This window comes from Lycorma delicatula, chromosome 12 (genome assembly GCF_047948215.1).
Source record: "Lycorma delicatula isolate Av1 chromosome 12, ASM4794821v1, whole genome shotgun sequence".
NCBI lineage: Eukaryota > Metazoa > Arthropoda > Insecta > Hemiptera > Fulgoridae > Lycorma > Lycorma delicatula.
The window spans coordinates 7,259,653-7,529,114 of NC_134466.1; the positions used below are offsets into that span (position 1 = coordinate 7,259,653).

At 33.3% G+C, this 269,462-nt stretch overlaps 3 protein-coding genes across 4 annotated transcripts; 2 read left to right on the top strand and 1 right to left on the bottom strand.

Moving 5' to 3' along the window:
* The first annotated feature begins 22,069 nt into the window (after window positions 1-22,069).
* Window positions 22,070-54,877, top strand: LOC142333346 (circadian clock-controlled protein daywake-like). Its single transcript, XM_075380368.1, has 6 exons — window positions 22,070-22,648; window positions 25,888-25,996; window positions 32,167-32,314; window positions 38,569-38,702; window positions 50,028-50,177; window positions 54,726-54,877. Exons 1-6 carry the CDS (start codon window positions 22,070-22,072, stop codon window positions 54,875-54,877), a joined length of 1,272 nt encoding a protein of 423 aa, XP_075236483.1.
* Window positions 54,878-61,598: 6,721 nt separating this feature from the next.
* On the bottom strand, window positions 61,599-80,697 carry LOC142333288 (pseudouridine-5'-phosphatase-like). Its single transcript, XM_075380308.1, has 4 exons — window positions 80,501-80,697; window positions 74,202-74,420; window positions 70,649-70,881; window positions 61,599-69,964 (listed from the first exon to the last, which is right to left on the bottom strand). The coding sequence occupies exons 1-4, from the start codon at window positions 80,556-80,558 to the stop codon at window positions 69,785-69,787; spliced, it is 690 nt and encodes a 229-aa protein (XP_075236423.1). The 5' UTR covers window positions 80,559-80,697; the 3' UTR covers window positions 61,599-69,784.
* Window positions 80,698-81,143: 446 nt separating this feature from the next.
* Window positions 81,144-227,161, top strand: LOC142332734 (uncharacterized). 2 transcript variants are annotated; one of them, XM_075379338.1, is made up of 6 exons: window positions 81,144-81,543; window positions 84,662-84,740; window positions 192,817-193,072; window positions 209,357-209,536; window positions 213,083-213,232; window positions 227,090-227,161. In XM_075379338.1, the coding sequence occupies exons 3-5, from the start codon at window positions 192,922-192,924 to the stop codon at window positions 213,208-213,210; spliced, it is 459 nt and encodes a 152-aa protein (XP_075235453.1). In that variant the 5' UTR covers window positions 81,144-81,543; window positions 84,662-84,740; window positions 192,817-192,921; the 3' UTR covers window positions 213,211-213,232; window positions 227,090-227,161. The 2 variants fall into 2 exon arrangements, with proteins under 2 accessions (XP_075235453.1, XP_075235454.1); XM_075379339.1 differs by lacking the exon at window positions 227,090-227,161 and adding an exon at window positions 216,390-216,509.
* The last annotated feature ends 42,301 nt before the right edge of the window (window positions 227,162-269,462 follow it).

A 269,462-nucleotide genomic window follows, 5' to 3' on the forward strand; every position in this document is an offset into this window, starting at 1 on the left:
TAAATATATAGATATATAATGAAAAATTGTATGTGTGTACTTGTGTATAAACGAATTGAATGAATGAATATATATATATATATATATATAATAAATAATAATAAATTAAATGCAATTTTCAGTATGTATACATTTATAAATAAAAAATATAATTTCTTGTAGAAGAGGGTACAAATTTTTCTACTAGTGAAATCGTGTATTATGTAAACAAATCATATCTTTCTTATGTATGAAGTAGCTTTATACAGAATTTAAAAGAAATGTATATACTTGTATAATTTGTAGTTAATTTGCCAAATTAATTTTTGTAAACACCGTTTATAAATTGTTTATTAAAAGAAATGGGGTCATCGCATTATTTTATTTTTTTTACAATTACTTACTTTCTTATAATTGAAAATTCACCAAATTATTTTTCAATTATAAGAAAATTAATTTTTTTACCGATAGGTTTATAATTATTTTAAAATGTTTAAGACATTAAAAAAGTACTTGGCTTAAATTATGTAACCGTCTTTTGATAAAGCACGGTAAATATTTACTGCAAATCACAATGTGTACTTAGATATATATTATGATAATATTATGATTTCAATATTTTTAACCGATTTTGAAAAAGAAGGAAATTCTTTATTTAATTCATAATTTTTTTTATGCAACTTCAAGTCCTACTCTTACCAAATAGATTAGTTTCAATAGTTATTTTTTATACTTAAAGATAGCAGAAAGTACAATCTTGTAATAATAGAATTTTATATAATACATTAATGTTTTCATTAGCGATAGCGTTGCACAGGATTATTTGTGTTTTAGCAGAGATTATAAGACCCAGCTTCAGATGTTCAGCCGATAGATTTATGTGCAGCCATCACATAATCTCAACGTATATGTTAGCAAGGTTCTATTAGGTTTCAGGTCTTTGCGTCTTCATCATGGATCTATTGTACCTTGACAAGTCCCCTACCCAAATATTACCTTCAACAGCCCTTCCAGGATGAAAGCAGTTTACTATAGTTTTACTTGAATGGCTTAAATACTCATATATGCTGCAACAATATGTTCAGTAAATGGTTTCTATAGGTCATTAAAGTTAAAAAACCTGAATACGGTTCGCATTGTGGTGTTGGCATTTATTTTTAATGATTAATGATGATGAACCAATGGTATTTTTTAAACGGTTAATGTTCAGCGATCAGTTGTTACTAACGTATGAGTTACTTAAAAAAATATTCTATTATAATGTTACGGTCTGCTAAAAATCCAATTTTAAGTTTTTTATAGAAGTCTGCGAGTATAAAAAAGGTTTACGTTTTTTTTTTCCTTTAAAGGATTAATTCATTAAACTTTTGGGTTAGGCTCCAAAATCTTAGTTATCAGTCGATAAGCTTTTCTAAAAACTCCTACAAATTGATTTTAACTTGATATAATAACGTTTTCTGAAATAAGAGTTATTAATTTTTTTGTAATAAAGATTATTAAAATTTCCTGTAATGTACAATAGGTTTTTCCATAAAAATTTACACGGTTCAATAGATTACTTATTTTTTATTTATTGCCCAAATATTTGTTGTACCAAAAAATTTTTGATATTAAAGTTATATTTGCACATCTTTTTGCATGCTTGTTGTCTAATTTTTATTTTTGACAGTGTATATATATTTTGGTGGTTTATATTTCATATAATTTATGTATACTAGAAAAAAGGCAGACCTACGGCCCACCACGAAAATGTTAAATGGTTTATGTTTCATTACACAAAATTTTTTAGCTGTTCCTTGAGTTGTGATTCTAACCCCAATGTTTTCCTTTTTTATCCCCAAAACACAAATATAATTTTAGATAAATCATTTGTATCAAGAAGTATAAAAAGTTTGAACAAATGAATCGTTCATGCGCTGCAAGCATCTTCCTCCCTGGCACACCACCACTTTGCATCAGTAGCAGCTAAAATAATAATTTGAGCGCATACAATAAACAAACAAACTCATGCACCATCCTTTTTTATTGAAAGTGATGATATTGAAATTTGAAAAGCTACATTTAATCATCTTTAGTATTAATTTATATTATTTCATATATTCATAATCGAACATTTTAATCTGATATAAGAAGATTACTATTTAGTACCTAAATAGCATTTAAATTAATAGAAATGTACTTACATTATTTGTCTAATTTCTTTCTTCATTTCTAACCTTTTCTTTATATAAAGTCATTTTACTTTCTGAGTTATAGTCTAAACAAAATCTGAAACGGTTTAACATTAGCGTTATATGAAAATAGAATGTTTAACTAGGATGTAGAATTCAGTTTTCATTAAAAATTTAGTTAATTAGAAAAATGGTTTATTTTATCTAATTGAATAAAAAGTAATTTAATTAATTTTTTTTAATATTTTTATTTATAGTTGCATCAACAATTAAAGTTCAAGAACTGTATGAATCTATTGGTTTGTATTAACTGGGTATTAATAAATATTTAAGATTAGTATTTTCGTATAATATAACATTAAATTGCTAACGCTGTTACAACATTAGTTTTAACATTTTTTTTAACGGGTTTTGTCTTTTTCATGTGGTTTTAGTGAACAAATTTAATCTCCATTTTTTCTAAATCATTTCTTTGCTGTTATGCAAGGTAATTTTATATAAACAGTTAAAATTGAGATTTTTTTTAATTAGGTTTGCTATGATACACATTCATGTTAAATTACATTTAAGTTTAAGGAGTTGTTTAGTACGAAGTAAGGAAATCTCTAGCTAATATATAATATTATTACCAAATACGTATTATATAACACAATTAATTGCTACCACCACCATAAAATATATATTTCACTAATTATAATATTATCTAATATTGCAAACGTAGATTTATTCATCAGTTGTATCAAATGTATTACCAATTAAAAATGTATTTAATGACCTTTTGCATATTTTTCAGCTCCACAATATAGTTGAAAGTTTCTGTATTAATTTAGCCCTCTTTTGAAATGAATTTAAACTATTTTTTACAATTTTAATATTATTCTTACACCTTGTAATATGAACATTGACATTATCAAGCTTATAAAACAAAAGATTTTTTACATATAACAATTTCATACTCGTACAACAATTAACTTTCCAGTAGAAGTAATGATGCCAAAGTCTGCCTACATCTTTCTCCTTATTAATGTAGATTACAGTTCTATGGCATTTTTCTGAATAATAAAAATTCTTTATTAATTAGAAAACGGTGAGGTATCTACAAAAAAATTCCATACCTAATGTGCGATGAGATAAGCTATCGTACTTAATTTTTAATCTCGGGTGTTTTTCTAAAGCTTACACCAGATATCATTTTACCTCGTAAGTCATTAAACATTAGCCCTTAAAAACTTTCCACTTATATTTTTATTTAGTGTATTGAATTGTAAGTTTTTGGTCTTGTTTATTACAGTAATTTTAAAATCCGTTTTTCTTTATTTAATATTAATTTGTTAAAATTAATTGTTCATTGGCCGAGTTAAGTCTAGACTTCTATGTAATTTTTAATATTTTTATAAAGCGTATTGTTTTCTTATACTTAAGTTAAATGAACTGCACTAATAATCAATAAATGTATATATCTGAACCGTTAGAGAACAGCTCTTAATTTCTCTGTTTTAAGTGCTACAGGATTAAAAAATACCAAAACTACTCTTTCTCCATCACCTAAACCTTTAACTATCTTTTCTACAAGAGACCGGTGCAGTCTCATTAGATTTTTCTTGTCTAAAACCTTGCTGGTCCTTAACAAGAATATTACTTTTATTATTTAATAATGTACTCTGTGTAATCTTTTCAAAATTTATAGAAAATAATCAAATTATAATTTTCTTCAAAATTTTACCCATCTTAAGAAATTTATTTAATTTTTTATAATTTTAATTCACTAGGAAATTTATCCTTATTAAAAGACGCATTTATAAAATAGAGAAATGCATCGATAAGAATCTTTTATAAATTCTGATGTGGAAATACCATTTAAATCTCACATTTCTTATTTTTTAGGAATCATTAGTAATTTCACTATCTGGTAAGAGGAAGGATACAGTTTCATCTACAATTGCTTGAATAGGCACTCTTGAATAATGGCTAAGGAAAAGACTGTAAAATTAAGAAAAATGTTTATTAAAAGTGCTGAAAATCTTAACTAGAAAAAACTAAATGAACTTCGCACGGCCAGTTCAGAAAATTATAAATACTGAAAGTCAAAGATATAGTGAACGGATGATATGTTAATAAAAATACCTTTTTTCTTCACAACCTTTTTACATTCCATACTTGATTAAAATTATGAAGCTATGTCTACAACCTAATAGTATTGGTGAAATGAACGGTTCAGTGTGAAAAATTTCTTTATTTTTTTTTAAAGCGGTTGCCATAAGTGAAATAGAACATCCAGAAATTATTTTAAAACAATTAAACAACTTTATTCTTAAATACACACTCAAAAAATAATTTTTTATATTATCTCCAAATGAAGTTATAGAATATTTAATTAGTACTTCCATGAAAATAGCCATATGTTTATCAAAGATTTATTTCCACAGAATGTCGGTAATAAAGATGTTAATAATTAGTATTAATGTTTCATTTTTTTTTTATATATCGTTGGTAGTGAACCGCTGATATTCAGTTGATTAGCGACAAGAAATTTTGTCTATAATAAATAGCCCACTGGGCTGATCTAGTGGTTAACTTGTCATTGCAAATCAGCTGAATTTGAAGTCGAGAATTCTAAGGTTCAAATCCTAGTAAAGGCAATTACTTTTATACGGATTTGAATACTAGGTCGTTGACACCGGTGTTCTTTGGTGGTTGGGTTTCAATTAACCGCTCATCTCAGGAATGATCGTCCTGAGACTGTACAAGACTGCACTTTATTTACATTCATACATATCATCCTCATTCATCCTTTGAAGTAATACCTTACAGTGGTTCCAGAGACTAAACAGAAAAGAGAGAGAGTCTGTAATAAATAATATAAATTGTATTTGCAATAAAAACATTTTCGCTGTTAATTTAATAGTCTTGGTATATATATATATATATATATACATTTAAAACTTTTTCTAAGAGAAAAGGGATATTTATTTCAATCAAACTTATATAAGTGTCAGCATTGTAATTCTCTATGTTAGTAATATCTGGTTCACTGATTTAAATGTGCGCTTAACTGTAATAAAACAAAATTTTTATTAATGTCGCCCCATCAATTTCTCACATTATTTCCAAAATTATTTTCATTTTCTTTGTAAAATCAAATGTCATTATTTTTTCTTATAATCGGTGTTTTTGTACGATTTTCATTCTTATATACGTGATTAAGTTTATTTAATATGATGGAATTGACAAAAACAAATAATAATATTGTATTTATCATTTTACTAAATAATTATTTATATATTTATTGTTTTGTTTAAATAATTCATTATATATATATATATATATATATATATATATATATATATATAAATATATATAGTGTAATTGTATATTAGTGTATGCAAATTTATTTATAATATATATATAAACAATATATATTTATATGAACAACACGTGCTTTAATGTTATTTTTATAATGTTATGTAAAAATGTACTTATAAGTAAATATAAATCATCAGCAGCAGCAAATTGAAAGAGAAAAAAAACTGAAATTTAATCTGGCTTTTGGCTGTGTTTGCTTTGTATTTAATACTAAAATTTAATTATTAACGAATTGATTAAGGGGAAATATAAATTGGGATTGTTTTAGATATTTTTCATGACAATAATTATTTGTTTATAGAAATAAATAATTTTTATTTTATTGGTATATATTATACAATATTTATAAAAAAAAGGTTAATAAACATTAAAATAAGAAGCGTGGTATAATTTTTTCTTTTCTTTAGCCAATTTTATTGTATTTCATGGTTTTTAAGTCACATTTTAAAAAATGTTTTTTTAAATAATAATAATAATAATAATAGTAATATACTCTTCAGTAATTCTTTGTAAAAATACAAATATATTATTATTTTTTTTATAACTTGCTAATTAAATAAAATTATTATGTAATGTTATCTGTTATCCAAGCTTGGTAATCTATACGCAACCTAACCTAACTTTGTTAACTTATTAGATGTGCTAAACAGATGGACTACATCATTGCTAATTTCTCTTCTATGTCTGTTTCTATTATAATATTTTCCCACATTTGCAAAAGGCCACCTGTTATAAACAACCAGATTGGTTCATTTAAGCACAAACAAGCTGATCTGACAAATAAAAGATCAAAAAAATAATTTTAATCAACTGTTTAAACAGAAATTTTTCATAATTTTTAATAATAATAATAATGATGATGATGTACTACTATTTTCTATTATCTGTAGAAAATTGTATAAAAATTATTTTTTTTATTCTGTTTTTAAGTAGGATTGTTTTTTTATTTTCTAATATGGAATTACAGAGAAACGAAAAAAATAGTGAGTTTTACATTAAATAAAATAAATCGCAAAATAATTTTTTTATAATAAATATTTTATAAATATAAAATAATTTATAATTTTATAAATCATGAATAATTTTTTTTGTAAAAAAAAATCATTAAATTGCTTCATATTTAGGTTTTATTCTTAATTAAAAAAAAAAATTTATTAACCACCATAAATTTTATTATTGAAAAAATATATTGTTGAAATTTTTTAACAAATTATATTCAACAAAAACAAAATAAACAAGCACAGCATAGATTGAATATTATGTTATATAATAACATATTCGAGAGGTTATTTTTAAGATGGATCATTAATAAAATAACAGTACTACTGGAAATTTTTACTGAAGGTGTTGTTGATAATTAGTTCTGATATACTTCTGGAAGATCATATTTTATTAATATTGAAAGCGTTTACAAATTTTAATTTTTTTTTTTTTTTTTTTTTTTTTTTTTACCGTACTTCCCCGAGCCGGGTATTCAATCAAGTATGCGCAGCCCGGGAAAGTGTCCTTTAAACTCAAAGGAGGCCTCCCCACCGGCACGGCAATTACGTACGTACGTAATTGCTGTACGTCCGGCACGGCAGGTCAGCTCCCCCGGTTGGATCTTTTGTTTTAATATGCCTGCCTCAAGCCCCCCCGACAGAGATCCAGGCCCGACAAAGCCGTCCCTAGCCCCCGCCGAGGGAACCGGGTCTCGGTCTTTTCGTTATGATCCCCAAACGAAGGAATGATCTCCTTCTCCTCATAGCTGCTTGCCTTAACGAAAATATTAAACTACTAAGTTACCACGGGGCCTCAATGGCCTCTTAAAAGGGCTACATCATCTTTAGCCTTTAGTACTATCTTGGCAAACTCCTCCATTTTGTTCCAATTGTCAGCGGATAGCAGGAGAAAAAGATGCAGATTCTTCGGATTTAATTCCTGCAGCCCTGCACGTCGTCTATGTGTAGTCCATCTATTACAGTGGAACAGAGTATGTTCGGCAGTATCCGAATCCTGGCAGAACATGCAAATAGGTGCTGGTCTTCTACCGAATCGATGTAAATATTCGAAACTACCATGCCCAGATAGTATTTGAGTAAAATAATAACCAACCTCTCCGTGTCCTCTATCAAGCCACATGCCCAAGTCGGGTATCAATCTCCTGGTCCAGGTAGCTTTAGTGGAAAGATTCCATCTGTCCTGCCATATGCGCCTGATGTTAGCTTGGGCTTCTTGTTTTGGCATGCCACGATACCTAAGTGATCGCTCTTTAACTAAGAGGTCGATAGGGGGAACCGATGATAATACACAAGCCTCATCGTAAGAAATGGTGCGGTATGCAGAAGTGATGATTATAAGAGCTTGCCTATGCAGAGTTCTAATTCTTACGACATTTCTTGCAACACAAAGTGCTTTTTCCCATATAGGTGCAGCATACAATAATACAGAGGTTAGAGTTGAGGCAATGACCCGCCGCCTAGATGCACGTGGAGCTTCATGTCCAGCCAACAGTCTTGTTAAAGCCTTCACAGTATTCTCTACCTCTTTACATTTCTGTGCGAGATGAGGACTAAACTTTAGAGCTAGGTCTATAATGACACCAATATATTTTGTTACAGCCACACGGTCTAGTCTGCAATCGCCCACGCAGAGATTTAGGTCTCTGAGTCGCCTTCTTCCATCCAGAAAAATGTAGTGACATTTATCTAAAGACAAAGATAGTTCTCGGTACGAGAGCTAGTTATTAATCAATGCTAGCACTTCATTACCGGCAAATTCAAGGTCACACTCAGTTTTGGCTTCAATTAATATAGCCAAATCATCGGCATAAGCAACTATTTCCGAGCCTTCAGGTAATCTCAGTCTGAGTATTCCATCAATTACTATTAGCCAAAGCAAGGGGCCTAACACAGACCCCTGCGGCACTCCTCCATGAAGCTGATATCTAAATTTACCTTCGAGCGCCTCGACCAAAGTCCACCTATCAGTCAGATATTCTCGTTCTTGCCTTTTGATATAGGAACTAATCTGTTTGTCTGTGAGAGCTGCCATAATCGTATCCCACCGGACCGATCCAAAGGCATTTTTGATATCTAACAGAATAAGCAACAGGATTCTTCTGGTACGCAAATTTTAATAATTTATGAAATGTTATCACATTTTTTTTTCTTGCTGATCAACATTTTTTTTAAATTTAAAAAAACATTAATTACAAACAAAATGATTACTTTTGTTAACATATGCCAGTTTATTTTCAAATGATCTTTTTAAAATTAATATGCAGCTGTTGGAAAATTCCTTTTGTTCTTTTAATAATTTGATCTGTTATAATAATTTTATATGTTATTTCCATAAAATTTATTATCTCTGGATATTTTAAATTGTTTGAAGTTCATAAACTTGAAAATTGAGTAAATTTTTCTGTTACTTGATTCTATGCATTTTAAAAACTATTTATTTTCTTATTTTTTCTTTTGTGTGTTTCAGAACATTTGGTGAACAGTTCAAATTAAACAGTTAAACTCATTAAAATTAGAATTCAAATATAGATAAAAGATTTCAGTGATATGGATTGAAAAGTGTATGTGACAGATTTATTACCATTCAAATTTTGGTGTAGCAGTTGCATATTTATTCCATTAAGTCATAACTTTTATGATATAGTAAGACTAAAATAAAATTATTATTTTATTCATGATTTATTTCAAGAAACACACATTTATTGTAATTTTAACTAAACATAACGTACATTGAATGTGTACAAATTGTTTCAAACAGAGCATATCAACCTGTTTAATAATGTATGTCATAGTATATTTTACACAACCCACGGTTTAGCGTTAGGTTTTATTATTATATAAATTTCTCATTAGTAAAATAAATAAATAAATAATAAATAACTAAGGAGAACGTATAATTGTTCTTTGCAGGAAACAGATTGGACCTTGATATCTGAAACTGACCAGCTAGTCAGTCGGTAGAGAGGTATTATGATGTTTGAATCAGATGGCCTTGTGTTCATTTACTACAAAGATGTAGAACTTCATTCGTTTCAACTTCTTGTTTAAATACATGTACAGAGATGTTTCTGAATCAAAATTAAAAAAAAAAAAATATATAGATTGTTTAATTATAGTTTTGGCCAAGACTGAATCATCACAGGTATGATATTCCATCGCTAATGCCGTAACAATATCTAATAGAAATAAATAGAAAATTACTTTGATAGGCTCAGTCCGTATCGTGATTGATTGTAATCTTGTCTGTTAACTCTTGTTTTTATGCAAAAAGTTAAATTAGCGGCTTAGGTACCTAAATTTTAAAACCTGGGCTTCTATCTCTAAAATATATATTCTTAGACAGAAGACTTTGGTATTCTTTAATGCATTAGGTCTATTCATTTTCCGATATAATTTCTGTACTTTTGAATTTGTTTTATTTGGAAATAAATACCGTTAAAGTTTAATTTTAATTATGCCTTATTTTATTTATAACAAGCGGTATGTAAAGTATAATGTAAATAATAATTATATAGTAATTAAATTTATTTTTTATTTTGAATAAATGTGACTTAAAAGAAATGCATTTACTTTTGTTTTTATGTTATGGTGTAAACATATATATATTGTTTTTAATAAAATATTACTATTGATATATTATTTTTATTATTATTGTTCAGTATATAAATAATAGTAACAATGCTGATGAACAATGTAAAAATTAATTTACATAATAGTAAGAATTATTTTTAATTTATTTTTATATGTTTAATAAAAAAAATTAACTAATTATTTTTATTTTTATTAAATTTATACATCATTACATGAAATATAATTTTATATATATATATAATATATATATGTATTATATATATATATATAGCTTTAGATAAAATAAATAAAATACGGTAGCTTTAAGAATTGTTCGATCAAATAATAATTATTTTTATTTTTTTTTTACAGTTTTTATAAACACGAATGTTTTATCAAATGAATTATATATATATATATATGTATATATATATATATATATATATATATATATAATAATGGTGACCATATCTGCTTTGGCTAGCTGTATGTATATAATTATATAATGTTATAACTGTCAAATCACTGTAGTCTATATATATATATATATATATATATATATATATATATATATATATAAAATAAATATTATTATTTTTATTATTGATTTCTACTATTATATTAAATAATGAATAAAACTGATCTAGACATAAAATTTAAAAAAATTGTTCCATTTTATAATGTCAAATTTAAAAAAAACATAAATAATAAAAAAAAATACAAAAAAAACATAAAAACAAAATTTTTAGCTTTATTACTTGATATTTTTACAATTCTATTATTGTCATTATATGATGGATATATGCAAAATATATATATATATATTTTTTTTTTTTCTTTATTTATTCATTTATATATGAAGGTGTTAAAAGATGTGTTTATTACTGGGGTAAGCACAAGTGTAATTCAGTATAACAATATATTATTATAAATTTTCCTAAATTATAAAAGTTATTAATATTTATTATTATTATTATTATTATTATTATTATTATTATTAAAAATATTACAAAAAGTGTCCATTCAAATCTATCATTGAAATTTTATTAATTTTTTAATGACTTGTTTATTATACCAGCATACAATAGGCAGGCTGCATATTTAAATGAACTGGGGTAATTGTTTTTGTTCAGTCTTATGGTGGCATTCCATTACATTTAACTTTTACGTTACTATTTATTAAAACTCTAAATAGCCGATAACATTGGAATTTAAATCGTGTAAGTATAGTTTACTTTAAAATGGATTGAAACTTTGATTCTACAGAATCAAAATACAGCTGTATTAATAATTATCAGTAATTGTGATGATGATTTTGTTAATAATAATAAATATAATAAGTAAAACAAACACTGTATGTTTTATAATTTTTAAAAATAAACAATCTGATCGTTTAACATTGCTCTTATTTTAATAATATTTTACAAAATTAAAAAACTAACTGCATTATAATTTACAAATACTGTAAGTATGTGACTGTTTTTTTTTCTTTTCTTTTGTTGTTGTTGTTGTTGTTGTTGTTATTTTTTTAGGTGCTATTTAATGTAATATATTGAATTTGTTGATAATAATTTCCAAGACCGTTAAAACAATATAGAATAACAATATCTTGTAATTTATATAAATATATATAATATATATATTTCTCAAAAACAGTCATTTATAACGACATGAAAATAAAAATTTAAAAAATCCTAGAATATTATATTAACATATTTTAAATAAATTTAATATTACTACCTCAAGTGTTAATTATTTTCTTTTAAATTTTATATCTTCATGCCATCAAAAAATAGTAATAGAAAAAACTTAAAATAAAAGATATCAAAAGATTAACAAAAAAAAAGTGTTACTTAAAATTCCGCATTGGAGAATTTATGTTAATAAAGAAGGAATAAGAAGGTACAGAATTTATAATTGTGTTGAGATTGAATAAGGAATTGCAAGTTTCAGAAAAGAATTACAATTTATTTCATACAAAAATGTAATTCACTAAAAACTGTTCGTATATTAAGTATTTCAGGATAGTATATTATAGGTAGGTATATGAGGGAATGTGAGTACATATATACACACACAAACACACGCTATATATCATCATTTCAATTATTATTGATCCTCTCAGGATGAAAGCGTCTTCAGCTCATTTCCAACTAATACTGTCCTGTGGTGATTTTTTGCCAATTTGAACCAATATACTTAATAATATCATCAATCCATCGAGCCTCTGGTCATTTTCACAGATGTTTAACATCTAATTCATTCAAGTGCTAATGTAATACATTGCCGTCAACTCTTCTTGCTGTAAGACTAAACCATTGCCATTTTAATTCTTTAACTTTCACAATGATGTCATTTACTTTAGTCTATTCTCCGATACATTTACAGGTTTTCCTATCCTGTCTGGTAACTCCAAGCGTACATTGTTCCATATTTCTTTGTGCTACTTGCAGCTTTTGTAATGATTGAACGGTTAATGTCCAAGTTTTACCTCCATAGGTAAGGAAGCAAAAGACTATATATATATATATATATATATATACATATATATATATATATATACACGAGTAGAAAAATATGCACTCTATTGTGTATATTATATTATATATATTTATTTACGGCATCTGTTTAGCCTTCGGAACCACCGTATGGTATTACTTCAGAGGATGACATGTAAATGAAGTGTAGTCTTGTACGTTCTTACATCAACCGTTCCTGAGATGTGTGGTTAATTGAAACCCGACCAAAATACACCGGAATCCACGATCTAGTATTCAATCTGTACAAAAGTAACTGCCTTTACTAGAATTTGAACCTTAAAACTCTCAACTTCAAAATCATCTGATTTGCAATGATGAGTTCACCATTAGACAACCTGGTGGGTTATAACACCATTAACCGCATTGGAAAAAATACATCGATTAAGTCTTGATTTATTATGGACATTCTCATTAGATTAATGCTACACAACTTACCTTTGTAGAGGTGTTATGAAATTTTGTTTAAAAACTTCTGATAAAAAAAAAATCACTTACAAATACTGAAACCTTCTTTTTTATGGAATTTCCAGGTAGCAAAATCCATCTATGATCTGAATGATCACTTGATATAACAAATTAATATTTGCAATATGTCTCAAACAGAATGACGTCGACTCTTTTTTTAAATAAATCATCACGTGATGAAAAATGGATCGTTTACAATAACATCGATTAAAAAAAATCATGTTTGTTTGTGATGAACCGACACAAGCCATATCAAAAGCTGAATTACATAAGAAAAAGATTACGGTGTCAATTTGGTGGAATTACAAAGGTGTGTATTTTGAGCCGGTTTCAAGAAACCGGTTAATCAATTCAGATGTTTATTGTCAACAACTAATGAAACTGAAGGAAACAATCAAGAAAAACGGCCAGAATTGGCAAACTACAAAGGAATCATGTTCCATTGAGATGATGCAAGGTCTCACACATCTTTGGTAACTCATGGAAAATTATTGGAGCTTGGCCAGGACGTGGTGTCTCATCCGCCGCACAGCCATGATCTTGCACCAACAGATTAGCATTTAGTTTGAAGTTTGCAAATATTTTAACGGTAACACTTTCGCTAATGATGATGACCTGAAATAAAACCGTGTGGGATTTCAGTTTTTTGCTATAAGGACCAGAAGTTCTATGAGCATGGAATCATGAAGTCACCAGAAAGATGGCGAAAGCTTTGTAAAAAAAAATTGAGTTATATTTCGTACAACTAAGCTGAAATTGATTTCTTTCCGACTCAGTAAACGTATAAGATTTGAAAACTGGAATATTAAGACATTGACAGAAAGCAGCTAGAGGAAATGACTAGACGTGGTTTGAACATTCTGGGATTAAGTGAAATATGAATAAGTGAAAATTATGAATGGGCTTTACAAAAAATTGTACGCTTAGAAGTTTGGGGAAAATTTTGTTTAGTAGGTGAGATTTCTAACATTCAGTATGATGGTTGTATACATTATGAATGGAGATGTCAAGTTTATTAAGACCAAGAGAGAAAGAGATGGGTGTGTTGTAAAGGATTTTGGTAACAGTAGGAATGAAGGATTGATAACCGAGACTAATTAGTAAATCTTGGTGGCCTAGAATACAGGAGGCCAGCATATATAAAGGGCTAAGAATCACATAAGAAGAAATAGCAGTGATTTTAAAATGACAGTACAAATGAATAATAGATAACAGTAACACATTCACTCTTTCATTAAAGGCAGCAGCAATAGTTAAAAACGTACAGCAGAGTAATGAAGTTACAACAAATTAACCCCAAAAAATTAAAAATTTTAATCAATTTACACTAAGTGTTGATACATCTAATCAGATGTAATACAAAATGTTCAAAAAGTGACACAACCTAATGGGAAAATGAGTAAGTTACAATGGTTGTTGGAAGTAGCCGCCATTATGCGATTTGCATAAATGAATACAATGCTACATGCTGTTAAAAAAATGTAAGTTTGTTGAGGAATTGCGGCAACGCAATTCCTCATTGTTCAATTTCACTCTGCCGTTTACGAATGGTGTGAGAATATTTTACAAGCGGCATCCTTAACGTATCCCCACAAGAAAAGGTTAGGAGGGCATAAATCAGGAGACCTATCGGACCATAACCCTTACAAAAAAACTGTCCATGAAAGCTGTGAAAGAATGTCATGAAGATTCACTTACATAACATGGCACCAAATCATCCGCCTTTTGTCCATGCAGATGCATGAATTCCTTGCGTTCACATATCCATCAAGGGGAACTGTGCCTCGTCATACAAAAACCAATCGTCAAGTTCTTCCCTATCTAGCGCTACAGATGACATGAACCGCTGACAGAAAACCACACGTTTTTCATTGACTCCAGGTAACAACGCGAATGCATCTTTAAACACTTGTGCAATGCTGGGTGGACACAATCATCGGAGCGACCAAACCGGCTAGATAGGCATCACACAGGCTTTTTGGGACAAACAGAATATGCACATTGCATGTCGATAGACTTTTCTGGTGTTAGCAGTTTCGATTGACCACTTTTTGCTGCATCTGCCACAGTCCCTGTCTCTTGAAACTTGTACAGCTGCTTGATGGCGGACTTGGTGCATCTACACCGTACTTTTCTGTGAAGCCATTCTGGATCTGGGCATAATTGACACATCTAATGAATCGGAAGACAATGAATATTCTCTGCTGCATTGTGTAACCCAGTTTTCCTCAATTAAACCTGCAACAAAAGAAGGAAGCATTCTTTCATAAAGATGCATCACTTTTTGAACACTAATTTTTTGTTCAGATAGAATGAACATCCTCTTTCTTAGAGAAAGTTAGCATTTAATTTTTTTTATAAATATTGTGTGTGTATAATTACCAGTAGTAATTACATTAGCAATTACCAGCAATAATTATAGAAGAATTTTTCAAGGTAATGTTTAGCATCAAAATTGTTGCACGGATTAATCAACCAATGAAACAAGCTATGGAAATTATTCTAACAGTCTTTTTCAATTATTATTATATTTAGAAAATTGAGAAACTACTGAGTCGTGTACATCCTGTGTTATCTATATCTTAATTGTTAGATAATAGGTTATTTTTATCTACTATATTACTTTACTTTTATTACTTTTTTTTATTCTTGTAATCAGTGAAAAAATGGGGTATAGATTGTTTTGCATAATAATGATCTTTATGATAATAATGGTAATAATGATCTTTACTGCGCAGCCAATCCCTGTGGTAAACAGAATGAAGATTTTCTTATAGAAATGAGTATCTACTACATTCCAGTCAGCTTTATATGGTAATTTGCGACGGTATGTTTGGCTCGTGGAAGAAAACAAAAGAAACCATTTTATTCCTTGATTTCCTAATTTATTCCTTAATATGCCTGGTTTAGGATACTCATTATCCTGGAAACGGTTATGCCAGTTTCAGGATTGATTCTGATTTACGTCAAGTCACATCTGTAACGGTTTTTATTATGGCCCTGAAACGTATATAAAAATTTCTACATCGAGACAAACAATAAAAAGGCAAGTTTCTATGTTATTATATAAGCAGCTTGTAATTTATTTTTTGTTAAGGCACCGGACAAGCTAAACGTGTATTTCAATGATGTGATAGATCAAATAATTTGTGAAAAAATTTCAGATCTTTTCAAGGAATCTAATCTTAAACCTGCCGATCTAGAAGCGAGTACTACTAACTTCCCGGCTTCTTTTATCAGCGATATGCAATTTTAATATAACACTGTAAAAACTTAAACCTTGAAAGCGATAAAAAGAATTATAAAGGTTAATAAAGCGATAAAAGTCAAATAATCAAATTTAGGAAAAGTATTTTTTTAATTGTTATTTCATAATAATTCTGATAAACTGTGAATGGTAAATTCAAAATATATTTATTGTTTAATAAGAAAAATATGCGGATATTACATTTAAAGAAAACAGCTAATTATTTCATCACCGATTTAATAGCAATAAACTGTATATTCAGGAAAACATAAAACTGAATATTCAGCAAAATCAAACCTATCCCTATTTATTAGAATGTGATCTTTATTCAGCAATTTGACTATTGTAGGACAATTAATATTTATATATACATATTTTTATACAAAAAAAAAAAAAAAAAAAAAAAAAAAAACAATTGTGTTGCGTAGTGTTACAATATTTAACACCTATATTGTTTACTTAGATTATTACTTTCTAATTTAGTTATATTAATTAATTTTAAAAAATTATGAGAAAATACGAGCAAAATGTTTACTACACCTTACTCTTAAATTTTATGTTCATTTCAACAGCAGTACGAAGCAAAGTTGATTCTGGGATAAAAAGTAACAAAATGCGTAAGTTTTAATTATTTACGTTCATAATTTTTTAATAATTTTATTTAAAATTTTAGTGTCAATTTTATTCTAAATTATAAGAAAAATGAGTGGGCCTTGATAATAATACATAACTAAACTTATTTTTTTTACGATGATTCACACCAAGCAGTATCTATTCGACTTAAAAAGCTGATCAAATGGGGGACCTTATAATAAAAAAAGAAATGACAAAACCTCTCTCGGAATATATTGTAATAAACATCAACTAAAGATTACCTTTGTTAAAGAGTACCTAATAATTAAATATCCTATTCAAACTGTTTGGCTTCCGCTCCATTTTTTAAGGAACAATTTTAAAATTTCACAAATTAATTGATTTATTTTTTTTTTATGTATGAATTCCTCATCAAATGGACTAATTTTGGAGATTTTATTTTTATATGTAATGGTTTCTAGCGGTTTTGCTGTACTTTTGTCCAGATAACTTATGCGGGAGATTTTTTAACGACAAATTATATATTCTGCGTAGATGATTTTAAGCTATTTTCGAACATTATCATTTTTTAGTATTAGATTATTTTGTTAAAAAATAGATCCACACAGATGGGGCCTGATTTATTTAAATGTATAGTAATAACAGGCTTATGCCTATTTAATGGTTAATGATGGATAGTAAATGAATTTTGTTGTGTGAAAAAATACCGTGCCTGACCAGAATTCGAACATGGGACCTTCAGATAAAAGGCCGCAACACTACCACTCTGGCACAGAAATAAGCCAAAAAAAAATTTAAGAAAATTGATAGCCTAATATGTTTGTTTGTAAGTAAATAAAATAATATTTCCCCACATTTCTAAGAGTTATATACTTAGTAATATCTGTTCATGTTTTTTTTGCACAGGTTTCTTGACATTCCTACGGTTTTTTTTTCAAATGAAAAAATTTTATTTACTATATCGTGAAATTTAATTGGGACAAGCTATTTTTTTTTAAATTGTTATGGGGTGGCCAGTTACAACTGAAACCACCTTAAACTAGTTTTATCTACCTTGAACTGGTGTGAATGTTCGATCTCGTCAATAAGAAAGCAGTTTGATTGGTTTTAAAGCAAAAATAGTCAGTCACCTTAGCTTCAGTTGTGAACCTTTAAATATGGCAGGTGGATGTTAGTTTTTCCACTCTATGTAATACGTCTCAATTTTGTTTGTTTAAAAATGAATATTACTCCAAGAAACATTAAAAAATTACTACTCTTAAAGTTGGTACTTCTATGATGGTGAGAGATATTGCTTCTGCAGTTGGCGTAGGCAAATCAAGTATATCAAGAATTGTGACAACATTCAAAGAATTGCACGTGCTGTCCAGTGTTAGATGTATCGCGACCTCACTTTAACATCTGTGGCGACTTACCAGGCAATCCTGTATACTCTGTTTCCAGATGCTCTGGAGGGTACGCAGAAGTCACGGTTAGGGCGGGTGAGATACCAGTCCCTGGCATACGGGCTATGGAACCCGTAGATATAGACCGAGTGGTTTCTCGAACGGCAATGAAAAAGGCACCGGGGATCGACCAACTTGATAAAGATATTTTCTACCATCTGCTGCCTGTCATAAGAGAGCCGCTTAGCAGACTATTCTCGGGGTGCCTTTTCCAACTTGTTGGAACGTGGCTTTGGTGAGAATTCCCTTAAAATCAGGAAAGGATACGAGTGAAGTCAGCAGTCTGAATTCAGAAGTCAGCTGATGGGATACGACCCATCAGCTTCTTGCCGTTAATCGGCAATTCGCTTGAAAGGCTGGTTGTGAAACGGCTCTGGGAAAGCATCGATGTGAACTCATTTCTAAATCGAGGCCAGTATGACTTCACGAAAGGGGTTGGCATCGAGGATTGCATCTTAAATGATCTTGCCGAGATGGAAAGCGCCGACTGTAAATATGTTTTGGCAATAATGTTTATTGACATAGAGACAGCATTTCCTTCCTCGTGTCGGAGTTCTGTCCTCTATGAGTTGGAACACCGCAATGTTCCCGTAGCCCTGCAGGCCGTAGTACGTGACTGCTTGTCTGATCGCACGGATCTGTTTAAGGATGCGCACCTAGTTGTGGAAAAGTCCGTCACCAGGGGAAGCCCGCAGCGCTGTGTTCTCGGTCCCTTGCTGTGAAAACTGATATTCGACGGATTTTTGGGACTGATATTCCTGGATGGGTCACGGCTCAGGCTTTCGCCGATGACTGTCTCCTGTTAGTTTGTGGTAATTCACGACCGCAGCTAGAAGACCGAGAGCAGGCGGCTTGTCAACCGCAGAGGGCCGGATGGACATTCCAAATTTAAAGATTTCTGTGCCCAAGATGAAGTTTATGCTTCTCAAGGGTGCAGACAAATTATCATACAGTCGTAACCACCGTATTTATAAACGCTGTGTAATCAGCCGAGTTGGAGTTCATAAGTACCTAGGTGTTTTGTTTGATGAGAAGTTGTTGTTTAGCAACCGCATTAGGCAAGTAGCGGCGGACGCCGTCTCTGTGATGCACAAGCTTAGGAGGATTGCTCGAAAGGATTACGGGTTCTCATTTGTACATGGTGTACCAAGGTGTCTTCAAAAGTATGACCTCTTACGCGGCGTCCGTTTGGGCGCATAAGTTGGAAAGAAATCGAGCACTTATTCAAAATTTAAGGAGTGCCCAGTGCAGAGCCTTAATTGTATGCAGTGGTGTTTTTAAAACAACCTCCTACGAGGCTACCACTGAATTGGGAAACGCTCTCCCGATCGATTTAGTGGTGAAAGTTCGGGCGGCCATGTGGAAATTGCGAAGAGGCAAGGAGGCTATGTATTTATGATGCGGTTTCGAGCCGGGCCTGTACCGGAGCGGAACGGTGATCTCAACGCACCGGTTCTAAATTTCGAACAGTTGCCCATCTCCCGCCTGCGGAGGAGGCTTTACAGCCTCGCGATGGAAGCATGGCAGCAAGAATGGCACGCTACGACTAAGGGAAGGTCCTTGTATAGATTTATACAAGATAGGGGGGGATGGTATGCCTCTCCTTCGTTTTTAAGGCGACGGGAACCCGAGTGCTCTCCGACCGTGTAAATTTAAACCGATATTTGTTTCGGTTCCACCTGGCAGCTGATGAGCTATGTGTCTGCGGGGAGGTGCAGTCGAACGAAAACATGATGTTCGACTGCCCGGCTCTTAGGCGGGCCAGAACTCAGGCCACCCTGGAACTTAGAGGTCAAGGGGAAAATTGGCCGCTCATAAGCGGCGAGTCGATGTGGCAAGAGCCGCATTTTCGGACCGTGTGAGAGTTCCTTGATGCGGTTGCTTTGTTAAATCGACATCAGTAGTTTACCTAAGGAAAAAGGACTCCTACCACCGCGCTGCTGTAGGAAGCTAACCGAGAGATACGGCTGGCTACCGGCCAGATTAAGGCTTTAATGGTGGACAAATACTTGCTGGCATTCAGCGGCCTAGGCACGGCAGCGAATTGCTGTCTTTGACGAGGTAAATTAATTATTGATAGTCATATATGTTTTAGTAGTTGACGGGGTGCGCCTACCCATTTTAATGTATGACAAGTGGATGGTAGGACACGCAAGCGAGTGGTGTATGGTTCCACGCTTTTAGGTTAGCTCTAGGAGCTAGTTAGGATACTTGTCTTTAAACCTTTAATGATTTTTTAGCACTTTATTTTTTCTGATGGAACTGCTTTACTAAAGTAAAGATTTATAAATTGAATCCTCAAAAAAAAAAGAGAAATATAGAGTGACTGTACTGCTGTCGGGATCCGATGATATTGGACAGCTCTAATATTATAGGTTACAGGTTATTTTTGTTTGTGCTGTTAGGTGTTTTGTTACGTGTTCTAGTATATGTTTTAGTTTTATTTTGGGTTTTGGGTTAGATAACCTTCGGCTATCCGGGTTTCTGTTGTGCGTAGATCAACCCTCCAGGGGATCTGTCTTCCAGAGTTTTATTTTTCTTTTGAGTTTGGTGTTGCGTTATAGTTTTGAAATTTATTTTATTTTGGGTTTTATTATTTTACAGTTAATCGTTTACCCTTTTACTTTCGTTAGTCGTTTACGTTAGCAACGGCGGCCTTATTGCAACGGTAGCAAAGTGCCCTGTCATCCGCTGTTTATCTTTGACTTTTCTGGTATTACTGCGGTTTACATTACTCTATACGATAATGTCTCGCCCTGGCGGGTCGCGGGGTGAACATTCAGTCCCGATTGGGAAAAACGGGAGGAAGAAAGCCTCCAGAGAGAACATACGGAGTAACCGGCGTGGAGTAGTTCTTACTGAGTGTAAGAGGTCCGACAGCTCACGGGAGAGTGGTCACGGACAGGATTATCAGAAGGAGTTGCTACCCTTGTCCGGGGCGTCGCGGGAGGACTTTGAAGTGCGCTCAGGCGCGGGACAACCGCTGGAGGAACCTCCGATAAAGCGGAGATTGAGTGTTTCTCCTGCTAAACAGGAAGAGAGAAATTGCTAGCGACGGACAGAGGCTCGATATCGTCCGTGGAGGGCACGCAATCGGCTGATAATGAAGAGTACGATAGCGAGGAGGAGAGTGAAGCGCTCACTCGGAAGGAAGACCTTCACGATGCACCGGTGGATTTTTTATTAAAAGTCGAGGACTTACGCGATCTAGTCTCTCAGAGGACGTCTGGAGATGATATCAAGGAGCGTGCCGCAGAGTTGATTGCTGATGCGCGGCGGGTTGAGGCCCTCAAAGTTTCTGGAGGCAGACCCTGCCGCCAGAAATGACGGAGAGGTCTACGTAGACAACGGGTGATGAGAATAAATTATACTGAATACTTATCAGCAATACCCGATTAAGAAAAGGTATTACCGATTCGGAAAAGTAATTTCTGAAATAAAGGAGAATAAAGAATTTCTTTTACAAGAAAATACTGAAGTCGTAAGAATTTGTGCGTAGTATACTTATAAGTGTAACTTTTGCTTAACGTTAAGGAAATGCTGATGAATGCATTTGCATCTATTGCGAAGAGCCTGTACGAGTCACGCCCATGGTGACATCATTTTATCGTTAATTTAATCATCCGTGTTCCTTGCTTAGTATCAAAGTATTGCTTGCTCCAGTCGCACGTCTAATATTCAACCGGTTTGTAAAATGTCGAGCGCTGAGGAAGCTCAATTTTCACCAGTTTCAGACGATACCAATAATGTGGCTGATGCCAGGGCGACTTTAGTAAATATATTAAGAAACCGTACAGTCGTTTTAAACAAGTCTTTGGCTTCTAAATTAATATACTCTAAAGAAAAAGCACGGGCTAACGTTCTGAAAGAATTTCAACGGCGTACGGGTAAGAAAATGTCACTGGCAAAAATACAGAAAATTCTTAACAATATGAAACATGAAATCAAAGAGAAAACAGGCAACAAGGCTATAAAACTATCACATCGGGAAAAGGATTTGTTAATCGTCCTAGAGGAATACGAAAACCCAAATTTCAAACAAATACCAGGTGCAGCAAGTGCTGGAATCGAAGATGGAAAAGATAAACATACTCCACAAGAACGTGAAACACCGGTACTTTCAGTTACTAAAGCGGATAATAATGCCAAGCCCGCATCGAAAAGAAAAACAGGCGACACAGATGAGACAGCTCCCCTGTCGAATACCGAATTACAAAGGATTGTTCTCGATGAACGATTACGACTTATCAGAACTCAACAAAAACGAGAGAAAGTAAAAATGAAAAGAGAAGAAATAAAACTACAGAGAGAGCTACTGGAGTTCAAAAAATTGCAATAAAAAGGGGAATGAGGCAAGGAAACTGACACGACATCATTTGCATCTTCCAGTGAACAATCTGATGACCAATTCGACGTTTCTTATTTTAATTTGTGATATTTTTTGTAATGTGTTTTGTAACTCATTTCGTTTCCTCTTATCCCATCCTACCTTAATAAAATAAATTACTTAAATAAAAATGAAAAAAAAAAAAACACGCAGGAGGCGCTTCGTACGTCATGCGTATCAAATACGGATGCCTGATACATATGAGGCACACAGAGCGACATACGTACGTGTGAGGGTATGTATTAATACGTACGTGTGACTAAAACTTACGGACGTGCGTAAGTTCGTGTATTCGTACAAATGTATATTAGTAGTTTATACGTACAAAAGTATAATTTTTTTTTTTATTATGTTGTATTATTTATTTTTCATTTTTTACCAGTAATCTTTTTAATTTCATTTACAATTTAAATACAATAATGATTCTTACATTGTGGATTAACATTAATTATTAATTTTAAACAAATTAAAAGGACATATAAATACACACGACAAAAGAATTATTACAAATTCAGGATTTTCATTTCAGTCTTTAATTAACTCCGTAAGTACACCCGTTACTTCAGTTCTCTTACTTTTATAATTCTATCTGCATCTTCCTCTACTTCAATTTCCAAAATTTCTTCATCGTCAGCATGAATATCTTCATCTGCTGCTATTTCATATTCGTCATTCATAATTTTTTCCAAAATCGTGTAAAATGGCCCAAGCGACAAAGATTTTTGCAACTTTTTCTAACTTTACTCGTTTCCCATCAGAGGAAACCGCCGCTTTATTTGCCCGAAAACTCTCTCAATAATTACTCTTTCTTTGCTTAGTTGTTTATGAAAGATTTTTTTTGGATTACTATCAGGATTTTTGAGCGGTGTAAGCAGCCACGCTGCAATAGCATAACCGCTATCTCCCTAAAGACAAGCGGCTCCATTATATTGTTTCATTACCTCCAGTGTTTTAGTCCGACCCCAAATCCGACTATCACGGGTGCCGCCTGGCCGTGAAGCATCAATGCCGGTTACCTTTTCGTGCGCGTCACAAGTTACCTGCACATTAATACTAGCGTAACCCTTTCGATCGATGTAACGGTCACCAAACTGTGTCGGTTTTTTAATTTCAATGCGAATGAAATCTACGGCACCTACCTCGAACTCCACGTGAATTTGCCTTCATTAATCTCCTGCGCATTTTGCGGGAAATGAATCCGCTCGCTCGCTTTTGCAGTTATTTTGTCCAAAACATAATCGGATGTTTTACCGACTGTCGTACGGTGAACACCAAAATCTTCTCCCGCTCCATTCTGAAAGCCTGGATCTGCAAGACGTCTAAGAAAAATGTCCATTTTCTGCCGTGATGATATTGCTCCTTCCCTTTTCTCGTTTACTTGGTCCGGTAAAAAAATTTCACGTAAACGATTAATTGATTCTTCTTCAAAACGCCGCAGCTCTTTGCATCTACTCTGACTAATGTACCGTCTGTTTCTGTAATTTTTTCGACCGTGAATGCAGCCATAATGGATTATAAGGTCGGTTTGACGGTACCTTGAAAACCAGTCGGTAATTTGTTATAAGAATAACTATTTCTTGCCTTTTATTCAGATTCTTTTAAAAAATTACTTACACAGCATCAGAATTTGCGTGTAGTTATCGGTAATTACTTATAAGAAAAAGAAATACTTAACTTCTTCTGAAACTTTATTCTCACATTCGTAAGTATTTCTTAAAAACCTTATAAGAAAAGTAATTACTTAATGTTTATTCTCATCGCCTAATGTCTTCCCCAGTCCCCCGGCTTAAATTAAAACGGCTTGAACGGATCAAGAACTTGTGCGGCCGGCGGTCAGGAGGTGGCCGGCTGAGGCCGCTATGGCGGTTACTCGCCTTCCCGATTATCCTGCTGGTGCGGGGGAGGTGGTTCCCTTTCACAATTCGACCGGTAGCCGGGGATCGGCTACCAGGGAGGTGAATCCGTGTCAAGTCGTCAAGGCTGAATCTGTCTTCTGAGCAAGGAGGATTCCTCTTTAACCGAGCGGAGGTCCCCTTTTTTTACGAGTCTACGGAAAGCGTGGAGGCTGTGTTGAGTGTGGTGTTGGCTACGGTAAAGAGGCTGACTGCGGAGTCGTCTGCCTGTCGTTCTGTTGCCCGGTGGCAAATCGGGGCACCAAATCAGGATGAGAACAGACATTATCGGTGTTGGGCGGCGGGGCGCGTTTCAGCGACCTGTACGGAGACCGATCAGGTCACAGCTCTGTTACGACTGCGGGAAGCCGGGACCTGGTTACCTTGCTCTGGAAGTTAGAAAGAGGAAAGATCCGACAGCGCCGACTTATCGTGCCGGAATACAGCCGGTAGGCCTGTTTGAGTATATGGACACGCCCCCGCGGTGTGTTGTACTTAATCGGGGCCCAGCCCAGGGGAGAGAGGGAAAACCTCAGAGAAAAGTATTGATTTTCACTTTTGTGGTTTTACGAGTAAATATTTAAAAAGGTTTTGTTTAGATTTTAAACTTTCCTCCTTTATTTGAATCGATCTTTTTGAATTATTTTGTTAAAATACGTCGGTTTACTTTAATCGTCATAAAGAAGGTGATAATTTTTGGTTCTTTCCAAAATTATAAGGTTTGGATTACGTTCACTTTTACTTTATATTTTTGTAATTTTAATCGTTCCTTGTGACTTGGGAGCAAGCCGGCTTCATATTGGAAAATAAAGGTACAACAAAACCAAACCTTATACTTAAAGGTTTGGTTACAAAAATCTCACTATTACATAATAAATTTTTGTTTCATAAAGAGCACGCCTGATAAAGATACTCGGGTGTCGTACATTTTTATCGATCTACTTCGCAGTTTAGTGTTCGTAACGTGAAATAAATTTATTCACACGCCTTTTTGCTCGGCATTTATCCCGCATGTACATTACTGCTTCGTTTTCAACCGCGTTACAAAATTCAAGTTTAAACATCCGTAACTGTCAAGAACAATATAAACATTTATTCTGATCGGTTGATTTGAACATTTTTGTTGGCGATTAAAATAACTGACGACACAGCTAAAAACCGCTTGGAGAAATAATTATAATATTTATTAAGTATTATTTAGTATCGTAATTTTATCTTTTAATTTTAAAAAAGCCGTTTGTTATTTCAGCATCTTTTATAAAAATATGCAGCAGAAGCGACCCGCATTTAAACGAGTGTGTTAAGCAATCTGTAGAAGGATTACGCCCGTATCTTGCAAAAGGTAAGAAATTGACAATATCAAGATTCCTCTTTTACTTTTTTACTATTCAGGAACTTTTCATCGGTAAGCAGGTTTGTAAGTACGGTTACGTTCTTGGAACGCAACGATTTTTATGAAACATCAAATGATTTGCGCGAGTGACATTTTAAGAAAACAAACGTATTATTATCTAATAAACATAGACAAATAGGTAGATTGCAGGTCCCGTTTTTTACAAATTGAAAAATAAAAATCGCCTGAAACTCATCAAATGAGGTATTATTTTTGGACAAAAAAGTAAACCGTCCTCTACCTGGGGTATCAGAAACAGTTTTTTATGGGACTGACCGTCACGTTACTACCTTTCCCTTTTCTAATCCTTCGTTTTACTTTTTCGGATAGATAATACAAGGATTATATAAACGATATCCTTGCTCTGCTTTCAGTAGAATTCATATTTCTTCATAAAGGGTGCAATCCAAATTTTATGACTACATTTTTGAAATTAATGCGTTTTTAGTTTAGCATCCTAGCAGTATTTGGTTAATTGGCATTTCTCCCGCCACCTCCCCGTTCGGTCGCCCTAGAGCATAGACCAAATGTCAGTGCCAAGATACGGCTACTGTGCCTCTAAAACAGTTTAGCGACCTCGTTACCTATCAGCGTGAGCGGATTAAGCAGGGTGCTATTCACCACCCGCTTATGCGTCCCAACCGCTCACTTGTCAAACTAAATCTATATCGGGGATGCGTACCTCTTGTTACTAATTACTAAAAGTCATTAACGTTAATAAAATAAAAGACAACAATTTAGGCTGTTACGCCTCGGTCACTGTATGTCAGCTGGTGCCTGTCCACCATTTAAAGTGCTTGGAGCTTGTATCTGGCTGGTGGCCAGCCATTATCTCAGGAAGAACTTCCCACAGCGGCGCTATAGGAATCAGTATAACCCAGATTAATTAAAAAACTCTAGCGATGACGGTTGAACATCGCAACCTCATCGCAACCCCCACACGGTCCGACAATGCGGCTATCGCCACACTGACTCGCCGTTTGTGTGCGGCCAGTTTCCCCCCTGACCTCTAAGTTCCAGGGTGGCCCGGTCTCTGGTCTCAAGCAGTATGTAATTTTTATTTTCAATAATAAATAAAATAAAAATATCACTTACCTATTTGTTTTTTTTTAATTCTTCCGCATTAGCGCTTTCGCAGTGTGCATTGCTTCATCGGATGTTTTAAAATCATTGTACATCTTACGAAGCGGTAAAAAAGCGCTAATGTGGAAGAATTTTTGAAATCAAGCTTCTTAACAAAGGCTTCGGAAGGGGAGTCAACTGACAAAAATCTGATGTGGACATCGCATGACTTTTGTGTACGCCTATTACATTACATGTATATATTTTTTGCTGCACTTCATTTAAACTTACTTCATTTGAAAGCGAGATACGATCTTCTAATTCTTTAATAAAATGGACAGTAAACGATCGCTGAAAAACATTACTTTTTATTAACGTAAAATATTTATACGATTATTAATTCGTGAAACATTAGGATAGAGTAAAAGTTCCTTTATTACTCTTTAAATAAATGTAAGTTTAATATCTAACTGACACTATATTTTTTTAATTATTATGATGTAACCGTCAAAAAAATAAAAACGAATAATCAGACGTTTCATCAAATCTGATGTGATATTTAATTACATATACACAATTTTTTTTAAATGATAAGTACATAACATTTTATTTCATTATTGTTATTATTGAATTATTATATATTGTGAATTTTTGTTTACAATCAGAGGTTAATAATTATTAATAAATCAATATATTTAAATTAAAAAAAGGAGATGAAGTCCGATTCGAACCGACGTGCCTTCACCTTTTAAGATCCAAATATTTCATTAATTAAAATTTCATTTGGCTATAACTGTGGAACCGATGAAAATAAGTACCGCTTATGATATATCGTTGAAAAGCTCTCGATGAGAACTTATTACTGCAGTTAAGAAAAACTACAAAACCCAAATGTTTTGGATTTCGCTCTTATATTTGCCTTTGTTATGTTATTTTAATAACGGATACATTTATTTGCATTATACAATGATTTTGTTGTATACATTGTATTTCATTGTCGGCTCGTATTTCTTAAAAATAAAAATAAAAAAAATTTATCGTTTGTGTATATTGCGTATACGTTATTTTCCACCATTAACAATACAAGGTTGTGTTTTTTAATTTTTGATAATCGATTCTAATGTATTTTTTAGCGCTGAATTCGAAAATAAACTTCATTTTATTCCATCGCGTCAGGATTTTTCGCAAATCGATTTTCAAAATTTGTAAAAAGTTTAAAAAATTGCTAAAATGTGATACAATAAAATAAATATAAAACTTATTGTTACGATAAATAAATATAATATATTCACTTTTTTGGCTTATGCCGTGCATTCTTCAGCTATAAGAATTTATTTGATTAATTTTTATGAGGTACGTCATGCCTCTCGAAACCACTCCCCTCTTCACCGATCCTTAATGACGAAGTATGTAAAATACTTACAATTTTATTCCGCGTCTCGAAGTTTCTTTGGACGACTTATACTCTGTTTCGCGGTTTTCCTTCTTGTTCTCTGTAAGATTCGTCTCGGTGTAACATCCAGCAATAGTCTGCCATCATCGTAGTAATCCGTTTTCCTTGATACCTCTTTTCCGTTCTCTCATGTCGCGATGAAATTTCTTTCCCGTCTCTTCGCTAGCGGCATATTTGGACATATTCTGATTGGCGATTCCTTTTTTTTCTTCAAATTGAAACCGTTAACACCGGTCGAACAAAAGTGCAATCAGCGGCGTGAATTGGTGGCTCTCGCCACGCCACTGGAACATCTGATTTTTGGAGTTCTAGTGGCGTCGCAGATTTGGATCTAAATGCTTCTTGTTCACCCTTTGACCACCGTCTACGTCCTTCAACACATGTATAACAAACGTACTGGGGTGCCCGATTTTTGTCTCGATCTCCTATTTTCAGTCCGAAATACTTGAGGTATACTTGTCGAACGAAACTTGTTATATTTCTTTTTTTCCTTTCCGACATTAACTCGCCGCAGATATAACAAAAAGAATCTGTAGAATTTTTGTAGCCTCTTGAAGCCGTTTTTGAAAACGGAAAGTTTGTTTTACGGCCTAAAAATATATTTTCCACCGACAAAAACGCGTTTGAAACGGAGGACGGAAAATAACTCGATTTACGCACGCCGATGGTTGAAACAGCACTGCTAGTAGTGGCGCGGATAGCTGTCAATAAACATGTTACATCTTGTTATAACCTGTCGGCCAAGCTATCCCACCGTCTCATCTTCAACCCAAACCCCCCCTCCACCACTACTTTTCAGACCGCTCAACTGTTAGGCTATAAGAATGCATAGTATAAGCCAAAAAGGTGAAAAGGTAAAAAAAAAGAAGATTTATGTCATTTTATACCATCACATTCTCACAATTTTTCAACTTTTTACGAATTTTGAAATTTGCAATTTGCGAAAACTCTTGACGCGATGGAAAAAAATGAAGGTAAGTTTTTGATTCAGAGCTACAAAATACATAGGAATCGATTACGGGTTATTCCACAACCCAAATATAGCAGGCTTGTGTAATTTATATAATATTGCGTAAGAAGCTTCGCTTCTGTCGAGTGTCCACGCACCGACACACTCGCCTTTATTTAAAAAAATAATCGTGATATTTTTATTCTATTTATTATTGAAAAATGTTTGAAATTTTATAACATATAGTTGTGAAAAAAAACTATTTTATTTATTTATTTACTAATATTTGAAATTTCACATTTGATGTTACTGTTTTCAGTTCATTATATGTATGATCATACTAAAAGGAATTTGTGTGTGTGTGTGTGTGTGTGTGTGTGTGTGTGTGTGTGTGTGTGTGTGTGTGTGTGTGTGTGTGTGTGTGTGTCAGTTCCCCTTAGCTTAGCATATAAAACACCAGTAGTCCGAGTGATGTCATTCCGTACAACAATAAGTAATAATGTGCTCGCATTACAGGCAGCGGTATGTACCGATCGCTAGCGGAAAATCCCGATTCGTTAGTACATGTCTCGTGGTGGTCAGATATACACTTGTTACGTTATTATATTTTTATTACCTTTACTTGTTGTTATTGTTTATACTTGTTATATTTATTTCTTTAATCGATAAATATGCGAAATATATATTAATAATATATTTTTTATTTACGCGATTATTTTTCTTCATAAAATAACGAACTATAACAAAAAGGTAATTATTCAAGTTAAGCGTGTTACAACTAAAAAACTGTTTCTTCTGATCATCCTCTTCTGATTTCATTTAATTTTCATATTCGTTATTCATCGAATATTCATTTTAATTAAAAAAAAGGAACCGCTAACTTTTTTTTATTATTAAAAATGATGTTTTAACACGCCTTACAAATTCGTGTTTTCTATTATTATTTAACGTTGAAATTTTATTAATTTTAAATATATCTTTAGAGCCCGTTATAGAGTACGCGTATTTTTCTTTTAAGGGAATTCTTATTCTAATACGGTTAAATATCATCTTTTCTTTAAGGTGTAATAATGTATTTTTTTTTTTTTGGGGGGGGGGTACAAAACGCTTTTTTATTAAGTGTATGAAATCAGAAATACTAATTATTATTTTCTCCGAAATTAACCAGAAGAAGCAGTAGCTTGAAAAATGTGCCGTAACCGAAAATGGATGATGCAAATTGTCCACACCGGGCAATAAGAACCAGTAAATTGTGTTTTAGTTCTTGTAATGAAGAGGTAATCAATTTTTGACACCTAACAATCCCATTCTGAGACGCCAGGACAATCCGCCCGGAGGGCGTGCCGTAGGCACAACGGGAGAAGCTAGTAAATTTTCTAAAAATTACACTTTTTAAATACCTTCAAAGTATAAAATGTATAGATGTTGACGGTCACAATAATTGTTTTAACTCGGGTATTATTACAAGTTATACCGCTTCGCTAAACCCGGTATTTTCATTATTTTATTCTAACGATAGAATAATTATCGGATTAAGTCCACGTTAAACTTAACCACCTACTTACCGTTTTATAAAAAAATAAATAAATAGAATAAATACTGTTTTACAAAAGTAGGAAGCAGCAAACCAAATACCGGTTTTATATGCGGACTATTTAAACATTTTTTAAGGCTTTGTAGTAATTAAGCGGTCGTGTGGTCATTATCGTTATTACTACAAAATTTTACGTAAACTAAATGAAAGATCGGTTAGGTATTCAATTTATGAATCTTTAGGTAACAAAATTCAAAATCGTTAATTTAATATAATTGGTAACATCCTTACGATTAATATAAAACAGTTAAAAAAATGGTAAACCGCATATAATTTATCTAGACTTGTATTTATCTATACAGGTCTAAAACAAGTTCGATGTACAAAGAAACCGTATCGTATTTTAGATAATCCTAGCTCTTGCTAAGCGGTAACCGCTTAATACTTGTGTTTTTACCGTGACACAGGTTTCTTGCCTTTTCCATTACCTGCAAACGGCATTGTTTTTAAATGCGCAGTATTTTTGCAGGCCTGCCGTGTTTGAAGTAAAAATAAAGCAAAATAATAATTTAAAAAAAATTTCTTAAATTTCAATCGATTTCCAAAAACAAAGTAAAAACAATAATACTATTCGATTTACTACATTTTTCAAGTTTTGATCAAATTAAGATATTTTTAATTTGAGTTAAGAAGAATCTTGTATTATTTTTCCTATTTTTTTTGGGGGGGGGAGTTGATGCAAGTTTTATTTTCCTTAAAATTTATTATTATTACTATTATTATCGTTACAGTCATTTACTGAATCTACATAACATTTGAGAAATCAAAGAAAAAATTTCACAGCTTAGAAAATTAAATTTTATACATTTTAAAAAGATTTTATGTCATTTTTACGCCCTGGTTACGGGTCTTCATCTAACCGGAGTCGTTTTATATAGAAACCAGGAAAATATATTACATAAAAAGGGATGCGGCTGAACAGAGATATCACCGTATAGGAATTTTTTATTGTACATATCGTGTAAGATATAAACAGATGCATGCGCTTACAAAATAATGGACATTTCTACGCAAAACACTTATAATTTTGTTATTATCTGTTTATTTTACTACAAATTCAGGTATACCAGAACTAGGAATTCCTTCTTGTGAACCGCTGTGTTTACCCGAAATTACAATGAATCAAGGCAGAGGTTCGGCAAATGTACGATCGATATATAAAGACGTAAAAGTACGTGGACCTAGTAATTTTACGTTACGAAGTGTCAAGTAAGTAAAGATATTACAAATCAAAAATTAATATACATTATGTATTTTAAACGCTTAAAAAATAGATAACGATAAGGATTACTTGTGACGAACAGTATGTAAACTTCTCGTGTACTCTAGTGATAAATCTTTAAACGGAATATATAAATTTACGTTGAGGTCTAATCTTTGTAAATTAATTTATTCTTAAACGGTCTGATTTAATTGAAATTAACGAAAAAAGATTTATAATTTTCAACTTAGGGTAATTTAATCTGCCGCAGGTTGTTAACCTGTTTATGTCAAACGTAATGTTCAATTCGGCGGTTACCAAACTTTTCCTAGTCGCGGCGCCCTTTTACAATTAAAATTTTTTCACGGCGACCTACCCTAAGTAAACGTACGACTACTCGTAACTAACAGAATTCGCGTATCTCCATTATTTTTCTGCTTTATGAACGTGAAATTAATAATTATAAATGTCTCGGTTCAATCAATTATGAAGCTTTTACAGTATTTCGCGGCGCACAGTTTGGGAGTCACCGGTTTAAATCAGTTCGGCTCAGGGGAATCCCGGAGCCAACTCGGGGGCTGCTCGGGGTACCCCACGGCCGCAAGCCTTGTTTCGGTCGCCGATCCCATCTACCCACAGGGCTCCACACCCTGGACCCCCGCCCTCTACGTTATCCTTACGGTTGAGAGAATAATACCGATAAATAAAATAATCATGATATTCAGGTTTTATAGAAACCTGAAAAAGAGAGTAAATTACTCTCTATCTTATAAAAGATAGAATAATAACAACGGTAAAGCACACGCACCTTTGACGACGAAACATTCGTAACTAATTTATTTGCTACGGTGGCAGAAATAAAATAACGATGAAAAGGGATTTATTTATTATTTCCTTAATGAATATCTTTAATTAACAACTTGACCCTCCTTGGAGCGAAGAAATAACGAATATTTTTAATATTTTCACCTTCAAGGAAGCAAGGACCCCGGGCGATGGCTTAAAACCTTCCCTGGGATAACAATAAATGTATCCTGCAAATTTGAAAGCGATCGGTCGGTTGCACACAATAACAAAGAAACGTTTGATGCGATAACAAAGAAACAGACAAACTAAACAAATATACTACTAACAAATTCACCGTTTGAATTTAGAAAATCGGACGATTATTTGCAGAGATTTTATAAGACCCCCTGTTTGTTACCGGTTGATGATAATGATTGGTCTAGCCTCCAACGAGGTGCTCGCATACCTCACCGCTCTAGCCTCATACGCGGTCCCCAAGAGAAGCCAATTGTTGTTAAACAGAATTTTTTAAGTGTATTTAATATTATTGTATTTAACGTAAATTTACGAGTAATTCTATTATTTTTCAATATTATTGATTCGAATCGATCGGTTGAAAACCAACTCGCACAGTAATAAAGACTCTCGCTTCAATTATTCGATTCGTCAGAGTCTGTGTAAATCTCCACTACTACATATACAGAGTGTTTCTAAAACGGTGGGCTGACTGTACTTTTTCGGTTTCTATTTGAAAAACTAAACAAACAAATATGCTTAGGAAAAATGGGAATTTCTCCTTCGTTCTCCACCTGTTAACCGCTTTGTTATTTTTATATAAAAATTTATATCTCAAGTTCGGTTAGAGAAGTCACATTAATATTTTTTAAGCGTCTTTGTAATAAAGTTTTAAAATTAGTAGAAACTCAAGATTTAATACCTTCACAAATTACAAAACTACGGCCATTTTTTTTTCAATCCGTTATATCTCCAAAAATACATGTTTTATCATAATATATGTCTTGCTAAAATATTAAGTCTTTAATTTGAACACGACATTTTATTTTTTATAATCGGTTAACAAATAGCCGAGTTATGGCAGAAAATTGATGTAATTTTGTGTCTGTTTTCATGTTCTCCACTTTACGCTAATCCTCCACTTTACGTTAATTCGATTAAATAAAATATGTTTCAAATGGCCTCACAGGTAGAAGTCAAGAGGGTTTAAGTCAGGTGATCGGGAAGGCCAGGGCACTGGCCGCCCGCGGCCTATCCATTTTTTCATGGAAAGTTTCATGCAGGAAATCTGATACCGACTGACTGAAATGTGCTGGAGCTCCATCACGGTGAAACCACATATTTCCTCTTAATTGTTGAGATAGGTCTTCCAAAATATGTGGAACATTTTTCGGTTAAATGAGCAAGATAATTTTTACATTTAAATGATTCGGTAGAATGACAAACCCCAAAAGACAGTTATTAAAAATAGCTGCCCGTATGTTCAGGGAATATCTTTGTTGATGGTTACTTTGGAAGATACCATAAGGATTCTCATCGCTTCAGATACGCTGATTGAGATATTTTTAAACACCATTATTGTTGAAAGAAACTTCATTTTTATATTGTTAACATGATCAGCTGTAACAGTCGCCGTGTAAAACTATTTAAGTGCAAATTAATATCGATTGTTTTATTATTATGTAATGTTAAATTTTATCGTGAGAAAACTACTACTTAATTTGATATTAATTTACAACATTAGAATTAAAAATAAATAAAACAATTAATATTTAATCGAATTGAACATAAAGTGGAGGACATGAAAACAGACCCAAAATTACAGCATAAACTTTCTTCCGTAACTCGGCTATTTGTAAACCGATTTTAAAAAATAAAATGTTATTTTGTTCAAAATAAAAGGCTTAATATTTTAGCAAAACATATATTTTGATAAAACATATATTTATGGAGATATGACGGATTGAAAAATAAAACTGGCCGCTATTTTGTAATTTGCGAAGGTAAGTCTTGATTTTTTACTAATTTTGAAACGTTATTAAAAAGACGCTTACGAAATATGAATGTGACTCCTCCATCCGAACATGAGATATAAATTTTTATATAATAATAACAAAACAGTTGACAGGAGATGAACGAAGGAGAAATCGCCATTTTTCCTAAGGATATTTTTTGTTTAGTTTTACAAATAGGATCCAAAAAAGTATAGCCGGCTCACCGTTTTAAAAACACTCTGAATATATATTTTCGAGATGAAATTTGTGTCAAGAAACAGGGGTAAAAATTTGGTTGCGATCGATCGAGTAGTTTTTTAGTTTATCAGGAATAAATAAAAATCCTCTTCCTCTTTATACAATAGTATAGATACAGAAGTTAGATTACTTTTATTACCGGCATTTTCAACAGGGCAATCGTTAACCGTGTCCGTTATAAAAAGGTTATTAAGTCCCTTAAACATGCGATCAAATATCGCGTTCAATCTTTGGTATATTAATTCATATAATTTGTTGTGTCTGTCAAATTTAGTATTGAGATCTTAATTTTTACGTGTTAAGTACAAAATTTACACGAGCGGTATGCTATTCTGTATCTGCGAGTTCACTTAAGTTGTTTATCAGCACTACATCGTTTTATTTATCGTGACTTTTGGGCAATAATAATTCATCCGGTCGGTTGTTTAAGAATAATACGACTAAATATTATACGGAATTTATCTAGGAGGCATTCTGTAATCCTCAGATGACTGGTGTATATATACTGCATCAAAAGTCATTAATCTTATTACTCTCCCCTGCCAAACCGTCATTTCATGAAGAGTAATGGTATACGTTACACGCGATATGAAATTTGTACTTATACTAGTTTGAGTTGGGTAAGCCACTTTAATCGAACCAAGCCGGCTCAAATTATAGTTGAATGTCACCTTTAACAGTGCTATCGTTGCTGTTGCTAATATTAGTAATACGCATGTCGCTGCGCAAGGCGTTCATTTTGAACATTTTTGCAAAAATATGTAAACTTTCGCTAATTAAAATACAGTATTTAATATAATTTACGTTTTCATTTCATTCGTATAATCTTACATGTCGTAACCGTGATTAGTGTGTAGCGGTTCGGTTTTAAGTTGTTCATCCGTTATTTCCTTAGCGATTACATTAGCTAATTTATTGACTCGGGCTCCTTCATCGATAGAAAATAAGAAAAAAACGTTTTTTTAAATTTTATTTTTAAACCGTCAATTATAGATAAATTAGACTAAATATTAACCGGCTTTAATCAGATCGTGCGCGGTAAATTACAAAGTCGCGTAGATCTTACTTTTGAATTGCTTATCCGATGAATAAAACGATAAGAATTTCTCATATCTTGTATTTAATTAAAAAGGTTAGATAAAGGATAACAGCTAAGAACCCTACAGCGTAACACGCCAAAGAGATCTTTTTTATTTTACAGAATGAACGTAAATTATTCGGCTGGAGTTACCGATGACCGCGAACGAACACGCCGGACCGATATAACTATAGGGGGATCGTCAGTCGAACAATGGCTGCCGTGCGGGAGAAAGCGATGGCGGATACTTCGGCTGTTCGATTTTGGCAACTCAATTTAGACAGACACTCGGCGCGAGGCTACGGACAGTTTGCTTTAAGGCGTTCTTTAGAGGTCAGCGATCTTAGCGCATGCGCATTTCATTCCGTAACCGGATTGGCGCTGTCAACATCAGTGCGTGTACACTCAGCAATAGAAGCGAGACGTGATTTATTGTATAACGGGTTTAAATCGGGTATTTAAACATTATATTATATTTAACATTACAATATATTTTAAACATTACAATACATTATATTTAACATAAATGTATTGTAATTTATATCAAAATGTAAATACGTCCCCTGAAATCGTGCGACTGGAGAAGCTCTTTTCAATAATTCTGACTACGACTGAACCGTCTGTGTAGCCGACATAGTTTTTGTCCAGAAAGCGGATCTGTTATAACCGTTTCGTAAACGTTTTCGTTTACAGTACGGTCGAGATCCTCCTAATAAAGACTCTAATAAACGTTGACGACAGCAATTTAAGGATACAAAAAGCGTACTGTACAAAAAAGTTGCCGGCAGACCTTCCGTTCACGAGGAAGTTGTGGACCGTGTAAGAAACGTTTCATAGAAGCCCGAGGAAATCGACTAGTCGTGAGAGTTTAGAACCGGGAATACCGCGATCGATAATCGTGAAGATTCTATACAGGCGCCTAAAACCTCACGCGTACAAAATTCAGTGGGTGCGTACCGTCAAAGATGATAATAAAACACGCCGTTACAATTTTGCCGCGGACATTCTTGATAAAGTGAACGAAGATAACGCGTTTGTAGAAAAAGTAATCTTTTCTGACAAAGCTATCTTCTATGTCAGCCTCACGACTGTCGGATTTCGGGTAGCGAGAACCCTCGTGCCGTTCGGTTACGAAAATTAACGTTTGGTGTTCTTATGAAGTAATCGGACCGTTCTTCTTCGCCGAGCCGACGCTTACTAGCGCTACTTATTGTGACGTGTTACGCGAGTTTGCGGTACCGCAGATTGGGCATCGGTAACCTGACGTTTACTTCCCGCTAGATAGCGCACCGATACGACGGGGTTTACTTGATAGGAACTACCTCCATGAACAATTTCCTCGACATCGGATCGCCTTGTTGAACCGTTTCCGTAACGTTACGCCGCTCGATTTCTTTCTTTGGAGGTTTGTCAAATACAGAGTTTAAGCGACGAAGGTTGTCGACATCGATGAACTAAAAAGAAGACTCGAAAGTGTAATTAACGGAATGACTCGAGATATTCTTCGTAATGAGCGGCGTGAAATCGAATATCTCTTGACAATTTACGTGCCGCAAAAGGCGTTCACGTGGAACTTCTTTGAAGGTAAAGTGCAGCAAAGAAGACCGTTTGAAATGCCCTGTTCGATAATAAAATTTGCATGTAAGTACGTTGCTTTGTTATTTTTTTTATTAATACGTAAATTGGAACTTTATAATTTACGATCACCAGTACTGCAAACATCCTTTTTGCAGTAAAAAAATTCTGCGTATTTTATTAGCTATAGCAAGCAAAAGCTAAGCGGAACAGTAAGCTATATAATATGCGTACGTAAATTTAAACTATTAAATTAGTTAACATTGTTTTCAATTTACAAACAAATTATTAACAAAACACGAGTATTAAATACCAGCGCTTCATACAAAGAATGTACAATTAGTTAAAACCTAACAAAACTCTGGTGAAAAATAATTAAAAATTAATTTCTTTATATTTAGAAAATGCAAACTAATTTTAAGAAATTTCTTAATATGACAGTGGGCGTACACAATGACAAAAATAATAATATTTCTTGCATGACGGTTGGGAGATATTGTACTTTTGTGAACTATTTGATTAAAGCTTAGTTATCGTAATTTTTAATTTTTTTTAGAATCGACCTAGAAAAAAACAGGATTCGTCTGAAATTATTTATTCCCGAACTTCAAATGACAAGCACGTATTCGATTAAAGGAAGAATTTTAATGTTACCGATAGAAGGAAGCGGACCAAGCTCCGGAAATTATTGTAAGTTATAAAGTTTTAATGAATTAATATAAATTATTATACAAATCGTTATAAAATGTAGATTAACGAATAGTTAAGAAGGCACGGCCGACACCCTGGACACCCGCAGAGCTTGCTTCGGTCGTCATTCCCATCTATCCAGAGGGCTCCACCCCGTGGACCTTCGTACTGTACGTTATCCTCACGGTTGTGAGAATAATAATGATTATAGCGTTCGGGCGAAGAAGAAACTAAGTTACAAAAGATAGAATAATAACTACGGTAACTAAGGTACACTCACCTTTGACGACGAAATATTCATAACTTTTTTCTTCGCCGCGGTGGCAGAAATATAATAACGAAGTAAAAGGATTAATCTATTTTTTCCTTAATGAATATTTTTAATTTGCAACTTCACCCTCCTTGGGTCAAAGAAATAACGAATGAATATTTTTTAATATCCTCATCTTCGAGATAGCTAGGGTCTCGGCTGATGGCTTAAAACTTTCTCTGGAATAACACCAATCTATCCCGCAAATCGGTCGGTTTTCGCCTGATGCGACAACAAACAAACAGAAAAACTTTATATATACGAGGATTATTTTTTTCAAGGTCCGATCGGTCACTAAATTAAAACCGCAGTGAAAATAAAAAAAAATTATTTGTAACAAGTACTTAAATAGTTACGCTATTTCTCTACCAACTTTCCAATACCCTCGTCACAGAACGGAGCCGCCTGTGTTTTCAGCCGTGTTTCTACGCCGGTCTGCAGCTCGATGTCTGTGCAAAAATGTTGTCCTCTTAGCCGGCGTTTCATGTGAGCAAAGAGGTGAGAATCGGATGGAGCCAAGTCCGGGCTGTATGGTGAGTGATCCCCAACGAAAACGCTGCAGTCATAGCTGCAGTGTGCAGCTATAACTGCATTGTCATGCTCGCATGACAATGCAGTTATAGCGAGCGATTGTCATGCGAGCATGACAATACCTGATGACAACATTCCTCTCCGCATATTCTGAATCGCCATTCGTAGACGTTGAAGAGTCACGCAGTGCGAGGCTGCAGTGATAGTCGTGCCACGATCCATGAATTCCACCAAGAGAACTCCATTCCGGTCCCAGAACACAGTAGCCATACGCTTTCTGTTGGAGAAGGTTCGCTTGAACTTCTTCGGTTTACTGGGAGAATGAGATTGCATCCGCCGTTTGGATTGTTGTTTTGTTTCTTCACTTTCGAAATGGACCCGTGTCTCGTCCCCTGTGACAGTTTTGTTCAAAAAATCTTCTCCTTCATTGTGTTAGCGCTGGAGAAACGTTAGGGAGGCGTCCATTCTCGCTGTTTTGTGATGGTCGGACAGCATCTTGGGAACCTATCTCGCACACAGTTTGCGGTACTGAAGTCTCTCACTCGCAAAGGTGTAGAGAACCGACCTTCAAATTTCAGGAAACTAATCGCTCAATACGGAAATTGTGAACCGACGATTTTCTCGAATCGCCTCATCCACTCGCTCAACGAGATCATCGGTTGACACTCGGTTCCTTCCCTGACCGCCTGCATCATGAACAACTGTACGTCCTGCTTTAAAGTTCCTGCACCGTTGTCGCACTTTGCTGTCGCTCATTGAAGTTTCATCGTACACATTACTTATTCGTCGATGAATTCCAGCTTCATTTCACCCATCGGCTTGAAGAAATCGAATTAGCGCACGCACTTCAAACTTGGGAGATGCTATTGTTTTGGACATATTTACGTGCTAGCTGCGTGTTCAGAACTAAACGAAGTGACGCGGCGTGATTGAAGGCCATAATAGAGACGCTGCGCAGCACATATGCGCAAAGGTTCATCCGATGTTTGCGCGGGTTTTTATTTTGCGACCGATCGGACCTTGAAAAAAAATAACCCTCGTGTATATATATATATATATACATTTCCAAATAACCATGATCTGTTTGATCGAGAGTGTACCTGATACATGCACGCCTTCAACCTACTAACAAATACCCCGTTTGAATTTTGAAAATCGGACGATTGTTTGCAGATAAGAGCACCCCATTGCAGCTCCCAAAATAACACTCCAGGGGCACCACGTTTGTTACCGGTTGATGATGATGATCGGTCTAGTTTCCTACTAGGTATTCGCATACCTTACCGCTCTCTTTCCTCTCACGCAGTCCTCACGGGAATCCCGTTCTTCATAAACAGAAATTATTTAAATTTATTTAATATTATTTTACTTAACGTAAATTGAAATCTATTATTTTTGTAATATTATTCATTCGATTGATTTGAATTTTTCAGTTCAAACCCGGCTCACACAGTGATGGGACTCGCAGTTCAAAGTTTATTCAATTCATTAAAGTTTGTACTTCAACCGACAAATCTGCACTATTTCATATATATATAAAACATTTTGACGCATTGAATTCCATCGGTCACGTGTGTTTCATGTACTTCGAAATCTACCGTGTGAGGAAATTCAATGCAGCTGCCCCTTTGTCCAGCATGAGAACAATTTAGTTAGTCTTTGTACAGTACTCATGGGGTAAAGTCTTGTCTTAGTAGACTGGTTCGATATTACATCGTCCTATGAAATTAATCGTTTGCATGTACGCGTAATGACATTAACAGTTAATTCTTAAGCAATTACATGCATAATAATTGTAACGATTTTAATTGTATAAATAAATTTCATGTTTTTTTAAAAACGGAACTCGTGAAGTTTTAAACTTGTATATATATACATATATATATGCATTTTTTTGCAGATGAAATATATGTAAAAACCTTCTCAGTTAAGCCAAGAAACACTAGTAAAAATTTGATTGCGATTGATCGAGTAGTTTTTTTGTTTATTCCTCTTTCTCTTTACATAGTAGGATAGATGTAGATTGTCAATAAAACTAATTTATCTTTGAATAATATATATGCTCCTTTTCAAGATCTGCGCCGGTTACCGCATCGTTTGGCTTGTTATAAGCCGAAACCAGCCGATACACCGTGCCTAGATGCTCCACATGCACACACGTTTGTTTGAAGAACAACGCGCGTATGCATGTGGCGTCTATGGACTAAAACCGCGGTTCCACCGGCGGTGCGGTATCCGGGTCGTACTGGCCTATCCGTCCTATATGTGAAATAGTTCCGAAGGGTCAGTTGCTTGTTTGGGTTCAAGCGTGTCTCAGACAACAGTATCACGTCTACCAGTAGATCGTCGGCCAGACGGCATAGTTCCTCCGTCCGGCCTACTACTGAGTTGGCGTTCCACTGCAAGAGTCTGAGGGTAGGCCTAACCATGCCTAGACAGTATAGCCAAGAGGCACTCTATTAAGGACTGAATACAGTCCTTCAGAGATTTTGCCTGGAGGAGGCGTGGCAAAACCAACATAATATCTGGCAGGACATCTCTCACTGTCATTTGTGACAGGAAGTCCATGCCGGTACTCTCCGTCGGGGTGGCCGGTTTCGGTTTGCCGCTTTTTTGGTGGGGCGCGGGGCCTCAGGGGCCGCGGTGTTCTTAACAGCCTTCCCAGCCGGAGCAGGCTTTGCCTTTCCCGTCGAAGAAGGCTTGGCCTTCCCCGCCGGGGCCGGCTTGCCCGCAGCCTTTTGTTTTACCACCTTTTTGGTGGTTTTGGCTTGGCGGGTGTTGGGGAGGGTACCTCCCCTTTTTTCACTACCGCCTTAGCCACAGGTGCCGGCACCTTCGGTTTGAGGACTGCTTTTCCCCCACCGGCAACGCGGGCCCAGCTGCGGACGTCAACAGTCGCGGGTTTTTTAATTCCCTTCACCCTGTTGACTTGCTCCTTATAATAGGGGCAGCCCCTATAATTTGCCGGATGCGGCCCCTTACAGTTCACGCATGAGGCTGGTTCCTCACGCGGCTTAACACAAGTGGCAGTGTCGTGGTCCCCACCACACTTGACACATTGCTGGACCCTCTGACAGTAATTTGAAGAGTGCCCAAATTTCTGGCATCTGTGGCGGACCCCTCGTGACACAAAAGCAGTCACTGCGACTTTGCAGTAAAAAATACTGCTAAGTTCATAAATGGTACGGGCCATAGGGGTCCTCTTAAGGGCCACTAGGCAGGTCGGGGTTTCCTGACCGTCCCTTGTGAGGAGCTTCTTAACTGAAGTCACCTCAAAGCCAAGGGAGGTCAGTTCCTCCCTTACTTCCTCCGGGGTAGCCCCATAGGGGATCCCCCGTATAACTACAGCTCCCTGCCCTTCGGGAGCTGAAAAGCGACTCCCTTTGAGTGCAGAAAACTCTGCACCGCCCGGTAGTCGGCCTCGCTGCAACCTTATTGATAGCCCGGTGCTTTTGGCAACCAGGCGCCTCCCAATCCTCGACTTTATGTCGCGCGCTAATGCTGGCCACTCCTTCGGACAGTCCAGCATTATCGGCGGGATTTTCTCCCGCCTGACGGTAGCAGGTTGTGATCGGCCACCATCATCAGCCTGCGGGGTGACGGCTGCTGCAGCCCGCAACGGGCTCCGTCTCCATAGGAGGCACGGAGTCCCGACGAAAGAGGAGAAGAAAGCGGCGCCAGACCCGCTCCACCATCGGACAATTCCGGCGAGGAACAATGAGGTGGGGGAGGTCTTACTTTTCCTTCCATTAAGGAAAAATAAAACAGTAAAATTAAAATTAGTCTTAATTTAACACTTCTTAGATCTACACTTCCTGTAAAATAAAAACACTGACAAGAAAAATCAAACAAGATATAACCTGGAAACAGATTAAATTAAAAGTTAACGTTTCCTGTCGAACAATTTAAAATAAAATTATTTTAAGTATAACACAATAGTCCTATAATGATAGGCTATGAACCTAATGTAATATAAATGACTATAAAAGTTCACTTTACATTGTTATAAAAGAATAAAATTGAAAGAAAGGATTATCCGTTTCTTAACTGACTGGCCTGGAATCCAGGTAGCTGGCCGCCCGGCGGATGTCCTAACAACACCTTCTTACATTGTCTGGTGACGCAGGTAGAAGCACTGTTGAAGACCGGTCTGGACTGCACACAACTCAGAATACAGAGCACAATAGAACACAACCTTTCACCACAAGAGCCAAAGATGGAATCCCCCTTCTTATACGTTGTGCTAGAATGGAAAAAAATAAAATTCAACTGATAGTCTGTTCGCGAAAACGTTCAACGCTGCGTTAGTTCATCGTGCAACACTGCGTTGAACGCTGCGTTCAATCGATGATGATAAATTTATCGATACCGTTTCTATAACTACCTGTGTTTTTATCACTCTCTTTATCGGTAACTAGAAAACCATACCGATTCGCGTTCCAAAGGCGATCGCATACAGATTTAAAATCATCAAAGGACTTGTAAACGTTTACGTGTTCATCGGAAATGTGTTGTAAATTTAAACCGTCTTGTCTGAACAGAATTAAAAAATTACTATTATCCCGTACGACTTGTTTTGGTATTTTAGCATAAGTTTGCGCTAAATAAAAACAATTAATTTTATGTGACGACCTCTTGCAAAACAAGCACCGATACTGCCTTGTTTTCCTTCGATTACATCATCGAAAATCATTATCGAATGGGTTTCAGTCGCTTCCGGTTGTGGAACCTGATCGTTTTCACTATATTCGTAGTAACCCGATTCTGGATTTAATATCATCAAATTCGATAACATTCTATATAAAGGTCGGTGAAGAGAGTTGGAGAAAATGTACAAGTTCTGAAAGCGTACACCGTTTGCTTGAACCAAAAGATTAAAACCAATATCTACTTTACCGCATGCAATATATCTAAATGTTTGGTAACGGGGTTCTATGTTTAGTTCGTTTGTCGAATCCGTTCAGAACTTTGTTTTCTGTTGTACTTCCTTCATTACGTCCCTATATATTAAATGAAATATTTAAATTTAAAATAACTTGTTCGCGACAATTACAAGTCGATAAACTTTTATAGACTCTACTGATTCGATAAATATTAGGAAGATTTGACCAAATTTTTCAATTAATTCAAAAAGCGCCATGTTATTATCTAGACACGTATACAGTAAAGATTTATATCAGTAACGTATGTTTTAACAAAAAAAAAAAATTAGTGTTAAATCCCCCCAAATCTATCCAGGAATTGCGACTCTTATCAAAACCTAACCGTTTTACATAGGCTTTGTGGCCTTTTCGTTTGATATATATTTTCTCAATTTGATATACATCCTTGTGTTTAATTTTTTTGTAATTCGTGTTGATAAAAACGTCCTTATATGAGTTCGTTTCGCGAATCGATCGATTCATACGTAACAGGACGTGATTCCGAGTGAACAGTGTGTATTTTAGATTTATCATTCGTCCGATTCGGCAAATAACCTTTTTTCGAATTATTTTATATATTTGCTTATGCGAATATGATCGCCAACATTAAATTTAATTTTACTCATCGGTTTCCTTTCTTATTTAGTTATGCGTAGATATGCAAGCGCTTGAGATTCGTTCGTCCTACTTACATTTTTCTGTTTCTCCACGACTTCCAGACGGTTATGAACAAAAATATTACATTTTCACAAATACATAATAAATCATAGAAAAGATAAAGGCTATTATCCTTCTCAAATAGGAAACGCTGATCAAACCCCCGTATATTTTGAAATGCCATTTGACAAAATCGTAAACAAAAAAGGTGAAAAAAGCGTTGCGATTCGCACTTGTGGTAATGAAAAACAAAGGTGTAGTGTTATGTTTTGCGTTACTTCTGATGGATCAAAATTACCTCCGTACATTGTTTTTAAAAGAAAAACTCTTCCTACCGTACAGGTAAATGGAGTTATTATCAGAGCACAGGAATCAGGTTGGACGGAAGAAACCTTAATTTTAGATCGGATCAGGTGTGTATGGCAAAAACGATCAGGAAATTTACTTAATAAAAGAAAATACCGGTATGCTAGTAACGGATAGTTTTCGGGGGCATACGACCGATACAGTGAAAGACATTTAAAAAAAGGGTATGACAGACCAAGTAATAATTCCAGGCGGATTGACATCTCAATTGCAACCGCTAGATGTCTACATTAATAAACCGTTCGAAAACAACTGTACAGTAAACGGATGACTGATGAAAATTTCTTCCTCACGCCTACATGAACAATCAAACGCCCAGATTTTAACCAGATTTGTGTTTGGATAAATGACGCTTGGGAAGGTATTTCCACGGAATTAGTAAGGAAAAAGTTTAAAAAATTCGGAATATCTTATGAACTTGATGGTAGTGGACGATCACATTTGGCAGAGCGACGTGGAGGCTACCGGTAACTCTTCTTCAGACATTGACAGTGATTAATTAAAAATAAAATCCCATATTAAAAAGCGTATTGAAATGATCCTTTTCAACATGATACTTTCTTTTCGTTTTACTGGCGTACTGATTCTGAACTAAACTAGCACTTACGGTAATTAATTATTAATGTAATATTAATAGTGTAATTTAAGTGAACGAATTAAACGCTTTACTTTCTGAATATTTACGTATTTTTTTATCATATCTGTTGCACTTTAAAATACCGATATATACTGGATTATATTTTTTGGGGGATTTTCGGTCCGGGGCTTATTCGGGGGCGGAAGGTACTCGAATAAATACGGTATTTATGAAAGTTGTTTTATTACTTTGCCGGTTAACGGTGAGTAAGCCACTATATTTTCATATATTAATTAACAATACGCGATTGTATCGGGTTTAAAATTCTCTTCGACTTCAATATTATTTTTTAAATCGATAACACACATTTTTATCGATTCATCTTGTCGTGAACAATCAATCGAGTATAAGGGATATTTGTTTTTATAGGCTGAATATGGTGAATCAGTCAATTTATAAACCTCACAAACATAAACAAACTACAACCTTTACCACCTATCATCCCGCTTTTGCTGAAAGTAATGATGCCCGATTTTTTTTTTCAAAACATTCTTATAAATTTAAAAGCGATCAAAACTGTTAACCGAGTGGTTAGTAGATAATAAAAACATATTTTTATTTTATTTCATCATCAAATACAAAAAATATTGTGAGAAATGGGCGTATCTCGAGATTGGTTGGACCTAGACCCATGAAACTAGCGGCTATCGTTCCAGGAAGTTGTAAGTGATTGAGCCTTTCAAAGCCGCGTTAAAAATGCTCTAGGACGTACCGTTTTCGAGGTACGCCCTTTTTTTTTTATTTAATGAAAGATATGTATAAATTTTTAATTAATCATGCTGTTCGCAGTTAAAACATAGTTTTTACTGTGAATCTTTTAGTAAATTAACTGTTTCAACATGTAAATTTAACGTGACCACACATTCGTCATTGAAAGTAGCCGTTCTTTAATGTATTCGAATAAACCCGTGAAAAGAGACCCTTATATTCAATTGTTATTTGATTGTTGCATCTCAAACCCGTGTTACTCTATGTATTTTGCAGTAAATATACTCTTTCGGCTTGTAAATTTAACAAGAAACACATATTCATCCAGAAAACATACCCTTACATTCAATCGTCAAAGAATCATTACTTTCATAAAAAGCAAAATGACTATTGAATGCAAGAATTTCATACTACTTTATTGTTTATTACATATATTTTTTTAAACACAATTCTAAATTAAAAACAGATTTTGATAATAGAAATGTATTGTCTTACATACTTACTTGTCAGTATCGTTTCGTTAAAAACAGTTTTATTTATTTATTTATTTTTTTTTACTTTTAAGACCATATGAATCACTTTAGTTCATTTTTTTGGCAAGTTCTTTCTTTTCTTGCTGATTTGTTGTTTTTCAGCTTTTCTTTTTTGCCAGTAATTTCTTAGGGTTTCAGATCTTTTTGCCTTTTCTTGTTCAGAATACACCCGGCTTATTGTTTTCTTGGGTTTTGATAGGAATCTTGTTTCTTTATTTTTTAATTTCTCATAGTTTCCGGTTTTCGTTTAGTTAGGTTTTCACGGGTTACGTCTAATTCCTCCATGTCTTTCTGTACTTCGTATAACCGGTTCGGTCTGCTTTTCTTGTTCCAGAAAAGTTCGATTATCCGTCTGATAAGTTTGGTCTCTTCCGTTCTGAAAATATGTCCTAGAAAGGAAATTCTCTTTTCTCTAAATTAATTAGTTACCGGGATGGTCGTTTTGTAAATCCCTTAGTTTAGAATAATTCTCCAAATCCCGTCTTTTTTAATGTTTTTCCCGATGCATCGTCGTAGAATCTGTCTTTCAATCTTTTCCAGTTTGTCGGTAAACTTTGTCTGGTACGGTCCAAATACGGTTTCGCATCCGAAAGTATTTCTGGTCAGATAACCGAGTGATAATGTCTTATTTTTTTGTTTATGGACGTGCATTTTTTGTTATAGATGTTTTATTTATATTACAGAAATTTTATATTACAGTTTTTTTGAGCGGAAGAAATGATATCTGCGTGACTTACCGTACGGTTTACAGTTACATAGTATTTTTTTTTGGATTCATATAACGGCTTCCTATCTAAAAAAATAAAAACAAATCTTAAAGTTGTATTACAGAAACTTCTAAAATATCAAAGATAATTTCTGAATTATGCTTGGAAACATGACGTGCCATCAGCGACCAGATATTTTTAATTAAAGATAGTTCAAAAAGACAGATTGGTTAATCTTTACGCTAAAACACATCATCTGTTTTTGTATATCACAGTTTGTGGCTTATTGTGTTTTATAATGCCGTACCTAGACTTCACATAGACATAATTATTATTGTTTTGTTAATAAGTTCTGCGATTTAATCAAAATTATTTATTATTTCAAATAACACGTCTAAGCGACTTCGATTATTGTTTGTTCATATTAGATGAATTCAGGGAATTATTTTTTATATAAATACCGTAGATAAAACATAACGGTGCGGTATTAAAATAAAAAGAGTTGAATTTGATTGCGGAACCTAATTTTATTACACTAATTTCACATCATTTTATTTAAGGAAAAAACCGTCTGTATGAAATTAGAATACTTTATTGCATATACACAACGGCACAGGGAGACGGGAAATCTTGAAAGTAGTAGTGGCAGCCCTGAGGAGCCGGTTGAAAGGCGGGAGCGACATCCTTCTGTGCACAACTACCTGCCGTTTAGTAATCACGAAGCAACGGATCGGTACAGAACTTGCATTTGCCGTGAAGGCATTTTACAAAAACGGTGACATTATGACTGCTGCTCAACGGGAATCCCGACATCGATACAATTTAGGACGTTATGGTCGCGTTCCATATTGCCGCGCCATTAAGACACGGGTTGAGAATTCGAGGAGACGAGTTTAGCCGTAAAAAAGAAACCACCACGGGGTCGACGAACCCCAGCAAACATTAAAGCGATTCTGGCCTCAGTTGGAAGGAGCTCACAATGATCGGCAAGGAAACACGCAGCAGCATTAAACCTAAACCGAATAACCGTCTGCCGAATACTCGACAATGATTTGAAGTTTCACCCTCACAAAATTCAAGTCGTACAGGAACTGAACCATCATACTACGTGGAGCGACAATTCTATGGTAAAATGATTGAAAAGATTAATGACGACACCGATTTTGTTGACAAACTTTTCACGTCGGATGAGGCTCATTTCCATATCAACGTAGATACTGGGCGGCTGAAACCCTTCGTCAATCGCAAGAACGACCATTACATAGCCGAAAGGATATAGTTTGGTGTGCCGTATAGACGCGAGGTGTGATTGGGCCGTACTTCTTTGAGGATGAGAGAGGGAATGCAACGTCAATAATGTCTGAACGATGTGTTGATGCGGTCGAAACTTTTGTAGCAGAACAGCATTAAAACGTTCCTATCTTCATAATTGTTGGTTTCAGCAAGGTAGAGCCACGGCCCATACTGTCACTGCGTCAGTGGCAGCCGTTCAACAGCTCTTTGGTAACCGCTTAATTTCACGGGTTGGTGACATTCACAGCCCCCAAGATCACCAGATTTGTCGTTGTACAATTTTTTGTCGTGGTGCTACCTCAAAAGTAATGTGTTCACCGCTCGCCCGACGACAATGGCCGAATTGAAAACGAGGATTCGAGAAGAAATCGATACCCGTTCCCGTAGAAGTGTTTCAAAGTGCCGATCAAAACCTCAGCATTCCCTTCCAGGAATGCATACGTTCGTATTTATCGACATTGTTTTTAGAAATTGAATTTTTTGAGTCGGCACACTTAATGGCATGTAATTTGCTTTTTGTTTTCATCAATAAAACTAGTAAATTCATTTTTTTTAACTTTGAGAGGGTCACTTCAAAATTTCCCGTTTCCTTGTCCCACACTCTTTCTAATAAGTATTTCATAATCTTTGAGTAATAAAAAAAATAATGTGTATGTTTCAGCCGATATTGAAGCGACTTGTTTGATACAAGGAGATAAATTTCTTAAAGATGGAAAAACATTTTTTAATGTAAGCGATATATTTATAGATTTTATAATCGGCAACGCAAGCGTTTATATGGGCAACTTATTTGACGGTGATAAGGAATTAGGTAAGAAACTCTTTTGTTTTTTTCAATTTATTTTTACACGAGTATGTTGAAGAATCAGGTTTGAATCTTTCCTCCCCTTGGTCGTACTGATTTTTCAACTACATATTAAAGCATTTTATCGTAATAGAAATGAAAATAAACCTCTATTTTAACGTAAAAGGAAGTCGGTGAAATAAGAAACATACTTTTGTTACAAACGACTACTTCCTTAAACGAAGAGAAAATTGTTATTTACATAATTTCAAAACATTTTCTACCCGCAAGCGGGTAACGGGTAATCTTTTTATCCCTGTCAGGTATGTTTAAAGAGTGTTACGCAAAAATCAAGGTTCTTTGTTCAGAAGAGAAACAAAAGTCCAAGGAATATTTGATCGACCTTCACGTTGAAAATTAAAAGCTCGGATCAAAATTTAACATTTTAATTGGAAGGTTGCAGGGCTGCTCGTAGCTAAAATTAGTGGGGAATGCTGCTCCAGAAAGTTTTTTCTGGGCCTTTTCAAGGCCGCGGTTAAGTTTTCTGTAAAATAAAAGAACCGAAAAAAAGAATCAAATAGAATAGCCGGAAGCAGGATAATAATATAATTCTACACTTTATCGCATTCGAGTATACGGTACACCATTTTTAACCGCATTGTGCTTAAAATCGTATTCGGTTAACCGAACAAATAATAAAATGTCAATTCGGGTAATATTTCTTAGTATTATTAGATAATAACTTAATAAAATATCCGCTTAAAAATTGTGCTTAATTTAAATTTCTACGTATACAGAAACAAATACGTAATTACGTTTTACTATTGACCGTCTCTTCCGACCTTCCATCGTGTTTTTGGACAGATTTGGCGATCAAAGAGCCCTTGCTTTCCGCCATCTTCTGATCGCTACTGAAAAACCAACTAAACAACTTTCATATTCCATCCGCCGACTAAACTAGAAAAGGGAACGAACAAGGAACGTTCCGTATACACGCGGAGTAAAACAAATCTACCTTCGAACAGCACGCCAGGGTCGGCACTGCGGTAGCGATAGTGCTCTCTCTCCCTCGCGTGCAGATTCCTATACGCGCACAACAGCCAAACACCACGCCGCTGGAACTGTGAAGCGCGCGGTTCCGTACAAAGATTTTTGTTCTTTTTCATAAATCGGGGGATAGCTACTGACATTAAGCTTAAGGATTATATTTTGTCCGAGTATAAAGAAAGAATAAAAAAAAGGACCTGTTATATTAAATGTTAATGAGAATATCAAGCAGAAATAGGGGTGCTGCAATTCCACAGTGCTTATACGCGAGCTACCGCAGGAAGATTGTATAGAATTCATTATTTCTCATAGAAACGGGTATATTAATCTATTGTTTGTCTTTTCACTGCGACTCGTACAAAATATTTGTAGAACAAGGATTCCAGACGGAGTTGTTTTCTCTGAAAGTAATGATGTTTGCTAAACGACCGGTTCTTATAGTAAATTTTCTGAAGGTGTTAGTCGTACGACTGACACATAGATCTGCATTTCTATGGACTTGGTAGGCTGATGTGCAATAAGATAATCAGCTTAGTAAAGAAGCTGATGGAAAACCACTGTATTCTTTCCTTATCTTAATAGACCTGGCATAGGATGCTTGTTGTTCTAAGAAATTACCTACAAGCATTTGGTTATAATAACCCCTTACAATGTAATTATATACAAATGTATACTTAAATTTTTAACCGAGTTCCTTGATCGTATTATATTTCACTAACTTTTATGACCTTTTAGTAGAATTTAATATTTTTAAGTCCAAATCACCGCAGCTGAATTGAACTCGGGTGAAGATATGAATAAACATTTTTGAATAAGCGATAGCGCACTCAAATTATTAACCGATACTGAAAATTTGTATCTGGTAACCATACACATTCACTAGTTCCTACTTACTGGAATTCATTAATGTAATGCAGTATTTTTTTTTTTGTTTTCTTTTTAATTAAAAATTGTTATAATGAATTCAATTTTGGTAAAACAAATATCTCTAATTCCACGCTGTTTTCTATCATGAATTCAATTCTTGATCTGACACATTTTTATTACTGCATAAAATCATATCACCAAAATAAGATTACTGTAAATGTGTGAGGGAAAATTTTTTTCTTTTGTATAAAAAAAAATAGATAAATGTAATTTTAAAGAAAACCAGTTACTGCTATGGTTTTCAATCATTATTTATTGAAGATATCAAAGTAATGAAAGGGGATTCAATCACCTGGTTCAAATTTAGGTTCAGCTTACCACAAGGTTGTTATACCGTGTGTCCCAAGAAGAGGTATAAGCTTTTGATTTAGTATCGCTCACCCGTTCCCCGACCGTTCTATTGAAACTTTGCGGACCTTTTAGTGAAGGTTCTGAAGATGTTCTGTAGAAAATTTCAACCTTCTAGGATTTATAGAAACAAAACGGCGGCTTTTAAATAAAAACATAAACTTCAGAAAAATCACACTTTTTATTCGTTACGACATAGCCGGTAAAAATCATTAAAACCAGATTGTTAAACAGCTGTTCAAATCGAATAAAATAAGTTAACGAATAAAATCTCGCTTCACTTTCCTGCGTAAACATTTAATTGTTAAAATGAGATTTACAACCGAACAAAATGTTAAGTGTGACGCATGAGCCGTTGCATTTTACAATTTAACAGAGTCCATACAATATTTTAGAGTTGAATTACCTGATGTTGATCCATCAATCAAAATTTTAAGCGGAAGTGTTTGTTGTTGGAAACTGACAGAGTAAAAAATACAGCCGATCTACTGATGAAAAAAAAGAGGAAATGATGTGCGCTTCATTATTGCAATCTCCAGGTAAATCTAATTCGGTGAGGAAAGTTTCTTTAAGTACCGGTGTGTCAAAATAACCCGTCCGAAGAATAGCAAAAAGGAATAAGGTAAAATTGTTTAAAAGCCACCTAGTTCATAATCTTTTGGAAGATGACCCGGATAGGGGAGTTGAATTTTGTTTTGCGCATATTATTAAGCGTCATGAATCGATCCAGATCGGCATGAACGTGTTGTATTCTCAGATGAAGCTACTGTCTACCTTAATGTTACGATAACAACAAAAACTCTCATATTCTTGAATAGAAGCGACTTAAATCAAAAGTCATTACTGTATGGGCAGCTGTTACTGCCGATGATGTATTGTCCTACGATATATCAGACGACAAAGCGAGTGCAAGCAGGTACCTAGAAGTGTTAAATCGACACGTAATGCCTCATTTTACCGTTCCAGAAATGAGATATACTATCTTTCAGCAAGATGGAGTCGTACCTCGTTTTGCAAACGTTGAAATTTTTTGGATGGCCATCAAGGTCGCCAAACCTTACTGTCTTTGACTTTCTCTTGCGGGGTTATTTAAAGGAACGTAAACACTCCCGTAGCCTTAACAGTAATGAAGAGTTAGAGGGTTACTGAAGGAGAAATTATATGAATTCCGAGACATTTCTCTACGAATGCATACACAGGATTTATTAAACGATGTTACCAGTGTGTTGCTGTTGATGGATTTCTATTTGAGTAAAGTATTTTATTAATTCGTATAAAAATTTCTCATGATTTTAGGAGTTGTTTTCATTTTGTATTTCATCTGCTTTTAATAATTTTTACCAGCTATTTTGTAACGAGCGGTTTATCTGAAATCGATGTTTTTATTTGTTTGTATAAATCCTAGAAGGTTGAAATTTTCACAGAACATTTTTAGAACCTTCATTGTAGTTTCAATAGAATCAATGGTGGAACGGGCAAGTGATACTAAATGAAAAGCGTATACTTCTTTGTAAATAGTATATATTCAATATATATGTAAAGAAGGTGATGAGGAAATTCTAGCAAGAAGCAGGGGGTGTGAAAATTATAAGAAAGTGAAAAATATAACAAAGTGATTGGAAGAAATGCTGGCATAAATGTGGTACATCTCTTTGGGAGGGGGGAGTATCTTTGAAGGAAACAATGCTAATAAAGAAGAATAAGCAAATTCTTTTGATAAACTTAAAATTATCGATATTTTCTTTATTACACATGATATATACATTAGCTTATATTACCTTTTTTAATATATATATATAAATATATATATATATATTAATGCACATGAAAACATATATTAATATATATATTATATATTACATATTTTAAATATTTTGGATGGTTAATTGCTTATCAAGTTTTACCTAACAGGCAGTTTAGTCATTAAAGGTATAGTAAAGATAGTCAGTCAATATTCCCTGTACAGATTGTATATAGATTCTACTGCCCCCCGTCAGATCACGTTAAGAAAGAAAGCATTTATCCATCCTCAGCATGGACATTGGTAAAATTTCCAATGAAATAATCGTAACAGATTGGTGTGGTAACCGCAGAAAAAATTAAATAACTAAAAAAAAAGATATCCAATTAACTCAGGGTTTCGGTAAAAACTAAATTACAACAAAAAATTATGTTTATTTATATATCAAATACAACATAAATAATAATTATTTTTGCATACAAAGTACAATATACTATTTTTATAATTTACAGGAGATGCGATGAATCTATTTCTGAATGATAATTGGAGAAATATCGCAAAAGAAGTGAAACCGGTTTTAGAAGAAACAATTGCTGATATGTTTAAAAATTTCAGTAATAAAATTTATCAAAAATTTTCATTAAATGAGCTTTTACCTCCGTAAAAAAATGAATGACATTGTTGTAAACTTTATTATATATATTTATATTCATGTACACATAAAGATGTAATTTGTAAAAAGAATATATTATAATTATATCGGCATACTTTAAGATAAAATTAATCGCGTTTATAATACCCTTTTTTGTGCGGCTTTAACAGAATATGCAAAGTTTAAGACCGCTATGATCTAGTTACCGCCATTTATTTATTACTTTCTTCAAATAAAATGGAAAACATTTCTTATGAAATAGAAGTAACCATATTTATTTTATTAAAGAGACATAGTAATATTAATAAATTTTATGTATATATATGTGTGTGTGTGCGCGCACGTGCGTGAAATAAATTATTATTTTATTCTATAGCAAAATAAACTGTTTTGTAAAATAAAGATGAGACCCGCATTCGTATCTCCAAACGGGTTATTCTACAGTATCAGCCGACAGAAAAAGGCAAAGAAACAGGAATCTGTGGATCTGTACTTACAACTGCTGCTCATTAAGCGACGAAACGTGATTGAAGGAACTAGAAGTTGCGACTGTACATCGGATTTGTAAACCGCTCTTAACCATTTCATAGTTGAGCCCCCTTGGAATAGGACCCGCAGTATTAACAAAAAGAGACGTATTTTTGGGTCGTTCAGAACAATTATCGGCTTTCTATGTTACAGATATATAAATATAATCGATAAAAGAAATAAGAAAAAAGTAATCTGATATTACAGAAATCAGTGTAGAACAGATAGCAATTGCTCTCTTAGTTCCAAATCATTGAACGAGTGATGTAAGTGAAGTGAAATGTGTGCGATTAAATAGCGGATTCCAGATTAAAAAATTAAACTGTTATATACAGAGTTGTCCATCTGCTGTAAATTGGTTTGTCTGGAGCAATCTGAATTACCAAATCAAAATGAAAAATTCCTACTCTCTTTAAAAGTCTACTCCTTTATGACTGTCATAGGCTGTATATTTATTAAGCGCTAAATTGGAACATTTTTTTTTGCAATGTATTCTACATTTTGAAAAAGAAAAAAACATTATATTGTCATAATGTAAACAAATATAAATATGTCAAAATATTTTAGTCCCATCATGCGCACAATATTTTCAAACACCTTACCTTCTTTATATTTATATAATAAATTAAAATATTCATTACTTGTACCAGTGTTCGCTTAAAATTCAAGAATCACTGAACTGAATACAGAGTGAGTCTTTTACCCTTTTTTTTACCAAACTTTTAAGATGCTTTTTACATATATATATTTATATAGATAATTACATTACTAGATTAGCAGTAAACATTAAAAGAAGAGAATTTAATGATATTAACAAAATAATATATGGACTATTACAAAAGTGTCTACGGTGTAATAGGTAATTGTATCTTATTTTTTAATTTCATTAAAAACTGAAACAAAAGCGTATCTGGTTTATTTATTTCAATTTGTACCTATTATCTTGATTTTGGTCTATTTTTCTGTTTATGCAGGATTAACCAGAAATAGAATAAATTGTTTTAACAAAAAACTTCAATTATGAAATTGCTATCCGATAAAAACAATAAATTTTACCCGGATAGTAATTTCATGATTGAAGATCTTTTGTATGTCTGATAATACAATTTGAAATAACTTACCCTGGAAGTTTTATTTTTATTTTGAACGTGGAATCCCTCTTTTGGTAACTGTTATAACCGACTGGCAACAGTTAATTAAGGATGTATTTTAGTGAAAGAATCCGAGTAAGGAAAATTGAAGCAAATAAAATTGTAAACCGTTTTATGGAAACATTTTTAAATCTAAAATAAAAAATGTTCCCCTTCCTTGCTGTGAGTTTTTATATGATTAAAACCCTGTGGTTGAATTTTATTAGAGTTCAAAAGAATAAAATGAAAGCAAATATAGAATTTAAAGTGAGTTTTTGCAAAATTGTTTATTTCACCAGAGACATCCTTTCAGGTAACAAATAAAACCTAGTTTGGAAAGGAAAAACACATCACTCAGAATATTTTTTATTTAATTATGTGATCTGGCAAGTTTTTAAAATTTAAATCATACAATCTTTTTTCTTCATTCATCTTACATTTTAGCAATTGTTACATCAATTTAAGGGTACAAAAGTTTGTTTCATATTACTAATTGTTTAATTTTATTAGTTGAATTTAAATTAAAACAATATTTATGATTGGCTCTCTGTTAAGCTTAGACGGTCATAAATAGAATGTTTATTTCTATTTATTGGTATGCTAAATACAACCATTAGTTTAGTTGGCAATGTGATTTCCTACACATTGGATACATCCTGACCCCTTCCCTTCCTTTTTCCTGTTTAGCCACCGGTAACTACCGTTTAGATAATTCTTCAGAGGATGAATGAGGATGATATGTACGAGTGTAAATGAAGTGTAGTCTTGTACATTCTCAGTTTGACCGTACCTGAGATGTGCGGTTAATTGAAACCCGACCACCAAAGAACACCGGTATCCACGATCTAGTATTCAAATCCGTGTAAAAATAACTGGCTTTACTAGGACTTGAACGCTGGAACTCTCGACTTCCAAATCAGCTGATTCGGGAAGATGCGTTCACCACTAGACCAACTCGGTGGGTCACATCCTGACTCCCTAGGGCAGTGATTCTCAACCTTTTTAGCTCCATGACCCCAAACAGTAAAAAAAAAAAAAAAATAATATTTTGCCACCCTAACACCAATCTTTTTTTTTATTTTTTTGCCTGACTGGGATTATAAACTGGGACCTCCAGATGAAAGACCAAGACACTACCACTTGCACCAAGGAGGCTGGCAACCCAGTGAAACTAACTTGACAAGTTGGGCAGGTTCCAACTTGATGTGTAAGAGCTCGTTGTAATTTGGTTTGCTTGCATAATATTCACCGTGAGAGTGTCATGTTCGAAGATGAGTATGATACCTTTGAACACATCGTGCTCCCAACAGTATAAAAGAGGTGTAAAGGTTTGCAGAATGTCAGTTTAGTTTCAAATGAGAAGCGTGTGTCTGGTACCTTTATTTAAGTTTTAAAACCATAGTTCCATTGAAAATAATAATAATTGAGGTTTCAGTTTATCGGGTAATTGGTGTAACTCTTTTTTTTCAAATAGATTCTTATGCAAAATGGATAAGTTTGTGAAAAAAATGAAGTGAGCCATCTACATCCAATGAATCTATTGGTAAAAAGACAAGATTGTACAAAGACAGTTACTTAATTATGGTTTTACCTCATTGGATGGAAAGCCACAGTGGATTATTTGCTTTCAAGTCCTCTCACAATGTAAGAATGAAGCCATCAAAATTAATTTGATAATTGAAAACTAAACATCCTGATCATAAAAGCAAACCCTTGCGATTTTTCAAAAGAAAATTACATACTTTGAGAAATCAACAAGTTTCTATTTGTAAATCAAGCCTTACTGATCGAAGTACTCTTGAAGCATCTTATCTCGTAGCATTAAGTGTACCTAAAATGCCCAAACCCTATACAATCTCAGAAAACTTATCACTCCCTGCTGCAATTGATGTCAGTGTTTTTAATGGGCAGAGAAGCAAAAAAATTCTGCTTTATAACGACAGAGTATCAAGGCGAATCGATAACGTGGCTGCCAATGTTGGCGATCAGATAATTCAGCAAGTGAATTTTTTAGTATTCAGTTTGATTAGTCAACAGATGTAGCAAACATTTCTCAGTTCTTATGTTTTGTGAGGCTAGAGGGACAGTTCACTCAATGAATATATGTTGTTGTGCAAATCAATTAATGTTAATATCACGGAAAATCTCAAATAGATTCTTTGTAAAACTACAAAAATTGTTAATTTTATTAAAAGTCAATCGTTACGGAATAGGCTGTTTTGTAAACTATCCGATAAAGGGCGAAAAGAAAAAATTTCCTCTTTTCCATACAGAAGTCAGATGGTCGTCGCGGGGGAAAGTGTTATAACCTCGTTATTGAAATCGAGAGATGAATTAATTATAAATATTTTTCCAGAATAAACAAACTCCATTCTCAATCTTTTTACAAAATAATGAATGTAAGTTGCTGTTGGCTTTCTTAGTTGATAAATTTTCGCATTTAAACAATGTGAATGTGAATTTACTAGGACGTGATAAAAACATTTTATTAATAACGAAGTTCACGCTTTCATTAAGAAGTTTGATACTTGGATTATTCGCCTTAAAGAAAATATTTTGTTATGTTTCCACTCACTTCCATTTATATCGAGAAAAATTTGGATGAAGAAGACACTATTATTCACCACAGTTTAGATAGCATCAAGATGCATTTGTGTGAGCCAAAAATTCAGTTGGCAGATTGTTTCCCAGAAGATAAAAATAATTCACGAAGAGATGGGTACTGAATCCATTTAGTGAAAACTTTGCAACTGTTAAGTTACCAATTGAGATTCACAACCAGCATATCGAAATGTCTACCGACAAAACGTTACAACTACAATTCACGTCTGAAGATTTTGATATGTTTTGGCTTGCTCGTTGAAGTGAATATGGAGAAGATTTAATCACAGAAACGTTGAAAATATTAATCCTTTTCGCCACATTTTACGTCTATTAAAATGGTTTTTCGTTCATGGTTGTGCTTTAAACTAAATATAGGCATCGTCTTTTATCACTTCAAAGCAACTTGCTTTTGTGTATTTCTTACATAGATCCTTGCACGTAGAAACTAATAATCGAAAAACAAAAGCAACCATCTCATTAATTTATTTTGTTTACTTATTTACTTATGAGAGTCAATAAAATCTTTATAATAAATGATTTTTTCCTCATAAAATGATTTCATTATTGTTTACACGTAAAGTTGTTGGCTAATTACACGACCCCAGGTTGAGAAATGTTAGCCCGGGTTGATCTAGTGAGTAACTCGTTGCAAATTAGCCGATTTGATTTTCATCCCCAGGAAATTAAGCGAATAATGAAACGGCAGAGCAGAATAGAAGTACCTAGCCTTTCCTTATATTTACTTTCAACCGTCCAGTACTGCCGGAGAAAATAAAAGTTGGTTACCTACCAGTTTGAGTACAACTTTTCATTCCCAACCGACAGCGATGTTTCAAATGTCATGTATATGTCCAGACTACAACATCTTGCTCAAAAACTGAAATACGTACTTGATGTGCTAAAGAAGATCACAATGAAACAAAATGCCAAGAAAATGAAAAATGTGCAAACTGTAGTGAATCACATATAGCTCACTCCCGAAATTGCAAAACTTTTAAAGAAGAGCAACAATTCTAAAAATCTTCTTTTCCAGCCGCTTGAAGAGAATGTAAGAAAACGCTAAACTCTGGTAACCTGATTATAAAGCAGATGTCTTTTTTGCCGCCCAACATCAAGAGAAGCCTCTACAAATGTAGGTGAACAACAGTGCGAATCCTGCAATGAGCTAAAAAAAACTTGTTCAAATGTTATCTGATCAAGTTGCTTCGCTTACAGCCATTATTTCAGAGCTAAGGAACAAAGTCAGTAGTTGCAGTTAGTGAAATCAACAGTGGGATCCCTTTGAAAGTTCCTATTCCTAAAGTTTATCTTTGTGGAAAGGAGTAAATACAGCTGGCGGTAAGCCATCTTCCCTGTTAAAGAAGCTCACACAATCACACCCCCTGGGTTGTTGTCTGCAACTTCCCATTGTTCAAAATCTCCCTCTCCATCACTTCATACACTTGATATGACTGAAGAACTACCCAACCGTAGAACATCAGATTTTCTTTTTACATAGTATAAATATGTTTCATGAAATTTAATATTTGCCACGTGACAACATCAATTTTTAAAGTAATTCTTGTATTTATTTGTGTTTTATATTTTATTCCAGAGCTGAAGTTTTTTATTATTTTATTTTAATTATTAACAGGTTAGAAATTTAATTTTTGTTATCCGTGAAGGGGCCACCCTTCACACCCCTCTCAGACTTTTAAATTCTACTTATGTTTATTTAAATTTTATATTTTTTGTCTTATTGTTAAGATTCCAACTGTTATATTAGTTTTAAGTAAGGTTTTAGTGATATTTTATGTGTTATTAGTTTTGTTTTAGTTTTCTTTAATATTTTAGTTTAAGTTTTTGTTTGTTTTATGTTTGGTCAGAGCAATGATAATGCAAGTGTTCTTCACCCTTAAAAAACAAAAACTCACTCCATTTAACCTTCCAAAATTGCACAGATTTCTCAATTCCACGATAATTCATAAAAACATTTGTAAGTGTACAAGATGTACACGATTTTTGTATAAGATGTACGTGTATTAGTCAGTCAATAAATTAATTCAAATGAAACAAGCGGAGAATAATTTTATTGTAATATTTCATTTATTTTGTACTTTGAGACAGATCAAATTAATTTGATAAATATTAAATTAATGTGGTCATTAATACTTGTTGTATGTTGCATTTATTTCATGTGCACACACACACACATCTTTTTTTTTTTATAAAATAACATTATTTTTCTTAGCTGATATTTACTCATGCCTATGAATTAAGAAATGTTACAGTACATGTGAACTGGACGACTCACATCATTTTTTATGTCGCATGAAGATTAGTAGCCAACTTGTGCACCAGAGTCAAAATTTTGCAAGGAACATCAAACCCCAAACGGTTTACATATATTACAAACCATAAGAAGAATTGGGAGAGGTAATATTTTTATTATATTCTAACGAATAAATTAATAATCAATAATTTATAAAAAATTTCTTTTTTAAAAATACTTTTATTACAAAAATATTCATATCTACACAACCAAATAAAAACAATTTAGTAATACATTATTAAAATACATTTACAATTTAAAACTTAACATCAGGAGCATCACAAAATTACTTTTTTGTGATAATATAATACGTCATATATAACTATGTGCACATAAATCACATACAGGTTAATTATATCACATTAAATTTAAACACGATTCAACATTTTTGCAGTAGAATTATAACAGCACCTTTGTTTAATATATAAATATATTTAATTTGTTAAATAACATGTAATGGCTTACCGTTAAATTATTTTAATTTATTTTTAGATTTCAGAAATTATAATTTTCCCAAATTGCTTGTATATCTAAACAGTACTTTTCAAACTTAAAATTTTCCACTCGTTTAACAACCTCCAATTTTTTATTATACTTCAATAATAGCTAATAATTTATTTTATTAAACATTTACTACATTATCACTGGTTCCACGGTTTTAAATAAATAAATCTCATTATTTTTTTAAAACTGTAATCTTTGAATACAGTAAATTATAGGTTAACTGGTTGATAATGAGACTAGAAATTTTGTTAATATAAATTGCACTATTCAGATGTCCAAAAAAAATTTTGGGTGTAATTTAAATTAGTCGTTTAATTACTTAAACGGCTAATAGATTGAGAAACCACAATTATAATCAAGACAATTATATTACATTACCGCAATTATTATAATTAGTTCTCTTCATAGATAAATGGGTAATTAACAATGTAACTTACAAAAAATTGTAACTAGTTTATATCTTTTTTTATAAATTGCTTCAAACTTCAAAAATTTATTTATACCGGGTGAACAACTTAAAACTAATATGCCGCATGATAGCGTGAGAGTTTGATTCAACTCGATCCTTTATATAGCCCCAAAGGAAAAATGTACAACTAGACAAATTTGGGTGATGAGGAGGCCACTGCCCTCTTTAAACAGTTTGTTCTTCTATATGCATGCTAGCAAATAATTTGATGTACGACACGTCACTCCATCTTGTTGGAAGAAACCGTACTTTTTTCATGATCTTTTAACTGAGCACAGAATTCTTTGACAATTGTACAGCACACTTCTGAACTGACACTTCCGATTTTCTCATCGTGAAATGGGTGTTCAAACATCTGGTAAGCATTTTCAGTCATCCAATACCTGGTGTGAATTAACTTGATAATGAAACCGGATCTTTTCTGACATGAAATACTGCATCCGGTTTATCTGTCCATTGACAATGTTGCCAATCACAACAATTAAGATGTTTCAATTTGTCTGTTCTCTAAATTTTTGCACGATACGATTCTAAATTTACTATTTGGTTTTACAATTTTACAATACAGTTTTTCATTATTTGTTTTTAGAATTATAAAAATTTTTCTTTGAATATCTTCTATGGCAGCTGGAGTTTTAATGGAAGGTTGCTTACTACTACTATTATATATTTTCATTTCGGTATATAAATAAGTATTATACTAGGCTTTATTACTTTTATACTATTATAAACAATACAACTAATATTGTGTAAATACAGATAACTTGTTAATGATATAGGAATGGTATCAATGTGATCACTCATTAACCTGATCAGTTTCCACTGTTTTTAATGTACAATTATATAGTAAAAACCTCAATTCCTAGCACTACTTTTTACTACTTAATTTTTAACGAACTGTTACGTTGAATGGTGAAAATTTGTGATTTAAAATTTTATGATTATTAGTTATTTTTAATTTTACATATTTCTGCTGTCACTATTTTCAATGTACTGTGTATTCATTTGTTAAATCAGCTATGTTGTCAAAAAAATAAAAATTGTAATTAAAATAAAAATAAAGCTTACAGCCATTCTGAGAGTTGAAAAAGGTGAACTGCATATAATTCAAATGAAATGTTAACTTTTATACGCTGGATTAGGATAAAAGAGAAATGATATTTTATAAAATATTTTTTTTTCTTTCTAATTTCCGGGACCACGTTAGGTATTGCTTCAGAGGATGAGATGAATGTTGAAGTAGCATGTGAAAATGCCATGCCTGACCGGGATGTGAACACGGGACCTCTGAATGAAAGGCGGAGAAACTACCGCTTGTGCCACGAAGGCCGGTATTTTATAAAATCTGGGATCAGTCAATCGCACTTTAAAATAACAGTGTGACAGTGAAATGCTAAATGAAGCCATACATGTTTGGTTTCTTGATCAACAAGAAAACAAGTATTGTACCTTTTTCAAAGCCTACTTACTGTTCAAGAGAAGGAAAAACTGAAAATCTTCCTGCAACGGTATAAAACAATAACCGGGAACTAATAAACTAGCTGTGTAATTTGCATTGCTATGTAATTTTAATTCAGTTTACATATTAATTTTAAAACAAAATTTTTTTTCTATGTGACCTACACAATATTCATGATATGAAAGATATTATTATAAATAGTGGGAAACAATTGTTTAGGAACAAAATATATAATTTAAATAAAAAGGGCAAAAATGTAAGTTGGAGAAAAATTAAAATATTGCAATATTTCTTCATCGGTTTACTTAAATATAAACCATTAAATAAATTAATATTTTACTGCAAAAAAAATTACAACATAAATAATAATAATCATCACAACATGAATAATTTTTTATATCGTTATTATTATTGTTAACAAAAAACAATTTGTAAATCAGTATTTTACTTTAATATTCTCTAAATCTGGATTATCAGTTTTCTTACAGCATTTTGAATGAGGTGTATTTTTTTACTAATGTGAAACAGTTTTTTACAGCTTACTGTTAAACTTTCTTCCAGGATTGTACTTTAATTTTGCTTCACTATCGTCCATATTTTTGAAAAATTGTATAACTTTTACCGTTAATTATGAATAGAATTTTATAAGTTTTATAATATTTCTCGCTAAAAAGATTAGATACTAAAATACAAAATTAAAAATTTGTAGTTTTACACAGCAGAGAAATAAAGTCTAATTACTTTTAGATAAATATAAGTTTAACTACTCTTGCAAATGTTATTTAGAGTATCTATCATTATAAATAATTATTCGTCTAGTGTTAATTTGCCATAATAATTCCTGTATGTCAATGAGAAGTATATTTATCAGTAAAGCTGTGTATAATTTTAATTAGAATTATATGGCAGAATTATTCCATTTTAATTCTCCAAAATGAAGTTTAAACAGTAAATGGTGCATTCCCATTCTATAGATTAGTTAATTTCTAGCTAAATCTTGTATGGATGGAACAACTTCCCGATTATCTCTGATATTTGTAAAATTAGCAAAGAAATTATACTAAAAAAATAAATGCAGAGTAAAACGTAAATTTGTTTTTTAATTAATTTTTCAAGCGATTGAAAAAACTTGTTTTATTACTTCTTACATGATCACATTAAAACATATATAGTCCATTACAGTTTGACATTTGATATTGTCAAATATCAGATGGACGATTCCTGAGGCAATGCCATTAATTAAATATATCTAACAAATAAATATCCTTTTTATACTGAAAACCATGTCTGAAATTTCATTTATTTATTTATCTATCTACGCTAATAATTCAAAACATTTGGGATCAATAAATTCAATCAAACTAATAAAATTCTAAATTAAAGAAGTTTATTTTGTGCTATCTTTCTTAATGGGGACAAATGAAGTACAAAAATTAATATATAGCTACCAAACGGTATTCATTTTAAAGTTAAAAAATACTGCAATCGATAATCATAAATCGGTAAACAATAAAAATTATTTAATATAAAAAGACAAACTGATCTTTTTTTGCGTTAAAAAGAAAAATTGACTAAAATTATAGAGCATGCATCTTGTACACAGGCAAAATACATACAAATGTCTTTTGTAGTTTTTTTAAAGATCTTAAAAAATAAATACTGCATCAGTTAAATCTAAAATATATATTTATTAGCAATACTGTTCGTATTTTAAAATTATATTAATTTATTTACATAAAAACATTTAATTTTTAAAGCTCATGTTTAAAACATAAAACAACAATAAGATAATTAATTACTAGCTAACATTTATGACATGAAATAATAAAATAACATGCGAAAGTGATTTTTCATACTGAGGATTATTAGTAATAGAGATAATTATTCGTAACACAATTTAATATAAATGCAAACAATTCATATCTTACAACCTACAAAATGTAGGCCTTGAAGCCAAAGGGGCTTGATATCTCAAGACCTCTTCAGTCTTCTAGACTGTGATAGAAGGAAAAAGGTTAGCTTATTACTACGGAACAGTTGGTGAACTGATATAATTATTACATGCTATTTAATATAATGAAAATAAAAATGGATAAAAAGTTATGTTAATATTTATCACAATAATAAAGAATTACCATACTGTTTTGAAAAACTTAAGTTGTACCTCTTTTCATGATAATCGATGATTAGCACTTACAGTTCAATATTCATTAAATATAATCATGAAAGAGAAACCCTTATAAAAGTGTGCACAGAAATTGGTACAAGAATGAATCCAGATAGCAGCTGGAAATTACTACACATGACACCCTGCACTATAACCGATTGAGTATTATCTATCATAGAGCGGTAATTTATACAAATATTAGTTAAGATTTATTAAATTTTAGTTTTACCTTAACTTAAAATATTTTACAGAGGTATAGCGGAGCCGTTCTAGCAAGACGCTTTCCCCTCTACTTACAGTCGTACACCTCCACTCCGCAAGCCCCTTGCTATAACTGCTATACGTGTCCCCATGTTGATAAAAAATAACTTGTGGATATTTGCAAGTTTAAAATATATTTAGCAAGAAGGTGGCAAGGATGCAAGAAGAAGGTGGCATGGGACTCTTCGTGCAGAAAAAATTGCCAAGATGAAGCGGTCCTTTGCTGATTGCAATCAGGACATACCAGAGCTACTCACGGATATCTGATGTCGGCAGAAAACGCACCACTATAGGTATGATGTGACTGCCGCTTGACTGCGCCACTCCTTGTGGACTGCACACATTATGTGGCCTTATGTTACAAATTTAAATTACCAAGGAACATTCAGCACATCCTAGGAAATGATAAGAATATACTACATCAGGGATTGTTACTTCTAAGAAGAATCAAAATACTCAATAAGATTAAATGAATCATCCGTAAACTTTATTTTGTTATTTGTGTTACATATTTTATCATGTTAGTTTTAATCTTATTATTATCTTAGTTTTAACATTATTTTATTAATATTTTAATATCCGAGAAGAGGCCTTTTTATTACTTTTTGACCCAGGCAATAGTATCATGAAAGTGTTTTTTGCCCCAGAAAAGACTTTCATAAATATGAAAAATAAAATAATATAAATTTTATATTATTTAAATGAAAAATGAACCGTAAAATTGTGACAACTTTTGTAGGAAACATTTTTTGAAATTTTATTTTAGATCTCCTTCAGGTTGATTATTTTCTATTTTTTATTTTATTTTTATAGAGATTGGAAGCCTAGTGATATGTAATGCAGGCATCAGGCATTTTTATGAAGTCTTCAAACAGCAGCAAATAGTCCACAAAATGATTTACTCAAACAACACCAATCATGCATCATTAGCTCGAGTCATCAAGGTTTCAGCATCCTCAGCATGGAGGATCTAGCAGGGTAAAACTGACATTCAATGTAACAGATAATAGAGAAGAAGTGATAGAGGAAAAGGAAACAGGTTGAGCGGTGAAAAAGAATGATCAACCCAAGCTCCTGTTGATCATGACCAACCTGTTTTTCTCGGTTTTCAAGTAATTTATCTTAGTAAACAGTTAATTTTACATACTTAATACAAGTGGATTTCAGTAGTACTTGTTCTAGTCAACTTTTTTTTGAACATTTTTCTTGTACTTGTTCTTATATTAATTTTTTTTCTTTACTTTTACTCTTTTTTACTGTTATGGTTATTTAAATATATATATATATATTTAAATTAAAAGAAAATCCATTCAATGAACAAAAACAAAATGACTGAACACTTGGATGAAGTCAGATCAAAGTCTTATGGAAAATGATATAAATAATCATTTATGAAACTTTTCTGGTAGTTTAATTTGATAAAAAAATGAATTACTTTGTTGTAATGTGATTTCTTACAAGTGTTCGCAGTTGTGTTGAACATATTTCTTACAAGTGTTACACAGATAGAGTTGAACATATTTTTTTCCAACACCAACAATTATCAGAAATTTACAAACCCTACATTAAATTTATAGTTGTAGTAAAAATACATATAAATACTAGAAAAAAAAATGTATCATAAAAAATATGAAAAGTACACAAATATAAACTTATTGTATATCTGTAGCAACAATTTTTTATAAAAAAAAATCAATATTTTCAGGTGAATAATTCAATTTACTACATAAGACTGAAGCTTGTGCATGTATGTGTGTAATGAAAACACCTTTGAAGTGTACAATAAAGTTTGACAAGATTTTCAACCTACAACGTTCTGGATGAAAGGCTAAGATACTATTACTATGCCATAGAGGTCATTCTTCCTTACCTACATTTCAAATCTCTTGAACAAAAATTAGGCGCGGAATCTATAAAACAATGTCAGCTGGTTGTGTGGTAGCAAAAAATAACCAGTATGTAATGAGCACATCTGTATTAACGAGCAGTCGCATAAAAGCTCATTTTAGTAAAAATTAGGACCTTCTGATAAAGCTAGTGCATTATTTTATAAGGAAATTTTACAGTGAAAATCAATTTGGCATCAGTTTGCTCTATCATTAACCAAGCAAAATTTGAGGTAGTCAGAAAATTGTTAACTTAGCTTAATATTTTAGATCCTTCTGGTAAAGATAGCAGGTATAAGAAAATGTAAATAAGCTAAATATTTTGTTTAATAAAGTTGGAAGGTACACATAAACTTTTTAAAATTAATCCTTCATTAAGGAATTGTTAAGCTATATAAATATAGCTAAACATATATTATAGCTCTATATAAATATATATATATCAAATTTAGCCATCCGGTCATGTCTGACCCTTGGCAATTCCATAGACATTGATGTTTATTACTATTGGAATTTTCCTGACAGGTTTTACAGGTGGTTTGGTAGTGCCTTTACAAGGACTCAAGCCTTAGAGCTCTCAACTTTGAAAATCAGCTGATTTTGCGATGACGAGTTTAACTACTAGACTAATCCAGCGGGTTGTATGTATGTATGTATGTATATATATATTGTACTTTTTATAATCAAAAACCAACTTGAACAACCCAAGTACAGAATTAAAAAGTAAATGAAATGACACTTACCTTATTTTTGTTTTTTTTTTTTATTCCAATAGCAATATACGTGTCATTTTATTTACTTTGTAATTCTGTACTTGGATTGTTTAAGTTGGTTTTTGATTATTAAAAATAAAACATATTGGTACAGAGGAATATGGGTCTTATAAGTATTGACTTTAGAAAAAAAAAAGTATATATATATATATATATATATCAATATTTAAAAAATTTGATTAGCATTTTTGATTTCTTTCTTTTTAATAAATTAAAATAAAAAAATGAAACTAATATGAACTCAGAAACTTAAGTTTTAAATATTAATATGTAAATATAAATCATAAAATTCAATTAAAAATCTAGTTAATAGATTTATTATTAACAGCCCATTTGTTAAATTTTTCAATAGTTATATATTTGCATTATTTAATACTAAAATAAAATGTAATTTGATTGTTGCAATAAAATATTAATCATAAAAGATGAGATTAAGGTATAAAATAGAGAACAAAAAGTTAAGCGTTACATAATCTAGAAAAACATTTCTTACTACAAAGTAGTGTATTTGAGCAGATCAATTCTTATTACATTTTAGACTAAATGTAATATAAAAGTTCATAAGTTTTAAAAATTGTGAACTTAATAATTAGGAATAATCTTTTTGAACAGTTTAAACAGATAAATGATGTTTAGTCATAAATTGCTTTAAAAAAATTCTACTACTAACTTTTCCGTGCATCTAAATTCAAAATTTTTTGAAATGTGGTTAGAACTCAAAACAATATGGTAATTTCACCTAATATTTAATCGTATAAATAAAATATTTTTCTAACAAAATTTTTTCTTTTGGCAATGTTACACACAAAGAAAAGATTTCAATCTTTTTATTCAGGAAATGGCGGTAAACCAAATAATTCTGGTTTGAAATCTTCCAATGATTTTAAAACTATTGTAGCTGTTCTACGTTTTTCTTCAGTTATTATTTTATCAGGAACCATAACTACTTGCATTCCAGCAGCATTCGCTGCTTTTACACCATTCACTGAATCTTCAAATACTAAACACTGTAACAAAAATTAAATTATTAATAACATTTTTTTTTAAATTTCACGAACCAAAAATTAAACCGCAAAAAGACTATCAAAAGTGTATTCAATAATACATTAAACAAGCACTTCACTTACAATTTTAACTAAGTCCTGACATAAAACAATAATTTTATAATTAAAATGTTCAAATTTTATAATGATTAAAGCGGATGGATATTTCAATACTTAGATAAAACATTTTGCTAAAAAGTTCCTCATTTCATTTCCTGAATGCAATTTCCTCATTTATGTTTTTGTATAATTCCTCAGTGAATAGATAAACCAGCTTTAATAACTGTTTGATAACTAAAATGATCATCTACGTTTTAGATTTTAAATAATTTTTGTAAACAGTTTTGGTTAGTTTACTTGTCCAGTTTATCTTTATAGTAAAATCAAAATGATTGTGTACAGAAAACAACACTAAAATTTGATTCCAGATTCTGAAAAATTAGTAAAGTTCAAAGAGGGAAAGACATTCATTAACAGGATAAAAAAGCAGATACAATGATAAGAATCCACTTCAAAGGATTTTGTAAAAACCCTTGAATATCAAATATAGACAGACATTAAAACAAAAGTAAGGAAAAACAGGAAATAATGTAGGTAAACATCATTTGGAAGCGGATAAAAAAAGCTAATGATGATAAAATTATATACCTTTTCTGGTGCAGGTTTATCACTGAACCGATTAGCGGCGATTAAAAAAATATCTGGATTAGGTTTTCCTTTTTTAACCTCAGGATCAGAACTACCCATTACAATATGACTAAATAAGCTAATTAATTCTTTGTGATTTGACGTTTTTAAATCAACCGATTCTTTACCGCTGCTTGTAGCTACACAAATTGGTATACCGGATTTTGATAGATGTCGTACTAATCTTTCAGCACCTAAGAAAAAACAACCGATAATATCTAACATTAACACTGTCTTTCATTACAAATAATTATTTTTTTCATATAACCTAAAATAAACAAATGAATACTTCAAATAGGTCACACGTTTCTATATCGACTAGAACTGATAATATTATTTATTGTTTTAAGACATACAACCATTTACTCTGTTTATTGTACAATTTTTTTGTTCTTAACTCTTTTGTTTATATTATTTATTGTTTTGTTTAGTTACCATACCAACCCATTCTACTCCACGATCAAATACCTCGATTAAATTCCCTCTGCAGACCTACACATCGCAAGGGTGAGAAGAAAACCAGCCATTATAGACCGCTCCTCACAGATCATCCAGTTGATACAGAGATCCAGAAAGCAATATATTCTCTCATGTTCCCCAACAGCTCATGAACGTTCAACCTCATATCGGGGACAGACATAGAGGATGTGGTTCACTGTATCATAAGTCACATGATCTGGGCATTGAGTCGAATCCACCAAACTTGCTCAAAAGGCACCATGCCCAGCGAGAAACTGTAATACTGGGAGAAACTGTGATACTGATCGGTGAATACCCATCTAATTGCACCTAAGTCAGACTAAAGGAAATATACTATGCTTGTAGCAACCTGTGGGGGATTCATCCCACCTGACCTGCCAAGATGCAAGGCCCTGGTTTTCAATCTCCTGTTTTTGTTCTGACGTCAATAGGCTATTTACCTTGGAAATATAGCGTTCCTTACACTCATTAGCCAAGATATCTATTGGTTTGACCCTGGCTATAAGACAGACTGCCTCCTGTGAAACTGTTCTATAACTGCCTATAACAACCAGCAAGAGCAGCAAAATAACCGCATCACCTAAACGCCAAGCGGTGAGCCCAGACAGGTGAAGCATATAATATAATAGCCTCACTGAAATTCCTTTGTAAAGGATATGCATGGTATGGTAATTCAATCCCCAACTGGGATGAATGACTTTATGGATTTACTAAAAAGCATCAGCTGCCATTTTTGCTACATACTGTAGATGTTCCTTGAACCGAAAATTCTCAAGGATAACTACTTGGTACTTTTGAGCTATAACGTATCGAATGGGGAGACCAGCCATCCGAACAGATTCGTCAGAAAGCAACCAATTGGCCCTTAAGCAACATCATTGTGGTTTTCTCTGGACTGAAAAACATTTTATGTTGGAGACTCCACAGTCGGAGTGTCTCACAAGTATGAGCAGCTCAGAACTCTAGTTCGTTACACGAATCCCCTTCAATCACCAGCAGCATGTCGTCAGCATAAGCGATGACACGACAACCACATGGCAATCTCAAACTCAACATAGAATCGAATTCTATAATCCAAAGATGGGGACTCAGAACACTGCCGTGAGGGCATCCTTTAGTTAGGGTCTTACGAACCAAGCCGCCATCACACAAGGAAACAGTCAGATGGCTGAAATGCCATCTTGATAGCACTTCTAATTCATTTTCTGTACATTCTCGCTTCTGCATCTGAAATAATGCAGAGAGCCACCATAAGTTATTAAATGCCCTGGATATATCCAGAGAGATCCCTAATATATACTTGCATGAACTACAGGAAGCTGTATCCATCACCTTTAGTATGGCATCCTCAGTGCTCTGGCCCGGTCAGAAACAATATTGGTTGTCCATTAGCAAACAATCAGTGACCAATCTAGCAGTAATAGGAAAATACAGGACCTTCTCAAAAACCTTACCAGTCACAGGCAAGAGTAGACGGTAAGAACTAACAGTAGGATCTTTGTCACCACCTTTGAACAATAATACCAAGTCTCCATGCTTCCAACACACTGGAAAATGGGTGGTGAAGAGCAACCTATTATAAATTATAGTTAGAGGACCAAGAACTACTAAAAGCGCTCAGATAAGAGCTCCACTGTGATACAATTATATCCGGGGCCCTGTGATGTGCCATACTGCAGATCACCTGCTTCAATGATCTCAGAAAATTGTTAGTCAGTCTCAAAAACTTCCCGTCTGACATGCCGGTCCACCACCACCACCACTCAGCCGATCTCTGTGGTGGAGCAGTAGCATCTCTGCTTTTCATCTATCTGGAGGTCCTGGGTTCAAATCCTGGTCATGCATGGCATTTTTCATATGCTAGAAATTTCTATTTTCACATTAACACATAAAAGATTCTTTGTAAGCTTCTGTAGATTCATCAATCAATGAATAAAATAAAATAAATATGTTTAAATTAAATTTTCTATATTAAATTTTATAGATACTTAGTAAATATTTTTTCTAGTTTCCAACTAATTTTCTTGAATTTTTTATGAAAATACTTTGAATATGAACATGACATTATGTTGTATAAAAAAAATATTGGAGTTTTAAAGATTTTTAATATCTCTCAATATTCCTTCAATTTTCATTTGAGAATGTATTAATTATGTTGTACGAAAAAACCCTTTTTATCTCAAAACATCATGTTTACAGCATTATAATGTTCTTTCACACTAACCACAATTTAAAACTGTTAATAAAAAGATTTTACACTAATCCAAGAATGTGTTCTGTTCTGACTGTAAATCTGAAGGCTTTTACCAATATTAATTACAGATTAAGAGAATTAAAAACAAAAAATTCCTATTACACTCTAGATGAGTATAAAAACAGTTTTTTATTTTCTTAATATAATGCTTTTTTTTAATAAACTCTAATTGTGTAATGGTAATACTGTGTTTGGAATTATAATGCACTGTTCATCTATCATAATTTCATAAAAAGACTTTTTCATCTATCTCACGCATTATTTCATCTTCCTTGATAAAATACGTGTAGATATAATTTGTATACTTATGTGTGTATATAATTTGTATTAATGTATTATTTTGGCAATAAAGCCCTTTGCAATGGATTCTAGAAAGCTACTGATGGCAATTTCTTTCATTAAAAAATAAAATGTTGCAAGATCCTAATTCTCACAGGCAAACGGATATGAGGCTAGTTTCCCATATTTCTAAATTTATTTTGTAATATCATTTTTGATTTTTTATGGAATTAAACTTTTTTACCTTTAGAATTTTTGGACTTTACTTTTTGTGATAAACTTTAATGACTTTAGGTTTTGAAAAAATAAAATTCAAGTTTTCTGGGACAGTTAAGGAATTTGTAGGTTTTCCAGTTCTCTGAGGAAAACAGAACTTTTTAAAAATATTCTCTTAAATATTTAAAAAAGAAAATTATTAAGCATTGCCTGCAAGAGTTCTAGAAGTAAGTGTGTTTTTATAAAAATCTTAGCCATTTACGTAAGATAAGAAAAAATTCAAACCTGGCATAAGTTCAGCACTTGAAAGCTTAGAAAGTTGGATTTTTTTACTTTCTATATGGAATTCTTCTTCTGTTACTGGAAGATTTAATTCAGAATGTATAATTTTTATTGAATCTTTTTCAGTTGTACCCATTACTTTTGCTCTTAATTCATCTGTGTAGTTTTTATCATACTTACTAAGTTGTTGTTTAAAACTGTCTTTATATATACCTTCTGTATCTGAAAAGAACCACAAAATAATTAATTTATTTTATCTTTAAAAATTAATTTTTTTTAAAGTTAATTCTATTTTATTAAATTTACATTCATTTAGCTTTTTAAGCGATAAGTGATTTGCATCATAAGCGACCTCCCCACACCTTTTTTCAACGTAATGCAAAACGTCGATGTTTGTGGTTGTCAGTCAACAGATGTGATCACATCAAGGTGATCGTGAATAATCACAAACACATTACCATATCTGATGTTAAGTTCACTTGCAAACTCTCTAATTTTAACGAGTCAGTTATTCAAGGTCATTTCATTCACACGTTCTGTGTTGTCCATCATGTTTGCAGTGAAGGATGCCAGCACACAGTAAGTCACTCACATTTGTTCTTCTGTTTCTGAACGTTTGGCATCATTTTGTGATCATCAGGCGTGACACTGCATTCTCACCGTATACCTCAAGAATTTGGCGATGAATTTCACAACAATTGTAAATTTTGCCCATAAAAATTGGATTACTGAACACACTTCTACGCTGAACAAACCTCTAGAAGACAGGCCATATTGACAACGATACTACACACGTATTGAATATCGTACAGAATTGCTGCTGGGGCAGCGTGAAGACAACAACGCAACCAGTGCTGCCAACACAAGACAATAATATATCCCTTTCAGTTCAAGAACATGGCAAGGGTGTAACTTACTTTTTGATCAACCTCTCGTAATAATATTTTTGATACAATTATATGCAATATTTGATAAAAAATACTATTAAATCAGAAAAAAAAATATGATGCATACATTTTTTGGTAACAGCTATTAGTTTAAATTTAAAACCTATAAAAATTTTGGTTTGACATATTTAAAAACTTACTTTTAACACAAATGGGGTTTATTTCGATAATAATTAAACAATATTCAATCCTCCAAAAAAAAAAAAAAAAAAAAAAATTGAATGAAGTTTTTCACATATGATTGGAGAGCTTATAATTTTTTTGTCATAAATGAAATATTAGAAAATATTTAAATTTAAATTTCGGTATTTAATGGAAAGATATTTAGAACAAAGTTGAAAAATTTTGTTTTACATGCATATGTGTATGCTTTTTTTATTAACATAAAGCAGGAAATATATAATATTTACCTCCAAATTTTTGTTATCAGAATAAAATTTCTAAAGTTTTACAAATGAGGTATTTTTCATAAATTCATACCTATAATGAACTACTGTGTTTTATTTTATGAAATGTAAATAAAAGTTATAAGATAAATCATTCAAAATAATTTACTACATAATTTTCATTTATTATATACATATATATATATGTATATATCCAAGAGATAGTATAGAGGTAAGTGGTAGTATACTGGTGGTAAGTGGTAGTATAGTGATATTAAGATAAGTGATATTCTAAGCGCATAATAAAAATTATATTTTAAATGCAATACAATAATCGCAAATTTCATTATTATGTGATAAATCAATACAAAGTGTTATGTCAATCCTTTGAATGTTAGATTAATTGAGATAGATACAATGTACAGATTATACAAACCATCAGCTGCGATGAAGTAACATTTTTATAATCTATTTTTAAAGTATATTTATGTAATGTATATATATAGTTTTCAGTTTGCTGTATACATATTATTTTGTCTGTTAGATAATCTACGAGTAGAAATTTAAATAATAATAAATAACACTGATAAACATACTTTTTGTTTCCTAACATGCGATACAAGATTTTAATCTGTTTTTATGCTGAAAATGAATATGAACCCAGAATCTTTCTATCGCCCACCATTTTTGAAAAAAAATTTAAATTTTAATTAAAGGATTTTTTTTTCATTTTTCAACGTATAATTAGCATTTTAAGCTCCTATATTGTATTTTGTGAGCTCATTTTTTATTGTTTAACTTTGTTAACATAATTTATAAGCTATAAATAAACAATACTAAACAAAGAATTAAATTATATCACAGTCACATATTATGACATGATATCTAATACTGAAGAGTGAGCCTTCATGGACAAGATTAGTCATGTCTGTGCAGGTCAAAAGATGTAGCTGAATGTTTGTATTAAACACTGTTTCTTGTATAAGTGTTATTTGTATTAAGCACTGGATTTACAAATGAATTAATTTTGTTCAGTCTTATTGCCGTCTTAAGTTTGTTAACAGTGCAGCGTCATAATGCCTCGAATTGTGAAAATGATGTGGATGCCTTTTGTTATGTATGCAGTTAGTTTACTGTAAAATCAAATAGAAAAAAACATTACACCTTTAATTAAAAAAGCATATCGTTTGTACTTTCAGTGTAAAATTGGTGATCATGATAAGACATGGGCTTCTCATATATATAAGAGGATGGCTAAAATGTACCTATGGATGGACAAATGGCTTTGCCATTTGGTGTACCTATGGTTTGGCGTGAGCCAAAGGATCATGAAACCAATTGTTACTTTTGTTTAACAAGTATGTTTGGAATTTCTAAAAAATCTAAACATACTGTAAAATATCCATCATTGGAGTCTGCAATCAGGCCTGTACCTCACAGTGAAATTATTCCAGTTCCTGAGCTACCTGTGAATATATGTTTCAAAAGCAGCGATGAAGAATCAGGCAGTACTGAAGAAGACAGCAATGATTTTGATTTATCTTCCAATAAGTCACATCTTATATCACAAGGTGAATTAAATGACTTGGTTAGGGATTTAAATTTATCAAAAAATCAAGCTGAACTGTCAGAATCAAGACGGTAAGGTTGGAATTTATTCCAAGAAAATACAAAACTTTCAGGCTTTTGAAGGAGATAAAAATAACTTTTTCGGTACATTATTGATGAAAATAATTTGGTTTATTGCACAAATATCGATGAACTTATGTTGCACTTAGGTCAAGTTCATAAACTTGAGGACTGGTGCCTTTTCATAGAACCATCCAAGTATAGTTTAAAAGCACACTACTACACAACCGTAACAAATATCCTTCGATACCAGTCACTTATGGTATTAATTTGAAAGAGACATACGATATGATGAAAGACGTTCTTGAAAAAATAAATTATAAAAAATATGGCTGGAACATGTTTTTTATAATAATGGCTGGAACATTACCTTATGTGGTAATTTGAAAGTTATAGCTATTTTGTTAGGCATGCAGTTAGGCTATACTAAGTATATGTGTTTTCTTTGCAAATGGGACAGCCGAGCTAGGGATAAACATTATGTTAAACCCAAAAAAATATTTTTACCACTTCTCCATATCAAGCTAGGACTAATGAAAAATTTTGTAAAACCAACGAAAAAGGTAGTCCTGGATTTTTGTACATCAGGCAGAAATTTCCAAATATAAATGAAGTAAAAATTAAAGAAGGAATATTTGTTGGTCCTCAAATAAGAGAGCTGGTCAAAGGTGATGTATTTAACTCTATGTTAAATAATGTAGAAAGTGCAGCTTGGGCTTCATTTAAAGACGTTTGCAAAACTTTTCTCAGCAAACAAAAATTTGACAATTACCATGATATTGTTAATCAACTTCTTACTTCATACAGAGCTGTGGGATGTAAAATGTCTTTGAAAATATATTTCCTCCACTCACATCTAGATTTTTTCCCAGACAACCTTGGAGATGTAAGCGGCAAACATGGTGAACGTTTCCACCAAGATATTTCGGTGATGGAAAGCTGCTATTAAGGGAAATTGAACACTAACATGCTAGCCGATTACTGTTAGACATTAATTCGAAATGTGCCTGAGGCTACTTATAAAAGAAAAGCATCAGCGAAATCATTCTAACACAGGTGTGGCCATGCAAAATTAAAAATTTTACAGATGTTTTCTCTATTTCCCCTTAAATTTTTTAAGTGTAATTTATTTAAAACTAAGGGCGGTGGAAAAATTGTATTTGCAGATTTGTAATTTACACAAAAAAGCAATTCAAGAAATGGTATCACACTTAGAGAAATATTAAATAATTTTTTTTTGTCTATCAGTATAATCAGTTTGTAAAGTTATTTAGGGCTGAAAAAAATGTTATTTATTACATATTTATAAAGTTGTTTTGGGTTAGTGGCTTTTGATTAATAATTATAGATCATACCATTGACTACTATAATGTATAGGATACCATTATCATAAGTGTTCAATAACATAAGCTGAACAGTATTTTCTCCAAAAATGGATTTTTTTTTCTCCTCGGGGATAGGTTTTTTTATTTTATTCTCAACTAAATTTACTGCCAGTGTAACATCACTAAAGTTTAAAAATAACCTAAAGAATTGCACTGACATTCAAAAACTGGAAGCTGTTTGAATGTTCAAGGTAATGACATTTTTTGTTTCTCTTTTATAAACTTTTCTAAACATATATATTAATTTGAATGTCCATTTTTTCCTCTAGAGTATTAATATTCATGTTTGAATAAGCTAATGTTGTTATGTCTTCATAAATGTATTCTTTATTTATCAAACAACAGTAGAACAAACTTAAATGTATTAAGAAAATCACTTTCTTTTTTAATAATAAAAAATAAATTACTTTAACTATAAATTAAATACATATTTACTGATACATCCTATGCTTAAATGAAACTAAACAGCTTTTTGTAAGTAATACGTTTAGTAAAGTTAAAAATAGTTTTGTGAATTCTATTTATATTCTGTTTTTTTATTTTATATATATATATATATATAGCTGTATTTTCTATATATATATATATATAAAATACAGTTTTAAGATTTATTTAGTAATTTCTTAACTTATTTATTAATGTATTTTCTTTGAATGTACATTTTTAATTGACTAAATAAAATAAATGAAAGCTAGAAAAAACTAGAGGTCTTGAAATCTTGATATTACAAGAGAATATTGAAAAATAAATACGAACTTTTTAAGTCGAAATGAAAATTTTCATTTTTTGATGTAATAAAAGAGAGCTGGAATGTTGAATAAACACTTAGAGCATCCAAGATTAATTAATTTGATTGTGGAATGAACTATTGTGGTAAAACACACTAAGGGTAGATAAGGATTAAAATAAAGGAAATTAAAATTTTAGCAAAGAACTTGTGTCAAGAAATGTTATCTGAATCAAACCAATCACTGACAAAAACTCATCAATTAAACATAAAATATGGCAAACTTATAACCTTATAAGATAATTTTTTATCTTTAATTTTTTACTGTAATATAATACTGTAAATAATAATATACTACTATAACAGCGTATTAAAATAATCAAATAATTAATTATTCTACATGTTGTTCCTGAAAAAAGCATTTTCTTTAAATTGTTAATTTTTTTCAACTTCAGTGACTGGTTTAGTATGTTTTCTCCAAATCTTTTATCCTCAACATATTTACTACATAATTCTTGTACTACATATTAAATTTTGTTTTCGTCATCTACAAATAAGTCTATATAATTTTTTTTTCTGGAGAAAGATAATTTGCACAATCTACGTTTGCATTTGCACTTCACTTGACCTACACTGGATAGCTCATATGCAAAGAACAGTTCAATTACAAACCAGTTACATGTTACCTTTACTTAGAAACATTTGAATTAATGAAACTGCTGCTACATGAGAAACAAAGTAATGAAAAACATTTTATCACAAATAATTATAGATTAAATAAATGGAAGCAATAATAATAATGAATCCTTAAAAGTAATAAAAGTTATAGATATGAAGAAAAATAAATTAATTTACATTATAACCATTAGGATGAAAACCCAACAATCTGAAGGTAATTTTTGACATTAAAAACGGTAATGAAATCTGTCATTACAACGTATGTATGGCAGTTTACTGATTCAGATGTCATCAAATTTTTCTTTTATTAAAAAAAAAAATATTAAATCTATTTTCATTGAATAAAAGGATTAAAAATTAAATACATTCCATGTAAAAGAAGCATGAATAAATATCATTCATAGTTTACTGTGCACCAAATTAGAATGTACAAATAAAACTATACAGTAAAACACAAATAATCGATGAAAAAAGGATTACAGTATATCAATACCACATAAGAAGGTTAAAAATATCTTTACAAGGACAAAGAAACAAAATTATGTTTTACCTAATAATAGACCATCCATATCAAAAATACAGTGAGTTACAGGGTGGAACTCTGCCATATTTAATGCTGAAATTATAAAATGCCGTATGTTACTAAAAAGCAGATATTTTAAACTTCAGTATCCTCCAAACACTGCGCCTCGATAACACGGCTTTCTGATAAGCAATGGTAATATTACACGCATGCGTTACTTACAGAACAGACTTATAAAGAGTACCATCTTCTGGATTCAAATTTTTTAGTTCATATTTTACGTAACTAAAAAATGTTACTTTAATAAAAGTATTATAATCACAGTAATAATAAAAAAATAACTATGATAAAATGGGATATTTTAAAGAGTACTCTAGAAAGCGTTTGGAGCAGAAATTTCATTCTATTTGTTATTTCTTTTAAAAAAATCTTAAACAAGAAATCCCTTTTTTAGTAAACTAAATCAAACAAATTTGATAAATGTTTTGCATATTTGTAGTTGTAATAATTTGTACAAAAATAAATGTTACAATTATTTTTTTATTTAAAATCACGGAAGATAAGAAAATAATGACTGTTAGATGTGTGTTTAGTTGAGATAAATGATATTTTTGTTGCTTTTATTGGTAACAGTGTCCGTCAAAATAGTAAAGTAGAATACTGCCCTCGCCGTGTTAGAGTCGCCGTGTCGATGACGACTTTATGCTGTATGTGTCTGGTGAACTTTGTTGATAGAATATGCACTGTACGGTTTTAACTTGTTTTTGAATGAACGACTATGTGCTTTGATTAAATTTTAATTCAGTTTTGCGGCATGTTATTATCTTATAAGTATTTTGTAGAAATTGAGATTGGGAAATTTTTCACATTTTTTGACCGTGTGTAGGGTTATTAAACCTGTAAAAATTGAAATAAATATCTTTCCGTGCGTCACATTTTGTAACGTCAGAAGATTAATGTATCATTTATTTGTTTATGTTAAATTGATTAATGGACCGTTCTATTAGCCTGTTGAAATTAATGTCTTCGAACTGAAGTTTTATTTTATTCAGCTATTTTAACGGTCATTGGTACGTTTTATTTTAGTTGCACTGTTAATATATTTAAATTAATCATAATTAAATATTTTAACGTTTCATTATAAGATATTTTAGAAAAATAATCGAACTTAAGATTATAAATTTTTCGTATCTCCGATCCGAAAAATAATACTCTGTTTTATATAAATTATAAAGCTACAAGTTAAAAGAGATAATGCGAAAAAAAAATTTTTGATGTTATTTATAAAATATAATCTTGCAATTTGTACTGCCATAACCGTCTACATTTATGAATTGGGATATTAACCGTAGCGTATAAATTTACATTTTATGGATGCGTATTTTTTTCTCATATTGTAGCATGTTGTAAAGTGAGGTTAGGTTTAGTAACTGTTGTGCGAGGTATTTTGCTATAATATATTAATAAAAATCTTAAAATTTTTCTCTGATAAAATTGTTTCAGACAATTTAATATACATTTAAATAAATATTTAGTTAAGTTGTGAAGGTTATTTGTAGTTTTTAATTTGAAAGAATTTTTTTGCTTCCGGTTTTTAAATGTTTTAAACTATTGAAGTTTGTTTATAATATCAAAAATCGCCTGAATTACCGTTAACTTTTATCAGATACTAGGTTGGCAAATCTGCAGTGATTTTTTCTACATAACCACTAATTAGTGAAAATTACAAACGGATAATAAAATTATATCTGCAGAAACTTAAAAGATTAATTACCTAGCATGTCATGTGAAGCACGATATAATAAACAAAGGAGTTCTGAGAACATAATATGCTTGTTATATTGTAGTTCTTTTTCTTACTGTTGTATAAGTTACCATTACTTTTTGTTTGCGTTGAAAAGTACAACATTTGATCTATTTTGAAATAATAATGTAATCAATTTTATGATAATTAAATTGATCTCCTCCCGTATAATTGTATTCCAAACATCAATGTAAAGTAAATCCAATGAGATAATGTTTACTGATGAATCTGAAAAAGATAGTTCAATTACACGTATAGTCAAGATCGATTAGAAAGTTTACATATTCAGTAGACAAGATCATATTTACTTTTAATTTAGTACTCGCCGCTCTTCATCAAGTTTATGAAGGATGTTGCTATGATTTAGTTTGTGCATCCAAAGAAGTATTTTGAGTTTGAAGAAATCTTTTGTGTTTGGAGTGCACCAGATTAACTCATGGGCCTATCTTGTTATAATCATCTGATATTATATTGAATTGATAACTGCTTCATCATATTTTTTCCTTAATTGTGGATGTTGCTATGATTTAGTTTGTGCATCCAAAGAACTATTTTGAGTTTGAAGAAAAATTTTTTGTGTTTGGAGTGCACCAGATTAACTCATGGGCCTATCTTGTTATAATCATCTGATATTATATTGAATTGATAACTGCTTCATCATATTTTTTCCTTAATTGTGTCAATTATAGTACCAAAATGTGTTGATTAAACTTTGATTAAAAAAGTATGTAAAATTGTAAAAATTCTTCTTCTTAACACATTTTTTAGGTTATAATCTACATACTGTGTATGTAGAAAATATGATGAAGATCATCATGGCAGTTATCTATGCGGCATAACAGATAAATTACTTTACAAGATTAGGCATGATTAACTCAAAATAGATTTAGGGTCTAACTTACTAACCTGATCATAACATTTTTAAAAAATATAGACGTTTTAATAAAACCAATAAAAACATGTTCACTTTCCCCACTTTAGTAAATATTGTAAAAGAAAACCAACAATATATATTGCAGATACTGTTTACCTGTATTTTTTATGTTAGTAACTAGACATAAGCAGATAAATATTAAAGCCATTATTTTTTTAAATATTAAATTTATATATTTAGGGTAGATTATATTTTAAACTATTTAAGCTGATTGAAAACAGCATAATTTAAAAACAAGTATACAGTTCATATATAAACATATATAAATTAAAATAAATAAAAAAATTATTTATGATATCTGATCCGATCATTAATTTGTAACAAGGATTTTTCCACAGAAAATGTTGCTAATGATTTATGCAACTTTTTAAGAGAATATATTTTAGTTTGTAAACCGGAAGTTTTTGTCCTGTTGGTTAGTTTAAAGTTTAATATTCATAATTTATTGTATTTTTTCTATAGTTTCATATTAGTTCTAACAATATATCTTCATTACTGATAGTGAAAATTTAAATATATTGTTGTGACAGCAATGCAGACAAGTTCTCTTATATGACAAACATTTTGTTTTTATAGTCATTACACAATCATAGTTTTTACAATCATTTACATAATGTTCATTCTTAAAATGTAGACTATTTAAGTCAAAACTGCAGAATATATACACTCTGGAATGTTTAACAATGATATCTTTATAAATGATATAATATGGATATTAGAGGTTCAGTAATCTCATGTAGAATTCCTTATATGCTTTTAAGTTCTTAATATTTCAATTAAGCTTCATAAAAAGTATTGAATAATCAATCTACAAGATAGATTTCATTTTATTTTTTGTTTGTTATATACCTAAAGCTGACATTCTACAAAAAAAGAACTGTATAACAGCTGTGACTTGTTTCTTTCCATTCTAATAGCGATAAATACAGATATTAGAAATTATTATATTTGCTTTACTCACATATGTTTTTCATTTTTATCATAAAAACTTTGTGTTTTTCTTAACTACAGTACAATGTAATTCATCTTCTGTGTTTTTTTTTCCACTTGCACTTTTCATCATCTGTTTGTTCCTCATTCTATTTAGCGTCTAGTTAATGTCTTCCGATATCTGAATTTTTTTAAATGTATTTTTTCTTTTTTAGTGCTAATATGATGTACTAATATATATCGTGTTCCATTGTACCCGTACAGTGTCATATTTCATAGTCTACTGACGTTTTATTAAAATTCTTAAATCTTTGCCTGCGCGTTTAAATTAATCGTTTCATGTTATTTCTATTAATAATGTCCATATCTTTCTTAGACATTTAAAGGCTGTTATTTCCATTTCTCTCTGTTAAATCTTGATTTTCATTCTTTTTTAGCTTTTCTAAGAACCGATTTATTGTAATGTTCTATTTCTCGCTAACTAATTATTTAAATTTTTGTTTTTATTTTGTCTTTTCAGGGATGAAAATAACCTTTTATTCATCAGGGGTGCTGTTTTCATCAATATATTTTTAATACAATATTCTAGCGGCGTGTCGGTAAGTTTTTTATTTGTTTATTTTCATTGTATTTACGTATAAATGTTTATTAATTTAAATATTTTGTTTTGTTAAGTTTAAATTTTCCCCCGTGTTTATTTACAGTTACATTTTAATTTAGTTATTTCATTATGATTTTTTTTGTCATTGATACTTTTGGTACTTATGTATTAACGCCACCGCAGCTACAGCTTTATTTAAAAACAAAGTAGTCGATCGGATTTCAGTGGAAAATGGGCCGATATAGAGTTTAACATAAATAAATAAAAATTTATTTTATAAATATAATTTAACCAAACTTAACCTATGCTCGCTTCGCTCACTAACCTTGATTAATTAACAGGAGTGTTTTGATTATTTAAATAATAAATAATTGCAATAATTACTGAATTTATTAAATAAATACTCAAAAAATTACAGTGTTAATTAGTCAAGGTTAGCGAGCGAAGCGAGCGTAGGTTAAGTTTGGTTAAATTATATTTATAAAATAAATAAATATAAATAACCATTTCTTAAAATTAATAAAGAGACTGTTTATTTTCCACTGAAATCTGATCGACTAGCTTGTTTTTACATAAAGCTGTAGCTGCGGCGGCGTTAATACGTAAGTAGCATATTTTTATACTATTTCCCTGAACAGTGTTTGTATATAGATGTTTCATAATAGCCTTATTTTGATTTCACTATTTAGCTAAATTGTTGAATCGATTAAACCTAAATTTTAGAGAATATTTTAGCCGTACTGTCTTTTTCTGGAATCTCCTTTTTCAAAGAATAATGTAGAATTTACACATTTTATTCTTATTTATTATCTGTCAGTTGCTCTTTTGTATAAATAATGATTTAAGACATTTTATATAAATTCTATTTTCTTTATTATTATTAACATTTATAGACCTAAATTTTCCTATTTTTGTTTTAGACAGAACAGTCTTAGATGTATTGTTCTTTATTCTGTCTTATTTTTATTTGGAATTTACTATTGTTATTTTCTCCATGTACATTAGTTATTTCTCCGTGCACGATAGATTAACAACGTACAAACTCCAGTTATGTAAGCGTTTGCTGTTTAAAGCCCTCAAAGTTGAATCGCAGTAAAATATTCTTGCTAATTTACTAATATATACAGAAACATAATTTGTTCGTGGATGTAGCTATTTATGTAAAAACAATTAGCGCGCCTAGTTGTTATTCTGTTGATAAGTTGATTCTAGCGGTTTTTTTAGTATAAATTATTAAAACGCATTCCTTGTATGTAAATCAATGAAGTCTGATATCGCACGGTCTTTTATATGTAACTAGACAGGCGATAATGTTTTATTCAAAGTCAAACAATTATTGCCTATTTCACTCTGTTTTTTAGCGGTGTAATTTTAGAGGAGATTTTTTTATAGAAAGCAACTAGTGAAGGCTGTTTTCATCGTAAACAAGAGCGTTACATTATGTATTTGAACAAAATAGTATGGATTAAAGGGTATTAATGCATTAAAAGATGAATTTTAGGTTATCAGACACGGCGGTATTATTTTGACTTTTGAATTGAATACGCTGACTCTTTACAAAAAAAGGTTCCAGATTTTAGAAATTAACATTCCGATTGTTATAATTAAATTAGAAAATTTAAGAAACTCTTTGTGGTTTATAAAGTTAATATATCGGTCGATATGTTTATGTAAATATTAAAGTAAATTATCGGTTTTAATCTACACATTTTATAGTACCCTTTTTCGTATGGTTTATTAGAATCTTTAGTTATAATTTTAATTTTAAATTATTCTGAATTACGCATTCGATTACTCATTCTTTCTAATAGTTGTGAAAGACGATAGACAGAATAAATGCAGTAATCTTGTTAAAATGTTTTTGGAAAACGCCCACCTCAAATCAGCTTCTAACCTATTTTGTCTTTAATCGTGGTATTTACTGTGGTCACAGAAAGTACGCGTACTCAAATATGAGGTTTTTTAAATAAATCGCATAACATTTTAGGTTATTTTATCTTGTGTTTAACGATGTTAAAATTGTATTTTTTTAAATTAATTTTCTTATATAATTTATTACAGTGAGAACAAAAAAGGTATCGGTTTTTTTTTGTTAACTTTCCGTTGTGTATTGTGATTTTGGTCGCTTGTTACCGAAATAGTGGACCGAACGTTTTCAAATTTTTACACGAGCTTGTTCAATCCGGTATCTTCAAGTTAAGTCTGTGAGTTTTTTAATTTTAAAAACCGTATCGACTACAAACATGAGATTAGGTTCGTCGTTTTCATTGTTATTAAAATGATAAATATGATATTTGATAAAATGTTTTGCTAAACGTAATATGTTTGTTGGGGATTTTTGTTCGTTAAGGATTCATTTTTTAGCGATTGTTTATTACGGTCGACGCGTTTTATGATTTTTTACTTTAAATCATTTCATCGCCCGTTCTAAATTTCTGTCTTGATGATGTAATGTTTACGTTTATATTCGTTGTCATCTTAATTTAATTGTGCGGTTTTATTTTCAGCAACAATTAAAACGCACGTATAGGTTTGTCTTCTGCCTTTTAAACGCCTTATTCATTTAATTTCATTTTAATTTGATCATCCTTGTTTCTATTTGACGGTGTTGAATCTACAATAAACATAACCGATCCTCGGTCGTGTTATTCATTCACCTCGACATCGGCAGCACGTCAAATGTTTCAACATTACCGCCTCGGTTAACGGCAAAATTCCTTGCGTCTTTGAATACAGGTGTGTTTTTCCGTTCTTTCAATTACCCCGCTAAAGCGATACATTTGTAACAAATAAAAACCTTTTACAAATGAAAGTTAAAACATTTTATCATATATATTCGTAATTTTAAATAACGATGAAGGCGTGAAACCTTTCTTGTTTTTTGTGTATCGTATAGATTCAAATATAATATGAATTTATAAACCGATAATACACAAAAAGGTCGATCTGAAATTTCATAAACGTTTAAGGAATAGAACGGGATAATTTGCGTAAAGATAGAAAGGAATTCTCGTCGTTTTTTAGAGCAGTCAAAGTCAAGGTAAGAAACATTGGCTTTTTTATTCTCGCCGTGATAATTTATCTGAAATAAAAAATCTTAACGAAAAATAAAATTTTAGAGTCTTCAAACTTTTGAGATAAAAGTACAAAATAATGTAAAATCTGACGGATGGTTTTATTATTATAAAAACTTCAAACTGCAGTCCACACGCTTTCTGTACTGAAGATAATACGGCGGTGTATCTATGTAGTATATCGATTAATAACATTTTTATTAAAGTTTTCCCAAGAGAGTTAGTCCTATTCACGGTGAGATTAATCACAACTCGCAAAGTTTTTGGACAACATTGTCAACTTTTTAAAATTTGAAAATATATATGTCTGTTATGAATATAGGTACTGGTTTTTTTTTTTTTACTTTACTTTAGTGTGAACGTATTTATATATTCCCTTTCTTTTAATTATTATTAATATTATCTTTTATTACCGCATAGGATCGCTTTAGCCAGTCCATTATCCAAATCTCTTTGACGGGACTGTTTGGGTCTTGCAGTCCTCCCCGTAGCTTTTCGTACATTACAATCTTTGTGACCTTTTTAATGTTGAAAATATTAAGGTAGATTTCACGAGAAAGCTACCTATTGTAACGGGTACCGTGATTCGACTCGCGGAAAATTTCTACATATCTTCGCGTTTCACATCCTCCAGACCCCAAAGCCACCGTCAGCTCAAAAGTTTATATATACATTTCACTTTGGTGTGGACACACGATAACCTTAACTTGTCCGAAAATGTCGGTCGAGTTGGTTAACCACCAAAATCGGACCGTGGGAATAAACAATATATCGCTATAACTTTATTATTAAGTAAAATATCGAATTCATTTAACTTTCCTACGGGGTAAGGGCCTAAAACTTATCCGTAAAGTTTTTTGATATCGCCGACCGTTGGCCCAGGGAGTGGAAAAAATGGGGTTTGGAAGACAACAAAAATAATCATACCTCCCTTAATATATCCCTCCCTTAGTATCGAATCGGTGTAAAGTAATCTTTAGTCCTGTATTACCTAAAACTTTCATCTGAAACGATTTTTGATATGACCGACTCTTCTGGCAAGGGGTAACTAAAATATTGCTGGAATTGTAAGATGGGACTTGCCGTACGCTGAACACGTGAAACTTTTTTCACGTGCAACAAGTTTTCTTAACTTTAAGGTGGAATTTTTTTTATCCCCTACTTAGCACCGGTGAAAAGTACCTCCGTTTTCCGGCGTGCCGAAAGGGATTTTTTTTTTTCTTGTGAGTGTGAAGCGAACGGTTTTGTTCTTAAGTTTTTTGTTTAATTTTATCTTGCGGTGTGTTCTAGTGTAAGACTAAGGTTGTACTCTAGCCGTTTCAAAAATTTTGAATCTTATATCCTTATATATATATCTTATATTTTTTGGACGCATCACGTCCAAAAAATCCTAGCCTCCTCTTACGCACGGTATCTGTGATGAGTTTAAGTCTTTGCTCGCGATTTTTTCGGGTATGATCTGCCACCGCCCATCTTTCTGTACTTTTTATCGATGCAGGTTCCTCCGATTCTTATTTCGATTTCCCGGAATCTGTCTGTCTTTGATCGTTCGATCAGGTGAAAGAGCGTTTCTTCCGCATAAGTGGCTTCTGGTTTTATAACTATGTTGTAGTCTCTTATTTTTGCGTTTATCAAAAGACATTTTTTATTGTAAATGTACCGGGTTAATTTTTGATCTTTAGCTAGTCTTTTTTTTTATTTGGATCGAGGGTTTTTCATTTAGGTTGTTATTATTTCTTCGAGGTATTTAAATCGGGTTACCGTTTTGATTTTATTACCGTTTACTTGTTTTAATCGTGTTGGTTTTTGGGGCATTGAGGCCGATTTTATTTGCGTTTTTATGTTTTGAAGTTCTATTATCTGCGATTTAGGTTGGTCGATGTTGTTTGCTTGTCGGAAACCAAGACGGTTTGTTTTCATTTTTCGGTCTGCTTTTACTTTTGGGGGTATTTCTCTCATTACCGTTTGTAAAGTGCAGTTTTAATTATTGTTGTTAAATAATTTTTACTTCCTCGTACTAAGTAAAGGCGGTATTGTGAACGCGAAAAATTTCGGTTTTCAGATTTCAACGGAAATATCCATTTTGACTAGTTCGGCGTGACGTTTGTGCGTACGTACGCATGTATCTCGCACGATTCAAAAACGATTAGCCGTAGAATGTTAGAATTTTGGATTTAGGACTGTTGTAACATCTAGTTGTCCGCTTTTCCTTTTGATTGCGATCGACTGAACCAAAAGCGTCCAAAAAAGCCCAAAAAATTTGGATTTTTGAGTTTTTCTTAACTGCAGTAATAAGCCCCCGTTGCGAGCTTTTGTACGATATACCGTATCATAAGCGGTACTTATTTTCATCGATTCCAGAGTTATAGCCGAATGAAATTTTAATTAACGAAATATTTGGATCTTATAAGGGGAAGGCACATCGGTTCGAATCTGACGTCATCTTCTTTTTTAAATTTAATATATTGATTTATTAATAATTATTAACCGCGATTATTAATTATTTTTTGTAAAAAATGTTTTACAATAAATAATTATTCAATAATAACAATAAAAAAATATAAAAAAAATCAAGTTATTAGCGAAATAAAATTTTATTTATTTTTAAAAATGTGTATATGTAATTTAATAGGCATTACATAACAGATCTGGTAAACCACCCGATTATTTATTATTAATTGAAAATTATAATTTAGAATCGTAATATTTTTGGATTTTCTAGTTTAATTTTATCTACATTAAAGTTAACTCCGGAGTGATTGAAAAATATCGTCATGAAAACAACATATACACCGAGGCATACATGCTCGATCTTTAATAAATTGCAAAAGATTCTTATCTTTGAGTTCATTACTGCTAAGTCGAAAAAGTAAAGACTTAGAAAAATGTTAATCTTATTTTAGCGGTGTGTAGCTTTGAAACATTTTTTACTTTATAATATTACTTTCCCGTCTAGCGCTATAGGTTTAGAAGGGTATTATAATCGGTCCCGTTCGAGCGTAACGGTTTTCACCGGATCTTGACGTTTTGATACCTAAGAAACTCAAAAAATCGAATGGAAGTTTTCCAGATGTTATTGTTTGTATGTAATTGTGTTCATTGTCGACCTATAAATCACCTCATATCTGCAGAACTGCTGAACCTATTTTGACAAAAATCGGTCGGATTACTTCTACGTATGGGGCATTGATGCTGTTAAATTTTCAACTTAAAAGGTCAAGGGTGTGAGGCTGTAGAGGAAGGTCACCCTCAATATCTTAAGATTTTGCCTGATTCAGGTCGTATTTTTCTTCGCGCATTTGTTAAAGATTAAAAACTAATCGTTTTTGCAAAAAACGTTTTTGTAAAATCGCATCCCCGCCCCAAAAACGGCTAAGCGGGTGTACCGCTGCAACAGTAACCCTTTTTACCACAAGGAGCGCTAGTGTAGCACTGACGTACAGATGTTGTCGTCTCGTATATTGTGACGTCACCTCACCGGTGACGTCACTGAATAATATTTTAAGTGTAAAAAGGTATTTAAAGTGGTCGATAGTACCGCCACACCTGTGCGCGGGCGTTTTAGCTAGAATCGTTGAATTAAATAAAAAAATTGTACGTAAATAAAACGATAAATGTTTAAAATCAAGTAGCGCGTGTAAGCCGTCAATCAGAAAAAAAATGCGTGACAGGAAAGTCCTGCAACTGCGTTGTCAGATTTTTTTTTTTATAAGCTAAAGAATTTTAATAAAATTAATTTACCTATTATATTCGTAATCCTGAGTCTACCGACCGTTCCTCAAGCCCTGCTTCTATATCTAGTCTACCGGGTGGAAGTGTAGTCGTCTTTCTTTCTTGAATATCTTAAAACTTTTCCTTTAAAATTTAAGCTTTGTACATTAGATAGGCCGATTTTAGGTAGACCCGTCGAAAATTCATCGCTGTAGAGCAGGAAGAAGAAAAAGATTAGTCAAGGCATCGGTGAGAACCCACCGAGTCGGTCTAGTGGTGAACGCGTCTTCCCAAATCAGCCGATTTGGAAGTCGACAGTTCCAGCGTTCAAGTCCTAGTAAAGTAGTTACTTTTATACGGATTTGAATACTAGATCGTGGATACTGTTGTTCTTTGGCGGTTGGGTTTCAATTAACCACACGTTTCAGGAACGGTCGACTCGAGACTGTACAAGACTACACTTCATTTACGCTCGTACATATCATCCTCTGAAGTATTATCTGAACGGTAATTACCGGAGGCTAAACAGGAAAAAGAAAGAAAAAGGGCATCGGTGAGATGTCCATCCTACATCTGTGACAGTAAATCCATTAATTCCTGAAAATTGTATTTTAAATCGTGCTCCTTTCTAATTTAATACCTTATCCGACCGCAGACGTAAAATTTTGCAATAAAAACCAGTTAAACTAAATTTTGATCGTTAATTTACTATTAAACATTGCGTCTAGCCTCGTAGGCGTATTCTACGCTAACTCTTCGCCTGTGAATAACCAAAATACAGGGTTATCATAAAAGAATGGTGCGGTTTCAGTAATTCATAGGAAGATTTTAGGGAAATTTCTAGATGTTATATCGGTATCCCTGAAAGCGTCCGACCCAAAAGTTTGTTTATCAGCAGTTGTAACCGCAACGTCAGTTTTTGTATTGTTGTTGCGATTAGTTTAGCGAGTTACTATGTTCTCGGATAAAGACAAACCAAAGTGTGTTTTATTGATGGCCGAATTAAAATCCGTAATTTTAGTTCAACGTGCGTTTCGACGCGAATTCGGAAGAGATCCGCCGCACAAAAATAACATAACGCGTCGGTTCAAACGATTCAAAGAAACAGGATCGGTTAAGAAACAGAAATCAACCGGCAGACCGAGTGTACCAGATGAAATGGTTGAACTAATTAGACGATCGGCGATTAGAAGTCTTGGGAAGTCCATCCCCCGTCGAAGCGTCGAATGAGGTATTCCAAAATCGACAGTTCACAAAGTTTTACATAAAAACTAAAATTACACGCTTATAAGATCCAGTTACTGCAGGAATTGAAACCCGATGATGGTGTAAAACGTTACGATTTCGCTGTTGAAATGTCGGACAGAGTAAGTGAAAGCGAATCGTTTTTAGACGATATAATTTTTACAGACGAAGCTACATTCCGTGTGAATGGATGCGTTAACAGACACGATTCACGAATACGGGGCTCTGAAAACCCACACGCAATTATCGAGAAACAACGCGATTCGCCTAAAGTTAATGTTCGGTGTGGTGCGATGAATAATCGTGTAATAGGGCCTTTCTTCTTCGCTGAAAAAACAATTAATGGAGTCGCGTATCTTGACATTTTAACCGATTATTGCTTTCCTCAGCCGGATGAACTCGAAAACGTTCATCGACTTCATTTCCAACAAGACGGTGCTCCCCCGCACTTCAACGCGTCGGTCGCGGACGCTTTGAACGAAAAATTTGGAGATCGATGGATAGGCCGGCAAGGACCCGTACTTTGGCCTCCAAGGAGTCCAGACCTGCCCTTGCGATTTTTTCTTGTGTGGGTGCATCAAAAGCGTTGTTTATACGCAAAAAATTCGCGACCTAAATCGCTTAAAAAACAGGATTAATGAAGCGATGACAACCGTTAACGAAGAAATGTTAACTGATGTTTGGAGAGAAGTCGAGTATCGTTTGGACATTTGTCGAGCGACTAAGGGCGCACATATTGAAATTTATTAATTATGTAAAAAAATGTTTGTGACGACAAATTTGAAAAATAAAAAACATAAACTGTAAGTAATTCTGTTCTAATTTAAGCTATCTTCAAAGCCGCACCATTCTTTTATAATAACTCTGTATAAGCGATATATATTAAGCGCTATAACACGACGACATGAGACTCCAATCGTTCTTGAAAATATCGCGCCTATTCGTACGAGCGAAAAGTATTCCGCCCCAGGATCAGTCGGAAAAGCGGTTTCCTGTTGGAATACAGCAAATAATACCGTTCTGCAAGCGTCGTGAATATTTACATTTGTTGTAACTGTGCAAAATAATTATTCATTCGCAAACGTCATCGCTTTTTCCTATTTATTAACGATGCGGATAATATCATATATGAACACCATATAAAAAAAATCGTTTATCCCGTACAATATCTCTCGGAAAACCTTCACCTGTTACAGTTTCTTACGAATAGACGAGTAAACAAATCGAATTCGATATTACATCTAGAATCGTATAAAAACAAATATTTTTTTAAAAGCTTTAATTCATTTGTTTGCGTACGCGGATTTGATGGTATTTAGTCTCTGGATTTGACTCTTCGATCTGTACGGTGTCTTTCTTCGATGTACGTTCGATTATTAATCTTCATTAAACAGATCGAATTTGATGTTTTTTTTCACGGAAGACGTTTCTTCGATAGCCCCGTTGTAAGTTCTTTCCGTATATTTCCAGTAGAATATTTGTTTTACCGTTCGCGTAAATGATTTTCAAAGAGATTCTGGAATCCAAAATCAGGATTTTAGCTTTTATCGCACGTAAAGGGTTAATTTCTGTTAGAGTGACTGAGCTTGTTGTCGCTTAAAAATAATTTAAATTTAAGAATTTGGTACAAGAAATAAGAGGCTACTATTCTGCAATACAAACCCTTCTGAAGCGCGGTTATTCGTCGAGTATATCGTTCCGTAAAATTTGTTTTTTATTAAAGCGTTTACTTAACAAGATATATTTTTCTTAGAAAACGGATTATTTAACTTTAGCGTTTTTTAAAATACAAATGTAAGTTTCGCTTATTTTTAGTAGTTTATTAGTCGTATTGTAAATTTTATCGCGATCGTCGTTATTATTTCGTTGTCGCATAACGATGTTTTAATGTCGTATCTGCAAATCGATTTAGATCGAGTTCGCATTACGTACTGTAAATGAGTTTTCTCGGTCTCAATAAGTTTAGTGTTGTAGTAACTTGTGTTGTCAGTAACGATAACCGGTAGAGCGGCAGGAAGTTAAAGCGCTAAATTTAAAAGGGGGGAAGTTTGTTGTAGCTCCGTAATTATAGGTAATCGAATGATTTGCACCGTTACAGGAAAACTATTTCGTATCGGAAATAAATTTAGTTTTAGTCGGTTACAAATTGTTTGTCGTATAGTTTTACCTTTATCGTTATATTTAGATTCCTTTCGGATTTATAATACGTACACGAGTACACACGTACTCCCTCCCTCTCGTTCGTTGTTTACGGTATCTATATGTAAATCGGAATCCGTAGGTATACGTGTTTGTATGTACCGATGTGTTCTCAAAATTCGTGCGACGATAGAGAGTAAAAAGTTATTTGCGGTTTATTTTTTCCGAGTTATTTATGCAAATGCGGATTTGAACGACGGTGTCGTTTTTCCACCTAAGCGCCTTTCTTTTTGACGCGGTCGGCCGACGTTCCTCCGCCTTCGGTATTCCTTTGAAGAAGGTTTTCGGTCGGTCACCCGAATATTTACGCACCGTTTCCTGCGCTTTGTTGTCGGTAGAAAATCGACGACCTCGTAAAGTATCTTTGTGAAGTCCAAAGATACGATCGTCAGAGAGGCTGTAGGTGAGATGTTCCGGCAGCTCGGAACCCGAACGGGTAGAGGTTTCAACGGTCTAGCCGGCAGTCTGCGGGCGTGTATCGTTTGATAGGCGGAACTGCAACTCGTCTGCAGAGAATCCACCGCTTAGTTGATGACGGTAACTCGTCGGTTTACCGGTGGTATTTCTTGAACTGCCGGACAGAGGTGCAGGTTGACGGGCGCCCTGGTCCCTCTTCGCTTATAAACTTCTCGGCCCGTTCGAAACTTCTATACGGTAGAGTAATGTCTGTAAGCCTCCGATGAATTTCAGCCTCTGGGACGCCTGACCGCAGAAATCAGATCGTTGCTCGTCGTTCTTGCTTCACGCGCACTGCTAGCAAAGCGGTTACGGTTATACCGAATTAAAAATAAGAAAGATGACGCGATCAAAGTCAAATTTCATTAACCTGACCGCAGTAATATGTAAGCGTTCAAAATTATAACAAAATTATAATCGGATTTAAGTTCATCATCTTCAGAAATCACTTTTGAACTAAGCCGCATTTTGATTTCATTCTTTTTTCCAAAACGCGGCTGGAATTTTTTACTTTCTTCACGAATCATAAGAGACGCCTAAGAAAACAACCGAATTATCTTCCAGAAGAGGTAACAATCGCTAAACCGTTTTTCAAAATACGTGCCCGCTCATATCGGTACGTTAGTTTTGTGCAGATTTAGATACAAAAATGCAGAGATCACCGGTAATGTTGGGTATAAATATGGCTGCATCGTGAATCGGCATCGCACAAACACGATAAGCTAACCGAATACAGTATATCGTTTGTTCTAATAGTTTGTGTTATATGTTTATCTAAATACAATCGGTACACAGACGAAAATTTATTTTACATATTGCGATGAATTATTTTTTTTACGACTGATAATCAGACAGAAAGAAATTAGAAGCGTTAAGTTACGCTTAACTTTAGACCGGCTCAGAAAAATGTTTTATTTACGATCCAATTATAATGGACTCTATCACCTTCGAAATAGTTCCCTTGGGAACCCACGGGACGCTTCAAACGGTTTTCCCACTCTTCATAGGAATGTTTGAACTAAGAAACCGGAGTGTTTTTTTTAAAGTCGGGAACTGGAAAAAGTTGCAGGGCCTCAAGTCACCTGAATAAGGCGGTTGACGAACTACAGGAATGTTTTTCTTGGCCAAAAACTCATTAATTGAGGGTGCAGTGCGACAAGGTGCATCATTGTTGCATGAAAGGCAACATCCAGTTGTCTTTGATAGCTGCTCTCACGCGGGCAAATCTTTTTCGCAGTCTTTCAAGGATTTCTCGGTGAACGTATCGATTTACGGTCTGTTCTGAAGGCAAAAATTCTTTATAGACAATGCCGTTACTATCGAAGAAACATTAAGCGAAACCATTAGCGTGGTTTTGATTTGCTCATTTTTTAGTTTTCGGGTCGCAATGAGGTTGAAGTGTGCCACTCCTTCCGTTTTGTTTCTGGGTCGTACTGTCGTACTGAAATATCCAAGATTCTTCACCGGTAGTAATATTTTTAAGAAAATCAGAATCGCCCTAGAAGATCGCGGCACATTTTCACCCTGTTGTTTTTCTGTTCAATAGTAAGGGACTAATTTTGCACAAACCTTTTTCACGTCCGATTCGTTTGTCAAAATTTGGTGGGCTGTGGTACAAATCATTCTGAACGTTCAAATTCAATCGTTCTGAATAGTTTGACGGTCAATCGCCGGTCGTACCGTATGAAGTCTCTGATTCGCTCGTCGTCACGTTTTGACAACTGTCTTCTAGAGCGTGGAATGTCCGCAACCGATTCCCGGCCATCTGAAAATGCTTAAACCATCTAAAAACTCGGGCTCGTGACAGAGCGTCATCTCCATACGCCCTTTCAAATTTTTTCAGTAGCCTTCTCGCTGAGTTAAGCTCAAAATTTGATCGTACAACGTCGCTCGTAATTAGTATCGCTCATTTTTGTAACGCACAACAAGAACTTAGATTATAAATCTTTTTTTTTTTGTACTTTAGACTGTTTTAAGATGTAGGAATATTAAACTCTCTTTGCGATGTTGAAATAAAATTAAAAAAAAAACTTTTCTAATTAGTCTACTAAAAGTGAAAACCTTAATTACAACTACTATTAATCAAACTTCTCCGTATCGATGCCGATGATGTTTGAAATATGCATTTTATGTATATAATTCATTGTCGATTGAAAGATTTATTTTGCTAGTTAATTATAAATTAAGAATTAATCCAAATTAGAGTTAACCGATAGTACATCGAAATACCTATAAATAATTATTATTCTAACAGCTTGCTCGGTTAATGAATTCTAAAACTAAATATTATTATTATATCAATCTATCCGTCGATGTTTTAATTTAAATCGTTTTACGACTGCAAAATCTGTTATCGTGTTTAAAAGATGGATGTGACACGGAATTAATGTGAAAAGAAAACGTTATGTATGTTGCGATATAAGAAATACGCTTAATATATATTTTCACTTTGCTTTTATAACCGTTAAATAAAAAATCCTTTTAAAATTCACAACGTTAAATTTTTTGTTCGTTCTTCTTGAACGTAACTTATCGGGTAGCTTTGTGTAACTTTAAAAAAATATTATGCGGTACGATTATGTTTGATCGCATGTGTCGGTTGCTGTTATCATATTTAGGTGCTTACATTGTTAGCTATCGCGATTGATGCTGCCTTCTCATCTTTAATCGGCGATGATTTTGTTTCGTGTTATACGCTAACACCTTGCTGTTGTCCGTGCGTGGTCGTCCGGTCAGATGATTTTGTAGACCGTTTAACGAATTCTGATCACCGATCCGTTTCCTAGGAAATGCCGGGTCAAGGAAACGTTGACAGTTTTTAGTTTAATCTTTTTTTTTTTCTTTTTTTTTCTCTACTCCTCTGGGCCGGACCGGCCGACTTGATGGTATTACGCCACCCAGGGGAGTGTCCGTTTAGTTTAATCTGGTGTTGCATTATCTTGTTGGAAGAAAATATGTTGTTCTCTGATCTAGACGTATGATGAACTCGTTAGAGTTCTGCATCTATTTTTAAATATCACCATATATATATATATATAGAGGGAAAGAGAGAGAGAGAGAGAGTGAGTGAGTGAGAGAGAGTGATACGCTTTATACTCCATATCTGAGAGGTATTTGTTGGCAGAAAGAAATGGGTTTGTACATAGTTAAAAAAATCTGCATTATGGTGGATTTTTATTTTCTGTCCGCCGTATTGAATTAAACTTAATTTTTTTTTTTTTTAAATAGGAAGGTGGACGTATGACACGTGAATTCGATTTAAAATTTTACAAGTAAAACAATAGTGAAACTGTTCTTCTTTTAATGTCTTCGATATTGAGTTATAAGCATTTAAATTTTCGACGACTGAAAAATCATATTAACAGTATAACGCCGCATAAACAATTTTATTGCATTTCACATTCGTAATGCATACAATAACGAACCGCTATAATATCGATAATAAACGATACTAATAATTAACAACAAATTAAACGTCTATGTAGACTGATATTATTTACTTTAAATATTACTTAATACATTAATTATTAATGCCGAAGCGCTTCCCTTCTGCAGCTTGGCGGTACGCTAACCTCAAGCGATATTCGTTTATAACTTGTATCGTGTCTTGGTTCACGACCAGATTCGTCAATAATTCTTCTTTTCGATTCGTCAATGTCTGAAGGTTTTGTTTTGTAAACGTTATATTTCAGGTACCTCCCCAAAAAAATAATCCAGAGGAGACATGTCTGGGGACCTGGCAGGGCGTTGTGTGGCTCTTCCACGACCTATCCGGCGATTTGGAAATTGCTCCTTTAAAATTTGCCGCCATCTTAGTTACTAACGAGTTGGTGCTCCGTGTTGCTAAAACCGTACATTATTATTTAATTTTTGTCCGACTTTTGTCGCATATTTGGTAAAATATTATCGGCTGAGAAGGTGCAGTAAGGTGTGAGACTGTCATCTAAAATACAAGGCGCTGCAATACAGTGACCGTTCACTTTCTGAGGGTGCTTTGAATGATCTTCCAACATCAATCTCGCATTATTGTCGCTACAATATCGACAGTTTCGCTTATTCACATCGCCGTTTAAGATATAAATCGCTTCATCAGTAAATATTATTGAATTAGAAAAATTTGCGTTATATCACAATACTCAACTATTTTTTTAATTATTGGTTATTATTTATTATTATCGTTATTATAGCGCTGTTTAAAGTTCGTTATTGTACGCATTGCTCATTTGAAATGCTATAAATCGTTCATGCAGCGCGATTTAACTCGTTCTATTAAACACGATTTTTCCGTCGTTGCAATTTTGAATGAATATAACTCGATAACGAAGATACAAGAATGACGTTCACCAATGTTTTTCTTTTAAAATTTAAAATCGAAATCATGTTTTACCTCAATGCAGATTTTTTTAACTATGCAGTATCCCATTTCTTTCTGCCTCCAATTACCTAATACCAGTATAAAGCTGTTTCCATACTTAAATTTCATCCTGTATATATATATATATACGCGCACGCGCGCGCACACATACACAGGATGATTCATGAAAAGAGTATAACCAGCTCTCAAGACATGTTACATGTTATTCTGCCGGTGAAAATGAAGAAGAAAGTTCATATAAACAAAGATGTTTCGGCAAAGTTCATTAGGGACAGTCAGAGCCAGACCTTATTTCTTGATTCAAATTAAGATGCAAATTTAGAGGTTTCTGTAAGGAATTTGACCTAAAAAATTAAAAAAGTAGGTCCCAGAACTGTATTTTTATTAGTTTTCGAGATATCTGGAGTAAAAGGCGAAAGATTGGACACCGCTTTTATGTTTAGCGTAAAACAAATTTGACACGGGCGATAAAATAAAAGAATTAAATATTTCAGAAAAATAACATATGTTAAACCGTTAAATAAACTGTTAAAAATGTCCTCCGCAACAGTAGGTACAGCACCATACCCGATGAATAATGTTTTCGGTGACTTTCCGTATTTCAACAGGGGTGTTGTATGTTATTTGTAACGCCCTTAGAACCGCCTTTTGTATTACACTTTCGTCTATTTCCTTGATTTACTGCGGGCCTACTTGAAACGTAATGCGCAGTCTCTCGTAACTTCAAACGAAACAAATAGGGTATTTTATTTTCTATACAACTCTATTTAATTTTCCACGTAGTCATCATTTCTCCCATCGGCGAATCGGTTTTATCAATCGGTGAATGAAGAACGGCGGTGATCTTTCCTCGATCTACGACCTCACTGCGTCCTTCGATTCATCGTTCCTTGTGAAATGAATATCCTCCCGTAATATCCCCTTGATTTGCGTAAAGAAGTGAGAAATCGCAGATCGCCAAATCCGGTGAGTGTATAAACACTTCTAAGGTCTTTTAGAAGCACTAAAAGGAGGTGTTTTAGTACTTCTCATCGGTCTTAGAAATTGGTCGACCTTTGAGGTGTTTACCCTCGATATTCGCTCTATTATTGTTTGATGAACAAACTTATCCCCCGCTTATTCGTAGGAAGAGTCTACATAAAAGAACAGTGAAAATGGTGTTAAGACTCGGGTTTCATTTGCTCCTTATCTATTAAAAGGAGAAACTTCAAAATTTTATTAACGGAGGACTTTTAAATTTTAAAATAAAATTTTTAATTTTTTTTCTTATTCGTATCGATCGAATGGATTTAACGCTCTATTTTTATTTTACGGTGTACTTCCATCCTCCAAGACTCGACCGATGTATAATTAATTGTTACGGTACTGCTTCAGAGGATGAGGCGAATGATTTGTAGCGTGTGAAAATGCCATACCTGACCGGGATTCGAACTCGGGACCTCCGTATGAAAATCCGAGACGCTACCGCGTCTCGTGCCACGGAGGCCGACGAATAATAAATATTTAGAATAATTAAACTTAATGAAGGGATTAAATGAAAACAAAAATAGTTACAGTCGATGACCGTTTATCGAATTTGTCATCTCAAAACGGGTTTTTTTACGTAACTAATGAATTTCAATATTCGCTCGGTAAATGTCCAATCGATATTCGGTTTCTGCCCGTACCCGAATTAACATACCTTCTGTTACGGTAACAATCACTTCTTTAATACTTTCCTTTAAGTAACACGGGTCGCGAAGTTTTCAATCCTCGCTTAAAACTGTGAATCGTTGTTTTCGGAGTATCTAACTCGAGGTTTCGACGAGAGACGGATTTGTTAGGACTTGTGATCGCACATTGTCTAATTCGTTCAACAGTTTTGTCCGATATTCGTGGTCTGCCGATCGATTTTTCCTTGGAAACAGATCCGGTTTCTTCAAACCGTTTGAACCGACGTCGTATATTATTTTCATGAGGTGGATGTTTTCATTTTCGCGTAGAAATTTACGTCGAATTAAAATTACGGACTAATTCAACCTATTACAAAACTCGCTGCTTTTTCTTGAACGGTGAACATAGTAACGTCTTAACACGACTTAGAAACGATGCAAAAACCGGTGTGGTGCTTTGAACTACCGTTACACAAACGTTTGGGCTGGAGGCTATCAGGGCTACCGACATAACTTCTCAAAATTTCTCCACCGACTTGATCTGAAATACAGAAACCCCGCCGTTCTTTTACGATTTGCCGAGCGACTATCGGTGCGTATATTGAAATCTATTATATACGTAAAAAACCGTTTAAGATGACAAATTCGGTAAATAAATATCGACTTTAAATATTTTTGTTTTCATTTAATTCACGTTCGATATCCCGCCGTTCTTTTACGAAGATCCTGCGTTTCGATATACGGTTTTATCACCGTAATCGGCTTTTAGACGACGATGAATGTCGCTTGCATTCGCTTTTCTCCGTCGTCAAAAATTCAGTCGCTGCTCGTTATATTAGGCGTATCGATTAGCAGGCTTATTTGATTTCATAACGCCGGTGATCGACAGAAAACGAGAGGCCATGAGCGAACGAGTTTTGGAATGAGACTTTAGAACGGCGACTGTCGCTTTGTGTAACATTTTATTTTCGTGTTACGTTCCAGTGTGTACTACGTTTCAGCCGTCCCTCGTAATAATAATTAAAATAAGGATTATACCTATTTTTATGTACCTTTTTGAGAATACAAATTTGGAAATGTAATTCTAGGAAAATAAAAATAAATCGTACGCATCTGAATATATTTTTATTAGCCTGTTTAACGTGTTTAAATTACTAGTTAAATTTGATAGCCGCGTAACTCTTATAATCTGTTTTCAGCCGGCCATTTTTTTATTTTGTAAAGCATATTTAGCACAATTTGCGTGCAATTTCTTTAAATTCCATCGTGAAAATCTTTTAATCGACTTATCCTTAGTAACTTTGAATGATTTATATCACCTGACTGTTTTGTCTTAAACTAATGATACCTATAGCGGCAGTTAGGTTATATCGGTCTGGGGTTGAAGGCCATTTGTTATTGCATGTAGCCACCGTGATTAAGATGCATTTTGACAGTGATCAATGATTCCCCATCCTTTTTCACCCTCACTGCCCATCCCCTGATCCTCATCCTCCATTTGCCATTTCTGACTTAACTTTCCGTCCCTATCCGGTCATTAACGGTTTTAAAGTTATATGTTCTAGTAAATTATTGCGTATAACTTTTTTCGTATTTGTTAATTTTATTTTATCTCGTGTAGAATGTAACTTATTTTAAACATTTTTTTTTAATATTAATCGGTTTGAAATTACTCTGTCCGTGATTTTGTGTTTACTTCATCCTATATCCCCGATTAAGTGTTTCATATAATCAGGTATTTTATTCCTTTGCGGGTTTTCCCTTCATCGCCCAGTTATCTAAATATGGATTTCTTAATACCCGACCCGCTAACCTAGTTTATTTCTTTACAAGGTTTCCTCCGTAAATTCTTTTCTTTCCTATTCGTTTTAAGAATTTATTTTGAATTTTATCTATTCTCCTAATTTTTCATACCCTCTTCGAAAACTACATCTAAGAGACTTCTATTACTTTGCTTTCGACTTTTCCTATTTCCCCGTGTTTCTTTATTGTATGTCGTATAAATATTTTCCAGAATTTCTTTTTATTTCTTAGACCTACGAGGGCCGTCCAGAAAGTAAGAACCGTTTTTGTTTTGTAACGAATTTACCGTAATTATTTTAACTTTAATATATATATCGTAATTAAAATTTTTTAAACTATTTTTTCACGCAATCGTTTTTTAAGTTCAAGCATCTGTCGAACCGTGGCGCTAGTTTTTGTTTGCCGTCGTCAAAGAAGTCTACCGCCAATCCATTAGCCGCTCCCGAACAGCTATTGAGATGTTGTCGTCGGTTTCATAGCAGGTTACCGTCAAGAAACTTCTATTTTGTAAACGGATGGAAATCACTCGGAACAAGATCTGGAGTGTTCTATGGACGATCAAAAACACCACCAGAAGTTCACCGATGTTTTTTGCGGCGTGTGAGCATGCGTTGTCGTGAAGCAAACGCAATCCACGAGTCGAAAGATCTCGCCGGCGATTTTGAATTGCGCGACGAAGTTTCATCAAGATTTCCGAATAAGAATCGGCATTAATTGTCTCTTCGCGAGATATAAACTAACGCGGTAAGACTTCAGTATGATCCCGAAAAATTGTAGTCGCCGGTTTGCGTTTTGAAAGCGTTTGAATTTTTTTTTTTTTTTGGTTTTGAAGGCGATTGAGAACGATGCCGCTGAAGTGATGGACGTTTATTCTGCGGTGTGTGAAGTGAAATCCACGTTTTATCACCGGTCAGTTGTATAAAAAAACCTCATATACAAACGTTCCCTTACCGCTCCTGGCGCCGAAACGCTACGTTTGTATACGAGGTTTATAGGTCTTTTTTCAGGTGTGCGACCCCCTCTTTCTAGTTAAATTTTCACCACGAAAGCGTGTAAAAATAAATAAATAAACAAACGATTAAAATTTCACGAATAAACTAATTATGAAGGTTGTTTTATTACTTAGCCGGTTAACGGTGAGTAAGCCATTCATTATATTTTCATTATTATAAACAGTACGCGATTGTATCGGGTTTAAAATTCTTCTTCGACTTCAATATTAATTTTTAAATCGGTAACACCCGTTTTTATCGATCGGTATTGTCGTGAACAATCGATCGCGTATAAAGGATATTTTTTTTATAATCTGAATATGAATTTGGTGAATCAGTCGATTTATAATATGATCGTTTAAACTTCACAAACGTAAACAATCTACAACCTTTATCACCTATCATCCCGCTTTCGCTGAAAATAATGATGCTCGATTTTTTTTTCAAAACATCGTTAAAAATTTAAAAGCGATCAGAACTGTTAACCGAGTGGTTACTAGATAATAAAAACATATTTTTATTTTATTTCATCGTCAAATACAAAACATCATCGTCACAAATACTCCGATCGCTATGTTATCCAGCATTTTCATCGCCATTTCTACGGTACTACTCTAGGAACGACAGAACGGCAGACGTGTTTTTTTATTTTATATTTCTCTGGGATCCATCGGAATTTACGTGAACGTTCGGAATTTTATGTTCAATAGACCGTGAACAAGAAATTTATCGCCGAGTACGCCTTAGAATATGAAACGCCAGTTCTCTTTAACAGGTCCATCGGTTTGCTAATAATGAGAATAGGGCATCCTTAGGGTTGCTTGTCGTGAACAGATTTTCTCCCTGCCGTAAATAAACGACACAATTTCTTACGTTTCCTTCGTTCATTACAGTCCCCATATACGGCAAAAGTTGGACGAGAGTTTCCACAGTACGAGCACCTAGTACGTTTAAGAAACACAGTCTGCGTGGTTTTCTGTTTTTTCCCCTTCATTATAAACGCATCCAAAATCATTCCGTATCGCCATATCAGCTACGAAATTTCGTACGGCGCTAGCAGAACAACTGAGACCGGTTGGCCTTGACTCGTGAATGAAGCTGCGCGCATGCGATGCGCAAACGGTTCTTATCTTCTGGACGACGATTATATTTGAAAATATTAGATTTCTTTTCGGCATCGAAGTTTACTTGCTTTTATCGATCTACCGCTTTTGATACTGTCTCTTTAATTTTACTATCTTAATAACAGAATTTTTTCTCTTCCGGTATATTATGTTCCTCTATCTTTATATTTAATTCTTGATTATTTTCATCTCTATTATATTTCATTAAAGCTGTTTTAGTTTTATCTGTTTTCTCCTAGCGATTATCTAGCAGTATGCCGTGAATTTATTGCTGTAAGTGAAAAAGTATTATCTTTTGTACAAACGTAATCCCTCCTGAAAGTAAAAAGCGAAAAGTAAATAAACATAAATAAAGTACCTCCTTTTATATCTACCTAAAATTATTCAAACGATTAAAGGAAAGACGATTTAAATGTAAAACGGGGTAAAAAGGAAAGATTTAAAGCCATCCCGGTTAATATCTAAAACGTCTTTCCATCTTATCGAGCGATTAGATTTCCGTAAATAATTATTTATTATTGTCGCATAACAGGTGCACATGTTTTTTAAATGAATACTTTTTAACTTTTTTTTAATTAAACTACTGTCAAAAAAGGAGTATAATGTATTAGGGTGTACGTATGTATACTTCTTCCGCGGCAGCAGCTCAACGGCTGAACCGATTTATATGTATGGCCCTGCGTTGAAATCCTTACATTGCCGGGATTGTCATAGGCTATACTCGTATAAATATATGTGTTTAAATAAATGTCAAATATTGGAAAAAAGTTATACTATACACAAATATATATACAAAGTTGTCACCCGCACGCTCCTTAATTATCCTGTATTAAAGAGGAGTGTTTGTCAGCGATGTTTTTTTTTTGGACAATCTAATGTTTTAGGTAGATTTTCATAAAATAGCTATTGTAATAGGTACCATGGATTCGACTTACTGAAAATTTCGACATATCTTCGCATTTCACATCCCCGAGACCCCAAAACTACCGTCAGCTCGAAAGTTTATTTATATATATATATATATATATATATATATATTTCACTTTTTTGTGGACACGATAACTGCCGTAATTTTTCAGCAATCATTTTAAAATTGTTCCCTAAAAAAAACTCGACCCAAAATCTCGTTCGAATTCGTTAACGACCAAAATCGGACCATTGGAGTGGAAATGGGCTGGCCTTTTCGAAAAAAAAATATTCCTATAACTTTTTTATTAAGTGAAATATCGAATTCAATTGAAGTTCTTACTATTCTTTGGATAAGGGTCTAAAACTTATCTAAGTAAAGTTTTTTGATATAACCAACCGTTGGCCCACGGGGTTGAAATAATGGGGTTTTGAAGACAAAAAACCATACCTACCTTAATAGGCACATTATCGAATCGATTTAAAGTGGTCGTTAGTCCTCTAAACATTACCTAAAACGTTTGTGTGAAATAATTTTTGATATAACCAACCCTTACGGCAAGGGATAATCAAAATTTTACTGAAATTGTAAGATGGGACTTGTATGTTAAACATGTAAAACATTTTTCACATGCAGCCATTGTCCTATCGAGTAAATTTGAAGTTTTTCGTAACTTTAAGGTGACAATTTTTTTTATCCGTCCTTACAACCGGTAAAATCTTTTTTCATTTTTTTTTTAAATTTAATTATATTGATTTATTAATAATTATCAATCTCCGTTTGTAAAAAAGTTTTAAAATAAATAATAATTCGATAATAACAATAAAAAAAGAATCGTTAGTGAAATAAAATAAAATCTACTTTAAATTTAAAAAGTAAGAAATGAAGTCGGAATCTAACCGATGTATCTTCCGCTTGTAAGGCCAAATATTTCTTTAATTAAAATTTTATTTGGCTATTATTATGGAACCGATGAAAATAAGTACCGCTTATGATATATCGTTGAAAAGTTCTCGATGGCGGCTTGTTACTGCAGTTAAAAAAAAGTTTAAAATCCAAATTTTTTGGATTTTGGGCTTTTTTTGGACACTTGCTCAAGTCGATTGCAGTCAAAAAGGATGGTGCACAATTAGATGTTACAAGAGTTCTAAATCCAAAATTTCAACATTCTAATCGTTTTTTAGTTATGCGAAATACATACGTTCGTACAGACGTCACGCCGAAAACAGTCAGTTGGATTCAGGGATGGTCAAATGGAAATTTCCGTTGAAATTAGAAAACCGAAATTTTTCGCGATCACAATACTTCCTTTACTTCGTACAAGGATGTAAAAATCGATATTTATAAATAACAGTTAATTATTTTTATTAGGCCCAAATTATTTTTATCGGTAACTGGTCGCCGGTTATTCAATTCGCTGGAGTAATAATTCGATTTCGCAGATCTTGAAGAGTAGAAGGCTTAATTGATAACTCCACCGGGTTAGTGTAGCGGTTAACTCGTCATTGCAAATCGGCTTATTTCGAAGTCGAGAGTTCTAAGGTTCAAATCCTAGCAAAGGCAAGAATAACTTTTTTACGGATTTGAATACTAGTTAGCGGATACCGGTGTTCTTCGGTGGTTGAGACTCGATTAACCACACATCTCAGGAACGGTCGACCTAAGACTGTACAAGACAACACTTCATTTACGTTCATACATATCATCCTCTGAAGTAATACCTTACGGAAGTTCCGAGCGAGGGCTAAACGGACAAAAAAGATAATTACCTTGAAGTAAGAGGTTAAATATATATATATAATTGTTGTTTATATTCTAATGTCAATCTATTACAAAATAGAATTATAAACGAGTGTTCTGGTGTAAAGTAGTAACAAATAATATTAAAAATGCCTATCTTATAAAAACAAAATTTATAAAAATATACGAATAAAAATTCAGGTGTATACACGCCTATAATAAATTATAATATGAAAAAAAAGTTAAAATTTAATATTATAAAATAGTACGAATATGATAGGGCAGCTTACACTTTAATTCAACGTGTCATTTTATATTTAAATGGCTTGTAAATAAGGAGGTGGTATTTAATAATTAAAGATCCATCTCTCTATATTTAAATAAGATGAAAATAATGAAGTGGTATTTAAAAATTAAATACCCGATGTTTAATATAAACGATGTGATGGATTTAAATGGACTTTTATTTAAAATCAGTAAGAGATAGATATTTAATAATTAAAAATAAATTGTTTTTTTTTTTTAACGTAAAATAACTATTTTACTTTATATTTAAATGACTTAAAAATAACGAAGTGATATTTAATAATTAAATGTTCGATGTTTAATCTAATATAAACCAGGTTCTGGTTTTAAATTGACTTTTATTCAAAATCAGTAAAAGATCTTCTTTAATAATTACATATAATTATTGTTTTTATTTCTACTTAAAATAGATATTTTTCAAACCCGATAAATTATCCAATTTTAAGGGGTTGTAAATGGGCAAAACCTCCCAAATTACAAAATAGTTTATTTCATTATATTCTTGGACAATCTAATGTTTTAGGTAGATTTCATTAGACAACTAACTACTACTGAGTACTATGATTCGACTTCCGGAAAATTTTGACATATATTCACGTTTCACACCCCCGAGACCCCAAAATCACCGTCAGCTGAAAAATTTATATATATATATATATATTTTTCACTTGTGGACACGATAACTGCCTTAGTTTTGCGCCAATTACTTTCAAATTGTTCCTTAAAAATAACCTGTCCAAAAATGTTGGTCGAGTTCGCGACCAAAATCGGACCATGGAAATAGAAATGGTGGGGGGGGGGGCTTTTTCGAAAAAACAAAATATCGCTATAACTTTCTTATTAAGTAAAATATCGAATTCATTTAAAGTTCTTACTATTTTGTGGATAAGGGTCTAAAACTTATGTAAGTAAAGTTTTTTTATGTAACCAACCGTTGGCCCAGGGGGTGGAAAAAATTGGGTTTCGAAGACAAAAACCATTAATAACCTACATTAATAGGCACAGGATCGAATCGGTTTAAAGTGGTCGTTAGTCCTCTAAACATTATTTATTACTTTTTCTGTGAAATAATTTTTGATGTGACCAACCCTTACGGCAACGGATGACCAAAATGTTGCTGGAATTGTAAGAAGATGGGCTTGTATGCTACTTTTTTTTACGTGCAACCGTTGTCGTATCGAGAAAATTTGAAGTTTTTCTTAACTTTAAGTGGAAATATTTTTTATTCCGTACTTAGCTCCGGTGAAATCTGCCTCCGCCTTCCGGCGTGCCGAAAGGGATTTTTAAAATTTTTTAATTTATATCTTTTTGTTGAGATATTTTTCAACGTTCGTTGTTGAATTCGGTTTGTATGTGTGTGTACACTTTTTGTCTCGGATTTTGAATTTGGTTTCAGATTAAGCGTCGATGGAGGATTACAAAACACGATCGGTTTTATAAAATAAAACTTTGTAATAATAATTTTGCAATGACGGTGTAATTTACTAAAACGCATAAAATATATATAGTCGTCAATTTTGTAAATCAAGCATAAGGTTCCGAAAATGGCGGATGAACTAAATTTGTAATAATTGAAAAAAAATGCCATGAAACCGTTAAAACACGAGAAATAAATTATATTAACGCATGTAGCGTAAGTAAAAGTTACAAGATAATAACTGCGATTGAAATGAATTAATAACTTAAGCGAACAGTATCGTAATAAGAATATTCGGGAAAGTCTTGCTAGACTTTTCATTGACAACTGGTTTTTAATCGTCCAAGTACCGCCAAGTTAAGTCTATAATAATAGATTTCCGCTCTTTTATGCTGAAATCGGTTTTACTAATAATTTTAAGTTAAATTTTTAAAAAAGATAAATTTTAAATTCGGTTTGTTGCCGCATCGCTCTTTATTATTTGAATTTCCATCGTTTTATCTCATCCGCAAAGTGAAAAATATTTTGAGCGGATTATCGAAACGATTGTAAAATTTTGAATGAAACTTGCAGTTCTTTTTGACGTCGACGGGAAAGGTCGTAAAGATGATGAAAATCGATTATATTTGCCGTGATGTAATTTTCTACCTGATAATCCCTGAATGCCTCAAAGGAGGTCTGCTTTATTGATCAGTAAAAAAATACCTCTCGTTCTAAAGCTTGAAAATTATCCTATTTTAGCGGGACCCCGGACTACTTCCTTTTTCACTAGACGATTAAAATAATAAAAACGAATTATTTAACAAATCTAAAATACTATTTAAATAAAGCTTTTCTGCAACAGGAAATATTTTTTATCCGTTTTTCTTTTTACTGATTTTTTTAATCGACTTTTTTGCAATTCACACACACATACAACACACTAGCCTCACATACAATCCTCACGGGAAGCCCGTTATTGTTACAACATAATTTTTTTTTAAATTATTTAATATTTAACGTAAATTTACCTCCACTATTTTTGTAATATTATTCTTTCGATTGATTCGAATCGTCGAGTACAAATCCAGCTCACTCAGTGACTCACAGTACACGTTTCATTAATTCAATTCATTAAAGTCTGCGCTTCAACAGGTAAATCTCCATTACTATATATATGTATTTTTTTTCCTGATGAAATATATTTAAAAAAACTTCTCGGTTATACCGAGAAACACGAGCAAATATTTGCTTGCGGTCGATCAGGTAGTTTTTTTTTGGTTTATCCCTAACAAACACTAAAACCTTCTTCCTCTTTATTTAATAGTGTATAGCATTCGTTCTCAAAGCAGGCGATACCGCTACCTTACTGGCGCTTGAGGCCGTCAGAGTCTTGAGGGGGGGGGGGGGGGGGTAGAATGCCCACAGAAAATTGGGGGCGTTCCGGCGGTCTAGGAAAGCGATGGCTGATTAAAAAAAAGTCACAAATTATGTTTTCCTGATATTTCAAACTAAAATTAAATACTTCTGAAAAAAGAATGACAAAAGCGTCGTTATATAAAAATCAGCTTCCTTGCTTTCGTCCGTGATCTGGAACGCCTTGCAGAATCAGAAGACGCGGTTTACCGAATTAACTTACAAAGAAAAAGTAGACTTGTAAATTTTCTCTTGTAAAACATTACGATAAATCTCAAAGGTAGAAACAAAGTATGAAAATATACATGTCACAACCCGGTTTAAATATTTATGAGAAACGAGACAAAGAAGATTAGAAAATCCGAAGAAATTTACAAAAAATAAATACATTTTTCTGTAAACGTAAAATTGAGGCGTTAGAATACTATAATCGGAGCGGTGATGTTTTACGGAATTTAATCGGTAAATCTGATTTGGCCAGAAAATGTTATCAGAATTAAAAGGAAAATGTTAAGTAGAATCTACGATCCCAAAAAATTGATCGAAATCAAACGAGCAGAACAGAAAAACTTTATTCCTCGTACATGTCAAGGATCTAAGCCTAATGGGCAACTGCCCGTTCGATAGAGTAAACGATGAAAAATACAAATGCAGAACGGTTACGTCAAAAAAGAAAGTTAAAAAAAATAAGTTTATTTTTAATTATGAAAAATATTTAGCGGCGTCGTAAAAATATGTATTTCAAATATTAAAGGATTTAACGCTTTAACGCTTACAGTTTCAGACGGTAGCCGTCGAAATGTTTCTTTTTTCACGGTACCGTACTAATAAATTATTATATTAAAAAAAAAATAGATCTTAATACCTTCGTTTGATGTGAAATTTTAAATCCATTTTTCATACTGAACATACGTATTAATATTACACGATAAAACCTACAGCCGGTAGCGCTGATGCGGGATTAAAATAGTTTCTCATTAATTACTCTGTTTTGAACCTTTTTAAATTTTTTCAGTTAAATAATTTGCTGTTGAACCTCGTTAATTAACGATTAAAACATCGATGTATATAATAAAATTACTATTTTTCAAGGTAATATAAATTTAGCAGCAACTATGCGAAGTTTTTTCAATATATATCCTGTAATTCCTAAATATTTAAATCCCTCTAATTTTGCTAAATTTTACAACCGCATCCGTTATTATTCGTAGTACAATTACAATCATGAGCTTCGATAATAAGAAGGTTATTTGTAAACCGGTCCTGAAGCGAACCGCAATCGTTTTATCTTTATTTAGACAAAGTCGCGTTTCGCGACTCCGTTTCATTAAAGAATTAGAGTCTTCCTGAAGATCCGATTCAGAAAGACCTAATTAGAAAAAGCGAAGATTCACGTTTCCTCCGAACGAATCCAAAAACACATAATAAACAAATTTTCGAACCGCTTTAAAAATTAAAAACCAAACAGAATACTTAATAGCCGACGAAAAAGAAATTTTGAGATATAAAATATAAAATTTAAACAAATAATTTATAAAGCGAAACTTTGTTTCGGGTGAAAAAAAGAAAGAACGCGTAATAAAAACGAGTGAAACTCCGAGAAAATGAAGAAAATATGGAAAAGAAGCGTAAAAGAAAAATTTAGTCCCTAGTAGGCTAAAAAAATCAGACTTAAAAAACAAATTGATTTTACCTTTAAAACGATTCGTGGATGTACGTCGAATTGAAAATTATAGTAAGTCTTTTCTGCGATATTTAATTACAAATTAATCGATCGAAAGTACTTTTAATGCTCGAATAAATATATTTGTTTTAGTTTGTAAAATGTTATTTCGATTTAAGCTTTTTTAATGCGTTTACGTCGCCTAATGGGCGGTTTTAATATTCCATTATTAAAAATATACTTAGTAGAGAGATTTTATGAATTAATAGATTTTACGTTAAATTTCATATTAAAAGGAACGCAATCTATTCAAAATTGTAGTTTTGTTTCGGTTGTTATTATTATTTGAAATTTGAAAATTAGGATTTACATTTTTTTTTATAAATGTCACTTTCTAATTAACTCGTACGTTTAAAAATTTATTATTTTTATTCTCATCCCTTTAAAGTCTTCTTCTTTTCAGATAAGATGAGTAATTTGTTTTTAATTTGCATTTTATAATTTTTATTTTTTTGACGTAAAATAATACCGTATGAAGATTTTTATCGATCTTCCTTCTGTCTTCGTATAAAACAATAACTTTTTTTCCTTAAAATGTAATATTTACGTAAAACTTTCGCAGAGTTAGGAAATGAAGCGGTTTAAAGGCACCATTCATCGATCGTTATTAATAATTTATGCTCTTACGGAGCTAAAATTTGAGGTTTATACCGCATACCTGAGAGGTATTAGGACGCAGAAAGAAGTGGGGTTTACGTAGTTAAAAAAAATCTGCATTACGGTAGGTTTTTAATTTTTGTCCGTCATACTGATCAAACTTAACTTTTTTAATAGAAGTATGACGTACGATTTTGTTTAAACTTTTACAAGAAAAACAGTGGCGAAACCCGTTTTTCTTTTAATGACTTCGTTGTCGAGTTATAAGTATTCAAAGTTGCAACGACGTAAAAATCGTGATAACAATAAAACGAGATAAAACGCGCTGCATGAACAATATATCGCATTTTACATTCTGAATGCGTGCAATAACGAACTTAAACGGCGTTATAATGTTGATGATAATGATAAACAATAAGTATAACTAAAAATTAAACGGCTATATCGACTGATATTATTTACTTTAAATATTACAAAATTTATTTAAAAATTTTAAATAAATGTTTTCGATCGTAAATTACTAACGAATTAAATTTCCAAAGCGTACCCTTCTACAATAAACGTTCAAAATGCTTTCCCTCTACGGCTTGGCAGTGTGCTAACCTCAATTAATGTCCGTTTATAACGCGTATCATTTCCGGTGGTACGCGAGCAGATTCGTCAATTATTCTTTTAAATTCGTCAATATCTGCAGGTTTTGTTTTGTAGATAATATGTTTCAGGTACCCCTGAAAACAGTAATCTAGTGGAGACAGGTTTGGGGATCGTGCAGGCTATTCTACGTCTCCTCTACGACGTATCCAGCGATTTGGAAATTGTTCGTTAAAAATTTGCCGTGCCCTTCGATAATTACGAGGTGGTGCCCCGTCTTGCTGAAACCGTACGCGATTATTTAATTTTTGTCCAAAATTTTCCCGGATATTTGGTAAATTCCTATCGGCTAACGAGATGCAATAGCATCTCCTGTAAGATTGTCATCTAAAATAAAAGGCCCTACGATACAATACCAACGGGCTCCGCTCAGGCGTTCACTATGCCGTGTATGAGCTTCCACCAACCGTCTGGGATTATTATCGCTCTAATATCAACTGTTTTGTTTATTCATACGGCCGTTTAACATAAAAGTCGCTTCGTCGGTAAATATTATTTAATTTTAAAAATTTGCGTCTACGTGTCATTTATGCATTATAATAATAGCACAATATTCGACTCGGCAGTCAAGATCATCTTGCACCGGGTGTAGCTTATAAGGGTGAAATTTATTTGTTTTAAGAATTTCTTGAATCGATGTCATGTCGGACAACGGCTTTCCGAATCGATGAATGAGGGTCTTCAATCAAAGTCTGTAATATATCTGACCGTCCTCGTTACCGTCCTCGCACCGGTTACCGGTGCGAGGACGATTCTTTTCAGCGTACCGGTTTCACTGTCTTGATTTACTTATCGGTTCTCCTATTATTATACGTTAAAGAGGTACATCATCGATAGAATTATTCTTTCGGTTTCACTTAAAGAAGACGTTTTAATATTTTATAAAGGAACGAAGAAACTAACAAAAAGTTTACCAAAAAACAAATTTGAACCGCTAAGCCTACAACTTAAGTTTTAATAGCGCCGTCAAATTTTAATATTACAAATATGTTGAACTAAAAAGTTGAAATGACGAGTTAATAAATTTCGTTGTTTCAATGCAATACAAATTTAATTTTCAATTGTTATTAATTAACTGTAAATAAAATACAATAAGATTTTTCACTTAGCGCGTTTTACTTCGTTTATTGTTAACACGATTTTTCCGTCGTTGCAAATTTGATTGCTTATAACTAATAACGAAGGCGTTAACAGAAAAACGGATTTAACCGTTGTTTTTCTTATAAAATTTTAAATGCAAATCATGTGTCGTACGTTCATTTTCCTATTTAAGAAAATTAATTTTGATTCAATGCGGCGGACAAAAATTAAAAACCCGCTGTAATGCAGATCGTTTTTAACTAAGCAAAACCCCGCTTCTTTCTTACTACATTTACCTCTCAGATATGCAGTACAAAGCTGTTTCCATACTTAAATATTACTCGGTAAAGGGTGAGATTTATTAAAAGAATTTCATTATAACTAAATCGTTAATTTATTTAAGAATACACCCGATCGTATTTTACATTTAAAAATAAAAATCCTTTTTTTTTACATTCGATTTGAAATTGTATTAAGAAACGGTTAAAATCGACATCGATAAGGTTAATTAGAATATAAGCTGAGGGAATGAGGTGGAATGACATGAGGAAACAAGAATCGTAAGAAATTTTTAGTTATAGTTGTTGTCCCCGTAGAGTTTGGGTTGGGAGTGACGACGCTAGAATATTTTGAAGGGGTTAAAAAACATACGAAACGGAACGTTGTGCAACGTGAAAATTTTATTCCCTATATAATAAACTTTAAATAGATGTAGGAAATCGGGTTTATATTAAAGAAAAATAGTAAAAGAATTTCACGTCCGGTATTTAGGGGTCTGTAAATTCCGACCCTGTTGGAGAGAGCGTTCTTATCTGATTCTCTATTCTATTATTTACATTATAAAGAAGCGTGTAGTACGATAAACATCAAAACAAGGTAGTTCGGGAATGTTCGTTTGCCACTTAAATTAAACGATTATGTTATCGTGTATATCGCAAGGGATATGTGAAATAACCGGGTAATTTAATTACTAAAAATAAAAATAGGCGTAACGTTAATTTTGGTTTTTGTATTATATACAACGAGTCCCACGAAGAAACGGAGAAACTTTACGCGTGAAAATACTGAAAAAACTTTATATAAACATACGGCTGGAAACGGGTTGTTTTCGAGTTACGACTATCGATAGATTTCAGCCCGTCTAATAAAAAGAAGCCCTGTTGTAATTTTTGGGAACAAAATTAAGGAGTAACGACGGTAGTTTTTTATGTAATTTGAGCCGGGAAATGGGATAAAACAGATCCCAGAACTGTAACTTCAGTAGTTTTGATAGCTTTGATAGACGAGTAATAAATGCGGAAGATTTAGTAATAAAGTTTGTATAGAATTTAATTCTGAAAAAAATTACGATACGATATCTGTTAAAAAATACCACGAATGACCGGGACTCGAACCCTGAACTTCCGGGTGAAAGGCAGAAACGCTGTTAGTCTGCCAAGAAGATCGGTTAAACTACTGATGTGTAGACGGATAACTTTCAAACTACCTGTATTAATACTTAGTGTAAAACGGAACGAAGTATGTCTGATCCGTATTTATGAGTTCTGGATAACGCCTACGAATAATTTTCTTAAGCCACAGTTACATTAAAGTACGAGTGTATTCGGAAACCGTTAAGTTTTTCATATTTATAATTTGTTTTTTTCATTTTACAGTCGTATCTCGTTCTTCATTTCAAATAAACAATTATGCTTTTTACTTCTTCAAAAATCAAGCTCGCCAAGGCAGCTGTCTGCAAGAATTATTCTTTCTTTACAATTTAATTTTAATTCGTATTGCAGTTTAATTACGCGAAACGACAAGAGATCTTCTCAAAAGGAAGAATAATCGAACTAGTAACGTAATACAGATACTTACTATTTACGTTAACAGAAAATCTAAAAGCGAAAACGAATTTAAAAACAAAGAATACGAGTAATAACGGTTAAGAAATAATTTTGTAGAAATAAACAGTTATTATGTAATAAGGTGGAGTGTAATTCTGCATGGATGTGAACACGGTAGATGAGAAAAAAAATTCGAAACGTACGAAATGTGGACGCGAAATACATTAAAAAAAAAATTAAATGGACAGACCGAATGAAAAACGAATAAATAATCAAAAGAATTAACGAGAATAGTATTGATTTATGAACCGATATGATTTGATTTAAACAGCGGTAGAACAGACAAAGTAAGAGATAGAAAAAGTGTAAAAACGATGTGCGATATAAAAGGGAATTGAATCTATCACGACCCGTACGTTATGCTAGTAGAGGAGAAAGTAAACGGGCTGCCTTATGAAGGTGACGATGATGCTAATGATATTTCCAAAAATTGGATCAACATATTTTCTAAATTCATTATTTTTAAGCTGTTATCTTTGCTTAATATTTTTACTAAAATATTTTGAAATTTAACACTCGGTTTAGTAAGAAATAAATAATTATATACTTGTATTGTCAGTCTTAAATATTTTTAATGTAACGGGGAGTATTAGAATCGAATTAAAAAATAAAACTTGGCGCTGTGAACACCGGTCTTGACTCGTTCATTTAAATTTAGATCCAACGACGGTTTGTACTTCCTGTCTTTAACCTTTGAGCGTACGCCTCGTTACGTATACGTATTTAAGTAGCTGTTTCCGTATAGTCGGCGTCCATTCCTTAGAGGCCAGGGTATAGGTCCTTGCCGGCCTAATGAATTGTATCTGTTAACATCCGTTAATATGGTACGCAGATTCATCCGTAAAAATGATTCGTTTTCGTTAATTTTGTGGAAAATTTCAACGGCGAAAGCGAAACGATTTTCTCCATCGTCGGGTTTCAATTCCTGCAGCGGCTGGATTTTATACGCGTTTAATTTCAATCTTTCGTATAAAACTTTGTTTTCGGAGTATTTAACTGGAGGCTTCGAGGAGAGATGGATCTGTTAGGACTTCTGTTTGCAGACTGTCTGATTCGTTCAACGGTTTCGTCTGATACTCGCGGTCTGACGGTTGGTTTTTCCTTGAGAATAGATCCGGTTTCTTCGAACTGTTGAACCGACGTCGTATTTATTTGCGGTGGCTCTTTTTCATATTCACGTCGAAATGCACACCGAACTAAAATTACAGACTTTAATTCAGCCTTTTACAAAACACACTTGGTTTTTTTTAACGCTGAGCATAACGAACTAAACACACCTCAGCGACAATACAAAAACCGGTGTGATGGTTTGAACTGCTGTTACACAACTTTTGGGTTGGAGGCTGTCAGGGCTACTAACATAACTTCTCCAAAGTTCCCTATCGCCTTGATCTGAATTATAGAAACCCCACCGTTCTTTTTTAAAGACTGTATAAAGCGGACAGTACTGTGGAATGCGATCAGTTTGAGGGCAAGACGATGTCCTCCGTTAAAAGCCATTTTTGCCAAGGAACGGAGGGGGTGGTGTAGCGACCTGACACGCTACGAGGCGGGATCTTCTCCCCTCGGGGGGGGGGGGGGGATTGAGATGTATAAAGCCGGCAACGAAGTTGTAATACTTTACTGGCGTTGGTTATTTATTTTTATTTAGCGGAAAAGTAATTATACTTTAAAATAATCCAAAAAAATATCTTTTAATTAAAAAAATGGACATTTTTAAACTTTTATCGGCTCCCCCACCCGTTGCAAAGTATTTATACTGTCATTTGCACTATTACTATGCGTGAAAAAAATATACAATCAATAAAGAGATAGCTTTTTTCAATTTTTTTGGAGTAGGGAAATGATTTTTGGGGCAGTTTTTTTTTATTGGTAAGATAACCGTGCAATCGTGTGTTGAATTTAATATAAAGTGGGATAATGTTTACAGAAGTTTGGTAAAATTCATTTTCAAACCGTCTCCCCATTTACTGGAGATATTGGCCCCAAACGTTTACCAAAGAATTGCCCCGTACGCACGAGTCTCCGTACAAAATCTCATCGAAATAGGTTTATCCAGTCAAAACTTATTAAGCTCCAAACACGTCAACACAAGTTCGTAGGTGCCATTTTTGGCACGAGGGTACAAACATTACCCTCGCTTTTTTTTTGGGTCCCTGGATCCTGAAACGTTGAGAAATGCATTTGACCGATTGCCGTACTTTCCTACTTTCAGCGTAGCTCTTAAGATGTGATGCCAGGAAAGTAATTTCAAGGTTTCCTTTTAAACCGTTCTTAAAATTGTATATTGCTAACCTATTCGGATTTAAAAGAATCGAATCCTTTTTAAAAGTTCTCTTTGCCACGACCGTAGACTGTTTAAAAGGATATAGATATATTTAAATATAGTCGAAGGGTACCCGTCGATTAGTTATAGGGGGAAATTTTATTGGTTTCGACCTAAAAGATTATTTTTTCTTTTAGGACCAGATTTGTGTCACTTTTTCTAGATTTTATGTCCTGGTTACGTCATACAGCTTACGGTTTTCGATCTTCAAGAGGTCCTAGAAAGTAGTCGCAAATTATTTGAATTTAACTTGAACGAAAACAATATTACAAAATAATTTTTTAGTGCCAACAACTGAAAAAAAAATTAATATTTGTTATTATTTACTAATTACACTGGTCAACATGATTTTTGTACCGATAGGTGTATGTAGTTAATGCAATTTTTTTATTCTGTTTTCAAATATGTATTCGTGATTTTTCCATCACCCACAGTTTTTTTATTATTTTTTTTATTTTAATGTTTGAAATATTTAAAACTTTTTTCGTCCATTTGTCCATCGTCAACTAAAAGCTCCTTTAGGATTGTAGATATGATGGAAACAAATGAGTTAACTCAAAGGGTGCTACTGTTGTGCAGGTTCAAACGTGTATAGACATGTACAAACGCGATCTAGTGTAACATACATTCATCAGAACGATGCCGGTTGTGAGATAATAATGAAATAGTAAACGCGTAATTGCGAGTGCTTTGTGTGTCTGAATTATTGTGTATTACATGTTTACAAGTTTATTTCTTTTACTTAGTCGTCAATTCCAAAATGCCTAGAGTTTTTTTTAAATCATCCTAACAATTTCTGTTATGTGTGCGGTGAAGTGACGCTTAAGTCCTAAAGGCGAAACCTTACTCGATCAGTAAAATAGTGTTATGAACTTTATTTCGGGTATAAAGTCGGGGACCAAACAAGGGCCTGGGCCCCGCATATCTGTTGTTTATCGTGTTCTTCGCTTCTTACAGCATGGAACAATGGCACACGCCACATACCATTTGCTGTCCCTACGATTCGGAGGGAACCCAAAGATCACTCTTCTGACTCTTAACAAACATTATGTCAAAATCAAAACGTACAGTGGTACGTTGCAATAACTTGCAATCTGCAACGAGACCGCTTCCACACTGCGAAGAACCATACCGAAGCAGAACATGTAACATTAGATGAAGAGAGCTCACAGTCTGATGGAAGTAAGGAAGAGATTCTGGCGATACAATTTTTGAACAAAGCAGTTCATCTGAGCCTCATTTACCGACTCAAGAATCGATAAGATTTTATCGATCTCATACGAGATTTAAAGTTATCCAAAAAACAGCCTGAAATGTTTGCTTTCCGGCTGAAAGGATGAAATTTTCTTCAAAAGAATACAAAGATATGTACTTATCGTAATCGTCATTCTGATGTTAAAGACTATTTTTCTGCAGAAAATGGCTTTGTAATGAGCATAACCCAACAAAATGGCGTTTGTTCATCGATCCCTTTAAAGTTAGTTTAAAAGCTGTGATTTCCATCAGTACCCGTGGCTCGTTCTGCTAGTACGAAAGAAACATATGAAAACGAAATTTATATTGAAAAACTTCAATATGCAGTATATGAATGGAGAATTTGTGGTGATCTGAAGGTAATCGCACTTATTCTTGGGCTGCAGCTTCGTTATACAAACTACTGTTGTTTTTTGTGCGAATGGGATAGTAGGGACAGAAAAAACCATTTCGTTAGAAAAGAACGGTCAAAACGCGAATCACTCTTGAACAGAAAAATGCGAAACACGACCCGTAGTGTAATTCTAAAATTGCGTATCTACCTCCGTTACATATCAGACTAAGATTAATGAAGAATTTCGTCAAGGCCGCGGACAATGCTCCTGGTTTCATGTATTTAAAGCAGAAGTTTCCTAAAATTAGCGATGCAGAAATTCCACAAATACGATCGGTAATGCACGATGAAAGGTTTGAGGAACTATTGAATCCATCGGAGAAAGCAGCTTGGTGAGCATTCAAAAATGTTACTCGGAGTGTTTTGGGAAGTCGATAGGCGGAAAATTACCGTGATATTGTCAACGATCTTATAACATCGATATCGTATTTGAATTCAGGAGAAAAAATACTATCGGAATCGCATATTTTTCTTCCTGAAACAAAAATAAAATCCTTTTTTGTTCGCTAGTGTTATATATTATTATTAAATTATTTGTAACCGTTAAAAAATAATAACGCCCAACTTACGAATTCATTTGAATAAATAAAACTTGTTTTTATTACGAGTACCTCTGACAAATATTAAGTTTTTTCATCAATCTAAATTTAGCGGTTTAATATACGGTTTTATTTAAGCACCCGTTACGATAATGTTGAGTCGCGGGCTTACACGAGGTGATGAACTGAACTTCCCTTGCTCGGTAGCGCCGTCCTCCCTTATGAAAATCCTGGAATCGCCTATTATATTTAATCGGTCTTATTCTATCGATTTGCATACTGCGTCACCATTCTTGATCTTAGTCGCTTCGTTTTAAGTCGATGTATATTTTACATCAGATCGGTTTCCTCTTATTATGTCGGTAATACGGTTAATAAATTTAACGATCGTTACTGCACGGTTATAATGACAGTTCTATTATTAATTATCGTTTGAGGTTTATTTGAGAGGGGTAACGATGACACTATATTGTTCACTCGATATACACTACTATATATATACTTTATATCTTCAAACTCGGATTACAAGGTGTGTGCGCGCAAGCGTGCGCTTGTAACAATTTATGTAGCTTCATTATTACGTCAGCTATCTGCGTTCAGCGTAGACGTATTGTCTAAATAGGTCAGGTTCGATAATAAAACCGCGAACGCTATTTGTATTATTTATTATTCATTTATCCCGAACTATATTTAAGTTTTATAAACAAGAGAGAGAGAGAGATAAGTTCTTTCCTTGATTACATTAAATATGAAAAATCAGTATTTATCTAATAAGATCACCAAGGCTGTCAAGGCTGTTCGACGACTGGAAAAGATTACGAGCGACTACAGCCGGACTTTGAGATTATAAGGGACCGGGTTCGTGCGACTCTCGGTTGTCGTTTGTACAAAGCTTATACGAGGTATTTATAAAATAACTTCTTGGTTCCAAAAAATCGTAACGAAATAATGGAATCTGTTAAAAGTTTCCGGTTTTAATATTTACGTTCGTTATATTATTAAGTTTTCAATCGTAAATTTTCGTCGCGGTTGGCACCACTGTGTGTGTGTGTGTGTGTAAGATCTTCATTGCGTATCCGGTCGGCAGTCTCGCTCTCAAGCCGTGACGACACCGCAGCAGAAAGATCAGCGTGTGATTTGGTTTATCGAAACGATCGGTTATCACTGTTCAGCTTAATTATCGATGTGTATATCGCGGTACCGCGCCTACGAATAAAAAATTACTCCAGCGATTTATTGATTTAACGAAACAAGTAGTTTCTTAAAGGGAAAGTCGACAGGCAGCTGTCCTTATTTGAACAGAATGTAGAACAGATCCGAGCATTTTGTACGCGTATCCCTAAAGTCATTAGCAAGGCGCAGTTTAGACTTAAGAATACCGTAAATGTACGGTATATAAAGTGGCGCGCAAGAGACTTAGACTACGCGGCTACAAGATTCAACTTTTACGTGAAATCAAGCCCGATAGGACTGCCAGAAAAATGTCATGTTTTCAAATGAGGCGACATACCGTATTAGCGGGACTGTAAGTTCACGCGTTTGCTGGATTTGGGGATCAGAGCCATCGTATGAAATAATCGAACGTCAACGTAATTCTACCAAAGTCAATTTTTGGTGTGGACTGATGAAAGCGCTATTAATGGGGATATTTTCTGTGATATACTCGAACTTTTCCACAGATTGAACATATCGAAGAAGAAAAAAAATTAATTTTGTATCGGCTAGACGGCGCTCCGCCTCATTGCAGCAACCGTGTCCGTGGTGTATTAAATATTCGGATTTGAAAACAGGTGAATTGAAAGAGGAGGGTCGATCACATGGCCTTCCAAGGAGGCCAGATATGATCCCACTAGATTTCTTTTTGCGGGGACGTGTGAAAAACATTGTTTATTCGGAGAAAATCCGTAACATCAACCGCTTGCGGGAGAAGATTGCTGCGGCAATAAGCATTCCTTTCACCCGACATGCCGGCGAGTAGGTGGGAAGAGCCGGCTACAAAAATTCCATTTCTATCTCCCACCCGCTCGCTAGCTTCAAGCTTACGTGGCGAGATCTTCAAGAAAAAAGGCTGTTTTTTCTTCGTACATTGCATTTGAGATCAAAAGGTGTGAATAATTTTTTTCTACATTGTTCCAGTTAAGATGTGGAACTTTAAAGTGCGTCAAGAATATTTATTACATCGATGTTTGGAATAATATTTATTCCGTGTTTTGGAATTCTCCTTAAAATCGTACTAAACGGGATTTAAATTGTTTTATCTACTACCTCCGTTTAGTTTCAACTAAACGGAGAAAGAAATTTGAAATTAAACTCGACGATTACAATGTTCTATGAAAGTACATTTCGCATTTTCCCTTTAAACCATCCCTAAATAGTACTCTCATCGTTACGTATATATATTTTGATATTTAAACTTGACAGAAGTCAAAATTCGATTCTGAAAATAAACCGAATCAAATTGAGAAAAATTGGAGCTTTCCTTTAAATCATTCGCTTTTATAATGGTGAAATCGGATAAACTAAACTACAAGTGCTAATTTTTTACTTCTAAGTAAGCTTATTTCAGGTTTTTTCTTTATATTATTTTTAATAGAAAAGGATGAACGGGATATGGACGTTTCATACGTACAGGTTTTTATTCAAAAAATACCGGAATTAAAGCGTCCTGTTAATGACAAAAGTCGCACTTATAAATTCCGTTCAGGTTTATATAATTCGTTGTTTAAACTGCGTATCGATTTCAGATGCAAAGTGTTTTCTTCAGTTCGACGTAGCTGACTCCCACAAAGAGCTAGCTTAAAAGTTCATCGCCCTTCAAGGATCGGGTATTTCCGAATTTTCAACGTAAGACATAAATGTCATTTACGATGACTTAAATGTCATTGATTTCGCGAGTTATTACTTTTAATTTTTCGGTCGTAAAATGGCCCCTACGATTTTTATATCGATGGAAGTTTTTATGTCCGCAAGTAACGTAAAAATGTTTATTAAAAACTTTAAATTGTGAATTTCACTTACAAATATAAGATTTTTGTCGGCATCGATTTGGTTTAATATTGCGAGGAAAAATATGTTCCGTAAAAGCAATCTGTAGACTTGATATTACAGAGGTGGTCGGAGTAAGATTGTACCGGAATATTGTAGGCGTCTCCATTACTCGATTATAAATATATGTACTTCAGAAGGATCGTGTTTAGCCGATTATAGTCTGTCCGTGTTGTTGGTAGTACCTCGATCCGAAGATGGGATTTTTGTACAGCCACAAATTAGAAACCGAGAGTCCCTAAACGTGATTGTCTTTTAAAATTACAGTAATGTAAACGATACATTAATCCCAAGAACTTCCCGTATCCTTAACAGAGATTAGCAATTCCGCCCGAAGGAGTACTTCATGCTCCTACCCGTTGGGTATCCGTCTTATTCTAATCCTTCGAGATACCGTTATCCGGCACGGTAATAACACGTTGCTGAAATTTTGTGTAGACCGTTTTATAAATGTACGCTACGATAAATTCCCAAAGGTACTGTTAAACTGAGAAGTTACCCGAAGCGAGGATCAGAGTTTTTTTAAAATAAAATATCTACCCCGTTCCAAGAATTGTGCTACGTTTGGGAATAATCAGTCGACCTGCGTAAAATGTAAACGTAAACTCCGCTTGAGATAACGGTCAATTCCATTATGTTACTTCGAAAAATAGGAGTGCCTTTGATTTTACGTTCGAAAATAGGTCTTATTTGTTAAATAAGGCGCATTTGTTAACGATTAAAAAATCATATTTGCAAAAAATTATTTTTTCAAAATCGCATCCCTACCCAAAAAAAAAATGCTCTAAACTAGCGACTAAGTGGGTATATTGTGTCACCACAAGGAGCGCTAGTGTAGCACTGACATACGACTGTACAAAAAATACGTTTGAGTAAAACGAAAAATATGTTAAATTTAGTAGCGTGTGTAAGCCGTGCATCAGAAAAAAGCCACACGGCTTTTTTTTTAGTTTCTTCCATTTCACGTAGTAAAAATGTTTCTTGGAAAGTGATTTCGGAGGTGGTGGAGCAGACAAGAATACCGATCTTTGAATTTCTGAACTTTTTTTGGTTTTTCTAAACATATAATGATAATTTTACAATAAAATTTCATCATCATAAATTGCCCCCGCCACCAAAAAAAATATTTTTGTTAACTTTTTTCCTTTACACAAGAATAAATAACCGATGCTAGAAAAGTATTACGATTTTGTTGTCGGCTTTTTTTGTATAATTACATCGCGCTATAAAAAATTAAGTACTCAGGAGATGCAATTATTAAAAATACAACAATTATTTTCGTAACATCTCTTTTCGTGTAGTTTAATATATTAAATGTACATTTTACATATAATACGTGTTATGTATATAATAAACACACACGCGTACGGTTTCGTGTTCTGTTTGTAATGTAATATATCAATAACTCGACCTTGTATATACTGTGTAAATAATATACGTAGTCGTTTAGACCGAAGGGTTACACGATATACCCTATACTTTATAATATCATCGTTCGTATTTCATTCGTGACTGAATGCCTGCCCACCTCTTATATAGAATACAACGAGTTTATCTCTATACAAACACTCAAACACGCTCGAATACGCGCGCGCACAACTCTTACGCTTCAGTAAAAATAACTTCCGAAGGGAACGACAGTTGAAACTTGGAAATCGGTTCTTCCGATCGAGAAAACTTCATTTAACTGTTGTTTAATTTATCTTTAATTTTAAGACGATTACGCCCTCGCAAACGTCTCGTAAAATAAAATACTTTAGATCTACGTAAAACTTTGCTTAGCCGTCTTACGAGGTTCCGGCGCTTTAAGAATTATTAAAAAAAAAAAACAATGTTTTTATTTTTACGCCGTTTCATTCTGCGTAATTTTAATATTAATATAAGCCCGATTTTACGGTTCTGTCTTAAATCAAAGTCGACAAATGTCCGTTTTTCGAAAAGCTTGTCGTACGCGTAAATGTAAATACCGATTTACGATCGGTAATTACAACGTTCGCTATGTCAAATATCTTGGAGGAGATTCAAAGCTTTTATATTTTCCGCGATACAAATAATTACGGCGACTCCTATCCTGCGACCAAACTGGAACCGCATTAGTCGTGTTCAAAAGCGCACGGGAGTTCATTTGAGAATAATAAATGCAAGGGCTGAAATCGGCAGAGGGATTGTCTTTTCAGGTCGCGGTAGATCGAGTTACCGTTGAAAATATACAAAAAAAATTTTGGGTTACGTATTTCCACGTTAGGTCTTCCTATAATAACCCACCGGGTCGGTCTAGTGGTTAACGCGTCTTCCCAAATCAGCTGATTTGGAAGTCGAGAGTCCTAGTAAAGCCAATTATTTCTACACGTATTTGAATACTAGATCGTGGATACCGGTGATCTTTGGCGGTTGGGTTTCAATTAACCACACATCTCAAGAACGGTCGAACTGAGAATGTACAAGACTACATTTCATTTACGCTCGTACATATCATCCTCTGAAGTATTATCTAAACGGTAGTTACCGGAGGCTAAACAGGAAAAAGGTCTTCCTATAATAATCCAGCCACGGGTTGTGTCCGAAAGACGAAGAAACAAGGTGCAAGTTTATAAAAACACTTAGGAGAAAAATGTACGATGATAATCGACAATTTCACCTGGCAAGTTATGTTTTGCACACGATTAAATCTATATTCGTCGATTTAACTTATGCAGATTTTAAAAAAGAGTTTGCATAAAACGATTCGGAATATTAATCGCATTATCCGGTTTCAGCTACCAAAAGTAACATTGTTATACCAAAATCCCTTGAGTTTGATGTTGCCGATGCGATTTAAGTTTTTTTAACGAGGTTAGTTTTGCGAAATGTTTGCTACTTCAAGAGATCGGACCGCGTTCATTCGTTGAAGTTTCTCGATATGGAACGCGTGCATAGAGCACAAAAACCGATGAATGAGTTTCAGGGATAGTCGTCATAAAGAACAACTGTTAAGAGAAGGCTGAAGAGGTCAGGAAGTAAAGAACTCGAACAGCGCTTCTTATGTGTAACGATTTCTTTTCTTGAAAAAAGATTTTTCACTTCTACGCATCTCACAATTGTGTAAACTAATACTTTTTAAATGTATTGTATATTAGCTACGTTAAAAATTAATATAAAAGCTTTTTTCTGAAATGAAAGCTGTATTTTATAAATTTTAGTAGTTTCAGAACGTTAAAAAGAATCTTTTACATAGGCGCAAATAATTTCAAGTCATAGTAGCTTCAGTATTTCTGAGAAAAAGAAATGTAAAGTTTGTCGGTTTAACATTGACAGTATAAACCCTGTTAAATCCATTCCTAATTGAAATTAGAAACGTACATTTCCAAGCGTAAAAATGTAACGTTGAATAAAGCAAACAAATAAAGGAAGATCCCGTCGAAGGGTCCACCTGTCTCATCGCTGCTGCTCATCCGTATATTTATATGGATGTACATATACGAACATATATTTATATGTTCGTCTGTGTTTACAGACGACCAGCAGCACCACAGGAGGCTGTTCTTCACCCCCTCGCAACCCTCTCCTTTTGTTGTAACACTGCGGCGACCGGTTTTGACATTGCCGAAAAAATAGCGGACGCCGACGAGCACGATACGCGCTACGTTGTCCGCATCGATCTGTCCCGTAACGGCGACGCTTCGCGTCTCTCATCCGCTCACCTGACGCAGACAAAAATAACGCGCTCCGGAGTATCTCGTTTTCCACAGTACGGGCGGTCCTTCTCCCTCCAAAGCGGCACGTCCGAAACACCCCGTGCCCGGTCAGGAATCGGGTGATTCGATAGTTTAGCTCACCAAACCCCCTCCCGAACCGCGGCCCGATCTCTCCGATCAGCCGGTGGGTCCGTCGACTCTTCGCGAAAGCGTCCCGTTCAGACTGCCGTTCCGTCAGCATTTCACTGAGAGCGACTTCCTTGCGTAGTCCTTTCTGGATCGACCTCTAGGGCCCTGCGCCAGGCCGGAATACCTTACAACAAGACACGATTGTCCACGGGAAGGAGCATATTCTCCTTCTGCCGGTTCGCGGTCCCGTCGTGTTTGCCAACAGTCTGATCCTCGCTACCGTCAGGCATTCCTAAATATTTCACGGCCTTCAAAGACCGAACTAGCCCTTCCGTAGTCCTGATCGGAACGGGTCTTATCCTGCTTCTCCCCGTCATCGTAGTCTTTGCCCGGGATAGATGAAGATCCCTCATTCTCATCCCGTCACTAACTATCCCTGTCGCCGTGCACCTCATCCTCCTCCGTCTTGTTGATCTTTTTACGTTTAGTCAACGCCCCTCCCTAAATTTGACGTCATTCCTTATCCGGTCTTCTTGTTTATTTGTTATTAACGGTTATACTTATCTTTTAATTTTATTTATATATTTCCCGCTTTCGATAATTATTTTTAATTTAATAATAAAATATTAAACGAAAGATGGATTGGATTAGGCACGGGTAACCCGCTATCGGCGATACTAAACGAAGTATTCCTACAGAATACGAAAGAAGATAATATACCGGATATCGTGAAAAATTAGAAACGTTTGGAACGTACTAGGTACGTGAACGGCACTTTACTAGTATTTAAAAACGAAACGAATAATAACGAAGTAAAGATTCTGGAATAAACGAATGAATTCCACCGATGGAAAAAGAGAAAGACGAAACTATTAATTTTCTAGACCTTACGATAAAAATAAATAATAGTAATGAACGTTTTTAAATATACAGAAAAGAAACCTATTCGGATAACTGCGTAGCTTACGATTCCAATCACCCGATGGAGCATAAATTAACGGCTTTGATAGATAGACTTCATAAATTACCGGTGTATAAAAAAGAATTAAACGCTATTTTACTTATAGCAGAAAATTACGGGTATAAAAAAGATACGATCGGAAAAGCGAATAAAAATAGAACAAAATTAAAATAACAACGATAAATAAACCTTTAAACGAAGTAAATTAACGTTTACGGAAAAATAAATTTTCCCGATTAAAGAATTTTTTAATTAATATAATAGAAAAACGACTATAAATACCGATAATATACTGAAAATATTTTCCAAACCGACCTAGAAGAAAAAGATATATACAAAAGTAATGGTATATGGAAAATAAAATGTAAATGCAATGCGATATGCAGCGGACAAACAGGAAGAAAATTAAGATATAACGAACGCACGAGGTCTTTCAAAAATCAAAAAATGATTCTAATTACGCGACGCGTTTAATAAAAGACTTACCCTGATGAAAATAGAAGAATCGACAAAATGAATTCCAAAAACGTGTTAAAGGAAGAAGAACGAACGTTTTAGAAATTCTGCAACTTTTTAATTAAAAAGTAACAATAAAACGATCGTAAATGTACGGATCGATAGTCAAGCGGATGTCCTTTTCAAGAACCGCATATTATAATAAGGCCAATTACCAGATAAGGCATGACGTCAAATTAGGGAGAGGCGTTGACTGTCAGATTCATTTGTTTCTTTGTCTTCTTGCTTAACGTAAACATTTGTCACCTTATTTATTTTTATCGGTTAATCGACCACCTGATCTTAATTAATTATATGAATTTACATTCTTTTAAGCGTATTAGCGACAACGTCGCAGAATTTTTATTTTTCTAGCTGGACGTATTTAAAATATTAACTTAACTAAAAATATAAATCGGTGTAAATTTTGAAGGTAAATAAAGGAAATAATTATTAATAATCGGTTATTCGGAATTACTTAATGTATACGGTTTACGCAACCGACGAATTGATCCGCGGCTGAAATCGTCGTACGTTATTTTTTATCCTCCCGGCCGAATCATTAAAAAAATACGGATAAGACCGGATAATTAAATAATTATGTGAAATATCAGTTACATGTGAATTTCTAATATCGCGATATATACTGCGACTTGGAAAATTCAATCTTCATCGGTTATCTTCAATAGTAATCGTAATTAACTTATGAATGAACGAACGTATTATTTTGGAGTTTTCTTCGCTACATTGAAACCGGGTTCAACACCGTTATCTGTGTAATATTATTTGTGTAATTTAGTTTTAATATGTTTTTTGGCCGTATTAGTTATTGTAATCGTTATCGATAAAGAACGATTATCAAGACAAATATCGATCGAGGCTTTCGTTACAAGATTTGGAACGTGCTGGAATAAATTTGACGCGTCACAAGATGACAGCTGCGCTTTGCAAGTCGAATTAAAAAATCTGCTTGATTTGCACCGCAAATAAGATTACTTTCAGATAGGATCGGAAGTGGACGTTGACGATGGTAGTTTGTCTTTAGATTGAAAACGAGTCGAGGAGAATTTATGCGGCGTAGAATGTAAGTCGCAACGTTTATTAAATAGTCGGCGTAGAGTAAATAACCGCGAACATTCTGTAGACGCGATTATTAAACGGTTATAATTGCGACGTATCGCTTTACCGTTATTTAAAGGTGACATTCTTGAATAGCCACGCTTTTTTAATACCGCGCTCGAAAAGATTTAACAAATATTCAAAAATTACAATATTTACATCTGTCGGTAAGAGACCAAGTCTTAGCCGTTATTAGAAGTCTTCCGTTAACCGATGAAAATGATAGTTTCGCATTAGATTTCAATAAATCGTAAAACAGATTTCAATCAAACGAAAATTGTTATCGAATCGTTTTATATCGATAAAACGATTCGATAACAAATTTACGATCGCGTATTTTAATGCGGATCGCATTTTAAAAATATTTATTTTAAAAAGAGAATCGTTAGATCTTCCGTCTAAATTTATTAATGACATTTCTTCGTTTGTCAACTCGCTTGAAGCGATGCGACTTCCGGTTAACGTATTCGAATTTATTTTAATTCAATTTTTAACAAGGCCAGATTACGGAAAGAAAGATTATCAAATAAAGGCTGTCCAAACTTTCGAGAGTTCCTAGAATTTTGACGACACATCTTGGAAAATCTTAGTTTAAGCGCTACAAACTCACAATTCAGTATCGGAAACGTTAAAGGACAACATTACAACAACGCATTTAAATGTCATCGCAAACATCCTGCTTCAAACGTTAACAAATTTGTGAAGATAATGTTAGTTATCGTTCTAGATCTGACTTTAAGAGTCGTTTATTTTGTAAGCTCGGTCATCGATTACAAAAACGCGAGGAATTTTTATATTTATCCGGCGATGAACGAAGAAACTTTTTAGAACGTAATTGTTATCTCCTATGTTTTCACAAAGGTCACGGTAACAATCTATGTTACTCGAATCGCTTACGTGATTTATGCCGGCAGACACAATACGCTCGTTCGTGCTGATAAAATTAACGATTCTAAATCGAGTAACGATAAATTTAGTAATATCGACTATTGTATACTATTACACAAAAATGTAATTTTGTCTACGAAATATACATAAATACTAATAACGCTGCAAAATAATGAAATAATTGCCGATATTAACAATATTTTTCCCTTTAATGATGTTTTTTCATTTTCTTTAATTTATCAATAATCTATTACCGAAGAATGTTAATATTGTAGTAAACATTTCAGCCGTTGTATTACATTTACCCGTATTTGAATATTAAAAAAAAATTACTTTACCTGAAAATTATGATAAATTGTACGTTCAATTTATTACTAAATAAATAATATTTTAATTCTGGGAAAAATCGGATCGTATAATTAGGTTTTGCGATAAATTCTTTACGATTATAATAAACGACTTTCGGGAAATTAAATTCTCAAATAAAGTATGGGATATTTAATTTTGGAATCGGGAATTTCATTTTTAAATAGATTATAAAGTATTTAATTTTTAAATAAAAGTAGTAAGGTTCGAGTCCTTGAAAGGCAGTTGCTTTTATGCGGATTTGAATGCTACAGTGTGGATTCCGGAGTTCTTTAGCGGTTGGGTTTCAATTAACCGTACGTCTCTGGAGTGGTCGACCTGGGTCTGTTCCAGACTACATGTTACCCGTACATTGCACTACGTCAAGCCTGGTAAGCCGGTAGCGGTAATTGCATTTACCCATACACACACACACACACACACACGGACCCGACAGCAGGTGGAAAACTGAGTGGAGAAAACATCGGTTAACCGCTGGATTTTTTTTTAAGTTTTCTTCATTTATGTAATATTAGCCCACCGATCTGATGCACCGGTTAATTCATCGTCGCAAATAAATTAACAGTTGATTTTCGAAGTCGAAGGTTCTGAGGTTCAAATTCTGCAGAGTTCAAAAAATGACGCAAACTTCCGGGAAAATGGAAAAGGGTGAGTTACAATGTTGAAAGTGGCCTCCATTAAGCGATGCGCAATTCAATACGACGTTGCGTGCTCTTAAACGCTTCTTGTAACGTTTGAGGAATTGAAACGACACATCGTTCAATTTCGCTCTGCAATCGGGGAACGGTGTGAGAATGAGTTTTGTAAGCGGTATCCTTAAGGTTTCCCCGCAAGAAAACGTCAGGGTAAATAAGTCAGGAGACCCAGGGGGTCACTACCCCTTCGAAATCACTTATCCGTGTAAACACTGATCCAACAGAGTCATGAGCCGTAGCATTGCCCTGCTGAAATCACTTGTAATCTAGCCGGTCTGAACGTATATTGTTTACAAATTGTTGCGCCATCTGTTTGCAGCGCTCGTTGTTTACCGAGCCGTGGAAGAATGCCACGAAGATTCGCCTACGTGACATTGCACATTACACCTTCTTTTAGTGTGTGCAGCTGAAGTGGATTTTCCACTTCAAATGCGTGAATTCAATGTTTTTACGTGCAGCACCTCGTCAGACCAAAACCGTTCGTCGAATCGTTCCTTATCTGGCGTTACAGATGATGTGTGTGGCGCTGACATAAAGGTACGCGTTTTCCAGCGTCTGCAGGTAACAACTCGTGAACAACACGAATTCTATACGGACGCGTATTTAAAAGCTTGGGCGAAGCGAAGTGGGCGTTATCGACGGAGACAGACCGGCTAAATAGATGTCGCATAGACTTCTTTGGACTAACAAAATATGCGGTTGTTCGTCGATCAACTTTTGCGGTGAGCACTTTTGGCTGCATCTGCCGCATTCCTTGTCCCTTGCAGCTTGTACAGCCGCGTGATGGAGGACTTGTTTCGTGCATCACACCGTACTTTTCTGCGAACGCATTTCGGGTCAGGGCATAACTGACACGTCTGTTGTATCGGGAGACGATGAGTATTCTCTGCTGCGTTGTATAGCCGAACTTTCCTGGATAAAAGAAGGAAACTTTTTTCCATAAGGTCGCGTCACTTTTTGAACGCTGTAGTAAAAGCTAGTTTATACGGATTTGAATACTAACAGTGGATACCGGTGTACTTTGGTGGTTAGGGTTCAGTTAACTACGTCTCAGGAACGGTCGCCTAAATCTGTAAAAGATTTCACCTCGTTTTCCTGTCGTACTCATCTCATCGGGCCGTGGGAAAGTTGCTTATTGTTCTCTAGTTTAACGGGTTTGAACGTACACGTTAGAACAAAAATTATGTAATATTAAAAAGTATCGGTAGGTTTTTTCTTGTGGAAAATCCTATCGTATAAATTGTTTGATTTTATTTTTCATCGTATTCGTTAAGAAAAATTACGTATTTTCAACAAAAACAATTGTGAAAAATGAAATTGTATCATTATAACGTTTTTAAAATAGTTTCATCGGATTATGATAAATTTAAGTCATCGATCGATTATAGAGTGATTTAAATTCGTGTAATTTTCATAATAATAAACGACGATAAATCGGTTTACCGGTTATCGTGTTTATAATGCGATCAAACAATTTTACTTTAAATTTATACGTAGGTTATCTTAAATTCCGTGCCGATTCATAAATAGATAAATACAATTTATAATAAATATTAATAGATTGTTTACAAATTTAGTTGTAGAATTTTATTTTATTCGTAGTAAGTTATTATTAAAATATAATGTATTTTTCCGGTATGTGGTTGTTTGTCATAGTAATTTGTTGACGTAGACTACATGCTTACGTCAATGAACGACTCAAATTTTAATGAGGGAGTTGACAGTAAGAATATACTGTAATGAACTCTTATATTAACCGTAGAATAAAACTAGCTCAAGGCTTCTCACTTTATCAGTCTCTCTTTCTCTCACTCTCTCCTTGTTTAGTTTTTGTTATCTTTTGTTATTCTTCTCTCTTTACTCTCGCCACACTTTTCATTTATTTATCCCTTTCCTTACATTTTTTTTTTTTTTTTGAATCCATGTTGTACGATTATCGACTGAGTGTTGATATTTTCAAACGGTTGAACACGCACAGAAGAAAATAAATTATCCAATTATTTTCCAGAAACCTACAATAAATTGGATACAGTTTTATGATTTTAGGGGGAAAAAATGTATAGTTTTTTTTACATTTATTATTAAAAAAAAACCTTATTTCAATTGATTTTTGTAACCCGCCGGGTTAATCTAGCGGTTAAACTCGTCATCGGAAAATCAGCTGATTTTCAGTGTCGACAGTTCTAAGGTTCGAGTCCTTTCAAAGGCATTTGCCTTTTATACAGATTTGAAAGCTAGATCGTGGATACCGGTTTTATTTGGCGGTCGGGTTTCAATTAATTACACGTCTCAGGAGTGGTCGATCTGAATACGTTCCAGACTGCATGTTTACCGGTACATTTGTACTTATATTGCAGCTACGTCAGGCCTGGCGAGCAGTAATTGCAATTTGCTTAAACACACACACACACTCGACCCGGTAGAACCTGGAAAACCGGTCGGAGAAAACAAAAATTAATTTTTCTTATTTCTTTTGATGTTTTGTCTACAAAAATCTTTTTATAAAAAAGAATTAAAAATCTCAATATGAACTGCAAATTACGATGTAATAGTAATACTACAGAGAGATCCAAAAATCGCGCCCGTCAAAATTGAAGTGTTGATAAATAGTAGTATAGTAAAAGCGCGTAGTGTACTGTACGCTGTTTCGGTCGTTTGTTGACAACCCTGGAATCGCAGAGCTTGACCGTGTTTTCTTCACCGATGAGGGATGGTTTCACCTAAGCGGCTACGTGAACGGTCAAAAGATTAGAATTTGGTCGACTAAAAATCCACATGTTTTGCGTAAAAACTCCTTGTACTTTCAGAAAATGGGATTGCGGTGTGCCACATCAAGTCGTCGAACAGCGGGTCCCATTTTCTTTGAAACTACAGGGAACAGTGTCGTGAATCGAGGCATCGTTACGCGGTTTATTGCGCTTCTTGAAGTTGATGAATATGTTGGTGCCACATGTCACCTATTTAATGAAATCGTGCATTTCTTGCTCGATTTTTTTGGAGAGCCTGTCATCTTTATAAGATATTATGGCCCCCTCTTTCACCCGATTTGAGGTCTCCAGATTTCTTTCTGCGGTGTTATCTTAAAGGACAGGCCGCACATACTGGAGTAACTAAAATGAATGTAACAACGGAGATTAACAATATCAGCATACACGTGCTCCACAAAGCGGCCTCAAACGTGGTAAAACGAGTTAGTACGTGTATTATTGAACGGGTCAGCCGTTGAGCATATGTTGTGAAAATAAATAAAACTTCAAATATTATTAGCTATTGGCTTATTTTTTTTTTTTATTACTTTGATGTGAGCGACTTTTTGGATCTCCCTGCATAATTAATATCGCTTCCCTGATTCAAAGCATTTTTTATGGAAAAAATTTGGTAAACATATAATTCTCATTTCAAAGCGATTTTAAGTCAACCGATTACTGAATTCCGTGTAATTACTTTTATAAAGACGCAGATCTTTCGTCTTAGCATTTTTTGCTGCGTTTTTTTTTTTTAATACGGGCAGTGACTTGTTTTTACCGAACTATATTTTAAATAAAAATTAAATTTAAAGTTTTAATAAATAATTTACAAAATTAAAACCGATTAGAAATCTACCGTAAAAAATAATGGTATTTTTCAGTTCTGTAAATAATTTTTTTTTGATCCGGTACCAAATTGAATCCTTACCTTTGTGTCGACTTTATAACATCAGAGTGAAATCTACTAGAAATTGGTTTTAAAGCGACCAAAATTACCGATCGACCCACGAACATACCAAACAACAACCCGGAATAATTGCCGTATGCGCCTGTTTTGGTGGAAAAGCACCCAAACGGGTCCCTGGCCACCCAGGCTACTATTCTACCCTAGACACCCTCAGCATTCCTTTCGAGCGTCAAAAACCTTAAAAATCTTTCGACAATGCGCCACTCGTCTCTAACTTTCCAGTTAGCCTGCAGATCCAGTCTCGAACCTATTACCTCAAGTTCCCTGACCGCCTGTGCACGCCTAAACTAATATTTTTAGCAGACTTACAGCACATGATATTCATCATTCGATATTAAGCATCGAAGACGCTGATCCGAGTCGGTCAAGCCAAATCGAGCCAGCCTGTCTCGAAATGCACCGCGCTCCGAAACGAGCCGAGTCGCGTACCGGTTCGGGGAGATCCACGAACCGACTCTCAACGCCCTTCTGGAAAGAGACCGTGCGTGTACCGCCCATCTGTCGTCTCATCCCACCTGTCCTGCCAAATACTAAAATTTTCTTCCTCCTGCATTTCTCGAATACGCTGCGCAGTCAGTCCACCCGACTTCTTCGCAGCGTAACGTAACTGATGTTCCGACGCGAGGACGTTAATCGATTTAATACCCGCGATAACTAGAACTGCATCGCGTGAAATAGTCCTCTACGGACCCTCCGTTACATTAACAGGAGAAGCTGAGCCCTCAACAACACAATATCGCGGTAGCTTTTATACTTCATTCCGTTTGCCCAAATAGGTGCTGCGTAAAGCATAATCGCCTCGCACACACCTTTACACAAAATTTTCATCGTTTTAAAATTTGGACCCCAAACAAAATTTGGGGTACAGACGTTTACCGTACAATGTTCGAAGAATTCTGCGCTCGGTTAATAGATCGTAAAATCAAGACGGAGCAACGCGTCATACGCGTTCGTGCGGCTTTTGCAGAAGAACGAAATGACAGCAGTAGGCGGTGACTTTTCCCAGATTTGCCTTGTTTTATTTCTTCGGGGCTATTTGGAGAGTACGGATCAAATCCCCACACACTATCGATGAAACGAAAGAAAACTTCAATAACAAAAAAAAAAATCAACGATCTTTTGGCAGGTCCCTGGCACCACTGCTGTCATCTCTCTCTCTGTCCCGTGCTTTTCTTTTCGTCTGATCATAACGCTATCCTTTATGTCATTTATTAACTTCGCCCTCTTCCTTTTTCCTCTTTTCTCATCTTCAACGAAGCCTTCAAGAACCGTATTTATTATTCCTTTCCTCGTTCTGATAGTCGTCAATATTGTTCTATTTTAATTTATCCTACCGTTTTATCTTCTCCATTTCAAAAGTCTCAGTCTTATCTTTTCCTTTTTTCCCCGGCGTCCGTTGTTTACCTACCGTACAAAAATATAGTCCAAACATAGCATTTTACCAATATCTTCCTCCGTTACAGATTCATCTTGCTTTAGAGTTGGTTTTTCTTTTTTTTAAAAAAAAGCTTCCTTTGCCATCGCAGTTTTCGTTTTAATCTCTTCTTTACTCCTCCAGCCATCGGTTGGTTTTATCTTTTTAATTGTTCAGTCATTCCTTCTGCTGTTCATATCGTCCAGGATATAAACATTACGGTTATAAAGTTTTGAGAAAAATCGTAATAATGTGTGTGTATGTGTGTGTGTGTGAATGAGAGTGTGATTTTTCGATGTGTTTGCGTACTCAAGCATCATTCACGATTGAAGAACGGATTATATGTTAATTAAGCCGGCTAAATTGTATAATTAATGAATGGCTCTGCTGTGTTAATTGATCTGCTCTCGCATACGTACGTAATATCATCGCCTACAATTCTGAAGGTTAGTAACACAAAAAAATAATTTGGAACCGAGATAAAAGTAGGTGAATTAGAATTAATTTATTATGCTGAATCTTAAAATGAAATCGGTTTTTCTTCATCGCTCTCAGATTTTTATTTATGACCCTTTAAAATATTGAGAAACTAAATAAAATAATAGAATACAAAAATAAAAATAATAATTACAATTAAAATTTGTATCCTTATTTTGCAGACGTTTACGTTTATATTAATTTTTTTCTTCGTTTTGTGTTTCATAGATTCATCCCGTTTGCCTTGATAACGGTATTCCATCTGCAGTATATCTTGGTGGAACCTTTCTCCTTTTTCGTAGCTGATGTCACCCGAGTTAAAAGGGGAAAAGTCCAAATTAGAATGTCGTTCTGCAGCCTAAAGTTTTGTAGTTTATTTATAAACCGATCGTGGTTTTCAGCTTTTTTGTTTGCAAGAAAACCAATAACGACATCTTCGAATGACTTCCAAGTTGCTAGTTTAGAATTCGGTTTGCCGTCAAATATATTGCCGCGAATTAATTTTCTTATTTGCGGCCAAATAAATATTCCATCTTTTAATTCGGCTTAACTTAATCGTGAAAAAACTTCAGCTAAACGTTTAAAGCCGCCTCCATGTTTATCTGATGCTTTTCAAAATTCTTCATCGAGCCTAGTTTTATATAAAGAGGTCGTAAAATAATACGATCTGTTTCGACAAGGGGAATATTGACATTTTCCTTTCCCGGGGTAACCGATTTCTCCTTTCAGCGATCGGAATCGGTAATTCAACACCGTGATATACCGGTCTCGTAGCCGAACGAACATTCGGGTATGCGGTACTGCTTTCGTTGTTTGAATCGAGACCGGTAACATTTGTTAAGAAAAAATAGCGGTCATCATAACCGTTAGTAGGCTCTCGCTAAATCGTAGGTACGCCAAAAGGCAAGTGCTCTTTTTTTTCCCTTTTTTATAGGGTTAGTTTAACGTAGCACTCGATGCGTGCGATATGCGAAACCCGGGTTTTACTTTGGCCTCCAAGGTAAGCGGTTTTCAGCAGATTCGATATTAATTTTCGTTGACTTTTCGTGGTGAATTCTCCACGTACCTAATAAAAAATATTTAGAGAATTTTTACAAACCCGATTTTTATTCGTTGTAAAATCGAAAACGTTTTTACGAACGAAAGTAAGCTGAAATATTTCAGAAATACTTACTCGATTACAAAAATAATTAACTTTTAATTTATACCTACTTCGTAAAATCGTTTCTCCGTGGAGCGTGATAAAACACAGCGACGGTGGACGGTTGAAAGAGGCATCTGGGAATAAATAACTAGACCCCTCGATGTAGACGCGATTGTACCGAACGTGCTACCTGGAGTCGACAAATTCAGGGCTGTATCAAAATATATAACAACATACTACAGCAGAAAGACTGTGACGACGAGGAGGGTGATGGACAGCCTCCTGCGGAGTCGTCGTCCGTCCGGGCTTGCCGGGTTGGCGACGATGATAAGAGACGAGGACTCCTACGTCATCGAGCTGTTAAGACCGAGACCCGGCTGGGCCCTCCCCGGGGCACCCGGTTAGAGGCAGGCGACTCTTACGACCAAGACCCGGGTGGGTCTCGGTTAGGATGAGTTGGCGACGACACCTCCCAGGAGTTATGCTTAATTACGGGAAGGGCGTATAAAGACCAAAGAAAAAAAAATGTTTTAAATGCTTCATGTTCGCTCATATACCCGAAACTTTGACTCGCAGTTCGACCCGAATCGCAGTCTGAATTAATGTTCATAAATTTGTCTGTAATCGACTCTTTACGAGAGAAAACAAACAGGATCTGTAGGTGCATCCTAACTATCCGTAATCCTTGCCATAAAACACTTGTTGCATTTTTTTCGAAAAAGATTTTTCAGTCTAGCCGACTCGCAAGACTGTATAAACGCCTCTTTAGACATTTCCATCGGTAATTTTAGCTTGGCTTTTGCTTTCGCTGTAGACTTCTTTGGATATCTTAGCTTTTACGTCGTAATTCCTAGCCGTCACAACTGTTTGACCGAGATGTTTTACAAAAATTGGTGTAAAAGCTTCATACATCGGTTAATGTTGTTTTAGATTGAACGGTACATCTCCCGAACGGAACTAATAAGAAAACTACTTCATCTGACGGTTAAATTTTAAAGTTTCGTAGTTTTTTCTTTATATATTAGATAATAATGAAAATCTATTTTTCCGCTTCTACTAACTTTCCTTTTATTTTCGTAGTAAAAAAACGTACAGCTGTCGGTCCAGTATATTATTATTATTATTATTCTGTAATCGTTTTATGTTTTCTTATACAATATATAAAAGTACCCGTATTAAATTAATTATTTTGCCGTTTCATTTTTCTAAGGTTTTTTACGTTACATTCTATCTTCCTAAAGTAGATGTAACGTGTTTATTTAAATCTAATCGGATCAGCGGTGTTTAAATTATTTAGCCGTAAACCGGTTGACGAAACATTAAAAACGCTTGAATTTTTTTAAACGGTACAGAAAAGTAAAAAAAAATATATAGGCAGACGTACTTTAATTTTTATTATAACGAGTAATATAAATTTCAATAAATTTATTATGATTTTTTTAATTATTTGTTCGCTTTAGTTACAATGGATAAAAACCTTATAAATTTCAAGTTGAAAAAACGAAAGGATCGCTTTTATTTATTCTTGATAAAGAAAAATGAGTTATCGAACGATATTTTTATTCAAAGCCCTGCAAAATTGAGATTCCTCACACTTTCCTACTATTACGACTCGGTTTTCAATTAAAGGAAAAACCCTTTCAATCTCCGGTCGGTGTAAGGAATGATTTTTCATTCTTATTTATAATTTAAATAAGGTAGTTATGTAATTAAACCGATTATTTTTATATATACTCCTTGTTTTACTTACTTGTTATAGATGTATAATTAACATTAAATTAAAAACGTAAACTATTTTACGTTACTCTATACGAGGTAAATTTTAGTTATTGTATATCGATCGCTTACGTAAAAATGAGATCGTTAATACTAAAATATATACTTGAATGTTATTAAAATTGTTCAGGGCCGATCGATCGGTAATAATTTATATTAAAAATCTAGTTACTAATTACTCATTTCGATTATTAAGCGATCATCATCGGTAGTTATAATATGAAAAATAAAACAAAAAACAAAAGATTGAAAAAAGTTAAAAGTAAAAAATAATACGATCGTATTACGAACGGTCCAAACAGAAAATAAAAACTAAATAACCTTAATATACTTATTTAGCTGATTCCATAGCCAAAAATAAGAAAGACAGGCCAGAAAAAGGTTCGTTAGCCGGTTTCCTCTCGCGAAACATTTAATCCCGCTTTCTACTCCTGTTAAATTAAACCCTACTAAAGTTTTTTGAGAACAAACCGAGGGGTAAATTTGGTGCATCCTTATGGGTTTCTATCTACGAAATCTAATAAAAGCGGTTAAATTATAGAAAAACGGATAAAAAAACACGAAAATGTTTTATCGGAAAATAGACTTTTTTAGGTTTCGAATAAAATAACTTTGTTAATTTACCGATGAACAGATAAAAATTCCTAGTTAGCCGTGGAGATTTTAATTGTAAAATAATCGATGTAGATAACGTTTAAACAAAAATTTGAGAATTTCAACTTTAAAAAGAAACAAATCACAGAAACTGGATCGGAAGAGCGATACGATTTTAAACAGAACGATTTACAAAAAGATGCTAAAAATAAATCTGAAAGACATTCTTCTAAAAATATAAAAAAATTGTATTTTTTTATAATTTTTTTTTAGGTTGACGATTAAGTTTAGCGTGTAGCATCTGAATATTTATTCGAGAGGAGTTTACGCTGTTATTGTTCGGTCAGTCGTTCACGAGTGATACAGCAAATGCGTTTTCATTTGGAGAGTTGACGGACGTGTTAATTTACGGTAAACTAAATAAAAATGAAAATTATCCAGAGCGAAGACTATCGGGTCGTAAAACATTTGAAGCTTTAGAGAGGCGATTTCGAGAAACGGTTACGCTTAAATCGTAACGATCCGAAGCTAGTCGTGAACGTTTTGTGAGAAATGCCGACACTGAAGAAGCGATATTGAACGAGATACAATTATCTCATCTCAAGCGCCAGGAGGTTGCCGCATAGCTTTCACGTTCTGCAGTCAAGTGTATGACGAACGTACCGGACCGACAATTCAGCCGTTCCGTGCAACACGTGTACAAGATTTATTGCCGCCTGAATTTGATAAACGGTTAATTAGAAAACGTGAACATCATCCTGATTTGTAATTTCTGATGAATCCATGTTTTACAAGAAACGACATCGTTAATTATCGAAACTCGCACCTTGACATGCAGCAAGTCATTTCTAACGGACTATTTGCGTTTAATGTACGGTTTGGTCTTGTCGGTGATAATCTCACCGTCAAAGTTCAATGGAGAGGGGTACTTGCACTTTTTTTGCAAACAAATCTGATGAAACTCCTGCAAGATATTCCGTTCGCATTTAAAGTACAGACGTGTTGTTTTTCAATGATGGCGCACCTGCTCGTTACTGTCGTGACGATGAATCGTTCAAATAACACGTTTAGTAAGCGAGCCGGTAAAATGATCACCTTGATATTCCGACCTATCGCCATTTTCCTTCGGTGTTGGATGAAGTCGTCGGTATTGGCGCACAAAAATTAATCGTGATATCGTATATTAGAGTCTGTAGCTTCTATTAGGAAAAATAATGATGCCGTTAGACATGCCCGGCCGGCGTGGATTCGCCGAACAGAACGGCGGCCACATTGAGCGATTGCTTTGAAGAAATCTTTGCGGTTTTATCGAGTAACCGTTTTGATATTTAATATTTTTTGGTAAAAAAACAAAAAAATATCTGATTTTTATTTTTCTAAATCTCTTTTATTCTTTTCTCTGTTATTGAAAACGGTGTCGCTTTTCCGATCCGGTTTACGTGTACCGTTTCTAATTGAAGTTCTCAAATTTTTGTTTATTTTTAATTAACGTTATTTACATTAATTTTTTCAGAATTAAACTCTACAAAGATAACTACAGAGTTTTTTTCGGTAAATTAACAGAGTTATTTTATTCCAAACCTAAAAAAGTGTATTTTCCGACAAAACTTTTTCGTATTTTACCCCGTTTTTCTTAAAACCTAAGCGAGGTAGAGGTGTGGGACCGCTTTTATCTAATTTCTTAGACGAAAAACCATTAGAAAGAGTCAAATTTACCTTACGATTTTTACCCGAAGAATTTTAGTTCGGTATAATTTCACAGAGGTATCAGAAAACAGGACTAAATGTTTCGCGAGCCGAAAGTCGTTAACGAACCGTTTTCTGACCTATGTTTATACGATTCTTTTAACTTATATACGGCTATAGAATCATCTCTCAAAGAGATTGTCGTGCGATTTGGAATCGTTCCGAACGTGTTTTATATTGAAGCTATGTACCGTATCCTGTTCAATTCCCTTTAAATCTTATATATTAAAAATATTAAACTGAAAACTTTTTTCTAGTCGTTATGAGAGTTCTACGGGACGGATCGGGCTGTTTTTTTTTTTTTTTTATTCTTCTAGGAATGGCTAATAGATACGTCGTCAAGCGTCAACGGACCCCAAACTTGAGTCTCCTCTGAGAACTCCTAAAAAAAAAAATCCTCATTTGTTACTTAATTGAGCATATTATCCGTAGGAAAATCACTTTAAGTTCTGTCGATGCTTGGTGATATATATGCGGACCATTCGTAGCAGAATAAAAAAAAAATTCAGTTCGATCCGTCCAGTAGAACGAATGGAAATAGATTTGGAGTAAGCGTTTTCCTTGCGGTAGGAAAGTAAAAGGAAAATCAAGGAGGTTGGGTGGCGATGAGACGTATTTTAACGGAGTACTTTTTAATAATTTTTTTTAAATATATAACATTAGTTTGTAGTAATACGCTGCGGAGCAGCATGCGGCCATTAGTCTCATAACAGCTTATCGTTGTTTCTTTAAATAAATCGTTTTAACTAATTTACTAAACTATTGATATAGAATACAGACTTTGTTTCGTATTGAGTTTGTGTTTCAATTGTTACCGGTAATCTTTTTTTCGCGTGCGCATGTGTGAATTTAACCAAAATGTATCCTGAGGAAAAAAGGCGGATGGATTTCACACATTGGTATTCCGTCCGTATTGAGGTTACCTTTAACCGCTTTTGAACGTAGCTAATTCCAATAAGTATTTTTTCCATTAAAATTTAAAAAAAATACTTTTAGGTAACACATGTAAAGCGTATAGATTTATACGCTTTAAAATGTTATTTTATTACTCCGATACGTTTTTATTTCCTATTTTAAAATTACTAAAGCCGTCATTATATTTATTACATTTTTTCTAAATAAAACAGTCGATTTTTATACGTAACAATATTTTTAAATGTTTAGTTCTTTTTTTTATTTGTTTATTCTCTACGGTAATTTTAAGTTGATATCCAATTTTTCTCCTATTTTACTCTTTTATGATGGAAAATATAGATTTAGAACTTTTTATACAAGAAAACGGATACATGATATTTTTTTTATTAGCCGTAAAATTTAGTATAAAGTATTTTAAAAAAGCTGGTGAAGTATTTTTCCGGCTTTCAATTATAAAAATTAAAAGAGATCAAAAAAAAAAAAATATATATATATATATATGTTATATGGAACAGATTTCACTTGTACGATCGGCCGACCGGTGTAGCAGCGACGCTTAACGCACCAAGTAAAACTTAACCTGGCGATCGAGTCCGAGACCCGGCCAGACCGAATTACTCTGTAAATATTATTCATTTATTGAATTCTACTGTTCACCTGTGACGTCACAATATAGCATCCCAACCCCGTAGGGGGAAGACACCCACCTTGTGGCGTTACCGGTCTCCACACCACCCTCTCCGTTTCAAGCCCCTAGTGGCTTTACCGGAGGTCGTCTTTAGACCCTCTAACCGATTACATCTCACAATCATCAGCCGGGCCTCGGTAGGGATGCCACCGATGTAAATACCTCGGCAGACATTTGCGTCGGTAAATGCATATTAAATTTCGCCTTCACGTAGGCCTCAAACGGACATCTTCACGTCAAACCTAACACGATTCCCTCAAACTAACCGACCGAAACCGCGGAAGCGCGGACCCCGCGCCTAGTACAGATTTGATAACCGTTCGTGACTGTGAATCGCTCAAAAAACGAACGAGTTTAAAGTTAAATCAGTGCTACACTCGTACCGATCAAAATTGTGTTTTACGCGACATTGAGATTCAGACCTACACCCAAATAAGTCGACCGGTTTAGATCACCTGACAAGGGGAACTTAACCTCATTCCGGTCCGCGCAGGAGCCGAAGACAAACCCCGCACCGCCACCCGGTCCCATCATGGTGTCTCGCGTGGCATTACCAAGTGACGACCAGGACACGTCCCCGGTCGCGTCCCCGGCCAGATACCCGACTTGTCATCATCAGATTATTGTCTATGCGGCCGCTTAAAAGGCATTGTTTATCGTAATAAGCCCCAAGATATCGACGATTTACAGAAATAGAATTAGAGAATCGGCACAGAATATCACTTGGGAATCGTGTGTTTGCGACAGAAGGAGGACGTTTTGAAGAACATTAAAATGAAATGCAAGTAAATAAGCAAACGTTACGCTTAATAATCTTTTTTTATAAATCTATTCGATAATATCGGTTTACCCAAATTTGTATGAATTTATTTATTTGCAATAACATCGACGTAATCTTTTTTCAAACCCCAAATTTTATCCCGGGGTACCCCTTGGGGGGGGCTTCAACTAGAGGCGAGGCATGGAGAACACCTAGTCCCGGCTATCCGGGTGGTGCTGCTGGGATCGGCATAGCCTGGCCCGGTACGGCCACTCGGGTGGTTAGAGGCAGTGGCATCACCCTCCCTCAGGGCTGAGTTATGCTGGAAAAGTGGGTCCGGCCTTTAATTTATCTTTAAAACTTTATCCCGCCGCCATTTAGCGTACAGAAATCGTACCGACCTTTTATTTATACCGTTTTTCGTGTCTTAAAGACCTTTAAGTATCACGCAAAGGATGTAACCGTTTAAGCTATTTGAGTTACAACCCCTGAGCCGCTCCCCACCCGCAAGTAGGTGTTGAAATTCTTTTTCTCTTCAGAAGTTAAAGTAGTTGGTCGGTAACTTATCCTGAAAGTTACACTATTTCTTCTGGAACCGTTTTAAAGTTGTTGAGGAGTTTCCGTATTTTTGACTCGCTTTGTACGTTAAATTATTCTGTTATAATTTGTTAATGTTTATTTTCAGTGTTGTAATCTAAAAAAATGACAGATTAACGAAAAAACTTAATACAATCGATTAGTCTGTTCTTCGTATCACTCTCTCTGTTTTTTTCTCTCTCACTTTGGCTCCCGCTCCGTCTGTATATATATTTTCGGTTTTACCATCAATTCTTTTAGTCCTTTATCTCCATCTATGCACGCGCGCGCGTGTGTGTGTGTGTGTGTGCGCGCGTGTAAACTTGACGCCTATGAATATTTACCTAAAACGAAAGCTAGCGGTGTAAACAGTGTTTGATAAACAAATAAATGAAATTAAAATTTTCCTACAGATTTTCATGCGGGTTATCTTCCAATAATGTATTCCCCAGTTCAGTTTGATTACTATTTTTTTTTTTCATTACATGCATTTAAATACATTCGATTCTTATACGTATATCGTATCTACGTGATAAATCGTGTTCTTGTTTCATTTAAATTGTATTTCATAAATGTTACTGAATGGAGTATTATTTTTATTTAGCTTTTGTTCTTTACTAATTAATTATCGATTGTTTTCTTTTAATTAAAATTCAGATCTGTATTCTTTTTATCTGTATCATTTTTTTTTTATATAAGTTCCGTTAATACGGACGTTCTCCTACCAAACAATACAAAAGTTTTCGTAAAGAGTAAAAAATATTGAAGTACTCAATATTTGTTATACTGGTATTTTAATACCGGTAATCTTTTATCGGTATTACTTTTCAGATTTTGAAATAGCGTTCTAACATAGTGAAACTACCTACATCAGTTACATTACAATGAGTTTAAATTTTAATCGACTCGCTTCATATTAATAGTAAATATTCAATGATGTTCTTGAATTGTTGTTATTTATTATTTCGTGTATTTAATTTTTTTTTTTGTTTTCTGTATAAAGAAATAATAATGTAATAATAATAATAATAATGTTAGGTACAGAAATAATACAATTTTTCACCTGTTTTCCCTCTATAAAAAAACGAATTTTGAAAGTTTTCGTCGACCGCATTAATTTTTTTAGAATTAAATTATCTAAAGTTTTGTTACTAAATCTTCCGCATTTTTTAGTCATTTAACAAAGCTATTGTAACTGTAAAAAAACTTGTTTTACGAAACCGAATTTTGTGTTTAAGGTCTATTTCTTAAAAACTACTGGATTTAGAATTATAGGGCCGGTTTTATCCTATTTTCCGGGTCAAATTTTATAAGAAACCATCGACTTTACTCCTTAATTTTGGTCAGAAAAATTTGTTTAGAGCTTCTTTTTATTAGAAGAGCTAAAATCCGGACGAAATCTTTCGCTAGTCGTAACTCGAAAACAAAGCGTTTCCAGATGTATGCTTATATGAACATTTTTCTTTCTTTATTTTCACCGGTAGAACATGTTCTGAAAGCTTCGTTTCTTCGTGGGACACTTTGTATATACGAGGTGTGATCAAAAAATACGGTGAATAATTTTTTATTAAAAAAAGTAATAAGGTTTCATAGAATTCGTTTTAATCTCCTTCAAAGTACTGTCCTTGGTTAGCAATGCGCTTATCCCGACGTTGACTCCAAGACTGGAGGCATTTCTGGAAGGCGTCTTTCGGAAGGGCTTTCAGCTGCTCGGTCGTGGCCCTCTCGATGTCAGCAACGGTATCAAAACGTTTTCCTTTAAGCGCAGTTTTAATTTTTGGGAAGAGCCAAAAGTCGCACGGTGCTAAATCCGGTGAGTACGGCGGATGTGGACAGACAGGAACACTTTTTTCGGCCAAAAACTCGCGAATGAGAAGCGAGGTGTGACACGGCGCGTTGTCGTGGTGAAGAAGGAAGCCATCGGTCCATTTTTCTGGTCGCTTTAGTCGTATGTCGTTTCGCTTTGAACGGATCCGTACGAGATGTTAAGGTCTTCCGATAGCTCTCGAATAGTCATTCGCCTGTTTGAACGAACCATTGTTTCCACATTTTGCACATTTTCAACTGTTTTTGAGGTTACTGGACGTCCCGCACGCTACTCGTCTTCAACAGACTCATTTCCGTTTTTACATCGGTCATACCACTTGTACACAGTCTTCAAAGTTACCGCATTATCGCCGTACACCGATTCTAACATTTCGTGAGTTTCTTTGGCACTCTTTTGCAACTTGCGTTGTTCAAAATCCATGCTGCGCGACAGACACGATAAATACAACCTCGCTCTAGCGGCTCTGGCAGCCGACTGGCAAGCTAGAACGTGTTACAACTTGTCCCTGCCTGTCTCAGTTGATCACGCTATTGGACAAATTACAGCATATGGATGTAGCGTCAGCAGTTGCCGCTATAAAAATTCATTCACCGTATTTTTTGATCACACCTCGTGTATATATATAAAAACTATGAAACTGCCGGTAACGGAAGGATCCCAACGTGGAATCATACATCAAATCGGTTCTGCTGTTGAGTCGGTATGGTGGAACAAACATACACATATACGTGCATCCTAAATACATGATACTCCTTTTTGGGCAGTCGTGTAATAAATAAAAAGCGGACTAAAGTAAACTACAGTGTATTAAAGTCTACGAATTATTTTGCGTCTCGAAATAATACACAAAAGTGGACACCACATGATTTCCTTGTACGTCTGTTAAATTATATATACACATTTTTGCTGCTCTTATTTTGTTACTCATTTCATTTCAAAGTGAGATATGATTCTCCGATTCTTTAATAAAGTGGACGGTTACGCAGAAAAATGCCCCTAAAAATTTCCTTAGTATTTTATATTAGTTGCGGTGTAAGTGTCGGACGTGTCGACCCGTAACCACGCACACATCGATTCGAATCCCCGACTTCATATACATGTGTTTTTTTCAATTTTTTTAATTTAAATATATTGATTTATTAATCATTTTTAACTTCTAATTATAAAAATTATGAATTAGAATGAAAAATACATAAAACTTAATTTCACTAATAAACTTCTTTTTCTTTTTTTTCCGCATTGTTATTGTGGAATTATTATTTATCGTTAATTTTTTTTACAATCTATGTGATTAATAATTATTAATAAATCAATATATTTAAATTTAAAAAAAAAAAATTTTTAAATATACGTATATGAAGTCTGATTTGAACCGATGTACCTTCCCCTTGTAAGGTCAAAATATTCCGTTAATTAAAATTTTATCCGCTATAACTCCGGAACCGATGAAAATAAGTAGCACTGATATATCGTTAAAAAGTTCTCAGGAGGGCTTATTACTGCGGTTAAGAAAAAGTCCAAAATCCAGATTTTTCAAAATTGAAACCCCATTTTATTTAAACGTTTGACTGTATACACATTTTTTGCCCGGTTAATTGAAGTCAAAAGAAGAAGATCACAACTAGATCGGTCTTAAATAGACGGTCTTATATGCAAGATTTCAACACTCTACGGCTAATCGTTTTTGAGTTATTCGAGATTCATACCTACGTACAGACGTCACATTGAAACTAGTCAAAATGGATTCAGGGATGGTCAAAATGGATATTTCCGTTGAAATCTGAAAACCGAAATTTTTCGCGATTACAATACTTCCTTTACTTCGTACAAGGAAGTAAAAACGAGCGTATAAATAATCGTAGCTTATTCGATCACCGTTTACTCGATTACAGATTTTTTCTTGAAAAACATTTATTCCTTATATCTTTAACAAAGTAAACTAATGTGAGAAAAAAGATTGCTAAATGTTTTACTAAAAACGAGTTTGCTCGATAGAAACTACCGCTTAACAAATGTCTTTTGCAAACCTTTTCGTGAATGCTGATATAAGTATCGAGCATGTGCATTTGAAAAGGTAACGCATTTTTACATATGATATAATAAAAACGTATTATAATTTTATTGTGCGACCATTATGTCAATAGCCTTGGGTCGTGTGAATTTCTCAGCAGTAATGTAACGACGGAAACTTTTTATTTTATATTTTATTTTTGGTAATATACATATCTTCTTTTCTATTTTTGGCGATTATTTTTTTTAATAGTGCGTTATTTATTTTGTATCGCGTAAAGAAAGTCGTAAGATTTATTCGGTTGAACGGTTACAATGTTCAGAAATATTTACTTCAAATTATGTTTAAAAATTACATAACGTCGATTCCTGCTATTCACCCGCATAATTTAAATCGGGCGTAGCATAACTCTAACTTGCGTAAAATCCGTTTTTATACCCGATGAAATTCGAGTAGGAGCATTAGATTGAAAACATGAATATAAGGGCAAAATTTCCCTGTCAATCAGACCAGGTGGAAAAGGTCCCTAAGCGTGCCTCAATTAATATACTACAAGTCGAGAGCCTCACTATCGTTTCGCCTTATCAATTTTGAAATATCGGGGTGGATCTAGTAAAATTGCCCGCTCTATATCGATGTAAACGTGTCGTAGTCCCGTTTACCGGTTGTCATCAGTTAAATAAAGTTGTCCAACGGAAAATTTTACGCAAAAGATTTCTAGTAATATTTTCATAAGATCGTAAACAAACGCGATAATGATCTGCGATTTACATCAAAAACAAAAAATACTCGTTTTTTATCTTAAACGATTAAATATTTTGAAAATTTTATTAAAAGTCATACGATCGAAGGTTAACTCTCAATATAGTATATATTTGTGGATAAAGTTTAGCGTAAAAATGTGTTTTGGTTAACTTTTTACGAAAGCTTATAAATATTTCTATTTCCACTGTTTGGTGCGCGCTGACGCATTTTACAAACATTACCCTAACGAAACCGAGTAAAAAATTAAAATTTACTAACTGATATTACCGTGTAAAAGTATTTTTCCCTAACCGATGCAGTTGTTTAATATTTAATTTTGTAAAATTTAATTAGGTACGATCGGTTTTTGAAATTACTGATTTTAGAACGACTAATATTTAAAGAACGACAATATATTTTGCCACAAAACTTATTATTACACTCGTAAATAATCGCCTTCGGAATATATTCGCGAAGTTAAATTTCGATTTTTTTAAATTTCGGTTTTTATTTGCCGGCCTTTGATAAAGAAATTTGAAAATATTTTGACCTGACAAAATTACCGTAATATGTTGAAGTATACTTCTTATCCTAAATGTAGTAAATTCTTTTACGTATGCCGAAAGTTATTCCTTTAGGTATCGATGACATTTTGATTTTTTGCATTATCTATCTTAGATCAAAAGTTACAGAAATTTGGTCGTGCAACAGGACAATCTCTTTTTGATGTTTTATATGAAGCTATTAAAAACTACGACGTAGATCGGACAGAATGTATTGCAGTTGTAGTGACTGTGCAAAGGCGCGATAACAGGATAGAAAAGCGGAAAAAATTTAAGATCGTCTTATATCAAGGACGGAATGGACGCACTGCTTCCTTACCAGACGTTCTTTTGCCGTAAGGAAGTATTCCGGAAACTCTCAAACAAATTCTTTGTAAAGCTGTAGAAATCGTTAATTTTATTAAAAGTCGACCGTTACAGAACAGGTTACTTGCTAAACTATGTGATAAAATGAGCGAAAAGAAAAGCTTTTTACTTTTCCATGCAGAACTCAGACGGTCATCGCGGAGAAAGTGTTAACCCTTGTTATTACTCGTAGAATTGCCAGATGAATAATATTTTTCCAGGATAAAAGCCATTCTCGATGTTTTTACCGAAAAATGAGTGTATGTTGCTGTCGGCTTAATTACCCGACGTATTTTCGCATTTAAACGACTTGAATGCGAATTTACAAGTGCGACTTTTGGATTATTTACTCCAAATGAAAATTTTAAATGAAACAAACACTATTATTCACCACACTTTGGATAGCATGAAGATGCACTTGCGTGAGCTCAAAATTCAGTCGGCGAAATATTTCCGGGAAGATAAGAATAATTTCTGGAAGGCCGATACTAATCAATTTAGCTGAAATCGTTGCGATTGTGGCTCGTCGAGATGTCTGCCGATAAAAAGGTTACCTCTGAAATTCACATCTGAAGATTTATATACGGTTTGGTTTGCTCGTCGAAGTGAATATGGAAATTTAATGACAGAAGCGTTGAAAATATTATTCCTTTTGCCAAGTGTTACAGGAAATACCCTTTACACTGTAAAGGGTATTTCCTGTACGGTCGCGCTAAAAACTAAATATAGGAACCGTCTTTTATCGTTTGAAAAAAATTTATGTTTTTAACGTTGATCCACGTACGGAGAAATTTTTAAATGAAAAACACCATTAATTTATTTTCTTTACGCGTGTACTTTTAAATGTAAATAAAACGTGTTAAAAAATGTTTTTTTTTACTTTCTCGTCTAGATACCGCTATAGCTCTAGAAGGGTATTGTAATCGGTCCGATGTATGCATATGCGGTTTTCATCGGATCTTGACGTTTTGACACCTAACGAACCCAAAAAATCCGGATGGAAATTTTCCAAATAATGTTCGTATGTGTGTTCGGTATTGGCCTCTAAACCGACTTGTATCTCCACAATTAACGGTTCGATTTTGATCGCACTTGATCAGATTACTTCTATATGTGGGGCATTGCTGCCGTTAAATTTTCAACTTAAGAAATCAAGTTGATTTTGCAAAAAAAAAGTTTTTTTTGGAAAAAGTTTGTTTTGTGTCTTTCTTTTTTTTTATTTGATTTTTTAAATTTTCAAAAACGCACCCTCACCCCCAAAAACACTCTAAACTAGTACCTAAGCGGGCATGCTACGTCAATAATATCCCCTGTCACCGCAAGGAGCGCTACTGTCGCAGTCTGCCATCTTGGAATTTCTCTTTTCCCTGTTTCTCTTGGACCGGGAAACTGAAATTCCACAGGGTCTCCGACCAAATTATTTTTTACACTTTAAATATTAATTATTTATTTTATTTAATTTAGTTGATAAATATTTCAAAGGTTGATGTACAGCTGTTGTCGGCTGCTATGTTGTCACGTCGTAGGTGAGTGGTAGGATTAAATAAATGAATAATATTTAAAGTTTAAAAAAGTAACACGGTCTGGCCGGGTCTCAAACACGATCGCCCGGTCGGTTCGGTACCTGGTGCGTTAAGCCTTGCGGCTACATCAGTCTGCCGACTGTACAAGCGAAATCTGTTCTGTGTAAATCGTGAAGTTACATCGGTTTAGTTAGTGCAGACCGTTGCCGCTAGTACCGCCTCACCCGTGTGAATTAAATACGGTGTGCTCGCACGCTTTAGTTAGAATCGTCGAATTAAATCGACGAAAAAATATTATATTTAAATAAAACGATGAATATTTTAAATTAAGTCGTGTATGTAAGCCGTGCATCAGAAACAACCTACAGTTGTGGGTTTAAGCTGACGACTGCGTCGTAAAATCATTTTACCACGGCGATCCCCAGGTCGGTAACCCTGCACTACTCCGTTACCAAAGATACAAGTATTCTCTCACCACGCTTCCGTGACGCAGATGACGGTGCGGTTAAATAACCGGCGCGGATATAGTACTGTGTATCGCTACAGGAACGTATCTGTTTAGTACGATTAGTATACCGGCATTCGTTTTTCGAAAACCGAGCCGTTTATCTTTACGGATCGGGGGTCTGGAATCTTTGGAATCGGAGGACCTGGCAAGGAGTTTGTCGGCGGCTTTCATCGAGGCCGCTGACCGCTCGATTTTCCGCAGTTCAGATCGAGGGAGTCTTGTTCCACGGCGGTCCAAGGAATCGTCAGCCTTGAAACGGGCTGTCTGTCGCTTAAGGGAGCTTTTGAACGTGATGGTAGTCCAGAGCGGCGGGCAGTCCTTGTTGCAGAATATCGGGACCGTAGATCTCGCTACTCTCGTAAGGTTCGTACGGCGAAGAGGGATTCCTGGCGTTTTTTGGGCACGAGCAGGAAAACAAGGATCCCTGGGGAGTCGTATGTAGGGTTTTGTAACGCAAACTAAGGAAGGACGTTCTTCTGTCTGCTCTTTCGACCGGGCTTGGTGTTTCACATACGTCTGGAACCTTGCACAGATTACTACACGTTACCGCCTGATGACGAAGCCGGGAAGACCGCATACCTACGGCCGGTGCGGCGTGAGGTCGCTCGTTTTTGGGCGAGCATTGTCTTTGGAGATTACTGAGGCTTTGAAGACGACCTACGGTAAAGGCCGTAAGGGCTAGATACGAAGGGGGTGGCGTAGCGATCCAAACCGTCACATGGTGGATGTCTTCCCCTAGGGGTGAGGATGTTTATCTTTGACAGACGTGATTTACTCAACCGCTCAAATATATACATAAAAATGACGGTACCGTAAACGATAATCCGTCGACTTAAATCTATTTAATTTAAAATTAAAATTTATTTTTAACTAGGATCTATAAACAAATGAATATTGCGATTTATTTAATTAAGTTTGTGGAAATTCCATCGTATCGATTAACGGATCTTTTTTTTTAAAAATAAAATAAACTTAAGAAATTGTTTTTATTATTAAATATTCATCGTGTGTGTGTGATGGAATTTACATATTCGCGTTATAATTTGCGTATGCGATTTATTTTTATTATAATTATTATTGTTATATGTAGAGATTGTATTATATTAAGGGATTTCTTACTACGCGCATTGTTTACGTTTAATAAATTGTATTTGAAGTTCACATAAAATTATTAATATTAAAATATCTCATAATTAATTCTTTATATTTTTAGATCCGCACACACTTACGCGAGATTATAATAATATTAATTTATTCTGTATTTAAATTTGCTGGTATTTTCTAGGAAATTAGTTTAAAATCCTTCTGCATTATTACGATTAAAAAGGAATTTCCCATCCGGATTTTATTACGTAAACGTTTATAGCTATAGTTCCTGCGCTTGTTATATTGTGTGTGTGTGTGTGTGTGTGCGTGTGTGTGTGGTTGTAAAAGAATTAATTTACTGTAGTTAATAAAGAAGTGAAGAAATCGAGGAAAGTATATAATCCATCTCCTGTTTCTACGAAAGCGGCAATAAAGGAATCGACAAATATATCGAATATAGAATAATAATTTGTAAATTCATCGAGGTAAAAAATAGTTTGTTAATGATAATCGTCTTATTTTAGTAGAAAGATAAAATGAATATCGAATTCTACAAGAAGTCCTTTTCGTAAATAAATATTATTAAAATAGGGAAACGCCGATATACACGACCGTTGTATTTGTTTACAAACGGTGATAGTATAAGAAATCTGACAAAAAAAAATAACTTTGAATTTTCTCACGAGATAAAGTAACGAAGGCCATCCGATTTTAAGCCGAATTGTTACCGGCGACGAGATATGGATGTCTCGCGTTACACCGGAATCATAACAACGGTCCGTAGAACGGTGACACTCATAATCTCTCGAGAAAATGAAGCCCAAGCTAACAGTGTCGGCCCGGAAATTCACGCGCACTGTATCGGGGATAGAGAGTTGCGTGTTGATTTTTCCTCGTGGTGAAATGATAATCGCTAAGGAGACGCGTAGTTCTAACCATTTCCTTTAAAGCAGGCCAAAAGAAGGAAATGGTTAGAACTATGCGAGGAGTTGAATGCTGATCCGTGGGGAAGGGCTTTCAAAATAGTAATCAAGCGGCTTGGGAGACAAGCTCCGACACTGAATGAAGAAACGGCTGCGTTGCAGATCAGAAAGTTATTCCCCAGAACGGAGGAGCAATATAATAGAGAGGTGATAGAATGCCAAGGAGGAAGATTTACACAAAAAGAGGTCATGGAAGCTATAAATAAATTAAAAAATAAGGAAAGCCCCGGCCCAGATGGCATCCCAGCGGCCATCATTAAGATAATAGCTAGGATCGTACCTTGGGAAATAGTCGATGTAGCCAGCTACGGCCTACAAAATAGAAGCTTCCCTGAATGCTGGAAGGAAGCAAGAACAGTCTTCCTCCCAAAGGCAGGACAAATTCAAGAGAACACAGCATATAGACCGATTACGCTCATAAATAATATGGGAAAAGTAGTTGAAAGGTTGTTAGAAAATAGACTTAGAGAGGAAATAGAGGAAAAACAATGTCTACATCCGGAACAATACGGATTTAGAAAGGGACGGTCCACGGTGACCGCAGTCGAGAAGGTAAAAAACTGGGCATTAAATTGCAGAAGCGGTACATGGAGGACTAGAAAAATCCCCGTGATCATAATACTTGATGTTAGAAACGCATTTGGTACGGTCCCCTGGACAGCCATCATTCAGGCGCTTCAAGCCATGCAAATAAGTAAATACTTAGTAAATCAGATAGATCAATATCTGCAAAATAGGTTCATAGAGGTCAAAACCCTAGAAAGGAAAGCCATATTTCAGGTATTCGGAGGGGTGCCGCAGGGATCTGTCCTTCCCCCAACCTTATGGAATGTTTTCTATGATAAAATCTTCAGGCTAAACTACCCCGAAGGGGTATCGATAGTAGGATACGCGGATGATATCGCAATATTAGTAGAAGACAGAGATATTAATGAACTGGAGAACAAGGCAAACCAAGCGCTTAGAACAATAGATGAATGGATGGAGGATAACAAATTAGAAATAGCTCCTAATAAATCCTGTTGCCTGGTCCTCTCGGGTAGAAGACCATTAAGAAGTGTGAATCTAAATATCAGAGGACAGAGAATCGATGAAGTAAAAGAAACAAAATACTTGGGGGTACTTCTGGACAAAAGTTTAAGGTTCAGCAAGCATATTGATATGATTTGTGGGAGAGTTACTCCTGCTGTAAAGGGATTAAGAGGATTATTTCAAAACCACGGCACACCTAAAATGGTTATTCGAAGATTGATAACCGCGAAATAAAAAGAAGTTGAGAAGTGTCCGTAGACTGGCATTGCTGCGTGTAGCTGCTAGTTACTGTACGGTATCGTATTACGCGCTGTGCGTACTGACCGGGGTCCTACCCATAGACCTTCAGATAAAAGCCAGAACCCTCAGACACAGCGGTATGTCGAAAGAAGAGATGGAAGGGATTATAGAACAAGAATGGCAAGAAGAGTGGACAGGGTCCAGAGTGGGAGAATGGACCAGACGCCTAATCCCTAATATTAAAACCTGGAATAACAATAGAGTCGGAGATGTCAATTTTTACATGACACAATTACTGACGGGGCACGGCTCTTTCGGTCAGTATCTGTATAGGATCGGGAAGAGAGCCACCCCGCAGTGCATCTATTGTCCAGATAACGACGATGCCGAACATACGTTGTTCATATGTCCAAGATGGGCCGTTAACAGAGGTCAAATAGTAATTAATGGTCTTACACCAGAAAATCTCATAAACCGGTTGGGGTACAACAATGAGAATTGGGAATGGTTCCGCAGGTTCGCCGGGGAGGTCCTGCGGGCCAAAGAGGATGAAGACAGAAGAATGGGAGTATAAACAGTAGGGTAGGGCGGACAGTCACTCCATGGAGGGCCTGTACGCCTTGGTGTGCGAGTACCTGAGAAGGGGGTGAACTCCAGGGGAGTTTGAGTTTGGGTTAAAATAAAAGACCAAGTTCCGGTCGGCGGGGTCGTCTCTGCGGGAGCCTAGGCTCTTTGTGGGGTCGGCGCTGTCGATTAGAGGCCAAAGGCGTAAAGACCGAGTCCCGGTTCCCTGCTGAGGCGCTGGGGGACGGCGTAGCCGGACCTTGGCTCTAAAGCGGGGGATTAGAGGCAGGCAATGTAAAACAAAAGATCCGAGACCGGGGAGGCCAACCTGCCGTGCCGGACGTATAGCCGGCGGGTGGGGAACGCCTCCTTTGAGAGTAAAAGGACACTCTCCCCGACTGAGTATACTTAATTGGATATCCGGTCGGGGAGAGTAGGGAAAAAAAAGAAAAAAAAGAGACGCATTGCGACATTTTGAATAAACCGCGTCGCGCAGTTCATAACAGAAGGCGTAGCACGCGCATAACGCTTGGCCACACGCGGCTCATCGCATCCGAGATCTCGTCTCGTCATTCGGTCGAGAAAAAATTTATCGGCCGTCTTGACCCGATACCGAATGTCTAACGCGAAGCTGGAACGCAGAAGCTAATCGCACGATACGACAGTCGCCGCCTTAATTGTAAATTAAGATCCAGGCTTTCGGGTGAATACAATTTTTTTCAAAAAAAATTGTTTATACCGAAACGGTACTTACTTAAAAACATACCTCGTGTTGTACAGATACGTACGGTCTTGTACCGATACCGCTAAAGAAACGTTGTAAATAGAAAATTAATTTTATTCGTTTCGTATCGATAAGGTTTAGTATCGACTGCCGATTATATAAAGGTACATCGAATATCTATCGAGATCAAACTACGTTATTTGTACCGCACGATTATATTTCTGAGTCGTTAAATACATTTTATCGTGTGAAAAATATATAAGTTACCGACTGGAGAACGCTTATTATTTGTAGAAGAAAAAAAAACTTTTAGCCGCTAGGGTAGTCTCGATTTACCTTTTTTAAATCTATAAAGCGATTAAATGTATCAAAGATTTTTTTATATCGATGTTTTTTATCGATAATCGAACTTATGCAAGCAAATCCAGATGTAGCTAACGTAATTTTATCGCGTCGAATATAAAACCGAATCGTTAAACTATTCAAACCGTACAGATTATTCAACTGTATTTTATACGTGAATAACATATATCGTTTTTAAATGTAAACCCTTTTTTTAATGTCGCCGGTTACTAAGTGATTTTATAAATTTTTAATTAATTACAATAGAGGAATTAATTATACGCTGTATAAAAATTAGCGTTGATAAATAAGGAATAAAAAATAAACGATCAAGAAGTAATTTTTAAAGTTAAAATTATGAATTTCTAAATTAAAATATACAATTATTTCCGCTTAGCAATAATTTTTCAAAACCTGTTTTTTTTTATAGTAGAAAAAAAAATTCGTATTCGTTTTTTATCGTTAAACAATTTTGAAAAACAAAATGTACTGTTAAAAATTGCCGTTAAAATATTCGATTAAGGCTGAAAATTAATAATTACTTACGTAATTTTTTTTTTATAAATGACAAAAATACAGAAATTATTTGAAAACTTATTATTTCAAAGTCGGTGATAAAATAACAGCAGCTAATCAACAACGCGTAATATTGTATTAGTTTATAAGTCATTCTCTAAGGCAGCGATTCACAAACTGTGCGGCGCGGCCTCTTCACACGGGCGCATAGAAATATTGTAAAAGCTTCATAATTAATTGAACCGAGATATTTATAATTATTAATTTAACGTTATAGAGTAAAAAAATAACGGAGATACACGAGTTCTCTTACTTACGAGCAGTCGTACTTTTACTTAGGGTAGCGCCATGGAAAAATTTTAATTGAAAAAGGGCGCCGCGACTCGGAAAAGTTTGGGAACCACCGGTCTAAGGCGCATGTTAACTGTGCTGTCGTTATTCAAGGTTTTCTGTAAATTTTACTTTGCACGTGATCGATTTGCCGTTGAAGTAACGCCGTACTTATTTAATGTAGAGGAATACGATTTCTGAATCGCAGGATTCCGGTTCCAAAACGGTTATCGTGCCGGATTCACTACCTAGTATTCGTACCTTTTTTTTCCCGTTTACCTTCCGGTAATTACCTTTCAGATAATACTTCAGAGGATGATATAATCTTGTACAGTCTCAGTTCGACCGTTCCTGATATGTGCGGCTAATTGAAACCAAACCGCCACAGAAGACCGATATCCACGACCTAAAATTCTAATCCGAATAAAAGTAACTGCCTTTACTAGGACTTGAACGCTAGAACTCTCGACTTCCAAATCGGTGATTTGGGAAGATGCGTTCACCGCTAGACACAATGAGCGTACACGGGCGTAAGTTAATCCTCATGAAACCGGAACGTAATTTTCAACACGTATTTAGGTTCAATGCGGCCTTCATATATCCCGGCCGCTTAAACGCCGAGGTTTACTCGTACTTTGTTCGAGAAGAATTAACGCAGCCGCTCGAGGACGTTCCTCCAGCACCGAGTCGCAAATTATAGTTCCAGCAGTATGGCGCGGCTCCCGACTTCTTTTCTGCCGTTTCCATTCACTTAAATCATCATTTTCCTGAGAAACGGATCGGTCGTGGAGGTCCGCAATGCCGGCCACCAAGATCACCTCATCTAACGCCTTTAATTTTTGGGTCTGGGGATGCGTGAAAAATATCGTATACAAAACAAAAGTATATTCTCGTCAGGAATTAATTGTCCGTATTATGGATACGGCTGAGCGATTTCAGGACAGCGCTGAACAGTAAGAAAAGCGGTAAAGAAGAGTGCCAAGAAACGTGTTGGAAATTGCGGCCGCATTATTATAAACCGGTACGTATGTACCGCTTTGACGTAGTGTAGTTTTTCTAAATGAAATTCGATTTTTTCTAGTCTTTTTTTTTATTATTATTCAACTTATCTTACAAGATTTTGTTTAGATTTCAAATCTCTACGATTTTCTTTTAAATGTTTTACGCGTTTATTTACCCGTTTAACAATGTTAATTGTACGTCAAACATAAATCACAGAGGGTACTTTACCGCAATTTATGGGTTTTCACACACAGATTTTTGAAATACTTCTGCAGATACGATTCTTGGACCTACTTTTTTCGATTTTTCATGTCAAAAACCGTAAGAAAACACTAATTTTGTACCTTTATTAACATCCTAAAAATTTCAGTACGATCTCGTTTCACCGGGGTATCTGGAATCCGAGTGAAATCTTTCACTAGCAATAATTCGCGAACGAAGCAGTTTAGGGTATATGTTTGAGATCTTTTTTGGAATTCCCCCCCAAAAAAAAAACCGCTTAATAATTTAACCGGTGGACCGAAAATCGATGTATTTTAAATATCCAATAAAGAATTAGGTGGGAATATTCTTGTATCAGAATAAAAAATAAATAAAATTGGCAGTTTTTCGTTTCCCCCCCCCCCCCATAAAAAGTTTGCAAGTTTTTTACCTGGAGATAAGTGAAAATAGCAAGAAATATTGATATTAACAATATCCAGGTCGGAGAAATAACCCCATAATCATATATAACCATTTATATTACCGTTCGTATAACCATTTATATTTATTTATTTTATAAATATAATCTAACCAAACTTAAACTACGCTCGCTTCGCTCGCTAACCCTACTGATTAATAGTAATGTTTTGAATATTTAAATAATAAATTCAGTAATTATTGCAATTATTTATGATTTAAATAAAGCATTATTGTTAATTAATCGAGGTTAGCGAGCGTAGGTTAAGTTTGGTTGATTGTATTTATAATTATAAGCGATAATGCTTATATTTTTATATATGTCAATATGGAGAATGTTTAAAATGATCGTATAAAACAGCATTTTAGTGCGTTATCAGGTTATTTCACCTACCTGGTTATTGTTAATATCAATATTTCCCTGCTATTTTGAAAAAAATATTGGATATTAAAATTACATCTATTTTTCACCCATCGGTTAAAAAATTTAATTTTTTTTGGGGGGATTCTGAAAAAGATCCTATGTTTGTATGAACTTTTTCCATTATTTTCACTAGTAGAATAAGTTATGAAAGTGCCGGGATAACTTCGTGATACACTCTGTGTAAATAGAAACTGTTCTAATGTTATCGTTTCGTAAGTTACCGAAAGCCATACGAGTAAAGTTCCACTTAAAAATTGTCGGTAACTGGAACTTTAATTTATACCAACGGTGCCAAATACTTAGTAAATTAAAATAAACATAACGAAGATTTTTTTCTGGTTTTTAAATTTTCTATAACTTTTCTCTTATAATTCTGATATTGCTTAGTGCAAATAGTACTCGACGTATAAATTTACGTATGTATTTCATTTTATTAATAATATATGAAAACAGTATTAAACGTGCAGAGTTACAAATTTTCTTTAAATATCTTTTGTACAGTGTACACCTTTAAAAAAACTCGCCTGAAGAATTTCAGTTTCAGAGTTCACGACATTTCTTCGTTTAACAAATATTTGTGTAGGATTATTCACTGAAGGATAAGTACGGTAACAGATTGGATTCAGCGTTACTGCGAACTGTGCAACTAGTGTTTTCTTCATTTTACTGTATTTAATTATCGACAAAAAAAATATCCTAGTAAATAAGTTTGACGATGATGAAATCGATTTCGTTAGTCGAGTTTTCTTTATCGTTAATATTTCTAAATGATTCTTCCGTAAAAACAGTTCGCTCTATTGAAATTCCTACAGATTTAATTTTCTGATTCCAGCCAAAACGTTTTGCCTGAAAATCAAAATATATACTTCATCGTCATTGTTATCCTTAACGCAACAAAATATCGTAATTTTTATTTTTATAAAATAAAAATCTGTAATCCGTTCGTTTAAAATCATCTTACCGTATCGTTTTTAAATTTTTAATCTTTCAAAAGTATTCCACCGATAATAAGATATTTTGTATCTTCAGCAATGCGAATTAATGGCTAATCGATATCGGCAGGAGAAGTAAAACGATAATAATAATACACACGAGTAAAAAATTATGAAGTATTGTTTTAGGCTATTCCAGTCGTAAGTGGAAAGTTAAAGCGCTTGTGACAATCGCGTAGTCTAATCGTTCCCAGCTTAGTTTTGTAGGTAGCGTTTCTTATTATATTAGAGTGTTTATTCAGATTTTATTTACGGACTTTTTATTTTATTTTTTCCCGCAGTTAATATTTATATAATATATTTTCAAAGCGTGAATTTTATGTATCTGAATGACAAAACACACCCGAACATCTCGCAAATATATTAGCGGAATTGTCGCGTAATCGGCAATTAATCGGAAATTGTGAATTTGTTTTAGGGTTTCTGTTTTTGAACGGTTATTTTAATAAACATTTTTCGTAGTTATTTATTTTTACGGAAAAAACTTTCAATTTTTTATTAAAATCGGTTCTGTACATTTTTAAAAAACTTATAGCTCATACTTACAGGTTGAATGTAGAAATCTCCGAGGTGTTTGAGAAACGTAATGAGATTGTTAACACTGCGAACGATCTGGCAATGCTGTGTCTACCGGTCTGTGTTAGACCGGTTTGTTCATCCCTTCCACATGCTCAGTACGAGTTTCAACTCCGTTCAGCCAACACATTATTTTTGACAGCGCCGATCAGTGAAGTTGTGTTTTTGTTGTGCGTTACGAAAATGGAGCATCGGAATTTAGAGCGACGTTTTACAATCAGAATGAAGATCGAAGATCGTTGTGCAAAGATCAAAACCGTGCCGATTTGCTTTTTTTGACAGTAGGAGTATCGTGCGTAAAGAATTTGTTCCTCCAGGACAAACTCTCGACCAAGTGTTTTAGAAAGGTGTCTTTGAAAGGCTCAGGAGAAGAGTGATTCGCGTGAGACCCCAGACATTGCAGAGAAGTGTATGCTTCATCATGATAATGCCCCGTTTCACACGGCCATTTTCATCACGGAATTTTTGACCTCAAAACGTATTCCTACGGTTTCTCAACTCCCCAATTCACTCACCTGATTTGAGTCCTTGTGACTTTTTCCTTTTCCCGAAATTGAAACTTGTCTTAAAAGGACGTCATTTTGTAACTCTGGAGAACACTCAAAAAACTGTGACCGACCAGTTAAAAGTACTACCGGTTGAAGCCTTCTAGTGCTGCTACCAGGAGTGGGAACGACGACTTCGCCGGTTTATAGCTACCCAAGGGAACTACTTTGAAGGGCATAATATTGTTGTTTGAAAAAAATAAAAACTTTGGTAAGTAATGAGTCAGTCTCATTACTTTTCTCACACGCCTCGTATTTCTTTGGATCGGTAATATATGTACGAGAGGTTAAAGTAAACACCGTTTCATCGTAAAAAAATTAATTCTGAAAACTGTAAGTATTTTTTATTTCTCATAAACCGCATACCTTACGCTAGTTCGCTATATAATCGCCACATGAATTAAGACATTTATCGTAGCGATACATCATCGCTCAATTATACCCTTATCGTATTCTTTTGCCGCCAGTCCATTTTTAGCCGCTGATTAACAGCATTTTTGAGTTCATCGTCACCCGCGAAATCGCATACCGCTGAACACATCTTTCAATTTCCCAAACAAACGGAATCAGAAGGAGCTAAGTCCGAACTGTACGGTGGATGATCGTAAATTTTCCACCCAAATGTTCTCGGTAAATGACGTGTCGGACCCGCAACATATGGACGTGCATTATCGTGCGGCTGGACGACGCCGTCGGTCAGCCGCCCGCGTCGCCGATTTTGAATAGCGCGCCGTAACTTACGTAGAGTTTCGCAGTAGGTCTCTACATTTATAGTCGTTCCACGCGGCATGAAATCGATCAGCAGTACACCAAACCGATTCTAGAAGACTGTTGCCATCGGTTTGCGCCCGAACGGCTGTGGCTTAATCTTTGTCGGTCTGGTTGGTGATCGAGGATGATGCCGTTCACAGAAAAGAAACCGTTTTTCTCTTGTGTGTAATTGAAATCCACGTCTCATCGCCGGTAACAATCGAATTAAGGAACTCGTCACCTTTTTGTGTGTAACGCGTAAAAATTCCAAAGCGGTTTCGTTCGGATTTTATGTGACTTTCCGTTAAGACGTGCGGCATCCGCGGTGCACAAACCTTTCCGAAGCCTAAACGGTCGTGAAGAATACGACCGATTACGACTCTTGAGACATCAGAGAGAAGGGCAGGTCGGAAATCGTTGAGCGACCATCTTTTCCGATTTCATCATCGACGCGTTTCAAGCCTTCGGTGATTCGGTGATTCGGTGATTCGAGGGCTCCCCGAAGGTTCTTCATCGTGCACATTAATTCTGTAATTTCTAAACCTTTCGCACCATTTTCGGCGTTTCTTTCATTCGTTAGCGACCGTCTTCCTATTAATTTCAACCGGCTTAAGTTCTGACGGTTTAAAAAACGTATGACTCCACGTATTTCACTGTGGGCGGCAACATCGATTTTCTTGTTCGTTTGATAACGTAATAAATCACACGTAATCAAAGATACCGCAACGCGATAACTTAGAGACAACAATTCAGTGTGTACATCACTAGCGCGGTCGTGGTTCACCAACCTTAAGGAGAAAAAATTTCCAGCGATCTTTACTTTAGAGATATCCCTCGTAAATAAAAGATAATCTTCGCTTGGCGTGTGCCCTATTAACTCAAAAACTATTTAACCGATTTTTCTTAAAATTTCAATATTTGTTTTTATTTATCCCGGTAGTTTTTACGTGTTATCAGTTCCATATATTTGCTAGTCTGGTATGAGATGTTTGTTACGATAAATATTTAAAAATTTTAAAGCGGTATCGATCGTTACGGTGGTGAATTTATATAAACAAGAGACAAGTACCGTTAGTTACAAATTCTATTGTTTATACTACGTTGCTTTTTATCTTTTTGTGTACGGTATGTGCGCCCTTGAGTATCCGTTCTAAGAAGAGGTGTTAATGTTGAAAATTGTAAAGTAAAAACAAAAGAAACAACGTACAAAATGAAGAAATACTTTTGGGGGGGCGGGGGGCAGCTTAACTAGGTTTACTTATTGATCCGATTCTAAGCCGGTTGATAACTCTTAATATGCTTCTCTTTTTCTGAGGTCTTTCAGTATTAATTCCGTTTTCCTTTAAACAGACTCGGTACTTGATTTACGCAGTTAAATTTATATATTAGCTTTTTTATGTAATGCTGTAAAATATCAGGAAAAATTAAATTTATAAATTTTTTTAATGAAAATGCTGTAACCGGTACATCTGTTTTTTTTTTTTTTTTTATAGCTACGAATAAAAAAAACTTGATTCGATTCTAACGTTTGTAGACTGCAGTTAATCGATAAATAAACTTAGGGAAAAAGTAATGTATTACTTGAAATCAGTTCTCTTATCTATTTGGAAAAAAATTGCAATATTCAACATTTCCTATATTTGTGTAATAGATTTTTATTTCTTTAATGTAAAAAAAAAATAATAAGTCGCTTAAAATATGTTTTAAATGTATTATAGATAATAAGGTTACGCTTTAAAATCCCTTTACAAAAATTTTACTTAACGATTACCCGTAGATAGATGTCCAGTCCGATTGTTAAACTTCCTCTGGAGACATTCAAAAATAAAAAAAACAGAAAGCCTAAATAAAGAATAAATTAAAAAAATAATTATAATAAATATTAAATGAGAAACAGAAAAGTATTATTTAACAAGTTTAAATTTTGTATGCGTAGTCGGGTTGTTGCGCAGTACTTCTAGGTGCGATTTGGTATCGGCGAACGGTTGTAGCTAGAACATGTAGGATGTGAAGGGGAAAATTAACCGTTATGTATAGGTTGTTCAAAAAATGACGGTTACGGGAAAACGAGTAAGTTAGAATAGTTGTTGATAGCGGCCTCCATTATGCGATTCGCATAATCGAATAAGATGTTGCACGCTCTTAAACGCATATTTTAACGTTTGTCGAGGAATTTCAGCGACACATCTTACGCGACATTGCACACCAAACACCCGCGCCTCGTCAGACCGAAACCGATCGTCAAACCGGTGACCGAAAGCTACATGTTTTCCAGCGTCTGCAGGTAACAACTCGTGAACAACACGAATTCCGTACGGATGCACCTTTAAACGCCTGCTCGATGTCGTGCGGGCGCTACCGACGGAGACAACAGACGTCTTGGGACTAACAGAATATGCAGCTTGCACGTCGATCAACTTTTCTGATGTTAGCCGTTTCGGTCGACCGCTTTTGGCTGAATTTACCGCATTTCCTGTCTCTTGGAGGTTGTTGTACAGCCGCCTGATAGATAACTTGTTCGGTGCATCCGTACCGTACTTTTCTGTGAAGGCATTCTGGATCTGGGTATATCTGGCACATCTGATATATCGGGAGACGATTAATATTCTCAGCCGCATAGCGTAACCCTTTTTACCTCGATTAAACCGTCAACAACATACGGTCGCATCACTTCCATAAGGTTTCGTCGATTTTTAAACACTGTATTTTTAATACTTCGCAATTTTTAAGATAAAACTCATTAGACAATGCGGTTATTAATATCGTACAAAAGATCAGAGAAATCGGCTGCACCCGAGCGTTTCATGAAACCGAGTCTCAATGTTAGTTTATTAAAAACGACGGTATAAAATACGGAGGTCGCCTTTTAACTTTTTACGAACGACCACGAGGTGGCGCTGTTGAGATGTGTCATTACTATTGTTGTAAAATTTGACTTTTTTTTATCGTGGCAATAGTGGCAGCTAAGAAATCGGCCGAGTACTTTGTTTGCAGTAAGCTCTTAAAGAAAGCAGTTTTGTAAAAAAAAAAATGGAAATTTCACGTGAAGTTTATCGTCTGATGATTTTTTACGATTTTACTAAGGGCCTAACTAAACAACAATGCTTAGAATCGCTTCGTTCAACTTTTGAACAAAAATACAAATGTAAAATATAAATTAAATAAAATCTACGCTTAGAAATTAAATTAAATAATCTGTAAATTCATCGGCGATGGACTCGCTTGCTTCTAGCAGAAGAGAGTCTGCTGAGGGAAAGTCGGGGAGAGTCGCCGTGCGTACCCGCCCGGCCCGACACCATCGGTCCGCTCTGCGCCAATAGCAGCTAAAATTAAAATGCGAGCGCGTACAACAAACAGATGAACAAACCTGTGCACCGTCGTTTTTTTGGAGAGCGAAGAAGAATCGTTTTCAGCGCCCTTGAAAATGTGCAAGTTGACGCCTCACACGACCGCGTTTGTTACTTTTTGCGCGGACCCCAAACCGGGAGTGAAAGTTAAATATTATAAAAAATCTTTATTTAAAGCGATCTTGAGTACAGTAAAAACTAGAAAGAAGAAAAATGTTAAAAAATGCACGGCTTTTGGTCGAGGCCGGCCGCTAGGAGCGCTCCCAATTTAGTAAAGATTAATTTGTAAGTGTTATTACACGACAATAGAAGAAACCGCAATGAAAAAACCATCAGCGATCGCAGCAAAGTTAAGAAAGTTTTTCGGGGTTGGGTTACCGTTTTGATAATTTTTTTGCAAACATTATTATTTTTTAATCGTTAACAGATGCGCCTAAGAAAAATACGACCTTAATTATGCGAAATCTCGAAGTAATGAGAGTGATCATGCTGTACAGCCTCTCGCCCATAACCTTTAAGTTGAACATTTAACGGCATCAGTGTCCCATATATAGAAATAATCTAAGTTTGGACAAAATCGGTCCAGTATTTCGGAGATATAAGGTGATTTAGTGACCAACACCGATCATACACATACACACACACACACACACACACATACATACAAACATTAACATCCGGAAAATTTCCATCTGGTTTTTGGGTACTTTAAATATCAAAATATCAAGATTCGGTGAAAACCGCATATGTCCAAATCGGACCGAATACAGTACTTCCCTTCTAGAGCTATAGCGCTATCTAGACGGGAAAGTAAAAATAAAGTTTCATTCAATATGTCGGATCCAAGCTGGCGGACAAAAATTAAACGCACACCATAATGTAAAATTTTTTTAACTACGTAGAACCTCATTTCTTTTACAGATATGCAGTAACAAAGCTGTTTCCATTCTTAAATATCACCCAGTATACACTTGCATATATTTTTTTTTTTTTACATTATAAAAACCATATATTTAGATACGGTGTATAAAATATAGAGTTGAATTGTACGTGTAATTAAACGTTTTGCATACCGTAATACTTTGCGATTTAAAACGTTTACGTGCTTTCAAAATAAACGAAAAGAAAAGCATAATAGATCAGGAATTAAAGTAAAAGGTTTGTTTTTATAAGCAGAATCTTTATAATATGACTGTATAAATATGAAAGTCGATGAACTGTTTTTGTTTCCTTTTCTTGTTACAAAAAATATCACGTACATTTCCCACTAAGAAGAAGAAGAATTTTTTTTTATAAACCTTTATTAAAAACTTCATTTATATTTCATAATTTATAAAAATATATTTTTTTTTATCTTTATATTATCTTCTATTTACATAAAAATTAATGTTTATTTGTTTGTCCCGTATGCGGTCCTATACCGTTCATCTGATTGCGATAAAACTATGATGAGTTGTGCGCACGCTCGCGAAGGTTTGAATTAGTTTGGACCCGCTAGGTGGCGCTGGAGTTGAGATATTTTGAAATATTGTATTTACGGTCCGATGCGGCTAATATTCAGAATATGTGTTACACGGAAAGAAATACCTCTGCAAAAACTGGGCCCGGTAGATGCGCACTGGGGTTGAGATATTTGAAAAAAATATCTAACCAAAATTCTCAGAAAACCTTCCCTAACGGCAGCACCGTTCATAGTATCCGATAATTTTTATCGAGTACATTATGTAATATAATGATTTATACACTAATACAGTATTACTCGCTGTTGATCTGCCTTTATTATTTTATCGCCGACTTTAAAATAATATTTTTTAAATCGTTTATTGTACTTCTGTCGTTATTAAAAAAATTTATTATCTAAATAATATTTGCTTATTTTTTTCTATAATTTTTTCTATCATTGTATAATTTCCCGGTGTTTTTTGTTTTTACAAATTTTTCACATTCAAATAATTTGGGTTTTGTTTACATTAAATAAGAACTTTTCTGACGTTTTCAAATGTACGACGGTGTACCCCAGGGGTCAGTGTTGAGGCCTGTTCTGTGGAACTTTGCTTTCCACGGGGTCCTGCGGTTAGGATTCCGAGGGGGCAAATCCGCGGTAGTGTTCGCCGATGACCTAGCGTTGCCGGTGAGCGGGCGCACTGAGGACGAGGTGGAGGACCTGGCGTCCTCGGCTGTGTGCCGGGTGAGTGGCTTCGGGAACGGGAATGGGAGTCGGTGCCTAGCGACCGGTGGGTGTCCCGCCAGTTCGTCTCCGGGCCGTGCAGCTTAAGAGGGTGTATGAGGGGATGCAGAAGTCGGATGCTGCGTCCCTCCTCGTATAGGAATGGCAGGAGAGATGGGGCGCTGCAAGCGCGGGTGCTTGAACCCAGAAATTAATTTCAAGACTGGAACCGCGATCGGGGAAGAAACACCGGGACTTGGATTACTATATCTTCCGGCTCCTTTCCTGTCGCGCGGTATTTGGGTCCTATCGTCACAAGTTCCGGAGAAAGGAATTTCCAAATTGTATTTATTGTGGGTTATTGGAACTCCCGCAACATACTTTTTATGACCGCCCCAGGAGGGAGGAGCTGAAAGAACGATCCGGCCTGGGGTGGATCACGCCCGAGAGTACGGTTGTCTTCTCGTTGCAAGGGGTGGGAGAATGGAGGACAGTTGCGCGGTTAACCGCTGAGGTCTTGAAAAAGAAGGAGGCTGACTGTCGCGAGTGGGAGGCCGACTGACTGGGCTGGCGGAGGGGACGTGGGGGTTAGGGACAGCCCTCTGCGGAGCCGCCGTTCGTTCGCCTTGCACGGTTGTGCGGTGGCGATGAGGCACGGGGGACTCCTGAACCCCTACGTAGAAAATGACCGAGTCCCGGCAGGGATATCCTCTTCGAAGGTATCACTGTTAGAGGCATCGGCGTCACGACCGAGTCCCGGCTCGTGGGGTGGGGCCCGGGAATGACATAGTCGGGCCTGGTCCCCTCGTCCTGCAGGTTAGAGGCAGGCGATTGAGTTGAGATGCGACCGACGGGTCGACCTGCCGTGAGGCCCGTTAGGGTTTCAAGGATACTTCCCCGGACCGAGTTATATTTGATCAAAGGTCCGGCCCGGGGGAATAAGGAGAAAAAAGTACTTTTCTGACAATTGTAGTAATGTACGTTTCTAAATAAAATTCGAATTTTTCAAACTTTCGTTTGTTTTACTCATCTTACACTATTTTTTTAAAACTAAATTCTCTACAAGTTTTGTTTAAAAGTTTTATTCGTTTATTGTATGTCAGACAATAAACGAATACAAAATTATTGTATGTCAGACATTAAAAACAGGGTTTTTTTAACCAAATTTATTGTTTGTTACCCCAAATTTCTCAATTTACAGCAGATACGGTTCTGGGACCTATTTTATTCGATTTTTCAGGTCTAAAACAATCCCAAATCGCTAATTTTGCCCCTTTATTAAAATCCTAAAACTTTCAGTACGACCTCATTTTACCAGGGTAACTGAAATCTGAGCGAAATCTTTCACTACCCGTCACTCGCAAACGATACATTTCAATTTTCACGATTAGAATGCGTTATGAAAGTCCCGCGGAGAACTGGCAATTTCTCCTTTGCTCTCCCGCTGTCCCCCATTTTGTTATTTGTATATAAAAATTAATATTTCAAGTTCGGATAGACGAATCGCATTAATATTTGGTAAGCGTCTTTGTAATAAAGTGTTAAAATTAGGAAAAAATCAGGACTAAATACCTTCGCAAATTACAAATTGACGGCCACGATTATTTTTCAATCCATTATATCTCCGTAAATTTTCTACTTAATTTGATACTAATTTGCAGTACTAGAATTAACAATAAATTAAAACAATTTATATTTAATCAAAATCAACGTAAAGTGGAGGACATGAAAATAGACACGAGATTACAACATCGATTGATGCGATTCGTCTATCCGAACTTGAGATATAAATTTTTATATAAAAATAACAAAATCGCGGACCCGGGGAGAGCGAAGGAAAAATTGACATTATTTTTAAGGATATTTTTTGTTTAGTTTTACAAGTAGAATCCGAAAAAGTATAGCCAGCCCACCGTTTTAGAAACACTCTGTATATGAATATATATTTAAGTTTATTTCTGGGAAACATATTGCATTAAGAACTTATAATTATCAAATAACGTTGAAAAAGAGGAATTAATAAATAAAATATTAATTTTTATTAAAAGACGATTTAATAATAAAATATATAACCGATTGGCCGGATATCCTACAAAGGAAATGACCTGTAAGGACTTGATAAATGTATTCATTAAATTATACGAGATTATTTGTACGATTAACTGCGTAACGATCGATCTTTTCTCGATATTTTAACCCGATTTAAATGTACGTATTCTTCGTAATAGATAGAAAATCTAAATCGTACGTAATAATTTATTATTATTATAATCAAGAATGGGTTATGTAACAGTTGAAAAATTTCTTTACTCCTTTTTTTTATAGTTTTCTTTTACGGTTTACTATCTTTTTTTTAGTTCTATTATGTTAGTTATTAACTTAAAATTACTGACAGAAAGGAAAAAATTGTCGTTGGTATTTTGTAATGTTAAAAACGTTTCCGTATAAAAAAAAATCAAAAATGTTAACAAAAATATTTGCGCGAGAAATAAGGAGTCTTAAATATCTCAATCGATTATTTTTTAACCCGTTAACGGTAACATCTGCTAACTTCATCATCACAGTAGACTACTCCTTTTTTTGTCTTCAGTCATTTGACTGGTTTTATGCAGCTCTCCAAGATTTCCAATCTAGTGCCAGTCGTTTCATTTCGGTATACCCCCTACATCCTACATCCCTAGCGATTTGTTTTACATATTCCAAACGTTGCCTGCCTGCACAATTTTTTCCTTCTATAAGCGATTATTCCAGGAAGCCTTAGTATGTGGCCTATAAGTCTGTCTCTTCTTTTAACTATAATTTTACAAATACTGCTTTCTTCATCTATTTACCGCAACACCTATTTATTTGTCACTTTATCCAACCATCTGATTTTTAATATTCTCCTACAGCACCACATTTCAAAAGCTTCTAATCTTTTCTTCTCGGGTACTGCGATCGTCCAAGTTTCACTTCAATATAAAGCGACACTTCAAACATACACTTTCAAAAATCTTTTCCTGACATTTAAATTAATTTTTGTTGTAAACAAATTATATTTCTGACTGAAACCTCGTTTCGGAGTTCATCAGTTACGATCAATTTAAGGACGAAAAAACTCGAGCGGGGTGAGTTAGAAGCGGGGTTCGTCACGATGCTGCATGTCGGAACGTCGACGTTCCTTTATCTGCGGTTTCTGTCGTTAGCGATTTTAAACCAAATTAAATTAAATTTGGTAATCGGTCTTCATACGCAAAATTGCGCGAGATTTTTTATTTATTTTTTAGGACATTTATACTTGTAGAAGTCGACAGAAGTAGTTATTTGATTCTGTCTTTGTATGTCGTAATTTATTTATCCCAAATTATATTTTCCTCGTACAAATAAAAAAAAAAATTAACGTACGGCAGATCACCGTTTTTGTTATTTAGTATCGTTTAGTAGTTTATAATATATATACTAAATGTTGCGAATTAAAAATAAAAATTATAGATTTAATCTAACGGCGTACACGCTAAACCTAAGTTTTCATTTATTAAAAAAAATGGTGTTGTTCAGGGTAATGTTACTGGTTTTTTACTTTTTATTTTGTATGCGAATGACCTTACTGAATGTACATTTTAGGAATAAAATCTCGCTCGATGCAGAAATGGTCATTCTTAAATAGATTTTTTAAAGTTTAAATACAGTAAATATGATGAAATTTTCAGCGTATTAAAAAATTAATGAAACTATCTAGTTCTTCTTATTCTACCACTCTTTAAGTAAACGAGGTAATTTCATTTAACCGTCTAGGATTCTTCTTCTGTATTAACCTTTGCGTACTACGTACTTAGACGTTGCGATTGGAGTTAAGATTTTAATATTTTACGAATAGTATTTTTTCCTTTGTTTAGTCTTATTTGTTCTTACGCTTAAAATGCTTAAATGCCTAAGCCTAAACCAGAAAAGTTGATCGACGTGCAAACCGCATATTCTGTTAGTCCCAAGAAGTCTGTGCGATGCCTATCTAGTCGGTCCGGTCTCTCCGTTGGTAGTGCCCGCAGGGCATCGCCCGAGTGTTTAAATACGCATCCGTAAAGAATTCGAGCTGTTCACGAGTTTTTACCTGCACGCGCTGGAAAACATGTAGCTTTATGTCAGCGGTAGCGGTTCACGTCTCATCGTTAACGCTAGATAAGGAAGAACTGTGCTTCCTCCATCTTGATGGATACGTAAACCCACGAATTCAGGCATTTGGTGTACGGAAAATCCACATCGACTGCACGGACAAAAAGCGGGCGTTTGGTATGCAATCTCGCGTAGACGAATCTTCATGACATTCTTTCACGGAACGGTGAACAGTGAGCTGTACATACAGAGAGTGCAACAATTTGTAAACACTATACCTGGTTTCAGCCGGACGATGGTACGGCTTTCTTGGATCGATAATTTATCGGATGAGTGATTTCGAAGTGTTGCGGCCCCCTCGGTCTCTTGATTTATCCTCTCGACTTTTTCGTTGGGGATACGTTAAGGACGCCGCTTACAAAACTCATCCTCACATCCCTTCCTGAATTGCAGAGCGAAATAGAACGATGTGTCGCTGCAATTCATCAACAAACGTCACAACATGTTTTTAAGAGCGCGAAACGTCGTGGCGTTCAGTTATGTAAATCGCATATCGGAGACCGCTTTCAACAACTTTTGTAAATTATTAATTTTTCCGTAAGTTGCGTCGCTTTCTGAACGCCCATTTTAATGAAGAAAAAATGAAAATTTCAGTAAAATAATTCGGATCCCGTTTGTGACGCTTCCTCAAATTGCTCCTATAATAATTTTAATAATAGTCTCGACTTAAAAAACAGATAAAGCGCCAGAAATTAAAAACGAATTGAAAACATTTTTTAAGTTCGTAAGTGAATCCCGTAGGATTTCCTTTTTTTTAAAAGGTACCCGTGTCTTCTACATTAATTATTACTTACAGTTGGATTTCGGATCTTGTAAATTGACGTTTAAAACAAAAATTGATATTTTTTTAAGGATGTATCTCATTCTGCCTCATTTTTTGGGAGGGATTAAAAATGTTTATATCAGCAGTTATTTATTTTAATAATTCGGTGCGATTGTTATTTGACAAAAAACGATTGTTTTTTTTTTAATTATAGTTTATTTAAAAAAACAAAAATACCGCGACGCCCTCTCGTCTGATGGACTCGAAAATCAGACTGAAGCTGAGGCATATGTAGCCAAATATTTTTTTTCAAATTTTAACTTTTTTGGCCATTTTGTTTTTCAAGATATGAGGCAAAACTGTGTACAAAAATGTTGAATTCCCTCCCTCTCTAAATTCGATCGACTTAAAAAATTTGGAATTTTAAATAACTTCTTAAAGTACTAATTGCCAACACCCAATTTAAAAATCATAATAGAAGAATATACACTTGGAAAAAGCCAGGCGATACTGCAAGGTATCAGATAGATTATATCATGGTTAAGCAAGGATTTAGAAATCAACTCGTTGACTGCAAAACTTACCCTGGAGCAGACATTGATAGCGACCGTAATTTGGTGATAATGAAATGTAGCTTGGGGTTTAAAAACCTAAAGAAAAGGTGTCAGATGAATCGGTGGAATTTACAGAAGCTTGAGGTAAAGAAGATTTTTCAGGAGGACATCGCAAGAGGTCTGAGTAAAAAAGATAAGGTAGAAAATGTAGAAGAAGAATGTGAGAATGTTAAAAAGGAAATTCTTAAATCAGCAGAAGCAAACATAGGCGGAATAAAGAGAACCGGTAGAAAACCTTGGGTTTCAGACGATATATTAAAGCTGATGGATGAACTAGTGATGAAGAAAGTAAAAGGAACTATCGGCAATTAAGAAATGCTATAAACAGGAAGTGCAAACTGGCGAAAGAAGAGTGGATTAAAGAAAAGTGTTCAGAAGTGGAAAGAAAATGAACATTGGTAAAATAGACTGAGCATACAGGAAAGTTAAGGAAACTTTTGGGGTACATAAATTAAAATCTAATAATGTGTTAAACAAAGATGGTACACCAATATATAATACGAAAGGTAAAGTCGATAGATGGGTGGAATATATTGAAGAGTTATACGGAGGAAATGAATTAGAAAATGATGTTATAGAGGAAGAAGAAGAAGTTGAGGAGGATGAAATGGGAGAAACAATACTGAGATCTGAATTTAAGAGAGCATTAAAAGATTTAAATGGCAGAAAGGCTCCTGGAATAGACGGAATACCTGTAGAATTACTGCGCAGTGCAGGTGAGGAAGCGATTGATAGATTATACAAACTGGTGTGTAATATTTATGAAAATGGGGAATTTCCATCAGACTTCAAAAAAAGTGTTATAGTTATGATACCAAAGAAAGCAGGGGCAGATAAATGTGAAGAATACAGAACAATTAGTTTAACTAGTCATGCATCAAAAATCTTAACTAGAATTCTATACAGAAGAATTGAGAGGAGAGTGGAAGAAGTGTTAGGAGAAGACCAATTTGGTTTCAGGAAAAGTATATGGACAAGGGAAGTAATTTTAGGCCTAAGATTAATAATAGAAGGAAGATTAAAGAAAAACAAACCGACATACTTGGCGTTTATAGACCTAGAAAAGGCATTCGATAACGTAGACTGGAATAAAATATTCAGCATTTAAAAAAAATTAGGGTTCAAATACAGAGATAGAAGAACAATTGCTAACATGTTCAGGAACCAAACATCAACAGTAATAATTGAAGAACATAAGAAAGAAGCCGTAATAAGAAAGGGAGTCCGATAAGGATGTTCCCTATCTCCGTTACTTTTTAATCTTTACATGGAACTAGCAGTTAATGATGTTAAAGAACAATTTAGATTCGGAGTAACAGTACAAGGTGAAAAGATAAACATGCTACGATTTGCTGATGATATAGTAATTCTAGCCGAGAGTAAAAAGGATTTAGAAGAATCAATGAACGGCACGTATAAAGTCCTACGCAAGAAAATAAACAAGAACAAAACGAAAGTAATGAAATGCAGTAGAAGAATTAATGTAGAGGACCGCTGAATCTGAAAATGGAGGAGAAAAGATTATGGAGGTAGAAGAATTTTGTTATTTGGAAGTAGAATTACTAAAGATGGACGAAGCAGGAGCGATATAAAATGCCGAATAGCTAAAGCGAAACGAGCTTAGAAATATAATTTGTTTACATCAAAAATTAATTTAAATGTCAGGGAAAGATTTTTGAAAGTATATGTTTGGAGTGTCGCTTTATAAGGAAGTGAAACTTGGATGATCGGAGTATCTGCGAAGAAAAGATTAGAAGCTTTTGAAATGTGGTGTATAGGAGAATGTTAAAAATCAGATCGGTGGATAAAGTGACAAATGAAGAGATATTGCGGCAAATAGATGAAGAAAGAAGCATTTGGAAAAATATAGTTAAAAGAAGAGACAGACTTATAGGCCACATACTAAGGCATCCTGGAATAGTCGCTTTAATATTGGAAGGACAGGTAGAAGGAAAAAATTGTGTAGGCAGGCCACGTTTGGAATATGTAAAACAAATTGTTAGGGATGTAGGATGTAGAGGGTATACTGAAATGAAACGACTAGCACTTGATAGGGAATCTTGGAGAGCTGCATCAAACCAGTCAAATGACTGAAGACAAAAAAAAAGTACTTTCGTCGTACTTAAAATTCAATTTTCTAAGACCGCTATATTAATGTAAAAAATACAAAAAGGGCGATTTCTACTCCCCTTTTTTAATTCTTTTTACATCCTAGGGAAGAGACCTTTTGTGACGATCTGGGTCGCCGCAACCCCCTCCGACTTTACCCTGATGGACTCTACCGGAGGTCGTCGTCTTTTAGACCCTCTTTTGTAAACTTGATAAAGCTACACGGCCGTCAGTTTGAGCTTTGTTAGGACACCGCCGATGCAAACGCCTCGGCAGATATTTTCATCGGTTTACACAACTTATTATCGCCTTCGTATGGCCTCTTCCAACCGCGACCTCCTACCTTCATCTATCAAATTAATCGGTTCGCGGAAGCGCGATCTCCGCGCCATTATCTAACGCAGAAGCTCTTCCTATATCTAATTTAACTTGGATCGAACTATGCGCTCAGATTGTTACTTCGTACGATTAAATTTCACAGAGGGAGGAGAAAGCAGGGCTAAATGTTTCACGAACCAGCCGCAACTCGCTAACGAACCGTTTTATGAACTTTCTACCTTATTTTTGAGTACAGAATCATCACCGGAGAGATTCCCGTGAAATTTGAAATCACCTCTTTATACACTTTCTGTATGTACAGATTATATATATATATATATATTCTGAGTGATATTTAAGTATGGAAACAGCTTTATTCTGCATATTTGAGAGAGGTATTTGGAGGCTTAAAGAAATGGGGTTCTGCATAGTTAAAAAAAAAATCTACTTAAAAAATGTATTACAAATTTAGTTAAGTAAATCAGCTGTCAATTTATAACAATGCTGTTTGTCTTACCTTGAAACGATGCGACGTAACTCCTGATTTCACCTTTTTACTTGTAAGGGTAAAGTTTTATACGGTAGTAAAAATTGTGCGCCTAGCGGTTCAAATCGGTTCGTTTATTTAGTTTCTTTAAATATTAAATCTTCAAATAACAATACTTTCTTTAAGCGAAACCGAAAAGATAACTCTGTCGGTTCGGCCTAGAAGTTATGCGATTTATTTACTAATATATATCCAAAAGGAGAACCGATAAACAACAGCGGTTTTAAAAAACCGGTACTGTAAAGAAACGTCCTTCCACCGGTTTCAGCGACCGATGAAACGTCATTAAATGTATCGCAGACTTTCGTTGAAGACCCTCATTCATCGATTTGGAAAGCTGTTGTCCGACATGACATCGGTTATTTTTCGGTTCAAAAAATTCTTGATTAAAATAAATAAAATTTTGATTAGTAATTTACGATCGAAAACGTTTATTTAACATTTTAAAATAAATATAATATTTAAAGTAAATAATATCAATCGATTCAGCCGTTTAATTTTTTGTTAATTATTACTTATTGTTTATTATTATCGATATTATAGCACTGTTATACATTATGAATATAAAATGCAATAAAATTGTTCGTGCAGCTCGTTTTACCTCGTGTTAACGTTAACTCAATATTTCCGTGATGCGCTGGTTGTGATAAGTTTTGAACACCGATCCTGTTGAAAGAAGATTCGTTTTTACATTGTTAACGTGATCAGCGGTAATAGCGCCGGGTAAAATTATTAAAAAGTGAAAAATTAATATCGTTTATTATTAAATAATGTTAAATTTTATCGTGAGAAAACTATTTCTCAGTTTGATACTAATTTTCAATCTTAGAACTAACGATAAATAAAAACATTTAATATTTAGTCGAATTCGACGTAAAGTGGAGGACATGAAAACAGACACAAAATTACATCAATTTTCTGCCATAACTCGGCTATTTGTTAACCGATTTTAAAAAATAAAATGTAATTTTGTTCAAAATAAAACGCTTAATATTTTAGCAAAACGTATATTTATGGACATATAACGGATTGAAAAATAAAAATGGTCGCCATTTTGTTATTTGCGTAGGTATTTAAGTCTTGATTTTTTTGATAATTTTAAAACTTTACTACCGAGACGCTTACCAAATATTAATCTTATTCGTCTATCCGAACTTGAGATATACATTTTTATATAAAAGTAACAAAATAGCGGACAGGGAGAGAACGAAGGATAAATTGCCGTTTTTGCTAAGGATATTTTTCTAGTTTTACCAGTATAGCCGGCCTACCGTTTTAGAAACACTGTATATGATACAAAGTGTTTCAGGAGGAAAGGGAAATAATTTGGCAAATTATTTCCCTTTCCTTCTGCGTAATAGCGATCGGCAAATAAATATAATCGGTGGCGATTTTTATTATAATTTAATTACGAATACTATCCGTTAATTATAACAGCTATAATTAGTATATATATTTAATAATTTATGTTTTACGTCGTGTATAGTTTTAATGAGATTCTTCAGGAAGTGTCTGCGGGTAAATTGAGCTACCTGGAAAGTATTATTAAATTTGTTCGAACGTTTTGTTTACGGTTATGAATTTTCAGGTATCGCTGAATTATTACGGCAGCTATTTTCTTCTCTGTCATTAAAAGTATTCCTCCTAGCCTTTTATAAATCGACACGGGTTACTTTATCGACGTGCGTGTTACAAAATTTCCATCTTCTGCCGCCTTGTTAAGGACTAATTCGCAAATGTCGTTTGTCATCTTCAAGAAAAGCTTGCGGTAACCGAATTCTGTACGGTTTTGTAAGCAAACGTCGACGCAAAACACGCCAGATAGACATTCTAGAAACGTTTAATTCTCTACCGGCACGGCGAGTCGATTTGCGGGGGCTGCTTGAGATTGTCTGACGGATGCGCTCCACATCTTCGTCTGGTACACGGGGTCGACCGCTTCATTTCTCCTTACACAGATAACCCGGGTCTTTAAATCGTCTATACCATCGCCTGTGTAAGCTCGGAAAGGTTCCCAAACCTTTCCGAGTCGCGGCGCCCTTTTTCAATTAAAACTTTTCCGTGGCGCCTTACTTTAAGTAAAAGCACGACTGCTCGTAAGCAATAGAACTCGTGTATCTCCATTATTTTTTTTTACTTTATTAACGTTAAATTAATAATTATAAATGTCGCGATTCAATTAATTATGAAGCTTTTACAATATTTCGCGGCTCACCGGGACGAACAGTTTGGGAATCGCCGGCCTGATGCTCGGAACGGTAGAAGGTTCAGCAACGCATTCACAACGGAAATCACGTTGAACAGTAATTACGGATTCACACTGAGCGAAGCGTAGAACACAGAATGATTTCTGTCGCGGAGTCGCTATTTTCTGTAACGCTGAAGCGAACGAAGGTCTGGCGCTCTTAGCGGCAACCGCCTGAAACTCGAAAGATCCCTCTTTCTACCGATTTTTTACTCGATCTAGACGGATTAAAAGCCGTGAATAATTTTGAAATTTGAAAATCGGATGATTCTTTTAGGGACACGCTTTACGTAATACGGAGAAAAAATGTCGGAACTATAAAACGTATTCTCAAGAAACGGGCGGGGCCCCACAAAGATATCTTCTTTAGATACGATCAGGTCCAGACTAATGATTTATTTATTTGTTATTCGTCCCATTTCCTGCACATTTAATGGTGATGCTGTAGTCTACTCTTGGTTCTGATGTTACGACCTATTATTTTAATTTCATTTATATATATATATATATATATATATATATATATATATATATATATATATATATACACTAAGCATGTATTTTAGTAAATACCGTTTTGATATAAAAATAACAAGCAAATTCTTTTGAATCCCGGATCTTAGTTCACAATTCTACATAATTTTCACCTACATTTGATTAGCTTCTGCGTTCCAGCTTCATAGAAATCTGCCGTCTGAGAAGATAACCGTTGCTGAACGGCTGTTTTGACGTCGTTATCGTCGTTGCGGCCCTGATTACCGAGACGGGCTGCAGAAACAAGTAATGTAATCGCTTGATGCCAGGTCAGGACTATACGTGGTGGGTGATCGATGTGTTCCCAGCCGAATGACGGATGAGATTTTGGGTCCGATGAGCCGCGTTTGACCGAGCGTTACGGTGCGTATTTCACAATCGACGGCACGGTCGATAGTCGTAGGCGTTTTAAACACGCGCAGGAAACTATACAAAAACTAACGATCGCGTAATGCGACTGTAGCAAGCCAATATGTCGCGAAACGACGACGGCTGCGCTGCTGCGAACATATATCAAAACGATACCGACTTAAAAAACATACCTCGTACATACGTAGTTAAATTGTTCCTGAAATAAGCTCCCGTTAAAGCCTGTCAGGGCTAAGACCCAGTGGTGGGGGGGGGGGGTAGTATGGCAACCGGAAGCTTCAAAAGACGGGTATCTTCGCCTACGGGGTTGGATATTCCCGAAATAAAGTAGAAGATATTATTCCTAACAACGCTGTGTGACTTCCCGGTAATTATTGAACGATATGACTGCCGACTTTCTTATTGTCGATTACAAAATTTCTCGGCGTACTACTTCAAGTTTCCGTATAGTTCGCATTATGTAATTTCTATAAGTTCATTAATTGAATTTTTTTGATTAATTTCGTAATGTAACGTGATTAATTTTTTAATATTTTTCCGAGGGGAATCCGACAATTAAGATCGATTTATTCTTTTTAATCGTTATTTTTTACGAGATCGGGTTGTTCGTACCCGTATCAAATCCGGTGTATAAGGTTCTAGGGTTATTTCACGGTTTTCCTTCCTTTTAACAAATGAAGTCTGGATTTCAAATCGGCTTACGGTCATCGTAATCAAAAGACGTGTACAAAAATCGCCTTATTCATGACGATCCAAATTATTTTAAATATTCATCTTTTTTTTGCGCTCGATGATATCGCTACGTAAACTTCAATCTTGTACGCTGTATATGCAAATGGAATTTTGTAGCGTACGAAAAGCGCCATACCTGACCGGGATTCGAACCCACGACCTCCAAACGAAAGGCCGAGACGCTACAGCTCGCGCCATGGAGGCCCGCGGATTTATATTAAGTAGAAGCGAAAACAAACCCAAGAAATGAAGAAATATTGGAAGATCAGGAAAGAAAAAAGAGAAATTAATTCATAATGTTGCTTCACGTGGTTCTTGATCGGCCAAATTCGGAAAAAACGTATTTAGTACATCCCTTCCCGAAGAAATCAGGTTCAAAGAATCTGTAATACGTTTAAAGTTTATGATGTATCGAAAAAAAGCGTAGATCTTGAGATCGGTGCGGACGATTTAGGTCAATCGCTTGGAAGTTATGTGTTATAATAAATAAATAGAACGTTTCCTTCTCCTGCAAGTTTAAAGGATATCGCCTTAACATTAACATAACGTTTAGGTATATTTTTTCAATAAAAAAATTCTTAGTCCCGAAACTCAATATCGTTGGCATTTTTATTTTATTAACTTTGTCGTATACTTTTTTTTTTATAAAAATTGTTTATTCATTTTTTTAATGACGGGTACGCTACGAACGTAAATAATAGTATTTGAATATCGTAATAATCTATTTAGGTAATCTAAAAGCCGAGTCAACAGAGACTAAAAAAGGCATAACCTCTAAAAAATTGACTACAGCAAATAAATTATCGGAACCGGTTCGAATAAAAGTGTGCCCTAGCGGATATGAGCGAATAACTATTTTGTTTGTTTACTAACATATCAAGGAAAAATATTTAGTTTTTTGCCAACAGCGGCGTTATTTTTAATCGAATGTAAAAGTATAAAGGATCAATAGATAGCCGAAAAGATTTTCATAAAAAACCTCCCGGGACCTTTTTTGTACGAGCAAAACTACGGACGCTAGCGAATTTTACAATAAGTACCAAAATTGCGCTATTGCTATCTAGATAGGTAACTCGAGGGCACGCAATAAATAAACTTCCTTAACTCTATTAGATATAATTAAAGAATTCAAAAGGGTACGATTTATGTAATACCCAAGGCTACAAATTGGTCAAATTTTCGAATTTTGTTTAACTTCTGATCGCCCGTTAATCCGGATCTACTGTGAAAATTTGCAAATTGTTGATAAAGCGCCTATAACAATAGACAAATCGCAAAAAATGAAAAAGTTAATATAGTATTCTGTTGTTGAGCTAACTACCTACTCGTTCCGTAAAGGATATCTTATTTGTTATTTATCGACGTTTGAAAATTGCATTTACAGTATACGGTAAGACTAAACGGATAAATTAATCGTTTATTAATTTTGCTCGTAGAAAAAATCGTTCGGAACTTTTTACGCGAAATTGTCTTAGTTTTCTACCGGTAGTATTTATTTTTTCATATAATTAAAAATAAATAAGCTATTCTGTACTTTAATCTAAATCGCTCAAAGGTATACCGTCTAAGCTTCTGACTCGACTTAGAGTAACTTGTCCTCTTGCAAATTCTTTTTCCTGTAGCTCTATTTAATGTTGTACCTTGCAAGTTGTGCGCTGTTACATCCTATCTTAAAATACTTTCTACATCTCCATGTCCTTTAGTAGCTTGAAACGTTGTAAGGTACACGACCACCTTCATCTTTCATTTTCATCGGATTTTATTAACGCGGCTTTTTGTAACTCGTCTCTTTCCGGTCGGTCCCTTCATAGGGCAGTCCTTTTGAATTTCTTTACGATTCCCATAGCGCCGTTAACTAAGCCGTCAGAAGTCGATATATTACGATTAAACGACATATTTTGAACTTTCTGCCGATCGTACTTTACGCGACTCGCGGCACGCGTACTGACGCCTACCGGAATAATGTTCCCAGGGGAGAGTGTAATCGTATGTCGCCGCTTCTCGTGAGTTTACACGCCGGTCTTGATGCGAACAGAGTATTGTGTCGCACGAGTCTTTGTCGGTACTATTTTGAACCGGGGGTCGAGTTTGTATCTTTTACCGTTATCGGATTCTCGCCGATAAGGTGCTGCTGCAACACTTAGCGTCAATTTATAGAAGACAAATCATCTCTCTACGGAGAACCAGGGCGAATAGGAGCGGGATTTTTTCGCGCACTCGCTTCATCGCGGCGAAAGAGCGACAACCACTTGCGGTCGTAAGCCCCTGTCACAAGCGACGGAATCACCCTCTTAGTCCTGCTTGCGGTCTTTTAAGAACGAGTGCCGTAATTCGTGGCTGCGTGTTAGTTTACGAACTTCACGTATCCGATCCGGAAGCGGTGAATGACAGGAGAATATAGGTCTCCGGCTGCCCGTGGCTCGCTGCGGGTGGGCTTGCCAAAAGTATAGTAGGAGGAAGACACCGAGCTCTTAGATCGTGTCAGGTAGTCGGGCTAGGAAATCTCCGGCCGCGACTGAGTTCAACGAAGTAATCGGTAAGTCTAGGCGGAAGAAATTTCATTCCGTTTGAAAAATCGAGTTAACCTTGAAACAACGGTACAGGTCGATTACCGTGACGAGTAACTTTTGTTTAGGTAATTTTGTATTGTGCGTTCTTTACGAGAAAGGGCGATTAAGAAGAAACACCTACGTAGTTTATGTAGCGTATAGTAATATAGAACAAATTTATATTACATCTAGAAATTAATTTTGTTGAAGTCGGCGCCGATTCAAAAAGGCGTCTAAACAATTAAGTACTTGGACTAGCCGACCTCCGTGGCGCGAGTGGTAGCGTCTCGGCCTTTCGTTCGGAGGTTCCGGGTTCGAATGCCGGTCAGGCGTGGTATTTTCACACACGCTACTAGTCATTCATCCCATCCTCTGAAGCAATACCTAACGGTGGTCCCGGAGATGTAAAAAACAAAGTATTTTGACGAAATTATTTTTTTACTATTTACTGCACTTTGATGTCGGTTTCATTTTTTTAGTTTTTTTTTATTTATTCTCTTTAATTATATTGAACGATTCCCGCACTATTTACATAAATGAGAAAGCTCTTCTTAAAGTTACTCGTTATTAATTCTCCCGTTTCACTAGTCTTTAAATAGTTTTTTCCTAAAGGGGTTTTATAAGAATAATCAAAAATGAGTTTCATTAAAAACCCCTTAAGGGGTAGCTATATAAAATGAAAAGTATAATTAAGCTTAAAAATTCTTTTAATAAGAACAGGTACTTAAGTTAATTTATTTTATATGTAGCTTGCACACCGTCTTTGTAAGTTTAATACGATGAAAAGGACGGATTTTTCATCAGTTCTTAATAGTAATAATTTCATCAAGGTGTGAGTGTAACTTATCTTTTAATTAACTTTTCTTTTTTTTGTTATTAATATAATCTTAACGTAGACGGGAGAATTTTAATTATTAACGTCCTGCATATTATTTTGACATCAAAATAAAACTGTTACTTTAATTGATTTTTATCATATTTTACGGTTGAATTCCCGACAACAGTTTTTTTAATTATTTTCACCGTTTATATTGATTCGTTTAGTATTTTTGCTTTAATTTTTATTATGATTCTTAATTAGTAAATGAAGTTGTAATAAAATTCTTAATTTATTGTTTGTTTCGTTTATTAAATTTTTAATCTTATTTCGGTTTGGTGTAATTAAATAAAATATTTGTTATTTTTATCGAATACCGGCGCCATCACTTTTTCCCTGACTTTTTTACCAACGAAATTCTTTATTCGTTGTTAATTTACGAACTACTGCGTTATTTCAATTTAAAGATCACGGAAAATATTACTTACCGGCTGCTACATGATAACTTCCGGCGGCCAGTTGTCGTTATCGCAACCCACCGGGTTTGTCTAGCGGTAAACTCATCACCGCAAATCAATCGAAGTCGAGAATTCTAAGGTTCAAATCCTAGTGAACGAAGTTACTTTTATACGGATTTAAATACTAGACGGTCGATACCGGTGTTCTTTGACGGTCGGGTTTCGATTAACCACACATCTCTGGAACGGTCGACCTGAGATTGTACAAGACTAGACTTCGTTTACATTCATACATATCATTCTCATTCATCCTCTGAAGTAATATCTTACGGCGGATCCGGAAGATAAACGGAAAAAATGGTGTCCTTATAGCATTGAGTATTTTCTGAAACGGGTTCTCGAAAATGAATTTTCTCTACGTTTTCAGGTATCAGAAGTAGAAAAATATCGTTCACTTAAATGTATATTTCCTTATATTTATAATTCACTTAAATAGGGATATATTATATATATATAAAAAACCCGCCGGGTAAGTGTAGCGTTTAAACTCGTCATCGCAAAATCTATTCGTTTTCGAAGTCGAGAGTTCTAAGGTTTGAGTCCTTGTAAAGGCAGTTAGTTGCTCTTATAAGGATTTTAATGCTAGACTATGGATACCGGTGTTCTTTCGTCGTTGGGTTTCAATTAACCGCACGTCTCAGGAGGGATCGATCTGAGTGTTCAAGACTATACATTTACCGGTACAGTTACACGCCGGTCTGCCCGCAGATGCCTTGGCATCTCTGCAGATTACTGTTAATATTATTGTGCTGTTTCTCTGTAATCTGGTATATATTAATAAGTAAATGTATATGTATATACAGAGAAATATACACAGAGATAGAAGACGATTGCTAAAATTTACAGGAACCAAACGGCAACAGTAATAATCGAAGAACATAAGAAAGAAGCCGTAATAAGAAAGGGACTCCGACAAGGATGTTCCCAATCCCCGTTACTTTTTAATCTTTATGTAGAACTAGCAGTTAACGATGTTAAAGAACAATTGAGATCCGGAGTAACAGTACAAGGTGAAAAGATAAAGATGCTACGATTTGCAGATGATATAGTAATTCTAGCCGAGAGTAAAAAGGATTTAGAAGAATCAATGAACGGCACGGATAAAGTCCTACGCAAGAAAATAAACAAGAACAAAACGAAAGTAATGAAATGCAGTAGAAGAATTAATGTAGAGGACCGCTGAATCTGAAAATGGAGGAGAAAAGATTATGGAGGTAGAAGAATTTTGTTATTTGGAAGTAGAATTACTAAAGACGGACGAAGCAGGAGCGATATAAGATGATATAAAATGACAAGTGAAGAGGTGTTGCGGCAAATAGATGAAGAAAGAAGCGTTTGGAAAAATATAACTAATAGAAGAGACAGACTTATAGGCTAGATATTAAGGCATCCTGGAATAGTCGCTTTAATGTTGGATGGACTGGTAGAAGGGAAAAATTGTGTAGGCAGGCAACGTTTCGAATATGTAAAACAAATTGTTAGGGATGTAGGTTGCAGGGGGTATACCGAAATGAAACGACTAGCATTAGATAGGGAATCTTGAGAGCTGCATCAAACCAGTCAAATGACTGAACAAAAAAAAAATGAAATAAACTTTTATGTACTTTTAATTTTAAGATTTAATAGGCGTACAAGGAAATCATGTGGTATTCACATCAAATTTTACATTTATTATACGATTTCAAATCATCTGCACCAGAAAATATACTTTTAATTTTTAGTTAAGCGAGGTTATATTAAAATATCACACTCGGTTGTAATCGAGCAATTGGTTTTTTAGCTCGGTTCAGTATTTCCAGTATCGTTCAGCGATGTACAAATAGAAGAACAATTTTGATAAATACGTCAAAAATTAAAAAATTCGACAGGAAAATTTAACTTTGAGAGAGAAGGAAATTAGCAGATTAGATTACTTCAGTTAAAAATCTCGTAATCAAAATACTCTTAACCGTTAACGTCGGTTAATATTTATTTACTGGTGGTTTAATTTACGGTGCTGCTTCATCCCCGCCGTGTTTGTAACATTTAAGTTATAAATTAAAAATATATAATGTATCGCTAAATATTCATACTGAAAACTTTGCATCGTGTTAAAGCAAGCGACAGCGAACTAAAAACGTTTTGAAAAAACAGACTTTTCTTTTTATTTAAAACCGAAGTTATATTATTTATTTTACTAATTTGACAGTGGCGCTATCTTCAACAATAACCGAAAACGTTTTATTATAAAATTCGATTCGGTTTGTCGTTGCGGATGTTTATATTTTGTAAAATTGTTATCATCGCGGACCGTCAAGGACAAAAAAAGTAATAAAATGAATTAAATAATTGTAAACGGTCATTAAACTTGCTAGTTAGGCCGTTTAGATAATTCCAGTAGCTTTGTAGGATTAACGAGATACGCCTAGAAGATAAAATAAGTTCGTTCTACTAATTTCATTAAAAACTCATACAAATAGGAAAAAATGACGAATTTAAGTAACGGGTATATATTAAAATATAAGTCGTCGATTTTATATGTAATTAAAAGACATATTCAAAACAGAAATATCGATTGCGTTGTTTTATTCGTAATTTATTAACCTCAAATTATTTACTACCGTAAAAAGGAATGAAAAATTAGATATTTTTTTCATAATTTCAGCCTTTTAAATAAATTTTATATAAACTACTAACAAATTTACCGACAAATATTTCGGGTTCCTTAAACGTATATATTTATAAAATCGATGCGACACGTTGATCTCGTTGTAGATTTGCAGTCGTTCTCCATTATTTGTCCGGCTTAGCCCTAATACTGAAGATATTCTAAACAGCATTAATGGATATTCGCTGGATCTCTTCCGCACAGTGAAGTGGTAAAAGGGGGGTTATTGTATTAGCTAGAGTAAACCGCCCGGTTTCAATCAGTTTCAAACTGATTAACTGTTGATAGTCGCTTTGAAATACTCGGATTAATTTATAATTATAAATATTTTAAATTAATTTTATATTAAAATATATTTTTTTAAAGTAATATTGTGTTCTGTTTATGTTTTCTTAAATTTCATAGGCGTTTCACATGAAATCATCGATTTTCGTTTATATACAACAAAATTGTTTTACTTCCTTGTACTTTCGCACAACGAAGTAAATTGTAATCGCGAAAAATTTTGGTTTTAGATTTTAACGGAAATATCCATTGTGATCATCCCCGGATCCATTTTGATAGTTCGGCGTGACTTCTGTACGTATAACTCAAAAACGATTAGACGTAGAATGTTGAAATTTTGAATTTTGAACTTTCTCTTAACCGCAGTAATAAGCCCTCATCGAGAGCTTTTCTACGATATATCATAAGCGATACTTATTTTCATCGGTTCCAGAGTTATAGCCAAAATTATATTTTAATTAATGAAATATTTGGATCTTTCAAGGGGAAAGTACATCGGTTCGAATCTGACTTCATTTTCTTCTTTTTTTTTTTTTAATTTAAATATATTGATTTATTAGTAATCTCTTGTTAGACCATCAGAATATCTAGCGATAACGGGTCAACCGAGCATTTTTTGATGTGACATCGGTAGTTTCATCAAGAGAAATCGAAAAATATTTACAACTATTTAAGTCTTTTTTTTTTAATCGATGTACGTTTTTATTAAGATTTATTATTTTGTCTTTGATAGTATTTCTACTGAGCGGTAATTCGGAAATTCTTTTAATAATATCATCTGTATTTTTCTTATCGTGAAATAGAGCCGTAGCACATCTTGGAAATGTTTCTTTAATAAATTCTGCGTCGCTGAGGGCTTTTCCATGCTAAGCTATGGAGTGCGCGATACAGTAACTTTCTCGCGTTAAATTTGTAGAGCATCTTACAAATTTAACGGTGGAATTTTATTGACTTTTATAGAGGTGTAGCTGCCTAGAAATGTATTCCTTCCTTTCATCGATACTTATTTTCAAGAGCTGACAATGATTGGTTTCAAAATTTCTTTATGTTCCACGTTCTGCCGATTACCGTTTCATTACGTAGTATGCATAACGATCTGTTGTTTCTGTCGATAATCCCGTATGTCTTGAAAGGGAATAAATAAATAAATCATGGCGGTTTTTATAAAAGGTCGATAGGTTTCGTTACCTGTTAACCTTTTGCGGTGTTGTTGCACCGATTCCTGGTATAAAACAGTTCAAAGCAGTATGTATAACCGACAAATATACGATTCTGTAATCGATTATCCGACACGCAAATGTCTCGTCGAACGCTGTTGCGCTTTATATAATTTTCTTCTAACCCTTCCACTCCTATCTCCGACGAACATGGCGATCAAGTGCGTCCGTTTGCCGAATGCACGCGAAGCTTACTCGAGGCACATGTTGACAATAACGGCCGTTTCCGGAATCGAGCATTTTGTCGCCGGAGTAAAAATAAAATGCCACGAGTAGTGCGATTCTTAACCTTTTTATATTAATTTCGATATTGGAACGACGTATCTTGAACGTTTTCACCGTGTTCTTTGCTACGCAACACGTATTACTCGAGCGACGCCCAATTCTGGCCGTTGCGAGAGACAAATATTCGAATTATGCAAAAATTTTTTGTTTCTGTAGACGCGTGTCATAGGTTCCCCATCACGGCCCTAGAGACAGATAAACAAAATAAATAACAAAAGTAATAATCGCGGTGATAATGACATGACAATACGTATATAAATAAAAAATAGTAATTAAAATGTTTAACGACAGTTAAATTATAAAAACCAGAACGCAGTTTAGTTTACTAAAAACGTTATAACGACCGCTAGAACCTGATATTTCATTAACAAGACAACACTAGTAAGATCTGAAGTTCGTACAATACACTTTTTGCTAGTACTGTCTACCACTTAATGGATGAATGTAATACTATTTAACGATCTGCATACACCCGCTGTCTACAACGGTGTGCTTGTTACGTACTCTTGTTGTTCCCACACGCTTATTGATATTGCCGTCGTCGCAACCGCGTCGACGAAACTACTATAATGTCGCTTGTTATCATGACCGCGCCGAACACGGCCCTCGCAGAACCACCGACTCTCTTCCACGGTCCCTGTCAGTATTTATATCACACGGCCTGCAGAGCCAGTACCCTTCTCATCCCTTTAATTGTTGAACCGTAATAATTTTCATCGTCTACGCCCTTACGTTTTTCTATAAATTCTTATTCCAGGGTCCGGTAACCCTTCTGGTCGAACAACAGCTTTTGGAGGTATCGTTTTCTGTATTGCAAAAAAATAGATTGTTAAGCAGACCTGTTAATGTAAGAAAAGAGTCCCTTTTAGTTCTTTCTGGATTCTTCTTTTCATTATTATTTTCTGTTTCTTTCTAAATTGGAAGAAATCCGTTACCTTGGTCTGTTATAAAATATATATATATATATATAATGTGTGTGGGTGTATGGATGAAGGCCATAACATAGATTGTACTCCATCCGTTTCTGTTCTTTAATATTACTCTACAAAGCGATTATTAATTAGGGATTAAAACTTAATCAGTATAAAATTAAAAGAGAAGAGATGTAGATTTGACTAAAACAATCGCCAATATAAGCTCCGCCCTTAGTTTATCACAGATTTCATATAGTATAAATAAAATTACGGTTTACAGTATGCGGTGTACTTTTTTAAAAAGGTATTTAAGAGACGATACATTCTACTTAAATGATCCTGCTATGTTCATTACAGTATGAAATCATATGTGTTATAAATAAATAAAAAACTTTTCTGGACAGTATATAAAAATCACCTGAATCGAGTCGATTCGTTATGCCGTAAAGGACGATTCGATTTATTTTTAATTTATTACAGCCAATCCTTTTTACCGATTGGATGTCTTGTACTTATATACATACATGTAGATATTTTCAATGTTTTTTCATGTGTTCTAATTTTTTATTGCATTTTTGTATCTTTTTTTTGTTTCTGTTTTATTAAATTTCTTCTGTTAGGTCAGTAAAAGTGAGGAAACAAGAAGGAAAAAGAATTAATCGGCAACATATTTCCATAGAAAATTTAACGTATAGTTTTTTAATTTTATCTTATTGTGAAAGACAATGACTAAATATAACAGTGATAGTAGTAATAGTAATAATAATAATAATAATAATAACAATACAAATATGAGAGCTCAAGGAAAATTAATCGTTAAAAAAAAATTGAATAAGAATAAAAAAAATAAGAAGACTTCAGATAGAAGAAAATCAGGTATTTATTTTGAAGAAAAATAACATACGCTTATTAAAAAAACAATTTAATACCACCTGCAATATTTTTTATTAACGATTTATGTCAAGTGCGTTCGTTCCTAATAAAAGCGGTAGGTTAGTTAATTGCTTTTATTAAAATATTACATACAAAATGCGATGCGTAGATTTTTTATTAACTAATATTACTAATTACACTATAAATTTTTGTTTTATTAATCTTATTTATAAGGATAAAACTCCGTATTTGTATAAGCATATTTTTTGTAATAAATTTTACGATATGGGTACGCATGTATAACATATATTTTATTAACAGATTTGTTAATAATAAATAAATTATATTTTATTATATTATAATACGATTGTGTGCGTTCACGTAACCGTTAAGGTGGAACCGTGCGATCGTCGAGTTCTCCCCCGTCTGGTGTTACAGATGTCATGAACCGCTGACAGAAAACACACATTTTCCAGTATCTGCAGATAACAACTCGTGAAAATACGAATTTTGTACGAACGCGTCTTTAAACGCTTCCGCAGTGTCAAACGGACGCTACCAAGGAAGAAGCCGTACCGGCTAGATAGGCGTCACACATTGGGACTTACAGAATATGCAGTTCGCATGTCATCCCGATCTTGTAGGGGAAGACACCCTCCACGTGGCAGTTTTGGTCGCCACACCGTTCCCTCCGTACCTAGCCCTTATCGGCTTTTTACTAAAATGAAGAAAGTCCTTTCTGCACATCGTACATCAGTACTATGTTATAAGATAGCCCTTGGCGCGCGTAATGCAATCGTTCTATTGTTTTTTTTGTCGTTTCTTTTACCGTTTGATAATTCTTCTCCCGATGCGATCGATATAAAAATCTAATTTTAAACTTCTCAAGAATGTCGTCTAACTATTTCACCTTAAGTTTTTATTCCTGAGATTTTTCCCACCGCTTTTCCGAGAAATGTTTTTTTCATATTTTCAGTCCGTTTAATTTTCTTCCTTTTTGTTTCGCACTTTTAATAAAGTTAATCGAGTGTTATATTCTGGTTCGGTAACGTTGTGCGCGTGATAGAAATATTAATTAGAACCCGCAACTGAATAACGGTTGAAGACGGTATGTAGGAAGCTATTATTGTTTCAATATTACTGGTTCTCCCGAGCTTAAAACTATAAACCTGCTGCTTCGGAAGGCTTGTGCTAATTATATCTAGATTTGACTAGCCGGATTGTAGGTAGTGCGAGAAGCATTCAAATTTAAATTAAAAGAAACATTAAAAAAGTAAATTATGCAGTGTTATTTTTCAACACAGTCTTCCTTCTTTTCGATGCACAGGTACCGTCTTTCCGGTAGCTTCCTTATTTTTTCAGAAAAAAATTCCTGTGGCTGCTGACAGACCCGATTTCAAACAGCTTCGATGACTTCTTCATCGGAACAAAAGATTTTACCTGCTAGAGCTTCTTTCAAGCATCCAAACGCTTGGAAGTCGGAGAGGGTTTGAGGTCCAAAATGTAGGAGAACAGAATATTCCATTTTAATTCGTGGATTGTAGTGACTACAGGAGGGATTATCCTTTAAAAAAACAGGCAGGATGTTGACTTTTTCCACTTTTTCACATATACTAGACAATTTATAGCGCTCTGCTCTGTTAAAAAATCATTGTCAGTACGCCCTGCATATCCCAAAAGAATGAATTATAAATTTTCCCGCTAAGTTTTTTCAGTTTCGGATATGAAGGATGTCGCCGGTGCATCGATGTTTTTGTTTTCTGGTGTAAAATAGTGTACCTAAGTCTCATTATATAATCTCTTCATATTCTGTCAACAGTTGAGAATAATAGGCACGCGCATGTGTTTTTGTACGTTAGTATTCGCGGAATTCAATATACACATACTATTTCTGATATAACTATCCTCATTACCTACATCGATCTGAGCGTAGAAGTAATAGCTGACGTAATTCGAGGATCGCTTTGAATAAACGGGTTAATTCTATCGGTAATTCCTTCTGCTGTCAATGTTTATGGAAAGTGCATTTCATTCTCTATACGTTCACAACCGTTTTAAAATATTTACTCCCTTTATAGATGCTTTAGTTTATCGACATTCCTCACCAAATACTCTTTTAATTCCTTCAAAAATGTCTGATGGTTTCACATTTTCTTTAGTAATAAATTTTGTAGTAATAAGTTGTTTTAAAGTCGGATGCACATCTTTTTCACCCGCACTTATTACAGCATAAAACAGCCGGTTACTTAATACTTGTTTCTGTGCATCACACGATGCTGCCGACTTTAGCTTTTGTTTCTTTTATTTGGCGCCAAATTCGAACAATCCATATAATAAATTGCATTCCTTATAATATAATAATTAGATTAACGTTTGGAATGTTTCAGAAATATCATCCTGAAAATGCGACAAAGGAAAGCTTTCTAATGGCTGTAACGAAATTGAATAAACCGATTACCATACATTACTGAAGTTATTAAAAAAAAAGTATTAACGCATTCTGATGTAAAATTTTACAATGGAAACGAACTCAGAAATAAGTAAGCGATGAAGAAGCGATTGAAGATGAAATAAAATATACCCGTATACGATAAAATAAAGCTAAATAATAAAAAATAATTTTAATATACTGTAACAAGAAAATCAATAATAAGTTTACAATTACGATGGCATAATTCAGAGTGTAATACACTGGATTAATCAGCAGACCGTACACACAAGTATCAAGTTTCAACTCACTGTGACTCCGTGCGTAAGCACGTATGAAAAATACACCGTTACACAGTCAAAATAACCGTAAGATAAAAAAACGCATAGTCATCGCGATGCTCAAATTAGGTATAATATAACCTGAATGCGGCAAACAATATCGCTGACAATAGATAGCACAGATAAAGAAACGTCAATGTTCCACCTTGCAGCGTCATAACGAGCCAAACTTCTAACTTGTCTTGCTCAAATTTTTTCAGCATTAATTTGAGCATAACTCCAAAACGACTCGATCAATTTTTATCAAATTTTCATGTGCACAACTTCAGATGTACTACTAGAGCGTATCTAAATTTCAATGAAATTTACGTAGTAGATTTTTGAGCCGTAAAATTTTATAAGCAGGCCTATAAATAAATAAATATATAAGGAAACCGCAATTTAAGTGAATGTTATTTTGGTACTCCTCGTATATCAAAATGTAAAGAAAATTCATTTTCACCCTCTCACTCCATCGACACCGTGCAACCGAAAGTAATACCGTACTTATTATCGAAAAGCCTGTAAAAATGCAATTAATTATAAAACGCTAACTGTACTATTCAAAACTAGTTTAAACTTGTTTAGTTGTTTTATTTAGTAAGACGTGAGTTTTATTAGTCGTCTTGCTGCCGTTGTTATTGCATTACTTTTTTTTATTTTTGTATTTGGCTTTGAATTATTCTTTTTTAATCTGTTTATCGTCGTCTGTTTGTCTGTAATCTGTCGTCGTATTGTTTGCCGTTACCAAAGGGCTTTATTTAAAGAGCGACTTGTTTAACTGAACTTTATAATTTTAACAGAAGAATTAATTTATCATAGTTTTCAACCAGTCGGTACTATTTTTTATTAGTGCATTTCATACGTTGATAACTTTATTATTTAAATGTATTTTGATTGAAAATTTAAATATTTATATTATCTAATTTTAGTATCGGTCAATACTAAAACATCCAATATTTATTACATAAAGGAATTTAAATTTATATTTCTTATGAATGTTTACCTTGATTTTCGTTAATTATATGATTTTATGTTATTTCACCCGCTATCTTTTATAAATTACTTAATTTTTTTTTAATAAACCATTTATGTAGTGAATAACGGTTGAATATTTGTTAATACAGGGTTATCATAAAAGAATGGTGCGGTTTTGAACACGGTTTAAATTAAAACAGAATTACTTACAGTTTATGTTTTTTATTTTTCAAATTTGTCGTCACAAACATTTTTTTACATAATTAATAAATTTCAATACGTACGCCCTTAGTCGCTCGACAAATGTCCAAATGATACTCGACTTCTCTCCAAACATCAGTTAACATTTCTTAGTTAACGGTCGTCATCGCTTCATTAATCCTGTTTTTAAGCGGTTTAGGTCGCGAATTTTTTGCGTATAAACAACGTTTTTGATGTACCCCCGCAAGAAAAAATAGCAAGGTGTCAGGTCTGGACTCCTTGGAGGCCAAAGTACGGGTCCTTGCCGGCCTATCCATCGATCTCCAAATTTTTCGTTCAAAGCGTCCGTGACCGACGCGTTGAAGCGCGGGGGAGCACCGTCTTGTTGGAAATGAAGTCGATGAATCTTTTCGAGTTCATCCGGCTGAGGAAAGCAATAACCGGTTAACATGTCATACGCGACTCCATTAATTGTTTTTTCAGCGAAGAAGAAAAGCCCTATTACACGATTTTTCATCGCACCACACCAAACATTAACTTTAGGCGAATCGCGTTGTTTCTCGATAATTGCGTGTGGGTTTTCAGAGCCCCGTATTCGTGAATCGTGTCTGTTAACGCATCCATTCGCGTGGAATGTAGCTTCGTCTGTAAAAATTATATCGTCTAAAAACGATTCGCTTTCACTTATTCTGTCCGACATTTCAACAGCGAAATCGTAACGTTTTACACCACCATCGGGTTTCAATTCCTGCATTATCTGGATCTTATAAGCGTGTAATTTTAGTTTTTATGTAAAACTTTGTGAACTGTCGATTTTGGAATACCTCATTCGACGCTTCGACGGGGGATGGACTTCCCAAGACTTCTAATCGCCGATCGTTAATTAGTTCAACCGTTTCGTCCGGTACGCTTGGTCTGCCGGTTGATTTCTGTTTCTTAACCGATCCGGTTTCTTCGAATCGTTTGAACCGACGCGTTATGTTATTTTTGTGCGGCGGATCTCTTCCGAATTCACGTCGAAACGCACGTTGAACTAAAATTACGGATTTTAATTCGGCCATCAATAAAACACACTTTGCTTTGTCTTTATCCGAGAACATAGTAACTCGCTAAACTCACCGCAACAACAATACAAGAACTGACGTTGCGGTTACAACTGCTGATAAACAAACTTTTGGGTCTGAGGCTTTCAGGGATACCGATATAACATCTAGAAATTTCCCTACAATCTTCCTATGAATTACTGAAACCGTACCATTCTTTTATTTTAACTCTGTATATTATTAATAACGTTAATAATAATAGCTTATATTATGACACCCCTGTTCTGTACATTCGTAATTATTGTATTCTCTTTTTGAACAGAGACAGTGTTACAGTTTCAATAATAATTTGGCACTTCCGAACAAAATCATTTAATAACAATTAGTTGATTTAATTATCTTTAAACAGCAGCTGATCTGTCTTAAAATAATATACATGTATTGAACCCTAACAATTACATTATGCTAGTAACATGAGAGTGAAATTCAATTTATTTTATTTGTTTTAAATTTAATTATCCCTTTACGTGTATAAACTGTATCGTATAACATTATGAGACAATCATAATACTGATCGGCGATGATAATAACTTAATTCAAGTGAATTAAGTAGAAAAGCGCTTGAATGTGGTTATGAAGACGTGCATTGTAGTAATTTTTTTTAATGTTGCAAAATACTGTTACATACAATATCGGAGAAGTCTGCTCGTATTAAAAGTGAGCAAAAACAGTTAGAAATAAATTATGGAAAAAAGAAGGTGAAAACGTGCATTTTTTTCGGAAATATCTAGAAAAATATTGGATTTAACTGTTTACTTCCCACAAAATTTGTTGATGATATGACCTACAAGATAGCATCGGTTTAAATTTTAAAAAATCAATTATAGATACCGGTTATGAGGGAAATCATTAAAAGTAAATGAAAATTTATGTTGATTTTAGGTGTCTATAATTTACCTTCTATAGCAATTAAAACAATTTGTTTCATATACTTCATTTGAATACAAATAGCCGTACTAAACAAATATATGTAACAAAGCGAAAATTTTAATAGTCTAATTTTTATGAATATATATTTTTTACTGATAAGCTTAAAAATTAATTAAATTGATACGAATTATTTGTAAAGAAAAAATAACTTTATCACTAAAACTGTTTTTATAATCGTTCTGAACAAGTTCCACGTAATCGGTATAAGGAAACATCATTTTATATAATCGTTTTATAATTATTAAAAAGACATAGGAACAGCAAATATTTGTATTTATAAAGCGTTATGATGTACGTTGTTAAGTTTGTTAAATCGTAATTCCTCTTGTTGAAAATGATATAATTTTATTTTTATGTCCACACATTTCTTTAGAAGAAAATCTTATTTAAAATATAAGAAAAATTGATATACCGGTATTCTATAGATGAAAATATAATTTGTAAGTGTATATTATAGAAATTTTTAATAATTTATTCTATCGTGTACGTACATAAAAGTGTAATCGTACGATGTATTTACGTTGAATTTTTAAAAGAGGAAAATTTTGTATCGTTATTATTAAATTTTCACATCTGATTTCATTCTAATGAGCTTTGAGATGTATTTTGTTACACACTCGCTGCGCCTAGTTACTGAGATGTGAATTTTTATATTTTTCTAATAATGTAATAAAATTTATTTCGCATTTAATTTTTTTAGACCGCTTGTATAATCAAAATTAGTCGCACAAGTTACAGTAAATTTTGAAAAGAAGTTTAAAAACATGTAACATACGATTACTTATTTTACAAGGTGTTATTACAATTAAAGTAAAGTTATTTAATTATACGATTATTTGCATATTTAATTTTTCCAGACGTATTAAAATTTAACTTTAATGTTTTTAAAGAAACGTCGGTATTATATTCGATTCATTACAAATGTAAAATATGAGAAATCAGCTTATCTTGAAAAAAATAAATTAGCGAATGCGTTGCTAAAGTTTCGTGATAAATGAATTCAGATATGATCTGTCATTTCCCTCCCTCTATCTCCCACCTCTTTGAGATCCTAATTCCAAGCTTTTATACAATAGTACTCTCACGCGTGAGAAATCGCTGTACCAAATTTGAAGAATTTCAGTACAGCGAAAAGAAGAAGTTCGGTCCAGCCGACCCAAGTTATTAATAAAAATCTCTCGTTAATAAAAATTCTCTTCTCTTCTTTTTTTAATTTCTCAGTACTTCACGACTCCCTGAATCCAAAATACCAAACGGTGGAAGAATGATATTTCGTATGATAAACTACTTTTCTCCTTCTTACAGTACGGAATGTACTATAATTGTCAGTAAATTAAACCGGCAGTATTGAGGTCGGAAAATAATTTTTTTCGTATTCTCTTGGCTTTACACGGTTCCCGCAGCCAGGAAAAGTCAAGAAATATAAACTCGGTCGGGAAAATTGCAAAAACTTTCAGAGGTGGCTTTTTCGTTAACAAATCTCTTCTAGTGGAGAATTTGCTTAAAAAGATGATAATTTATCGACGAAAAGTTTTTATGCGATCGTAGATACCGGGGGCAAGGAGAATATTTTCATTTCCGAAAAAATGTTCGCTGGAGTGAGAAGCTCTAGAAGGTGTTTTATAAAAAAAAAAAACAGAAAATTCTCAAACAGAACAGAATAGAGCCCTGAAAAGGAAAATGCAAGCAGAAGTTAAAAAACTGTAGGAAGAAAGGAAAAAGTTGAGAGCTACAATCTTGGCAGAAGAAGAACAGATAGCCGCCAAAGTTAAACTTTTAGAAAACAGCAAACCGTTAGGAATCTAAAGATATTGAAGAAAAGTCGCCCTGTGTTTTATATGTACATAATACGTATCTAATGACATCTCATATTAATTTTTCGGTATATATTAGATAATAGCGATAAAATATTTTTCAAGTAAATGTTAATAATGTTTGTTTTCTTTACAAAATAAGGTGTTCCGTTCTAGTTTCCTTGTCTGCATTACTTTTAGCCGCAGTGATTTTCGTATTTCTCCGAGTTGTGATCGTACATTTATTCTGTATTAAATTGAAATCTGTGTTTCTTAGCATTTTTATGCAAATCAAATTATTAAATATCGTTTTTTGTTTACTTTGCAAGATTTTGCGAAAACTTTTTAAGCAAGCTTAGGTAGCCGATTATTTTCAAAAATCGCTAGTTACTTTCTTATTTCTTATCCGTGTTACTTTTAGTTCATTTTTATACAAGAAACTTATTAAATATTTTTGTTTTCTTTTGTACTTTGCGATGTAATTTACCGAAACAATTTATCACAAAAAATAGCGTAATTTGAAATAGATATTGTAAAAAAAAATCATTAAAGAATAAACTTTAAAAACGAATGTAATAATAAATTATAAAAAAAGGCACGAGTTCGGCAGGTATGGTGATGGTAAAGGCTGCAAAAAAATAAAATATGTATTTATTTTTCAGAATAAACGGCAGTAGCGTAGTAACGCGAGTCGCAAAACTTTTATTAAACCGGTCAGAAAAAGTCAAGCAAAACGAATCTTAAAATTCAGCGGGAACCCTGCTTTAGGATCGCATAACCGGTAACACGAATCAAATCTGTCAACGCTTGCATGAGAAAATTTTTAAAAAGAATATGATTACGGTAGTTTATTTATTTATAAGTTTTTTTGAATTTTGAAAATGAATATAAATAAAGGGCAAATTTGGTATAAAATGTACAATTTTGTTACCAAAAAAAAAAAAGAATATAACTCAGGCCGCTAAAAAATTTGTGGATGGGCCTGATGCAGTACCGGAGTACATGTGACGCAAAGTTGTTTTAAGCATTTTCAACCTGGAAATTTTGATGTCGGTGATGCAAATCATTCTGATCGGCCGATAACTAAAAATGTAGGTGAAAAAATTGAATAAAACCAACACAAGACGTTAGCGATCGTGACTTAATAACGAACTAAACATCGATCGCAAAAAAATTTTAAACCGTACAAAAATAAACTCGATGTTTGGATGCCGCATTATTTAAAATTGAAGGGATGGAATTTCCATCTGCAAATCGTTGCTAAAACGGAACAGAATCGACCATTTTTGAGACGGTTTATTATAACCCGTGAAAAATGGATCGCGTATTACAATGATTTTTGGAAGATATCGCGGTGAAAGCAAGGTGAAGCTCCGCAAACGGTGATAAAACCAGGATTTACTCCAAAAAAAATTGGTTCTGTGTGTGTGTTGAGATCGAAAGAAATTTTCACTTTATCGATTTTAACTTGTACCTGTCAACAACCGGAAAGATTACACCGAGCGATCAAGATAAAGCAACCGGAATTGTATCTTTTTCCGTATGCCGCATATTTCTGGTGATCATTCCAAAGTTTTGATGCGTCCGGTACATAACCTTGACTTTTCACCGCCAGAACACTATCTTAACAATATAAAGTCGGTTTCAAAAGAGGCCTGTGAAAATCACTTGTTGATTTTTGTCGAAACAAAGAAATTCTATAGCGATGGTATTATCAACTTTACCTGAAACGCGACAAAAGAGGTCGATCAAAACATCATATATTTGGTTTAATAAACTTCATTTGAATTATAAAAAACTTTGTTTTACTTTTGCAATAAAATATGAAGAAATGTTTTCTTTAACTCTATAATAAAAGGCTTTCGTGAAAATCTTAAAACAAAATTATATTTTTTTATCCTTTTCTTTAAGATCGGTATGTCGTGTAAAAAATATATTTTAAGCTAACCTGAAATACACTTATTCTTTTCTGTCCCGTTTCACTGCTATTTTTGTTCTGCTCCAGTTACATATAGTAATTTTAAATCGCTAATTTAGCTACAGCGATCTCAATTTTGTTTTTAAAATGAAGCGTTGTTATTCCCAGATTAGCGGTAATAGATTAGCCCCAGATTTATTCCCAGATCGGCCTGTAATTCACTGATTATTACACGTTTAACTTGAAAATAAAAATCTGACTGTGCAATCGCGTTCAACAATTTTACACTTTATCTGTTCGATAATGTATATAGGTAAACATTTTAGTCGACATTAGAAAACTAAAATCTGCGGGATATTCTAACCGTTACTCGATCCGTTAATTCACCGCAGAACCTTTTGCGGCTTATACATAGGAATATGGAAATGGAATTTTGTAGCGTACAAAAAGCGCCTTCTCTGATCGGAATTCAAACCCAGGACCGCGAATGAAAGGCCAAGATGCTACCGCTTCGCAAAGGAGATGAGGAATTTTACTTATCTTCACAACATAAATATTTTTTTATTCGGATATGATTTTTTTTTTATAAACTAAAAAAATGTAAATCATAATAAACAAAAAGAGGTTGTTAATTTGACCGGTCTGTTTTGCGATGTTACATGCTAATTTTGGATTATTTAAAGTTTTATAGGGTTTGTATGATCGTTCGGTTATGAACTTCTATCGTTCTTGTAAATTCATCGTTAATAAAATAGAATTACTTTTAAGATTTTGATCGGGGAGCTCATCCTACCAAATAGTTCTGTTAAAAAAACTGAAGTTAGAAAGATCGAGTGTGGCCTCAGACTAACAGCTACAGCTCTGTTATACGCACGGTTGTGTTTATCATTTAACGGATGATTTTTTTTTTGTGTGTGTTTTCCCATGTTATATAATTAATTGTGCTTTATTATTATATGATAATATGGGAAATAACATAATTATTCTTTTGCATGATCTTATTATATACGGTATAATTTTTTTTTTAACAACACTATCGCTATTCGTGAAATAAAATAATTTTTTCTATAATTTAAATTAAAAAATTGCTTTTTATGATGCGTTTACATTCAACACGCATCTGATTTTCTCGATAAAAAAAAGTATCGTTTATTTTACTAATTGACAGTTTTGCAAGGCCTTCGTAATAATTTATTATGTCTGCTTTTAATGTTTTGTTTGGGTGGTGTGCATGCGTGTATATATATATAATATAAAATTATATAATATAATTTTATATTATTTTTTTTATTATTATATTATTTTTATTTTTTTATTATATTATTTTATTTTTTATGGTGCATCAATGTATCGCTTTATTTATGTTTTCCATTCATTTTTTATTATTTTATTTTATCTGTATAATGGATTCTTAAAATATTTACGTCGTCTCATGCGACATTCTATATATTATATGCTGAATATTAAAATATATTTTTTTTTTATTTGGAGACATAGACGTTAAGAAAATTCCCTTTTTCCATTCGAGTTAATTAAAAAAATATTAGCGTACGAAGTATTCTAATCCTAATCTATAACTCTAGAATAAGATAAACGCTTAGACTTTGATTAAAATGTTCCAAATTACGTACTTTTGAATCTTCTTGATTTTTTTCCCTGCCTTCCAGGGCCGGACCCCCATTTAAGCGTAAACACAGCCCTGGGAGGTGCCATCGCCTCTAACCGCTGGGAAGGAACATAACGCTTTACTAAATATTTAGGGTTAAATTACGACCGGAAAACGATTTAAAAAATCGAATCGGGCTGTATCGGGGCGCAAAGCCGTCGGTTTAACGCGAACGTTACAGACCTTGGATATAGTTCCCCCGAGCTACAGACGGACCGATGGGAGAGCCACCGTCGTATTTTTTTTTTAACAAAACTGAAAGTCTCCGATGGAAAATTTTAGTTCTTTCGTTTGGCCGACTCTACAGATAAATCGGTCGATCTGTATGTCGGCGAGTCGCTTCGCATTGAAATCAAAGCGAGTCGATGACTGCGTATTAAATTTAATTTTAACGTAAAACAGACGCTTAACGCTACACGATATTTATTTCGACTGATATTCGATGTCGGTTTTGTTCAACGTCGGTCAGCGATACGAGATAATAAGCGGCGGTAAAGGTGCTCGCGCCGACGGCGTCGTTCACCGAGGGCGCCGTGCCGGCTTTGCGACGCTCTCGAAACGGTCTCGCTCGCTCGGCACCGGACATCGGCTTACCTGTGCGCGGCCCATTACCTGCCCTTTCCAACGATACGCGTAATTTATATTTCCCGCTGGCCTTTGCGCGGGCTGAGGCTCACATATTGAATTTTTATACTATTTTTACACGTTTACTTTAATCTTTTACGCCTAGCTATTATCCAAAATACACTTTCTATTACTTTAATCGGTCTATCTCGACAAACTATAAACACAAACACACGAATAACCGCGCTATCACGTCTGAGTCGTTAACCGCACCGAATTAAAATAAGCGAGAACGCCAGTTTTGGCCGATCTGTTCTATGTCCCCTCTCCACCGACCCGCTCGGCCGTGACGCAAACCCCGAGTCGTATCGCCGAGCTAACCGTACAAGTTATAAAACGATACCGCATTTTCGTCTCTGAGACTAACGGTTAGGAAGTTATTAAGGCAGGACGATATAGACCTTTTCGTTACGCTACAAATTTCTGTTCTGGTACCCGTATGTTTCGGCGTCAAAAAAGTTTACGACCGAGTAATATATTATTACCATCGGCATTGTTAATGGGCAATCGGTGAGCGACGTTGTACTAACATGTTATGTTATTTCAGTAGGAGTACGTTTTTCCTAATTTATCTTGTCGAGTAGATTATCTTTTCACTTCACAACCCCGTTTCCTTATTATCGGTCCTTGGAATGCAGCGCATCCTTCTGATCCTGCTAGGTTCTTTGCATTAAGGATTCTGAAAAATTAGTGAATCCTTTAATCACAATATCTTCCTCAAGATTCATTTTCACGTATTTCCGTTTCCTTCAGTTCATTCTTTTCCCCGAGTATCAAACATTCTGATACGTACAGCGCCTCCGGTTTGAGCACGGTAGTGTAGCGTCTTATTTTTGATCCGTATGATATTCTCTTTTTGTTGTAGATATTCTTTGTTATCCTGTATGCTCTTTCTAATTCCCTAGTTAATATAAATAGTAATATATATATATATTTTTTTTCAACTTTTTTTAAAAATAACTTTTTAATTAGCCAACATAAAAGAGTTGATTCGGATTATCTTACTAATGCCATGAACTTAAGCCGCTAAATAATAATAATACAAGTTGTGAAAGGAAGAATACAAGTTGTTAATTAAATATAAAAATTAAGTTTATTGTATCTTTTAAAACGTTAAAGTAAAAAAAAGTTATACGCTTTATACATTTAACGTATTATATCTTCAATTCTCTGTTGCATTTGTTCATATTCAGCGCAAATATGTTAAACAAATATTTATTAACCGAGCATTGTGCGGTATATATTTACATCTGCTTTACAGATGTAAAAATTATGAATTTATTTATTTCGTGACATAAACCGTTTGACTGTTCTAATGCGCTTAAATTATCGTGATTGTTTTAATGCGCATTCCTTTCTATTCTAATCTCAGCGTCAAACCTACATCCTTTATTCTCAGTTACTTGTTTCGTATATTCCGATCTTCATCTTCATATATAAATGACAGAAAGGATTCTCAGAAAATACTATGTTTTTTTGTCAACAGATGTTAATCGATCGATATAAAAATATGTAAATTGTTCAGACTGTTTCTAAATATTTTACTTATGTTAAATTACAGTTTTTTTTCCATTTTAATGCTTCCTTGATTTTATCTCGCATATTGTATTGTGTTATGAGGAGTTAAAAAGATATTTTATAAGAAGTTACAGTCAGAAAAAACTTCTTTTTTTTTTATTCGGTGCGTGAGATCTTCTTGATCATTTTTTTAATAATAGATTGGTGTAAAAAAATTATATGCTTATTTTCGGAGGTAAATTTGCGGGTTCATCTTTTCATCCCTGTATTTTTTCTTCCTTTTAATCAGCAAACTTCATCATTTATGAATTAAAATCAGTTGCTGCATTAACACTGCTTATGAGATTTTATGGAGATTACTTAAGATCTTTTTAAAAAAACCAGACTACAGGCCGAGTTGTTTATAAGGTAAAGTCAAGCTTTACATTTCACTTGGATGATTCCAAGTTCAAATCCATTAGGCAAGACATTTTCATGTGCTTCAAACTGTTCCATCCCAAATTCTTCTAATGCGCAAAATGCAAGTTTATGTTAATAATTAAATCGTACTTAGTTCAATTATATAATTATACTTAGCTCAAGTATAAAATATGTATAATTTTTCACAAATAGATAAATACCGTGAGTAATCTTACATAATTTTTTTTTCTTCAATATTTACACAGTTTACTGTGTATAGCTTGCAAAAAATCAATTTCCACTGGCATCCGCATCATTTTGTCGCATTTTATCTTCTACGGTTTGTAGTATCTTCTCCTTCTGACGGTTAAGGTAATGAATGTTCTCAATGTAAACCGTGTTTTCATGTATCCTTAGATCAAATAAATAATCAAAAGATGCGGTGTCTGGTCTTGGCGTTGATTATTTGATCGTTTTTTTTCTTTTTTTAGTCAGTCTGCCTAGAGATTAACTGTAAAGCAACATAGAAATGATTCACGTTACTGTACACTGTCCTATTAGAAAAAGTTAATATCTGACAGGCAGAATTAACGATCGTAATTACTGACCGGGTCAGTCTAGCGGTGAACTTGTCGTCGCAAATCGGCTGATATCGAAGTTAAAAGTTTTAAGATTCAAATCCTAGTAAAGGCAGGGATTTGAATACTTTTATACGGATTTGAATATTAAATCGTGGATACCGGTGTTCTTTAGTAGTCGGGTTTCAATTGATCGCATTTCTCAGGGATAGTCGACCTGAGACTGTACAAGACTACACTTCGCAGATATCATCCTCTGAAGTAATACCTTACAGCGGTTCCAGAGGCTAAACAGAAAGAGAGAGGCGGAATTATAATGCCCCTTTCAGGCAGGGGATGTCCATCCTACCCGCCTGTTATAAAGAGGAAATTTTTACCCAAATTGGAGCAGCGCATTAGTACTCGATTTGAGTAGTGTATTTACACTATATGTGCTGCAACAGAAGTAGCTTTTTCTTACAAAGGTAAAGCCATCAAGACCAGGTACATACCAGGTGTTTCTTAAAAACAATCAACTTGCCCGTCCCCAAAATCGTATGGCATTTGGAAGTAACCGACACAGTTGTTTACTATTATTTTTAATATGAATTTCTTTAATTTGAAATTTTATTATCTAATAAAATACATAAAACTCAAAAACTAATTTGTAAATTAATTAGGTTTGTACAGCTGTATACGTCGAGGTTTTTCTCAGAACCTGACATTTCATGATTCCATCTCTCTAATAAAAAAAAGAAATCTAGTATTAAAAATCCTGGAAGGAAGTACATATGTCAGCCTGTTTTTTTCTGTATATCGACCGTTGATGCTATTTAATTTCGACCGTAATTAGGTCTCGGGGTCATGGAGATATAATAGATTTTACGAGCCCTATATCTCAAACTTTTTCTCACGGGTAGGTAAATTTTTTCACATAATTTAACACCTCTTAAGTAGTTAAGATATGTTCTGATGATGCTAAAACATCCATAAAGTAGTGGGGACAAAAACCCTTTTTTTGGTCAATTATGGACTCGACTCGCATTTTTGTTCTAATTAGATGATTCTATTACATATGGTTTATTCTAATTAGAATATTCAATTACACTTTGATTATATATTTAGGTAATTTTATTCAGCAGTGTGGATAATAAAGCTAATTTTTTTTTTCGGTTTGTGTCACATAACAAAAAAAAAGGTATGCAACTCTTTACCTGATTTTAATAACACTATTTTGAGATAATAGTGTTATTATTATAACAATTTATTCAAAGATAGAACATCACTTGCAAAAGTAAAAATATGTTTGTTAATGACTAGTTACATTTTATAAAAATAATTATTATAGTTTACTACAATTATAAACCTGTAATACAGTAGTATTATTCAGAGGTAAAATACAATAGATTTAATCTATTTATTTGGATTATTCTCTTTATGAAAAATATTTGTTTAAGTATTATCAGTAGTGAATAATAAAGAAATTCAAGTAAACTAAAAAATGTATATTCAAGCATTTGCTGTTTTCCTACAATTTATTATTATTATTTAAAATGAGTACTATCTATTTTATACATTTTAGTTCTTAAATAAATATTTTATATTTATTTCCAATCGCATTAACCAAAATAAATGTACATCTGATTTTAGATAAGCAAAATTTCAGTTAACATATAGGTGTTACAAGAGTTATTTATTATTTAAAAAAAAGTGTATCGTTATAAACTTTCCTGAAATTTGCACGGATATTAAGGTTTAACGCCTCTCCCGTGTATAAAATGTTAAATTACGTATGCCCTTATGATCTTTTTTTATTTATTTTTTAATATATTTATTTAATTTCGTGTTTCAGTTCTGAAAATGCTGTTGGTGATGAGCGAACAATCCCCAGATACTTGCCGGGACGTGACCCAGGACTTTTTAACGACAGGTAGAGCAGGACGCCGAAATGCTTTACCTGATATACTCGGTGAACATGCGCTTACATCGACTTCTGATCTTCCTGAAAGACTGCAGTGCTTGTCTACCAAAGGTTATTATTAATGCTTTCAACTTCTTAGTTTTATTTTTGAGCCGCGATTTTAAAATTGTGTTATAATTAAATACTGTTTATGGCTTGTTGAACCAAGATTATGACAGTACACATATTTTAACATTTTATAAACAAGAACCTCAGCTAAATACTTATTTTAATTAAATAAACCAAGATCATTTGCTTTTATATGGATTTGAATGCTAGACTGTGGATACCTGTGTTTTTTGGTGGTTGGGTTTCAATTAACCTCATGTCTTCAAAGCGGTTGATTTTAGTTTCCTCCAGACTGCATGTTTACCGCTTCATTTACACTTACATTGCAGCTACGTCAGGCTTGGCAAGCTGTTAACAGTAATTGCATTTGCCTACACACATCCAGACCCAGCAGTAGCTGAAAATAAAAAACTGACAACACAGTTGTAGGACTTTGGTTACGCGGGTAAAGCTGCGTTCCACGAGTCCTACAACTGTGGGTTGTTTCTGATGCACGGCTTATACACACGCAACTTAATTTAGAATATTTATAATTTAATTTAATTATAATATTTTTTCGTTTATTTAATTTAAATTATAACTAAAGCGCATGCGCATACAGTAATTCCTGCAGGTGTGGCAGCGCTAACTAAACTAGTGTAATTTCACAACTTACATTCAACAAATTTCGTTTGTATGGTGTAGCCGTGAGGCTTAACGCACCAGGTACTAACTCGACTGGGCGATCGAGTTTGAGATCCGGCCAGGCCGAGTCATTTTTTTTACATTTTAAATGTTATTCATTTATTTAATTCTACCGCTTACCTGTGATGTCACAACATAGCAGGCAACTGTAACAGCATTTTTTGGGGTGGAGGTGCAATTTCACAAAAATCTTTTCTTGCAAATATTGTTACGTTTTAATCATTAACAAATGTGCCTAAGAAAAATATTACTCGAATTAAGCAAAATCTCAAGATACTAGGGGTGATTTTGCTCTACAGCCTCACACCCTTGGCCTTAAGTTGAAAATTTAATGGTATCAATGCCCAATATATAGAAGTAATCTGACCAAGTTTGGTCAAAATCAGTCAAGTAGTTCTGGAGATGTAAGGTGATTTAGAGGCCAACACCAAACACATATGTATGATAGATGGAGAATTTCCATCCAGTTTTTTGGATTCCTTAGGTGTCAAAACATCAAGATCTGTTGAAAACCGCATACGCCCAAATTGGACCGATTACAGTACTTTCCCTTCTAGAGCTACAGCTTTGCTAGCGTTAGCTAGACAGAAAAGTAAAACCGGTTTGAGAAATATATATAAAATTAGATCAGATAAATTTTAATATGAAAACAGATTTTCTACTTTATTGTTTACTTTTTGATTAAAGCAAATAATAAACTGATTTTTTGACCAGTTTGACACATTTCTCCATTTAGAAATACAAAACTGAAATACAGTTTTAAGTTTTACACCTGCTGTTATTAAATGAACTAACCCTGAATGCGTTAACATACGACCTGCTAACCTAGTTGTCTTGTGGTAAAAATTTGTTCAAGCTTCTTTTTTCTTTTCTTCATTTTGAACTTTTGTCCCTGCCTTATGTTTCCTTTAACCAACTGGTTCTAAGGAAGAGTTACCGCTCCAATCAGAAGCAGGTGGTTTGATCTTCGCTTATTATTTGGATGAGTTCCATGGGAATTTAATCAGCCACCATCCTGATTTCGTCAGTGGCATCAAGGTGACACCTTAGAGTAGCTGGCAGGGCCTCCTTTTTGTTCCAACCAGTGGGGTAATGCCTTTGTGCCTAAGAAATTGTCCAAAACCGTTTCCTGTGTTGTTTAGTACAGAAGCTAAACTGGTGGCTGTTTCTACTAGATAATGCATTGTAGGCTTTACTTGTATGTAAATGTTTTTTTTTTTTTTCTTAAACTATTTTACAATTTCTATCATATCAGTTTATCTGTAGCATTCGGTAATTATTATAATTCAATTTTAGATCTAACTAATCAAGGATCTCCAGCAAAAATTTTTTTCCACGGATTGTTGTCACCTCTTATATCTTTCTTATTAATTCTTCAATAAAATTAATAAGCCTAAAAGCAAAGATAGATTACACGGTTACATTAAAAGGCTTTTTACTCTATTTAAGGTGACATGAATTATTAAGTTATAGATAACTTCTTTCTTGATCTCAGTTCTATATTCTTCAAGATTTTAAATGTTTTATTCTACTTTCCATTATCAAATATCTTTTCTGTACTTCCAAATTTCATATAGAAAGATATTTTTCTTCAGTTTGCCTTTAAAGATTAACTATGATTAAGACTATTTCCTGTTTACTTATGTTCTTAATAAATTGAAATAGGCTTTAACTAGTGTTTCTTCTGTCACGTGTTCAATTTACTTAAAAATTATCTTAGTATTTTAGATGTGCGAGATATCAAACTGATTATGCAGTAATTCTTTAACTTATTTTTACTTAACAGTTTTATTTTATTTATTGATTTAAAAGACTGAATTCACCAGTTTTCATATCTTTTTCTATTTTATAGAGAAATCCTATATGATTGTTACTAAAAAACAGTGAAACATTTTTAATATTCAATGATTTGAAATATTTTCTGTTATTTTTTATCATTACTTAGCACTGAGTTATAGATATCTATAGCTTAAAATCTAACGCTCAAAGTACTTTCAACAAAAGACTTCAAAAAAATACAAAATACATAGGTGCAAAAAATAATATATTCTGCATTCTTCTATTTCTTATCGATCAGGAAGTTCCTTGACATTCCTTGGAACAGACTATACGAACTAGTTCTTACCCGTATAGATAGCCATCCATATGGTTAGCAGTTCTACCCGTATTTTGAATGAAAATATAACTGAAAAATTAATGTATAAAATAATCTTAAAGAAAAAGAAAATTTAAAAATTACATTAAAAAATAATACAACTATTAAATTTTCGTTAAATTTTGACTTTTGAGTTCATCCCCAGATTAAATACAATTAATGACGTATAACTAATCTTAATTTTTTTGTTAGGTCATGAGCAAGACTGTAAAGTAGCTCGATCAACTGTGACGAGTAAATCTTCCCTTTTTACCGCTACTGCTTTCTCTTATTCTTAATCCCTTATTCCCTTTTATCAGTTCTGCATATTTGAGTCTCCTAGATTTTCCACGCTGTAGATCCAGCGTAAATCCTTGATATCTCTGATAAGGGGAGCTTCCTTAGACCAACTCCATAAGAACTGACCAGTGGTTGCACAATAAACCAATTGGCTGTTAGCTAATAAGCTGAATCCCCTATTAAAAAAGATCGATTAATTTCAGAAAATTAAACCTTAATAATTACATTTTTATCGGTTAAAATATTTGGGTATGCTTAATATTTTGTCATGATTATTCACATCATGATGTTTTGAAAAATGTGTAAATTACAATTGAGCTTCAAACATCATTGTAATGTAAAAATCATATTTACATGTACAAGAGATAGAAGACGAAATTAAATTATTAATTTTACGCATTTACAATAATTTTTTATTATTTTTAATTTAGATGAACCAGGAAAGAGCGGGGAAGATCGATCAAGCCAGATGAATCAGAATTCTTCACAGATAAATACAGGAAATGTTGGTGTTTCACATGATAATATGACACACAGTAATGGTTCTAGTAAAAGTTGAGATGCCTAATTTTGAATAACAGGTTTGTAATGATTATTATGTAAATCATTACTTTACTTTATAATTAATCTACATATATTTTTGTATGTAAGTAAATGCCAATGGAACTTTTAATTTGCAAAAATTTGTTTATTGAAAAATTAAAAGAAAAGAAGCTGAATCTTACTATACTTCACCCTTTTTCTTAAATCCATTTTTTTTTTTTCATCAGCCTGGGTTGGTTGTATGCAGTGCAAAATAATTTTCTGCGCTAATCTCATAATCGTAGAATAAATAACTAGAGTTATTCAAGCTCCATGAGCTATAGAGCTATAGTCTGCTCCATGTATGGAGAAAACCATCCTTGAGTTCCAGTTAAAATAAAGAAATCACTTTAATTAGTTAAGGATGATTAATTTTCCTTAAAATATTGATTATAGATTTTAATTCTGCATCGCAAAAGAAAAAGCTAGCCTTTGAAGAATTTTGTAGAAGTTTTGATGAAAATAATTTTGTTTTATTTTGCATAAAAACGTTTTTCTGCATTATTTCTGTAAGTTTTTGTTCAGTAGGAAATCTTTAGAAATTATGGAGAATTACATATAAAAAGAATTCTGTTTTTCATCTCTTTTCTCAGTCGCACAATTTCAGTATTGTCAGGTAGGCAGAGTATATTACACGTCTTTCTTAAATCGCATACCAAGTTTTTCTATGACTAATTTCAATATGGCAGCCATCTTTTTTTTTATTGTTCTTTTATAAAAAAAGTTGTCTGAAATGAATAATCCTTTTTAATAACACCGTTATAGTTCATAAATAATTTAATATTTTTAATAAACAACGGATTGAAAAACTGTTATAAATTATTAAAACTATTGAGAATTATAACTATTGGGTACATAGTACTGTTATGGCCACAAAAAATATGTGCACTTGAGTTTGAGGCTCTAAAAAAGCAAATATGTTCATCAGATTTAAAAACAAATTGCTTCACATTGTAGGCTACTTTATACTAAATTTAATGAAATTAAACTTTTACTTTTTAATAATTTTTTAAGATAATTTATCGCAATGAGAATGAATAAGCTACAATTTTTAAGGCTTTCCAGTTGATGGTTGCCATTTTTGTTAACAGCTGATGAAATACACATTCTACTGAAAACTTTTTAAGGTGCATAAAGTTATTTAAATGCGATTCCGCCGAGTTTCTTTGATGTTTATTCAACAGTAGGTGAAACATGGATTCACCATTTCACTCCAAAGACCAAACGGCGGGTGGTAGCAGAAGAAGGGGCACCAAACAAAGCGAAACAGTTGCATCTGCAGATGATGGAGTTCAAGTCACAGCTACAATCTTTTTGGTTTCACGGTGCGGTCCTTATAGACTACCTGGAAAAAGACTGGAGGATTAAGCTTCACTATTGGACCGATCGAATTCAGGCTAAACGGTCACATCCGGCCAAAAACAAAGTGCTTTTTTACCATAATTCCCCCTGCACACAGGTCTTGGGTTGTTGCTGCAAAACTCCACGACCTATTTCCACATACATCATACTGAATTTGGCTCCTAGCGATCCCTTCCTTTTCCCAAACCTGAAAAAATATCTCAGCGGACAAGGAGTCACTTCAATTAATGAGGTCAGAGCTGAGACAGTTGCTTATTTTGCAGAGATTTGGAGTAATTGCATTATATTGAGATTATTAAAAAGTTGGAAAATTATTGTTCTGATTGTATCAAGTCGTAAGGTGAGTGGTGAGCGCATTGAAAAATATTAAAACATTTTGTGTGAAATCTTGTGTTTTCTTTTTTCAGTTCGAGAACCTTTTGAATAGTTCTCATACGTTAGACGGTTCTCATCTGTTAATAGTTTTTTTTTTAAATTCCTTTAAATGTAGAAGTTAAAGTATTAATTTTTTTATATTTTTATTACTTTGATTTATTTTATTTTAAATACTTCTCTACCATTTTAATCCAATCTTGCCAGTGTTTTACCTGCTGTTGGATCAGTCCTAGAATTCTACTTGTCTAATATGGCGTAAATTCCAAAGCAAATTTTGCTTAGTTTCTTGTTTTGTTAAAAAATAGTACCCTTTAGATCAATTTTAGTTTATTGAACTAGAAAATATCCACAAGAACTAAGTTTAGAGAATAGGAAGACTGAAGAAAAGCAGTTGTTCCATGTTCACAAAAAATTATTGATAAAAAATGGTGAAATTTTAGGTGAACTATCCATGAATTGCTGACATACATCTCTGGCCTCATCTCACCATTTATTATTACTGCAATATTATGAAATAAAACTCTTGTTGAATGTATGAGATGACAGAATGGATCCTAATCAATAACAATATATTCAAAAACAGACAATTAACGTAACCGTAACATTGAGCAACTTTATCGTATCTTGATTTGAGTGTTATTTTCTGCCCTTCCTAGCACTGTAACTCTAGCATTTATAGTTGATGCGTTTTGGAGTATATCCATTCTCAAAACTACTTTTAGCACTGAGTTTTGAGAATGAAGGTATTATGAAACACTTCAACTACAAATATTAGTGTGACAGTCCTAGGAAAGGCAGAAAATAACACTCAAATCAATTATGATAATCTTAGTAGAAGTATGAAATATTGTGAAAATTTATCATATCTTTTTTTATCACAGTGTTGTTGATCCTATAATCATATTTCCATATCTCATCACTGTTAGACAATCTTCAACATATTTTTATTGTGATTGATCGATCCAAAATTCTTGAAGGACAGTATATTTTCCTTTTGTTACTTCAGTCTCTTGATTGAATGAATTCCTTTTCAACTATATTAATAATAATAATATTAAAAAAATGTGCTTGTAGAATAATCTTTTATTTCTTTTATTTTGTAAGATCCCATTTTACAATTCCTATAAATTTTATAAGTTATGGCTAATTACATGAGTTGAATGTGTTCTCATAAGAAATTTTATTTTGAAAGCACAAATTTAAGAAAATTACAAAGTTTTGAAAGCTATGATTTTTGGGTCTTCCACTGAAAACTTAAAACGATTTTGTATTTGCTAAAATATCAGATTTGTATAGAGAGTTATATATGCTGTTGTTAATGTGGAAAGGGGAATTAGCATTTAACCGTATTAAATTGTTAATTTTTTAATAATATTGAAAAACTTGTTTCGTTTAATAAAAATATTTAATTTTTCACAGGAATTTAATTTTCATCGAGATATATAACAAGAGATGAGAAGTAGAAATTAAAAGCCCTTCAGTTACTTTTAATCACACATAATTGATTTTATTCCACTTCCATGAATAAAAGTACTTGACACTAATCGTTTCAATTTTAGTAATTTATCAATTACTCAATTATGTTACCGCAATTTAATTAACTAGCAGTTTGTCATTTTTTTTATTTTTGATATTGCAAAACTTGTATAATTGAAAATTAATGCTTACAACTCTCTTTATCTTGTTTAAAAAAGTTCCTCTTTTTTAAAATATTTATTGATCATATAAATCTGTTCTATGAAATTTTTATTATGTTATATACGTTTAATTGTAAAATCATAATGTTTCTAAGTTTAAATAAAATTAAATATATTATAGAGCTATACAAAACTTATGTGACCCTTAATATTATATAGAAATATCTTTATATTAATTCGTTTTGTAATACCGCAAAACAAATTTATAGTTGGTTTTGTGGTGTTGAAGACAAATGATCATTCTAGATATTTAAGTTTTGTTGACTGTGCTCTATATGATTCTGTAAATCTACAACCGAACTGATCTCTGGCATTTCTAAACCACAACATTCTTCTCCTTATACTGGTTCGTTCTTGGAATTTGTTGGCTCGTTATTTCTGCCAATATTTCTTCATATTCTTAGATTTTTTCTTCTTTATCTATTCGTATTCCTCACATTTCTGGACACTTTGTCCGTGTTAAAATATTGGTGTTTAAAATTTCTCTAATTTTTTGTTTATCTGTTGCGTCTTCGATTTTCAGTCCAATCTCTTCTAGGTCTTTTTTAATTTCTGTAATATATCTTCCGGCAGATTTCATGCTAAGCTCTCTGGTTACAGGTTGTTTTAATAACTGACTTTCCAGTATTCGCATAATGTGGATGAAGTGGTAAATTCTAAGTTTTTTCATAAAACTGGTAATCGGTTCTCTAATGTTCTTAGGAACCGTTTTATTAGTAGTGATTCGCCACACTCCAAATTTTTTATAATTTTTTTTATGTAGGTTCTGATAATCCTGTGTTCTTTTTCATTGTTTGGTCATTTTTACTTTCAATTTTAAATGTAATTAATATTTCACAAGCATAAAATGCTTCTGATAAAATGATCATTCTATGTTGTACGTGTCATTTTCGCATTTGTGGAAAGACATTTTTTATTGTACGAGGCATATTCATAAAGTTAGGGCCATCAGCTTATGTTTAAATATTATCAGGTTTTAACACGGTTTCACGCGTGCAGGGAGCCATCTATCAGCTATTTACAAAGCCACTCCAGTTGTTTTGATTTAGTAATCATTTGCCTGCCGGTGAATGCAGATCGCATATCTACGACAATTGTTTCTCCTGCCGGTGCCGGTGAATGCAGATCGCATGTCTGCAACAATTGTTTTACCTGCCGGTTGTGAAGCGCATACTGTGATTCAATTTTTGTGTGCAAAAGGATCTTTAGTTGCTGAAATTCATTATGAGTTGTGCCTAGTATGGACCTACAGTAATGAGTGAAGGAAAGGTTAGACAATGGTGTTGAGACTTTAAAAATGGCTGCACAAATGTGCATGATGAAGAATGGAGTGGCAGGCTCAGTATTCAGACAAATTAGTGCTCTGGCTGATGAATTTCCATATGTTGGACACACCTCTACCTACAACATTGTTACAGAAAAGCTTGGATATCGCTAATTGTGTGCAAGATGGTACCAAAAATGCTCACCGACCAACACAAAGAGCAAAGAATGTGCAGTAGATGAGCGTTTTGGTATTGCTATTGACAACATGAAGATGATTTGTTTTCCACACTGTTACCCATCTTAACAACAACGCAGAATCGAAACAACAGTCGGTGCAGTGGCGCCATTCAAGTTCCCCAAAACCGAAAAAGTTTAAGCAATCTCTGTACTAGAGTCAAAAAATGTTGGCTACCATTTTTTTTAGATGAAAAGGGCTTCATTTTGTTTAATTTCATGGAACATGGATCAGCAATTTCAGTTGACGTGTACTGTGAAACGCTCACCAAACTGAGATGTGTGATCCAAAATCAACGACGTGGGAAACTGTCGTCTGGCATAATCCGCCTTCACGACAACACATGTCCTCACACTGCTGCCTTAACCAAGAAGGAGATTAAAGATTTTCGTTTGGAACTTTTTGACCATCCTCCATATAGTCCTGATGTTGCACCTAGCGACTACTTCCTCTTCTTGCATTTGAAAAGTGGCTTGATGGACAGCTGTTTGAAAATGACAAGGAACTCAAGACTGTCGTTGTACACTGGTTCAATTCCCAGGCGGTGAACTTCTATGCAGAGGGGTGAAACTGGTGCAGCATTATGAAAAGTGCTTAGAACTGAATGATGATTATGTGGAAAAGTGAAGTAGGTATGCAGTAAACTAAAACTATTAGTAAAAACGTTTTTTCATGAGTTAATTTTTTTTTAATTACCCTTACTTTATGAATATGCCTCTATGTTGATTTGGTCAGAACTTGAGCATTTCTCATATTTAGTGCTCTGTTATTCCTGGAGGAATTTCTCTTAATTTATTATCTATTATTTCACCCAGGTATTTAAATTGTTATACTAATTTAATTTCTTTATTGTTAATTCTTATTTTATTTATGCACAATGAATCTAATCTAAAACCATTATTTCTGTTTTGTTGTATAAAATTTTTAATGTGATTTTTCCTACAATTTTTTCTAAACTTATTATTTGATTTTTGACTTCTTCCATATTATTCATTTAAAGGTCTAGCTAAATTACTGGCAAATCCTAGACAATTTGTCTTTATTTCTTTTTCACCTTTACCGATCTCTATATTTTGTGGATTTTCTTCAAACCATTTTTCATGATAAAATCCAGAGTGATATTAAATAATAAAGAAAAGACCATTGCTTTGTCATAATCCAGTTTTTATGGTAAACGGTTCAGAGATTTCTCCCTGGAATTTTACTTTAGATTTTGTGTTGCTTAGTGTTAACCCAATTATATTTACTCATTTTCAGTGTAAACCATAATTCCTTAAAATTTTCAGTAATGTTTGTCTTATGTTACACTTATTTTATCATACAGTTTCTCCAAATTATTAATTACAACAAAATATAGCATATATTTTGCCCCTTTTAAATATTAGACTTACTCCTTTATTTTTAAAAGCTGCTTCTTATATTTGGCTGGAGTGTAAACCATAATTCCTTAAAATTTTCAGTAATGTTTGTCTTATGTTACACTTATTTTATCATACAGTTTCTCAAAATTATTAATTACAACAAAATATAGCATATATTTTGCCCCTTTTAAATATTAGACTTACTCCTTTATTTTTAAAAGCTGCTTCTTATATTTGGCTGGAAGGAAAATCTAACTTTTTCACAGGCATTGACTGTAGCCATAACTACAAGATACTAATAAGTTACAACATTGTAAAATCTTGGCTACGTACCATTATTGAAGACTTGCTCCATAACCTAGTCTGGCCGGTCAGCTGGAAATTGCTCTCTACTCGCTGTACTTATTACATATGAGAGAGAATGAAAGAGATATGCATATGCAGTCCAACTACATTCCATGCAAGCCCATCCCTTCCCTCATTCCTAGCGTTAAACTTTGAAAAATGTAGAAATAGGTATGTAAGTATTCTTTTCTTTACAGTTCGCATATCCGAATTTCTTTCTTTTATCTTATTTTATGTATACAAATAAATAAAAGATTGTCTTATTTATTTACCATTACTGTTCTTAACAACCTTATAGATGTTTAAAAAAATCTGATTATTGACTGCTATTTGTCAAATTGTCATTGTATCGATGAAGGCTATTTGATCTTAATGTCGTTCCATTGTGTAGAGATTATTGATCGTCAAGTATGTTATCTTTTAAATAATATGAAAAATGTTGATGGAGATAAATGTTATTCTAGATGGTTGTTATTTTTCTCAATTAGTTTACATTAAAACGTAATAAAATTTTGTATAATTTGCGGTCAGATTTTAGGATAAATATCTTCAAGATGTGCTACCAGATTTTCATAAAGTTTACATAAAATTTTATTCTCGGTTTACCTTTGTTGATTGATTACTTTAAAATATTTTCGTACTTTACTTGTAATTTTTTTCTTTTAGGTAAACATATTAAAACATGTATTTTCATAGCTCTAATTTTTAAAGTCATACTTTAACTGATTAATACATGTGCCACATTTCAAATTTTGATACATGTGTTCTTCAAAGTAAATGTTTTAAATAGGCCTACTGAATGTTACATTACTGACTTTTATCATTTTTTATGCTTGCAACACAGTTCATAGCGGTACAGGACACATTGTGTTGTTTATTTGTATGAATCCAATATATAAAGTAGGTACTTGTATTTAACTGAAATTTATGAGTAGATTTTTTCTTGGTCTTTTTATTTATTACGTATGATATGTGTGGCAGTACAGGGAGCTTAATGTTGCCAACTTTTTTTGAGCAATCATGTTTCAAATCTGGAATTAATCTTATTTAATTTTATATGTGAAAGGAACATGGAAACAATGAGCTCGCTTCCCGCATCATTTCCATTGTATAGTAATAAATAAAAGATAAAAGATGTGCGCATTATATTTTTATTTTTATTTTCAATTTATAATATTGAATATGTAATGAAGGCATATTATAGTGTGCCCCATATCTGCATAATATCTTTACAAAAAGTGGAAAAATATAAGAGATAGTGATTTGATATCTATATATTTAATGCTTCAAAATTTTAAGTAGTACAATGAATTTTTTTTAATCGGTATCTAAGAAATCAGCACAGGCCTTTTTAATATTTACAAACTTCTCAAATAAGGTGAAAAAAATGTGAAAGTTATTTAATAAGCATTAATCGATCAGGCTAAATGTTTATAAATATATTATGAAAATTTTACTGTTCATAGAGCAGTTGAGCTAGTGAGAGTTGTATGCAGTTATTCTTTGCCTTACTGCAGTCAGAATTCTTATTAATAACTTTCAGCTCGGCAATGAATCCATGATAACTTCCTGATAATGTTTAGTGTAATTATTTCACTAAAATCACAATACTCACATTATTTTTTCCCAGAATTGCACACTAAACTCAACCATCTGTAAATGTAATGGAACTTCATAGAATATGTTAAAAATTTCTGAACTGTAGTAGCTGTTGATCTGAATGTTTATTGCAAACAGTAATAAAATGTGAACTAAGGAGTTCTGATAAATAGATTGGAACATTGTTATTTTTATTTGAAACTCACCTTGTTTCATACCAAACTGCTATAGTTTGTACTAGTCTTGGCTTTACCTAAAACTGAAATTAAATACTGGAAATTCTTCTTTATTAAATGTTAAAAATTGGTAATGAATCTAAAACAAAACTGAAGTGAGATAAAACAAGAGATAAATATTAAAAATTAAATAAAAACACACCTGCCAAAAAAAAACATTTCTCTTTAATATAAGATAATTAAAGAGTGTGCAGTGAAAATTTTGTACATAGTATATTTTGTTCAAATTTTTTAAATTTATTTAAAAAGTAATGTATATATATATATATATATATATATATATATATTTTATTATTATATAAAATACATATTTATATAGCCTATGACACTCCCAGTAACTAAGGATTGCAATGCAGGGTCATACATCTAATTCAGTTCAGTTATTGAGCTGCTATGGTGGAACATACATACATTCATCCAAAACACATAAATTAATATGGTCCATTTCTGATTATGTAAGTTAATTTTTTTTCCGGTTTGGTTCCAAGGTGATTTTGTATTATACTATCAAATTCCTCATTTGAATTTTGAAGATTGGTTGCAGAGATATAATAACGTTTCCAAATAACTGTGATCTGTTAGATCAAGAGTGTACCTGATGCATGAAAAATTAGTCTTCAACCTACTAACAGATACCCTGTTTGAATTTTGAAAATCTGATGATCGTTTGTAGAAATATTATAAGAGCACCTCAATGCACCTCCCAAAACAGTTGTCCCAGGGGCACCCCATTTGTTATCAGTTGATGGTAATGATTGGTCTAGCCTCGCCTCGCACAAGGTGCCCACATCACCTTACCACTTTAGGCTCACATGCAGTCCCCACAGGAAGCCTATTATTAAACAGAAATTTTTTTTATTTATTTAATATGAAGGGTCCAAGGGGAAAACAATCAAAGTCCACAAAAATCGATTTTTGAGATATTTATTCTACAGAAAACTCTTAGAGCTCTACAACACAGCGCTTAGTAAACTTGATAATAACGATCATAATCCAAATAGTAAGAAGAAGAAAATAATAGGTGCTAGGGGAAAATGATCAGAGTCTCCTCCATCAGCTGGAAGAACAATTGGAGTCCACCTCCTCACTTTAAATAGATGATTGCTATTGTTGCTATGATGTTCTATTTTGTTCATTACTGTAATAACTGTTCGAAGTAAATATTGTTTTGTGATGATGTGTAGTAAAAGTGTAAATGATCTCCACAGAATCAATAGTGAAAGTGAGCAATATCCCTGTGTTTTCCAACCGAAAACTAAAAAGTGAAAAAGAACAGGTAAGTTAACAGATGCCAACGCACGTATAAGAAACCACTCGTTAACTGCCAGTGATCCTTGCAACTGCAAAAGATTTTGATGTTTTGAAGTAACTTCAGAAGATGAAAGAAAGCAAATAATTAATGAACTTAATCTGTTATCAAGCTATGATGTCCAAAATTGTCATTTAAGTGGACTTATTTCTGTTGATGAAGTAGCCAGACGTAGGCCTAGGCTCAATGCAGCAGAGGCAAATACAAATGATTGCAATTACTCCTATAAAATTTCTTCTAAGAGAGAAGGAAAAGTAGCAGAATTACTAGTTTGTCACAAAGCTTTTATATCAATGCATAGTTTTACAAACTATTACTTCAAAATATCTACTGGCTACAAAAGGCCAAGCAAGCTCCTGTTGACAGTTGGGGAAAACACACCAACAGGCCTCATAAAATAAAACCTGATTATTTTAAAACAGTTTAACAGTTTGTGATCATATCAAATCATTCAAAAGCTGTAAAGCTCACTACAGTCTACATGACAGTTCTAAAATTTACCTTTATGAAGATATGAATATTAAAAAAATGCAAGACCTTTACGTTCAACTTAATCCAGACATTAAGGTTTCTTTTTAAAAATATCGTGAGATTTTTAACAATTCAACTTAATCCAGACATTAAGGTTTCTTTTTAAAAATATCGTGAGATTTTTAACAATCATTTTAATATTAGTTTTGGTTACCGTAGGAACTGATACTTGTAGCCAATGTGATGAATTTAAAGCTAAAATAAAGCAACCAGAATCAGAAATAAGTCAGCCAGGTGTACCAGAAGAAACCGTAGAAAAGGTAACTAAGGAGAAGCGTGACTTACAAGTCAATGACTTGTTCATTTAAGAAAGGCCCAAAATTTTTATGAAATTAAGCAAATAGCTAGGAAGAACAGCAAAAAATCTATAGATTCCATGTGTATTGCTATGGATTTCCAGAAAAACTTTCCTCTACCGAATTTAAGCACAAACAAAAACAAACTTTAAGTGAAACGAAATATAAGCAAAAACATGTGCTACAAGCGACAGCTGTTGTTTTATATGTTTAACATTCATGAACTACATAGTAAAAAATCATAATTTTACTTACGATGAAACTGTAAAAAAAAAGATTCAAATAAAGTTATTTCCATGCTTAATTACTATGTAACACATTTAATGGATACCCATGCGCCACTTAAATATGTTCCATAATTAGTGTGGTGGGTAAAATAAAAACTATTGTGTTTTAAAGTTTCTATACACTGTTGTTTACCGTTTGAATTTATTAAATTCTGTATCAATAATATATCCGATATGAGGACATACATACCTAGAGTGTGATAAGAATACGGCACTCATAAAATCAAAAGCTCCTTGTGAAATACTGCAAAATTGGAGAGATGAAATTAGAAAAGCTTGTTCAAAGCCAGAACCTTTTATTGTAGTCAACCGCTCTAAAGATATGTTTTGTACTTGGAATGAGCACTTGAAGCCACAATTTTCTAACGAGTGCTCTTTTTTTAGAAGACCAATACGTGTCCTAAAAGTCAAAAGAGAAACGGGGCTTTTTCCTTCATCATGACTCATTTTCAGGTGGTTTCATAGAAACAGGAATCCTGGAAACAAAGAAAAAAGATAATAAAAGGCAAAAAAGAGTAAAAAGTCAAGAAATTAATGAACGTTTACCATAGACTGTACAACCTCAGCCGATATACTCTCAACCCTTGCCAATAAGCCCTGTGAAATTAAGAGATCTTACCCATCTCAAATACTTTGTGATCTCCAGCGAAGACATTCATTGAAAATATAAATACTCAAGAAGAGAATGGTCCTTCGAGCACAACGGTGAGGACGAATAGACAAAATACTGTTTTTGACAATTTAATTTTTTATTTTTCTGTGTTTATTAATTTTTAGGTTATATTTTAATTATAATGTAAATAGTATGATTTTGAGCAATATGTATTATAAATAAATAAACCGGCCTGATTTTGTAAGAAGTTAGATTATTAGCATTTAGAGCTTGGACTTAATCATTTAATTTTATTATTTAAATAATAATCATTTAATGATTATTAATCATTTTTAATTTATTCTGGTTGGACGTTGATCGTTATTCCATACAAGTGTAGTTTCACTACAAGATATTTTGTTTAATTTTAGTTTTCCTTAAAAATTCTCCCATAAAACTTTTAATATAAATAAGAGTTTTCTGATATATTTATTTGCAAAAATAACTTTAATTTTTTATAATGAAACTTTAAATTTCAGTTTTCTCAGAATAACATTTACGTAACTATGATCGTTTTTCCCCTGGACCCTTCATGTTATTTCATTTTATTTAACGTAAACTTTATTTTATTATTTTTGTAATATTATTCATTCGATCGATTTAAATTATTCAGTTCAACCCACCGGGTTGGTCTAGTGGTGAACACGTCTTCCCAAATCAGCTGATTTGGAAGTCGAGAGTTCCAGCGTTCAAGTCCTAGTAAAGCCAGTTATTTTTACACGGATTTGAATACTAAATCGTGGATACTAGATTCTGTGTTCTTTGGTGATTGGGTTTGAATTAATCGCACACCTCAGAAGTGGTCAACTGAGACTGTACAAGAGTACACTTCACTTACACTCATACATATCATACTCATTCATTCTCTGAAGTATTATCTAAATGGTAGTTACTGGAGGCTAAACAGGAAAAAGAAAAATTATTCAGTTCAAACCCAGCTCACACCGTTAAAGAGGCTCACAGTTCATTAAATTTTATGCTTCAACCAGCAAATCTTCTCTACTACATTTTATTTATATAGCCTATGATGCTGTCAGTAATATAGAAATTCCAACATGGTGTCATACATCTAAATCGGTTCAGCCAATGAGCTGCTACGTTGGAACAACATATATACACCCTAAATATATTTCACTCCTTTTTTGGGCAATCTTGTAATAATGCATTTTGACAGAATTTTTATTATATAAATTGAAGGGTTTTCAATTTTCTTGAAAAACAAACAAAACAAAAACAAAGGTATAGTGCTAAATATATCTAGATGTAAAGAAAACTTTCTAAATATTGTTTAGAGAATATACAAAATGACTTTTATAGGAAAATGTACCCCTGTATTCCTAATCTCAGATTGACTTTTATCAGTCAAAGCAATGGATAGTTGGGAAAGCTTCCTATTTCCTGAAGTTAAGCCTTTGAATAAACTTAAGAAAACCCTTCTTAACATTCTATGTATAAGTGTGTTTCTAAAAGAATTTTAACGATGAATATGAATATGAATATTGAATATTTAATATTGATATGAATATATGATATATTTATATCTTATTTATTTTTTTTCAATATAATATATTGATATATTTTATATATGAATATATGATATGAATATAATAATGTTGATATGAATATTTTCATATCAACTGGAATATCATTTAACAGTTTCTTTTTTTTTTTAATTTTAATTAACAGCGATATTGGATGACTTCAGTCACCTGGTTTATAGAGTAGTCATCCAGAATGTCTCAGGGAATAAAAGATCTTGTGCTTGAAGTAGGGAAAAATGGCCGATTGGATGCCCCATTGTAGGTATTGAGCCGATTAAGACCAACAAAATACCAAAAAGTGCATGATGACTGACATACCAGCGACAAATCTTATTATATTACGGGTAGATTGAGGGTGAGTGTCGTGTCAGAGAAAAGTCATAGCCCTCCTGGTTGGATTATGCGGCCAACAATCCAATCATGAAAATAATAATATGGTAATTCGTCGTGGAAACAACAAATAGCTGAATAGGTTTGTGGAAAAACAAATTGACAATCCAAAAATAAAAATGTTTTGGATACAAATTATTAAAAAAATGTAGAGTTATCGGAATGGAAGGCTGTGATTGAAGTGACTAGATGGGGAAAGATGGATTTATGAAAGTTTTCTGTCCACAACTGGCTCAGAATACAAACAGCTGCTGTAGTATTGTTTAGGAAGCAAAGACTGTGTTGGTTATCATTAAAAAGAAAAAGAAGATAAATAAATATGAAATTTTTAAATCGTTGTTTCTTTTTTAAATATGTTATTTTTATATTTACAGGGTGCTGTGGGTTGTTGTTACCAGTCCTAAAATATTGTCTGCCTAACATTCTACTATCTTCATGTTGAATTTTCAGTACCTATCGTATTTATTACTAGATTTTGTGTAATTTATTCATCTTGTATCTAAACACTAATCATTCGTTTATATTTTTTACGGAACTGTAACAATTATATGATGTTCACAAATGTGTTTTGCTGCATACTACACACACTAATGATAAAGAAAATATCATTGATCATCTCAACAGATTTTTAGTTATCATTTGTTGTTTATTATTTATATATATTGCCAAAAAAAAAAAAATTCTTGTATAATAGTTGTGAAGCTAATATTATTATTATTATTATTATTATTATAAGTAATTGTGGTTAATTTTTTTTAATGTAAGTGCTTTATTATACTGAGCGAGTTATCTGATTGTTTGTTAGTTTTTTCTTTTTTCTATATAACATGTTAAACAATATCAAATTCTTATTTATTTCCAATTTTCTAACAAATCAGTGCAATCATTGCGGAATTGAATGACTAATTGTATACGATGGCTTGGCTATTCAGAAAGTAAGGAACGTTTTGGAATTTTAAAAAACTAAGTACAAGAAAAACTGTTTATTATATACATGTGAATGAGGGAATAAAATACTACTTTTCAACATAATCACCATACAAATTCAGGCACTTATCATAGCGGTGGACAAGCTTTGAAATTCCTGTGTCATAGAATTCTGCCGCCTGTGATCTCAACCACTCAGTGACGCACCTATCTTGCACAAAATTTGTGGAAGCCTAGCTTCTGTGAAACAATTTCAAACAATAAAGTCCGTGAAACTTGTGGGAAACATAGAGAAAGCTCAGTTATTGTGAAACGGCGGTTTTCACTAATCTTTTCATCAACTTTGGAGACCAGATCGTCAGTCACAATGCTCAGACGTCCACTCTTCTCTTTATCGTGAACGTTTGTTCGGCCATTTTATACTGAATGCACCACTTCCTGACAGAACTTTCACTCATTACGTTGTTCCCGTACACTTCACACAGTTCCCGATGAATTTATATTGGTTTTAAGTTTTTTTTGCCAACAGAAAAGAATCACAGACCGCACCTCACAACTGGCGGGATTTTCCGATTGCGACACACATTTCAAATTTGTACATAAAAAAACGGGCAGTGCGGAGATGTTCCCGTTCTCACGGCTGGACTGAGGTGCCGAGCACGAGCACCCCAATATATACGCGATTGGCGGCGTCAGGTAGAAACGTTCCTTACTTTCTGATTAGCCCTCGTATAATATGTAAGTCTGAGGTTTGTGTTCCTGTACAACTTGAATTTTTTAAGGGTAAAACTTCAAATCTCTGTGGAGCATTCGGCAGATGGTTGTTTGGTTTAGGTTTAGTGCTGCTGCTTGTTTCCTTGCCGATTGTCATGTGCTCTTTCCTATTGAGGCCTGAACCACTTCAATGTTTTCTGAGGGTCATTGACCTCCTGGTGGTTTCTTTTTTAGAGCTGAACCCATCGCCTTGAAATTCTCAACCCACATCTTGATGGCCTGGCAAGATGGAATGCGATCATGACATCCTAAATTGTAATGGCATCAGAATTCCTGTTGAGCAGTAGTCACACTATCATCATTCTTGTAAAATGCCTTCACGGCAAATGCACATCGTCTACCGATGCGCTGGTCCATGATTACTAAGCGGCAGGTAGTTGTGCACAGAAGGATGCCACTCCCACCTTTCTACCGGCTCTCTCAGGGCTGCCACTACTATTTTCAAAATTTCCTGTTTCTCTGTGTCGCTGTATTTAAATCTGATAAATCTAAATTTAATTTTTAATTTTGCTGTATTAATGATGCTCTTATGTAGACAATGTAGATATATTAACTTTAGCAAAACGTATTTTAACATATATTAACTTAGCAGAATGTTCTTTTTTTATTATTGTATTTGTCCATATTTCCCTCTGTACTAATTATGTCAAAGACAAAAGTATAAAACAGTTTACCACCAAGAGTACAGAATTCAGTAATGCTTCTAACTTTATGCTTATTGTTATTTCATAAAAACGCTTTGTCCGAAGTTTATTTACAGGAATTTGAGAATAGAATAGTATATGGTATTACACGCGTTTGTAAAATTCAATTATGGATTAAATACATTGATGATATTTTGGTAGTCTATGTACCTGTTATAAATAATGAACGCTTTATAATTTTAAAAAAACTTAATTCCTCTCATAATAATTTAAAATTTTCCTTTGAAACTGACAGATACAGAAAAATAATTTTTTTAGATGTTTACATAGAAATTAGTAAAAGTAATAAAATTATAACATCTGTATATAGGAGACCAACAATTAATAAAATAACTATTAACAGAAATTTGAATCCTTGGGCACACAAAATTAATACATCTAAAAACATGTTAAATAGAGCAACACATTCCACAGATAATAATAAAGAAATACTAAATTCAGAAATAGATATTACACAATGTACTGCAGTAAAAAATGGATATAATATCTCATTAATTGATTATATTTATAAAAAACAGAAATTAAAATCTAATAATGAAACGACGTTGATCCTATAAATAATAAAAGTATTGATGAAAATATTTATATAAAATATTCCTATACTAACAACATTATTGAAAACTCGGTTAATGTTTACAATGATAAAAAATATAAAATAACTTACAGACCGTACAGTCATATAATAAAATATTTAAAAATCCAAAATAATAATAATGATCCTAATAATTTGCGTGGTATCTATAAAATAACATGCAATGATTGTAACAAAATTTATATTGGGAAAACTAATAGATCATTTGGGGCAAGGTGTGCAGAAACAAGTTAGGTTTCTCTAATCTTGCAGACCATTTAATAATCAATAAACATTCAACCACCGATTTTGGTACAAATTTAAATATAATAGAAATTGTAAAAGGATGCGATAATAATAATAAAAATTCAATATTTTAGAAAAATACTATGTATACAATCATAGACAAAAGTTTAATTTCATTACTGTACATTACAGAATTTTATAATGATTTTCTTATCAAAACCGCCTTAGATAACAGCACATTTATATAATTTAAAAACTCAACTAATTTCAGTACAGCATTGTATGTTTGGTTAGCCACATAAAAAAAAATAATTTTTATGACTACATATTTTATGTTTACAAATTTAATGTTTTAAAAGTTTTATGTATGATATTTTAAAAAGAAAAAGTTTTATTAACTAATGATGAGGGAACCCTCGAAAGCGCTTTTATGAAATAACAATAAGCATAAGGTAAGAAGCATTATTGAATTCTCTACTCTTTTTGGTAAACTGTTCAAATCTATATATATATATATATATATATATATATATATATATATATAGATTTCACATAGAAGTCTCATATAGTTTCATATTTATATATTTTGTACCAAACACCTCATGGTGGAAATAAAAGTATTCTTCAATAAAAAAAACCCCAGGAGGTATAATTATTTTTCTATCACAGCTTAGAATATTATCATTGAACCAGCAGGTATTTATAAATTTCGCTCAGTGTAAATAACACTTTTTTAAATCTCTCAGTATTACTATTATTATCTCTTAGTTTACTTTTTATCTATTTATATATACTCATGTGTGTGTGTGTGTGTGTATATATATATATATATATATATATATATATATATTATTTAATAATAAATTATTGTAATGTACATTTAAAACTAAAATACTTGTTTGGAAAATTATTAGGAATCTTTAGTTTTACAAATAGTATTTATTAATATCCCTTGTTTAGCATAAATTTATTTGTTCCTTATATTGTAACATTAGTTAAATACTTTTACAAAAAAAAAGTCTACTTTTCTAGTTTGTAATGTAAAAAGGTTTTCTGATATAATACAGTCTTGTTTGGCCAATTTTCATCAATATTTTTTAAATGTAAAAATAGAATTATGAAGAATTTGTTTGTTATAGAACATACAAATTACTGCTCCATTGGTTTAACTCCTTTTCTAATCTTTGATGCTATATTAAATAACTAAAACAAAGATTCTATGTTTTATATAACAAGCCTAAGTTTTATAGTATTTTATAGTCTTACCTTGCCGATTGAATTTTACATTCCATTTCGGATTGTTTTATTTTTCTTCTAATTTTATGTGCAGTTGTATTGTTTTTATTATGTTACTTCATCTAAAAATAAAAAAAATATTTATGAAGTTTATATATAGTAAAAACTCTTTTAACGAAGAAATTCATGTAAAATAATTAAATATTACTGGAGAATATTAGTATTAAGTTTCAGTTAGCAGTATCATACCATCCAGTGTAATTTTTGCAGAATGCAACAGAAAAACTTATTACACCGTTATTAAAATTTTTTATATTTACTAGAAAATAGGCAGGCCTACGGACTACTGCAAAAACACATGATTTTTTTAAAACTTTTTGCCAGTTGCAACTAAATAATGTTCGTGAATTTAACGTACTAACAACAAAACTTTTTACAGCGAAAAGCTTCAAAATCCTGAACATTTTTAGCTGTTTCTGGATTTGTGATTCTAACTCCAATGTTTTCCTTTTTTATCCCCAAAATACAAATATAATTTTAGATAAATCATTCGTATCATGAAGTATTAATCATTCAAAAACTATAAATCGTTTGAACAAATGAATTGTTTGTGCACTTTATTCAAAATAAAAATGTGAGCTCATATAGCAAACAAACCAACACACCATGCGTTTTTATTGGGGAGATTTTGTCAATTAAACTAAAAATTTACAAGAATGAAACATTAATATAATACTATGCATCAATGATATCCTACATTGCCGAGTTTTAAATATCAAAACCATTACTCTTATTTTTTAAACAACCTCATGTTTTTATACATCTGCAAATGTGTAGTTAAAATTTTACAATATATATTAACAAATGACTATTAAATGCCTAATAACATTTTTAATTAATTAATCTTAACATCTGTCATGCAGATTGTAGAATTCTTAACACATACCAGTATTTTATTAGTAATTCATTTAGTTTTATATTTTATTGTTTAAATCTAATGATTGATTTCATTAGTGTCATATCATCAGACTCAAAAGAATCTATTTCATCTAGGCTTTTGTTGTATAACTAAGATTTTAAAATGAAATAGTAGGAAAAATATTTTGAACTGTAATTCACCTACAACATTTTTTTAATAGGAATAATTATATATTGAATCTTTTACTTATACGTATAACAATTTTACTTTTTTGACGTAGCTCAAAAGCTACGCTGCAAGAAGTAAAGTATGGTAATTAGTCAAAAAATTGAATATGGGTTTTTTCCAAGTCGCAGTGTTTCATGACCTGGGATCCCCAAAAAAAAAGTGGAGGATAATGTTCATATATATGTATGTACAGTAGCCGCCATATATAATGGCAAGCTTGGATGATCAGGCCACACGTCACTGCTATACTGTTGTTTTCTGAAATATTGGCACATCATGATTAATCATCTCTTAGTAGCATAAACATGATACAACTTATATATTGGATAGTAATTATTGCCATTACTTGGCAGCGACTGTACATGTTGAGCATTAGAAGCTTAATAACTTTTGACTGGATAAACCGATTTTGATCAAATTTGGCACAGAGATTCGCGTGTATGGGGCAATATTTTGGTAAATATTTGGCTATATTTGGTCAATATCTGCGGTGGTGGTGAGGTAGATATTCTCTTTGGGGTGAGTTTTCACAAAAATTTTGCTAACATAACCCCTCTTTACATAGATATATGCTTATCATTTTTAAAAAGATTTTGCCTCCAAATTCTCCTGCTTCCCCCAGAATCAAAAAAAGCTGCTTTTTTATTTATTGCACCAGAATTTTTTTGTCTTCCTAGGCATTGCGATAATGTAAATGACCCAAAAAAATATTTGGATTTTTAAAAATTTTTTTCGAGTATCATTATTTTTCTACTACGTAAGAATAAATAACCAACCAGTGCCAGGAAAAGTACTATACAACAAGGCCAAGTTCATATTCATGGAGGAGTGCAGCACTGTTGTTTTGTTTGGCTATAGACAGAGATGGAGATATGATAAAACAGTACAGTCTGGGCTTAGTCCTACTGAACAAAGTGACATGCTTGTCAATCCATTCCAAATAAGAAATGTTGCCCGTTTAGAATAGGTTACTGTAAACGTTTTGAAACCTGTAATTTCTTTCTGATTATGGTAGTAGCATAATTAAAAATATTAATTTACATTACTGTATTCGTAATGAAATAAATTTAACGTGCACTTAATTGCAATAATTTAATAAACCTTTTCACTAAAATGGTATCATAGTTCACAGGATTATATTCAAAGCTGATAGTAATAATTTGGACATATAGGCCTATGGGATTGCAACAACTTGTATACAGCTGCGGAACAAAAAATAAAATAATATTTTAATATTAATTTACTAAATAATTAAATGATCAATTCTACCTTAATACAGCCCTTAACCGGTTTCGTCTGCAGTTTCCGTAGAACTATCTTCTGTGAGAAACCAACAACCCTCGATTTCTGAACTCGACTCAGTTTCAATAACACCGGAATTAATTTCTAACTGTCTTCACTACCTGATGTCACATCATCGTCCATCCCTATATTTATAATTATGCTTTCAATTTATCATTATATCCTGAACTTTTGACACTTATCTTTTCCAGTCGTCTACAGTAAATGACAAAATTGCATACATTGCAACAGCTCTCTGTTGTGTTAATGAAATATGGGACATATTATGTTCTCAATTTTTTTTTAACTTGAATCCAAATAAATTCAATCGGATTAATATCTGGGTGATAAGGTGGCAATCTAAGTACTGTAATTCCTTTGTTATTTACTATTTCGTTTAATTCATATTATGGTTCTTGGCGGTTTAGTTTGACAATTTCTAAAAGCTCTTTTTTTGTTAGATCTGGATCAGAGTTAATTCTATTTTTTTAGAGCCGTTTTTGAATATCTTTTTCAATGAATCGGATGGAGGTTTATTTTTTTATTTATTATGGTAAGGTGCATTATCTATAACTAAAATACAATTTGACGGTAAGCCTGAGATAACCTGCTTTTCAATATACTTCAAGAAATTTTCATTGTTTATCTCTTTTTGATAATTTTCTGTTTTACTCTTAGAATCGTATATTAAAAACCACTACGTTTAAATAACAACTGTTGCAATATCCAATGCAAAGAAGAGAGAGATCATTTGTTTTTATTAGGAATAACATGTCTACAAATCACATAATGCTTATAACTACACACCTATTTTAAACTTTTAACACATAGTTCTATGACTTGCGCATCTCTGTTTGTCATAATATCATTACTTAAACCATAGGAATTTATACTTTATTTACTTGTATATACTTTTTTAATATTATATATTTTCATCTTGCTTGTATTTAAAGTACATTGACTAAGAAAACAATTGTTCTTATTACAAAATAACAGGGCAAAAGATAAAATTAATTATTTATAAAAGAAAATATCCATAATTCTGATGTTTTATTATTAAACTTTGAAATTAAAATGACATCAATTAATTCATTAATATAAATAAAGCTTAATAAATAATATAGTATTATGTAACACTATCATGGTGTGCATCTGCATCCATGCACTCAGACAATAATGTTTAAAACAGCAATCTAATCTCATGGCAGAAGTCGCAATTACTTTACTAGTAGTACCACTGGAACATGACTACGTAGCAGTAGTTCATATACTCTTCAAATATGCATTTTGCTTTGTCAACTAGTATAACAAATTAATATATTATTAAATCTTTTGTGTCTTCAGCACGTTTTTTATAAATATGCATTCTGTGATTTCAGTTGTTTATTAAGGATGTCATATGAATATATTAAACAAATATAAAAAACATTATTTAGATTATTAATGTAGATGTACAGAAGAAGCCCTAGCTAGACCTGATGTGGAAAAAACACGACATCAATTTATTTATTTTTTTTTTTTTTTTGTAGTACGATTCTATATATATATATATATATATATATATATATAGTGAAAGATAAATTATTGTATTGGGTTATATTTAACAAATATGATCTCATTAATGATTCTGTTGCATTCACTGTTTAAATAAATTTGGCCAATGAACACAAATATAAATATTTATTGTGGTCATAGAAAGAAGTAACATATGATTTTTATATTAAATTACTAATATTATATCAATAACTGTAACGATAGCTGTTTCAATGCTTCTACCTTTGATGGAACTATATTTATTTTTACATAAAAGGATGTGTTGTTAAAAATATTTTTTTTTTCTTTTTAAGTAAGGGAATCATGATTTGAAAGGTAGACTGCATTATACTCTTGAATATTGTTTAATTTTTTGTTGAAATATTATGTAGCATAATATTATATATATATATATATATATATATATATATTCTGCTGATTACTGATGGTGAACTATGTGCACTATTAAATAAGATTAAAACTGGTTAAATTTTAATTAATATCATAATTTCTGAAATAATGTTTTATTAAATATAGTTATGAAAGCGTACATTATTATAAATATTGCAGTATATTTTATTTTTCACGTAGGATTTAGGATTTAACATTTAATTTTCTTGTAATCAAGCAAAATTATTCTCTCTTAACAGGTTGGTGACCTTGACATTTTTTGTAATTTTGTTTGGTTTTAATCAGAATGTTTTATGATTTCGTTTGACCAATTTTCATACTTTTTTTTTTAATTTTACTCTGAATGTTTTAATGATTTTTTTATAATTTTTTGTCAATAACTAACAAATCTCATGCCCCTTTTTTGAGGGCATGAGACTGTTCAATCCCACAAGAGTTTACCTATCAAATTCATACAATGAATTGGCTCTGCACTCTTTGATGAGACTGATATGTTCCACACTATTTTATTTTTGCTTTTGAAAAACAGGTTATTTTTTTATAGCTTTCGAATAGGATACTTCTGTCATTTTCTTTTACTATTACTACGGAAAAAATTACAACCAGATTTTAATTACATAAAATTAATTTACTGAATTAACTAATTTCATTAAATTTAGTTTAAGAATACAAATAACGTATATTATTTTTTCCTAAACTGTAAAAGCCTACAAATTTTTTCCTATTTGAAATAAACAATTGATGCCTAAAAAATTTACAAAACTAAATCAAATATGCATCTATAGAAATTGGAAATTTTGTAACCTATCGTACTTGTAGATAACAGTTTTTTATAACACAACTGAGACATAAAAAACACAACCAAATTAAATAAAATCTAATAATGTTTATTTTTTATTAAGGCTTTAAGACTATTTTAAATATTTAAAAATAAATTAATAAGTCATAAAAATTATCAAGTTCTATGATTTTTTTTCCACATGTGTGTGTTTAAAAAACAACTCATACGAACATTTTTATCATACACAATACACTTTAGTGCAGGTTTTGGGTACTTATTCAGCCGACTAGCGTAAGTTTTCACGACTCATTCAAAAGGTTGACCGATCCAAATACAATGCTCTAGTATACAGAAATTGTTTTGACTCTGGTACCAAACGGTGTCACTCGAGTTTTAAAAATATTATTGCATGCGGGACTGACTGATCAGTGTCGCAATGTCTATAGTATTAGACTACTTACTTGTCAGACTGATAAGTCCCACAAGGTCGCCACCCTGTTAAATCAAGAACTGTGATATTAAACAAACTTAGCAAATGTGGATTTTTTTTTAAATTTTCATATCAAAATTTATAAAAATAATTTTCATAAAAATTCTATTCAAAACTTATAAACTATGTATTATATTTTTTTTCTTGATTTAGACCATCTATGCAGACTTTACCAAGTTGTGTTTGACTTGTTTTGTTAGTTCTTTAAAACGGTGAAATTCTTGATTTTTTTTTCAAAATATGTTCAGTCTTGTGTTTTTTCTTTGGTGATATTCATTTTAGTTTCATTGTTTTAAAGTAGTGTTAGTAGATGTTAAATCGAATAGTATATTTGAATTTTACTTAGAGCATTTATATTACAAATAAGAAAAAAGTGAAATTATCAGGTTTTTTTATGGGAGACAGTGTTTAACTAACTGGAAGTGCAGTTTTTTTTTATCATTACAAATTGAGATAGTGAGTGTAGGTAGAAATAAATGTCTACTGGTAAATTGTATGAGTAACTAATATGGTTTCTGTTTACTTCATCCTTGAAACAACGTTTGCCATAATACTGTATTTCTTTGTGAAAGTCCCACAACATTTTTCATGTTTAAAATTATGGGTTGCGAGTCTTATTCAAGTCATAATGATGAATTTTTATTAATGCGTGGACGATGTATTTGATTTGATTAAATACAATATAGTATTGTTAAATTTTATAGTTGAAATATACATTCACAAATTTGGAAATAAACAATCTTAGAATTAGCACGGATTTATTTTTTAATTAATTAAGAGTAATTTTTCATCAGAAAATCATCATCAGCATTGAAAACATCATCCACGTTATCGTCATTCGACATTATATCGACTTCACATTCACTAAAATCTGTATCCTCGCAAAGTCCAAATTCTTCCCTTTCCTGGAGCTCAGATTCTTTTAAAATGTCTTCCATCAACATGCCTTTCAATTTAAAAAAAAATACAGATTTTAATATGAAAAATTCACAAACAAAAATGGTATTCACAAAAAATTATTATTTTACAAACCAGTGTTGTATACGACTAACTATGATAGGTACAATGCATAAACAAAGATTATTTTATCATAATACCCACCGCCTAGTACGAGGAAAGGTACTGAAGCTTATGATGATGTGACAATAGATAGAACTTTGGTAGAGCAAATTTGGTGAAACAATTTCAGATAAGACACCACCTTATATGCTAAGGATTAATGTACAGTAATGTATGAATTAATGTAAGGATTAATGTATGTCTGTATAAGTTCTTTATTCTGTAACAAAATGTATAGGATGAAATGTATTGAACAAAGAAATTTTTTTTCTTTTTAATTTTAAAAGTAGCTTGTGCGTCTTATATGATGGCACAACTTATGTGAATAAAAATACAGTAATTATTATTGATACATTTAGATTATGTTAGCAAATAAGTCACCATTTTTTTAGCGTATAATACATTGCAAGACCACCTTCGAAAACTCTTTTTAAAATTTAGTATTAAGGAAATAGTGTTTGTATACTTAGAGATCAGAAGCTCATTGTTATTCAGTCCTGTCAATTGCATCTTTGTATGAAAATCCATTAGCGACTCAAATTCAGAATTTCTGTGGACATACTTCATAATATTATGTTACGGTAACTGAGTTTTTAAAGAATACATAATATTTATTTACATAAGCGTCAAATTCTCATTGCTATTCAGTACTGTCAATTACATCTCCAGCTGAAATCCATTTATGCATTACTTTTCGGACTTTTAAGAACCGAGTTCATACACTTACAGCGGCTGATATTTAATATGATATCTTTCCTATTATTATTTATATGAAAATATCAGAAAAAATATTGTATATCTTAAATTATGTGTCAAAGATTGTTTAATTTTTTTTTAACATTCTGTACCAGTAGTAATACTGAAAAAGTTATATAAAAAGAAATGTGTTTAACATAGAAATTGTTTATATATGGTAAATTTTTTAAAGTTATTATTATCATTATATTAGATGTACTTTGTCTTGAGAAAAACACGTGCAAAAGTGGGGTAGTTATTACGTTTTTTGCCCATATATCTTCATAAATTGGCTTTTTTATTTTAAGATTAGTAATGTTAATGGAAAGAGATCTAAAAGATGTACAAGTTTGATTTTAAGTTTTATTACAATAAACCTATTGTTATATTCAAATTATTTATTAAACTTTTGTCGGCTATGAATTATCTTTTTCTTTATTATTAATAAAGTTTATAACTATCATTTTGTTTTTTTAGTTGAAGCGTGTCATTATTTAATTAATATTTTATTTATTTTATGTTTTAATTGTTTACTATATGTATGTAATGTAAAATATATATATTTTTTTTAATAAATTTTTTCGGTTAAAAATATTTTGTTTTATTTTATTTGTTTCGTGTTTTCTTAACTATCAGAATAAATCTAATAAGATTATATGTACTTTCCAACCAGCTTCAAAATCTGTACACCATTTGATCAGTCATTGTTTTTTCATTTTTCGACGCACTTCTTAGTAACATTTCACAAAGGACTTTTTCCACGCCTTGTTGCATTAAATACATAACAAAATCTTCACATATGGGTTGCCGATTTGAATTCATAAATGCACTCGTTGCAGATGTGCATTTTTCACTGGCCAGTTGTTGTCTGTGTTGCTTACCGTGTAGTACTGAATAAAACTTCACGACTGGACAGTTCCATTGAGTAATACATTTCACCCTGTAATTCTTTAGGTTTGACTCCCACAGCTCATTGAAAACTATCATCCATTATTTTATTTGAAAATATTATTCTAATGTAGTTGTTTTCATCATCAACTAAATCAGCCTTTAGCTATAAGTGCCAATGAAACATATATCTAACCAAAAGATTAGTCGAAAAATATTTCAATGTTTATAAAGTTCTTTCATTGATCTTACTGTCAGAAAATTGTTTGCCATGTCGCTGTTCCTTATTATAAAATAAATCTATAAATAACATTTTGGAAAATCACCAGATAAGAAATGCATAATCTCATTTAAACATTTGTTTTCTAAACGCCAACCTATTTTGCATCACTTACACTCACATTATATGGTAACTCTAATATTCCAACTGTACTTTGTGATACTGCATCCATTTTAGCTACAGTTTTATTAATTAGTAATAATTAATATTTCATCTTAAATTATATGATGTAGTCCTTAAATCAAAGTATTTTTGTTTTAGATTATGGTTGTTTCATAATTTTTTTTTTATAATCATTTTTTCATAGTTTATTTTTATTTTATTATATTAATAAAAATAATCTTTATTTTATTTTAAATTTACTAGATTTAATAATTTCTGTGACTTAAGTAAGATTAATGTTGCTATTGCCATATCATTTGATTAATCAAAACTTCAAAACATTTTATGGAGGTATCAAAACAGTAATCGGAAATGAATAAATAGTGTAATTTTGGAACATTAAATAAGTGTAAAAAGTTGTAACTGTTTGTCAAAAAATGCTTATTTTCCTATGTCTTTTCCATCTATTTTTTAAACCGATATTCTTATCTGAAACAAGATTTAAATATTCGTATAAAATTTTGTATCTAATCTGTCATTCTGTTCAGTATAAGTAAATCTTGTAATTTTTGTGTTCTCGAAACTCTAAAATGAAGGTCATTTCAATTTCTGAATGATTAGCATATCTAAAACTAATAATCCAATCAAAGTATGTATTTTTGTAAAATCTGAAGCACTTTTAATAGAATTTTTCCTTATTTATTCAAATGTAATCTCTAATTACTGAGGTGTGGTAGTTATTGTTATAACATTTGATACTTTTAATTCAAAATCAAGGAAGCCGGTTTTCATTCTCTCCACTATGAAGAAGAAACCGATATTTATTAAAATAAAATTAAATTAATATCTAGGATTGTTAAAATTATTTATTTTAATGTTCTTTCTGAGATTATACTCTTTATAAATGTTACATTTGTGAATTATAGTTAAGTTGTAATGTTTAAAAAAATAAAAACAAAAATATTTTGTATACTAACACATTCAATGTGGTTTTTCTTTTGTTTCTTGGAAACCCATTTCCAGTGACATCATGATAGAGTTCTCTGAAAAGTATCATTTAGTCTTTTTATATAGATCAAAAATAAAATAGGATTCTCTGTTCAATCAAAACCTGAATATAGGTTCAACCCTAACTTATCATCGAATTAACAGATTAAAGTTTTTATTTTTTTTTTGGGGTGAGGGAGGAAATTCCATGATATGATTGTGCCTGTTATATTTTTTTAGCATAACTATGTTAGATTTTTTATACCGATATGTATGGTATGTTAGTTTGTTTGCTGTATGTGCTCGCATTTTTATTTTGAATGAAACTACCATTTAGTGGGAAAAGATTTAACTAACAACTGTTTAACAAATTGTATTGTGTACTATATAAACAGTACATTGTTCACATTAACATTTATTATAGTTATTATTTTTTACATTCTGTTAAAAAACCTATTGTAGACGTACATTTTTTTGAAATTTTATAAAAATAAATCACCATATATCTTGATATATATATATATAAATTCAAACATGTATAATTCAACCTAATCCATCCAAGTATAAATATAAGACAACTCTTACCTTATTTGTATATTTATAATTTTTCATGAAAGCACTTTCACAGTATTTTCCTGCATAAATACCTGTATAAATACTTTCTGTAAAACAATAGATCGTTTAAAGCCAGATTTTATGAACATTTTAGGCATTATAAAAATAAAAAATTGGGTTTCTCTAATGTTGCGAATCACATTATAAACAATAAACATTCCATTACTGAAGTTAATAATAATTTAGAAATATTAGAAATTAAAAAAGGAAACAAATAAAAATCTAGATATTTTGAAAAATGTTATATAAATATAAACAAAGATTCAACTTGATCAACTTACACACAGATTTTGAAGGAGATACACTCTTAAAAGCTAAAATAGATAGTTGCACTTTCATAGATATTTCATAAGGTATTTATTTAAATAGTTCAGTACTGCAGTATTTGGCTGGCCAAATACATCTTTAAATGTGTTTTTAATATATTTTATTGTATGACTTCACATACTCTTGTATGTGATCGCAATTTTAATCATTTAATATGTAATTTTATAAAATTTATAAATATCACAACTGATGATACGAGATTTGCAAAAGTACTTTCATGAAAAATTATAAATTACAAATTAGGTAAGAGTTGTCTTATATCTCTGCTTTGATGGATTGGGTTGAATTATATATGTTTGAATTTGTATTATTAGTGCAGAGGTGATATGGGTCTTGAAAGGATTGATTTTAGAAAGATTATATATAATTATATATATATATACATATATATATATATACACGAGGTCTGTTCAAAAAATACGTAGACTAACGTCATAAAACAAAATGTACTTTATTTAGAAGTTACTTGTCTGGGTCCCCTTCAAAGTACTCTCCTTCCCGACGCATACACTTATCCCAACAGTGTTGCCACTTTTGGAAACAGTCCTGGAACGCTTCTTTTGTGATGTTATTCAGTTCCTTTGTCACATTTGCCTCAATCTCGGGAATCGTCTCAAATTTTCCTTTCAAAGGTCTTTTGAGTTTGAGAAACAAGAAGTCGCAAGGAGCAAGTTCAGATGAGTTGGGCGGGTAGGGAAGAACAGTGATTGAGTGTTTGGCCAAAAACTCACGAGTTCTGAGAGCTGAATGGGCTGGAGCATTGTCATGATGAAAAAACCAGTCACTCTCATAAAATGATCTCGAAATCTTATAACATGATCCGACTGATATCCCACACTCTTCAGCAAGCTCTCTGACGGTCAGGCGTCGATTTGCCCGAACCAGGGTGTGGATTTTGTCTACATGTGAATCGTCAGTTGAAGTGGAAGGGTGTCCAGGACGCTCATCATCTTCAATCAACTGACGACCATCTTTAAACCATGTCACACGCTTTATAGCAACGTCGCTGTAAGCAGTCTTGAGCATATCAAAAGTTTCACTCGCAGATTTTCCGAGTTTTAACACAAAATTTCACAGCAACTCTTTACTCGTTCAAGTCACTCATTCTAAAATCCGCCAAATGAAAAAAACACTTCACAAACAGCCGCGCAGCTAAGCAATCAGTAATGATATTTGCAATCAAAAAACTGCGTTGTAATCAGGTGATCTGTATGAATATGGCGACGCCAAGCAGATTTAACTGGACCCGAGCAATTCAAACAGTCTACATACTTCTTGAATGGACCTCGTATATATGTAAATGTATTAATCCTTTTACTTCATTATATTTCTGTCACCATGGCAACTGAAATATAATTACGTGAAATCCCTAATTTTTTTTATTTTATTGAATATCTGTAAAATACTTATTATTCTTATAAACATGAGGATACAAACGCGTCAAGGGTCCAGGACACAGAGCCTCCTGCCTAGACGGTCAGGCGAGTGAAGCAATCCCTGAGTGGCTGGCCTTTTTCATTTTCATGTGAAAATTCAGGTAATAAAACATAGAGTAAAAAAATCTTACATATGTGTACATTCCAAAAAGCCTTAACTCACACTTGGTAGTCTCTTTTGTTATTTCTTTTCTTATTTCTATTTTTAAAAAAAATTATTTATTTTGATAAAACACTATGAACAGTTTCAAAATTTCATGGTATATTAATAATCAAATAAATATGTTTTAACTAAAAATGTACGGTTTTTTTAATTAAAATATGAATAAAAAATTATTGTGTTCCATAATTCTTTTAGCGTTAACTATTATGAGTTCCATTACCTGAACGGTAGATTAAATTACTCATAAAGAATAACCGGCAAAACTTGGGTTTTTAGAATGAAAAAAGTAGCAAATATTACTACCATACACATCTTGTATTCTGAAGTAAGTTTATGATCATGATTGTCATTTAAAGTTGCTTGTCATTCTGTATAAACTATGATATATTAATTAATAATGTTAACCGAACCACATTCAATGTGTAAACAGAATTTAAGTGTATATTAAGTGTTTTGTTGTACTTTTGTGATTTTTGTAAAAAAAAATTAATGTTAAAATTTAAGTTATCAGTTTAAAGTCTGGTTTGTCTTTACCAGTGATACTATCAGATTTTATATAACAGCTATCAGTACTATAATACAATACCAGTGCGATCATTTATCACATGCATCATGATACTATACAATATAATTTCATTATGGACTATAATACAGAGATACATTTGATTTGATTCATGGATTGTAGTTATGCATAACTGGAAATGTCTTGCAGCAAATGTTGGAAATGTTCACCATTTTACTGAAGGCAGGTCCAAATCCGTATCATATTTTTTGACATCCCTCACAGAACATCAAGTCTAATGAAATTCATTTCAAAAATAAAGGGTTTAAATCTGCCTTCAGGAAATGTGGACATTTCCAACACTTACTGTAAGACATTACCGGTTGTGCATTACTGCATTCCATGAATCAAATGAAATGCGAGTATCTTTTTATTATAGTCCGTAGTGGAATTATAGTGCGTAGTATCATGATGTGCACGATAAAAAGATCTTACTTTATACTATCAAAAGAAAGTTTTATTTTGAAAACATGATCTCATCGATGTGAAATCGTAGAAATTTGATTTATGGCTCGTTTTAAAGCTTGTTCTTTTATTAATTAAATTAATTTATGTGCAGCACCCATAATTAAACATCCAGGCCATTTTTCAGATATAAATAATAAAAAAATAACCCGACTTTTATTACATTTTTCATATATAAGTTGATTGATACTACATATTCATGACATTTACAATTAAAAAAAATTTTTCATTCAAAATAGATATTCTTGTATATATTTAGTAATTTAGCAAATTATCAGCCCGGTTTAAGAAATTAAGAAGTTTTAAAAAAATTATTATTGTAATTATAAAAAAGTACGGCGTGAAACTTTAATGCAATTTTTTTTCTCATAAGTCAAAAGGCAATACACTAAGTTTTATATCAACCACGATTATCTGATGATTCAACTAAAGAGTACTGCCGGGTTCAAAGGGTGCATACACAACATTGAATACTGTTTGCATTACTACACATTGAATTCTGTAATTTTTTTCAACCTTTTTATTTTTTTATATTCAAATTTTAATCTATTGAGTTTTGTAAAATTGTAAGTAATGTAATAACGGTTTTAAAATATGTAATAATCTTAAACATTAAGAAATTTGTTATAAATATTTCTTAAACTTACCTTATGTATGATTTCTTATAAAATATTTCTTTAGACGATTAGATAATAAATAATAACAATTAATATAAAAAATATAATTTAGGCTGTAAGTGAAAACCAGAAAATTTGCAAGAAATCTCTACTTATGAATCACTAACTTACAAGTTTTATATTTTGCTTTAAGGCGTATAAAAATATTTTGTAAAACAAATTAGATCAAAAATTGTTATTAAATTTGGTTTATCTAAATTACTTACCTCCAAATGTGTCATTTAAGGTGAATGCATCGCTTGCCATATCTTATACTGTGTATTCGTAGTCTTAATTAACCGCATAAAATTCTCTCACATTCATATAGTATTGTAGTACAATCTGTTTTATTTATTTTTTCATTACTTGCTTGTACTTTTTCATTACTTGCAGTACTTTTCATTCATGTATTAAGATAAATTACAAAACAACTTGATGGTTTAATAAACAGGTATTTAAACATTTTTTTAATAGGCTATTTTACAACAAATTTCTTAATTATTATCAGATGTTTTTGTAATAGCTATTTTAAGCTACTGTACATGATAGCATAATGAAAAAGATTTATTATTGAAGTTGCATTTAGTAAACAATCTTCAAATTAACCTTTAAACTTTGTTTAAAACTTATAAATAATGCAATTCATGTTAATTTTCTCAAAATTCCACAATCATTTATGGAAAAAAATTAAAAAGGCTAAAATTTGTGTTTAGCTTGACTTATCTCCTCATTATCCCAAATAAAAAATGTTAATCATTTAACTACGTGCCTCTAATAAAACAGAAGTAACTTTTTTAAATTTTCTTAAAAACTTTAAAAGGTACAAACTTCTTGTAAAATAAAGCTGAAACTTTGGTAACGTGATGAAAAAAATATTGTACAAGAATATCTGTTCTGAAGAAAAATGTTTTTATTACAAACTACATAAATACACTGTGCGCATGATCTCTGGTATCTTATGTGAAAAATGTAGTAAAAGTTGATTGCATATTTTTTTTCTTCGTTAATTGATGTAATTGTTTTTATTACAGATTTTGTACGTGAATTAATTAAGAAAACAACAAATTTTAAAACAAGTCATGAATCCAATTTTTATGACTTCTTACTGATGAGACACATATCGTAAAAGACAGGCTTCATCTTTCATTTATGCATTTTTAATTCCTTATTTATGAGTTATACAATTCCTTACCTCTCAAAAGCTGAATAATGATTTAAACATTGACCTGGACAAAAGTATGTTTATAAAGATTAATATAATTAATATTTTAACCCGTACTGGTTATTAACATTTGATCGAAGACATAAACCAAGAAGAAAATCTATCTGCATTACGTTAAATACAAATAATCTAAATATTTGTAAATCCAACTGGTCTTGATCATGACGTGAAATTTTTAAAAACTGTTTTGAAGAAAAAATAATGATAATGAAGTTTTATGCATAAATAATTCCCTTGTGAGTTATAATAAATATAAATTAATTTCTATGTATAGTGGTTCGGCATACCATTCTGTATCAGGCCACTTTCAGACAACATGCCGTGCATTTTATAATCTCACTGTGAAAAGAACTTGACTTTTGACACAGGTGTTTTGGTCATTGAAGTTTACAAATCGTATAAAAAAGTTTGTTTCTTTAGCTGATGAGAATTTTTTTTTATGAATCTCTTACAGCTATAAGAAATAAATTTTTGGTTTGAATTTGTACCACCATTATATAAAGTAGTAAAACAGAGAGAGAAAATGGATTCATCCATTCAATATGCAAAGATCTGTAAAGTGAGACCTTCATCTATAACTTGTTCTTTATTCATGCTATTTATTTATGATTTAAAAAAACGACAAAAGTAAGTTTTTATTTTTTTCTATTTTACAGTTTTAATGGTTATATTTGCTGTAAAATAAAGATATCAGATAAATTTTAAGGCAAAATACCAGTATGAGATGTGATTAAAGACTTACTGTAAGACTAAGGTAAATTTTTATAAGTTTTTCTATTTTCTTCCTTTTCTCTTTTTCACTATTCAGGAGAAACATGGTACAAATTGTGTCAGCTTTCTTATAAAATATTAAAGTAAAGTTGCCAATCTCGGTGGAAGAGTGGTACTTCTCTTTCTTACATCGAGAGGTCCTGTGTTTGAGTTGTGATCGAGCATGGAATTTTTCACATACTACAAAATATTCATTTCATTATGATCTGTTATTAGCCCGCTGGGCTGGTCTAATGGTAAACTCATTTGTCACAAATCAGTTGTTTAATAGCTGATTTTTGAAGTAGAAGGTTCTGAGGTTCAAATCCTAGTAAGCATTAGTTACTTTTATATTTATTTGAATACAAAACAGTGGATTGTGATGTATTTTGGTTGTTAGGGTTCAATTAACCACACATCTCAGCAATGGTCGACCTGAGTCTGTACAAGGCTACACCTCATTTACATGTCAAACATATCATCCACATCTCACTAGACCGTGAGAGATTGCTTATTGTTCACTAACTGAACAGATTGCAATGTGCACATTAGGAGTATATTATCATCCATTGACAGCTGCTACATGGTACCATCCAGAATAAAATAAATATAGAGGAATTAATTGCTGTTGGACTTTCTAACCTTCAAGTCAATTATAGACATAGGTAACATTTTATTCTCTTATTTGGGGCCCAAATCCCAATCCTCACTCACACTTCTTCATTTCTAACTTAATTTTTTTTTTTTTCCTTAAATTTAATTTCAGTAGTTCATATTTTGCTTACTACACATTTTCATCATCCATGTTTCTGCTCCACTTAAAACTAAGTACAGAATAAGTATTATGCAGAATATTTTTACTCTGAGCTGTTATTTTCTTGTACCGAAGGACATGTAATAAGATTCATAAAAAAACTGTATCATTTAAAAAAGCAATGGTTCTTTAATTTACAACATAATTTAAATGAATAAATTTAGAAGATTTTATCACGTAATTTGAAAATTGTCTGTAGCAAATGTGCTCATTCCATTTCATTAGTTTCTTAGACGATACATAAAGTTGTCCATGACTCTTTGAAAGACATCATCTGTGATATTGTTAATTAGGTGGTGAATTCTCACCTTCCCCTTAACTATGGTACAAGGTCTGGTGGAAAAACTCAACTCTTACGGTGTCTTCATAGAAAAATTCTTTGGTTCAAACTTCTGTGAAATGGTTGCCCAGGGAATATCACCGAAATAGAAGATAAGACAGTCAGGAAACATGTTGCAAGAAATGACCAATCTCTGTCTAGCAGTGTTGCTCATAACTTCCTCTTGTTGGAATCACAACTGTTGAAGTTTTCTATTTATTCAAACTGTCATAAAATCTCCAACTTTTATTCGTCATTATAATTACTGCCTATATAACTGCTTGGATTGTTTTTCTGTTATAGTTCTCAAACTTTATGATTTTGGAGTACTGAGATTATCCACCTTGGATGCCTTGGATGGATGAATGTAGTGGTCTTTGATTGGTTGGCTTGGATTTTTTTAGTCCATTTTCATTGATTTTATTTGTTTACATTCCCCCATTAACATAAAAATGTGTTTCATCACTCAGAAAAGAGTTTTTGAGAGATCAGAATTTATTTATTTCAGCTAAAAAACTTTCTGCGAAACTCTAGGCAGTTATTCATGTCAAGGTTATTCAATTTTCCACGGTTTTGTAAGTTTGTAGTTTCCAGAAGTGTAGAATACCCATAATGCTGGCTTCATAATCCAGGGTTCTGAGTGTTTTTTAACTGAATGTTATAGACTCTGATGAACTGGTCTCAGCATATGAATGGTATTTTCAGGGATTCCCACACTTTACGGCCTTCTGGTTTGTTTGTCATCCAAAACTGTGCCCCTATAGAATAGAATTTTTCAATCTATTAAAGAACAAGTCCCAACTTTATGCATAACAAAAATTAAAGCACGTTTTTAATTGCTTCTGTGTTATTCTAATTGACTTTTTGCTTTCAAATAAAATTCAACTCTCACATTGTTTACTAATTTCCCTGTTTTACCTTCTCATGATTAGATACTTCTATGTTGAACTGTGTAAATGAATTTACTATCTTAAAATCTCTTCCTTGTACTTTCATTTTGTTCCTATCTTTCCTCATTCATACATGATCATACTTTTCTTGATAGTAGTTTGTATTTCCTACCTTCTTATTATTTTATACCATTCACTGAATCTGCTATTTATCATCACCGCAGTTTCATTGCTGAAAAGAAACTTTGACTTCACCTTACCTTATATACAGAGTTCCATGAAGAGGTTTGCGCTTTTGATTTAGTATCACTCACCCATTCCCTCACCGATTCTATTGAAACTAATGAATGTTCAGTGAAAATTTCAACCTTCTAGGATTATAGAAACATAAGGTGGCTTTCAAATAAAAACATCAATTTCAGATAAACCGCATTTTTTATTCATTACAAAATAGCTGGCAAAAATTATTAAAAACAGATGATGAATGTTAAACAGCTGTTCAAATTAAATAAAACAAGTTAATAATTTTTCATAACCGTGATTAATTATCTAACTGTTTTTAATTATTCCAGTTCTAATTATAATCTGTTTTTAATCATTTTTATCAGCTAATTTGTATTGAATAAAAAATGTGGTTTATCTGAAATTGACTATTTGAAAGCCACTATTTTGTTGCTGTAAATCCTAGAAGTTTGATATTTTCACAGAACATTTTTAGAATCGTCGTTAAAAGGTCTTTAAAGCTTCAGTAGAATTGGTGGCGGAATGGGCAAGTGATACTAAATCAAAAGCGTATACCTCTTCATGGGACAAACGGTATATACCCTCTAGTTTGTGTTTTATCGCAGTTACATTTTTTTCTTGAAATATTAAAATAATATGAAATAGTTCACGATATGATTTTGAACTCTATCTGTTATAATTTTATGGTTCTGCAACATTTTAACTCTACAGTTAAAACCATATTTTATGAAATAAATCACATATTTTCCATAAATCACCAAAGTTAAATAATGCTGGGTTCAGTTTCACTGAACGCATATAGAATTAAAAAAATGAAACCTAAAAGTTGTTTTTAAAAAATTGTATATCAATAAAATTATGAAAAAAGATGAATGGATATCATATAATTTTTATGTAAGTATTTTGTACATATTTAAAATGTTGGGACAAATTTTTTTTAATTATGTTTAATTTAATTTCACTTTTTCTATTTAGGTGTACATGAATCTTTTTTTTAAGTAATAAAGGTATGAAAATCGCTTAAAAAATTTACAGTACAACCTTTAATGGCTGTAGCTCCTGAATATTAGAATTTACTAAAAAAATATCCAAAAATAGAATAATTCTTATGTAAAAAATACACGGGCTAAAACAAGCAGTATATTCTAATGAAAAATTAAACAGATATTACTGTAGAGAGAAAAATGTTTTCTGTAATTTTGGAAAATTAGATATGATTTTAGAAATGTCAGTATATCATATTATTATTTAATAACCTAAAAATGTAGGCAAGCCTTAATATACAATTAAATATTGTTTTATATCTCTGATTAATTTTGTAGGCGAGAATGGTGGCCATGTTAAAATGAAAAGTGTATGTTTTTGTCTTTATGTTAATATGTATTTTCTAAGTTATTTAATTATTTGTTTAATATGTGAATTGTTTCATTATAGATTTTTAATTGTTAGTTACCGGTTAGAAAAATACATATAGTAATTTATCTTAGTAATATAAATTTATCCAATAACCTTGTAGTTTGTATTTTAATGTTTAGAATAATATATTAGATGTAATTTTTAAACACATCCAGATATTTCTAGGATTATTAACTTTGATATTCATTATGGTCTTAAGTTATATGTTATACTACTGAGCAGTATCTTAAAACCAGCCCAATCTGTGTACATTACATAGCTGAATTAATCAGTATTACAATAAGTAAACAATTTTTTTTTAATATGTTAATCATTTTATTATAAAAGAAAAAGTTGTTTGTTACTGGTTATTAAATTTAATTTTTTTTATCTGTTACTTAGAAAGGTATTTTTTACTTATTCTATTACTCAATGAAAATTTAAGAAATCAAACAAACGTAATAACAAAAAAGAATGATCTATAAAATTATTGTCTGGATAACACATGGAAAACATTAAATTTTGGGGAGCCGTAATTTTTAAATTTTATTTAATTAAACTTTTATCTCGTTGAAATCATGTGCTAAAATTCATCATTCCTAGCCTCATAAAAGCTGTTTTCATAAAATGGGGAAGAAACTCCCATTTGAAATTTAAAGAAGTTTGTTTTAATTTTCATCGTTTCAAATTTTCTATTAAAATTCAATTCTCAGATAAACTATAAAAATAATTTTGTCAAAAGAAGGGTGGAATCTCAGATTAAAAATTTCCACGCAAAATTAATTCAAATTGTATTTTTGAGTTATAATTTTTTTTCTAAGTTGCATCCTGGATGTAAAAATTAAAAAATATTTCACCAGAAAAGGAATGGATTTATTTTTTTTATACTGTTACTTCTTTTTTTAGAGGAAATTTCACCTGCGTGTATTTACAAAATATTGATTTTTTTGTTAAGAGGAACAACCTACTAACATATATTTAAAAAGAACATTTAGCAGATAAAGATTTTATTTGTGCAAACTATTATGTATGGTTGAAATAATGTAATTAAATCAGGTTTTGCTGTTCATATATAATCATTCATGAAATTGAAAAATACTAACTTAGACAAAAGGTTAGCATTTTAATCGGCACAAATTGAAATAAGGAGCGTTTGCTTCAGTTTTGTATGAAACTCAAAAATAACAAGAAACCACATCTGTGAAATTTAATTATAATATTTATTATTGTATTGTGTATACTATTTTTGTACAATTTTTGTGGCTGCACAATAAAAGAAACAATATTTTTTATTAAATTTTTCATACCTAACAGAAGTCTAAAATAAGCTTCAAACATTACTATTCGTGTAGCTCATCTCAAAACATAATTTAATCGGCGATTTAAAGTATTAGTTAACGAAATATTATATAAAATAGAATGTAATCTTTATTTAATACTTCCTGCTCATCCAACAAAAAAATCCAGGTAAATTTATGTCTAAATCCATTCTGAAGGTTCTATAAATGCAGTGTTCAAAAAATCATTCGGGTCAGCTTAGCAGTTCTCAAGTTTTAAGGGAACAATAATAAAACAAACATAGAAACATTTTGATCTATTTTTAAAGATTTGCTAATTATTCTGAGATACTTCTTAAAATAAGTTACATACACGCTGCTAATTGTTTGCCTGTTACGATAAACCAGAAGTGTTGATAGAAGACCCCAGTCGTATCTGTTAGTCCTGAATAAGATGATAGACTATTGCGATCAAAGGCAGCCCTCTGTGGGTCAAACTCCTCCTTTGTCTTACCTTCCCTTTCCTGATCCTTCATCCTTTTTCTTTGAATAAACAAGCGACTTGGGATTCGGGTTAGCTGTCCTTGTTCCATCTGCTTCTTCATTGGAACATAGTGACTTTGTTTGCTTGTGGTTTTTATGGAGGTTACTAAAAAAACCAATTTAGTAGCTAAAGTGCTTGGATAAACCCAGACTTCTTAGTACTTGTACTATCCCTAAACAATCTATTAACTTATAGTCATATATAAGAACACAGGGATCTGAGGAGTAAAGTGGTGTCTTAGTTATCTTCATCAGTCCTTACACCACTCAGCCTGTAAGTTATCATTATTAATCTCAAAAAGTATAAGTAGTGTTTCTTGAACTTCAGGTGTTTTATAGACATCAGAGTATTAGTTGTTTTTCATTATTTTTCTTCGAAAAGAATGATTTGTACATTAATTTTACATTCTTTTGTTATTGAAATAGATGAATAAAAGATAAAGAGAATCCAGTTACAAATTGAAAATTAACAGTAGATCTGTACAGTATAAATTATGACTATATTACAAAACAATTCAAAATTAGGTGTTGGAACTGAATAAAAATGGTCATAAAATTTAATGAAAATTCAATAACTGTTGTTGTATGCATAAATATCAGGGTTTTAATAATGATATCAGCAAATGGTAGGCTGATTTTATGTGGACCGGTTTGTATTTAAATTACAGTAATCAATAATTTGACCGATTTCAAGTTATTCTCCATCTATTTCTGTTCTGTGCTAAATATTTTAACCTCAGCATAATTTCAACATCCTTCACTTATCCATTTACTGAATTCCAAAAATCATTTTCCTTTATAGTTTTTACCTTCTCTCATCCTTTTTTTACCAATTTAATTAAACCTGGTTATCGTAATACTTAATACTTGTGTCCTAACCTAACCGTGTAGGTTTTTGCTTTAAAAAATTCTCCCCATAAAATTCCTCATTTATTCATTTTGAATCTTACCAACCCTTCTAATTTTCAAAAATGTTCTGTAATAACATGCTATTCTTTTTGCTTTCCCTACTAACCCACAAATATTTTTAATATCTTTTTAATTATTAAATTGACATTTGAAAATAACAAACTTCTCTACCGCACGAATATTTTTTATGTTTGTGCTAATCTGTCTTCAACCTCTAACTTACTTTTTGTATTCTTTATAATTTTACAACCGAGTTAAAATTTTTCTGTAACTTCTGGTATATTATGATCTGCTACTTTATTAATTCAACTTATCTTTCTTTCAGTTATATTTCATTACTATTATTTAATTTTAAATTAAATTTTTTGGAAGTCTTTCAATAAATTAATGCCCTTTAAATTTTTTTCCTAATTTTTAGCTTCTGTAAAATGAACAATGACATCAGCAGATTTCAAAATTTTTATCCTTTCTTCTTGGTTAATTACTAATCTCAAGTTTGTCTTTACTCCTTTATCTCGACTCACTCCTTTCTGAATCAGAGTCTACCAATTTTTTATCTTTTTCAGTAATCACTGTTACTTGATTGTTGTAAAGACCGTTAATGTCTTCTTACCTGTATTTCATCTAATCAATTTTAATTTTTTTGTTGTTGATAATTTTGATTAATGTTTTTTTATTAAACATATTCTAAATTGGAATATTAGGTGTTATTTAAAAAAATATTTTAGATTTTATTTATCAATTTTTTTTGTAGTAAAATATCAGTGTAAACCAAAAAATTCCATTAACCAACAGTAAAAGATTATTTTACAAACATCTGAGAAGTTATAATAAATAAAACTAAATTTGGTAATTCTATAATAATTGTTTTTTTTTTTAAATCTTAAAATTTTAAATTTATTTATTGTTTAATAGCCTCTTTTGTTTTTTGTTTTTTTTTTTTTTTTTGAGAATAGACATAAAAAGAAAATTATTACCTAAAGAATTCAAATAAGAGGATGCTGCCCTATAGTTTAACAAAAAAATACTCAATTTATCATTTGACTTAAATAAAATTAGTCATTTATTTCCTTTTACTCTAAACAAAATGTATTCTTTCCTAGTGTATGAAAATAACATATGAAATGCTTATATTTATTGGAAATCTTCCAAATTAAAAAAATGGTTTTTAAACATTTACTTCCTAGAATTTAAAAAAAAAATGCTACAAGTAAAATCAGAATTATTCATTGTATTTTTGAAAATTTATTTAAAAACTTCACTTTTTTCTTGGTAAAATGTATATTTTTTAATGTTTTTTCGTGCGTAGATTAAAAAGAAATTGAATTGTATAAATACTTGACATTGCAATTTATTTTTTTAAATAACTTACATAAATTTATTAGGCCATTATTTACTAAATTAATAAATCTGATTGATAATTTACAAAATAAATAAATAAATTGAACCGCTGTTTACTCTTTTAAAAAGGTAGTTTGAAAGTGCTGTTTAAAAAACTATAATTTTTTTTCAATATTTGTGAATCATCTATAGCAGCTAATTAATAAATCTTGACTATCCTGTCAACATTCCATTATGTCATATTACTAACAGACTTAAAAAAAAAGTAGAGGTTCTTAATTCAGCTTAATGCATTCTTTTTATATATGTTCAAGCCTTATTGTTTGCTAGGTAAATCAATTTTGTTGAAGTTTTCTTATTCTGTAGAGAACATTTTACTTATTTTACAGTTGCAAGTTTTTCTGTATAACTTAGTAGTAAGTGGAAAATTTTTAAAATAATAGATTATTTACATAAATAATTTGAATATTTAAAAAAATTTATCACCATTGTTTAATATTAGATGTTATACCAAGTAATAGAATGTAGCCTGACATCGTTCCATTATTCAAAGTATTTCTGCACAAAATTTAAGAAAATTAGCTGGAAAATTTAAATTAAAAACATTTAAGGGATGACACATATATCCACATTCCAAAAAAACTTAACTCACATTCAGTATTAGTATCTAATAAATTTATCTTAATTTCTTTTATAATTTTTATTAGGACTAAGGTCTGTTGTTTTTTATTTCTTGAAAAATTTTTCTATGCTTAGATGACATATTTTGTTTACTTATCTATAACTATTTTTTTTTTTTTTTTTAGTAGTCTAAGCCCACATTGAACACTTGAATCAGTTTGTATCCATTCATGTCTTCGAAGAATGAGCTTTAAGGTTTCACTTGTAGCTTCCTCTTCTGTACCCAAAACCTTTTCATTCTGTCCAGTCAGGTTGCCTTTTGCTCATCGGTTGTAGTGTATGGTTTCAATTCAAATGTTTTAAGTTTAAGTCTTATGTCCTTGTTTTTGTTACTCCTCCAAATCATCTTGAATCTCTTTGAACCAGTTGTTTATAGTCTTACTCTTCTAAAAGTAGTTGTATAGTTGCTTTATGAGCCAAGTTTCTGGTAGTCCTGGTAGGCAACTCTTCTTTTCTGTATCGCGTCCACTTCACTTTCCTTGTGTACTACCTCATTGGGTAGGATCCGCCATAGTCCTTCTATTTGGTGTTTCTTGTTAATGATTGCTCCGATCAGTCTTCTCTCAACCTTTTTTAGTGTATCGGTTGTTGATCTGGTGTTTAATTTGAATAGTGTTTCGCAGGCATAGATTGCCTTTGGTTTAACAATGAACAATAGTATTGAATTTGGTGTTTATCAAGAGAGATTTCTTCTTATAAGTTGGCCGGGTGTTTCATTGAGCTTCTTTCAGTTTAGCTATTCTGCTTTCTATTGATGCCTTTTATCCAAATTCCAGGTTCATTGTTGTTCAGTTGGATGGCTGGGGTTTCAGTTTTGAAGGTTAGCATTATTTAGTTTTCTCAAATGAAATTTCTAGTCCAATCTTTGCTGCTATTCTCCTGAGTTCTTCGATTTGAAGTTTAGTTTCTTCCATGTTGTGAGTAGTGCCACGTCATCCGCAAATGCTAGGTAGTTAGGTTTGATGTTTAGTTGGTATATCTTATTCCGTTTTTTCATGATCTTTTCTAGGGCATAATTGAACAGTAGAGGTGAAAGTTGGTCTCTTCTAATTTGTCGATTTTCTTGGCCGTTTCCCTTCTTGTTCTGATTAATTCTTCTCTGAGTTTTTCGGTTTTCTTTAGCTGGTTGTTTAGCAATGCTTTGTGTCTTTTATAAATCACGCTGTCACATTTTCCATCCCACTAGATGTGCTTCTTTCTTCTTTTAATGGGACAATTCCCTCAGCTATGTCTTTGAGTTTATCGATTATCATTTCCAGTTTGTTACTTCGCGTTGTTTTGGAATTTCTAAATATATTACATTGTTTATTAGCCAGTTGGTGTCAAACGTTCTTTTTTTATTATTGGATTGAGTTTGTTTGTGTTCTCTTTAGATGTTAGTTTGATTTTTATTTTTTAGATGTGGTGATCTGAATCTATGTCTGCTCCCTCGTAGGATTTTATTTTATATTTTCTTTGTGGTGGTTTTTATCCATGGTGACATGATCGATTTGAGATTCCACCATTCTTATGTTTGGACATTTCCAGGTCATTAGTTTGTGTAGTTGTCTCATAAATCAGTTAGATTTTAGAAGGAGTACATGCCTCACACAGAGTTTGATCAATCTTGTTTGTATGTTCCAGGGTTCTTGAAGAGTTGTTATTAGAATTTTATGTTGGTCAAGTATGTCTGTTAGGTGTTTTAGTTTGCAGATTTTCATTAGTGAGTTTATATTTATTATTGTGAATTGCAAAAACTTATTTGTTTTACTAAATTTTAGTCTTTCCTTTGTCCGTTGTTTGACATGTACCTTCTGTTGGGCTTCCAGCGCTCCAATTCGTCGTGATCTGCTAAGCGATACCCCATTGGATCCGAGTGGTGTCTGTCCATGAATCTTTGGTGTTGTGTATCCTAGCTGGTGGATTCTTTCATTAGAAGACTTTCCATATTTGGTTTGTTGTCTGATCTTGCAATCAAAACATTTCTGGCCAAGGCCAGAGTTTACAATTCCAGATGTAATCTGAAAATGTGATTGATGAGGTGTGGATTGATGGATTTGTGGGTTGATTTTGATTTAGTTCACCAAACAAGATTCTTCAAGTCTCATTTGGCTATCCAGATGCACCACATGGAGGCTCGATCCAAATTTGCATATTATGATTTTAATTTTGGAGAAAAGTTTAAATTTGAATCCAAAATCAATTGCATCTTTGCTTATCTATATTATATATTAAATAATTTTTTTAAAAATTAAAACAATACAATATGTTAAAAAATACCATTCCATTTCTTTTAATTCAAATTTAAGTTTTCTCCAAATTACAAATTAAGGGGTTTTTTGAAGTTGTCACCAAATTAATTGTTAGTAACTTTTTAGTTTAAAGAATTAGTTATTTTTAATTTTTAACACTTGAAAAAGTTAGAATCTATAGAACTGAAAAAAAATTATTTTTTTTACTTTTTGGTGAAGTTTTTTTGGTCAGTTTAATTCAATTTTTAAGTTTATGTAATTCATATTTATTTTTTCTATGTTATTATTTGATAGTTATAATGTTAGTCAATGTTTATAAATAACTTCTGCCCTAAGAAAAATACCAGTAAAATCATAAGTAGAATTGCTAAAAACCTTCTACAAAAAAGTTTGTAAATTGTTCTTGAACCTTTTCTACTCATAATTTTATTTTAATAACCGTTCAGTACAGCTGTTTACTTTGTATACAGAAAAATAACGTTAAAGATTTTAAATTTATCAAAAAAATTTTGAAACAAAGGATGTTCAATTTTCTAAGAAAAGTGAACTACATTAATGTTTTAATAAACAATATCCGAGTGAGAAAATTGCAAAAAAAATATTTTCAATCAAAAAAATATGAATTTTGGGGAATGGTGTCCCTCCAGCATATTTTTCAAAATCATAGTCAAGATGGATAAGCCAAACAGGAGTTATAACTTAACAGATAGCTTTTCATTCCTACATACAATTTGTCCCACAAAAGAGTTTTATGTCTTTGATCAACTGCAGGTATTTTATTTATTGTACAATTTAACTGAAATTTCTCTTCGACAATAAAAAAATATTATGAGATATTTACCTTATTGCATTTAGAAAAAGATGACCTTCCAAAATTAAACTCCAGTTTTAAGAAGTTTTTTTACTGCAAAGTAATTTTTGTTACTGATACAGTTAGTAATCTCAATTACTAACCTTTTTTAGTTGAAATTCTTGTATATTTAAAAAAAAAAAACAGCTTAAAGACGAATGCTCAAACTAAACTCCAGCTCGGCATTATTTTCAAATAATATAAAGGTTCATTATATTTAGTTATTAAATAAATTTATAAAACGCTGATGTAAAATGATGAAAAGCCAACTGATTGGATTAGAGAAGATGGTGCTGTTTCAGTCTGGTCATGCAGATTTTACATTTTTTGTTACTTATTTATCACATCAATTAAAGATTTACGTGTAATGTATTCAAACAGTCTGTACAAGTACTCGGGACAAAAATAAACAATCAGATCTTTGTTTGATGCCGATAATAAATAATCTTCATTAAAAATTCTAACATTTCCCTTAAATTTGTGCATTAGATCCCGTAAACTAAAGAATTATTTATTTATTCAATCTACTGTTACAATGTAATAAGATCTCTGCCCTTCCAGTACAATATTCCATCAGACATGTTTCCATAATCAGTCAATTCTTTATGTCCCCAATAAGAAAACCTTCATTTCTACAGATAACACACACACACAAGAGATGTGAAAATTTCAATCCTGAAAAGATGTTTTGCAAGGCAGTTATGACTCAAATTCATCCTGAAGACTGCCATAGATTCTCTTCGAGGATGTCAGTAATTATACTCTCACCATTAATTAGAGCTATATACTATTTACCTTACATCTGAATCGTTAGATGATTCAGGAAATTTTGTTTAAATCTTCAGTTTATATTAAATATTTTTAATGAAGTTGTAAGACAAGCTACATGTTTAGTCATCATAATTCAGGTTACTTGCTTTGCCAGCAAATCAGTCTTCTCATTTCCTTCAATTCAAGGTTGACATTTCAAATTTTGAAATGTCAAGATTTGTTGGAAAGCAGATTTAGAATCATAAAACAATATTAATTTCTTGGCGATTTCAGATCTGGCTAACAGCTGTTTTAAAGCGATGTTAATTGCCTCCAGCTGTCCATCGAAGTAAGTTTGGTGTCCTAGAGATAAATAAAAATTGAAAAGAGAGCCATAGATACAAAATCCAACACATCCTCCATCCTCTGTCAATGAGCCATCAGTATAAATACGGGATCATTCTGACTTGGGATAGTGATCTTGTATAGTATGACCTTCAATAGTATCCCATCGACATTCGATTTCCTCAATAGCTCATCTAAGTCCAGCCTAGCTTCAATACTGAATGTATGTAATGGGGATTCTGGAAGCGGGAGATTTTCTACGCTGCAAGAAGCAACAATCTCCTTGACCTGCTTTATAAAACCCTTTTGTGTTTTTAAAAAATGTTTATGCAGGGCATATTTATGCGAATAGTTTTCAAGAAGCAGTCTAGTTAATTTCTTGTACTGAAAAATCACTAATTGTTCTATTTCCATTGCCAATGGCGGATTATTCATAGCAGCTTGCAATGCCAGGATCAGTGTTGTTTTCATATTGGCATGGCCTGGTTCTGCAACTTTTCCATCTCAGTCAAGTTTACTGATCGTCAGCTTCTTACTCCTGTATAGATTGTAAACGACACCTGTCATAAGCTACAAATCACTCCTGAAACTGGTGTAGTCAATTTCAAGATAACAAGCGCTTATGAAATATTCAACTGTACTAGCGATACCTTAACAGTATTCCCACAGGGATTAACTGTATTACTAACATTATTACGCTCAGAGGAAGCTAATTTTATAGTAGACTAATGCCTCTTATAGTACTTCAGATATTTTACATGCAACACACTATAAAGAGGGCCGAGATAAATATATTAAAAAAATTAATGAACCTCTTTCTGTCGAGAAACAATGTATTACATCTACCAAGTAGAGTGGGTTACTGCTGTCACGCATTTATGTTTGCTAAAAAAGAAAAAAATATAGTCATTTTTCCCCAAAATATAACATACAGTCGTATAAAATGAGATGACAGAAATATTTTTGGATTACTCAAAATAATAATTTAACCTAAGAGAAATGAATTTCAGTTCCTATTTTTAGTAAATTACCAAATAATAATCTGAAGTATCTTTGTCAGTTTATTTAACATTAAATTAAATGATTTTCTTTTTATAGAAACATTACTTACGTGTAGACGAGTTTTAAAGTAATACTACTTATATAAACTTGCCAATTTCTACAGTGTAGGAGTAGCTAAAGCGGTATTTTATTTAAAAGGTTCCAGGTTTGAGTCCCAGCAAGGGATGTAATTTTTTTATACGCCAAATAATTTTGTATTTATTCTTTCTTGTAAGATGAAATCCACCAAAGCTCTTCTTTTTTATCACAAAAAGAAAATAAGGGGAAAGGAATAAAAAAATTATAAACCTTAATTTTTTTTTTTATACTCGTACTTGTTTAAACTGCGGTTAAATACATTATCAATATTTAGGCTTTCAAAATTGTTATATTTAAATTTTTATTTATTATTATCTGTGCATTGTTGCATCGCTGTTATTTTTATTTATTAACATGGATTTCATTACTTAAAACGATTAGTTTTCTTAATAATGTTGCTCTGATGACAGTTCTTCCATTTTTGGGCAAATATTAGAGCAGTTACTTTCGGTTACCGTCGGTATTACGTTTCAGTTCGTTAGACGTTTTGTTGTATACTTTATAGATTACGGTTATATTGTATAATTATGTCTTAATAGAATACTTATTATGTATTCCTGTGTAATTTAAATATTTCTGAGAAATTTTTTCAGGCTTGTTTATTCGTCATTTATATATCATTATTATTCAGATATAATCCATGTTATACAGCGTGGCACAAGGAAACGGGAAATTTTGAAGTAACTCTTACAAAAGTAAAAAACATGAATTTACTAGTTTTATTGTTGAAAATAAAAAGTAAATTACATGCAATTAAGTGTCCAAAACAAAAAATTTCAAATTTTAGAAACAATGTCCATAATATGCATTCCTGGAAACGAATGCTGAGATTTTGCATGGCACTTTGAAACAGTTCCACGACAATCGCAACGATTTCTTCTCGAATCCTCGTTTTCAACTCGGCGAGTGGTGTACACTTTAATTTTGAGGTAACCTCACGAGGAAAATTCGCACGCCGATAAATCTAGTGATCTTGGAGGTAAATGAATGTCGCCAAACCGTGAAGTTACGTAGTTACCAAAGAGTTGTCGAACGGCTGCCAGTATAGCTGCAGTACGGGCCGTGGCTCCATCTTGCTGAAACCAAGGATTACGAAGAGCAGGAAAGTTTTGAAGTTGTTTTGCTTCATTAACATATCGTTCAGACGTTACTGTCGTTGCATTCCCTCTCTCATCCTCATCACACCTCGCGTCTATACGCCACCCAAACCGTAACCTTCTGGCTGTGTAATGATCGTTCGTGCGATTGACGAGGGTTTTCAACCGCACAATACCTGCAATTCTGCTTGTTTACATACCCGCTGATATGGAAATGAACCTCATATGACGTGAAAGTTTGTCCGCAAAATCGGCGTCGTCATTAATCTTTTCGATTATTTTACCGCAGAATTGTTGTCGCACCGCGTAGTCTGAGGGTTTCAGTTCCTGTGCAACTTGAATTTTGTAGGGGTGAAATCACTGTCGTGTATTCGGCGGACGGTTGTTCGGTTTAAGTTCAATACTGCTACGCGTTTCCTTGCCGATCGTCACAGGCTCCTTCCAATCGAGGACCGAACCGCTTCAATGTTTTCTGGGGTTCGTCGACCTCTTCGTGGTTTCTTTTTTTAGAGCTGAACTCGTCTCCTCGAAATTCTCAACCCGTGTGGCAGATGAACGCGACCATGACGTCCTAAATTGTAATGACGTCGAAATTTCCCGTTGAGCAGCAGTCACATTGTCACCGTTCTGTAAAATGCCTTCGCGGGAAATTCACGTTGCGTACCGACCTATTGACCCGTGATTACTAAACAGCAGGTAGTCGAGCACAGAAAGATGCCACTACTACTTTCAAAACTTTCCGTTTTCCTGTGCCACTTTGTATCGGCATTATGTTTTGTCGTAAAATAAATTTATTAACTATTAAATAACTGAAATTTTATTACGTAAGTTTGCAATTTTTTGTTTTGTTGAGAGTTTATGTTTTACGGTTTTATTCTGTGAATTATTACCAAAATAATTTCACGATGCTAATTAAATTTGTCGACCGTGTAAAATATGTACCGCGGGTTGTTTTAAAACATTTTATACATAATAAAAGATGTAAACAACTTCACGGGTTGTGCCTACGTAAATGCCGATTATAAATATTTATTTTGATTAAAGAAAAAAAAATATATGTCAGTAATTTATTTTTAGTAATAAGTTTTTACGAATGAAAAATGATATAATGGTGTGTTCATGTATGCATTTTAAAAAAAATAATTTTCTATGTTTTCAGTATTTAAAATACATGTTTACATTTTGTAAATATTATTACTGTAATAAAATAATTATAAAGATACATTTTTAAGCGAGCCGTAGTTGTTAAGAATTCAAATTTATTGTTTATTGAATTTGAAGATTGTTTACTTCTTAAAACGGGCACCGCTAGTGATACAAATAATAATAATTTGAATGATTATTGTTATTAAACGATCGATTAATCGTGGGATATATAGAAGTGAATCTTATATGTGATATTTGTTGATATTTTAAGTGTAATATGTTTGTAACAAAATTTTAGAATATGATATTGGACTAACGATTAATATAATTAGTGTAGCGTTTATGTAGTTTTAGAATATATCATTAGAGTAATGATACTGTATCACACGTAGTCGAATTTTTAGTTAAAAAATAAAAAAAAAAATAGATGTTTAAATTATAGAAACTGTAAACGAAATAGTTGTGTATGTGTTATACGGTTCTTTTTCAGTTTTAAACTGTTAGTAATAAAAAAATATAGATTTGTATAAATCATATGATGAAGAGTAATTTATAGAAAAACCGTATCATTTTTTCATCCTTTTTAACGTTTAAAGAAAATTGATTATTTCTAGCCGAGGTATAATTAAACAGCCGGCTGAGAACAGGCGTGTTCCTTTACCTCGAGTATTTTGTGACATGTAAGCATATCCGGTTGAATTGTAATCTAGTCAACCAGATCCTTATTAGAGGCACCCTAACTGTTCAGTACAGTATTTTGATAAAAAGGATAACACAAAAATTAATGTTTTTTTTTTTAGCGAATAGTAATATATCTGTAGACATACATTGTAATAATTAATGTATTAGCTAATAAAATGTGTTTATTTATAAAATGCTTTTTTATATTTATTAATTCCATTTTTTTTTACCGTTAACTAAAATTAATACTTATGAAATTTTGATTTTGAAAAGCCGATAAAATCTACTGACGAAAAAATGAATTCGTTAGAAAGTACCTTAAAATAAATCGTTTAAGATTAAGCGGTTTTGATTGTTAAACAAACGATATTCATGACAAACTACAAAAATCAATATTTCTGGCAGTATTTATGAAAGAGCCCTCCGGGCTGGTTTACTGGGTAACTCATCGTCACAAATCACTTGTTTTCAAAGTCAAAGGTACTGATGTTCAAATTCTTATAAAAGTCAGTCGCTTTTATATGGATTTGAATACTAGGCAGTGGATATCAGTGTTCTGGAGTGTACTGGAACGGAACGGAACGCAAGAGTGGCGGGAGTTTCAATATTTCTCCCTACAGATCGCAGAGCCTGGACAACGTCCCTTGCTGCTGTATCTTTTTATTGTCGAGACGATTTCATCGGTTATTTAGTGGCGGTTATAAATTTTAAGTTTTATTTACGGACGGATTTGGTAATTTGCGTTCCTATCCGTATGGACCAGGGTGTAATTTATTTACCGGTTATGACCGTGGTAGACTAAGCTTTTAAGCCTAGTAATCCCGGCGTGATTCCCCTTCAGTCCATCCACTGAAGTACCCGCACTTATAGGCTAGCAGGAGTGCGCCTACCGGAGCTCTAGTTATTTGGAGGGAGAATATGCGTTCTCCGGAGAGAGTCGCATATGCTGACTAAATGAAATCGGGTCTCTTCGTGGGACGGTGTGGTGTGATGTCTAGCTTTTTATAGTTTTAACAAAATTTAATTGCGAAAACGGTCACTTTCGCGGCCGGAATTTTTGTGCGGTTTCCATTTTAGTGGCTGCTGTTCAATTAACTACGTGTCTCAGGAACGGTCGGCCTGAGTCTGACAAGACTATACCTCGTCTGCATGTCGTACATATCGTCCTCACCTCATCGGGTCTTTGGGAGGGGGAGTTTGCTTATTGTTCACTAGTTGATTGCAGATGCCCGGTGGCTGTCGCATCGTGGCTTATGCCGATGACGGGTTGCTGCTGGTCGAGGGCAACTCGCGTGCCGAGATAGAACTCAGAGCGACACAGACATGTAAGGTATTAAGGTTGTGGAGTCTTCAACGTAAGACGGTTTTCAGTGCGGAGAAAACCACTGTGACTTACTTAAAGATCGTCTAGCCGCGAACCGTCACCCGCGGGTCGTGATGGACAGCCTTCCGATTAGGTATGTTACCGTTCAGAAGTATCTGGGTGTTATCCTTGATGAGAGGCTTCAATTCAAGGAGCACCTTCAGTTTGTCGCAAAGAAGGCCATCGATGCCTTCTTTGGAGTTGAATTATCGTACCGTGCGTGTTCTTTACAAAGGTATCTGTGAGGCCATTATGTTGTACGCTGCGCCCGTCTGGGCTCATCATCCACAATTCCGATGTTATAGGCATGTTCTTTTGCGAGGCCGGCGTCTTCTATTGTTAGCTGTTGTCGGGAGTTACAGAACCGTCTCGACAGAGGCAGTCTCTGAAATCGCCGGCATTCAACCCCTTGATATTCTAGCAACGGAATGTAGCAAGCGGTACATCTCCAAGAAGGAAGAAGCCCTTCTTACTTCAGGGCGTATGCGAGAAATTGAAGACAAAGGTTTTGGCTCTCGGCAAGCTAGGTGGGACGATTCTTCTACAGGTCGAAACATGCACGGTATTTTTTCAAATGTTAGGGAGCTGCGAGCAATTAGAAGGGTTTTCCCCGCTCGGTATACAACTCAATTACTTTCAGGAAATGGTGCCTTTAAGGATAGTTTAGCTAGGTTTGGTTTAGTTGATTCGGGCTTGTGCCCGGACCGTGTCCTTTATGCCTGTCCTCGGTACGAGACTGAGCGTAACAGAGTTGTTAGGGAACTCGAGAGAGCGGATTCATTCTTTGATCTGCGGGTCTATCGGAAGACTCGTAAAGGCTGGACTATTGTGGCCGGTTTCCTTAGTTTCCTCGCCCTGAGCAGAGCGACTGAAGGGGTTCAGTAGAGTAGCACCTCGGGTGGCTAGGGACCGCCTAGCGGTTTGATTGGTGGGAGGTAGGCGCAATGGCATCGAACTACGGTTAGATAGTATTAGTGATGATTATTTTTTATTTTTAGCTGTCGGCGGAACGGAGACTGCACTGCCGAGGGCGTGGATCCCATGTAGCCGTGAGGTGTAGCGGCATCTCGACGATGGTTGAAAGCAAGTAAATGCCACACGGGACTCTGCGATGTAGCTGAGTGGAAGTAGGAGGTCTATCCGCCTCTCCCTTGTAGACCAGACCGGAGTCCGTAAATTAACCTAAGTCTGGGGTATGAACTGAAGTCGAGTTATTAAGGGAATTAGGACTAAATTTCATTTTTGCCAACAACATTTTTTGGCGGTATGTTGTAAAATTTGCCTCGAATCTCGAGACATTTACTAGAAATCGGCTCAATAAAAGTAAAACTAGGTGCGGGGTTCGCGCTTCCGCAAACTCGGTTAGCTAGTTCAAAGGGAAATGTCCGGAGGAGGCCTACAGCGAAGACAAAAGCCGAGTTCATAAATCACCGATGTAAATGTCTACCGAGGCATTTACATCGGTGGCATCCCAACGAGGCCAGGCTTATTACCGTGAGATGTAAAAAGTCAGAGGGCAAAAGACGACTCCCATTAAAGCCCATCAGGGCTATGATCGTGGTGACGGGGGTGGCGACCGGAAGCGTTACAAGGGTGTCTTCCTCTACGGGGTTGGGATGGTCACTAGTCGAACAGATTGCAATGTACTAATTACAAAAATTAAAAATTAAAATATTTATGAAATAATAATAAAATATTGACCGACTGCTGAATTTAGTCGGGAGGTTGAAATTTTGATTTTGTCATCACACATAGCAAGACCGACAATGACAAACACCACTCTCATTCACAACATCTCCATTATCTGGACGATTGTACTTTTAAAAGTACGATCCACAAACTACTTAGCATATCCATGTCACCTGAAAATCATATAGACCTCAACACTGTAAAGTACCTGGCGTACACAAAATAATGAATATGACAACACACTCCTATACAAAATAAATAAAATAAAAAAAATCAAATAACAAATAAACCACAGAAAATGTGTCACAAATTTAAAATACCGTATTTAATTGGCGCGTGTGTGGCGGTACTAGTGGTGGTGGTCGGCACTAACTAAACTAATGTAATTTCACAACTTACATACAAGAAATTTCGCTTGTACGGTGTAGTCGCGAGGCATAACGCCCTAGGTACCGAGTCGATCGGGCGATCGAGTTCTAGACCCGGCCAGATCGAATTACTTTTTTTACTCTTTAAATATTATTCGTTTACTTAATCCTACTGATCTCTCGTCGAATTCTGAGTTCAATGCTCAAGAAATATCAAATCTCCTCACGCAAATCTGGTACACTGTCAAACATCGACCTCTCCGTACGCTCATCGAGTTTACTCCCTCGTGTTAATCGGTCTGTTTGTGATGACCACACGGCAGTGACCACAAGCCGATTATTATAACCGTTGGTGTCGACCGCGAGGTGGAGAAAAGGCCAGGGAGATGCACTGTTGAAAAGGCGGATCGGAACGGTTATCATAAATCCTTCCCATCACAGTATGACGACGCCGCAGAAATCCTTGATCAACTTTCCTCTTTTACATCCGCGTTACTTGAGAACGGTAATAGATATATTCTACAAACATCCCGTAAACCTAGACGTCCTTCCGTTCGTTTATGGAATGATTATTGCAAAAACGCCATTAGGAATCGACGGCAGGCACTACGCAAATTTAACCGCCGACCGACAACTGAACTTCTAAATTTATACCGTAGAGCTAGAGGGGCATGTCGTCGAGTATTCTTGGATGCTAAGAGGAAGTCTTGGACGAAATACGTGAACAGTATGTCACGCACTACACCTACCTTTACTGTGTGGAAAAACAATCCATTCTCGGACTCGTTCATGAAGGAGAACTTCTTACACCTACTACAGTGGCAAATATTTTGGCAGATTATTTCCGTTCGGTGTCCCGTACATCATCATACAATAATGAATTTCGGAGGTACAAACTGCAGATGGAAGCGGTATCATTAAACGTTGGTGATTCGGTCGGTGAATTAAACGCCCCATTTTTTTTCAACGAGTTGTCACACGCACTTAAGAACTCACATGACACCTCGCCTGGACCCGACGACATTCGTCTCAGTATGCTACCACACCTTCCTGATCGGGCGCTACAACACCTTTTATGTATTTATCTCCTTACAAGTGTTCGCTTCGGTCTGGTCAGAATCCATTGTCGTACCGATACTTAAACCTGGTAAAGTCAAAGTAAATCCCTCAAGCTACCGCTCTATCTCTTTAACAAGCGTTTTACGTAAAGCGATGGAAAGAATGGTAAACCCGCAGGCTCACGTGGTACCTAGAAAGCCATGGCCTTCTATGTCTAGAACAGTACGGTTTCCGCCAAGGACGTTCTTCCATTGACCATTTAGTGTCATGGAAGCAGCCTTCCAAAACGCTTTCCTATTCCGCCAGCGCCTCGTCGTTGTTTTCTTTGATATCAAGAAGGCTTACGACACGGCCTGGCGACGTGGTATTCTTAACATCCTTAAAGAGTGGGAAGTCAAGGGGTGTATGCTTGCATTTATCAAGGGTTTCCTAAATGACCGATCTTTCCGTGTTCGTATTGGAGATTCCTTATCGGGTAGCGTCACTTTGGAGAATGGAGTCCCTCAAGTAAGTGTAATAAGTACCACCTTGTTCGCTGTAGCCATCAACACTATTACTGCATGTGTGCAACCACCTGTTTCATGTTCGTTGTTTGTTGATGATTTTGCCATCTATATCGTGTCCCGTTCAACATTCACAGCAGAAAGGCTATTGCAGAACACAGTATCTCGTCTTGAAGCTTGGTCTAAGGTCACCGACTTCACCTTTTTGTCTGAAAAAACAAAATGCGTAGTCTTTTCGCGATTGCGGGACTCTGTTATAGCACAAATCTTTCTGAATGAAGAGGAAATTCCTATCTCTCATGGTATTAAGTTTTTAGATTTGTTTTTTGACAACCGTCTTACGCGGGTCGATCACATCGAACAATTAAAAATGAAATGTTCCAAACCGCTAGATATGCTGCGAGTTCTTAGCAACACAACCGGGGAGCTGACAGGTCTTATATGTTGCGATTCTATTATACCTTAGTTAGTTCCCGCTTAGATTACGGTTGTATCGCCTACTCTTCAGCGCGTAATAACGCGCTGAAGATGTTAGAAGCTGTACACCGTGGTTTTCTCCGTATTTCTACAGGCGCTTTTAGATCAAGCCCTGTCACTAGCAATACTTGTGGAGTGCGGTGAACCACCTCTTTGGGATAGACGTGACCAATTTCTACCATCTTACTTTGCCAGTGTTAAAGGGCAACCGAATCACCCGGCTTTTACCGCAGTTGTTGAAATTCCTAGTTTTCAGAGATACGCGCATTTACTCTAAATTGCAGAATC

Excerpts from the sequence above, each read along its gene's own strand:
- LOC142333346 (XM_075380368.1), top strand. The coding sequence starts at position 22,070 with ATGTCGAGCGCTGAGGAAGCTCAATTTTCACCAGTTTCAGACGATACC. Across the intron at positions 25,997-32,166 it reads ACGCCCGTATCTTGCAAAAG|GTATACCAGAACTAGGAATT; the intron begins GTAAGAAATTGA and ends CTACAAATTCAG. Across the intron at positions 38,703-50,027 it reads ACCAAGCTCCGGAAATTATT|CCGATATTGAAGCGACTTGT; the intron begins GTAAGTTATAAA and ends TGTATGTTTCAG.
- LOC142333288 (XM_075380308.1), bottom strand. The coding sequence starts at position 80,558 with ATGGCAGAGTTCCACCCTGTAACTCACTGTATTTTTGATATGGATGGT. Across the intron at positions 74,421-80,500 it reads TATGGATGGTCTATTATTAG|ATACAGAAGGTATATATAAA; the intron begins GTAAAACATAAT and ends GGTTCTTTTCAG. Across the intron at positions 70,882-74,201 it reads AAGTGCTGAACTTATGCCAG|GTGCTGAAAGATTAGTACGA; the intron begins GTTTGAATTTTT and ends GTTTTTTCTTAG.
- LOC142332734 (XM_075379338.1), top strand. The coding sequence starts at position 192,922 with ATGACTAAATATAACAGTGATAGTAGTAATAGTAATAATAATAATAAT. Across the intron at positions 193,073-209,356 it reads TTCAGATAGAAGAAAATCAG|TTCTGAAAATGCTGTTGGTG; the intron begins GTATTTATTTTG and ends TTCGTGTTTCAG. Across the intron at positions 209,537-213,082 it reads GCAGTGCTTGTCTACCAAAG|ATGAACCAGGAAAGAGCGGG; the intron begins GTTATTATTAAT and ends TTTTTAATTTAG.